The 269,095-nt window shown below is 44.9% G+C and overlaps 14 protein-coding genes, 2 long non-coding RNA genes and 1 pseudogene across 30 annotated transcripts; 9 read left to right on the forward strand and 8 right to left on the reverse strand.

The window, feature by feature from the left end:
- Nucleotides 1-476: 476 nt before the first annotated feature.
- Nucleotides 477-3,950, reverse strand: si:ch73-345f18.3 (uncharacterized). Its single transcript, XM_048993466.1, has 4 exons — nt 3,818-3,950; nt 2,961-3,009; nt 2,623-2,829; nt 477-2,272 (listed from the first exon to the last, which is right to left on the reverse strand). The coding sequence occupies exons 1-4, from the start codon at nt 3,872-3,874 to the stop codon at nt 1,899-1,901; spliced, it is 687 nt and encodes a 228-aa protein (XP_048849423.1). The 5' UTR covers nt 3,875-3,950; the 3' UTR covers nt 477-1,898.
- A 940-nt stretch (nt 3,951-4,890) lies between these two features.
- klhl7 (kelch-like family member 7) lies at nt 4,891-12,215 on the forward strand. Of its 2 annotated transcripts, none has more exons than XM_048992494.1 (11): nt 4,891-5,250; nt 5,793-5,895; nt 6,186-6,279; nt 7,135-7,259; nt 7,759-7,934; nt 8,684-8,858; nt 9,101-9,243; nt 9,666-9,906; nt 10,123-10,324; nt 10,488-10,585; nt 11,086-12,215. In XM_048992494.1, exons 1-11 carry the CDS (start codon nt 5,125-5,127, stop codon nt 11,406-11,408), a joined length of 1,806 nt encoding a protein of 601 aa, XP_048848451.1. In that variant the 5' UTR covers nt 4,891-5,124; the 3' UTR covers nt 11,409-12,215. The 2 variants fall into 2 exon arrangements, with proteins under 2 accessions (XP_048848451.1, XP_048848452.1); XM_048992495.1 differs by having other exon boundaries at nt 5,231-5,250; nt 6,151-6,279.
- A 385-nt stretch (nt 12,216-12,600) lies between these two features.
- nup42 (nucleoporin 42) lies at nt 12,601-16,457 on the forward strand. Of its 2 annotated transcripts, none has more exons than XM_048992498.1 (7): nt 12,601-12,905; nt 13,411-13,675; nt 13,923-14,011; nt 14,192-14,268; nt 14,714-14,800; nt 15,648-15,726; nt 15,865-16,457. In XM_048992498.1, exons 1-7 carry the CDS (start codon nt 12,776-12,778, stop codon nt 16,371-16,373), a joined length of 1,236 nt encoding a protein of 411 aa, XP_048848455.1. In that variant the 5' UTR covers nt 12,601-12,775; the 3' UTR covers nt 16,374-16,457. The 2 variants fall into 2 exon arrangements, with proteins under 2 accessions (XP_048848455.1, XP_048848453.1); XM_048992496.1 differs by having other exon boundaries at nt 12,609-12,905; nt 15,862-16,457.
- A 144-nt stretch (nt 16,458-16,601) lies between these two features.
- On the forward strand, nt 16,602-28,376 carry tert (telomerase reverse transcriptase). 3 transcript variants are annotated; one of them, XM_048992491.1, is made up of 17 exons: nt 16,602-17,817; nt 18,277-19,432; nt 19,526-19,715; nt 20,568-20,712; nt 21,171-21,338; nt 21,430-21,591; nt 21,896-21,991; nt 22,390-22,475; nt 22,568-22,684; nt 23,634-23,705; nt 23,797-23,982; nt 25,274-25,400; nt 25,887-25,948; nt 26,704-26,828; nt 26,916-27,053; nt 27,622-27,747; nt 27,941-28,376. In XM_048992491.1, the coding sequence occupies exons 1-16, from the start codon at nt 17,602-17,604 to the stop codon at nt 27,723-27,725; spliced, it is 3,150 nt and encodes a 1,049-aa protein (XP_048848448.1). In that variant the 5' UTR covers nt 16,602-17,601; the 3' UTR covers nt 27,726-27,747; nt 27,941-28,376. The 3 variants fall into 3 exon arrangements, with proteins under 3 accessions (XP_048848448.1, XP_048848449.1, XP_048848450.1); XM_048992492.1 differs by having other exon boundaries at nt 27,622-27,727; XM_048992493.1 differs by lacking the exon at nt 21,896-21,991.
- A 15-nt stretch (nt 28,377-28,391) lies between these two features.
- Nucleotides 28,392-35,046, reverse strand: slc6a18 (solute carrier family 6 member 18). Its single transcript, XM_048993962.1, has 12 exons — nt 34,908-35,046; nt 33,819-33,959; nt 33,360-33,497; nt 32,514-32,695; nt 32,299-32,409; nt 31,453-31,565; nt 31,236-31,364; nt 30,968-31,124; nt 30,581-30,785; nt 29,419-29,578; nt 29,100-29,262; nt 28,392-28,625 (listed from the first exon to the last, which is right to left on the reverse strand). Exons 1-12 carry the CDS (start codon nt 35,044-35,046, stop codon nt 28,392-28,394), a joined length of 1,872 nt encoding a protein of 623 aa, XP_048849919.1.
- Nucleotides 35,047-38,568: 3,522 nt separating this feature from the next.
- Nucleotides 38,569-62,628, reverse strand: LOC125718605 (sodium-dependent neutral amino acid transporter B(0)AT1-like). 4 transcript variants are annotated; one of them, XM_048992501.1, is made up of 13 exons: nt 43,846-44,085; nt 43,062-43,325; nt 42,085-42,225; nt 41,804-41,941; nt 41,516-41,697; nt 41,308-41,418; nt 41,095-41,207; nt 40,836-40,964; nt 40,447-40,603; nt 39,928-40,132; nt 39,556-39,715; nt 39,241-39,403; nt 38,569-38,908 (listed from the first exon to the last, which is right to left on the reverse strand). In XM_048992501.1, the coding sequence occupies exons 1-13, from the start codon at nt 43,853-43,855 to the stop codon at nt 38,687-38,689; spliced, it is 1,995 nt and encodes a 664-aa protein (XP_048848458.1). In that variant the 5' UTR covers nt 43,856-44,085; the 3' UTR covers nt 38,569-38,686. The 4 variants fall into 4 exon arrangements, with proteins under 4 accessions (XP_048848458.1, XP_048848457.1, XP_048848459.1 ...); XM_048992500.1 differs by having other exon boundaries at nt 43,831-44,085; XM_048992502.1 differs by lacking the exons at nt 43,062-43,325; nt 43,846-44,085 and adding an exon at nt 62,006-62,326.
- Nucleotides 44,238-51,967, reverse strand: LOC125718606 (sodium-dependent neutral amino acid transporter B(0)AT1-like). 2 transcript variants are annotated; one of them, XM_048992505.1, is made up of 12 exons: nt 51,707-51,967; nt 50,746-50,886; nt 50,252-50,389; nt 49,902-50,083; nt 49,704-49,814; nt 49,326-49,438; nt 49,073-49,201; nt 48,607-48,763; nt 47,042-47,246; nt 46,780-46,939; nt 46,235-46,397; nt 44,238-45,706 (listed from the first exon to the last, which is right to left on the reverse strand). In XM_048992505.1, the coding sequence occupies exons 1-12, from the start codon at nt 51,903-51,905 to the stop codon at nt 45,503-45,505; spliced, it is 1,902 nt and encodes a 633-aa protein (XP_048848462.1). In that variant the 5' UTR covers nt 51,906-51,967; the 3' UTR covers nt 44,238-45,502. The 2 variants fall into 2 exon arrangements, with proteins under 2 accessions (XP_048848462.1, XP_048848461.1); XM_048992504.1 differs by having other exon boundaries at nt 49,902-50,104.
- Nucleotides 62,629-64,470: 1,842 nt separating the features above from the next.
- Nucleotides 64,471-68,840, reverse strand: LOC125719306 (sodium-dependent neutral amino acid transporter B(0)AT1-like; annotated as a pseudogene).
- Nucleotides 68,841-74,132: 5,292 nt separating this feature from the next.
- fhod3a (formin homology 2 domain containing 3a) lies at nt 74,133-163,497 on the forward strand. The gene is given in 31 exon segments (XM_048992499.1): nt 74,133-74,724; nt 83,711-83,817; nt 89,510-89,574; nt 115,273-115,340; nt 117,009-117,114; nt 124,969-125,063; nt 127,061-127,172; nt 128,260-128,354; nt 128,983-129,126; nt 129,243-129,472; nt 129,664-129,702; nt 133,568-133,678; nt 134,661-135,032; nt 136,596-136,715; nt 137,786-137,920; nt 138,074-138,124; nt 141,516-141,566; nt 141,568-141,716; nt 144,606-144,919; nt 144,921-144,987; nt 145,088-145,995; nt 149,718-149,876; nt 150,968-151,150; nt 152,700-152,819; nt 153,050-153,211; nt 153,522-153,712; nt 154,607-154,799; nt 156,417-156,440; nt 157,954-158,134; nt 158,785-158,946; nt 159,965-163,497. Coding segments are annotated over 31 exon segments (4,962 nt in total). The 5' UTR covers nt 74,133-74,559; the 3' UTR covers nt 160,048-163,497.
- On the reverse strand, nt 153,393-156,743 carry LOC125718609 (uncharacterized). The gene is made up of 3 exons (XR_007384853.1): nt 155,084-156,743; nt 154,864-154,947; nt 153,393-153,766 (listed from the first exon to the last, which is right to left on the reverse strand). It is a non-coding gene; the product is annotated as an uncharacterized LOC125718609 (long non-coding RNA).
- A 4,651-nt stretch (nt 163,498-168,148) lies between the features above and the next one.
- Nucleotides 168,149-171,220, forward strand: gstr (glutathione S-transferase rho). The gene is made up of 6 exons (XM_048992506.1): nt 168,149-168,450; nt 168,652-168,717; nt 169,098-169,203; nt 169,821-169,939; nt 170,025-170,113; nt 170,743-171,220. Exons 1-6 carry the CDS (start codon nt 168,283-168,285, stop codon nt 170,873-170,875), a joined length of 681 nt encoding a protein of 226 aa, XP_048848463.1. The 5' UTR covers nt 168,149-168,282; the 3' UTR covers nt 170,876-171,220.
- An 869-nt stretch (nt 171,221-172,089) lies between these two features.
- On the forward strand, nt 172,090-184,733 carry LOC125718599 (regulation of nuclear pre-mRNA domain-containing protein 1A-like). Of its 2 annotated transcripts, none has more exons than XM_048992488.1 (7): nt 172,090-172,422; nt 177,724-177,853; nt 178,001-178,107; nt 178,279-178,376; nt 178,471-178,597; nt 178,889-179,064; nt 183,428-184,733. In XM_048992488.1, exons 1-7 carry the CDS (start codon nt 172,272-172,274, stop codon nt 183,578-183,580), a joined length of 942 nt encoding a protein of 313 aa, XP_048848445.1. In that variant the 5' UTR covers nt 172,090-172,271; the 3' UTR covers nt 183,581-184,733. The 2 variants fall into 2 exon arrangements, with proteins under 2 accessions (XP_048848445.1, XP_048848447.1); XM_048992490.1 differs by lacking the exon at nt 183,428-184,733 and adding an exon at nt 180,303-180,401.
- A 415-nt stretch (nt 184,734-185,148) lies between these two features.
- On the forward strand, nt 185,149-194,702 carry LOC125718595 (uncharacterized). 2 transcript variants are annotated; one of them, XM_048992480.1, is made up of 13 exons: nt 185,149-185,276; nt 185,587-185,647; nt 185,782-185,850; nt 188,128-188,152; nt 190,031-190,117; nt 190,564-190,697; nt 190,880-190,996; nt 191,130-191,178; nt 191,377-192,200; nt 192,323-192,379; nt 192,595-192,696; nt 193,099-193,585; nt 193,808-194,702. In XM_048992480.1, exons 2-13 carry the CDS (start codon nt 185,594-185,596, stop codon nt 194,116-194,118), a joined length of 2,316 nt encoding a protein of 771 aa, XP_048848437.1. In that variant the 5' UTR covers nt 185,149-185,276; nt 185,587-185,593; the 3' UTR covers nt 194,119-194,702. The 2 variants fall into 2 exon arrangements, with proteins under 2 accessions (XP_048848437.1, XP_048848438.1); XM_048992481.1 differs by lacking the exons at nt 185,149-185,276; nt 188,128-188,152 and having other exon boundaries at nt 185,586-185,647; nt 190,031-190,697.
- A 3,385-nt stretch (nt 194,703-198,087) lies between these two features.
- grinaa (glutamate receptor, ionotropic, N-methyl D-aspartate-associated protein 1a (glutamate binding)) lies at nt 198,088-209,706 on the reverse strand. 4 transcript variants are annotated; one of them, XM_048992485.1, is made up of 7 exons: nt 209,561-209,706; nt 205,232-205,278; nt 203,232-203,616; nt 202,713-202,828; nt 202,149-202,601; nt 200,576-200,719; nt 198,088-199,672 (listed from the first exon to the last, which is right to left on the reverse strand). In XM_048992485.1, the coding sequence occupies exons 3-7, from the start codon at nt 203,584-203,586 to the stop codon at nt 199,523-199,525; spliced, it is 1,218 nt and encodes a 405-aa protein (XP_048848442.1). In that variant the 5' UTR covers nt 203,587-203,616; nt 205,232-205,278; nt 209,561-209,706; the 3' UTR covers nt 198,088-199,522. The 4 variants fall into 4 exon arrangements, with proteins under 4 accessions (XP_048848442.1, XP_048848443.1, XP_048848444.1 ...); XM_048992486.1 differs by having other exon boundaries at nt 205,215-205,278; XM_048992487.1 differs by lacking the exon at nt 205,232-205,278 and having other exon boundaries at nt 202,149-202,277; nt 202,401-202,601; nt 209,561-209,704.
- On the forward strand, nt 208,797-214,471 carry LOC125718600 (uncharacterized). The gene is made up of 3 exons (XR_007384852.1): nt 208,797-208,915; nt 213,547-213,641; nt 214,344-214,471. It is a non-coding gene; the product is annotated as an uncharacterized LOC125718600 (long non-coding RNA).
- Nucleotides 210,487-223,432, reverse strand: mapk15 (mitogen-activated protein kinase 15). 2 transcript variants are annotated; one of them, XM_048992483.1, is made up of 15 exons: nt 223,264-223,432; nt 222,824-222,939; nt 220,463-220,561; nt 220,150-220,179; nt 219,916-220,006; nt 218,457-218,587; nt 217,430-217,593; nt 217,077-217,216; nt 216,232-216,289; nt 215,775-215,912; nt 214,666-214,771; nt 214,266-214,503; nt 213,482-213,621; nt 212,399-212,554; nt 210,487-212,310 (listed from the first exon to the last, which is right to left on the reverse strand). In XM_048992483.1, the coding sequence occupies exons 2-15, from the start codon at nt 222,890-222,892 to the stop codon at nt 212,119-212,121; spliced, it is 1,752 nt and encodes a 583-aa protein (XP_048848440.1). In that variant the 5' UTR covers nt 222,893-222,939; nt 223,264-223,432; the 3' UTR covers nt 210,487-212,118. The 2 variants fall into 2 exon arrangements, with proteins under 2 accessions (XP_048848440.1, XP_048848439.1); XM_048992482.1 differs by having other exon boundaries at nt 222,824-223,432.
- A 6,550-nt stretch (nt 223,433-229,982) lies between these two features.
- Nucleotides 229,983-231,828, forward strand: LOC125719307 (salivary glue protein Sgs-3-like). Its single transcript, XM_048993963.1, has 3 exons — nt 229,983-230,952; nt 231,041-231,175; nt 231,769-231,828. Exons 1-3 carry the CDS (start codon nt 230,482-230,484, stop codon nt 231,826-231,828), a joined length of 666 nt encoding a protein of 221 aa, XP_048849920.1. The 5' UTR covers nt 229,983-230,481.
- Nucleotides 231,829-269,095: the final 37,267 nt, after the last annotated feature.

Genomic DNA, 269,095 nt, shown 5'->3' on the forward strand with positions numbered 1-269,095 from the left:
TGCTTTGCCAACTTTACGCGATACTTCGCCTGCAAACTGCTGTAAAACCGTTTGATAAAGAAAACAAGCTTTTGGCAGGCGCTAAGAAATGCATAAAGCCGGAGGTACAACATGTAACGCAGTTACTGGTGAAACTCTTGTGGCATGACAGACAACAGTGTGCTGGTCACCCATAAATATTGTACATGCAAAAATATGTAAACCTGTAGCTACGCTGGAGATTGTAATAGCTAGAATGAATGGAATATTATTGGAGGGCATGCAGGAATCTGAAAGAGCAAATCATTAATAAATGAGATGTTATGGACTGTAGCCAATGTAGTCTTACGGGGAGATCTCGAATGTACAAGTAACTACAGAAAACTGTTTTAATTTTAAGTTAGGTTTTCTGTTGTATAGCTAGTAGAGTGTAATTTTGATTTATATACCCCCCCTCCCCCGCTACGAATAACAGGTATGGATTGGAGCCAAAAGGACCGGTTTTATTCAGCTTTATTTGTAAACTGCGCTGTCAAGGACAGACATTTTGCGCGATGAGTCATTTACTCATTAGGAAAGGTTTCGCGCGTCATCGTTATAAAACACTACACAACAATTAATTGAAAGCTTCCTTTCATTTAATATGTTGCAATAATACATATTGCTAAATGTTTATAACTCAGAATTCATTGTAGCTTTGCTACTTTTTCTGGCTAGGAATATAGCTATTCAAAACGAAAACAAACAAGCTGACGGATATTTTAAAAAAAATCATTGTTATTTCATATAAATGTGTCACTTCATCTTAATCTTAAATTCAAATTCTGCATCACAACGATTTAAAATATTGACAATTAATGTTCATGTACGCCTCCATAAAAACTTCGTTTTTTAAAACACAAACACGTTTTTGTGTTTGAAAAAGCAACAGGAAAGTTGCTCTCCAACAGGGGTTGTACTACATATTCTGTCAACTTCTTCCATGTTCAGCAGCTAGCATACCTTAACATTTGCGTCAGTCATAGTCATTTCAGGGTATGACATATTTTAAAAATGTATTGATATAGGATTCAATGCATTGTGCTGACTGTATCTCACCGAAGAACAGTCTTTTTCAGCTTCTCGGCTTCCCACCGGTGGTGTACGTCATGTTTTGAAAGCCCGCGGTAATTACTCAGCCTCTCCGTGCCGACCGTGGGAGCCGGCTTAATTGAGCCATGAATCGACTTGGGAAATGTTACTGTTAGCTATCCACTGTCAAATCCAATTAAGGTCACAGCATAACAAACAATGGTGCTGCAGCCAGAGATCCAGTAGGACGGAAAGATTTCGGTGGGGGTCTTCAATTCAAATGCTTCTGACTCTCTCTGTCTTTGGAAACCCAGAAAGATGACCGGCTGCTCATTTCCAGTAGTTCATGTTCTGTTTATATTCAGCAGACATTTTTTACCCAAATCAATATACAGTTCCTGAAGTAGTTGGGGGTTAAGGGCCTTGAACAAGGGTCAAATCACCCTGAGAAGCTTGGGATTTGAACCGGCAACCTTCCGATCACAGACGCAGCATTCCAACTCACTGAGCTGCACACCACCCCTCTACTGCTGTCTATATAGCTTATATCTGTGAAAAGGAAAAATCGGAGCAGGCAGCACAGCCAAAGACTGACCCTCTGATGACAGCAATGAGCATGTTTAGAAACGGCGGGTAAATGGGGAGACATTTGCTTTTAAAACTTGTTCCCCATTTTAACAAAATACTAATTTACTGTTGCAACACCAATCTACAGTATTTCCTCATAGAAAAAGGGAGATTATATTTATAAGTTAGTTCCTGAAATCCCTCCCCCCCAATACTGTTGCAGGCTGTTATTTATATGCAACAGGTATTAAGCAATACCACAATTATCCTGCGTGTTGGGTTTAAGGAGCAAGATTGACACCTGAAAGCTGGGCCACCTCCTTCATCAGGTCACCCGCTTCATGTCTGTATTTTTGCGACAGATCCCTGGCCCGTCGGGCCTCCTCCATGTTCTGTCTGAGGTTGGCTTCTACCCGTCGCTGGTCCAAATACGTCAGGGCGGCATTGCCGACCTGCTGGGCAAACTCTGCTTCGCACTGCAGCACCCAGTCAATCATCTCCTGCAACTTGGTGCTTGTCTCCGTGATGGCCTTGGCTGCCAGACATATTGCCCTCAACCGCTGCTGGGTCTCCTGTAGTCGTTTCGGTACTGGGCCCGGGGGAAGCACCAGTGAGAAATCATAGCCCTTCATCTGGAGACTGGGGCTGTAAGCAGCTAAGGTCACAAATAGAACACTGGTTAAGCTAATTCCACATCCAGCTTGGATTACACGCCTCATACATAAAGCACTAGGTATAAGCAAGGCTATTTCACGAAGATAGGAAGTGCCAACAGGGGGCAGTGGAGGGGTCTCACAGTGGGGTCGAGGGAGGGGGATGACTGACTGTTAAGGGGCACTTGATAAAATTTGCCAGCTGGAGGGGTACACTTTGGTAAATTTTGCAGTGGGATGTCCCTCCACCCCAACCCCCCATCCACTGGTGCCACCTCAAGCAGACTGATAGAAACAGCTGTCTGTTTGGGGTTAATAAACAGTGACAGTCTCACATCTGCAAGGTACTCACTGTGCTCGTCTCTTATGTTCCTCATGCAGACAGAAAGGCCGTCTCCATGGGAACAGCGATATCTCCCCCTCAAGTCGGTCAAGCATTCTGTCATGGTCTTGTAATGTTCCTGCTGCCTATTAAAGGTCTCCGCGATGTCCACGAAGGCCTGGTCGATCTCCGGCACCCCCATGCGTTTCGGGGTCATCCTGGTGCGCTTTTCCATGGCTGTGGTACAGAGCATAGGTTGTGTGACTGGACACCTCACATAAACTACATTTACAACATGCTACAAATTGCAGAAGTAAAGTGAATGTGCTTATAGATGTCATGAGTCCAGCAATGAATGAGAAGTTTACCAGTGGCCGTTGGGGAGGCCTGTGTCACTGGGTGAAGGAGAGACTGTCTCTGAAACAGATAATGGCTGGAGTTACTCTCCTGCAAAAACAGCTAAAGATTTATCACTAAAACCAAATCTAGTCAGAAAAATAACCACAAAATAAGGAAAATGACAGGTGTAGTTTTATGCAACAACTTAAAATGATTTGCATATAGGAATATTTAAAGATCACACCTTAAGTGACACCTGATATGTTTTTACATTAAAGAGAAGAAAATTTGCCGAATTCCTCTATCACTTTTTAATGTATTCCGTTTAAGTACTGCAGAGCTGGTAAATATGTTTCTTTGTCGTTGTTATTTTTTACAAGCGTACTAGAAATAGTACTGTGAACAGAAATCAAATTTCATGATAATTAATGAAGAACGGAAACGGGATACATTCAAATGAGTAGTTATATTTTGTATCTGATACCAACAGCGACAAACAAATATAAAATCACGAATGGCACTGTGTTCTTTCGCTGTAACACTCATTCAAACTTTTCACGGGAAAAAAAGAACATTAATTCGAATCTGTTCATTTGGTTTTATAACTAAAAAACAATTCAGGATATAGATCCGTCTCCTTAGCCACCGTACACCCTAGTGTCTTCTCTGAACACTGATTGCAATGCCATTGAAAAAGCCACTCTAGCTTACCGCACAAAACATAAATCCCATTAACCATGAATCAGGACACCGTCACCCCCCCCAAAAAAAAGCAAGGTTATAAAATCTGTCTGAAAGTGCCATACATGTCATTCGGTGCTGAGAAATCTTGGGTTACAAAAATACTTTTAAAACCCCTCCACAATCCCAGACGCTAAACACATACCTCCGAAGTATTTTCCCACTTCAAGAAGCGACAGCAACAGCAAAACACAAATGTCATGTTATTTTTTGGTCGGATCAGCAATGGCAACGCTACTTGGAGAAGGATCAGATCCAGTGCAACTCCCCCCCCCCCCCCCCCCCATGACGTCGCTGTCATGGGATTAACAATAACCAGGTCATTTCATTTTCTACCTGTTTCACCTGTTTCAACTCTACCTACGTTCACCTAAGCGTGTCGACAGCGCATTTTCTTTAAACTGGTCTTTCCACTTTTGCAATGTTTTTCAAAGCACATGTTCACCACAAACTGCGTCTGATAGCTTTGTAATGTCGTACTGTACTCGAACATTAATGTCACCAGGAACTTTTAATTTCATTTCGATGTTTTTATATATATACATCTCTGGGACCCGGGTTCAAGTCTCCGCCTGGGTCACATGTGTGTGGAGTTTGCATGTTCTCCCCATGTCGTCGTGGGGTTTCCTCCGGGTACTCCGGTTTCCCCCCACAGTCTAAAAACATGCTGAGGCTAATTGGAGTCGCTAAATTGCCCATGGGTGTGTTTCTGTGAGTGTGCCCTGTGATGGGCTGGCCCCCCATCCTGGGTTGTTCCCTGCCTCGTGCCCATTTTACATTGAATAGTCCGATTTACAGTGATACCGGACCTACATGTTTGCAGTTGATCCTATTTTATAAGCTGCATTTTAACATAAGGCTACTAAACAGCGCATCGGGTTATTTTGCTTTTTTATTATCTTATTTTAATCTTTTATTTATTATGATTCTTACTTATTACTTTGCTACAAGGAGCACTCAGGGGAACGCATTCCAATATTTGCAGTAGACGCTAAACACTGTGCTAAACACTGTGTGTGTGTTTTGCATTTGATGCATAAACTTTAATTCTATTTGATTGCATATTTGTTATACGGTGATGCACCATTGCATTTTCCGCTAAGGTAAGTATGTGCACTTGATGGTGACCAAAGCGTTATTTTTCGGGGAGTGCATCTTAACCCCGCACCTCCGCTCCGCGGCCGACGGCAGGTGGCGCTACTGTGCCTATTCACGTCGGCCGCGGAGATCCACGGGATAGAAACAAATGCAGGCGAACAAAGCTCAGGGTAGCTGGTCCACGGGGGTGCCCTGGCTGCATTGCTTTTAACCCTCAGCCGGCGCTGTTTCGGGCATCCCCCACGGACTGCGAGTGTCCGCGAAGACGCAGCCTTTATAATATTTCTTTGCTAGCTCCGGATCACCGCCCGCTGTCGCCGTAGCCCCGCCGCTTTTTCGCCGGGGACCGAAACCATGGCTTCCCCGGCCACTGACAAGGCGTCGGGCTCCAAGAAGAAGGGCGAGAAGAAATTCGCCGTTAAGGAGGAGTACAGGCTGCTCTCCAGCATCATGGGCATGATGAACAACCTGCGTAAACAGGTGAGTTCACATCAGCGGCATCAGCTTTACTGCCTAGAATCATAACGCGGGTTTCAAGTGGGTGTTTTTCTGAAGCTTTGTTCTCTAATGTCTGTGGTGGTTTCAGAGGGGGCTTTTGGCAGTTAAATTTCAGTTCTTACACGGTACATATAGATTTACGATCAAGTGTGCCTGTGTGTGTGTGTGTGTGTGTGTGTGCCTGTGTGTGTGTGTGTGTGTGTATATATATATATGTATATGTGTATATATATATATGTGTGTATATATATGTATATGTGTATATATATATATGTGTGTATATATATGTATATGTGTATATATGTGTGTGTATATATATGTATGTATGTATTTGTGCATACACACATATTTATATATGTGCACATATATGTGTCATATATTTGCGCCGCCTTATTGCACTTTACCGTTGTTTCCACTGTTTACATGCCAAACCTCATTTAATCGTACTTGTATAATGGCAATAAAGTCGAATTTTATCTTATCTAAACTAATGTGTGTTTGTTGTCTTTGACTCTGGTGCACAGAGGACCCTCTGCGATGTCATCCTTGTTGTCCAGGGTAAACACATCCCAGTACATCGAGTCGTCCTTGCAGCTGCTAGTCATTTCTTCAACCTGATGTTCACCAGTAAGTTTCCCGAGCTCATGTTCACTGTCATTTTCTTATGTTCAAAATGACCATTCCGATTAAGTAAAAATTTGGTTGGTGACTGAGTGTTTCATTTGCTTTCTAACTGTTGATGTGTTAGCAATTGTGGGACGTCCTCAGTGTGTTTTGACTACTAATTGAAACTGTCTGCCAGTGAGTGACTTTCCAAAAATTGATTTGGGGGAAGAAAACTGTATTGCCAAGCTGAAGGATGTTATTAAAACATCTGCACAGTTACTGATGCGTGCATGTTTGCCACGTGCAAACAGCCAACATGCTGGAATCCACGTCCTACGAAGTGCAGCTGAAGAACGTGGAACCGGAAATCATCGAGCTCCTTGTGGAGTTCATCTACACAGCCCGGTAAGACATTTGTAAGCATTGGGCTGGACCAGCTAGGAGCTGTTAGATTTTACGAAAGGCCTTGGGGAACAATAACAGGGGGGGGGGGGCGTCCTGTCAAGCACTGCTGCTGTAGTGGTCTAATGCTTTTTTGTTGAATTTTATTGGGGTGGGCTGTGCGTGCCTGTGAACAGAAGGTTACTAGTTCTAATCCCATGGTTGACTGAATGCAAGGCTCTTAACCAACAGGTTGCCCCAGGGACTGATTCACCCTACATTTTCTAAATATGTATGTTACTTTGAATAGAAGCGTCTGCTATATAAATTAAATGTGATAAGTAATGGATGCCTTACAACTATGCTCAATAACTCACAAATCATTCACTTGACTGTAGGATTATGAAACTTCAAATTCTACATCATAGTTATTCCGACATGTTTTAGGTCAGTGATTCTCAATCTGTGGGTCAAGCCCTGAAAGGGTCTCGAGGTAGAGTTGGAAATGTAGGCATTTTTAAAACCAGCAAGCTCCTATGCTGATCCACGATCAGATTTCCCAGTCCCAATCCTAGAATTGACCTATATAAACAGGTCTTGAGTCTGCAAATGGTTAGAACAAAATTAGTGAACACTCAACCAATCCAAGTAGCCGAGCCACAGATGCGTAATTTAAAATTCACTGGTGCATCCAATCAGATTTGTGCGATAAGCATTGATTGCTGTACATTGCAGAGTACACTGCATGACTGATCATAGCATTAATTTAAACCTATACTTGATTGAGCCGGCATGGAAAAAATTGGGACCCGGTGTAATAAAGGTTGAGAACCACTGTTATAGGTGACAGTTATGCTGTGAAATATTCCCGTTTCTCAGGATTTCTGTCAATAGTAACAACGTCCAGTCTTTGCTGGATGCCGCTAATCAGTACCAGATCGAACCCGTGAAGAAGATGTGCGTGGACTTCCTCAAGGAGCAGGTGGATGCATCTAACTGTTTGGGTAAAGCCTCTCGTACCCTGGTCTCATTTGGAATTGATGCAGCATGAAAGTTGTGTATTTCTTATAGAGTTTAAAGGGTTTAGGCAGAGGTGGATAGTTCGGGTCCAGGAAGTAAAAATCCAGGTCAAGAATTTGTTTCAGCCAACCAGTTGAGTACTCTGTGACTGTGACTCTTTATACTAAACTGGATGGTTGAAACAAAATCCTGGTTTGGATTTGTACTTCCTGGACCTGAGCTATCCATCTCTGGGTTTGAGTATATAGATTCTTGTGTCCAACCTGCCTTGCTTTGCACTGTAAAAAAATACTGTAAAAACCCTCGTCTGTTGCTGTTTATATGGTGCACTGTGATGCTGGGGGAACATTATTTCGTGCCTCTGTATACTTGTAGGTGGGTGGTATGACAATAAAGTCCAGTTGACTTGACCAAAGATGCTCGGCGTATATCTGTAGCCGGAGGTTTGCTATGTAGGTCACAGAGCGGTGGCTGTTCCTGCAGGCATCAGCGTTCTCGCCGAGTGCTTGGACTGCCCCGATCTGAAAGTCGCAGCCGACGACTTCATCCACCAGCACTTCACGGAGGTCTACAAGATGGACGAGTTCCTGCAGCTGGATGTGAAGAGGGTCACTCACCTCCTGCACCAGGACACGCTGACCGTCCGTGCCGAAGACCAGGTGAGAGTCGTTCATGCATTTGTTGGCTGACTGACCCCTTTGTATGGCTGAGTACTTCAGTGGAGCAAGTTGAGTGTGGAACTTCTCTTCTAACAGAAGGTTCTTTCCAAGAATGTCTGTGTTAGACCCCCTGAATTACAGGTAAATGTTCTTAACCACTGTGCTACCAGCTCCTCCACCTTAATTTACCAAGAGCAGTATTTCCCAATCCGGTCTTCGGGTACACAAACAGACAGTCTGCGTTTCTGCTACTGGGAGCTGGGAGGGAGCAGAAATATGAACTGGGGTTGGGGAAACATTAACTTAGAGCAGGGATTCTTCAATTATGAACATTGAGTCCAATTACAGGCCTTGTTTTCAGTTCTCCCAGGTAGTGAGTTTTATAATTACTGATTCTGATTGGTCAGAGGCTTCACACCTGGCTCACGGGTAAAGGAAGGCTGGAAATCAGCAGCGCTCGGACCTTGAGAACCATGATTTAGCAGCCCTGATCTAGAGCGTGAGGGTGGAAATACCTTCCATATAACTAATCAGTATAATGAGGGGGAATGAGGTTTTAAAATCTGTGGTGGGTGAGATTTTGGTACAATGTCAGTCACTGGCTCAACCAAAGGAGAGGTGATGAAATAATCAAAAGCGAAAGAGTTGACCCAGTTTATGATTGACAGTGATAATGAGCCCGCCCACTTTTTCGTTTGTTCACACACTAAATGTGCCTTGTTTTAATGTCGCAATGTGGGCTCGTGCAGATATACGACGCGGCGGTGCGGTGGCTGAAATACGACGAGCCCAACAGGCAGCAGTATATCGTGGACATCCTGTCCAAAGTACGCTTCCCTCTCGTGTCGAAGAACTTCCTCAGCAAGACGGTACAGGCTGAGCCCCTGATCCAGGACAATCCAGAGTGCCTGAAGATGGTCATCGGTATGTGTTGCAGGATGCTGGGAGATTCCTTGTTATATTACTCCCTGTTATTCTGATAGATACATTCAGGCTTGGTGTGAGAACATCATCTAGGCGTTGTCATGGTAGCTTAATGATTTTTGGATTGGTCTATTAAAAGGTTCATTAAAACATCATTGACAGAATGGTAGTAGGACATTTAAGCTTGAGAGTAATCCTGATGGCTGTGTTAATCTGTGTTGCCTGACTCTTTTGGAGATCAGGTGGGATGCGCTACCATCTCCTGTCTCCAGAAGATCGTGAAGAGCTTGGGGAGAGCAGCAGGCCGCGGCGCAAGAAGCACGACTATCGCATCGCTCTGTTTGGCGGCTCGCAGCCACAGTCTTGTCGCTACTTCAACCCCAAAGTAAGGGTTGCTGCTTTCCGCAAGCAGATCTGGTCAAGTCCTGAACCAGCAACGGATCCTTAAGAGCTTGGGGTCTACTGGGTTCTCCTCTCACTCACATCTAGGTTACTTAGGGAGTTTTCCTAAGATGGGATCTAGGTTCACCCAGAGTTCCAGATGTAGATGATCTTTGGCAACAGTAAGGTAACCTGAAGATCCTCAGGCTCTGTGGACCTACAAAGAAGAAAGATGTCTAACCTTGCTCTGAACCCAAACACATACTCAGTCTGGCATTCTGAATATGCCAAATGAATCCAATATTCAGCTGATGACATAATATTTATTTTGTAAAGATCAGCTCTGTTTTTTGCTCAGTGGGTCAGTTCATGGACAGATTTGGAGTGAGATGCTTGATGCTGATGGACATCTGCATGGGGTTGCAGGACTACAGTTGGACAGACATCAGGTGCCCCTTCGAGAAGCGGAGAGATGCCGCCTCCGTCTTCTGGGACAATGTGGTCTACATCCTGGGCGGCTCTCAGCTGTTCCCCATCAAGAGGATGGACTGCTACAACGTGGTGAAGGACAGCTGGTACTCCAAGCTGGGCCCTCCCAACCCTCGGGACAGCCTGGCTGCCTGCGCATCCAAAGGGAAGATCTACACCTCTGGAGGATCGGAAGTAGGTACGAATCTTGCGCACTCAGGACAAACCAGACCCTATAGCACTATTCTTATTCCAGAGTGTGTAGTACTTTTTTTGCACCCCCAGATGAGGAGCACGCTTTAACACCCTTGAGGTGTGATATACCACAGGGTGTGTATTTTCTGATTCTCCGGAGTGTAAACTTCACAGCCTTTCTGGTCACATGACTCTCTTCCCCGCACTCACTCCTCCCCAGGGAACTCCGCCCTAAGCCTCTTTGAGTGCTATGACACGCGCACCGAGAGCTGGCAGAATAAGCCAAGCATGCTGATGCCGCGTTGCAGCCATGGCATGGTGGAGGCCAGTGGGCTGATCTACGTGTGCGGGGGGAGTCTGGGGAACAACGTGTCTGGGAGGGTGCTGAACAACTGCGAGGTGTACGACCCCAGCACGGAGGAGTGAGTCAGTCCCAGCCTTTCCGCATGACATCGACCTCTCAGCCTTTCGTAGCCACATTTGACGTCGTCTATGTGGATCTTACTGCGTGACGCTGCATTGTTTACGCCTTTTAACTTGGGTGTCTCTATGTTCAGTCCAAACTTTGGCTTGCTGCCGTTTCAGGTGGAGGGATCTCTGTGCCATGAGGGAACCGAGGAAGAACCACGGCCTGGTGTTTGTCAACGACAGAATTTACGCAGTGGGAGGACAGAACGGCATGGGTACAGGACTGATGCTCCTGCTGTGTCTCACTGAATTGAAACGCATAACCTAAAACAGAGAGCCCTGGATTGTAGTAGATTTCAGACTTGAACAAGCTGTCTGTCTCCTGAAGCTGTAAATACCCAAGTACTCCCCCCCCCCCCCAAGTGGCACTGTGGCCTCACCACCAGTGTTGTGGGTTTGATCCCAGCCTGAGCTCTGTGTTTGAGTGTGAGGTTCGAATATGTGTGAGTCTCCTCCCACAGTACCAAGACATGCACAAATAATCTCTGGTTAATGCAGGCAAGATTGATTGGTTATTAATAACCAATAAACTGGTCATGAGTAAGAGGGCGTGTCCATCGAGTATTTCCTGGTTGGTTATTAATGACCAATAAACTGACCAAGGGTAAGAGGGCATGTCCATCGAGTATTTGCTGGTTGGTTATTAATGACCAATAAACTGACCCAGGATGAGAGGGTGTGTCCATTATGTGACTGTTTTCCTCTAATGTTGCAGGGGGCCTGGACTCCGTGGAGTACTATGACATCAGCAGTAATGAGTGGCGGGCCGCCTCTCCAATGCCGTGGAAGGGCGTGACGGTGAAGTGTGCCGCCGTGGGATCGGTCATCTACGTGCTGGCCGGTTTCCAAGGAGTAGGGCGCCTGGCGCACATTCTGGAATATTACACCGAGACGGACAAGTGGGTGGCCTGCAGTAAGGTGCGGGCCTTCCCGGTCACCAGCTGCCTCATCTGCGTGGTGGACATCTGCGGGGCCAACGAGGAGGACACCGGCACCCAGACCCCAGCAGGAGACGTGCCCTCACCTTCCACGGTGTAGCTGGTGGGCCCCCCCACACTACAGTGCGGTGGAGGGAGTCGGTGTCAGCTTACCTGCTGATTTTACTATTAACCCCCCCACTCAAGGACATGCCAAAAATGCAAAAAATATTTTTGTGTTTTTCCAGTCACAGGTTCCATTATGCACAAATCATTTACTGTGCTGTTATCTGTATGTAGGTGTTTATTTAATCTTTAAATTGGGATTCAGGAAAGTATTTGTACAAGGACCCTTGTTTAGAGGACCGAGGTGTGTCCGGTTTCTGTAATTAGGTTATAACAGCTTCGACCCCAGAATATCACGGAAGCATATTTTTGGATTTTGGACACAAAGTTGCAAATATTTTTTTCCTGAGTCTCCTCTGAAAGGGCGGTTTTCAAAATGCAATTTTACCTGTTTTAGTGATTTAGAATTTTTGTACAATGCATTAATATATACAGTATATGCCCTTATTGTGAGTCACAACTGTATCACGTTTCCATTTTACCAACGTTGTGCCATGCACTTGAGAGCTTTGTTAATATTTTAGTTCTTTATTCTCACAAAGAAAATAAAAAGCATTCAAATGGGTTTAGCAGGTTTTATGGTGAAGTTTCCCCAGATTTTTGTAAATAAATTTATGTTTGAGACGAAAACTTTGCCTCTCGGTTTTGTCACAGGTTTTAAAGAAATGTATGTTCTAAATTCCTATATCTTATAAGCCTTAGAATCTAAGGTAATTGTTACCAATACCACGTTGTATGTAGGCTATGCATGTATGTTTGTATTTACTATTGATTGTTCAATAATAAATTTCATTGAAAATTAGCCACTACTGGTGGGAAAGGATGAAATTGATATGCTTCAGGTACACTTTTGGTCTCTCTAAAACAATTGTGTTCGTTCAAACCGGGCAGTTTTCCCTAGCATCAGCATTAGGTAGTGGATAGTTTGCCCTTGCAGTAAGTTGCCTATTAGTGAGTATCTAACCTAAATCGTTATCAGGTTCGCCAGGAGTCCCACACATGCATATTCCCACCTCGTAAGTAGCAATGCAGTGATTTATGTTTGGTATGGTATTTTAACCAACAATTTCCGATTTATCAGTTTGTAATCGGTTGCGTCTTCCTGGTTACTCGTGAGCTCTTGCCACGGATTTATTGGCGATGGTGCTCGAAGTGTAGTTTCCGGCTTTCGTTCACTTCACGCGTTTTAGATGCTCGCTTTCTATCTGGTTTGCGGTGCATTTTGGCCAGTCACGGCCACCATAAACATCGGAAGCTGTAATGATGACGTAGTAACATGGCGGCTCGCTCCGGGCCTGCCTTAATTTTTTGAACAGCTGGAAAGTCGAGACTTACAACGTAGTTATTACATCTTATCACAAGATGACAGTTTGTAATTTCTTTTTACAAGGTCGGTGTCGGTATGGAGAGAGATGCTGGAATGAGCACCCACGAAGCGACGGCGGTTACAACAACAACCGGGGTCAGCAGTCCAGCAGCTACCGAGGCGGAGGTGCAAATATCACCATTTTTCGTTGTTGTTTCGTTGTCATTACTTGAAAATTGTCAAAATAGTCGTATCTACGCTGATAAATCACGTAGACCCTAACATGTCCCTTAACTGGATTATTACTGCAAATATCCGCTAAAACTTGTGTTGTTTGTTGTTATTACTCCTGTTATGAGTCTACATTTACTGATATAATTACTGTTATCACCAGCGTAAATAACAGTCATTATTCGTACAACTGAATAATTTTCGTACAACTGAATAATGGCGTGTTTCTATATTAGGTGGGGAAGCAGTCAAGCCTTTATATTGGTCATTTATGCTGCTGGGAAATAGAAGTTTGTTGCGGCCTTGTTACTATCTGTAACGACAGTGACTTCGTGTTTTATGTACCAACCACGTTAATCCAGGTCAGCATGTACATGTAGAAATATGACCCAGCGCAAAACGAGGCTTCACATTAGCAATATGATGAAAATGCAGTTAACTGTCGTTGTTTTTCTCTTAGGCTATGGAAACAAAGTGTGGGTGAACCCTTCACAAAGGTCTGGACGAGACTATGTTGCACCTCCCTCCTTTGCCAGGGGGGGTAATGACTGGGGGAGAGGAGGAGGAGGAGGTGGTGGTGGTGGCGGCGGCGGCGGCAGTGGTGGAGGAGGAGAGCGGGACATAAAGGCCTCCAATTTTAGCTTCACTTCTCATAACCGCTTCACTGCCCTGGACACCCAACAGACCTTTGATCACAGTGGTCAAGATGAGAACGAGAAACTCTTGTAAGTTCATTTCTGTTACCTTCTGGCACATTTTCCCTCCCTCCCATAAAATATCAGTGGATGGCAACTTCCTTGAATAAAAAGAAACGCAGGTTGTAAGGTTAAATTGAATTTCCCTCATCTCTATCCAATGAGGCCTACATGCAGTTTAAGTTCTCCTAAACCCAGTGATTTCATTCTATTATATACGTGCAGTGTTCTTGTACAGATGCCTATGACTGAAGTTCTGTATGTTTTGTGTTCAAAGGGAGACTGTCAAGAAGGATATGGAAAGCTGGGAAAGCTCAGGACAGTGGCCCCTTTCCTGTTATTCAGCTCAAAAAGCTTCTATTTCAGGTATCTACTAAAAGCATAATCAGAGTAATTACTGGTATAATAAGTCATTTATTTCTTTATTTGTTAATTATAAAATCTGTCTGTTGTGCATGTTTTTCATGAGTACAAGGACGAAAGTATTAGTCACAGCGTAGGACGATTGAGAGAGTGATTTTGAATGTTCTTTTTTTCACCCTCCAGGTTTTTCGGAGTTGTCTCCAGATGAGTTAAGGCTGGAATATTACAAATGCAGAGAAACAGGAAGCCTGCAGACCTACGTAAGGGCCACTGTTTCACCTATGAATTTAAATCGCTTGGGTTTGCTGCATGAAGCACGGCGTGTTTCCGAAGCCGTGCGTGGAGGTCTGCATTTTGGCTCACTGACAGAATAAGTAATACGAAACTTCCCCTGACTGAGGTCACACGAAACTGGACACGCGGTTTCATGGCGTTTAAGATGTATGCTGACCAGTTAGTGAATGGTCCGTGGGTAATACTGCAGGTGGATATGCAGTAAATACTAAACACAGTTGAAAAGCACTCCTGTGTGGTGTGTACATGCATGAGCATTAAGGGTCTTCTCACAGTGTCCCATTTGTGTATCATAATAATGTTTTGCATGTTTATTGAGACACTCGTGCCAGTTTTATTCTACTCCAGTGACCTATAGGAAGCTCTATGGTCTGACTGTTTATCGAAGCGTGTCACACGGATGCATTTCAGGCCGCCTCCGTGCAACAGCTGATCAGCCAGTGGAGTAACAGACTGCAAGAACTAAAGATCTTGAATTCAGACTCGCGTGCCCAGCTGGTAAGTCCTATGTATATTGACACACCACAGCACACAGTGCACAACAACGAAATGTGTTCTCTGCGTTTATCCCATATGTGACATCGTGACATAGCAGGGGGCAGCTAATTCAGTGCCCGGGGAGCAGTGCTTGGGGGCGGTACCTTGCTGGTCGGGGATCGAACCTGCAATCTTTCAATTACTTCCCTAACCATTAAGCCACCACTGCCCACAGTATTATAACAAGAGTACTGTACAAAAGTCTTATGCAGTCAAAGGAATTGTTTAAAATGTACATATTTGCCCAGAACAAAAAACACAGTTTAATATCAGAACACATGCATATTAATTAAAACACACGAAAAAAACTAGCAGGAATTTCTAATGTTCTTCAAAAAATGATTGTTGTAAATTTGATCACAAGTTCACTTAATTGATTTAAATAGCTTAAGTCAGTGAGGTACTGATTAGACATATGAGGTGTGCGAGTGGTCGAGTCAGGAAAAAGGTGCATTGGTGTTATTGGATAGTTGCTGCAAATACTGGGGTGACTCTAGGAGAGGTTTTGAAATGACCAAGCTGACATGCTTTGGGAGACACAACAGCAAAGTTTTAAACAGCATGAATATCATTTAAATATCATTTTTTTATGACTGCTTAAGATACTTGCACAGTGCTGTGCATTGTGGTCTGAATTCCAGTTTTTAACATTGGTCAGATGAAGCTTCGGGGAAAGACTCTGAACTGCCATGACCCCGAATAGCACAAATGGGTATAGAGGGTGGATGGTGTACAGGTGGGTTGGAAGAAGCTGAAAAGAAAGTCTTTATATGATCATGAGTTCTTATGTACTCCCATTTTTAAATAGATATCAGAATTAAACAACCCAGATCCTCAGCCGTCATCAGTGAGTTTTACTTCTACAGCACCAACCTTCGCAAAAGCAGGTGAGACTTGCGTCCCTCATTTATTTGGAATAATTTCATGCAGGGGTTGAACGGGATTCTGGGCATGTCATCTCCGTATGAGCGTACTGACAGGAATGAGCAGATGCTCATATGCTTCTGCATTATTTTTCCCAGCAGGCTTTGGGGCTGTCAGTTCAGACATCAGCAGCTTCAGTTTCAAAGCTTCCAGCAGCAGCTTCGGCTCTGCAGACTCACAGAGAAGCCCAACGGGCTTCGGGACCACAAGTCTGGCACCAAGGTTCGGGTTTCCGGACAGCGGCTCGTCCACCGCCCCCTCTGCTTCCTCCTTCTCCTTCGCCGCTCCTGGTCTGGCTAACAAGGAGAAGCCCGCTGGGATTGGGGGAGCTGTTAATGTCTCCCAGTTCTCCTTCTCGCTGCCCACGGTCGGGAACATGTTTGTCTCCAACAAGGGGGACAGCTCCTTCGCACAGCCCAGTGGCGCAATCGGTGTGAAGGGGTCGGCAGGGACGACGGGGATGACAGGCGGCACCGCGAGCACGACGGGGAAGCTCTACACTCCGCAGAGTGAGCTTACGGCGGAGGAGCTGAAGGAGTTTGCAGGGAAAAGGTTCACACTGGGGGAGATCCCTCTCAGACCCCCACCTGCAGACATGCTGGTTGTGTGATGCATGGACTCCATAAAGAAGGTTTTATTTTGTGTATCTGTTTTGTATTGCAACACATTTTAAGAATAAATTACATAAACATTGTGTTGATGTTTCTATAAAATCATGCACATCATACACATCAGTAAGGATTAGGAAATAAAGTAATAAAAAGTGATCAGCAAGTAAGTAGTAGTTATGTTTAACACAAATTAAGCAAAACAATTGGAACTCAAAACAGATGATTAAGAATGGCATTCTTGTTTCATCTCTAAGACTAAGCTAGTTAATGTGTGGTCTCACCAGCCATCCTTAGCCTTCTACTTGGGATCCTTAACATGGGAAACTCTACCCTGGACCACAAAGCTCTGCAGAGGCTGGAATGTTCAGCTTATTGTAAGATATTTACCTCCAAAGATGCAGGAGTAGAGCTGCCAAGATCTGCAGGGACGCATCGCACCCATGCAGCGACCGTCTCACAAAGCTGTGGCCAGGCAAACGCTTCCTGTGCCTCAGTGAGACCTGAGAGGCTTAGCTTCTACCCTCAAGCCATCAGACTGCCTAATTCCTGGCTGGCACCTTAATTTACATCCCTCCTGCAGATTGCACTTTATAAAAGCTGTGCTGCGTATCGCAGGGCCATTTGTTGTACAGTGTAATTTTTGTTTTTTATTTTTGCTTTTAGTATAGTCATTTTCCATATAACTTTCATTTTTATGTCCATGTATTAGCATGTGGTTACTATCTGCTTTCATTGTTTATATGGCAGAGTTGGCCACCTTGCCTTTCACTGCAGCTGACTATACCTTGCATGTGACATATAAAACCCTTGAATCCTTGCTGCGTTCTAGCCATTACGTGCCTTTTTTACTCTTCATAACATAAGTGAATTCGGGTTTTGGAAAAGCCGTAATTTTGGCGCACGTAGCTGTGTGTTTTTCCACATCATGAATCGGAGGAATACCGGCGTGGACGCTGCTGATCTTACGATCATCGCCCCTTCTTGTGTTATTGGCTCGTATGATGTTGATTGACAGCCGGTATTTCCCGTGATGCAATATTTCCCTCTTCGTTTTTGCAACCCGCCTACCAGCTAAATAGTGGATTTTGATTGGTCGGTGTATACGGTCTTTCATTGGTGGAAATGTAGAGCGGTTTGCCGGTCTGGCACTGAAATACACATTTCGGTGAACTGGCAAAACGTGCAGGATGTCATCCTACAAATCTGTTCAGTTAAGTTAACACAAACATGGCAAGCAGTGATGTGACCCGGGTCCTTCGCTTGATTCGCTCCGTCTATCCGATCGTGCAGACGGCCCAGGAGTTCTCGGACACTGTAGTGTTCAAGGAGGGAAGAAAGTTGGTGCTGGTGGAGCCGTCGGACAGCGCGCGCTACGGGTCATTTATTGAGGGACTGGTGATCTGCTCGGACAGGGTTTTGCAGCATGTCCCTAGCTGCACCCAGGTCAGTTTAGCCAGGATTAACGAGGATGCAGCGGGAGAGAATTTCCAAGCCTGGCATCGGATTGCAGCGAATCTGCTAAATAATGAATATGACGCATACGCAATGCAACAATTCTATTTATTAAATATTAAAACTAAAAGTTGGAAAACATATGCATGCTGTTATGATATATATGTGTGTATATATATGTAAAAAACATACCACTGAAGAGTATAAATATGAATAGCAATATTACATGTATGATTTATTTTGTTATATTACTAATGGAAGATGCGACGTGAACGATGGATATGATTTAGGGTGACTAAAATATAAATGTATATTTATTTATATGTGTATATAAAATAAAATGACGTGCTACTACCTCTTCATTTTGCAGTGCTTGTTATAGCCGTATTCTCACATCTCTCGCATGTCTACTGTTTCATTCAGCCATCCTCTCTCAATCCCGTTGCGCAGGTCATTACGCTGGCAGAGCTGCTGGCTTTAGTGCTGAATACCCTGAAGAGGAGGAGGAGGAAGAACGTCTTGTCTCAAGGCTACTCCCTCTATGAGGGCAAGCAGATGGACGCCGACGTGCTGAAGTTCCACGGCAACATCTCCTTGAGCGCCGCCTACGTCTACCATAGTGACTTCTGGAAGAAGCTGCACAGTAGGGTGGGCACGGACCTGACCAGATACCTGCTGGAGAGCTGTACTGTCTTCACCACAGTGCCCCCTAGCTGCCTGTTACAGGTCTGTGGCCCTCCTTTTTATGATTGCGTCCCTGCTGGGCCAGGCTCTGATTTTCAGCTCAGCAGGTTGAGATCAGCTCACGGAGCCGCGAAGCCGAGACTGGGGCAGGCGACAGGGGACCGGAGGATGAGGGAGAGGAGGAGGAGGGTGAGGAAGCGAAGGCGCAGCAGAGGGGAGGCAGGCGAAGAAGGGGAGGCCCAGGAGGACAAGGAGCCACTCTCCAAGCGGGCGAGGTTGGAGGTCATGGGATTTAAACCCACAGCCACTAGGAGGCCGAGATTGGCTCCCACCTTTCAGAAGGATGGTCCTTCTGGGATAAAATTTCCTCCGCTGAGGCCCACTGACTGCTTCTTCCGCGTGCTGAGGCTCCTGTACGGAGGGCGTGGCATGGGGAACTTCCTGCTGAACAGGAAGTTGAGGGTGGGGTCTGCGGCGCCGAGGCGCCTCCAGGGGCGGGACTTGGTGCGGCTGGTGTTCTTTGAAGGCCCAGTGTTTGGGAGCAGCACCGAGAGGAAATCCCGGAGGTTGCCGGTGCGGTTCCACGGCACGCTGGGCCTCTTTGCTGCGCTCCTCCGTCGACACCGCGGCTGTCCCTACGTCCAGCTCTTGCGACGGACGTGTCCGGTGGGAGACACCGACGCTGATGTCACCGTCCTCCTGACTCGCCACAGCACTCCCCGTCAGGTCTACCTCTTCGTCCGGGAGTGCCTCCATCGGGTCGTCCCTGAGGAGTTCTGGGGATCTTCCCACAACCGGGTCCACTTCCTGCTGCGTGTGAAGCGTTTCCTGTCCATGGGGAAGTTCGACCGGCTGTCTCTCTCTGAGCTCCTGTGGAAGATGAGGGTGAATGACTGTGATTGGCTAAAGGTCAGCAAGACTGGTAAGGCGCCTCCCACTCAACCCAACCTATCCACCGTGAGTGTGTCCTTCAGCTCCTCATCCCCTCCTTACCCCCCGCCTTTCCCCATTTCAGGGCGCTGCCCTGCTAGCGAGCACCGATACCGGGAGCACCTACTGAGTCGGTTCCTGGCCTGGCTGCTGGACCGCTACGTGATGGGCTTGGTGCGGGCCCTGTTCTATGTCACGGAGAGTGCTGGCCAGAAGAATGCCCTGCGCTTCTACCGGGATCGTGTTTGGGTGAAACTCCAGGATCAGGCATTTGGGTAGATCTTTCAGCCTCAGATGCACCTCACCTGTACCCCCGTTCCATCTTCATACCTCACATTTCCTTCATCCTATTCAGAAATTAGTGCTTATTCATATTGAAAACTTGGAATGTGGCCAAGAGGTGCCGTACTGTTTAAGGGCCAGAAGCCAGTCGCACAAAAGACCTTAAGTATGACACTTAAGTAAAACTGTACGGTTTCCATGGAGACTGTTTACTTGCCCTCAGGCCTGCTCTTGGTACCTGTTACAGTGTTAATTTCGTTGACAGAAACGTTGAGGAGAATATAGCCTGATGAAGGTTTTCCATAATTAAAACAAAAACGTGATTTAAGTTTTTTTCCTTACTTTGGTTGTTAAGATGTTTTGTGCGTTAAGGGAACTGTAAGGGATTCCTTAAGTATAAGACCAAGATAAGGCGAAAAACTTATAATACAAAGTTTAAGGAAACCTTAAGGAGAAGACTTAAGGGTGTTTTGTGCAACCGACTTTATTCTAAGGAAACCTTAACTCATGCAACTGGCCCCAGAAACCTAAAATCCCTTCTTTCATGTGTTTCCCAGTCCAGTCCTCGGAGACCCATAGTTGCAGCTCTTTTGCTTCCTTTAAGCCCCTAGTAGGTCCATGTTTTTGCTCCCTCTGAGCTCTTTGCCAGACGGTACACATTTTTGCTCCCTCCCAGCTCTTTACCGGCTTGGGAAACACTGCTGTAGAACAATGTAGTTAAACCCAAACTGCTGCAAAAAGACAAACCTGGTAAGTAGAACAAACTACGATGGGTTGAAAATGACGCTGGTTTCAGCTTTTCCGTCAGCCCCGGAGTACGAATGTTGACCGTCTCTCTGGATTAGGAAACACATCCTGAGGAGCCAGTGGGAGCTCCTGCCCCAGCAGCATCTCCCTAAAGCTACGGTGGTGTCCCGCCTACGCTTCATACCCAAACCTGGGGGCATGAGACCCATTGCCAGGATGGCGAGGGCAGACAGCCGGACGTGGGTACGAGTCTCCAAGTTGCCCAGTTGTACTGGTAGCTTTTGAATCTTTCCTGTAACCTTAGGATGGGTCGGTACTGTGGCTCCCAGCTTTGGGCTGCCTAACCCTAACCCTAACCACTGTCTGTTCCATTCTGCACCGTACTGTTGTCATGTCTCAGCCCTGCCGAATGGCCACTTACGTCCTGCCTGATGCCATCTGTACTTCTGAATTCGAATTTCAAGGAGATTTTAATTCCAACTCCAGTTCCATTTCCTAAATTGGATTGAAATTGATGAATGCAATGCGGAACGGCCCCAACCCTGCTTCTGTGGAACCAACCACTTTATTGACGCTAGAACGCGCAGCCAACCTCTTTGCTTTAACCTTTAACCTACATGCAGCTTGGTCACTGGTGTAAATCTTTTTTATTTACTGTACGGATTTCAGGCGAGTGATGTTTGATGGTCTCTGTCTCGAAGGTCTTTCAGTCTCGAATCAAGGACTTGCACGACTTCCTGCGCTTTTGCATCCAGAAAAGACCGACTCTCCTTGGCTCCACCGTGTTTAGCGTTCGCGACATCCACCAGACGTTGGGCCCGTTCGCGGCCCTCCATAAGGAGAAGCCCCGCCCCCTCTATTTTGTGAAGGTGATATTAGTGAAATGAATGGCATTAGCCAATGGCGATGCATATGAAAGATGTATTTGGAAATGCGCCTGTTAATGCGTGTCCTGGCTAGGTGGATGTTAGCGGCGCCTATGACAGCCTGCCCCATGACAAGCTGCTGCAGGTCGTCACAGAGGTGCTCTTCCCCATATGGAACGAGGCCTTTGTCATTCGCTGGTGGGCCCAGGTGTGGTCCGAGACCAACGAAGGCATGAAGAGGGCATTCCGAAGACGGGTGAGCTGTTGGTATGGTTTTATTAAAGGGGTGGAAATTTTAAATTTGTGTGTAGATTAATGTATTTGGTGGTTGTTAAAAGTTGGGATCTTTGTGGGTGTCGTGGTTGGGAAAAACACTGCTGCTTAGGACTCTATTCCTGTAATCGGAAGGTTGCTGGTTCAGATCCCCTGGCTGACAGACCTCAATTAAGACCTCTTAACCTCAGTTGCTGCAGGATCGCTAGGTGACAATGCTCTGTGATCCTCACTTGTACTTAGGATAAAGGCATATTCTAAATAAAATATAAATGTATCTCTGGTAGGTAGAGAAATGGGACGACACAGACACCACGGTCAGGGGATTTATGATGACGATCCAGCAGAATAGCAAGATTCACGACTCTGTTCTTATAGAGCAGGTGAGAGGAAACATGAAGCCAAATGGGCCTCCCCATTCTATTGGAACATCCATCCATCCATCCATCCATCCATCTGTCCATCATCAAGCACTAATACAAGTTTTCTGTGAGCCTGGGGAATTTCCCAGGATACACATACCCTGTGGTTAGCAGCACCTAGGTTACATTAAAGTTACTTCTGTACATTCAGTGCCCACTGAATATCTCCCAAATTAACTGAACGCGCCGACAAAATCCATTCTTGTTTGAAGCGTTTAAAAGTTTAACGTTAAGCTCGCCAACTGTAGCGAAGCAGCTTAGTTCTGATGCTGGATAATTTGAAATATTTCTGGAAAGTTCCAGCATTAATTATTAAAAGGTACAGAAGTTTTCATAATTTAAATGTATTTTTTTCCCAGCGATACTCACTCAACACGAATGGTAAAGACGTCTTTGAATTCTTCAAGCAGATGTTGGCGAACTACGTCATTCAGTTTGGAAAGAAGTAAGTCCATTTTCTCAAATGTCACCTTCCTGGAGGTGCTGGAGGTGGCAGCTCCCGTGCGTCTCCACATTCATTGTTTTTAACGTTTCTAGAATGTTCCGGCAGTGCCACGGAATTCCGCAGGGCTCGGTGGTGTCTGCCTTGCTCTGCTGCCTCTGCTATGGACACATGGAGAACTCCCTGTTTCACGACATCACAGATGGAGGAGGGTACGGCTTTGTTGCATGTGACCTTGCCTGTTTGTTCATTCCCAATCTTAGGGTACATCCAAAATGTCATACTTTACTATGTAGTAGTGAGCGGGAATGTAGGAGTCCTCAGTATGGATGAGACAGTAAGCAAACGACACCTGAAAGATGTACTACATACGGCAAAATTCCTAAGTTTAAAATAATGGATGCTGTGCTATCCCACAAGGCCACTGGAGCGGCATCCAGAGACGAAGATTGTGTCTTGCTCCGAAATTTGTGTCAAGATGGTGGAGGACTGTACAAACAGTACCGTTACACAAGTTGACCTGAATATGAATATTCATTTTGGTTTTTTGTTGTCGGTTTTTAACGGTCTTTGAATGTAGTGTGGGTCAGGCTGTGTCATTAGTAAACATCCTGGTGAGGTAATATGAAAAATGGAGTGCATGCATACTATACATATAGTATGTACTACATTAACAGCAAAATATTAGACTTCAGGAATTTCAGTATGTACTGTGTCAGTAGACAATTTTTAAAGCATCCTTGAAGTCTTAGTGTTGGTTCTTCACAGAAATGCAGTCAAAAGCAGTCAAATGATCCTGCAGAACTTTCTTTGGCCAACAGGTAGCACTGTGGCAACTCATAGAACTTAAAAGTACAGTAGAAATCTTACACTAGAAACTATCTTACACTAGAAACTCTTGAGGTTACGTCTACTAGGGATGCCTTCTTTACAGAGATGATTTCATGTCTTACTCTTTATGCTGCAGTTTCTGTTTATGTGTGTTTTGCTGAGGTTTGCAAAGACTTTTGGCCTTTAGTACATGCAGGTTCTGTCAAATGTTTTTTTTTGGGGGTTAAATTATACAGCAGGGTAGTTGGTTCTCCTCATTGTGCGGGTTCAGGGCGGGTTCAGGTGCTGACCAAAGCCTAAGCTGCATGTGTTTGGTCTTCACGCTGCTAGGTGTTTGCTGAGGCTGGTCGACGACTTCCTGCTCATCACACCTGAGTTTGGCAAGGCCCAGATGTTCCTCAAGTGGGTCCATGACCATCAAGCGTTATTTTGTCATGAAACTACACGGCCATTTTGGTGATGAACGGTGCAACATCATTCCAACACGTAACAGATCCCTGCTGGCGGGTGTCCCAGAGTACGGGTGCTTTGCAAATCCCACGAAGGTTGCTGTGAACTTCCCTGTGGATGACATGGAGGGCATTCCCAGTGTCCGTCAGCTGCCCTTCCAGTGCTTGTTTCCGTGGTGTGGACTCCTTCTGGACACTGATAACCTGGATGTCTATCATGACTACTCCAGGTGAGGATGCAGGTTGGAAATGACAGGCCTCACTGGTGGCTCCTCAGGATGGGTTCAGGGCACAAAGCAATTGGGCCACAGGCACCTAAAGTGGTGCTTTTTAAACCCCTCGGTGAATACACTGAATAAAATATAGGGCTGCATGAAATCACACCTCCATGTGCTCGTGATTATATAGTTGATACGGAATAATCAGCAGGGCTTTAGATGACAGGCGAAATGGACGCTGGCTTTTCGATACTTTACGGACATTTATTTATGCCCACAATTTGGTAAGCAGATTAGCAGTACGCCTACAACATTAATGAGATGCATGTTGTGATGCCCTTAAGTTAGTATTATGTATAAATTCGCCGTTTCCTTATGTTCATTATATTCGGTTAGCGGAGGGCACCGCATGCAACTGCACAGCATGCACTGAAGTGGCGGTGAATTGCAGTTTATTCGCATAGTACCGAAAAGCTGGCGTCCAATCGGATGTTTCGTGCGTCATCTGAAAGCCCTGGTGATTATCTTGCATGCGCCATGTAATCGCCAGTACATCGCGATGTGTTATCGTGCAGCCCTGCAACCCTAATGAAAAATTACAACTATTTCAAAATGGATGCTTGCTAAGCTAACCGTTCATTAGCATGAAGAGTTGGCGCAACTTGCTCTGAGTGAAACACTACAGATGTTCCGATCTCATCTGGGACTATAGAAAAAGGGCCTCAGTTTTAAACTGTCAACAACTTTTTATCACTGATGCCCAGAAATATCACTTTAAGAAATACAAATAACTGAATGAAAATAGATTTTTTTTTCAACCACTGAAATTTTATACTATTTTGGCCTCGGTTTGAATGCTGGCAGAGTACCCAACCTGTGTTAGTTATGCATATTATCTGTTAATAATTTATCTGTGTTGTAATATGTGACACAGTTTTTCCACATATTCTGGTTTAGTCCTCGTGGAATAGCTACGATAAAGTTTTGTTGCTACGTTTTATTGCCGTCCTGCATCACAAGAAGATGCTGTCATAACGAGTCACGCGAAGGGTTTTATGGGGAAGATGTTATGATGCGTTTAAACGTTAAAGGCCCAGAGCCACTTAATCTCATAAAACCTTTCGTTAGCCGTGTTCCTGATAGAACCAGCTGTTCTCATGCTACGTTGATGTGTGCTAATGATCTGTCCTGGTGGGTTTATTGCCACGGCTGATATTCCGTGAGTATTGAAGTCAGGACTCACACGTGTCTGTAGACTCTAACTGTGGCCCCCACCTCCCCCCCCCCCAACCCGCCCTGTCAGTTATGCCGGCCTTTCCTTACGGAGCAGCCTGACCCTTGGCTCCTCGCCCTTCCCCGGACAGCACATGAAGAGAAAGCTCCTGTCCATCTTGAAGCTTAAGTGCCTCCCTATTCTCCTGGACCTGAAGGTGAGGACCTGGCCTCTGTCACGTCAGGGACGTTTGGACCTGATCAGTCATCTCCGTCAGCCGACCCATTTCTTGTTTAACCAGTTTACAGAGTTTGATATGTTACTAGAGAAGTGCCTTAAGGGTACATTAGTGAAGCTTTTCACAATATTTCAAATATTTTACATTTAAACCAGGGTGCAGTGTTTACCTAAGTGGGTTCGCGATCTGTGTTTTTGTCCTTAAGGTTGTAGGTTCAAGTCCCATACCTGGTAGAGTAATCACATAATTGTTAGGCCTGCAAGGCTCCTAAGCCCAGCTTCTTTATCTGACCCTGATTTCTGTTCGTGTACATTGTCTTGTATAAAAGCATCTGCTAAATGTATGAATGTATGATTCATCTTCTGGTTATGAATCTCTGCTCCTAGGACTACCTGTTTGCCGGTGTTTTTTAAATCTCTTGTGGCCTCAGTGGTGTGATGTGAACATTGTTTTGACTTCACGCAGATGAACTCTCTGCAAGCCGTCTACCTGAACATCTACAAGATCGCGCTGCTTCAGGCACATAGGTACTACACCTGTACCTGAACCTGCCGTGTAGAATAATCTTTAAATCATCCATCTCATCCATCTGTCGAGTCTTATAAGGATGAGGTGGCATTATCTCTTTAAAAAGACAAATCCCAACCCTTGTTACACGTAGTCATCATATATGCTGTAATAAACGGACTTCAGTCTCTCGTACTGAGAATGCAGCTCGGATTCCTAACATCATTCAAATGGAGGTTGATGTTTAACATGTCTGTCGTTGCACAGGCCGGATCTTAGAGGTTAATCATTCTGATAGCTGTGGGATGAGTTCAGCTGGTGGAGATCCGTGAGCGTGGCCACCCCCTCCCCATTACCCATCATTCAGCATGGTGCCCCCACCCCAGCTGCCACACAAACATTCCTGTCAAAGGCCCGCATGAAATTTGGAAACGCGGCCCTGTTCTTCACACTTAAGATAACACCCCAAGGTTATTATTGAATACACATGGTGTGGCTTTTAGACAGTAGGGATGGGGAATTCCTGTCTTTGAGGGCAACTGGGTTTGCTGGTTAACTGATTAATTAGTCCATTAATTTGATAGGAAGTCACTTTGCGTGGTGTTTCATCGGTAAATAACGACTGACAGGTTCAGCACGCCACCTTCTGCACTCAGTGTCTGCATCGGAGGCTGGTGGACCAGTGATGCTGCTCGCCCCCTGCCATGACCTTGCTCCATGGGCATCGCCATCTGTGATCTTCTCTGCTTTTGGAAGCTGTTCTCCTTTATTGCAGATTCCATGCCTGCGTGCAGAACCTGCCCTTCGGCCAGAAGGTGAAGAACAACCCACGTTTCTTCGAAGTCATGATCTGGAACATGGCGAAGCTCTGCAACCTGCTGATCAGGAGAAACAACCTGGGCGAGTGCCCCCTCGACCGCTGATACTTCTTATAGGCCTGTACCAGCTGGGTGGTTTCATAACGCGGAGCATCTCCACCTCTCTCAGGAGACCACCTGGGCTTCAGGAACATGGGAGGCTGCCTGCAGTTTGAGGCTGTGGAGCTGATGTTCTGCATCTCCTTCCTCACCGTCCTCTCACGTCACAGACGCCTCTACAAGTGCCTTCTTCCACAGCTACGCACACGTATGTACTGGTATCCAATCCCTCTGTTCCGATACTCCTACTCCAGTGGGGAATGATCGACAGCAGTCAGTAAGCCCGCCCCCTCAAAAGCCTTATGGGAAATGATTGGTACAGGGATCAGTTCATTGGAATGTGTCTGGTCACTTAGCCCTTTTGCTCTGTATATACTGCGGAGTACATGCACAGAATTCCATGAATTTAGCATTTTTCGGGGGGGGGGGGGGGGGTAAGGACATTACTTAAGAAGCTAATGGTGATGTGACCGAGCACGGGATTCAAACTGGAAACCTTCCGATCACAGACATAGACGCCTAATCCACTGGGCCACACACTGCATCCCATCTCCTGTCATTGTTGTATCTAGATCTTGACAGGTGAACAATTTCTATAACTCTTCACCCCAGTTATCTTGTTAATTGCGTTTTTTTTTTACATCATTGTCATTTCGGTGGACCAGCAGCTTCCTGATTGCTCAGTTACAAATGATCTACAAATGCCCTTTGTATAGTTATACCTGCAATGCTAGGGTTGCCATCACCTTTCCTGATTTTTCTCCATATCCTACCAGGTAAGAGGCGGCTGGAACGGAAGCTGGGGGTGGTGCGGCTGGCCATCGTCCAGCGCGCGTCTACGCCTGAAATCCCCGAGGACTTCCGGTGCATCTACGTCTAAAAGTCTGTCGATTTTTCATAAGGTCTGCATGATGTCCAGATGTTTTAGCTGTTCCCTATGATGTCCTGTATGTATTCTCGTTAAAAATATTTCATAAATCCTCAAATAAACTCTTAAACAGCAAAATGTATCCCAAGTTTGGAAGCCGCGTAAGATGAGAAGGCAAACTCTGAATTGATGCTCGCATGGCAAACGACGATTATTATTATCCCCAGGAAACGCTGGTGTCCACAGCAGGAATGAAAATGCCGTCCCTGTGGTGATTACAGTGGCTGCTCTCTCACTGTAAGGCTTCACCGTGGAAGACAGCACGTTTATGAGATCAAATTCTACGCTTGTAAATTCTGTTTTTGTTTTGTCTTTACACAAATGCTCTCTGCCCAGACTGTTTTTCCGTCAGATTTTATAGTGTCAAAGTTGATATTTTATTATGGATTCCAGATGGACGGATAGATGCCTTTTATTGTAAATGGTATGTCATTTTCACTTGGCAGTCGCTCTGCTTTTGTGTTTAACATTCATTCTGTAATGTGCTCACATATTTATATCATAACTGAATCCAGGCGTATTGCCTATATTTAGCTGGAAGCTAGCTAAATTTTTAAACAAATACAGATAAGTCTTATAAATAAAATTTTTTTATGAATTCCATACTGCAGCATAATTCTACAGTTTCTGTTGAGTGTTGATTTGATGAATACATGAAACGAGAACTGTGTCTCTCTGGTCGCCGTTCTCGTACGGATTTATATACGGCGCGCTGTTAGCCCTGCAACGACGCATGAAAAACCTGTAGACAGTAACGATGGGAATGAAGACGCATGGCAGGGCGGACAGCAGCACGCAAATGGCAAAAACCCACTCGGGGTACGGCTGGTCTTCAGTCAGTGGGAAGTTCACCTGCAAACATTGGCTATTAGTCATGGATTCTTTGTACTTGGAGCTTGTTTCAATTTCCCACTTTGGTGGCTATATGCAGTTTCTGTTCATGATATTGTATGACTTGCGTCCATTTTATCAAAAATGAGTATATACCAAAATGCAAGTGATGTGCATTTGCAGTCTGGGCTTGATGTGTGATAGATATGTCAATAGTACAGGATTATTACAGCACTCTTTCCCAATCCATTCCTCCGGGACCCACAGTTGCTCTCTCTCTCTCAGAAAAAACGTGGACTGTCTGTCCTGTCCCTGAGGACCGGATTGGGAAACATTGTATTACAGTATATAACCTGGGCTTAGCTGAGCATAATGTATGTAGCTTCTGACCGCTGTTGGCTTTTTCGATAGTTTTATGCACATGAATGGTTTTACATATTTGCTTTGTGCACATGCATGGACGTGGTTCTAAATGAAGACGATATCAGAACGTACGTAGTCTGGGTTCCACGCTGGGTACTCCGGCACTCTGGAAGCCTCAACCACCACGTAAGCCACAAACACGACCAGCAGCATGAGTGGGCTGATCACCATCCAACATGTCTGCCAAAAAAGGTTGGGTTTCTTGCCGGTCATCTCTTCAATGTCCTCTCTGAACCTGCAACGGCATTCAGGTGACACTAGTCTCGCCACTGGCCCGGCCTTGATGCTGAGTTACCATTACCGTCATTTCATAATTACGTCATTGCAGATTGGCACCAAGATTGACATGATAGCGACAATGCCGTGGTGTAAGAGGGCGGTGAACAGGTACCTCTTCATACCGTAGACATAAACCACAGCGATGATCTCAAAGAAAGCTATGACCAGCAGAGGCAAGGAGCCCACGTAGCTGTTAAAGATCTCCAGCCAGTAGTTACCAGAGCCCATTGTGAAAATCAGGCCGATTGCAAAAGAGACCAGACATATGAAACCTAACAGAATGAAGAAGGAAATAATATTTAGGAAATTATACGTTTGGCCAAACTTCAAATGTCTTTGCAAAATCTGAGCTGGCTAAATCATCTGAGATTATCAATGGATTAACATTAAAATCCTGTGTTTGGCACATTAGAAGGCTACTAGATTACCAGAGGTAGACAGCTCAGGTCCTAAAAGTAAAAATCCAGACCAAGATTTTCTTTCAACCAGCCAGTCCTCTGTGACAATGTGCAAGTTGGGCTCAGATCTGTCTGCAGCGGACGTGACGTGGAGCGAGATTCTGCCGGCGGCTGCAGGGCTGGAGTATAAACTGACTGCAGCCAAGTCGGACAACTTCTGTTCCTCGTAGTGCGAGACCTGACTGCAATGGCCGCACTGCCAGAAGGATGACGATTAAACAAATAAAGCAGCACAACATTACAGTAACTAACAATAAATAAACCACTAACTTACGGGTACTATTAGAGCATTTATGTCATTTATTTAAACTTTTATTTTACCAGGTAAATTAACTGAAAACCAGTTCTCACTGCTTTACGTGATATTCGGCAGAAATAGCGGATAATGCATCGGAACGTCCGGGGATACAAACGTCATGCGTGTAACTAAATTCTTCAGCCAATAAGGGCAAAGTTGTGTCGTCATGGAGGTGGTTCCAGTTTGTACAGCCGGCTGAGAGGCGCTGCACGATCTCTCCTAAGTCGTCTTGCTCTCGCGAGGTTTTTGTACCATGTGACATGGTAACGCGTGGTGACGTCTTGCAGCGCAGGCTTAAGTGAGACACCCCTATGATCTAGGTTTAAATAAAGGCTAGTAATCAAGAGGATCTAGCTGCAGACACCCGTAGAGTGGAGCTCCACCGGAAATTTGTCACATCCACAGGAACGCACCCAGTGATTCCTTATTCTTAACTGGTTGGTTGAAATAAAATCTTGATCTGGATTGTTACTTTCTCGACCTGAGCTATCCACCTTTGATGATTGCTATCAGATGACCTGTGAGAATTCCCTTGGGCATCCACTTGGGCATCATGTGGAGGTCCTGCAGGGGTGCGAGGACCCCTTCCAGGTTCCCAAACATGGAGGAAAGTCCAAGGCTGAAGAGCATGATGAAGAAGAGCACGGCCCACACCTGTGAGGCCGGCATCTCAATCACTGCCTCCGTGAAGACAATGAAAGCCAGGCCAGTTCCAGAAGCACTCTGGTTCCAGAGAAGAAAACATACATCAGTGCTTAATGAGAAATGTTTGGGAAATTCAGAAAATTATGAAATTTGGTTCAAACATACGTTTGTTCATAAAGTAATTCTGAAACTGAGGTGACGCCATTACTAATTGTTTAAAAGAAAGTTATTGTAATATTTATAGGATATGATTGGAGTACCTGGTCAAGGAAGGTCTGAATATCACAGTGTTTCAGGTTCAGGCTTAAAACTCGATCAGGATTTGTTGAGTTCAGGTATTCCAACCACTTCTCATAGTTTTCAAGGGTTATATTTGTGTCTCCAATGTCAAATTCATTAGTCAGAGTCAGGATATTTCTATAAGATGACAAGTAATTATCATTAAAAAGTCACTTTTTGGTGATACCCCATTACCTTCAGCGCCATACATCAACATCCTGACCTGTCTGCAAAATCGTTGTGACCCACCTCTGCTGGCAGGAACTGAAGTTTGAATACGCCTTAAATCCTAGAATGGAGAAGATGGGGATTGAGGCGTAGAGGGATGTGGCGCTGTTGATGCACCCCACGAGCAGCGCGTCGCGCTCACAGTTGTTCCTGAAAGACAGATTCATTGAACCCTCCCTCTGAGCGTGAACACCGTCCCCCGTTAGGTTCAGCGCGGCATGACGAGGGCCCGACTCACTTGGGAGGATTGTAACTGGAGAAAGCGATGAGTCCCCCGAAAGCTAAGGACAGTGAAAAGAAAATCTGCGTGGCTGCATCTAGCCACACTTTAGGGTTCTTTAGTGTCTCCCACTGAAAAACATACCAGACAGATCAAATTACCAGAGCCTGTTTCCCCCCTGCGATACCACATCCCACATTAATACCAAGCAGCACTTGGCCTCACAATCAGAGGTGATTCTAGGGGCACTGGGGGCCCCAAACACACTCCGCCCAACATGGTAACATTTATGACCATTATTTTACCATGAAGTCTAAATTAATAATATCAGCAAAGGGAATTTAAGAAACACAATTCCATTGTTTTCACTGCACTGTGAAAAGCAGAATACACAAATAAAGCAGATTTATCATTGCTGTATTATGCAATTGGGCACCTTTAGGGGCCCCTTCCTAGCTTGGGGGCCCCCAGGCAATTGCCGATGGTCACAGCTTGAGGCCTATGATCTCAATTTCTACCTCTGGCTCTGTGTGTGTCTGGAGTTTGTATGTTCTTCGTAGGCTGGACACTCCTACAGAACTGCAGTTAGTTAGTTCACCCCCCGTCCTAGGTAATGTCGAATTGGCTTGCTAAGTTGGCACCCCACCAGAAGATGATGCCCTAGGTGGCTGCCTATGCTGCCCAATGGGTTAACGGGCACTGCCTCCTGATGCGATGACTGTATGTGAGTGTTTGCCCTGAGAAGGACTGACTCTCCGTCCAGCGTGCATCCCTTCCTCACGCCTTCTGCTTCCTGGGTTCACTGTCAAGCCGGATGGACGAATGAACACAAGAGGCATCTTCGGATGAAGAGCCAAGACTCACTTCGGGAGTGAAGAGGTAACGGAGCCCAACGGTAGCGCCCGGGAGGGTGAGGGCTTGGACCAGGAAGATGGTGAGGACCAGGTATGGGAACGTGGCCGTGACGTACACCGCCTGTATGGACGCGAGCACAAGCCCATCTAGGTTGGGTGTGTCTTCTTTCACGTCACCAAAAGCATGCTGGCATCAGCTCGCGTGGCTGACCTGGCACCGCCCACCTTTCCGATGGTCTCGATGCCGCGTATGAAGCAGAGGTACACCACGCACCAGGCACTCGCCAGGCACACCACCATCTGCCACTGCAACGAGCCGTTGATTTCGATGTTGGCTGTTATATTTAGTGTCTCGCGGTACCAGAAGTAGTTAACGGGCGTGCTTTCCACGCATTCCTCCACGTAGCCTGCAACATTACGCCAGTTGTTACATTCACTCCAAAAAATATTTAACAATACACTCAACCTATTGTACTCAATACTGAAAATGATTTTACTATCATTTACTGCAGTTCCAAAGAAATGACAAATATACACTGTCATCTATAGTGCATTATAGATACCTTCATAATGCATTATAATGGTCGGTACAAGAATTAAGCATTACAGCAAATTCTCTTGTCAGTCAAAAGGCATTATAGTGTTGATTGTAATACTTCATCATCTCTAATGAAGCTGTCATCTATAATGCATTATAATTACCTTCATTGGCTGCATTATAATGGCCAGTAAAAATTTAAGGATGTCTTATTCTGCATTATAAAGGTCTCTATAGTGTATTATAGATGAGAATTCCACGAGGCAGTCATAATGCATAATACACATGGGTATAATGTGTTATGCCTTTATATAACTATTTATAAATGCTTTATAAATGCATTATAATGTGTACTGAATGTGTTCATAGATTCTTATAGACACGGCATTCATAGAAAGTGTTACCGTACATTCAGTGGCTGCTTTATTAGGTGTGCTTAGCTAGTACAGGGTAGGACTCACTTTTGCCTTCAGAACCACGTTAAGGATAGATCTCTCACGGAGTATGTCTGCTCAGGTTGTTTGGTTCCGTACCTGTTAGGTCCGATTTGAGAGGGCAGTACTTCCAAGGTAGGGGCTCCTGAAAAGAATTGAAGAAATACCAAAGGACCCAGGCCAGGATGGTGTTATAGAAGAGGCCAACTAGGAAGGACACAACCATTGATGCAACACCTGCACAATCGGGAAATAAAACAAAGGAAGTCCAAAGATCCCTCAGTCTGACACATGAGTAGCCAGTAAGAGCAAGTTTCACTACACAGTAGCCAAGAAGGACAAACACAATAGTATATGCAGTACAGAGTTACAAGCCCTTTTATGATTTTGGTATTGCACCTTTTAAAGGAGAGTAATTATCCCTCTGAGACCTAGCTGCATTTTAGCGTGCTCTAAACTACGCTGATGTGACATTCGTCATCTTCGAAAAAATGAACAATCTATACTGATTTCTAATACAAACACTGCTGAGAAATTAAACAGACGGACGGAACATACCAACTCCGCCCAAGTAGGGTGATATTGAATTCCACACTCCGATGCTTCCTGACCTCAGCTTTTGCCCAATGGCCAGCTCGAGGTACAACAGGGGGAGTCCCTCGAACACCAGTGCGATCAGGTAGGGGATCAGGAAGGCCCCTGCTCAGTTACAGACACATTTATAAATATCTTTGCATGCATTTATATATTGCTGCATTCAAGGGAATACCTACAAATTCTAGGCCCCCTACTTGGTTTGGTACCTTTCAATCTGAAATATGGATCTCATGCTAGATAGAGTGTTATGGCTGGGGCGTCCTTTCCGTTGATTTTGGGGGCCCTATGAAATGCTGGGGCCCCTCAATTTCGGAGGTCATTCAAACCCCTTCCACACTATTGTGAGAACCAGGTAGCTCCCATTTCGATCATTCAGTGCTAGTCCTTATGTTTATCTAGCCATTACTCAGAGAAACGACTCTGGTGTTTCAAGGATTAGGTCAGTTCTTGGTTATTTTATTTGTATATATTTAGTCGTCAGTGAGACATTGTAAAAATCCATCCTAATGCCAAGAAACACTTATATTCTCGAAGCTCCCAATAGTGGTGATAAGTGCTGTAGCATGTCTGGATAGACGGTCCAGGTGTGGACAAACAAGATTACCAGCATGCCAAGCTACCTCAGAAGGCAAGCTGGTGATCATTTGACATTCTCCACCCCACAGTGCAAAGCCAAAAGTAATGTAATAATGTAGGGCTTCCTTGCTAACATAGCTGCAACGTAGCAGTTTCAGACACCAATCGGAAGGAACGTTTTCCTTGAAAACCTACCAAATCCATGAATAAAAGTAGGAAATGATTAGCAAGGCCTTTAAAAAAAATTAAAAAATCTCTAAGAAAGCAATTTTTAAAAAATAAATCAAGAAATCTAAAATCTAAGAAAACTAATGTTTTTACGGAGTTAAATTGACCGAGTTCAGTATTGATCTAATAATAATTTCTGCTGTTCATCAAGCACCATACCTGATTGGTACATCATGTCTGGAGAGTATAGACAGTGATTTTAGTTGCCGCATTATACCACGTCTTATGGTATGAAGGGGGTCTTACCTCCTCCATAGATCTGGCACAGGTAGGGGAAGCGCCACACATTGCCCAGACCCACAGCAAATCCGATGCAAGTGAGAAGGTACTGAACTTTGTTGTCCCACTTGGGTCGCTCGTCGGTGGTGCTGGTGCTGTTACTCATCCCTGTTCTTAAAATGCGGACAGACTGCAGCGCGAGCTTAGCTTCTTGTAGACACGTGCAGATTGTCCTGAAAAATGTGTCACGGGAGCTATATAAGTTTTTTTTTTTCTGGAAGGCTGAAAGCAGGAAGAGAATGACCCTAGTATGTGGGGTTTCCTGTTAATTTGAGTGCTGGGTATGTGTAGGAGTGCACAGCAGCAGCCCTCTGCCTGGATACTGCCATTGTAGTTATAAGCAGAAGTTGCAGGGGGGGAACCAGTGAGGGAAAAAAAACAAACGGGGGGGGTTGAGGTGGGAGCAAACCTACCTATAAATGCAGTGCACTACTTATAAGTGGGCAGTGGTGGCTTAATGGTTAGGAACATGTGCTTGTAATTGAAAGATTGCAAGTTCAAATCCCTGACCAGCAAGGTGCCGCTGAGGTACCCTGAGCAAGGCAGAGCCCCCAAGCACTGCTCCCTGGGGGCTGAATTAGCTGCCGCATGTCACATATGGGTTAAATGCAGAGGACACATTTTGTTATTGTGTGCTGTGGTATAACTAGTCACTAAATTCTAAATGGCTACCATCCATTAAAATATTACAAATAATGTGAACACATTATATGTCTGTAGACAATAAATTGAAATTATATATATATATATATATATATATATATATATATATATATACAGTATATACTTATACTTATATATATATATATATATATATATACAGTATATACTTATACTTTTATATATATATATATATATATATATATATATATATATATATATATATATATATATATATATATATATATATATGGATGTGTGTGTATATACTTATTACATTAAGTTCCGACAGCTGTTGTCCCAGCTGTATTTATATAGTTTTACTGTGAGCACATTTGCAAGCATGGTGTGCACGCGGGCATTTTCTCTATAATGCTTGCGCAATGTTATAAGATCTTGAATACAGCCAAGCACAGATATCGGCACAGCTACTTCGTTTTGCGATACTAGCTTCCGATGGTTATTGCGGCCACGACGCCAACAGCAAAGCAAACGGGTGAGTGTATATGACAAGGAATTATTTTACTGCGCCACCTAATGGACAGATCTGTGAAATGCCTCTAAATCCACATCAATTTATGTAAACATTTGAAAAAGCACACGTTATCATTTGCGGAATTAGCAACCGAAGGGAATTTGCTCTGTATTTTTCTTTACGATTTATGAAACTAAAACTATGCAATATTGTGATATTATGATGTTTTGATTATAATGTTTTTAATTGGTTTAATGTAATAAATACGTAATGTAATAAATATTTGTAAATTTTGCTAAAGCAACAAGCATGACTACATAACCAGGTGAACAGGAAAAAAAATATCGAAGAGGTGGATCGTCGGTGCCGGCAATCATCAAGGTCTCACTGAGACCTTGATGTGCAGGCAACCTCCTTTATTAGACATTTAGAAAATCATTTAATGAATAACACTCACATTCAATTATAAACATGTAATGGTTTATTCATGAGTATAAAAAAGTTTTAAATATAATAAGACAGATTTCATGACATTACACGTTGTGTTCACTCTCCTCCTTCTTTGCTCTAATACTGCATGTTCTTCATTTTTGCAGTTATCTCCTTCACTTTATTCATCGCCTACACTCTTTTCCACCTCAGAAGCCTTGCCAAGCAGCTTCATCTCCAGCACATCCACGTCTTTTAGTTCATTTTCTAGCTCTTCTATCTCTTCCAAAATTGCCTCAATCTGCATCTTCTTCGGCCTCCACCGGTGGTTATATTCGCGTCTCTCTCTACCTCAGTCATTCCTTCATCGATTGCTGCATCTCCCACAGTGTGGGGCTGCTCTCTCGGCCTCTCATCACTATCTGTTATGTCGGGCATTTTTTCTTTCTGTGTGTATGATCTCTGCCTTATTTATGGCATCAGTTTCCATTATATTGCTCAGCAGTAGGAAAGTGTTTTATTTTTTCATGGATCAAGAAATTAACAATAAAATGTTTCAGGGTCAAACATGCACAGTCAGCATTTGCATGCACAGCTTAGCTGAGCTATGGTTTTATCTCACTTAGGCCGTTTCATTGGAATACTATACTTGACTCAGTATACAACCACAAGAGGGCAATTGTTCTTATTGTTTAAAGTATGTCGACTTTACTACCATAGGTGGTCATGTACATTTATAGCTCTTTTCAGTTTGTTGGTATTGAGCTATTTTCCACTTGGCCTATTATGTTACAGGCCAAAACAACTTAGTTAGGGCAAACTAGCAAATCGTCTTTGAACTGGGCAACTTTTTATCACTTTACATTTTCTTCTTCTGTGTACCGTTTGTCACTTCCGGGTCACAAATGTGGCATGTGCAGTATCTAGTTTAGTTTGGGTTCAATTAAACATATACTGTACATGCAGAGCTAAATCCATTCCAGATCGCATTATCTGGGTAGACCGACTGAGTGACTTAGTGTGTTTTCAGTTGGACTAACATGTTACATGTGTTTTAAAAGACCGGTTGGAGTCGGACTAACACTAATTAAATTTTTCTTTGTCATGTAAACATATTGGCCGCACTTCAGTTGCCGATAATGTATGTTTTAATGTATCATAAAACTGCAAAATGCATAAAAACTACCACATTAATGCAAGTGAATATAATGGTCTTAGCAGTTAGAATGTTTATAAAAGCCTGCAGATATTGTATAACTTTATATCTTTGTGTCAGCATCTTTCAGAATCAGACAACTTAATCACCCTGAGGCGAAATGCTTAAAATTGTAAATGTAATTGTCTACTTTGAAAAAGTTATTGATTTCTGTAATATTTTTGTGTTAATTTCAGAGGCCATCCTCAAGGCATCCAAAGCATCAGAGGAAGAAGTGGAAGATTCCATGTGAAATCACCTTCGTTACGCTCCAGACAGACCAGGAGGCGGTGGCAGACACGAAATGCACTAAGTTATGGAAAACACAAGTGTCTCTGTTACAGCCCATGTTGAATTAAATCTTAATTCTTGTTCACGTTGGTTGTTTAGGACATCTACATTTTTGTACATTTTGGCCATGTTAGGGTTAGGGTTACTGCACTGTTTACATCATTTACTGTTAGTTAAAACCACTCATAAAAAATAATAGAAGTTAATATGAACAATGTAAACAGTCCAACAGTTGTTTCACTGTTTACATTGTTTATATTAACTAATCATTCTATTATTATTTTTTTGAGTCACAAATGCTTATTAAAAGAACCATTAATTGTTACTAATGAGTGTTTTTGTCCCCCTCCCTCACTTGATATGTTTATAGGGGTAGTGCTCTGATGTTAAATAGTTTAAATACACAGAAAACAGACTTTGAGCAAAACAATGTTGGAGCAACATAGAAAAATTATGTTGAAGCATCATTGAACCAATATGGCAAAATGTCATCTTTCAAAACCAACACTCAGGTAACGGTTATTCAGTGTTGAGAGTTGTAACAACATGTTCACAACACAAAATGCCTGCTGGGTCAATACAGTTAAAATATTTATTCCACTAACGCTCCAAATAAGTAACTGCCTAGATATTGATACTGATAAATGATATTGCACCTGTCCAGTACGGACTCTGGGCGACTAACGATAAAACTTCCTAAAACTTCTGTTGAATGAAATGGGCCATTTTCAGTTGTTTAGTGTCTTTTTCTGACTTTGTGAGAGACACGATATTAGCATCTTTCCTTCTCAAGCAGTTCCACAGAAGTTTAATGGTCGCAACAAATGGTACCGTAAGGCTCGGTACGCCGGCCAAGATGAGTATTATAAGCTGGACCCAGTGAGGGTAAGTCCGTTTTGGCATGGTGGGGAATTTGTCCTGTGAATAAAAGCATGCGGCAATGTATTTAGTCGATATTACTGATTAATTCCATGCCAATAGTAGCCTCGCCCAATCTGACAGCAAAACTGACTACAGACAGTTCACAGGTTACGAACAAGATCCATGCCCTGATGTTGTCTTTAAGTGGAATTTGTAGGTAAGTCAGAGAAATAATGACATAGTCCTTAATAATAATAATAAATTTATATATATGTGATACCAATCATAGTATTTAACCCAAATTTTTCATAAAATAAGCTTTATAGCAATCCGTTTGTAAGTTTCGTAACCTGAGGGACCGCTTGTGTTTTCCTAAGTATGATACATACCGAGGCTGGATCCCAGGCGATGTAGGTGAACTCCACGCTGAGCTTGGTGATGAGGTAGAACACGAAGATGACCAGCACGACCAGAGGACTTATGAACCTCCATGTCGCCTGCCAGAAGATGTTGGGCTTGTGTCCGATCATGAATTCAATGTCTTTGTTAAACCTGTCAGGAAAGTGGCAACAACTAAGTCAGATATGACCCCCCTCAGTGAATGATAATGTCTCTAATTCATATCCGTAATGAGTTAGACGGGGTCTTTGTTTGGTAATTCTTGTGGTCTTGTAGAGATGTTTGCCTTCTGTGTTGCAACCCACCTGTCTATCCCATAGATGTAAACCACAGACACCATCTCGCAGAAGGCGATGATCAGTAATGGGATAGAACCAGCAAAGCTGTCAAACAGAGCCAGCCAGTAATTACCGGACCTCTGCACGAATATCAGAGCTATGATGAAGGAGACCAGGCATACTGAACCTAGAACAGATAGAATTATATTATAGACATCCACCCATTCAACCATCCATCGTAAAATCACTTTTAAGGTATTACAAATACATTCACAAAATATTTCATTAAAATTAAATTTAAATTTTTGCGGATGTTCTTTAGTATTAGACAGGTATGAAAGTCTTCTGGAGATCAAAACAATTTATTCCAGCTGATGATGATTATATAAGTTTACATACCTGTAAGTACCTCCTTGGGCCAATTTTTAGGAAAGATTTTGAGGTCCTGCAGGGGTGCGACCACACCCTCCATGTTGCCGAACATGGTGGAGAGCCCCAGACAGAAGAGCATGATGAAGAAGAGGATGGACCACAGTGGAGAAAACGGCATCTTGGTGATGGCCTCTGTGAAGACGATAAAGGCCAAACCGGTGCCCTCGACTCCCTAAGAGAACATCAGATCTCCTCAAACTAGCGTCCAAAAAAATACTGTATAACTTGAGTTTTCTGAATATTTAGAAACCGAAATCCACTAATTTCTAGAAGATGCTGTACTTATAATTGATTAAGGCTGCAATACCAAAAACAAAATGGAGGCTGTGGTGAAGATTTTTAGGTGTTACTTCTGAATTCTTTTTTCAACAATAGGATAATCATACACAAAATAACTACAACATAGAATAGTTTCATTTGACTTGGAATGAACTTTCCATATATGTAATGAAAGACTGGATTTGTTGGTTATATGGCAATAGGTACCTCATTAAGAAATGTCTTCATATGACAAGTCTTCAGTTTCAGACCTTGGATGATCTGTGGAGATGTGCTATTAAGATTCTGTAGAGTGTCTTCATAATTATGTTTTGTGATGATGCCTTCAGGTAGATTGAAAGCATTCATCAGTGAAATGATGTTTCTGGGAAAACAAAACAGGTGAATCACAAATGAAAAAAAAAATTGTAGATAATTATTTTAAGCTGTAACATAACTGCATGAGATACTGAATGTGGTAAGTCCCTGTGGATAGTGTGCCCCATCCTTGTCTTCCGTGCTGTGTGAGATAAGCTTCAGGCTACTCTGTGATGCTGACCAGGACGAGCACTTAGAAGAAAGGCGGATGGATGGGCCTTGATCCTGAAAACATGTACCTTCCAGAACAGTCTTCATATTTCTCTGTGGCGCGGAAGCCGATGATGGAGTAGATGACGGTAGCTGAGTAAACAGATGTGAGACCGTTGATCACTGAAAGAGTCACAGCGTCACGTTCACAGTTGTTACTGGAGGGGGGGAAATTAATAAAAATGTTGCATATATTAGTACGATACCAAGTATTATATTGAAAAATGAGCATCTGCATCTGTCATGGGAATCAGGCCTAGACAAAATGGTGTAGTCATGGTTACATACTGGACTGGGTTATAGCTGGAGAAGGAGATCAGACCCCCCCAAGCTAGGCCAAATGAATAAAAGACCTGGGCACCAGCATCCAACCAGGTAGTTGGATTCATGAGTTCGTCCATCTAAATGAACAGAAACATAAATACACCTGGTTTTATGTCAAAGAAATGTTGCTAGATTTTTTGTAAGCAGTTAAAATTGGGAGAGAAGCAGTTGTCTCACATTTGGAGTGAAGAGGAACTTGATGCCACTCAGAGAACCTTTGAGGGTCAAACCTCTCAACAGGAAGATGGTGAGCACGACGTAGGGAAGGGAGGAAGTCACGTACACAGCCTGAGGAGAGGGGCGGACGATCAAGACCTACATTCTTAATCTCTACATCCTGGTCACTCATGCAGTAGCCTGTATCTTGTTTTAATGGGACCCCTACCTTGCCAGTGGTCTCGATGCCCCTGATGCAGCAGACGTAGAGAACGGTCCAGGCACATATCAGGCACAGGACCATCCACCACTGCAGGCCCCCAGAATCCTCTATGGCTGTTGATATATTGAGGGTCTCCCGGTACCAGAAGTAATCCATTGGGGAGCTCCTGGCGCACTCTGACACCAGGCCTGTAGGGGGCGACATTCATACTGTTTGGGTTTTGGATAACTGAGAACCAAATATGAATTTAACATTATCACCAGTTTTTCTTAAACCAGTATTGTAATGCTGCACCGGTTTTGTTTTCATTGATAGGACATTGACTCCATGGCAGTGGCTCCTGGAAGGAGTTGAAGAAGTACCACATGACCCAGGCAATGATGGTGTTGTAATACAGTCCAACCAGGAAGGAGACAAACATGGAGGCGATTCCTGTTGGGGCAACAGAACTGTGGTTTCTTTTCTGCATATGAGAAATAAAATGTTATGGTCTTGCAGGTATTTACTTGGACACACAATACTGGTGGATGGATGGATGCATGGATCGATGGACACGGACTGGTGGACGGACTCACCCACACCGGTGAGGCAGGGATGAATGGACGTCCAGACCCCCACACTGCCCTTCCTGAGTCTCTGGCCGATGGCAAACTCCAGGTGCAGCAGAGGGATTCCCTCCAGGACCAGCAGGACCAGGAATGGGATCATGAACGCACCTGAGAACAAAGGTAATCACAGTAACAAAAATTAAGGCAATTCAACTCACTGAATAATATCTCTGCAAAAAATGTCTCTGCAGATGCAAAAAACATATAATATGGTTTGTGAAAACAAAAATATTAATTTTTAACAAGGATCTGAACTTAATAATATCTGGCAGCCAGTTTCTGTCACATGCCTCCTTCTGCACGTAACGTAAGACACTCTCATCCATTTCTTGCTTATTAGTAATGAACCTTTGACCTTATTTTTTTTCTCTTTTCTCCACACTTGGTCTCACACTGGCTGCTCTTTTGTCCTCTGTGGTGAACATTATCAGGATTATTGTCATCCTAACTTTCAGTTAGTTATTTAACTAGCGGTGTTATTTTTAGAGCTTCGTGAAATTTCATGTCTATGTTATTTACATGGTTCATTTATCCTGAAAGAACATCCATGATTATGCACGGACAAGACAAAATGTTCTGGAAAAATGCCATCTATGGAGTTACCTGTTTCACAAAGCGGGATTTCTTGCTTAGCCAGATAACTTGTTGGATTTAAGGTAGCTGGGGCTAAATGTAAGTGAATGAAGTCGACGTGCATTTAAACTATGGTGCCTTAAGTCAACATGATGAAAATTGTTGTTGTTATTATTACTAGTATTGTCAATAACAATGCTAATAACAATGCTAATAATGAGTAGCACTTAGAAAATGTCGGCATTCGACTTATGAATTGGAAAGATAAGAATGAAAAGTTTATCTTAAAAAGTACCAGCGTATGATACCTCAGCTTTATATGAAACATGAAACCCCCCCCTCAAACACACACACACACACACACTTCCTACCTCCTCCGTGACTCTGGCACAGGTAGGGGAATCTCCAGACGTTACCCAGACCCACACAGAAGCCCACACAGGTCAGCATGTACTGAGCCTTATTGTCCCATTTGGGTCTGTCCCCGGCCTCCTCCACCTCCATCTTCTCCAGCTCCTGGTGGGACGGGATCCGCTCCTCCAGACCTGGGTTGGGCAGCTGCAGCTTCATGGTTCCTGGGGATCTTCTGGGGCTGGAGGTGATGGTTACCTGCTTCCCTCGGTGTCGGTGACACTCTGAGTGGGAGTGTGGAGCCCCTCTGCATTTATAGTGACCTTTAGCACGCAGACTACACCCCCCCACCCAGAAAACTTGCGCATTCATTTGAATCACGAAGGAATTGTGGACCATCAGCAGTATTAATGTGACAGACAAGCATAAATAATAATTAATTACTCAAGTGGAACTTTATTGCCATCAGCCAATGGCAAGACAAAAACTTCTTGATTTCTTAAAATCATCTTTCGGTTTTAAATCTAGTACTTGATCCCGTCAGATTTTGCAGGGTAAAAATGGCATAATGTATCTCAGCCATTTTCTCTATATGTGGTTCAGTACACAAATCTAATTAACATTAATGAAGTTATAAATTTACATGCAATCGTTGAGTGAAGGTAGGATTCAAGCCTCCAATCATGGAGTTAGATGTAAGAATGCTAACCAATGAACCATGTGCTATCTAGTTCTCGTTCGAAATATTGAAATAAATTTTCAAGCATTCAGTACAGACTTTCCTCTCACCTGTCACTTTCTCACCTCTGTACATTCACCTAATTAGGGTGACCAGATAATCCACGTCAGCAAGGACGTTTTGAGCTACTTCCGATTTTACAAACTACTTTAAAACTGAAAAGCTCACGTGATCGGCTAAACAGTTCAGTTCTTCTTGTGCTCTGACTGTTTGTTTCCTTGACTGAAAGATTCATCCGACTGTTTCACGTTAACATTAGTGACACGTGCCTGATTAAAGGAAACCGACCAATCAGCACACAGCAAGAACTTCGTGCTTAAGTGAAATTCAGGTACATTTAATAGAAATAGTAGTTTACAAATTCTGTCCTAGTTCAAACTGTCCCTCCTACACAGATTATCTGGTCACCCTACCTACATGGAATAACAAAAGGTGGGATAGACAAACTAAACACAGAGAACTTTAAAGAATTTATTTTTAAAAATGCATGAGGTTACATTTAGAACTTAGAATCTAATAACCAGTCAAACTTCCCCCAGTGAATCGTCTTTCTTGTCCAGCCAATCATATTCATTGTCTTGTAGTTTCAGGCCACTGAGGCAATGAAAGTCACCTTGGCCCCGCCCCCTTTGTGTCTCTGACATCTATCACCTCAAACCCTCTTACCAACCAATCAGAGATTTCCAGCAGTTCCGACCCACATTTCGTAGCTTGGATAGAAAATGGCTACAATGCAGTTTCCTATTGCAGAATCCAATCCAAAATTAAATATGGTAACAGCTGAGATATAAAAAATAATTGCAATATAAAAAACGCTTGGTTGCACTTCCCGTATATGGTGTAAACCTGTTCCATAGATGATGCAGTTTAAGTTTATGTTTAAGTCTGTATGCCTTTTTAAATACAGCACATCTTTTATGCTTTATACAGTAATTTCATTGCTTGTACTGCTCAAGTAAGTAAATAGCGCTATTTACTAGAGCTAATTATTTAAAATAATGTATTTAAGTATTATTAAATATATATGCATATTTTTGCTATTTTAGCAAATAGTTAAGGTTAAACATGTCACATTTTAGAATTCAACATTTTTACTACAAAGTAAAAACATTTTTCTACCCCATAACGTTATCGTGTGTTTGGTTATTTTCATTGCAGTGTAAGTTGAAGTTTAAATTTGCAGCCATCAAGCATGATTCCTGCCTTAATGTATTTGTAAAACATAAATGCTTGTGTGTGTAACCAAGTTACCGAGGGCTTTATTAAGCAAAGGTACCTGGTTCAACTTTCACAGGACCTATTAACTGGTGTAACACTAACTGTACATGTTCATGCCTTAGTGAATCAATAATAAAAATGTTATTCTAAGTCATCCTCGGGATGACGGCACTGGAAGTCTGTCTTGTGCAGTTGGCTTAAATTATAACTAGATTATAGACTTCCCTTCCCTTCCCTTACATTGAATTCAGCTCATAAACAATGTGACATCCAGCTTCACAGGAGTTTCTCTATTGGCGCGAACATATTTGCAATTATATTTTACGTTTAAAAACGTGTTTCCCTGAGTTTGAAACTCATGCTGTCATCTGTGAATCCATGGCTCAGTTGTCAAGGCTCAGCCTCAATGTAGAAGATTATCGATCAAAAAAAAAAAGAAAAACTAACAGACAAAGCTCAACAAATTTGTATTACGCAGTCTTCCTTTGAAAGTGTCTTCATTGTTCATTTTTCTATCATTTCTATTCTGGCTGAGATGGTGGTGACTTCCTTTGTCTTGAATTCCTGACTTGCATTCTTTCTGGAATTCCTGATGAATTTGAAGACAGCCACACAAGGGACAGCAAGACTGGGTAATCCGGCTAAGAGGAATATTATAACGTAGATCCAATTTGGGTAATGCGCCTCTGCCAGAGTTGAGAAGTTCTTCTGCAGAGATTTGAAAAAAATTTAGAATTAGGTCAGTTATTAATTTCCGTACATGTAACTGTGTTGATGCTTGATGTTCTGGACAGAGAAGCTGTCCTAGACATTCAGTCATATGCCATTTAATGACCGTTATACGTACTGAGAGAAGCATTGTTGGGTAATTTCGTCACTGCGCGTACATCCTGGTGCACTTACACATACCTACATGGTATAGTCTACTGTTTTACATAACTTACCTTTAAGTAGAAAGATTACATGCTAAAATAACGATAAAAAGGACGGTATAATGAGGGTGAGTAGTTGTGACGGACATTAAAGATCTGACAGTTGACTATAATTAAGGGATGTTCTTAAAACCCTTCATTGATCCATTATGGAGATTTGTAAGGTATGCCCTGCTAATCCACTTCCTCACACTGCAAATTGTATTGTTTAGCACAATAGATCTTGATGGCAGATGTAGACCAGACATATACGTGATTACTGGCAACCACCAATCACAGAACACCTGACAACAGTATCACGTACCGATGCTGGATCCCAAGCCTTGTAGATCAGTGTCTCCCTGACTTTGGTGACGAAGTAAAAGAGGAAGATGATTAGCATGATCAGTGGGCTAATGACCCTCCATGCTGCCTGCCAGAAGATGTTGGGTTTATGGCCAATCATGAACTCAATGTCCTCGTTGAACCTGCAAAGAAAAAACATTCAGAGTTCTTCAGAGGACTGGCACCCAGGGAGTAACCCTAACCCTATATTGCTTAGGAGAGTGTGTGACTTTGCTCAGGATAAGCAGTTGGATGATGTAGAGCTGGACAATGTTACCCGATGTAATGATTCGGAATATTTGGAGGGGTAGAAAAATGCATTGACTGTCATAGGCTATCCTAGGCTGTAGCTTAGAGCCCTGGCAAACATCAGGAAAGAGGGAATGGTTAGTAAAATTAGCAACACCTGAGTATCTGCGCCAATGTCAGCCAAGGTCCCCCAGGTAAGTTAATCTGCCCCTGTATGTTGGCTACAATTGAAAAATATTGATGAAACTATGAGTATCTACAGCAGTCTTGACCCACCTGTCTATCCCATAGATGTAAACCACAGACACCATCTCGCAGAACGCGATGATCAGTAATGGGATAGAACCAGCAAAGCTGTCAAACAGAGCCAGCCAGTAATTACCGGACCTCTGCACGAATATCAGAGCTATGATGCAGGAGACCAGACACGTCAGACCTGGAACACAGACAGAACACTTGCCATTTTTTCCAGTCACAATCCAAATATTACTTAATCATAATGAGAAGTGCCATTAAAATATTCTTTCAGGGTAGATACCTGTAAGTACCTCCTTGGGCCAATTTTTAGGAAAGATTTTGAGGTCCTGCAGGGGTGCGACCACACCCTCCATGTTGCCGAACATGGTGGAGAGCCCCAGACAGAAGAGCATGATGAAGAAGAGGATGGACCACAGTGGAGAAAACGGCATCTTTGTGATGGCCTCTGTGAAGACGATAAAGGCCAGCCCGGTGCCCTCGACTCCCTAAGAGAACGTCAGATCTCCTCAAACTAGCATCCAAAAAAATACTGTATAACTTGAGTTTATTAAATAATTAGCAACTGAAATCTACTAATTTCCATAAGATGACATGCTTACAGTTAAGGCTGCAATACCAAAAACAAAATTTAACCAGTCAAATACAATCAAATACAATCTATAAATATCCATCCATCCATCATCTGCCGTTTATTGGGGGGTGGTTTTCAGGGCCAGCAGTCTAAGCAGGGACACCCTGACCTCCCTCTCACCAGCCACCTCCTGAGATGACCAATCCAAAGATATAATCTCTCCAGCGTGTGCTAGGTCTTCCCCGGGGTCTCCTCCCGGTTGGACGTGCCCAATAGCACCTCCCTAGGGAGGCGTCCTGGAGGCAGCTTCGATATATGCCCAAGCCACCTCAACCTGCTCCTTTCAATGTGGAGGAGGAGTATCTGCTTTGAGCTCCCCCAGATTGTCCCAGTTCCTCACTTCACAGCCGAGTCCAGACATTCTGAAAACTCATTTCTTCCACTTGTATCCACTCATTCTTTCGGACCTCAGGGGATCTTTAACGGTTAAAACCGTTAAATCGATAGCTTTGTCTTCCAGCTCAGCTCTTGCTTTGCCACAGCAGAGTGGTACGGCTTCCACATTACTCATGTAAAACTATTTCAAACAAATATTTCTTCACCCTGACCTCTTAGGGGCTCCGTAGTAATATATTGTTAACCTTGAATAAATATAGATGAGAAAAGGTTTCCAGAACTATTGATATTCATTGTTTTGAGCTGGACAATTTGAAAAGATTACATACGTGCCACCTACTGGATATACCTAGTCAGTCGTCTTGCACGTGCTCAGTCAACACGCAAGGTTTCCGCTAGACATAAAAATCTCGGCTACATGTGCAACGACCACAGCCGTCCGCAGCCAACCCCTGATGATGATATTTATGTCACATCCCTTCGTCCTCAACTGAAAGTGAAGTACGAATTGGCCTTTACTCTGACAGCTCGCCTAGGACTAATTTGACAACATGGCTCCTATGAAGGTGCACTAACCTCCCCACCATAGCAAGGAGGTGATTCATCATGGGGCAATCTATTAATAATAGGTTTAAAATGAAAAGAAGTGCATGGCCATCTTTAATATTTTTAAACAGACAAAATAGGTCCTGCAGACTAAGAAATAGATTTTTATTATGAGAAATATTTCTTGACGAAATGACCCTTATCCATAAAGGTAATATCTAAACTAGAAAATATTTTGCACTGAAAATCTGGACCTCATATATACCAGTGAAGTTAGGGTTAGAGATGAAACAAGGTTTTGATTCGAGGGGAACATTCAGGACAGACTGTACCTCGCTGAGAAAAACCTGCATGTCGCATGTCTTCAGGGTCAGATTCTGAATGGTCTGTGGATGTGTGCTGTTGAGTTTATGTAGAGCTTCAGTATAATTGTTTTCCGCGATGGCTCCCTCAGGAAGGCCGAACGCATTCATCAGCTCCAGAATATTCCTAGAAAAAAAATATTGTCCTTATGAGACCTTGGATTGGGAAAATTGATAAAAGAAGTGTTACATTGCAGGGATTTTATGTTTTATGTGAAATATTCAGTACATGTAAATTATACAGGTTTTGTAGACTTGCTGTGTTTTTGGTCGCTTTCACTACATTTATGTCTAAACCAGATTTCGAGCATGAAACCTCACTGCCTCTCTTCTTGAACTTCGTCAGTGGAAACCAGTTAATTATCCAATGGGAAGTGGGTTACATTAATCCAACCCTGAAGCCTCTATTGGAAATTTCTTTATGACGGACACTTACTGGCTGAAGCAGTCACCATACTTCTCAGTGGCACGGAAGCCTATGATGGAGTAGATGACGGTGGCAGAGTAAACGGATGTCAAGCCATTGATCAGCGAAATAATCACAGCATCCTGTTCGCAGTTGTTGCTGGGAAACAAAGATATTGACCAGTCGTGTGATTCCAAACGATTATGTTGTGAATGGGACTTCAGTAACCCGTGAAGGATCTTCATTCAACCTGTAGAAAAGGTTTCTCAGTGTCATAACTTACTGCACTGAGTTGTAGCTGGAGAAGGAGATGAGACCCCCAAAGGCCAAGGAGAATGAGTAGAACACCTGGGCTCCAGCATCTAGCCAGGTCGCTGGGTTTGCCAGCTCTTTCACCTTAACGGGATAAACGCATAAAGAATTAAGAGACTTAGATGTAAGAAGGTTTATTATCCATAGTGGACTGACAACAAAAATCAGGATGCGGCTTGCTGTTAAGTGCCCCCAATTTGATATTTAACAGCCAAGCGGGCGGCGAAGGGGGCGGGGCTTGGTACATGTGGCACCATCCCTCCAAGAAATTTCCCGAACTTCCCAATGGTCAGTCCACGCCTGTTTGCAATCATTAATGGAAATGTCTGAGAAATCTCAATGGACTTACATTTGGGGTGAAGAGGAACTTTATCCCGTTTAAAGACCCCTTTAAGGTCAACCCTCTTATCAGGAAGATGGTGAGGACCACATACGGCAGGGACGAGGTCACATACACAGCCTGAGGAGAGAGTGAGAGGAATGTCAGCTCAGTAATTTTACAGGTTATATCTGGTTTGGTTGTTAGCCTTGGAGATGGGACACCTACCTTGCCAGTGGTCTCGATGCCCCTGATGCAGCAGACATAGAGAACGGCCCAGGCACATATTAGGCACAGAACCATCCACCACTGCAGGCCCCCAGAATCCTCTATGGCTGTTGATATATTGAGGGTCTCCCGGTACCAGAAGTAATCCACTGGGCAGCTCCTGGCGCACTCTGACACCAGGCCTGCAGGGGGCGATGCACAGACTGTAATCCAACCCAGTCAGTAGTTAACTAATAGCGTGAGAAGGTGAGCATTCCATATAATACTGGACACACACTCGTGACTGAAGTGGTGCATTAGCATCATTCAGGAGAAAAAAAAAACAGCTTCTCTCAGATGATCTTGAATACCTGTCCGGTTCATGTTGATAGGACATTGACTCCATGGCAGTGGCTCCTGGAAGGAGTTGAAGAAGTACCACATGACCCAGGCAATGATGGTGTTGTAGTACATTCCAACCAGGAAGGAGACAAACATGGATGCAATTCCTGTTGGGGACAAACATTTTAAAGCACATCAGTAGGAAGTAGAGGAAGCTTTGTTTTGGTCAAACTCATACGTTAATTACTTTGGTGAGAACAGAGTTTTCAATTCATTACACCTAGCTGAGATGTTCAGCGTTTACAGATTAGCTGTACATCTAAAACGTATGACAGGTTTCTCATTTATTCAATAAAAAATTCACTCATCAGTTTATATTGGTTAGAAGACTAGCTTGACGGACTTGATGGACAGGAAAGACAGAATGCTGAAAAGGCTGTGTCATTTATAAAGAAGTACAGGAAAATAACAAGATCTTATTTCATATGAAGAATTTTACTGCTACTAACATGTGGCTACCCACCGATGCCAGTTAAATATGGGCTAATGGACGTCCAGACCCCCACACTGCCCTTCCTGAGTCTCTGGCCGATGGCAAACTCCAGGTGCAGCAGAGGAATTCCCTCCAGGACCAGCAGGACCAGGAACGGGATCATGAACGCACCTGAGGACAGGTAGCCAGCCAAACTCATCAAGAGAAACTACACTTCTCTGAGTCTGCTGAGAAGATGGATTTAGGTTCTAGTCTCATGCTTGTGGGCTCCTTCCTCCCTGCTATGAGTATCTCGTTGCTCTTCACTGAGTGGTGACTGGATGTTTTAGTTTTTTATGAGATAGCCATTCTTAAGAGTCACAAGTAATCGTGCTGTTTAGGGCTATAATCTAGCAGCCAAAAGGTTGTTGGTTCAAGTCCCATTTGTGAAATAAGAAGTAAACAATCATCTTGACACAGAATGTCTATTCCTACCTGTGTAGAATCACTGCTTAGGCTAAATATGTACAGTGTTAAAAGCAGGGTCCATTAATTATAACCACTTTTTACGGTCAGACTCATACCATCCAAACTTAAAGATAATCACTAGAAATCAACCACATTGATTATGGAATGATACCAGCTTTTTAAGCAAAATTTGTTTCTGTCTCAAACAAAACAAGACGTTGTTGCTGTACATGTGGATAACCAGCCATTGAGTGATATTGGTTGAGGAGGTCATGATCTAACCAAATTATTAATAATCGACAGCTGTTGGCTAATGTGTCTGTCCTCATAAATGGCTGATGTTGGGCTTCCCTTTCAAAGCTCTCCTGAGCTGTTCTGTCGAATTGTTATTGCAGTCTATTGACACATTTAAGTCCCTTGGTCCAGTTTTAGTTCCTTAAAATGGGGCATTTAAGTAGAAATATTTTCGCTTTCCAGACCAAACACCATGTTCTATCATTTTGCACATTTCATACACCATATTGATATTTACTTCCCTTCCTACCTCCTCCGTGACTCTGGCACAGGTAGGGGAATCTCCAGACGTTACCCAGACCCACACAGAAGCCCACACAGGTCAGCATGTACTGAGCCTTATTGTCCCATTTGGGTCTGTCCCCGGCCTCCTCCACCTCCATCTTCTCCAGCTCCTGGTGGGACGGGATCCGCTCCTCCAGACCTGGGTTGGGCAGCTGCAGCTTCATGGTTCCTGGGGATCTTCTGGGGCTGGAGGTGATGGTTACCTGCTTCCCTCGGTGTCGGTGACACTCTGAGTGGGAGTGTGGAGCCCCTCTGCATTTATAGTGACCTTTAGCACCCAGACTACACCCCCCCCATCATGTGTGAATGACCATAAGAATCTGTAAAAGGCCAGTAAGAGATTGTGGTTCATCAGCAGAATCGAAGAGCTACGGTCACAGACAAACAGATAATAATTAATTGATTTTGGAGACGAACAAGGGAACAAAATCTTCCACTGTGAGGGAATTTCATCCATACTTCCTTACAGTGGTAACATCTCTGTGAGCTAACAGAATGCAAAGAGGCTTGTTTGCGTTTCCTTTCATTCGTGTTTTAGCTGGGTTTCAGAAAAGTGCATTCTGAGTGTAAACCTGTAAATCCTTGCTTTTGTAAACATATTCCCCTAGGCCTTTGCTGAGATATAATACCTTAGATGCAGACACAGGAAATCAAACCATGAGAAAACCATTTTTTGAATTTGATTTAATTTCTCATTAAATGTGATACCCTAGTTGTTAAATCTTCACAACCCAGGCCAGAGCTCCATCCTGATATACTAGCAACAGGACTAAAGAGCGACATTTCCTGGTAAATTCCAAGTAGGTGGAAGAACTGGGGGGGGGGCATGGTGGTGCAGTGGTTAGCACTGTTGCCTCACACCTCTGGGACCCGGGTTCAAGTCTCTGCCTGGGTCACATGTGTGTGGAGTTTGCATGTTCTCCCCATGTCGTCGTGGGGTTTCCTCCAGGTACTCCAGTTTCCTCCCACAGTCCAAAAACATGAGTCTAATTGGAGTTACTAAATTGCCTATAGGTGTGCATGTGTGAGTGAATGGTGTGTGAGTGTGCCCTGTGATGGGCTGGCCCCCCATCCTGGGTTGTTCCCTGCCTCGTGCCAATTGCTTCCGGGATAGGCTCCGGACCCCCCACGACCCAATAGGATAAGCGGTTTGGAGAATGGATGGATGGATGGGCGGCTTATTATCTCCCACCCCTGATTGATTTGTTGACATGCCCTGATAGTGAGCTAATTTGCTTGTTCCTTTGCCCAATCGATTGCTGCAAATATTTGACAGCTGAAGGTGAAAGCTGTGCAGGCCAGATGTGAGGTGGAGGGTTTGGAGCACCGCTTGCGATTAAACCAATTAACAGCCTCAATGATAAGACATGACGGTCTCAGTTTACGGGTTAAGGTGAGCTGTGGTGTCATGGGGGTGTGTAATGACACATTACGTAATAACATGTAATAACTCGACAAAATGTAACAGATTTATAGACTATGTTATAATTTGATATTGCAACGTTACCCTATTATTATCATCATCATCAGTTATTACCATCATTCAATTTGTTACATTCTTTCCAGTTATTATATAATGTAGCATTATTACATAATACATTGTACAAGGTAACCCGCTATGTTAAAGATTGTTCAGTCTGCCTTAAGAAAAACCATGTTAATTTGAACTGATAGAAACAGCTTAATTTCCTTTCTTATCTTTTATTAATGATTCCTTCAGTTTTATTGACATTCTTCACCATTTTACAAAATTGAAGCATGGTCAGGATATGAATAAACCCAGCTACAGTAATCAAATTTATATTTCTGTCTGATTTCATCTTCAGCCATCCTGACCCGACTTCATGTGAACGTGATTAGTTTGCTCACATTGACTAGTTTGTGAAGTACTGTAGAATTTCAGGAGGACTAGAACGGGCAACACTAGAATGGCTGTGTTGACTCTTTAGTGGTGCAGGTGTGGTGCAGTTGTAAGAGACTGATTAGATGAAAATTCACGTTGTGTTCCTATTGGGAGCGGATGGGCTTTTGAAAGTTGAATAACCTGATCACCTGCTTGAATAATCGCCAGGTCTTTGTACTTGAACACTGATATCCCTGGACACGTGGACATGGGACTCAATTAATGTGACTTTATGACATAATAAAAATAACAGGAGTTTCTCACTGCTGGATCCCACCCCAGCTGCTTCAGGTTCAGAAAGTACAAATCTAGACCAAGATTTCAACCAGCTCAGTTGAGCGAATGTGACTCTTTACACTCAACTGGTTGGATGAAACACAATCTTGGTCTGGATTTGTACTTTCTGAGCCTGAACTTTCCACCTCTGCAGAGAAGATCAGGACATGACAAAACACAGATTTTTGCTGCTCAGTAAAAAAACACTTTGTTGGTGACAAAAAATATAATCTTCGATTATAGAGTAGTATCCAAATTCCTGTTTGAATTTTGTTGACTCTTCATGGTTGCATTGATTGTCTTTCTATCCCTCCTCCCCGCCCCTAAGAAGGAAGCCCCCCCCCCCCAATAGACATGGTCCAGCCCTTGTCACATGGCCTTGTGCAAAGTAGACACATGAGGACAGCATGCAAGCATACCAAATAACTCCAAATTTTACCATACTTACTACAGTACTATTCTGACCTCAAACCATGCTGCTCGAAACTGCTGAGGTAACCATGAGATTAACCTCCAGTTTCGTAATATTCACTAAAAAGGTGAGGATATAACAGTAACTTGGTAATGATTAACCCTGAAATATTTAAAACAGCTGCAGTTTCTTGTTCATTATCATCCAGTACTGGTAAGTTGGTAAATTGGCTCGCTGTCTGCGTGCCTCAAAGTGTGGTGTCTGTGTGTCTTTAGCGACCTTTAGCACAAGGACCAGAGGACTCATTTACAGCCAGTCAACAGCACTGAGGAAGAAACAATTCATCAGAAAAAAAATCTCGATTTACAATTTAGAGAAACGAACCAAAAGGAAGCTATTCCTATACTTAAAAAGAAAGTAAATCAAAGTACCAAAGTCAGTGATTGTTTTTAGCAAAAGGTTTTAATTTACATTAACAAGGATGTTTTAATATAAGAGGAGAAATAAGGAGGTAGTGTGGCGCAGTGTTAGCACCGTTGCCTCACACTGCCGGGACCCGGGTTCGAGTCTCTGCCGTAACTCCGTGTGTGTGGAGTTTGCATGATCTCCCCGTGTCATCGAGGGGTTTCCTCCAGGTGCTCTGGTTCCCCACCGCAGTCCAAAAACATTCTGAGGTTAACTGGAGTTACCAAATTGCCCGTAGGCATGAATGGGGTGTGACTGAGCCCTGTGATGGGGTAGCACCCCATCCTGGGATGTACCCTGCCTTGCTGCCCTGGAAGAGGCTCTGGACCAGCTTCCCACTGACCCTGAATAGGATGAGCGGCTACAGGAAATGGATGGGATGGATGTGGTTTAGGATTGAAGTTGGTGCACATCTCTCATTAGGCACCAGTCCATTACAACAGTACAAAGGCAACTTGAAGAGCCAGTCACTGGTTTTTTTGAGCACAGGGTCTTTGGAAAATGAAGTTTCAGGTACAGCAATAATAGAAGGTCTATATTTAGTCTTGATCTATCTTTCCATCGTGTTATGAAAATGCTCAAAAAGAATTTTAAGCACAGTTTGCCAAAACAAAAGCCCCGTTAAAATCAGCTGCTAATTAATAAGTCCTCAGTAAATTTTCCTCTGTTATTGCGTGCATTTCTGTCACTTTTTGAACTTCCTGCGAACCCGTTCTGTTCCAAGTGTTTCCAGTCTCTGAAAGCGCTCCGGTTTCCTTCCGGCCATCGAGCCTTCGCTGAGATGTTCGGCTGGGCTCTATGGGTCCAGGCTCATCTGCACTTTATCAGAGATGGTGCTGACGGAGTCTGACTCGTGCTTATTGCTTCTTGAGCAGCAGCGCCTCCTGATGAATTTAAACAAGGCTGTGGCGGGAATAACTGCACTGGGAACCCCAGCCAGGATGACGATTATTGTGTAGATCCAGTCTGGATATGGAATCTTCTCCTGGGTGGGAAAGCTTGGCTGCAAATAAACAAAAGCAATTCAGTACTGATTCGCTCAACATCGTGATAGACTGTGCAAAATGTTTATCTCAATTTGGTCTTTCTGTCTATGTATATGCTATTTATATTGCAAAAAATGCAGTGACAGAATTGTCATTAGGAAAAATGCTAAATATATGCATTAGAATTTATTTGCCTTCATTTGTATTAGATACCAGCCGGTCAATTGGCATGAAAAAACATAGCTAGTTATGATAAAAATTATTATGATTTTCATTAGTAACACATTTATGCAAAATTGATTTTGTCTGCTGCGGTGGGCTGGCCCCCCATTCTGAGTTGTTCCCTGCCTCGTGCCCATTGCTTCCGGGATAGGCTCCGGACCCCCCGCGACCCAGTAGGATAAGCGGTTTCGAAAATGGATGGATGGATGGATTTTCTCTGATTAATTTCATAGGCTAAGAGACCAAAGACACCGTGACTTTGAAACACTGCTGTTGCACGTACCGAGTCGGGGTTCCAGACAATGTAGGTGAGTTCTGCACTGACTTTGGTGATGAAGTAGAAGAGGAAGATGACCAGCATGATTAATGGGCTGATGAACCTCCATGTCGACTGCCAGAAGATGTTGGGCTTGTGGCCAATCATGAACCTGATGTCATCATTGAACCTGAGGAAATATAAACACAAAAAAATGATTCAAACCAAGTTCTATGTTTCTTCATAGCATTTGTATACCTCAGTGCAGCTAGTTACGATTGAACAGAATCCTTATCTGGAGTGGGCTGGATTTACCTGTCTATCCCATAGATGTAAACCACAGACACCATCTCGCAGAAGGCGATGATCAGTAATGGGATAGAACCAGCAAAGTTGTCAAACAGAGCCAGCCAGTAATTACCGGACCTCTGCACGAATATCAGAGCTATGATGCAGGAGACCACACATATTGAACCTGGAACATATGCATGAAAACATTATAAGGTAAAACATTCATAATCGGATTTGTGATTCTATTTGAAAGGATGTACGAGAATAAAGCTGAAGTAGTAAGCACTGCATGGATGCTCACTGGGTTTTGGGACACTCACCTGTGATGGCTTCCTTGGGCCAGTTCTTGGGAATGACTTTGAGGTCTTGCAGAGGCACTAGCACGCCCTCAATGTTTCCAAACATAGACGAGAGCCCCAGACAGAAGAGCATGATGAAGAAGAGAATGGACCACAGTGGGGAGACTGGCATCTTGGTGATGGCTTCTGTGAAGACGATAAAGGCCAGACCGGTGCCCTCGACTCCCTAAAGGTGCAACAACAGAGTACGATTATTATGCACTGCTGACTTTGTTGTGAAGCCAATGGATGCATTGTAATTTAGCTAGATATAATATTTATATACAATGCTATTTCTGCATAAAAAAAATGAAAATTGCTATATAAAGCAATAATATTCAATGAAGAAAAAGTTACAGTCTCATTCATTTTCTACGTAAAATTACCACTTACCATATAAAACATTCTGATTTTAATTTTGGACCAAAAATTTAAATGAAACACAAGTGTATGCAATAGTACCGACCAGAATAAGCAGTTATGAGATGGATGAACACATGTTATATCAAAATGTTGTTATTGTACCTCACTTAGGAATGTGTTCAAGTCACATGTCTTCAGGTTCAAACTTTGAATAATATCTGGAGACGTTATGTTGTGATACTGCAGAACTTCACTATAGTTACTCTGCGTGATGCTTCCTTCAGGAAGATCAAATGTATTCATCAATGCCAATATATTCCTAGAAAAGACAGATAAAGAGAGCAGGATATTAAATAAATTTAAAAGTTATATGGCCTGATCTCCCGTGTCGTTCTGTTAGTCTAATTAAACCTCAAAGCTTCTCTATCCTCAACATAGACGAAGACACGTACCCCCCAAGACAGTCATCAAACCGTTCGGTGGCACGGAATCCAATGATGGAGTAGATGACGGTGGCAGCGTAGATAGAGGTGAGGCCATTTATTATGGAAATAATTACCGCATCCTGCTCACAGTTGTTACTGTACAAAAGAAAAATGACTCCGTAATATTGACATGCCATCCCTACTTTACCACAATCTCTACATGTATTCTTCAGATGACATTTACATCCTTCTGCATAGCTGCGTGACTTGAAATGTGATCCATGTTCATTGCATAAATGAAGCCTGATCATGATAACTTACTGCACTGAGTTGTAGCTGGAGAAGGAGATGAGACCCCCAAAGGCCAAGGAGAATGAGTAGAACACCTGGGCTCCAGCATCCAGCCAGGTCGAGGGGTTTGCCAGCTCAGCTACCTAGATGGATTGAGGAGCAGCAAATGGGCATCAAGGTAGCGCTCAAGACATGAAACAGAATGACAAGCAGGTTTTTACTCGCCGGTGAGAACAATCTGTTGCATAACAATGCCACCAGCTTGTTCATTCTGTGTCACGCCACTGTCAGTGTCGGTGCCCGTCTGTCCCATTTGTTTTGTCTCCGTTTGGCCAGCAGGTGTCACTCACCATCCTGTTCCCTCAGTCTTATAGTCCTAAGTCCCTAGTGTGTTTGCCTGCTCCCTGGGCTACCAAGTAGCAAGTGGCTCAGAGGCTGAATCCCTCCCGTCATCAGTTCACAGTTGACCAGAGGCCAGCCTCACCTGTTATTTAAAATGTATTGGTTTTCTGTTTTCCCCTGTTATTGTCTTTGGTTTATGTTCTTCTTTTAGGGTCACCCTGCTTGTTCCTTGTTTCATTTTTGTTCTGCTTATATTCTTAGTTTGTTAAGGTTTCCTAGTTTTTATGTTTGTTAGTTGCAATTTATTCCACCTTAAAAAGTTCGACCTAGGGACCCTGCACAGGTGGTGCCTCAAAACGGTGATTACCACAGTGACCGTGGTAAGATCTGCAAAGAAATCATCTAGTTCTCCTGGGCTAAATGGACGTTCAAATGGGCAGATGACCTCTTATCACGTTACGTAATCAGTTGTCATCATCTAACATTCTCTTATTCTTCACTAGATGCCAATAGTACCTCGCTGCCTTGTGTCATCTAATCTCCAAATGGTGAGATATCAAGGTGTACCAAAATTTGGGTTTCCAACTTCTACATCCACATATCCTCTACAGGGCCATGGCAAGCCTAGCTGGAGCCTCCTGGAGCACAGTATACAAGGGCGGGGGCCCCCCCGGATAGAGTGCCAGTTCATCCACAGACTCATCCACTATAGGTAATTTAGAGATGCCTAACAAGAGGAGAACTCGACTCAAATGGGACTGGGGGTGGAATACCTGTTCCATGAATACAGGGAAAAACTTACATCTGGAGTGAAGAGGAACTTTATTCCATCCACTGAACCTTTCAGTGTCAGTCCTCTAACCAGGAAGATGGTGAGGACCACATATGGCAGCGTGGAGGTCACATACACAGCCTGAGGAGAAGGGCATTTGTTTTTAACAATTATATCAGACCTGTGTGTGGTTCTCAGGCTTTTGAGATGGGACACCTACCTTGCCAGTGGTCTCAATGCCCCTGATGCAGCAGACATAGAGAACGGTCCAGGCACATATCAGGCACAGAATCATCCACCACTGCAGGCCGCCAGAATCCTCTATGACTTTTGAAGTATTGAGGGTCTCCCGGTACCAGAAGTAATCCACTGGGGAGCTCCTGGCGCACTCTGACACCAGGCCTGCAGGGGGCGATATTCATACTGTTTGCATGTTGAATATTTTACAACCAAATAAAAATTAACCCATTGTTCTTAAACCAGTATTGTAATACTGCACCTGTTCTGTTTTCATAAATAGGACATTGACTCCATGGCAGTGGCTCCTGGAAGGAGTTGAAGAAGTACCACATGACCCAGGCAATGATGGTGTTGTAATACAGTCCAACCAGGAAGGACACAAACATGGAGGCGATTCCTGTGTGCCATAAAGTTCAGGAATTGCTGACGTAGTTTCAAGCACCGTTTTTCAGATTGTGCATGTCTTTGGACTTTGGAACAAAACGGGGAACAATCTGCCCAAAATCTGAGAGTGAGGGCAGCCCAGACCCTTAAGATATGAGGTATCATTGCTGGCTTGGATATGCTGGACTCACCCACACCAGTGAGGTAGGGATGAATGGACGTCCAGACCCCCACACTGCCCTTCCTGAGTCGCTGGCCAATGGCAAACTCCAGGTGCAGCAGAGGGATTCCCTCCAGGACCAGCAGGATCAGGAATGGGATCATGAACGCACCTGGGAACCAATATTGAGTTAAACTCAATGGCTGGTATTTCATTACACTGCAGGTAAAGGTGTAAATTCTTTCAGGATAACGTCAGTAATGATTCTCCTGCATGCTGTGCTTATCAGCTATTTACTGTAAGCTATCTATATTCACAATATAACATTGCATAATGTTTGTCAAGGGCACCATATCTGTACAGGTACTTATGTGCTCGCTAGCATTTGCAGAGATCTGGCTGAAAATCTTCTGGCTACTAATGCATGGGAACCATGAATTAGATTAAACTGCGGTAAAACTGTTAAATTTTTTTTTCATGAAGAACGCAGTAATGTCTGAATGTAAATGCATTTCCCACATATTGGCGGGTAGAGAGTTTCCCTTTTCCCGAGTCAGATTTACTGTCTTCCAGCAAGGGACAGACCAGATGCAGCATGTCAGAGGGACACTTAGGACAGGATTTGTAAACTAGCATTTCATTTAGAAGGACTTCACTTAAGCACCGAATTCTTGCTGTGTGCTGATTGGTCAACGTTCCTATAATGGTGCATGTGTCATTCGCGTTAATGTGAAACAGCTGGATGAGTCAGTCTTACAATCAAGGGAACAAACAAGTAAAAGCACAAGAAGGACCAGATTATATATCCAAGCAGAGGAGCCTTTCAGTTTTAAAGTAGATGGTAAAACCTGAAATAGCTCAAAGTGACCTCCCTGACATGGATTATCTGGTTACCGTAATGGTTACCATACAATTATATATAATAAAGGGTTTTCCCCAGCAGACAAAAATGGCTCGGGCTACTGATTACCCTTGGAGCACTGCGGAACCCTGAGATTTAATCCTGAGATTTAATCCTGAGATTTTAATCTCAGATTTTACCCTCAACTGGAGGCGGAGTGAGACAAGTACGTGCACAAGCTACATTTTAAAACCTGCTGCTGTCACTAAGAAGAACTTCAGTGCCGCCTGGCTGTGTGCCTAAGACTGCAAGAAATGTCAACATGTGTTTAATATGCTCTTAGTATGATATTATAAGGAATAACAAAAGAAAAAAATCATATAAGGCAAAATCCATCCATTATAGGGGCATGCATACAGAAATTATTGAAACATAATATTTGTATTACAGATAAGGTTTAAAGTAAATATGCTTTATTTGATTTTAAATTTGTTTTTGTTTTTGGAACTTAGAGATACAAGAAAAGACTTTAAAACTCATAGTGATTTGGTCATGAGTGTCATGATATGACATTAATTGCCTGGTTGGTCCGCACTAGGATTAGTAAACTAACAACTGCGGACCAGGTTTAATCTATGACATACAGTACCAAGGATCCTGCCTGCCTTTCAAAGCCAGGCTCCCATCACAGCAGTAAGTGCCCCAGTTTACATCACAGTGCATTACAGACCACTTCTGATGCCATTGACTACGTCACAGTGTATTAGAGACCACTCCTAATGCCCCTGAGTACAACACAGTGTATCACCGACCATTTCTGATGCCATTGACTTTGCTCATTGAGTTCACTCCAGTGAACATTGTTTCCTTCCTCAAACATCTGCTTCCTGCCTGAAAATTTTACAATTGTGTTCTGCAGGCTGTAACAAACCTTCATATTCACATAATTAATTGAGAAAAAGAACAGCAACTAACTCATGTCCCATGTGGCACTTTTAAACATTTAGAGGTGTGTCATAATGGCCTTATCAGTTATTCTAAAAGGGTGCTGGGTGATTTGCTGTCTAATCGTTCTGTGCTAATAGCCACTATGTTTGCACATGCCATAAAAATAGGTAATGGAGAAGTCGATGTGGAGAACATGAAGTACACAAGCATTTGCAGATGTGCAACCTCTTGTAAAGGGTTAATACCAGGCAACCTTATTTTCCTGTTTGTATACATTTACTGCCATTGTACCATCTTCACTTCTCAGTTAAAAACCCCTTATTGCTAATTAACAAAAGTCCCTTCCTACCTCCTCCGTGACTCTGGCACAGGTAGGGGAATCTCCAGACGTTACCCAGACCCACACAGAAGCCCACACAGGTCAGCATGTACTGAGCCTTATTGTCCCATTTGGGTCTGTCCCCGGCCTCCTCCACCTCCATCTTCTCCAGCTCCTGGTGAGACGGGATCCGCTCCTCCAGACCTGGGTTGGGCAGCTGCAGCTTCATGGTTCCTGGGGATCTTCTGGGGCTGGAGGTGATGGTTACCTGCTTCCCTCGGTGTCGGTGACACTCTGAGTGCGAGTGCGAAGTCTCTGTGTATTTATAGTGACCTTTAGCGTCCGACTCCCCCCCCACACCTTCTTTACATTTTTATTTATCTCCATAAATCACTTTTTTGTAGCTCGTCAGCAGGATACCGAATAGGAAGGTGAGCACTGATTATGGGTGTAACCAGGCTGATTTTTGTTAGCAAATGGCTTTTCTATAAAAACCAATCGCTTGATAAGAATTTCATGGGTCTGGTTATATGGGGGCATTTGGAACAGGCAAATGTGCAGAATCATCCTGTGCTAATTAAACGCTTATTAACGACTTTTTCTCTTTCCTTTGGGTTGCTTTTGACTTCCAACAGCCCACAATATGCCGCTACAAGCCTGTAATGAGGAGAAGAGACGAGTGATATTACTCAAGCTGTGAAACGTAATAATGGTTATTGCAGAAAGGTAATAACTAATACATGTCACCAATATGTAACACATCATTACTGATTACAGTAGCTCTTGTAAAATGAAATGATATATAGACTTGGCTCCGTGTTACTATGAACACAAACAAATAAGAACATTTGAATATACAAAGGTTAGGGATTTTAAACTAAAATTCAGGAAAAAGCCAGGCAGTGCTGCCCTGATGCCTTGACGGCTCTGGGTGTCACATTCCCAGCTTGGTTCCTTGTATTCCTGTTTTTTTCCTTGATTCTCATGCCTTCTTCACTCATTCACTCACTCATTTTCCCTACAAATAAGGAATAATTCTGGGCCCGTCATTGTAGAATCACAAACGAAACTGTTTCCGTTGAAAAATAATATTGCTGCAAGCGATTGAAAGTGATTTACATATAAACAACAGGAACAAAACAAACAAATGCATACTATATAGATATAAAATACATCATTTACATTAAATTTTATATAAAAAATTATAAAAGAAAGGACTGTGTAATTATATTTATAGAAAAAATGTTTGCAAGATAAATTATCTTGTCAATGATTAAGTAAAATTGAGACATGGATGTATAAACATTGATTTTCTTGTGCTTGAAGGTAGCTGTCATGCTGGTGTATGATGGGTAAAGCTAAACTTGATGTGAAGCTATTCAAAACCTTTTCCACATCTGACCGTAAAACTGGAGTTAATAGCTAACCCTCACAGTAGGGCTAGTGAGCTTGAAACACATTTGAGGAAGCAGCAAATTATGTATAATCCAAATTTTACATAAAAAAAACACACCAAACACCATTAAAGGAAGTTATAATTAAGCTGTCAGGCCCAATTAAATACATATATGGCTATGCTGCATATTTTTATATTTCCATATGTGTTTATAAATTTAACAAACTGTGTGGGATTTCGAAGGTGGTGTGTGGTCCAGTGAGCAGTGAGACTTCTGTGATCTTCGTCATCAGCAGGTTGCCAGTTTAAATCCCAAGACCGGCAGAATGATTTCAGGACTGGGCCCTTGAAAAAAGCCCTTGGCACCTAGTGCCCCCACGACCGACTGAACCCGCTTTCGCAAAATGTTGCTTTGGATCTGGATCTGCTAAATAAGTGATATGTAGTTCTTGTCTACAAAGCAGAAATGGTATGAAAATACTTCTATAACGATGTTTAACAGTAAATTTCCGTCAAGCCCAGTACTCAGTAACTTACTTGGGATTATGTAAAATAAAACATTTTCTGCTTGGTTGAATGATTCAGAGATTTTAGGTTAAAAAGAGCTTTATTGCAGCTAAATGATTTAATCAAAAATACAAAAAGTTGCATTTGCAGAAGAAAAGATGACTGTTTTTTTTTATTTATAAAATTTTAAGTTACTTTGTTCTCATAGCTTTTTTATTACATAACTGTTGAAAATGACCTGGGGTTGAATCTCAGCTTTGACTTCGACGTCTTACTGCATAAGCACTTACACAGGATGGAAAGTCAGGATGAATGGAGAAATGACGTTTGCTAAAAAGTTTGTACATTTGGCTGTGTCCGTTCGGGATATTGAACCTTATAAATCACCATCATATCCTTGATCCCCTGACTATCTGCCGAAATTCTGTCCTCACCACCAATCGACTAAGGCCTGACTTACCATATTTTAAAAACCAGTCACCTTAAACCCGACTGCATCCTGTTTGTTCAATTATCTGATGTGAGTTAGTAGGGTTATAGTGCCAAATCCACATCTCCGTTTTGACCTTCGCTAACCTGGCTGGGCTAACGGCTAGTTGCCTAAGAGATACAACAGATTTTACAGTTTACCATAGTCAGAAGCTTGATTCTGTCAACATGTAACTGTTGTTAATAGATGCAACAAATGAAAGAGGTATTTACTTCACAAACTCTTTTTAACTACACAGCACGTTAGGATGCTTTGCCAGTGATCAGATGGTTGTCGGTTCCAATCCCAAGGTTGGTAGAGTGATTTCACTGTCAAGCCCTTTAGCAAAGCCCTTAGCCCCAACTGTTCCAGGGACTGCCTCACCCTGCTTTCTCAACTACATGTCGCTTTGGATGAAAACGTCTTTGAAATAAATGTAATGTAAATGTTAATGTAAAATATATAATACCTTACAGTGACAGAACCATACATCATCGCGTTAAACTACCTGTAAGCTAAACATACTTGTCTATAGAAATACTTGTCATTGTTACACATCCAACAACAAGACAAAAATTGTAGTCCCCCCCCCAGAAGATTATCTATTTCCCTTAGCAAATATTACCTCAACATGGTGTCAACAGCAAAGAAAATGGCCTTTGAGTGAATAATTTGTCATTGTACCTCGTGATAATCTCATTTGCATGTCAGAATCCTTACAATAACACATAGAATAAAAGCTGTTAATATGTACCAGTTACACCAACTCCATGCTCATCTGTATTTTATTGCCCCTTAAGCAGCAGTGCTTAAAAAAAATTTGGAACATAATTTGATTGGTTGGGGTTGGGAGCACAATATAATACACTGTCATGGGGCCCAAAAGCTCCAAGGACGCCCCCCCCCCCGCTGACAGGACACTAAATTTAATCTTATGAAACAAGGACACCTGAAAGAACTGACGGTTTGCAGGCATTTAAACCGAGTCAGCTGAGTAGATATGTCAATAATTTACCTTATGGTAGACCTCCATTGGTTGGAAGATGGATGGATAGATAGATGAATGGATGGATGGATGGATGGATGGATGGATGGACACTGATATTATGACAGATTAAGGAGTACTAGTGGCAATGCTGGGTCAGCATCTTTCCCACTGCTACCCCAAAATAGACCCTTGCTAGTAAAATATACCAAGTTGTGGTATATGACCAAGTTGTGGTATATGACCCAGACAAGGTACATGAGTCCAGCACTGGCTTTAGTGATGAAGCAGAAGAGGGAGATGATCAGCATGGACTATGAGAGCAACATGAAGCCAACGAAGGAAATGACATAATGTTACCGAAAAGGCCTCTGGACCCAAATATGGAATTATAATGCAAAAGAAATGAGAATTCTTCATCTACTGTATGGAAAGTTCCAGTGTTCCATGGAACATTCTTGCTGTTCACTTTGATTGAACATGTTATGTCTTTTGTATCAGTCCTTAATGAGATGTTATATACTTAAAACTTCCATCCATCCATCCATCCATCCATTTTCCAAATTGCTTATCCTACTGGGTCGCGGGGGGTCCACAGCCTTTCCCGGAAGCAATGGGCACGAGGCAGGGAACAACCCAGGACGGGGGGGCAGCCCATCACACTCACACACACACCAGTCATTCACACATGCACACCTACGGGCAATTTAGCAACTCCAAATAGCCTCAGCATGTTTTTGGACTGTGGGGGAAAGAAACCCCACGACGACATGGGGAGAACATGCAAATTCCACACACATGTGACCCAGGCGGAGACTCGAACCCGGGTCCCAGGGGTGTGAGGCAACAGTGCTAACCACTGCACCACCATACCGCCCCTATACTTAAAACTTAAAACAGAATTTGTAACTCAACTCTGCCAAATAAAAGTAAGACATTGAGCTGTTCAAGGTCACGGAGGCGTCCTTCCAAAGTCAGGCTGGTGTATGACACACATCTAAGCTTGATGATGGCAAAGGTGACAGGACCTGCGGATAGACAGGGAGCCGGAAGCAGGTGAAATTTGAAGAGGAACTTCATTCCATCCACTGAACCTGTCACAGTGAAACCTCTAATCAGGAAGATGGTGAGGACCACTTACAGCAGTGTGAAGCTCACATACACAGCCTGAGGAGAAAGGGCATGTGTTTGAAACAACCATATTTGACCTGTTAGTCGTTCTAAGGCTTTTGAGATGGGACCCCTACCTCGCCAGTGGTCTCGATGCCCCTAATGCAGCAGATGTAGAGAACGGCCCAGGCACATATTAGGCACAGAACCATCCACCACTGCAGGCCGCCAGAATCCTCTATGGCTGTTGATATATTGAGGGTCTCCTGGTACCAGAAGTAATCCATTGGGGAGCTCCTGGCGCACTCTGACGCCAGGCCTGTAGGGGGCGACATTCATGCTGCTTGGGTTTTGGATAACTGAGAACCAAATATGAATGTAAATATTATCACCAGTTTTTCTTAAACCAGTATTGTAATACTGCACCAGTTTTGTTTTCATTGATAGGACAGGAGTTGGACAGGAGGATAGGAGTTGAAGAAGTACCACATGACCCAGGCAATGATGGTGTTGTAATACAATCCAACCAGCAATACCTGTGTGCCATAAATTTCAGGAATTGCGAAAGAAATTTCAAGCACTGCTTATCACAGTCCTACTCAACCCAGTTGCCCGCTGACAGTCCATATTTTTGTTTCCTCCCAGCTGCCAGAAAACATTCAACCAATCAAGAACATCGAATACCTGCTACAGGTGTGTTGGAAGCTGGCAGGGAGCTAAATACGGGGCTCCCTTCAGGGCTGAATTTTTTACCTGCAGATGCTTGGGGGGTCTTTTTTAAAAAATTTTACCGGTGATCGATCAATGCAAAGGGGACTTCTCTGGCTTTTCATAAGTGTTTGGTGAAATCGCAGAGCCTGCTTTCTACTGGAAAAGTTCAGTGTGATCAGCTGGTAACAAATCTAAGAAATTATTTTCACGCTTTCCAAAGAAATCGTTGTGTTGATGTGTCAGAATAAGTGTCCTCTCTGCCGAGGTGGATGGATCGTCCATGCAGACTTGTGCATCCTTATCTGCGAGTGTACAAACTCGTTTTTATTGTCATCCAGCAAGCAGCAACAGCACATGTCGAAAGTCCATTCTAGACTTTTTATCTTTGATGGAAGCTTTCTTTTTCCAGCCAGCTGATAAGAACGACTCTGCCTGGATATTGCACACAGGTATATTGTCGCTGAAACAATCCTCTTGGAAAACAGTTTCCTGTGATCTCTATCCAGAAATCTCTCCAGCAACGTGCTCTTTCGACAGGGGAGATGATAACATGTACGCCATGGAGACTCCAGCTCAATTGAATCTACGTTTTGTGATCCTGGGTTTTTTGATATAAGGAGTGCAACTTGGGTCGTAACATTAGACATACTAAATCGCAGATGAATTCTGAATCAGCTACACGCCTATGTTTGGTTTTGTTAATGAAGAACAAAGAAATCCCAGTGTTTAGCACTAACCATTAATGATGCACCTTACCAGTAGATGTCACACCCATACGTTGGTAGATTTGGTGCAGCCAGCAAATTCTCAGCACTGCATCCACGTGGCCTAACTGTGACATCATCACCTTTGGCTGATGGTACCTAAAATGGCTTTACGGGGTTTATTCTATTTCAGCTGGTTTTCTGTCTGTTTTCCCCACGTTAAAGATCCGAAGTGTGTTACACGGGTGTTAATCTCCTCCTGCACATGCTTACTTCTCCATGTGGTAAATGTAAATGTCGAATTTTGGCCGTGCCCACAGAGGCTGGAATTCTTATTGGGTTGTGTGTTAGTATAACGATGAGTTTTGCGTAAATCATTATTGAATCGGGTCAAATAATGCGAAATATTACTGAGATCTACTTGCATCTTATTATTCTTGCAGCTAAATCTACATAAGTGTTATCCCTTCAGAAAATTCTTTTTTCATTCGTGCACATTTGCACTTAGTACAAAGAGATTGAAATAACTGCCCCCCTAATGTCACTGATATGTAATATATTATAACACTGTGTTGTTTAACTATTAACATAAGTTTTCAGGAACTTGTGTATTACTAGTCCATAATTACCACGATTTGACATTTTTTTCGGTTGGGTTAAATTTCCTTGTCGTGATCCCAGGAACATTCGCTAATCTAGGGCAGCATCACAGACCCTGTCACTCACAAAGCCTTTAGCGCAAACACAGAATGTGTAACCGCCTCATCTGTTGCTTGGTAACAAGGCTCCCTCTTTCTGTCTGACAGGTAGGGGAATCTCCAGACGTTACCCAGACCCACACAGAAGCCCACACAGGTCAGCATGTACTGAGCCTTATTGTCCCATTCGGGTCTGTCCCCGGCCTCCTCCACCTCCATCTTCTCCAGCTCCTGGTGGGACGGGATCCGTTCCTCCAGACCTGGGTTGGGCAGCTGCAGCTTCATGGTTTCTGGGGATCTCCTGGGGCTGGAGGTGATGGTTGCCTGGTGTCAGTGTATCTCAATGCACGGATGTATATGAGATAATATATGTATGGCACATCATCATTGACGTAGTACGGGGGGCATTTACCATTGTTTTCGTCTAAACCCTTCCCATCTTACTAAATCTGTGTAGGCTTCACTATATCAGAGGCCACTATAAAGTCTCTGGACTATGTACTACTTTCCAATTTTGCATTTATATCCAGAAAGCAAGGTTGCAGCTTTCATAGAAAACTGCACCGTACAATTCTCTTGAATAGTATGGTAAACTCATACTAAGTTCACACTTTTCGAAACAGTTACAGATTAAACATCCCTTTGCCAATCAGTGCCTTGTCCAGTCACATTACAGCGTCGATGCACAGATACCGTTCAGTGCATGCAAAGCATGCGTCTTCTCTTCATGTCGTGCAGGTCTGATGCGCTACCAATGACTGACGCCCGCAGTCCAAGAACATACGGTTATGGGGGTCAGCAGCTCCTAACTGCCCGAAGAGTCTGGGCGTGTGCATTGGCGCAAAGCGGAAGGATAAACAGGAATAAACCAACAATGACCCATTCCAGCCATTAGATGGTGAGCAACAGCTTGGGTCAACGTCTTTTTATTGCATTTTTTTATATTTCCACTTACAAAACAAGTGGCAATGCAATCCTCGTTCAGCAAGTGAAAAAACACACCACTTCAGACACACTGTGGGATGATGCACCTCTACACTCCAGTGATCCAGGCCCAAAAAGCACCTTAATGCCCTAAAATGGCCACACGTGTCCCAGCTGGGTGAGACCCCCCAGCTGATATGCAGACACATGTCCCAGCTCACGTTTAATCTCCAGACAGACAGCCCCTGAAGGAACCTTGACCTCTCTGGCGTTAGTCTTGCCTGATACGTATTAACGTGCGGAGATCTTACTGAGAAGGAATGATTAACAGATGTGGATGGCACTGGGAATGAAGGAGCACTAAGGTACGGCAGAGAGAGTCGGCTCTCATCCGCAAGCATCCAAATAGTCCCATGAAGTGATGAAGAGCTGAGGTGGGGTAGAAATTTTGGTAACGCTTTACTTAAGGCCATGTTTTTAGTGATTTATAAATACATTCATAACAAATATTAGTGCATTCATAAACATGACTATAAATATTTATCAAAAGGAAAAACACATTATAACCATGTTTATTAAGCATTATGGCTGCCTTATGAAGCTCTCTATAATGCACCATAGATTCCTTCCATGCTGAAATTTCCAGCCATGGAAGGAAATATTTTATTGCATAATTGGTCTAACAATCAACCAGAGGTGTGAAGATTCCTGCTCTCTTCATCGTTTTTCCAATATAACAGTTCTATCGTGATCCGCCTGTTTGGCCTGTAGCAGCTCCCTGTATTCAGAGCTGCATATATCACCGCAGCAGTTCCGCTTGTGTCTCACTTCAGATTACAGAACAGGATGTGAACCCGCATGCATGGGGCCACTGACATCCGACCGCAGAACGATAAGACTCGTTTTTTCGACAGCTCAGATTTTGCCTCCTGAGAGGAGTTCCTGGAAAATCCCACAAGAAGCTGAAGCAGAGAATCGCCCTCTGTGATACTTAAAGGAATCTCTCTCTCTCTTTATCTCCACACATTTTGATTTTAGATTACTGTCGTTGGGGTTGTTTCTTCTCCTGATATTAAATCATGTATCAATCTCTTGGTTGTAACTCCGTTACAAGCATCACTTTACACTGACATATATTCCTTTCAGCAGACGCTTTATCCCCTGCGACATAGAAGTGCAGCAATTAGCATATTACAAACATATGGCTAGCAGTCAGATAGGCACATCTGCAGCTACACTGAGCTTACAATGAATGCCCAGGTACAATTGTGCCCTTGAAAGGTGAAGTGGGCTATCCCACAAAAACAAAGTTTTGAGAAAATGAGCCTCAAAGTTGACATTTTTTCAAAAAACCCAGTGTGCCTATACCCTACAATTGATATATTTCATAGGTAGCACAGAGGTATGACTTAGATAATGAGGTCATCAGGCAAGAGAACGAGGCAGAGATGAGCTGGAGCCTCAAGGGTGAGACTTTATGGCTTTGGGACAAAGTCAAGCTTCTTATCAGGATCCACAGCAGCCTGACGAGAGAAGTGCAGTGAGCGTCCATTCAGGTGCTGTAAATTACCTTCACTCTCTCTCTCTCTCTCTCTCTCTCTCTCTCTCTCTCTCTCTCTCCTCACAAAAGCTCATGAAAATGAGCTCAATCTCCTGCCCCTGTAGGTGAGCAGACCTGACGTTTCATAATATCTCAGCTTTAAAGTAAATGTAGCAGAAAGAAAGCTTCACAAAATTACGTTCAGCGAGAGCTCGCCGTGTTGTTTTCTATGGTGTGGCAGTGGTGTCACTTTGGCTCCCATTTATTTTTTTTTGTCCCCCCCCTCCCCGAGCACCACCGGCATGCCATCCTAAATATGTACCCCAGTCCATGGGCTGCATGCCTTTTAATAGGCTTGCCTCCCTCTTATCTCAGTGTGATATGGGCAGGCCCCTTGCCAGGCTGATAAGGCTTTGGGACATTCCGTGCTGAGCCCAGAATCATTCCAGGCACTCGCCAAAACACAATATATCAGTGACATTTCCACCTGGGAGGCAACTGTGCAGCCTAGACACGTGTCCCCTCAGCAGACCAGGAAACACGGCATCGGCGTTCTTTGTCCAAGAATCATTCATGTCTCCACATTCCCCCCCCCCCCCCCCCCCCCCCCGTATTCAGCAGTTTAGCTAAATATATTACACTCATCCTGCCATATTTATAAAACTCATTCCGTGGTTTAGTACCTCACCATGTGTTTATTAAAAGTGCATCATAAAACCAGTCATTCTTGAAATACAGCATACAGTTAACTTATAAGTCAATTGATGAATAAGGCCCCTGGAAATAATAACCCATACAAACACAAATATGATATGATATGATATGATATGGGGGCGGCATGGTGGTGCAGTGGTTAGCACTGTCGCCTCACACCTCTGGGACCCGGGTTCAAGTCTCTGCCTGGGTTACATGTGTGTGGAGTTTGCATGTTCTCCCCATGTCGTCGTGGGGTTTCCTCCGGGTACTCCGGTTTCCCCCCACAGTCCAAAAACATGCTGAGGCTGATTGGAGTTACTAAATTGCCTGTAGGTGTGCATGCGTGAGTGAATGGTGTGTGAGTGTGCCCTGCGATGGGCTGGCCCCCCATCCTGGGTTGTTCCCTGCCTCGTGCCCATTGCTTCCGGGATAGGCTCCGGACCCCCGCAACCCAGTAGGATAAGCGGTTTGGAAAATGGATGGATGGATAATAAAGCCCCCAAGACCACTCTCATGCAGATTCAGTTCTCTTCCCCACAGATAAATGTATCACAGACGAAGGAAAGAAAATAATAGATGGCATGGTTATACGCGATATCTTCGACCACGACAGATACATCAGACACATGAATATGATTCCTCGGAGAATTAGTACAAGCTCTCAGTTACTTTTACAAGATCCGACAACTAGCTTTTACGAGACCATCAGCTCCAAAAAAATCTCCCCTCTGACTGACGTAGGTCCGTTGCTAGATAAGGGCGGGTTGGTCTCTTTCTTCCTGATTGAAAATATGCCATTAACCTGCTATATTGCCACGTAAAATCAGCATTAGAAAGTACTATAGCCTAAATGGTACCGTGGCGCATATGAGGCTCACTATGCGTCAAGGAGCCCCCAGCCATTCTGATACTTTTGGACGTTCGTTTATTATTGCATATTACACTGAATCCATAAATTATGCTTAATGTAATATTTTAGTACATTCTCAGTACAGATGCACATGGAAGCAGACCGCGGGCCGTAAATAGAGCACCGGTCAACTTGACAACTTAACGCCGATCTTTTATACGCAGAAATAAGAGGACACAATAGCAGAGTGATGTAATATCAAGCACTTCAATGTGAAACATTAATTTAAGGTAGACCCACCGCAAAACGCCAGCAAGTACAGTTACTAAGGCAACCGGGTAAAAACTAAGCAACACGTGGGTACACAACAGCGCAATAACAAAGTGCAGCTCTGCCCTCTAGTGTTGGTAACCAGACCTTACATCGGTGTATTGACACGATTAGTTTAGGCAATGAATAGGCTATTTCTTAATTTTGTTAAATCCATTACATAGTAAGATACCTTTTAATGAGTATAAATATAATTTGTTAAACATAAATGCTGTTTGAGAATGTTTAACTTTGATCTCTTGTGCTCTGGAAAATTAATGCATGTTGCATATTCAGACATGCACGCGAAAATTCGTCCTAGTTGCATTTCACGTTCACATCACGGAACTCCCGTTATTAATCATCAGATGTGGGTGTCATATAATAAACGAACTATGTCTTTAAAAATATTGAAACAGATCACGTTCTGTGTATAGAAAGAAGTTATTCAGAAATCAAAAACGTTATATTGCCTACCACCAAACCCGCGAAATAAAACTAAAATCTACTTAACTAGCGGTTCGAGAATAAAAACATTACATTGATAGAATGCGGTATGAAAATAAAACAACAAAGTGAGTCCTAAATAAATGCAGACACAGAGACCACAGCTGAAAGATTGGTATTGGCAAACGCCAAATATTATGGGCTGCCGACGAATAACATAAATTGGATATATAATACTGTCTGCTTCGTTTGTTGGGGCTGCTCAGAAATACAAGGGACGTCTATGATCTCAGCTGCTTTTAAACTAAGCAAGGGTTCGGTTATAAACCAAACAAGCTCAGTACAAAACGCTGTATAAACAGCACAATATAAACGAACGTCATATATTCTCATAAGGGTGACTGCAATGTGTGTATATATATATATATATATATATATATATATATATATATATATATATATATATATATATATATATAAATGATAGAAAGATTACTGTTACAATTAGACCTACTACAAACTACCGAACAATAGTCGAATTTAACAATTGATAGTTCTAAGGGGTTTAAATTATTTTTGCCATCTATTCAGTACTGTTATGTGTCAATAATTCGAAACGAGCAAAGGTTGCATGAGGAAATATAAGAGTAATAAGTGAGTAAAATATGGTTTAAATTGTGTGTGTGTGTGTGTGTGTGTGTGTGTGTGTGTGTGTGTGTGTGTGTGTGTGTGTGTGTGTGGTTGGGATACACTCAAACGAAATGAAAAGAATAGAAGCAATGCAGCACCTCATGCAATAATGTAATTTTCCGCTTTCGGGCCCGCTCTACAGCAGTCGGTTGGCCGCTGGAGGTCGCCGATACACTTACATGTGAATGACGCTTTACGGAGGGGATGGAGGGGGGCTTTCTCCAGAGGTCTCCCGCAGAAGCCGAGACTGGCAGTCCGTCCCTGCACCCTGCCTGCTCGCAATGCCATTGCGTCGCGCTGTCCTTCTCAAGACGGGGGGAAAAAAGGCACATTAACGCCAACTTAGCGGGACATACGGAAGGGATAGAGACACCGCTTCTTAATGCATTGAAGTGACAGCTGGTCTATGGGGATCCGACGCGACAGATGAAGCACTATTAAGCCGGGCAACCTGCACTCGGTTTGTTGTGGTAGCGGAGCGGTGACCGCCGACGCGGAAATCGTAATCATTAGACTGCACTGTCCCGGCATCCGTGCATGGATGCATCATGGCCACTTTTGTGTGCAGGGTTCAGTTTTTAGATGACACCGATCCGTTTAACAGCACCAACTTCCCCGAACCGACGAGACCACCTCACTACACCTTCAGGGAGGATATTCCTCTAATAAACCAGATCGCCGGAATCCATCGGCTTCTCCGAGCGCCACACAAGGTACGATGGCTTAACTTAATTCCCCTTAAAACTTAATAGGGGCACTGCGTGGTGTCTGCATGTAAATCAATTGCATATTTCGTGCTGTGAAAATGGGAAAAGTCATTTGATACATCATAGGAAAACTATCAAAACAGGCATATGGGGTAAGAAACAACCTGCATTGAACTTTGAATTCACATCGGGTAAAATGTAATTCACTGTTAGGATCGTTATTTTTGCGCATTTATATTGAATTGTCACGCTCAGTTGACTGGGCATTCTCAGTGTTTGTACCGAATTGGTGTCCAGCCGGTATGTCACCATCCCATTTTAGGGTTTGGGTTTTTTATGTTAAATTTTTGCTAGATCTGCCTAACAGCTTCATCGTTTTAGAGGCAGCCGCAGAAAAAGCGCAGGTCGGAGCGGGCGGCAGGTTCACCGGTGCGCCGCAGTGGGGGGCGACGCGGCGGGGGAGGGGGGCACTGGGCGGACGCTGCTTTACGAGGGACAGGGAATCGTCAGGTTTCCCACTCTGAGGGAATTGTTATTTTTGTTCACTTTTCCTCAGCTTAACGGCAAAAACACAATGAATACCTGCAAGACTGAGATCATTCGCATTATGGCATACCACTAATTACAAATCTGGAAAAAAAGGTTTTGCTTTTAGTTTTTCCGTATTTGGGATATACCCGGATGTGTTTAAGGAACAGAATTTAAGGAGAGCAGGGTGGTAGTTAGTTTGTTTGTTCACAATTTAGCGCTACAGGTGGATAGACACTTCATTTTAATCTGAAAACAGGTGACTCGTGTTGGGAGGCTTGCACCATCCTGTACCCAGGGGGGTCGGAAAGATGGGGGAGGAGGGAGTTTGGACGAGTGACAGAGACGCAAAAAAAAGGAACATAAGTGAATTGGTGGCCCAGTAAGATATGCCTTCATGGGGCCAAAAATCAATAGCGGCATCTCTGTTGCACTGATACTCAGTGTACTGGTCACCATAGCACCTGTCTGTTTAGCCTGGCCCGTTACCACGTGTTTTGTGATTAGTGTCCATGTAGTACGCTATTGTGAAGGGCACGGTTTGCTGGTTGTTTAGCACAGAATAACCCACGTCTCCCTTCATTGTGCGCTCCTGTAGCTCATCAAGTAGTGACTTGCATTTTCAATGCAGAGGTCATGGGATTGAATCTCAGGGAGTGTACGTGAATCATAGTCTTTCTATCTGCTATAATTCACTTTGGGTAAAAGTATCAGATGCATTAAATAATGCAAGTCCTTTATAAGAGCTGTCAAATTCTTGCTAGACTGTGTGATCAGCGTGAGGTTTAGCCCTGTGTGTGACCAGTGTGGGCCAGTTAGGTGAAGGGCAACGGAGGGGGTATATATACCAGAAGCGTGTATAGCAAATGGATGGAAGCGTTAGCATAAATTATGGGGGAGAAGGGGAAGTTGTAACCCCCTAATAATCAAAACCAGCCAATACAACCCCCTGGACCCCATTAAATGGGTGGACGCCTCAACCCCCCCCCCCCCCCCCCCCCCGCCCCCCCAACCCAAAGTTATGCCCCTTGGATGAATATATGTTGAAATGCCTGGGCACTGAATCATTTGCTTTAGAAGTTTTCTCTTTTGAGCTGTTTTCCTAATAGGCAAGGCATCCTGTTTCTAATCCACATCTATTTCTGAATGCTATTTATTTATTATCGCGTCTGTATTCCTGATATATTGCGCAATAACACATAGCCAGGTGACATATCATGGTTCTTACTCATAGGTAAAGAAGCTTTTGGAATCTGGTAGGATTTCAGCTCCGCACAGTTTGCAACTGCAGCGGCGCATGGAAAATAAGACGGAATAGTCTGGCTTGGCGGCCACTTGGCTGCCCTGGGCTCCAGGAGGTTGTGGGTTCTAAGCCAAAGTGAGTCACGGCGGAGCGGGTTATGTAATCCGGGCCCGCGATTGTCCCGCAGTTATATCGGCACAGGCGCATTGTGGTCATTTAACCGAACGTTCCAGAATATACCGGGAGAGCAGCACGATAAAGCAAGTGCCGTCCTCTCTGCTGCGTGAAGGAATTCGCGCGTGTGATTTGTGGCCGGCCCATCCCAGATCTCCTTTATCGTCGTGACGTGGCCCATGTAAAAATGCTGGAAGAGGAAATGTTTTCGCCACTTTTTATCTTCTCCACGTGGCAAACCCGCCGTCCACCTGCCAGCCTGCCTTAAACGGACGGGCTCCCCGCTCTCCCTGCTTCCACAGACATCCCCGGGATTTACGGCCCGGCTCCTGGAAACGCTCGGAGCGACTTGGACGTCGGCAGGATATTAGAAAAATGTTTCATCCTTTGAGCCACCTGCGCTAGTCCGTCAGGAATCCTCGCTGAGGCGCACGCACGCACACACAGGCGCACAAACGGGGCTTTCTTCGGCTTACGAGCTGTGCATATTTCCAAGCAGAAACTATATGGAACATTAATTAATTAATGAACTAATTATTTGTATTCATAACAGTAAACATTACAGTGCTGGATTTTTCAAAAAAGCACAGTGTTATGCTGAGCTCAGCACCTAGTCCTTAAATCAATCTATCAGTAGTGATAATGTCATAAATTTACATGAAGTACTGACAGTCAGTATTATGATATAATTCAGAGAGTATATCAAAAATACCATCTGATAGTGGTAATGATTTTGTTTATACAGCCTGTCAGACCTGCTGTGTGTAAAGAAATACTACCTTTCAGTAATGCTGTTATTTCAAATTCATAGTTAAAAGGTATGATTACTGAGTATATTGAGTAATAAAATGTGTGAAATGAGGCAATATGGAAAACGAATTTGCAGGATATCTGGTAAATACAGTTGCTATCCAGAGCGGGATCTGTGAAGCGAATTGGTAAACAGGCTCGGCGATGGATTTCACACTAATAGCCAGAATGTGTGATGTGTCTGTTTTTGTCACTGAACAGTAGTAAATATGGTAGTTTTTCAGACAAATGCTGTGCTTTTCTCACCGTACCTCTGGGCTCGGTCATCAAAATGATTTGTTTAAGGCGTCTGTTTTACAGCCCCAGGGTTAGAAATGGCGGAGTTGAGATGCTAGCTGACCGCGTGGTTACGGAAAGGGTGTTTGCTTAGGACGTGCTTCCGATACGGTTAACAGAAAGGGTTAGGGTTGGGTTTCTGCTGGAATTCACAGTGTGGTCACTGGGGGCGGCTGTGCTGCGGCTGTGTTTGGTAGTCATTAGTGCTGGGGAGTAACGAGCAACGGGCATATGTTGGCGGGGTATATATTTAATGTAGAGATTCTTTTATCTACAGCAGCCCCCCCCCCCCCCCCCCCCCCACTTATAGGGCCAGACGTTTTAAGGTTTATGAGTTTGTAATTCACTTCACAGTTCACCATTGTAAGGGTCGCTCTCTCGGGATGGTGCAGGTGGGGCAGTGGAAGATAACCCCCCCCCCCCCCCCCCCATGAAACATAATGCATGATTTTATGGGGTAAAGGTGTTGAGATGAGACACAGTAGAAACTAGTTTCATACATCCACACACACATTAGTTCTCCACATCTTTGTGGTGACTCTCAATGTATTTCAGTTTAGTCCCAAATGTGATGACCTTAACCCCCACCCAGCCCTAACCTTAACCCCCACCCAGCCCTAACCTTAACCCCCACCCAGCCCTAACCTTAACCCCCACCCAGCCCTAACCTTAACCATAAGTAACCAAACAAAATACAAGATGTATCGCATTTTTAGTTTTTTGATTGTAATCATAGATTTTTTTTTCTATTCATAAAAATGAGTTTCCTCTTGTAGAAACTGAAAAAATGGTCCCCACAAGGTTAAAATAACAGGTTTTTATTACATTGTGGGGGACATTTGGTCCCCACAATGTAATACACAGACACAGGTTTTCCCCCATGCTGTGTGTCTGAATGCTGCAGGACAGGTCAGTCTGCCATCTGTTATAAATAGTTTTTATGGTCAGACCGGGGGTGCAGGGTAGTTGGGGAATGCCCGCCCCCCCCCCTCCCCACACACACACATATGCCTTTTTCCCCACATAATGTACTTCTAACATTTTTTAAAATGTGTGTCCGGGTGCCCCATGCGGGCAGCGAGGGTGGGGTCACACTGATACGTCATTCTGTGGTTCTTCAGCACCGCCCGTGATTCATGAGCCCCCCCCAAACCCCCAAACACGAGACTCTCCTACCGGTCAACACCGACACAGTCCCACCAGCTCTCCCAGTCCAAATTCTGACACTGAGGAGAGAAGGCGAGAAGCTGATCACCCCGGAGGCACCCTTTTTTGATGTGAGCGGGTCTTTAAAAATGTTTTTGCATGTTTTTTCCTAACGTTTTTTTAAAAAAAATGCTTCTTCTGGCAGGGGGCAGCCCCCAAGTTTCCGTTAACCCAGAGCCGAAAGCTCCCCACGTTACTACGACTGTGAATCACTTTAACCCAAAGTTATCTGAACTCCAAAATACAGTCTCATATCTGCACGTTCCGTCAAGTGTTCAGACTGTGAGTACGATGTGGGTCCCTCACCTCGTCGTAGCCTGTAAGGGAAAGTGCTCATTTTGTGGCCTAGAATTACCTCCACCCTGCCTCCGTGGCTCCAGCCTAGAAGGGCATGGCTTTGGGTTTCAGGGCGGCAGTCAGAGCCCGTGGACTAGAGACCTCGGGGTCAGGAGCGATGGCCCTGTTCAGGGGGACACGGAGCGGTGAACATGGGTCCCAAATAGTCCAGCTAGGTGGGCAATTCAGGGCTGAACGTCACGCAGCTGGTGCAGCGTGGCAGCAGAGCACGTGCGTGTCCAGGGCCGGCCTGGCTGATGGTTTGAGCTTTCACCTCTGGATCAGGGGGAGCTGCCCTTGCAGACTGCTGGGTAATTACTGGTTGTGTTACTGTAGTCTCCTTTTTTTTCCCACTCGCAGAAAGTGTTTGTTTTTAATTCACTGAATGGACAGTGCTTTTCAAAGTGGAAAAAAAAATTACCTTTCTGTTCGTGTTAAAGCACAGAAAGGGTCTGGAGTTTAAAAATGACACTCAAGCATATTGTGGCTGTTCAGTTGTAGATGCTGAATAGTGTTGCGCTTTTCTGTTTTCAAATTGTTCCGTTCTGTAGGTTTGTGTGTTTTTTTTAGAATGATATAGAGGCATATATAGTACTGGTATGATAGCTGTGAATGAGGACATGTCTGCAAAGCATTCTGGGAATTCGGTTGGCAACATACTCCTGGCGAGAAAAGCAGCTTTGCTGTCAGTCTCCTGACTATGGGGTGAGTGAACACATAATGGAGGACAAGTGTTAACAGTTTGCTATCACTTCCATATCCCTCCCCCAACCTTCATTCCCTTCAGTCTAATCCACTGCTGGAGACCATGATGTCTTACCCATCTGCAAGTGTCAAGCTGTGTGTGTCCATCCAGTACTTGACGTGACGCAGGTGTTTGGGCATAAATTTAGACGAGGCTAATTTTGGTTATATGACCGCGTCGTCATTATGGGTTGACAGTTGTCCCTGTGGATCGAAGGCTTGCAGATTCAGGAGGTTACTGGTTTGAGTCCCGTGGAGGATAAGGCTTGAGTTCCATCCAGTCACGTACTTTCCATGAGTGAGATCATGACCATGTGAGTGAGATATCACCGTTTATAAACGGCAGCTGTAAGTGGCTGCCGGAGAAGGCGTGAGCCGAGGAGCTGCATGTGATTTCTGAATGTCTTCCCAGGTCTTTGCTCTTTGGAGGGCTAAGTGAAACCTGGGCAGGGAAAGTACATTTCTTTAGAAGTAAAAAACTAGAGTTGGACTTAGAATGAACTTTATTGATCTTGGAGGGAAAGTCTATATGTTGCCAGAGTTTCCTCTAGGCATTCTGGTGATGCACAGGACTCCTGTCCACGGTTACACCCCAGCTTCGTACCCTGTGTTGGCTAGCATAAGCTCCTGGCTCCCTCAGACCGTGACTCAGGAGAAGATGGATAGATGTGTCGACGTCAGTGTGCATACAGATCCTCGAAAATGATGCGACATTGCGATTATGAAGACTGTGCTACACGCCAGGCTTAAATATATTTTCTCTGTGGAGATGGATCTGTTTAAGCTCAATTCGGTTTAATTAATCTCCATGTAGCACCCGTCCTAAACGAGTTGCTCTAAGTGACAGCAGCATCAGCAGTGGTTCAATGAAAAGTACATGTGGTCGAAAGGTGAGAGGAAGGTGGTGACAGCAAGGAAACAGGCATCAACCTGGGTCCGCCGCCCAGTCCATGGGGCACCAGTACTATAGTGGCGCAGCTAACGCGCTAATGCGTTAACACACTTCGGCGGCAACACGCTAATGTGCTAATGTGTGAAGAGAAAGAGAGGGGGCATGAGGAAACCCCTCCAGCGCTCCTGTCTCTGGGGGCTTGTCCTCTGAGGAGGGGGCTGTTTCTTTAGGTGGCAAGCTTTATGTCCCTCTGCTTTTTCTCTGAAGCACTACATGACAGATAAGTGCACGCTATCCTAGCTATAGCGTGTTAGCCAGATGTTTCCCTGGACTGTCAGACGCTGAGCATTTTTAACGTGATCGAAAAACTTACGTGTCCCTTCATGTCTTCACCATATTAACGAGTCGCACACCCACCCGCCAGTTTCTTAATCTCGTTTGTTTGCGGGGAGGGGGTTTCCGTTAACACTTGCCGCATGTGAAAAGGGGACAGCGGAGATTTTGAAAATGCCTTTAGCAGAGCGCTTGGTCTCGCGTCTAACGTCACTGTTTGTGGTTCTCTTCCCGCGAAGGGCTGTTTAGGACACTGTTGATGAGTTATGTCTCCTGCTCATGGGCCCAAAGGTGAAATTACTCTGTCGACAAAGGGATTTGAACCAGCAACCTTCTGATCACAGGATCAGCCTGTTTGAATATGCCCAGCAGTGTGCTTCTCCTGCCCCTTTAGCCAGTTTTTCGGTGCCACACTCCCTTCTCCTCCATCCCCCTCTGCCAGAATCGCCCTACATTGTGGTTACAGCTGGCTGTGAGTCTCCTTTCCTCACATCAGGCCCATCCTCAGCTATGACTGCCGCAGCACCGACTTTGGACCGCTTTTGACCATCGTGGACACGCCTCCAGTTCAGCCATGTGATCTCACGGGGGCTGGGCCCCTGCCTGACAAAAACCGAAGTTATTATCTCCGAACATGAAGCGTTTCAGTCGTTTCCTCCTAATTATTCTGCCGGCTTGAAATCCGCAATTGCAGAGTCGCATAGCATCTCGTTAGAAGTCTGTTAAGGGGATTTCTAACATTCATCTGCCACTGACCTCTCTCTCCTCGGCTATAATAGTTTATTTAAGGAAATGTTTTTGGTAAATAAAAACAGGGTTCCGCTCTGTCCCAACCGGCACGCGAGATCGTGCAGTCTAAGGGAAGCGAGCGTTCTGCCGTCTAAGCAAAACAGCGCCCTCGCCATCTGGTTTTATAATGTCATTCTCACATGTCACATGGTGCGGGTGGTTAGGGAGAGGGAGGGACAGAGCGAGAAATCCAGCTTAGTAGCTGCTGATCTGGGCCTGAAACGCTGAACAACAAGAGTCACGTTTTCTGTAGAAGATGGCAGAAGTCTGGGGAGGCTGAGATCTCGCTGAGACATTTTCTCTGCTAGAGCTGCTCTCTCCCTCTGCTGCCCCCCATTGTCTGTCTCTGACTCTCCCTCTGCTGTCCCCCATTGTCTGTCTCTGACTCTCCCTCTGCTGTCCCCCATTGTCTGTCTCTGACTCTCCCTCTGCTGTCCCCCATTGTCTCTCTCTGACTCTCCCTCTGCTGTCCCCCATTGTCTGTCTCTGACTCTCCCTCTGCTGTCCCCATTGTCTGTCTCTGACTCTCCCTCTGCTGTCCCCATTGTCTGTCTCTGACTCTCCCTCTGCTGTCCCCCATTATCTGTCTCTGACTCTCCCTCTGCTGTCCCCATTGTCTGTCTCTGACTCTCCCTCTGCTGTCCCCCATTGTCTGTCTCTGACTCTCCCTCTGCTGTCCCCCATTGTCTGTCTCTGACTCTCCCTCTGCTGTCCCCCATTGTCTGTCTCTGACTCTCCCTCTGCTGTCCCCCATTGTGTGTCTCTGAGTCTCCCTCTGCTGTCCCCCATTGTCTGTCTCTGACTCTCCCTCTGCTGTCCCCCATTGTCTGTCTCTGACTCTCCCTCTGCTGTCCCCCATTGTGTGTCTCTGAGTCTCCCTCTGCTGTCCCCCATTGTCTGTCTCTGACTCTCCCTCTGCTGTCCCCCATTGTCTGTCTGCTACCTCTGTTTCTGCTCTCTCTCTCTCTCTCTCTCTCTGTCGATTTTGCTCCCGCTGTCTTGTCCTTCCTCTCCCTGCCCTCCCAACTCAGGCCTTGGTTGTAGCATTCCGGCTGAGGAATGTACCATGGATACAGCATTGCGAAGGTCCTGCATCCCAATCTAAGACTGGTTTTAAGTCTTCACCCCCCCCCCCTCCCCCCAGGTTACATAAACACATGTGTTATTTAACCGTTTCCAGGGAATTACCGTTATACATGTGACTAGGAGCTGAGTTCCTTTGCTGAGGGGTGCTTCTCTAAGGTCTTCGGGTTGATGTTAACTTGTGCCCCAAATGCCGGTGCTAAGCTCCAAATGGACCGTGACAAAGGGTGATCTCGGCTTCTGAGGTCGCCGGGAAACCGATAGGAGCCGACTCGGTTCAGAGGAACCGACACGGTCCATTTAAACTGCAGCGCCCAAGTTCTGACGGAATTCCTTTTGAAGGCACCTGACTCCAAAATTGGAAGGAGACCATTTGGTGAGCTGCAGATGTTTAAGGTAGAATGGGGTGAATCAGCAGCTCTCTGTGAGAATACAGCCGTAGATGATGGAGTAAAATCACTGAAATTCAGCTGTGTATGAATGGGCCTGGCTGGGGGGAGGGCGGGCATCCAAAACAGGCCTCGGCTGAGGAGATGGGATGCGGCGTGACGCCACGTGTCTGTCCTGCTGCCCCCCAGCTTGATGACTGCACCCTGCAGCTGTCCCACAATGGCACCTACCTGGATCTGGAGTCCAGTCTGGCGGAGCAGAGGGACGAGCTGGAAGGCTTCCAGGAGGATTCTGGGTATGTTCCCAGCCAGGTCGTTCTGACTTTCTCCTGCTTGCCCTCACCATCTATCTCTCCTTCTCCTTTTCTTTCATTCCCTCTCTTCTGGCTCTCGGGACACGATTCTCCAGGAGCCACTCGGATGTCACTGATACGATGAGGTTCCTGAGGATGTGCCTTCCTGTCCCCCAGCTTCATGACTGTGTTTGTGTGTGCGTGTGTTTGTGTGTGCGTGTGTTTGTGTGTGTTTGTGTGTGCGTGTGTTTGTGTGTGTGTTTGTGTTTGTGCGTGTGTTTGTGTGTGTTTGTGTGTGCGTGTGTTTGTGTGTGTTTGTGTGTGTGTGTGTGTTTGTGTGTGCGTGTGTTTGTGTGTGTGTTTGTGTGTGCGTGTATGTGTGTGTGTTTGTGTGTGCGTGTGTTTGTGTGTGTTTGTGTGTGCGTGTGTTTGTGTGTGTTTGTGTGTGTGTTTGTGTGTGTGTGTGTTTGTGTGTGCGTGTGTGTGTGTTTGTGTGTGTTTGTGTTTGTGTGTGCTTGTGTTTGCGTATGTTTGTGTGTGTGTGTGTTTGTGTGTGTGTGTGTGTTTGTGTGTGTGTGTGTTTGTGTATGTGTGTGTTTGTGTTTGTGTGTGTGTTTGTGTGTGTTTGTGTTTGTGTGTGTTTGTGTGTGTGTGTGTTTGTGTGTGTGTGTGTTTGTGTGTGTTTGTGTATGTGTGTGTTTGTGTTTGTGTGTGTGTTTGTGTGTGCGTGTGTTTGTGTGTGTTTGTGTGTGCGTGTGTTTGTGTGTGCGTGTGTTTGTGTGTGCGTGTGTTTGTGTGTGTTTGTGTGTGCGTGTGTTTGTGTGTGCGTGTGTTTGTGTGTGCGTGTGTTTGTGTGTGTGTGCGTGTGTTTGTGTGTGCGTGTGTTTGTGTGTGCGTGTGTTTGTGTGTACATGCATCTGCATCTCTGTGTTCCCACCCCCTCACATGCAAGTATCACCTGGGACGAGACTGAGACTCGTTTACGGCGGGAAGCAGCTCTTCCAGAAAGTGGCGTACAGGAACCTTCCAGATGCATGAAGCATGTATGAAGTCTGCCTCAGTGCGACACACCCTGCACCGCGCTATCTTGCGATTTTCATATCATGATAGGTGATCCCTGTTGCAGGAGCCGAGGAAATCAAGGCACATGGATGAGTAGAAGGAAAACGAGAGCTGGGTGACCGTAGCGATTTATCTCTCAGTGGGATGAGTGTATTCTGGGTCACATGGTCTCGCTCTGGGCAGGTTGGGTGACAGAACCGCATTACACTGGGATGCCAGGATGGATGGGAGACTGTATGTGGGGTTAGGGTGTAGAGATGGGTTTCACAAAATAGTTAGGGGGAGTAAAAAACAAAAGATAACCGGTTCAGCGTCACCACAGGGAAAGTTAAGTGGACAATAGCTAGGGAGCATGGGTAAGGGAAACTGTCATATTACCTCTGAAATGTGTGAGCGGACTGTATAATTATGGAATGTTTCTGTAAATATTGTGTCAGAGTGCTTATTTCAGAAGAATTTTGGCCTTGAGGTCTGGAGCCTGTCCCATCCCAGAAGTCCGAGGCTTTTCTCCAGTCTGACTTCCAAAGAATGGCTCACAAAAGTGATAAGTCCAGTCCGGCCTGGTGCCGGGGTGATATTGCTCTCAAATTTGGGTGGAAGAGCTGAAAAGGGCATTGTGGGTAATGGTTAGAGTGGCTGGGCTTCGACACAATTATTGGCACTTATTTCCTTTATTATTTGTAAACTGTAAAAGTACAAAACTCTAAGGTAAAACTCCTAAGCTTAATTATTACCCATCCATCTATCCATCCATCCATCCAGCTTACCCATTACAGGGTTGTGGTTAAATCGTTCACTGAGGCAGTTAGTTAGCTGAGAAGTGGCCTGGAAGATGGACTTTAACTACCCATTCGTTGACTTGTTTATCTGATCACTGGAGATGCGTCAGATATTGCTGGTCCCAGTCTGACGTGAGCTGCTTGGAAAGAAGCGGCCAGTCACTATTCTCCATCTCCCCTCTGCCCGGTTTTGCAACGGCTTGTACTGCGGGTTCGTTTGTTGAGGGATGTGAGGGCTGGGGTTGTGAAAAGGGAGGCATGGCGGTAATTCAGATGCTTTGTTCGGAGACAAAAGTGGGGAATTTATCCCTGGCTGACGGCTAATGGGACCTGGGGCCTTTTAAATGATGGTAGCAGTTGTTGCAGAATGGCTCAGAATTTAAAACATTAGCCTAGAGTGAGTTATTGAAAACAAGTAGATTTTAAATGAAAATACATATGAAAAGCAATGCAAAGCATTCATTGTCATAATTCCTATGGGAGATAACAGATTTTCCAAATAATTTTGCGGCATCTACGGAAGGTCACCGGCAGCCTGAAATAAACAACCTTTTATGAGGTGTTAATATTTTTCTATGGCTAGAATCCGTGATTAAATATATCCCTATAGGTTATGGAAATATAACAGTAGGCAACTGTAGTACAGTATGTGAACATTTCTACACAAGGTATCGCTTTTTTGTCTGAGGGAAATTCCAAAATAATCCGCTGTTTATTATTTGCGTGAAAATCTATCATGGTTGTCACGTCTGCTTATCAGGAGGTACTTCTGGTTTCCCGTGAAGTCTGGGACTTGATATCGGAGCATGTTCGGGGGCCACCCAGACCGGCGATGTATCGCTCTGCCGTAGGTTTGTTTACCTGCTTCCCTCCACACTTTCACTCTGACTTGAGGAATTAGAATTCCTTTTTTTCCCGAAACATCCTTTGAAGAATTCCTAGTCTCCTCATAGCAGCTCCATTTCTTTTTTTCCAATAGAAAAATCAGCAAAAGCCGAACTTAGACTTCAGGGGAACGTCGAGTTCATGGAAAGTAGAAAAAAAAGTTGGAAAATAGATTTGAAAACAATCCCTCCTGTAACAGAATGGTGTGGCTGGATTACAGTTTGCCGTCAGATGAGTCCTTAAAGTTTTAAAGAAAATCTCTATTCTGGAGGAATAGTGGCTTGGTGGGTAAAGCTGTTGTCGCAGATGTCAAGCGTTGTGGGTTCGATTCCCGTCTCTGTGCATTTTTAATGTTCTCCCTGTGTTTCTGGATCGTGAGATTGGTGTCTCTGAGTTGTAGTGTGTGGCCTGGAACCTTTTGCGGATGCCCGGTACTTCCAGCCCCAGCCTCAGAGCAGCCCTGTACGCGATGGAGGGTGTGAGCAATCATGGGTCTGAGGAGACTATGACGGACGGCTTTGCCTCTACACAGCAAGGCCTCTTTGGATTGTAATGCAACCTTCACGGTTGTATTACTGTCTGAGGTCCTGAAAAGTGTTATCAAAGGATTGGAAGCGTCCATGGCCATGTCTGGCAAAGGCATGCTGGAACGACTCTGACCTGTCAAGCTCCCCAGAGTCTCCGTCTTCCAGCTACACTGTCTAATCTCTGCTTGGAACATCACTCTAGTGTGGATGGAAGAAAATGGTCAATCCATCCTGTTCCTCAATCGTCTTCTATGGGTCTTTTTCCTGAAACCAGATTCCGGGAGCTGTTGCTGTCTTTGAAGCAGAGATGTAGATTTGCTTTATCATCGCAAGAAAAGAGCACCGTCGAAGTTTTTTTGTCAAGGACGTGATTATGTCAGATATGTGGAGGGCCATTTGAGGTACGGCTGCTGTGATTGGATTTGGGGGGGCGTCGATGAGTAAGAGGACTTGCTATTGGCTGACAAAAACAAAGGAAATACCACTGGACCAATGATGGACTAACTTTTGGGGGAAGGGGGTTTCTCTGCTGTGTCGTTAACAGTGGCAGAGATACGAATTACACATTTCAGGTGTTTTGATCCGCCCTGCAACTTCTTCGTTATGATGTCTAAATAGTGGTCAGATGAGAACGGAAACAACGGAAATACGTTTTTACTCTGTTTTACCCCCCCCCATCCAGCTCTGCCATCCGTAAGCTTGCTTGTGTGAAAACCCCACGTGCCCTTTTTGCAGGCATCCTGACGTGTTTGCCTTTGTTGCTGTCTGTGTCCATCACGGTCCGACGTCGGGTCCTGTGGACGGAGAGGAGGCCTGTCCAGTCAACACACTTCAGGCGGATAAACAAGCGTCAGAGAAACGGGGAGGAAAACAAACCACATTTCTAGTCTCTGTTTTCGTTACCGAGCTGCTAGCTCGCGTTGCCGCTGCGCCGCTGCCGATCGTCAGATAACAGGTCTGCACACATTCTCTCTTCGTATCTGGAATGTTCCGTTATCCTGCGGTGAGTCCTTGACGTCTTCCCGCAATGGCTGGATACTGGTGGCGGGAAGCTGAGACCCCCATTTTTTTTGGAATGGCCTTTACCCCAGGACAGGAGAGACCACTGCGCTCTGTTCACTTATGTCGAGGGACTAGCAGCTCAGGTGCTAAAACCTTGCAGGTTTTACCCATCTGATCTACACCCCCCCACCCCCATAAAAGGTGACTTACTGCCCGAGAAATTGCTTTAATTACCTGACCCCCTGACCCCCTCAAGGCTAGTAGTTGGCTTCCAATGACGGGATCTACGCCCCCTTTTGGTATTTTTCATGGGTTTCTAGGCTGGTTTCCCTGTGGGATTAGAGACACCTGCCAGTTAGCTAGATTTACACCTGCAATATTGAAGTCACAGCACTTGGTCCCTGAATAAGTACTACAATGAAAACCAGTATCAGACCCTTGAGTTCTTAACCGTGTGAGAGCTTTGATCATGGTGTATCACATTCTTTATTTGGATTATTTGATTTATATGGGTCAGGTATGATATATCTGAAAAGCATTGTTGTTGTTTATTAATGACTGTTCTAGTGAAGTACAGTGAAGTCCAGTGAAGTTCCAGTGAAGTCGGCTTTTCCCCGTGTACCCTAGATTGACATGGACTGCATTCTAAACACAGTTCTTCACCTCCCAGGAACTGTTTTGCCATGAGCTGTGGCCAAAGGGGGCTGCACAAAAGGATGGGATCGGCCAATTGTAGCACCCCTCGCGTTGTTTATCGATATAATCTCCGAATTGGGCCTGTGAGGTCATGTGTCAGTGTACGGGAAAGGGCTGAACCCACCCGCACATGTGTGTGTGTGTGTGTGTGTGTGTGTGTGTGTGTGTGTGTGTGTTATCATCTCCCCTCTCCCTGTTGTTGTGTCTGGACAGGTTGCTCTGCTATCCTTTCTGTCAGATGTGTATCAGGGGTGTAGAGGATGAGGGCACCCCCTTCCCCCACCCCAATGTGGGTAGCTACCTGGCACAATCGCCCCCCCCTCCCCCAGTTCCGCCACAAACACTACACCAACCCCTCTCCCTGAACAAATATTTTGCCACTTTCACTGGCTTGTCTTTTCATTTCTCTGTGTGCTGGGTGCCATTTTGACAGCATCACTCTCGCTCTCAGCTGCCTCTTGGGGTTCGAAATGTCAGGAACTGCAGCCCCCTATCCTTTGACTGTCCTTCCTGGAGGTCTGGTCGGTGCTGAGATGGGTGTGCCTAGGCCTCCCTCTAGCCCCTGGAGGAATGATTGTGTACCTTCGTGGCAGTCCATCCTAGCCTTGTGTGACTTTCTAGACCCGCCTTGCACATTCTTGTGCCGGTGTCCCGGTACCTGGGGCTCACAGTGATGGATTTAAGGATGTACTGTATGCGTAACCCTAACTACAGTCTCCCTGTCCCCCCAACTCTGTCCAACAGGAGGGGCAAGAAACACAGCGTCATCCTGCGTACCCAGCTGTCCGTTCGGGTCCATGCCTGCATCGGTGAGTGGGAGACGCCTTTGTCGGCCGCGATCTGGTACCTCTCAGGTGCCTTGGGGTCTGGATAATTACCTGCCTGTAACATAAAGATGAAAAGATCCACACCACTTTTTATTAGCGGATGCTTTTGTCCAAATGCTATGTAATTTTTTCTCGATACGACAGCGTCAGACGGCCCTTGGTGAAACTGAAGGTTAAGGGTCTTGCTCAAGGACCCAATCACTTTGCCAACCGTGGGATTTGAACCAGCAACCTTCTGATCACAAGCTCAACATCCTGTCCCTCTGAGCCTCACACTTCCCCCCTCCTAGGTTTGGGATGATTTTCGATTGGGGAGGGGGGGGGGGGGGGGGCTTATAATTGGGCCCCTGGGAGTGATGACAGAAGCAGAATATAGAGGAGTTTCCATGGTGACATGGGCACTAGGCGACAGGGAGCTCACAGGTGACAGTGGGCGGGGCCGCGGCGGAGCGCGGTGGTGCGGTACGGCTGTGGAGAGGCACGGGGCCTCTGTGGAGTGCACTTGTCTCGGTGTAGTCTGCATTTAATCCGCACAGCTCTCACTTGACAGGAAATGAGGCCTCGGGGGCTGTTTTAGCCATTAAGACAAAAGCTGCCTGATTTTCCATTAGACTTTTTTTGCCGGAGAAGTGGGGGGGGGGGCTGGGGGCTGATTGATGTAATTGCTTGGTTCACTCCTGGAAGGGGCACCAAGCACACTGGTGGATATGTGTTTTTCAAGGACCCCGAGGTGTCTGCGCTCCTGCCCATATGCTCCCATGTATACGTCTATTCATTTCCCCCGTTGCTGCTGCGGGCAGGACATCCCAGAAGGGCAGCTTAATGATGCCGAGGGCACTGCTGTTGCACCTTTGGCGCCCATTTCCTGTCACCGTGGTCACATGACACAGTACTTCCCGACCCCACCCCTCGTTTTCATTTTCGAGTCCGTCTGTCTGCCAGGTCAGCGATGCCACAGCTAGTTATGGCAGGGCTATTTGCGGACACAAGCTGGCCTGTTCGGGGGAATGGGGGGGGTTAAAAGCGAGTGTGGGGGGGGCATGGGGGAATGGCAGGCAGGCCTCAGCATACCCACTGCCAGTTTTCTGGAGGACAAATACCGCTTTCCAAACTTCTGGGAAAAAGTTTGGGATTCAGGGCTTGGGAAGGAGTGTCCTTTAACGGACAGAATGCTGCCCCCCCCCCCCCCCCCCCCCCCCCCACATGGCTGGGAGACTCGAGATGGTAAGGCGTCAAGGCGGCAGCCTGGGGGGCACTTAAGGACATTATCTAATTATTCGTCTGTTTTATCAATTTTAACAGTGGACTCTAAACGATATGCTGTCAAAGGCTTGAATTCCAGTGGGTGATTTTCTGTAATTCAGCACGACTTTCCCTCATTTTTGTAGGACATTTTATTCATTTTTGTTTATTAGGGGCCGGCATGGTGGTGCAGTGGTTAGCACTCACATAGGTGTGAATGGTGTGTGAGTGTGCCCTGCGATGGGCTGGCCCCCCATCCTGGGTTGTACCCTGCCTTGTGCCCATTGCTTCCGGGATAGGCTCCGGACCCCCCGCGACTCAGTAGGATAAGTGGTTTGGAAAATGGATGGATATTATTCATTTTTGTTTATTAATTTTTTTATTTAATTTAACATTTATAAGAGCTGATGCTAATGTAAAAGTGGCTATATGGGTAATTTCCACCTTGATACTCATTCAGGGTGCAGGTTGATCCGGCTATTCCAGATTGGTGCTAAGCCCCACCCCTTAATTAAATGGGAGGAGCCTTAATCCCCTTTATCTGCTCCACGCTGCCCCCTGGCTGTATGAAGTAGTCTCACGCCTTCTCAGCACCCTTCAGTCCCTAGGCACATGAGTCTGGGCAAGGTAGATCTCCCAGGGGGGTTAATCTGTTAATCTGTTGATCGATGGTGCTGATTTGCGATGTGGGGCCGGCGTTTCATTGGCCCACCGTGTCCCCGTTCATTCCCCGGGGGGGGGGGGTTCTCTCAGCGCCACCTGGGATGCTGTTGGATGCCCTTGGCAGCGGGTTGCACGCTCTCCCACTGTCAGCTAATCCTACGCCCGTCTTTCGTGGATGTGAGTCGGTGGCGAGCAGCAGTATGATGGATATTTAACCTGCAACCTGGGTGCATTTGCAGCTTTCCAACAAAAGGCGTCTGTGGTCTGCCAATCAGTGACAGCCTCAGGATCGCTTGCTGCAGGGTGGTGGGTGGCCACATCATCTCCTGTCGCACTGAGGTGCATTATGCGGCGCATTATGAGGCGCATTATGAGTTGCGACCAGGCCAACCATCTCTAGGGGAACAACTGGGGACGTTATCCTGGGGGTGGGTTTAGAGCATCATGGGGGCCCCATTGAAGTAATAATGTCCTGGGTCTGGGAATTATGCACGGTGGAGTAACCATGGGGACCACAGCCGCATTCCCTGATAATGAGGGACACGTCAAATGCCCGCAGATCGCGTTACGGGGCATTTAGGGTCTAAGTCGTCTTCACCTGCTTAGGCGGCTAAGATCCTTTGGGGTGAACAGGACTCTCTTAAGGTCCTTCTATGACACTGTGGTAGCATCTGCTATCTTTTATGCTGTGGTCTGCTGGTGTGGTGGAATTGCAGAGAGGAACAGGGGGAAATTGGACAAACTGGTGAAGAGGGCCAGCTCTGTCCTGGGCTGCCCACTGAAATCCATCGAGCAGGTTGGGGATGAGAGGATGCGGTCTAAGCTAACATCCATTATGGACAACACCTCCCACCCCCTGCATGAGACTGTACGAGCTCTGAGCAGCTCATTCAGCAATAGACTTCTACACCCACAGTGTAGGAAGGAGCGCTACCGCAGGTCATTCCTACCAGCGGCTGTCAGACATTATAACAGTTTAGCGTGAGTATTTTTTACTCATATATGTTTAACTGACATATCACATGCTGTAACCAGGATCATTCACACCCCACCCCACCCCCGCACTTGTGTACATATCTCTGTACATTTTGTACATATCTCTGTACATCTTTATTTATTTCCAAAACTTTTTGTACATTTGTATTTATATCTTTGTGTATCTACCTGCTCCTATTGTTCTATATTACGTTTTTGTGCAAGAGCTCTGTAACACCTAAATTTCTCATTCGTGGGATAATAAAGGTTTATTCTATTCTATTCTATTCTATTTAGGAGGACAGAGGAGCAGTAAGTGTCCAGGGGCCTTCAGCGTCCAGCACCTCGGCAAAAATCTGTGCTGATGGCTAATTGGACCCATCCAGAAAAACGCTGCTCGTTGTTATTGTTTCCCGGTCCCTGCTCATCCTCCATTGGCCACTTGCTGGGGGACACCGCGACCCCGCTGCACGGCCGGGGTCACGGGAGGCCCGGCTTCCCTCCCACCTCAGCTATGTTAGCCCTTTAGCTCCTTTATGGTGAGCCTGATGCCCTGGGATACATTCCGTCCCAAGCCGTCACTGACAGGCCATACCGCGTGATTAGCCCGGCATGCTAACGGGGCCGTTAAATGTTTTGTGGCTGGATCGCGTCACTCGCGTCAACTGTGATGTCACTTTTTTCGGGTGGGGGGGGGGGGGGGGGGGATTGCTGTCAGCTTAATGTACATTGTGCGCCAAATTAAACTTTCCAGCCGATGTCTGACTGCGAGGTCGGGAACAACGTTTAAAAGCGGCCTTTTCGCACGTTGTTAAATCAGCTTCAAAAGGCTAGTCATGGTGTTACTCTAAGGATAATATAGTACAGCGGTTAAGGCTGGATACATGTGCGGCCCTCCCCGGAGGGGCCCCCGCTCTTGTACTCTAGGGCACGATACTTAGCCTCCATTGTTCCGGTGAAATCTGCAACTGTGAAAATGTTCGAAAGGGGGTAGGTGTCACCAAAGAATCCGACACAGATGAGCCCAGGGGGGCATTGGGATGATTTTAGGCGTACCATGGATTCTGCCTCCCCAGCCTGGTCTGGTTCCTGAAGCAGGACGCTATTTTACGAGCGATAAATCCTGTCCGGGTTCCAGGCAGTGCAGGGAGCAGACGGAGCGTGGCGTCTGTGTGTACCTGGACGGGCCACAAGAGGACCGGTGAGGACCGGGCCCGTGACGGTGCCGCTCCATTGGCGGGCGGATATTTGGCGGATTTGTGACGGTGGGTTTGCGTATAACGCAGGTTATCTTACTGTGGAGAGGATACTAGAGGAGAGATTTACGGCTTCCAGAGTGAAGTCAATGTTCCGATGGGGCAGTGACTCAGCACGGGAAACCGCCGCATTACCCTGCCAGTATGGACTTACTGTATGCTCTCCTGGGGGGGGGGGGCACTTTATCCAGGCCTGAGTCTATCATGGAAAACTTTTGCTTTTCTCTGTGATTTGTGGTTAACCTGCCTGCCCTTTTGCAGGCTAAGTTTAGAACGTCAGCGTTATCTGCACAGAGAGGGGAAGATGAACTACTGTGTGAAGATGGGGGGGGGGGGGGGGGCGGACACAGGGCACAAGATGCCAGCCCATCGCAGGGCAGCCCGGAGACGCGGGATTACCTGACTGCGAGGGCGATGGTGTGTGTGAACCCTGGGCGACAGCAGATGGCTAAAAACCTGGGTGTCAACATCACACACGCCACGTTAGCGCTGCATGACAGGTAACGCTTAGCTGCTGCTAAGAAAGTGTTTTTATGAATGTGGTAAGTATGGCTGACATGTTATGCTGATTAGCTGGGCTATTTTCCTGAGGGAAATGTTTAGTGACATTCTTGTTTTAAATAAGCCTGAACTAATTTGACCTTTTTTCCAGTGTGCCGGTAAAACCCTATGATACAGTACTTTCATGTCTGTCTATTTGAAAATCTTTTTTTGAGTAAAAGAAATTATAAGTTGGATATCAGAAAGCCATGTTACCGTTGGACAAATTAGCCAGTGAAAATACAGTCAGCTTTGATTTACGTACTGTTTCCTTTGAATGGCTAAAAACCGAGCGGCTTATTCTTCATGAATTTAACTCATAACCTGATCAAGGATATGGAAGGTGGCCATGACCAGTCACTGTGGTCACATGACCGATCGCTGTGGTCACATGACCGATCACTGTGGTCACATGACCAGATAGACAGCATGCCGTTACGAACAACCTCTTTAGAGATGGTCACGGCCAGCTGGATCACAGATGGATATGGGAAGCTTGACTGCAAACAAGCATCAGTAGCAGCATCTCAGAGGACCTGGGTCTGAGAGGGTCATGGCCCATCAGATCCCAGACTATCAGGGCTGCTGTATAGAGGGCTGCGGCCAGCTGGATCCCCGGCGCCCTGCAGACGACTCCAACTTCCTGCATTATAGGCGGTCAGGATAGTTTTTGATGTTATCAGTTAAAAGAAGATGACCGTGACCGCTTGGCGTCTGGTGAGGCGATCATCTCGGTTTGCAGAAGCTTGGGCCAATGCTTCCTGGTGGGAGAGCCCCCCCCCCCCCCCCCCCCCCCCCCACATATGGTACGGCTCGGTGACTAACCTGAAGAAAGGCAGTGGGTTAATCACCCTTAATTAAAACAGGGGGGATTACCTGCCGCTTACGTCTGTCTGCAGTCCCAGTGCCCGATTGTGATCAGCGATGGCTGGGGGGGGCAGGCACGTGGCGAGGTCTCTCGTCGTTTAATTGTGCATGTCACAGCAGACGGGCACCGATGTTATCGGCATGTGTCCCATCCCATGATGACCGTTCCATGCTCCTCGTGCAGAAATTAAGCTGGACACTCAATACCACTGATTAAGTAACATCAGCTTAGACGTTTATTATATACTGTTAAGCGGAGGGGAGCCACTGACCTCAGGGTCCTGCCGTCTACGGGTGGTAGAAGAGTCACCTGATTGGATTGTCATTCTGTAACTGAAGGCCTTTGTTGTGGGTTTGCTGCGAGGACTTTTCCTTTTTCAGTGAATGGATTGACTGTAGCTTTGCATGACGAAGACAAACTGTGGAGAATATGAGTATCATGCATGCAACTAATTATTAATGGCTTAGTGCCAAAGGTACAACAGAACGGTCCTGTTTGCCCAGGCCAGCAGACTGTTTTTAATCACGTCGGAGACCCTCTCCACTCTCGCTCGTCGAGTGTGCCTGTGTGCGTGGGGGGAAGGGGTGCGGGTCGTCGGCCATTCCGTGGCGGGTCCTCGAGCGCAAATCCGGCGATTCCATAGCATCCGAACCGGATAAAGTGGAGCAGCCTGGGCGCATTCCTGCCTGTCAGCGTGAGACATAGTGGCTGACACTTCATACGCGTGGCTCCGCGCAGCGTGGCGGCCCGGCCTAATCGGAGCCCTTCCCGGCCCAGATGCAGTGCCGCCTCGTTAAGAATCCACGACCCGATTTGTTTATTACATCCCCCCCCCCCCCCCCCGGCCGCCACCCGACACCCTGCTTCCGCTGCTCAATGAGACCGTTTGTTTACCTTCATTCTGAGAGGATGTTCCAGCTAAACTGCAGGTGAAGCATATTGGGGGGGGCTTTCGGCTTTTAATCAGAATTGGGGTGGGGGGCGGCTAGCAGATTGGAGCGAGAGGAGACACTTGCGGTCACCTGATCCTGCAGAGCCTCTGGGGAATGAGGGGACGGTGTAGATACAGTATCGCCATAGCAGCTGTCTGGGGCCTCACTGCGCCTCCTGCTGGTGGGCCGCATTATTACACATTGTGGTCTTGGTCATGTGACCCCTTGTGTCCCCCGCATCTTGGTCAGGGTACCTTGTGGGGGGGGGGTCTCAGAGGGCCGGTCAGCTGATTGAGGATTGTGCACATTCATGTCACCTGTTGCTTATTTACACTGGCTATAAATAGTCTGGTTCTGTTTCCCCCTCAGAATCTTGCCCAGAGCTCAATGGCCGACCCACCTCACTTTCAACAGCACAGGGACGAAGACGAGTATAACAGCAGGTGACAGGAGACCACACACATATGCAGATTAGGTATCCCTATCTTTGTGGGGACTCTCCATTCACTTCTGTGGGCATAACCCTAATCCCAGCTACAACAACCCTAATCCCTACTCAGCCGTAACCTTAACCATAAGTAACCAAACAAAAGACGTTCAATTGCAGGCATAGAGTTTTATCAAACTGAAACTGAGTTTTCCCTTGTGGGGACCAAAAAAATGGTCCCCACGTCATCAAAATAACAGGTTTTTATCACATTGTGAGGATATTTGATCCCCACAATATAATATATACAAACCCCCCCCCCCCACACACACACTAGCCCTCTGCTTCCTCTCCTCCAGACCGGAGGCTCTCCGTTTACTTACTGTAATCACAAAAATAAACCAAACTGTGAGGATGACGCATGATTTCAAATATACAGCGGCCTATAAATTCTCATTTATTGATGCCCACCCCCCCCTCCCTCCGCAAGATTGTTATCGCACCTCCTTTTGGAGGAGCGCTGTCATGGAGGGGGAGTTTTCTCTGGAATCGCCACCCTGTCCGGAATACAGGGAAAGGGCAGGTGGGCTTTTAATTACCTCCCTGTCATTTACAACCCCCCCGAATGACAGCTTCCATTCCGGTCACGTGACTACAGGAGCATAGGGGGTTCATACCTGATCACGTGTGCAAAAGGAGAGATCGGGTACGAAAGCCGTATGAATCCAGGACTACCCCCCCCCCCCCCACTCCCCCAACCTTGTCTTTCTCCTGTAGGTTTAATTTTAGCCCCCAGGCCGGCGCTGTGCCGCCTAATGCTCACTGCGCCGGTTCCCTGGCCCTGACAGCCGGGCCTGCCTGTTATCTTTGGAGGGCGCTGACAGCAAGGAGACATCTGAGCGTGGAGTCGAGTGTCAGAGCCGCTGCCGGGGGGGGGGGAGGGGGTGGGGGGCGGCAGGGAGGGAAAGAGTAAAAAGGCGGACAGAAAGGGGGGAGAAGGATAGACAGAGAGAAAGAAAGACACAGGGACAGGATGGAGGGGAGAAAGTGAAGATGTGGCAGAGAGACTGGGGAAGAAAGGCTCAGGAGCAAGCGGGGGATGGGGGGGGCAGCCATTGATAGTAAGCCATTTTTTTGGGGCTGAGCATCATGGGAAATGGCAGAGGCCACCAGGAAGCTAGAGAGAGGCCTTCTGGGAGACGATGGTCCTGCTGCTGTCCCTGGACCCACTTAGACCAGGATCTTCTGCTCTTCCATTCCAATTGTACTGGCATATTTCAATACACTAATCAGTTTTAATGACCCCCGGTGGTGGGGGTAGGTATTACACTCCTCCTGCATGTGTCGTGTTTGGCGTTGCAAATGATATTTAGGATATTTATAGACATCTCCCTCTTTTGCTCGGTTAGCAAGACAGGCCGTAGTTCGAGGTTGAATTTCGCCGGCTTTTTGTTTGGTTTCATGTCGGTGTTTTTGTTCATGTTTGTTGCTTCTGTTGTCATTTATTCAGCATGAATATTTGGAAAGATGCCGGGAATTTTCCACTCCTTTGTTTCGCAATAACTTCCTGAAGCTGTGGCTCTGATTCTGCACTTAACTACTTTACCTGCAAAATTTTACTCGAGCACTTTGATTAAAGTCATTTACAAAAAAAAAAAAAAAAAACTAAACTTATCCCAAAACTCTCCCCCCATTAAATCTACCAGTTGCAGCTTTTAGACAGATATCAATCACCAATAAGGGAGCGACTCATTTTGTGTATGATTTAAAACCCTCACCGTAATCCGGGTTTCTGCCAAAGAGGACCCGCAATGTTACTCACAGATATAAGTCCGGAAGTACCGGTTTTGACCCGGCCTGGCTTTCACAGAAGGCCCGGCTGACGTGCTTCTTTGGTCCCCTTATAGGATTTCATATTTGCAGTAGTTGCCACCGGCTTCTCACCCCCTCCGTCTATAAATAGCCTCTCCCTCTGTCCCCCCCCCCCCCTCACACTTTCCTCCGCCAGCATACTCCGGCGTCCCACCGGGGACTAGTTTACTCTGCCGGTTCACAACCGCTAGCCCTTCTTCTTGAACCCGACACGCCAGCGGTGAATGTTCCCACATGTGCTTTCCCCTGAAAGTACTCCCGACAATAAAGGTTTGGGGCAAAAGTGCAAAGAAAGAAGGATATGGGGGGCGGCTGGGTGTTACATCTCGAAACATGCTTATCGCGGAGGCCTGATGCGGACGGCCTGCTGAATGTCGCCTGTCAGGCCTCTGCTGCCCTAATTGAAACACTTTGTTCTGACGGGCAGGGCCTGTTCGCCACAGCAGTTTCCAAGTCCGACCCATTTCACAGCGATGTTTAATCGGCAAATAACGGCCGATATTAAGGTTTGATGAAGCGCGAGTGAAGTCAGCTTATTTGTTTGGTCTGGGGGGTGTTTTTTGTTTGTTTTTATCCATCGTCACACGTGCAGAATAAACATTTTTTTGTCGCCCTGTTTCCTCAGTACTGATGTAGTGTCAGACGGAAGACAGGCACACAGTGGTCCTGCTTGGCCCCCTCCGTGTCGCTAGGCCATTCTTCACCTGTGTGTCTACATTTCACGTTCCTGCATCCCTGCCAGCACCCCCAGGAACGCAATCATGGCTGGGCGGGTCAGGGCCGAGTCCTGCCAGGGCCCGGAGGTCCCGATGAGTCAGTACGGGCCTGTTCCACCCAGTCAGCACCTGGTGTGGATCTTATAAATAACACTCACAAACACCCATATGATAATTCCCTCGTGCCGATGGCCTGCTTAGATAAGCAGGAGAGTTCCCACTTTTGTTCCAAATATTCCTCGAATGATTTTATCAATCCCAGTATAGAACAAAAACAAAAAGTGCAGGCTTTTTTTAGAGCAATTTCTAACATTTTTTGCCTTGCCTCTCATACATCGGGTCTCCTAATGTCTCTCCATCTGACCTGCTAGTTTTGAGGGCCTTAACCCAAGGCTGGGAGGGGATGTGGCCGGCAGTACCCAAAACAGCCCAGCCTTACATCATCAGGAAGAGAAACAAAGCATGTTATATTTTACCTGTGAGTAGTACTACATATTCTCTTGTGTATCGAATTCTGACATAATTTTATGGATTTTTCTCCTCCTTAAGTGTGACCTGGGCTGTGAGGAGTCTGGGTCGACCGTCCCCAGCCCCCAGCCCCCAGCCCCCACCCCGGGCGGGACATGCCTGGCTCTGTCTGGACCCAAGCGAACATGCGGCCTGCCAAGCAGCTGCGTTTCTTTTTTACCGTGACCCCTCGCAGACCAGTTTGCAAAGTCCGCGTTTTTATTTTTACGGCAAGCTCTCGTTTTCGCACACGCTCTCTCCTTCCCTCCCTCTCTCTCTCTCTGCCTCCCTTTCTCTCTCACGGTCGCGTACGGGGCCAACGTGGCCCAAGCCGGCGGGGAGGAGAAGCCACGGAGAACTTGTTTGTGTTGGCCTGCCGTGGTCCGGGCCGGCCTTGATGCCCCACGCCAGGGCGTGAGGATGCTGTCCCTGCGTTTCCATAGAAACCACCATGGCTACGCTCCCCTAACGTTCGGGCGACTACTTTAAGCCCCCGGGCCGTGTCCCGGTGGGGTCTCTTTTGTTCGTGCCAGGAGTGCAGGTTAATGGTTTTAGGAGATGTGAAGGGAGCTAAAAGAAGCATCCGGAAGGCAGTATGCCGGGGGGCATCACAGACTGGCGCCACACCATCTTGACGCATGAGGGTGAGGGTCAGGCTGTCAGTCTATGCCAGGACAAACATTGAGCGCATGCCATCCCATCATGTTTTCTGGTTTGTTGCCGATCTCTGAGGGCTTCCATGAAGACCGGGCCACCCCCCCCCCAGATCCCCTCTTGCTCCGTCACGGACGGCGAACTGAAAACACTCAGAACTTGTTGAAATGCAGAATCATTTATCTCCCTGGATACTTCAAATTAGACCATCAATTCGAGCCGCAGACAGGCGGTGTTTTCTCAGCCCGGCACTGTGGGGCTCAAAGGCAGCCTGGAGTAATCGCGGGCCGGTCAGCTGGAGACACGGGTCCAGTCTCTCGTCTTTCTTGGGCGCCCTGAGGGAGGCTTGGATTCGGAGGTGCCGGGTTGGGGTCACTGCTGGAATGGAGGATCAGCTGCTAAAAATACAGAAGTGAGACACCATCCTGTGACCCATCCCCTCATCTTCCCATAATGCACCCTGACCAGCCCTGTCAGTCTTCACCCCATTGCCTCATGGGTAGCAGAATAACCGTCTTCATGTTGTCAGGGGAAGAGATCCCTGCTCCAGAGTAGGTGAATGAGTGAACTACGAGACCTCCATCTTCACTGTCATGAAGAAAGCAGAGTGTCTAACAGCTGGGGTGGAGGGGGGTGGTTTCTAGAACTGCCTATGGTCATGTTAATCAAAGTGTTTTTACACGTTATGACAAATTACACGTCTGTGGTCCCACCCTTCAGATTTTCAGCTGCATCCCATAAAAAGCAGCTGAGGTATTTGCGTGTGAGGCCCACTCACCCCCTGAAAATTCAGACTCCCTCTTTGCCCCTATCCCAGCCTTCCGTTTCCCCCGTTCACGCCACGCTACTTCATTGTATTTCACAAATTAGTCACTTTCCGCCGTGAGCGCCTATCTTGTTGGGATCTGCCGATTCTCGTGGATTTCTCCGGCAGCGAAGCTTGGACGGTAGATCGAATGGCGGGGGGGTCCCGCGGACGCCTTCTTAGTTTGGTATTTGCCCACTCTAGCACTAGCATTAGCCATTAGCACTTAGCGCGTCTTCAGCCGTTAGTGCCAGGCTGAGGCCAAGGTTCACACCAGAGTGGCTGATATAGATACAGCTGCCGATTGAACCTCATCCTCTCCTGTAACGTGAAGCGCATGCCCACTGCCACAGGTCACAAAGCGTCAAAAAGTCTTTATTAAGCATAGCATCTGAGCTATATTCAGAGCACTGACTGCAACAGTGAGACACTCGTCAGCTAAGTACAGGCCGACACATTCAAGCTTTACTGGAATACTTGATTGTTTTTTTTTTTATTATTATTATTACGTGAGTAGATAATAACTAATGTGATTAGTGTGTATGTTGACCTGGATTGAAGCCTGATTCTAATACCCCAGCCGCCATAGTGCCACTAACATTCCTCAGAAATTTACTACATGTTCTTTTTTACCCCAGTCTTTCGGTCAAATGCAAATCATAGCATTTTCCACGTCCAGTAAGCTACCATTGCGCCGAGTCCAAGATCAGCTCAGAGGATGTTTACATCTGAGGGGCCATAATTGTGCCGCTTCCTCTGGTCTTCCCCGCTCTTTTTAATCATGTAATATTTAAAACGAGCTGCAGTTTGTGTTTTTCCCTCTGCGCCGAGGCCGTGGGGCCGGCGGACACGGCCTGACCTTTTCCAGGGCCCGTTATAGAGCTCAGCTGCACTGGCACGAGCCCACGGCACCATGTGGAAGCGTCCCACTGTCCCCTGGCGCCATGTGGCTTCTGTCGGGCCACTTTCTTCCGCAGTTGGGCGGCTTTCGGTCTCGATTCTTGGACAGACTGTCTCGGGACAGGATTTTTTTGCCGTCCTTCTTCTGATTGGCCAGGCCTCAAGGCCTCCTTCTCATAGGAGCTGATAACCAATCGGGCTCATGATTTCCCGGGCTTTCCCGCTTGACCCCGGGGGCTGCAGCGTCTGGGCTGGAGTGTGTCCTCACTGGGTCCGGTTCAGACCTTCTGAAGAGGGTCAGCTGGCTTTCACCGCCAGACCACTGTGACTGAACACGCCGGCTGCGTTGGATTCCAGTCAGCATGGAGGATGAGTCAGCCTTTTTTTTCCCCTCTCAAAGGCCTTCCACCATCGCCCCCTGCTGTTAACTCCAGCAAATTTAAATTATTCATGGAACCCAGGACTTCCTAAATTATTCAAGGGCCCAGTAATGGAATCTTTGTGCGGTCGCTCTGCGGTCTTGGTCATTCCACTTTGTTTTCCCTGATTCAAGATGCGCTGCAGGTGGTATGATTGTTAAGGATTCACCTCTTTGAAGAACGAAGGGGATACCTCTGTTGTACCTTAATAGGGTCTAGCAGAATATCCAGCTCTCTGCAGTAACATGAAACTGACATTTAAGCATTTAGTCGCTACTGAATGGGCTGAAGGTGTTTGCAGTCAAAGTCTGGCCGATGCCCTGAGTATCACACACATTACCAGCTCACGTTAGTTACACTGACATGTTCAAAAAGCCCAGTTTGCACTTTATGCTACAATCCACCCTAAGCAGCAGGTGAAACTTCAGACAGAGTGGAAACGGGGGGGGGCACTCGGGGGGGGGTTTTCAGAAACCTTCAAAGGAGATTATTTCTGTAACTCGTTTATTTTTAGTGGCCCAAAACGGCATTAGTATTGCAGCAGACAGTATTTGTAGAATTCATAGCTGCAAATAGCAGGTTCTGCAGCAGCCAAACCCGGTCTGTACCGATGGCTATCGGGCCGGCAGCCATCAAAGAACGCTGCCATTTCACACAACATTAGAGTGATAAACCTGGACCGTGTCCCGACAAGCCCGGTCCACCTGGCATAGTTCCGAGGTGTGTGTGCGTCTGCGTGTTCCTCCTCATTTGGGAATTACTCTCTTCATGTGCATGTGATTCTGTTCTGCAGTAATGGGAGTCGGATGGATGAAAGAGCTTGATTATAAAATTATGAGTAACAAGCTATTTCTCTGGCAGCTTCTCTCTCTCTCTCTCTCTCCAATGAACTTTAAATATACCACAGTAGCTTTATATATCTCCATTTGCATTTACTGCATGTATATAATCATTGTAATATTTAATATCTCCTTCTTTCCCAGCAATGGGTAGGCGCCCCATCCTGGGTTGTCCCCTGCCTTTTGTCTGTAGCCTCTAGGACAGGCTCTGGACCCCCCTCAACGCTGAATAGGACAAGTGCTTATAGAAGATGCACGGATTCATGCCAAACCATCACATGACCCAAAAGATATTCGTCTGTTTTTCCATATGCGGACCAACATTCACACCTACAGTGATTAAGCGGGTGACTCATAAAGAAGATTCCTAAAGTTGTCTTTATTGTTATGCAGAAAGGCTGCCTCGTTGTAGCACACGAAACTAAAAGGGCCCTTTCTGTCTGCCCGCTCGTGTGTGGTATCTGCTCGCGCTGGTAGGACAAGGATTATCTTCGGCAGTTAAATCGGGCGATGATTTACTAGTACCCGCGGTTGCCGGGGTAGCAGCGTTGACGCGCTGCCAACGCAGTGGAGCCCTCATGTTTCTCCTTTTCTTCCTGATGACGCTCCGGCTGAGTTCGTGCTTGTTTACACGTGAACCGCGGCGGGAATCGTGGCTTTGGGGTCAGGGGTCATGGCGAAACACCCTTCGTCAGATGGCGGCCGTGAAGGAGGGGCGCAGTGCCGCCCCAGGCCACCTTCCACCTGAGCGCCCCCATCATCAATGGATTAGCTATTAGCGGAGCGAGGCCTGCATGGCGTTAGCAAGGACGGCTAACTGTCGTGATGGGTGCGTTTACCCTCCTCTCATGGTTTGATCTGATAAAAGCCTTATGCAAGTAGCTTTGGAGCACGGCCAGGGAGTCACTGATAGCATGATGTCAAAAAAAAAACTTGATCCCATCACATGACTGCGAGACTGAGTAGTGAGACCACACAGCTGTCGTATGACAAGCCTTCTCGTCCAGTGAGCCTGCCCTATGTCATATTCTCACTTTTAGATCTTTGGTTTGCATATTAAGTGTTAATATACAGATGCTCTTCACTTCGTGCTTAAGAAATTTCAACTTTACGATGGCCCAATAGCAATTCAAATTCGGTGGACGCTTTCGGATTTTGATCTGTTCCTAGCGATATGCTGGGCGGTACTTTCTACTAGCTAAGAAGCATAGCTTCTACATTTACATATATACTTGTAACCAACAGTACGGTACCAAGGAAATCTCTCATGAGTACTGGAGTACTGTAGTCATGAGTACTGGAGTTATTATTTTGCCATTTTAAGTCAATTAATGAAGCATAATCTGTAATATTATTCAGAGTACTTTTGTCTTATTTTTAAATTAATATTTTTTGCTGTGTCGAAATTATTTTTAGGGCATAGTTCAGTTATAACTTGACCATGATGCGCAAGGGAGAGCTCAAAGTCAAATTGATCATTTCTGCTAAACTTTGGGCCGCGCACTAAGTCTCCGAGGGACTACGGGATCTGCCAGCCTTTTTGTCCGTCTGAAACCATGTCACAGCCCAGTGGTCTGTAGACGCCATACATTCGAGCATCGCTTCAAAGCTTCGGGCAGATAGATTGTGTCGGAAGAGGCCTGGGGTCCGGATTAGCGAGGAGTGATGGATCGTTTGCTTTGGCCTCACAGCTATAGATCAGGGTAATGATATCATGCGGAATCAGCTGTGATTTAAAGCCGCTTGCATGTCGAGGACATACCGGTTTGTGTAATAAATCTCGCTGCCTGTCTCCCATCGCTTGTTCCCCCCATGTTCTTGTCTGTATGATCAGAAGTCCACTTCCCTCTGCGCGGATTGTGTGCATGTGGCCTGACTTTTACAGGCGAGACGTGTTCCGCTAACAGCACAGACCCGCTTGCCCCACCAGGAGGGTCCCTCACCTGCTGACCTTGACATCCCCCCAGTTTCCCCCCAACTTAAAGCTGTGCTTGTCAGTCTCGGAAGTGTCGTTAATGTTATTTAGAGACCCCGATTTCTGGTTCCCTGTTGTGGGCAGAGACCCGGAGCTCACACAGGTGCTGGTCTGGATGCGTGACACAGGATGAGTCATCGTGGTGTTTCGGAGGCGCCCCAAGACGGCGGATCCCTGTGGGAGAGGAACGGAGGTCGAGCTGCATCCACGTCGAGCTGCAGTCCCACTTAAAACCCAGAGCTGAAACGTGTTTGTGCTGAAATGTTTGTTCTCCCCACAGTTTGCACGGAGACAGCAGGTAGATCTTGCGTTGCTTTCTGGTGACACTTTGGCTACCGGTCACCTGTCTGGGAATCCTTGTGGGCGTGAGGTGCAGTTACGGATCTGACTAGACAGGGAGCAGCAGTGAGCAACCTATTTACTGGCCTGGGTTTCTTTTTTGTATTCAGATGTGTATGGTGTGGTGGCTCTGTGGTCAGCACTGCTGCCTCATGCATGTGGCCTTTGTTCCTTCCTGTGTTTTTGTGCGGGATTCATCCAATTAGATGAATCGGCTTTTTCGAAATGGCCGTCAAGTGTACGTGTGCCTGGCGATGGACCGACGTGTCTGGCTGCTGCCCGGGATCTGCAGCAGGCCCGTCGTGACCCCGTAATGGATAAGCAATGCTGAAATAAAATTAGAAACGTCCGGTTAAGTTGTTACAGAGCATTGTTTGTGACGCTCGGGGCCTTGGAAACAGCCAAGATGCCTGCCGGAATAAAGACAGCTCCGGGCTGAGAGAACATTCCGGAATCTGGGTCTGGAATGTCCATGGCACATGACATTTCAGGGTGATGACAGAGGACGTGGAGCTGAAGGGGGGGAGGGCTTTACCAGCATGCACATATTATTCTGTTATATCACCGTTTGAGGAAAAAATTGCATCTAAAGCTCCATTTTCAGTCGCAGCGTTTCGTGGGATGTTCATCTGTGTTTTCAGATCCTGAGGGAATCTCCAGGACGAGGATCTTATCATGTGTTGGGACCAGTCTAGGATGAGGCCGGGGATTTGATTAAGGCACTGATGGGGGTGTTTTTGGAGCTCTCTGTCTTGGGAGGCCTGGTAGGTCAACGGTCGTAGGCCAGAATGACCCGTTTTGTCCCGGTTCCTGCTGGCTGGGTCGTCTTGACTGGAGTTTTGAAGGCGTCTCCTGGTCCATTACAGAATAGCGCTGTAACTTTTTTGAAAGAGGAATATTATTATTATTGGGATTGTATTTTTGTGTAGAAAGTTATGCATACAGTGTTTTCACTATTTGGGTGGGTTGTTTGTTTCCAGTGACAATTAAATATACACTGATATAAAGTGTATGATTGTATACCTGATGGAGGGGGGGTCATGGTGTGGAAAGTTTGATAGTTTCATAATCCTCTTCGTCTTTGTCATTAAGCATCTTACACAACTTCCTGACCTAAGATTCTCTCCCTTTCCCATTCTAAGGCAGATTAGCTCGGAAGCGCTCCCAAGGGGTCACAGCCTGACAGTGCGCTGTCTGGCCTCGAGGCGGTCCGTCCTGACGAGCTCCTCCATCATCGTCCGTCTGCTGTCGTTTCACCACCTCGGCATTAAATCGCCGTGGATGGCATGGCTCCCTAAACGCGGGCCTGTCGGCTACACGGCGCGAGCTGGGAGGGGGGTCGGACGTACGAGGACATTGACACCGCACCTCTGTAACTCGCACTAAAATGGCGGGGCCCAGTCTGAGCTCCTGCTAGACCTGCTTGAGGTTCATGAACAAGGTCATCTGCTACCTCCTGGGGACATAAAATCAGCTTATCATAAAGAGGTATAGCCAGAATGCACCCCTCTGTTGGGGCCCCATCAGGCAGATAAAAAGCTATATATTATCACAGATCCCCCACCAATCACGTGACACGTATAGCTGACGCTAGGTGCCAATTGGGTGAAGCTTGACCTACATTCTATGCTTCCCAGAGCTGCGGCTTTTTCTGCTCCGGTGAATGATTGTACATCGTTAAGAAGCCCTTGTCTGTGAGGCAGGGGGCCTGGAGGTGGTCCGGCCCTGGTACCAGAGGATTTCGTGTTTGAGGAGAAACCTACTTTGAAAAGGGCATCTTGATATGACACTTGGACCCAAGTGAAAACATCAAAATGTCAGCTTTGATAGTCTGGCTAAGTGGTTTCGGGTATGACCCCCAGATGGCCTGAGTGCAGCCGGGGGTGGGGTCATACACGTGGCCTCGCTGGGCTGCCCCTCAGACTCGCTGACCACCCGTAGGCTCCCGTCTGAGGTGTGATTAGTCTCTGTATGGCGCGGAGGAGCCGTTTTTGAGAGGGAAAGCTGCCAGTAACTGAGGTGACCAGATAATCCACGTCAGTGAGGACATGCGGAGCTACTTCAGGTGTTACCAACGACTTTAAAACTGAAAGGCTCCTGTGATTGGCTAAATAGTTCAGTTCTTCTTGTGCTTTGGCATGTTTGTTTCCTCGATTGACAGACTCATCCAGCTGTTTCACATTAACATTAGTGACACGTGCCTGATTATAGGGGACTGACCAATCAGCACGCAGCACAGAAGTGCTTAAGTGAAATCCAGGTCCTTTTAATTAAAATGGTGATTTACTGTCCTAGATCAGACTGTCCTCCCTGACATAGATTATCTGGTCACCTAACCAGTGATCCCACATTATCCAGGAGGCGAGGAAGCTTTGCTGGTTTTGGGACTGGTCGCAGTCACACCAACAGCTAATTTCACTAAGCAATGAAGTACTTTGGTTTTGGCTCAGATCCAGTTACATTTGATAACTGAAATGTCACCAGCTTCTACTTCAAGATGCCATTAGCTTTGATGACCTCAGCGTCACTGTGGTTAGCTTGCAGATGTTATAGGTTTTGATAACCTGAATGTCAATTGTGTTAACATCCAGATGCTACTGGTTTGCATAACCTGAAGGTCAATTATGTTAGTATCCAGATCCTATGGGTTTTGATAACCTGTAGGTCAATTGTGTTAGCATCCAGATGCTACTGGTTTTCATAACCTGAAGGTCAACCGTGTTAGCATCCAGACACTCCCGATTTTGAAAACCCGAATGTCACTAGGGTTATCAGCTAGATGTTAATATATTTGCTTACTTCAGTATCAACAGAACTGCCATCCAAGCACCCCAGAGACTCAACAACATTGATGCGTTCGTACCTCTGGTGTAATACCTCCCAATATCCACACATATATTCGTCCATCTTTCCATCAGCCTGGAGAGTATTTCCAGGAGAACGGGGTACAATCTCTCACATACACCCTTCCACTAGGCCTGAAAGTTGTCATTGAAGGTTTGTGACTGAAGGTAACAGGGATTAGTAATGCCCTCCTGTTCGGACGAAGTGGCCTTTTTTAGGGACGTTGGACTGCTGTATCTGCCAAGGCAATGATACTCAGAGGCAGTTTAGGTGAAGAACGTGGGCTTACTCGTTAGTCCGTCAGACGACGCTGACGGCTGCGTGTGCCTGTGTTGTTTACGCCGAAGGCTGACCTGCCCGCCCTGACCACCATTAGGGTATTCCCCGAGGAACGAGCTAGATCTTGCCCAAGGTTTTGGCGCGGTTTGTTCGTGCTGGTCGTTCTTTAAATGTGGAAAGGCCTTTTCCCCCTCTGGTTTAATGAGGTGCAATTAGTTTCAAAGCTTTGTCACACACTGGAAAATGCGAAGCAAGGAATAAACGGGGAGCCGTAAACCCTAGTGGTGTAGTAATCTTTCTGAAACCACTCTGGAAAGTAAAGTCATAGAGTTTTGTTAACATACCACATGAAAAGAAATCTAAATAGATGCCATTTACTGCACATAACATGGGGAAGATTATGATCGACAGTAGAGGCGGAGGGCTGTTGTGTGTGTATAAGTGTGTATAATCATGCTTTCCTAACATTTCTTTTGTCGAGTTTTATGCCGTTTAAGCTTTGTTGGTGTAGAGTCAAAGTTAAGCCCTCACAACGATGGACCGTCAAACTGGGTGGGGGGGTTTTGTGATCATGTGCAATCGGGACACCTGAGGAAAGCTTCCCGATGCGATGTGATTTACGGGGACTGGCATTGACCTCCTCTCTGCATCAGAGGCTCCTCCTGTCCGCCGCAAGGGATCTTCTGTTACAAATGGCTGCCGTCTCACGTGAAGAGCAGACGGACCTTAGAGGGACCCCACGAGAAGAAAAAGAAGCATGAGTTCTCTTCTTGTCATTTCTGGATAAAGGCTAGTGAAAAAAAATGTGTAATTCATCTAAATCGTCAGGCCTGGATTGTGAATATGGGAAAACGGGCAGTCAGGGAGAGTCGCAAACCCTCAGGTCTTAACAGGTGTCTCGAGCGAAACGTGCCTGTCGACAGTCTCTCCTCTGCGTCACACGCCGCACATCTGGTTTCCAACACAAGCTCCCGGTGACCTGCTCCCAGTCACGGTCACGGCCCCCTGTCAGCCTCCCTCTCCGCCGGCTTGTTTATGGGATTTTCTTTCGGTGATTCTACGTTGGAGACGACAGCGGCGATAAATTTCTTATCGCGCGGCGTCCAGTTGAGGTCACCGCCGGCCGACCACTTTGTCCAGATCTGCCTTCCAGCTCTACTGGCTGACTTCACTCCATTTTTTTCTCTTTCTTTTTTCGCTGCTGGTAAAACTCATCATGACCTTTGGGGTCCTTCTGGGCTTCACCAGATGGGCCCTGAGCAATATGTGTGGTTTCGGCACCCAGTGAATTGCCAGACCCTGGCCAGTTAACAGTTAACTGTGGGCTTTTTTTTTTTTTTATTATAATTTATTCCTTTTCCAGGCAGGGAGCAAACTTGTACTGGGCCTCCCTCGGCTATTACATCAGAATCTGTTGGTAACTCCACCCCCTAGTTAGTCTTCACCAATGAGAGAGTCCCTTTACCTGCCCATTAAGTTTCTGGTTAAGGATTAGATCTGGTTTCGGATTCAAAGAGAATGACCCCATGCTTTTGGGGCGATAGCGTGTGCTTTTGTCTGATAGTGCAGCAGTCACTGTTGCGGTCCTGGTAGGGTGCAGTTTTAGCTCATTGGGTAAATCTGTGGCCTTCACACTTCCAGAGTCGGCGTCTGACTCCCTGACTCTGTGTTATCATGTTTACTGGATCCCACCACCTACAAGTAACCCAAAGACGCATAGATGAGGTGACGTCTAAAGTGTTCCTACGTATGTGTGACAGCTGCGTTGGCCTGGCACCCTGTTTGGGGTGTGTTGCTTCCTGGGAGGGGCTCCTGGCTCCAGCGGCCCTGTGCTTGATAACCAGGCATGGAGGTTGGATGCTTTTGGAGCCTCAAATTAGCAGAAACGTCTATACCCTCCACCTGCTGTCTGACGAGACCATGTGCCTGGCAATTAATAATTCAGGTCACACCGTCTCTCCTCAACGTCTCTCCTGTTACAAGCACAAGCAAAAAAAGAAATTCATTACCATGCATACAGGTGCATTCATTCAGGGTGAGCATCGGGATTGACCATGTGCATGGAAGTGGCACCTTGGTTTGCCGTCATCTCCAGGAACTGATGAAGCTTGAGGTGGCTAATGGTGAGGACACCACACACAGTTCCGTAAGCGGCATACAGTCTGTGTTCGTGCTCGAATCTCCTTAAGAGAGACCGAGAAAAGCAAAAATGCATGATACATGGTGGGCAAAGAAGCTAGGCGTGTTTTTTTGGCAAGACAATCATGCCAACATCCATTCAGCAAGGCCATGGCTGGGTATCTCTACCCTAGCAGATGGGGAAACTAGATCTACCCTCTGGTCCTCTGGAGAGGTCTTGTTACCTCCGCCCTCGGCATGGAAGATGATTATGGAGATGGCTTTCCATGGGGGCGGGGGGATCGTGAACCAGCTCAGGAGAGTCTTGAGGGGCAGGGGGGCGGCAGGTGGCTTAATGGTTCACAGACCACCCTTTGAGCATGGTTACAAGTTCAAATCCACGCCTCAAATAGAACAGCCTCAGTAGGCTTTTTACAAGTAGGCAGTTTTACAAATGGCTGAAAGTGTAAACACTGTAAGCTGTAAGAGTGGCGAGTAACCAAAGAAAGAGAAAATATAGTGAAGTTGAACTTAATATAGAAGTGTGCCTAAGAGGCCGCTCCAGAGAGGGCATTTAATTATGGCTGAACTGTGAAGCTGTAGGCTTCTCCACTCCTCACTGCACCCGGGACTCCTCCGGCTCTGAAGGACGTTAAAGGGGGATTTCAAAAGCAGCTTTTTTTAAATGAAAATCACAAGTTAAATTTTTTTCACTTTTTTTTTCTTCAAGAAATTATATGCCACAGAATTATCTTTGCCACTAGGGTGTACGTGCCAAGCGCCTGGTGCAGACTTCGAGATGGATCGGCACGCAATGGAAATGGATGCTCCGATGCTGGGCACGGCGTGAACTCCAGGACACACGTGCTTCACGGGGGATAGAGAATTGCCATTCTGTGAATTTTCCATCTGCCTTGTTTAGTGTTCATGGAAGTGCATGGCTCAGGTCTTCAGCATTGAAGCGGGGTGCCTGGGAGGACATGAACAGTGGGGGGGTGGGGGGGGGGACAGATGGCAGCTCCAGCAGAGCTGAGACCTGAAACAGCAAGTGGTGCCTGACGCCCACCTGGTCTGCATACCAGAACCATCATTCTTTCATTCAGGTGTCGAGAACCGTCTCATATGAACAACAGAGAATAAGCTGTGCGTGATTTACTGTAAGTCAAACTATAGTAATTTATTCATCGAGCCCATTATTAGGTATAGCATGTGTACCAGTGGTCAGGAAATGATCTGGAACAGTCAAAGGGGTCTCGAAGTCTAAGAGCGATTGTTTTTTAGGGGAGTAAATCCTACAGAGCTACACTGGGTTTTATTGTTAGAGATCCTGCAGAGGTCAGGTGCATCGTAAACTACAAAAGGCCTTGTGTTTTGTGAGTGTGGGGCTCTGCATTTGCCGAGTGACAGTCGACTTCTTAACTATTGCTTTTTCCAACCCTGTGTTGCTGGATGATTTTAGTGGAACAAAGCAATCACTAAAAGCTCAAAGGTACAACAGCAGGGTTCCTCACGTGTTTTCTAGGTCATTAGCCTCAACCAATCAGTACCGAAGATGGGTAAAACACGGGGCACACGGGGGTGACAGCCAGCGTGAGTCATGAGGCATCGATTCTGGCTTCGAAGGCCTCACGTTGCGAAGCCCACGCCCACGATTCCACTATTTTTAAAACTGCATCATTATGTAGACTGAGATCGCCACTGAGAACAACCACGCTCACCTCAGAGAGAATCTGTGACCCTCACTCCTAACCTTCTCAGAGCTTCCAGCCAACGTTCACCATCTATATTTGTCCCAGCTGCCCTGAGGGAGTTGGCCCGGGCAGCCATAAGGCAGTGGCAGCATGGACATTCAGCAAAACAACAGAGAAAACCCCACCAGGGATGAAAAAAAAAACAAAACTATAAAACCTCTGGTGGGTGGGATTGTTTTATGGCGTCAATTACCCAGCGGAATGACCCCATTGGTTACTTTACTGTGATTGACAGCACATGGCAGTCCCACCCACTCTGGGTCTCCAGGCTTCTTTCCTGCCTCCTTTGCTGTGCGCTTTAACGTGCAGCTCCTGCCAAGCCGTTATTGTGTCTCTCGGGCTGCGGGCCTAGGTGACTCAGTCTTGTGGGTTGAAGAACTTTCAGATGTGACATTCTAGATTAGCGGGTGGGTTGTTTAGCTTAGCCTTGTGCCTGCTAATCGTCTGCGACAAACATGCTGATTTAGTTAAAGAAACTACCGTAATGCTGAGCCTTTCAGCAATCCGGGCCTTATACCGGGTCGCTTTTATGTCGGAACCGAAGAGTTAGCCTGTGAGAGGAAGAGCCAGCGCACGTACATTCGAGTTTAGTGTGAGTCTTACCGCGTTTGACACCCGAGGGAGCAGGCACACGCCACCCTGCTTCTCGCTCAAATTCCAAATTTACTCATTCCTCAGTCCTTCTCGGATCTCGATCCCCCCCGGACGGGCAGCGGGAGCAACCGGCCTACGGGTCCCTTTCCCTGCCGCTGGCTCTCTGCTCGCTCTCCGGCATTCCCTCCTAGACTGAGAGTGTCTGACTGAGATCCAGCGTCTCCCCTCAGCTGTGGAAAAGTCTCTGGCCGTAGCTGCTAATGGAGTCCCAGGTGCAGAAGCCTTCGGCTCAGAATTTCCCCCCATTGTGCCGAACATGTGCGAGACCCCAAAGCCCACAATCAGACCTACAAGGACCTAATGCAGGGCTGGGATCCCCCTCTTGGCGTCGTCCACCTGCCAGGGTGATCACTGACTGACGGTTCTGGTTATGCTTTTTTTCGACTTGGTTTTGGAAAAACCGGGTTACTCAGTAACGATTGGTGTGCCTTTATGGGGGGGGGGGGGGGCATTCCTGTCGCAGGCCTCAGTGCGGAACCCGGACATCATGTCCTAGTGAGCCCCAGGGGCTGTGCTCCCATGACCCCCTCCTGCCCTCCCCCACCTCCATCCCACCCCCTGCAGCTACTTCCTCCCTCAGGATGGCCCACCTATGGAGGGTTCATGGTGCGTGTGAGCTGTACATTCTTCATGCCGATACAGAAATCCTCAGAGACAGTTCGCACTTTCAGTGTGTGTGTGTGCGTATGTGTGTGTGTGCATGTGGGGGGCGGGGGGTCACTGGTGTGGCAGCTTGGCAGGGGGCCAGCAGAGAGCACGTTAGCCCATTTGCCCCAGTCTGGTTACCAGTCTCAGTTAGCATTTCTGAAAGACGGGACTCATTAAGAGTGTGTGTGAGGGGTGAGGCTGGTTCGGACTCGGGCGTTGATGGGAGCAAGAAAAAACCGGATCAGGTTACAGTCGGGAACAGGCGCTTAGAGGGAGTTCCTAAACAAAGTGATTCCATAAGGGCCGAGCAAGTGAATTACAAGCGGAATCCTGAGGGAGACACTGTGAGTGTCTCTGAACTGTGTCTTTTGGGGAAAGGCTTCAGCTGATTACATCACCAGCCCTTATCAGTGTTTGGGCACTAATGCCAATTTTGGGGTAAAAATGTGGGGCTTTGACCTTGGTCAAGGTGAAGACAAAGCACTTTTTTTTGCCCTTTTCCTGTTTTTTTTTGCTCAGAACCGCTGACCTCCTGATTATTTCTGGAGCCTGCTGGTAAATCATTCTTTATGGTCAAATGAATGGAGGTTTTTTTTTTCTTTAGACGTACATTTAACGTTCCTCCCTCCTGGCCTCGGCGTCACTGCCCAATGTCTGCTTTTTACGAGTTGTTTTGCAGAGGTTGTGCTCCGCCCGAATTTCGCTACTCCTCAGCTTCCCGCCTCGTCGGGACAGCAGCTCCCGTCCGTCTCGCTCCGCCCCACCCTCCCCCCCGTCCGCTGTCACGGTTCCCGCGGGGCCCAGGTAGCATCGCTTTCTCATTTTTCAACGTTCGCCGTCCATGGAAGGGACTCTCGCCCCAGACGGGGCCTTTCAGAGACGGCAGAGCGGAGCTGTTGTTGTCTAGAGTGGGATGGTAATGATGTATTCTGGATGGGAAGAGACCCGGTTTCCAAATAACGGTCATATAATTTTCGCTGTGGCGTAGTGAGAATGCTGTGTGTGAGCAGGACTGGCATCACTCGCCGCGGCTCTCAGGAATCCGGCGCCCTGCCCACACTGCTGCTACGGGCCGGCTGCCAATGTCCCCCTGGTGTGCATGGCCCGGGCTCGGGGTCACACAGAACCCCTTCTCGTTAACACTGGGGGGCCCTCCCTCCTTTATGCCCCCCCCCCGAGACACTCCATCCGACAGGTCGAGTTGTCTCTGCCCGGGAATTCCTTAAGACGCGACGTTTGCCACTTTACACAAGCGATCGTTACAGACATGCGTCAGGTTCATTCCTACCTATTGTACGGATCGCTGTGCTTCCATGCCCCCTAGAGGAGACAGGGAGTAAAAACGTGCCGAAGTACTCCAATATACTGGCCTGTAAGAAATAATTACGAGTGTGTTAATGGGCGAGCATCATGATTTTAAATGTACCCTCTCTCTCTTTCCCTTACCCTCTATACAGAGAAACTCTACAACTCCAACGGACGAGAGCTAAGAAGAGCTCTCTTCTCCCTGAAGCAGATCTTCCAGGTAAGATCAAGGTTCCTATTATTATGCCTTACTTACCATGTTCCCCCACAGAACATCTGCCCTTGACGCACACACACACACACACACACACACACACACACACACACACACACACACATACACACACACACCTAAGCTTGCATTCGCTGAATGCCGACACCCACTGGGGTCGTTGGTGGCCCCTGGCAGCTGATTGTTTCCGATTCGCTGGGACAGTTGTGTTTCAAAGTGTCCCGAGCAGCTGAGCGGTAACGTTCGCCGAGAGATTCTCCGACGCCGGAAGGTCACAGAGTTGGAGAAACACAAAAGCTCGTCGTCTCAGTGGTGACAGATTGCAGTGTCTGTGTTCCGTGTCATTCGTCGACTTGGAAAATTCTTAAACTATTCATTGATCTATTTCTGTACAGTTGTGTGACACTAGTTTCTGAGCAGTTAACGTATTTACACAGTTAGGCTATCTCTCCTCTGAAAGAAAAAATGACAAAATGAAGGGGTGACCAATAACTCATTGTATGTGGTATATTTAACTGTATGTAGGGTTCCATACGCCCGTATGTAGGATGACGCAGCTCCTGATCTATGTATAAATCATATAAAACATGTGTGCTACACGTACTACTATAAAAAAAGATAAGATAAAACAAACCTGGATGCTAACCCTATCTGTATATGTGTAATATAAAAGATAACGTTAAAAAGATTAGCCATGCTAACGGAAGCCATGTACTATGTGGTACTATAAAAAGATAAGCTAAAACTATTAGCCACCGGCATGCTAACAGAGCCCATGTACTATATGATGGTGTGTAAGGAGAACCATACAGAGATGTGTGAAGAGATGGTGGCCAAACGGTCACCTCCATACAGAGGGTAGAACAGGGTAGACTGTGTGCAGCATGAGGTGAGGTCACGCTGTGGCACGCCATGTCGGTGTACAAAAGGGGGACAGCTCGGTTAAAGTCTTTATTTCCGTGAACACCCCTTCCCTGCTTTGAGGGGACATTGGGTCGTTTTAACTTCGCCCCACCTGTCGTCCCCCCCCCAACGCACTTCGATAATGGAATATCCCCTACTGCTGTTAGTACTCTTAGTACCAGGGCAATTTAACAAGTGCATTGGGAGCCAGAAACGTGTAAGGTGACCTCCGGCTGTCCAAGAGCCAATCATGCAGTGTGAGGCAGGTACAGGGCACTAAGCGGTGGACCTCACACACAGAACAGCTTACACACCTGGTACTGCACCACTGACGTTTTTAATAAGGCTCAGAAACATGCAGCTGCACAGGGCTCCTCTCCCCCTGCATTTCCCAGGACAGCCTGACTCTCAGCAAAAACCATCACATTAGTAAAAACACCTCAGAATCTGCACAGTTTGTTTTTTTAAATGATTCTTTCCTTTTTCTTTTACTGCTGAATGTAAATACAGTCATATAACAGCAGGATGCAGGCAGGCAGGCAGAGGGAGGGTCTCACAATGTGGGGAGTGGGGAGGCTCAGTAAAATTACTGTCCCGGTGGGGGTGCTCTTACTAAATTGTTGCAAATTTTGTGTAATTGTGTATTACCTGCAGAGGTGGGGGGGGGGGGGGGGGGGGGGTGGAGGGGGGGGTAGGTTTTGGTCACATGTGCTTCTGTGTTGTGTGTCATGCTGCATTCCTGCTGTCTTTCAGGATGACAAAGACTTGGTCCATGAGTTTGTCATGGCCGAGGGGCTGACATGTTTAATAAAGGTGGGAGCAGAAGCGGACCAGAACTACCAGAACTACATCCTCAGAGGTACCGTATTTCTGCTGAATGATATCATCTGCTCCCAACTCCGTTCGCAAGGGCGTATTAAACCTCTGTCTTTCGTCTGAATCACAGATGAGGTCGTGACTCAACAGCAGACACAGGACAGTCAGAGAGCCTAGCGTCTTAGAAATGGAGTCACAGACATGACTCCAGGTTAGCTGTGACTCTCGGGTCAGAGATTGGGCCTCTTAGAGATCGGACTCCATTTAAAGAGACATGGGCACTGGGTCCCCACGATCCTGCATAGGATCATGGAGGTATGAAAAATGGTTGAATGGATAGGTGGGTGGGTGGGCTCCATGTGAGACACAGGGCGAGAGACAGGCCTCATAGATAGGGGGTCATGATCAACGACTCCCAGTGCAGGTGCAGAGAACAAGGAGAGAAGGAGCCTCTGGGAATAACCCAGAAAAAGAGTGAGCTGTGAGGGGAGGGTTTATGGGATTTTGTTCCTGGAGGGGCTGAGAGATCCTGAATCCTGCTCATTTTTCTCTACTTGTTTTTCCCCCATCTGTTGTGCTTTACTGACAGCACGCGTTCGTTTATTAGTGTATCCGTTTCTGTATTAGCTCTTCTGTGTACGCATTAGTGTAGTGTTTCTCGACCCGGTCCTCGGGGATCCACACACTGTCGGGTAGGGGGCTTGGAGGGAGCAAAGACATGGAGCAGCTTCCACTCCCTGAGGACCGGACTGAGAAACACTTGCATTCGTGTAATTTGACCTGCTCCTCCGCTTGAGGAGGCAGTGGCAGGAGATCCCGGGGCTTTGCACACGCAGTTCAGAGCGGGTCGCACGTGGCCCCTACACACACACGCTGTTGTTCGCGCAGACCGCAGGGATCGTTTGGCCGGGGCGTCCTCACACCGGGATTTCGTGATGGTCGATCCCCTGCGGGAAGCAGACAGATATCCCTGAGACTTTGGCCAAGGGAAATAATGCGCGTATAAATCATTCTTTTAAAGTTTAGCCTCATCTCCCCCAGTCCTCACCTCCACAGCCTCCCGCTCGCTCCCGGCCAGACTTGGTCTTCGTCCAGCCCAGCTGTGTGACCGTGTGAGAATCCCTCCTCGACACCCCTCGCCGGAGTCCCGGCGGTGCGGGAGCAACCCCTGTGGTGAGGGGCGTGTCCCATGTGCATCCCGCCGGCCCTCCCTTAGCCGGGCCCTGCAATGATCCGGTTCCTCACCCCCCTCCCTTTACCGAGCGTCGTCAGGAGCACCGCGGAGCGGCTGGCGCGGAAACGCGATGCCACCGTGACCCGCCAGTATAAACACGCCCGGAGGAAAAGGTGGAGGGGGGGGGCTCGCGTGTGGAGGGGTTCGAGACTGGCGTGTGTCACCGGACCCGGACCACACACGGGGAGCACCGATTAAGCAGAGCGTTCATCACTGAGGCCCCCCAATGTAAATTACAATAAACAGAGACCCTCACGAAACCCCACCTTCTCCCCCCCGAGCCTCATGGCCGCACTTGATAAGTATGTCCCCCATTCTGGGCCGCCGTGCCCCTCCTTGGCCAGACGCCTCGTCACCCTGGATGGCAGACAGGCTTTTTGACAGTATTGCCCAATAAACGGTCAGAGGGTTTTAAGAGAATTAATTTTAATTAAATACACAGACCATGGGCACAGCTAGCAGCATATAGCTGATAAATCATCTAGGTGTTAAATCAAGCTTTAAAAGAACTGGGAGAGAGGAGTAAAAACAGAATGTGAATGGGAGTGTATGGGAGTGTAAGGAAGGGGCGTGGCCATTCTGTGACTAACCTGGTCATGTGACTAGCCTGGGCCAATCCCAGTGCTGAATTACAGTAATATAAAATTGGCTTCTGCTATTGGCTTCTCACAGGCTGCAGACCACTTGTCCAGATCCCTTTGCCTAATTCTGCGCCCCATTGTAACCTTTCTTAGACCCAACGCCCATTTGTTGTGCTTTGTTTTCCGTTTTTGTCAAACCTGTTTCCCCTCTCGTACCCCAATAAAGCCCCCACTTCATCCTTCCATCCCCAGGTCACACGGTTCTGTCCACCATCTCACCCAGACAAAGACCTCCAGAGCACATATAGGAGAATACGATTCTTTGGGGTAAAAATGGCTTCACATGCTTTCTGGGGTAGAGGGTCCTGCAGATTAGCAGAACATAGACATCGCATCTTTTTCAAATCTTGAAATACTGACCTGTGGGCCAGATTCAGTAATAAATTAAAAACATTTACCGGGTGATATTAAACCAGCAGATCGGTACTTTGAGACCTCGTCCAAAGCTGAAGCGCAGTATCCATTCACAGTGAAATGCGTCCAGAACGTCGCAACTCAGGTTGCAGGAAGAGAGCTATACGTGATCTTCATGTCGTCGGTGCCTTGTCTGCTTCCGGCCAGAGTGTCCTTCGTCCTCACCAGACCTCGGGACTGTGAGAGTGTTGGGCCATGGCTGAATGGAAGGTACATTTCAAACGGCAGGGAGACACTTAGCAGGCAAGAGCCCCACCCCAGCAGAAAGAAACCTTTCCCATGAACCTGCAGCAGCCGCTGGAATGCGACTCCTGGCGTCGCCATGGCGCTGAAAACCGCGTGCGCCAAACAGAAAATGCATCCTTGAATGAAACGTACTTTGTCCGGGGGGGCCCGTGCCAAAACATACACCACTATATATTTAAAATTGTGTTGCGGGCCATAGCTATCAATGCATACATAAATCCATGCGAATAGATGTATATTAAAGCTGACTTCCTGAATCCTAACAGTAAATAGTCAGCAATGCAGATGGGGCATGAAAGGATCCAACATGCTGAAATCACACACTTTAAAATAACGTAGGGAGCCCCCCCCCCCCCCCCCCCCCCCGAACACTGGAAGAGACGGGCAGTGGGGATTTTCCTGCTTCCTGCGTGTTTTTGGTCTTTAAATACTGATCTTGGCCCATCTGTCATGCCTGACAGCGCCGGCTGCTGGTCAGTGGCTTGTGGCTCATGTCCGCCCTACACCCCGCCACCCAGCACCATCCTGGAGATGACGCACAAGCTCCCAGTTCCTCCCACACTGCTTCTCTCAGCCCCGAACACGGACTTCTGGTCACATAACATTGAATCAGGTCTCCACCATCTCTGAACACTGCAGTTGTGGCAGGACTTACATTACACTCGTATCCACACCTTACCAGGCGAAAAGGGGCTGATTTCACTCTTTTACCGGACTGATGGCTTGGGAGGATGTGCGCGTTTTACAGCCCGCTGCCTATTTATGTTCCGAAGATATGGAAACAAACGGCAGGTGGTTAATGGCCCATGGCCCTCACTTATTGTCCATGCACTGACTGTTGGGGGCCGCCTTAGAGACTAGCTGTAATGTGATACCTCTGATTCTGTGCATGCGGTGGTTGTACGTTCCGCCACCCTGTCCTCCTCGTTCCCAAAACGTGTCCGTGAGAGTGACCGGCAAAGAACTGCTGTAGTTACTTATTACCAGGTTAGTCAGGCTCTGTTAAAAGATTTGTATGATATCGCCTTGCTGTAGGATGTGGTGAGTCACAGCGTATCAGCATACCGATCAGCACCATTCCCAGCCGCTTTCAGTACAGCAGCTCCCTCGATCCGATTAGTCTGATGGGAGCTCTGGGAGCAGGCGTCTCGCACTCAGCATACGGTTCAGTGAACTGGTTTCTCACTGGAGACTGGAAAAGAATAGCTCTTCATAATCTCCCATCATGCCTCATGATTTACCCATAATTCACCCTACCATGACCTTGCCACACTGGAGGCCCTTCTCTTCTCCTTCCATGCTTTTCCTCACTTATCTCTCCTTGTTTCTCACCTAACGTTTCACCCACCATCCCGCATTCCTTTCCGTCTCATTCTTTGCGTTCTTAAATTCCTCCCCTTCTATTCCAATCTGCTTCTTCCCCATCCCGTGCCGCCCTAACCCCCCCCCCCCCCCCCCCCTAAACCCACACACACAGACACATACGGAAAGTCACGAGATGTCAGCTCCTCTTCACCCAGGCTGGCACGGAAAACATGTGATCTTCTCATATTCGATGTATTGAAATCATAAAGCTTTATAACATAGGGATCAGGCTGGTCCTAGACCAGGATGGAGATTACTGGGTTGCTGTATTCAGCACAGACAGCTGGATCAGGCAGGGTCTACATGATCAGCACAGACAGCTGGATCAGGCAGGGTCTACATGATCAGCACAGACAGCTGGATCAGGCAGGGTCTACATGATCAGCACAGACAGCTGGATCAGGCAGGGTCTACATGATCAGCACAGACAGCTGGATCAGGCAGGGTCTACATGATCAGCACAGACAACTGGATCAGCAGGGTCTATATGATCAGCACAGACTAAGAACAGCTGATCTGGGACTATTTAAAAAAAACATGAGTGCTATAAACAATCATGACAAGAATACGGTAATAGCTGAAGTTAAAAGATGAGACTAAGATAAGTGCAGTAATCAGTCGGCATGGGAATGTAACTGAGAGGCTCAAATGAAGCTTCAAAGCAAACTGACGCTGCGTGGGGCTCTGACTGGACGCACCAGGTCTCTGACGGTTCGCGTAATGTTATCCGTGTTCAAAAACCCTGATTATATTAATTAGCAGCCTCGTTAGCCCCTACATCGCTTACAGTTTCGTTCATACGAAAGAGCCGGACATTCCACAAGGAAAATGAGCCTGACTCTCTGAAGGGTGTGGAGTTCTGAATGGGGGCTTCCCTGTCGGCCGGACGGTAATAGTCATGATGGATGGAGGAGGCGGAAAAACAGACGCAGTCAATTCTGGAGTCAAAGTGAAGAGCTCCAGGATAATGGAACTTTCACTAAATATTTAAGTGAAAGAGGAGCTGGACAGCCGGGTGGATGTGGGATCGTGGCCCACTGTGCCACACCTGACTTATAGTGGCAGTCACAGGCGTGACCATGTGGGAAACAGGCCACACCCCACCAAACCAGAAGGCGCTATATAACATGATGTCAGCACTCGACTTCTCGCTTCCTCCACTCTTCTATCCCATTTCTATTCTCTAAAGTAAACAAGCCCCCCCCCCCCACCCCCTTCACCCTCACCCGCCCATCGGTGAGCATTAGCTTAACCTTTCATGTATTTCATTCTTCCATCCTCTCTAGGGATGGGAACACTCTGGATGGGATGCCAGTTCATCACAGGACGCACATTTTACACATCGTGTGCAATTTAGGGACATCAGTTCACACGGCCGCTTGTTAGGATGTGAGAGGAGACCAGGTCAGTGCTGATCAAAGTCCCTGTGGAGCCATAGACAAGCGTCGCCGTCAGCACCTGGGGGCGTTTGTTCAGCACTAGTGGTTTGCTAAGACGGCCCATAGTGGGATTCGAACACACAACCCTGCAGGTGTGAGGCCACTGTGCTGTAATGTTAAAGCAGTGTGGGGAGTACAGCTGCTCAGGATTCAGTGTGTACATCGGTGAGCCCGAATTCAGCGGTACTGTGAGGGCCAGCTGCCAGACCACTTACACAACAGGGGACAGGTCAAAGGTCACTCCGAGAATAAGAGACCTGGAGAGAAAGTGAACTGTGGTCAGGAATAAAGGCGTGTGTCTGCTAAGCTGCTGGATTTGTTTTTACTGATGCTGTGGGGATTCAAACCTATGACCTGACTGGGATACGATACGATGTAAGTGAACGGCTGCAGCCAAAATAGAACACAATCGTCGCAAAAATGGATATCACCGTGCCAGATGCGAGCTGCGTGTGCCGTCTATCTCGGCATGGCTGTCGTCCCTCTGTGGAATAGCGTGTCCCATCCGTGTACCACGCACACGCTAAGCTCCCCCAATCACAGTTGCCTTCTGTATTAATTGCACGCGTGCTCTCGGGCTCAAAGCAAGAAGGTCCCCGGGAGGTTCACATGTGGAAAACAGTGATGCGTATAAAGGCTGTGATGCTGCCATCCATCCCTCTGCCCCCCCCCCCCCCCCCCAGAGGATTGTGTCGTGCTCCCTAGCCGCCCCCCGCGTCAGTCAGTCGCGGGAAGATTAATAGCATCAGGCCCGACCGCAACTCTGGCCGGGGGCAGCAAAGTATGATGGGAGGAAGCGGGCGGACTCTCCTGGCAGGCCTTTTATCTGGGATTACACGCGACCCCCCCCCCCCAGCAGCACCACCACCTCGGTCCCAATCTTTTTCTCAAAGTGGTCGCTCTTCGTCTGCTCCGGATGGAACTGGACCTAACAGCGGTCTACTGATCACGCTCTGTTGTCTGGGTCGATTTTTCACAATGTTTTGAAGTTCATCTCCTCCATAACCAACACCCTCTCCCCCCAAGTCTGTAGCTTTACCACAGTTAAAAATCAGCAGCCGTAACTCATTAAGACTGAAGCAAATAGGGTTTAGTGCCCTTGGATCTGGTTGCCATTGTTTCCATGTGAAGGGGGGGGTGCTTATGTCTCACTGATTAAATGGGCATTAGCCTCATCTGAGGCTTTAGAGAAGGTCGGAATAGGATCATTCCCATCATCCTCCCTATCGAGTTTTTCCCGTTATGTAACGTCGGAAACAGCGTTCAGTGTGTCTTTCTGGGCCGCAGGTTGTTCTGGTTCCCATGGTTTGCCGTCTCCTGATGTCCGCGCGCGGCTGTGATGGAAAAACTCATCGGAGCTGTCCGGACCAAAAAACGGACCTCGGTGCCGCTCCTGCGTTTGTCCAAGTCGTGCAGGTCTGCCCGGTCGCCATCAGACTGGGGCTTGTAATGTGCCATGCGTTAGGATGCCGGCTAAATGTGATTGGACAGCTATAAGCTGTCTGCTCACATGACCGCTAAGGATCGAGGAATTCAGAAATAAGCAAAAGCTTTTTCGGGTTGCACAAAATGCTTAATTGCCATCCAGTCATACTGATGTGTTATTATTACTCTGTCATAACTGCTCTCACTCATGAAGTATTTTATATGGGAAGTAGGGGGCATAGTGATTAAGGGTGCAAGGGACTCCAAATCTGAAGGTGCTGGTATAAGGACCCTGCTGAGCTGCCTTGACAGAGGCCTGAGTCGGTCCTGTATGGAGAATCCATCCGCGTTGATGAGTAAGGAATGTGAGTCTCTTTTCATCAACCATGTCAGCTAATGGACTTGGAATGGAGCAGACATGGGAAGCGCATGCTGGTGGATCGCTGGCTTTGTTTGGACAGCTGGCTCACTGCGTGCTGGATGGAAGGTGTATTTTTTCTCCAGTCCTGCTGTCTTCAGGCCCTGCCGACAGTTTCTTCCCCCAGAACCCCCTGGGACCACCGTTCTCGATGGCAGGTTCGTCTGAGCCTAGGGCTCCGGAAATTGGACCAGTCTGAGGATTTCCTCTGTATACCGTTCGCTGCACCTCCACCCTCCTCCCCCCCCCCCCCCCACCTTGCTGGCTGCTCAAGCGCCTGCCAAGGGGTCATTCACCTCGGACACTTTCAGATCCTTCTGAAGTTGGGGATTTGGGGATTTTTACTATCCTCTGTACTTATGTTCTTAGTATTGGAACTACTTTTCAACAATGGAAGATGAAGCAAAATAGGTACACAAGTGCAGCCAAGTACGCGTATTGAGAAATGCCTTAAACACAGCCCTGCTCTTGTGCATCAAGCATCTCTGGGTAATTTAGGGATTCTGGATTCCCCTGGGTCTTAAACTCCCCAGATGCACCAGTCAGTAAAGCAGGGGACTCCACTTGACCCGTCCTTGACCATGGTTCTCCATGCTTTTCCCCATGCGGTTCTCCATGTGGTTCTCCCTGTGGTTCTCCATGCGGTTCTCCATGCGGTTCTCCCTGTGGATCTCCCTGTCCTCCAGTGACTGACCCCTCCCTTTTCATTCTGCAGCCCTGGGACAGATCATGCTCTATGTGGACGGAATGAACGGGGTCATAGGTCACAGCGAGACCATCCAGTGGCTCTACTCTCTCGTCGGATCGAAGGTACGAACGCAACTGCTGGCTGATATCATTTTGTACACTGGCCCAATCGTGGAGCTGTGCGTGAACTTTATGAAGGATCTAGATACGGCTCCTGCTGTATATGTTTTCGAAGAGGCTCTTATCAGATTATCGCTTCATTGGTGGATTAAAGCCGTCAGTTAATTCTGAGAGTAAACTGAGCTGTTCGGGTTATGTGGGGGGGCCTGCTTTTACTACAGCAGCTTTTGATAGAACATTCTTTCCTTGCAAATGAACAGTCTGTTGTTATAGCTGACATTTGATCGCAGTCTGGAATCAATTGTCCTCAGAAAAATAAAAATAATGCGCGGATTGGAAGGCCCATTTGTGACTTATGGGAGCCGATATTTTGAGCATTTAAATTGTCCCTTTAGCCATAATCATTGTTCGTTGGGGTTTGGCTCTGACTTAGGGAAATGTGACTCTTAATTGTGATTAAAATGAACACCCTGTTTTTTCTTGGAGGCGCGCCAGGGTTGTCTGAAAGCTTTCCGGTGTGTTCCTGCTGCACCTGAAAATGCAGGTTCAGCATAATCTGAGTGTGTTGACCCCTGTTGCTTTTTTACTTATTATAAAGTCGAAATGGGGCGCGTCTGATGAAAACCTGAAGATGTACAGTTAATTTATTTAGCAGCTACTTATCTAAAGCGATGTGTACATGCAAGGAGGGTCAGACAGTCCCTGGAAAGATGGGGGGGGTCAAAGGCCTTGCGCAAGGGCCGAATACTGAAATTATTGTCAACCCTAGGATTTGAACCAGCAGCCTTCTGATAACAGGGACAGGGTCCAGACCTTTTGGAGAATGATAACAATAGTAATATGGGTGACTCATTTAAGCAACTAGAGGAGGCGTGACCAAGACATTTGATTGGTTGGTCCGACCTCCTATAGTTGCGTGGACCCACCTCCTGTGCAATCTGATTGGTTATCTCTCTGAACCAATCATTTTTCCTTCTGCCCACCGAACATTTTTGTGTAAGTAAAACTTACATGAACCTCGTTTAAACCTTTAATCTGTGTCTCCTTTCCATGTGGGGACTCTCCAGTTTGTTTTTGTCAGCGGATATTCGATGCTGATGGCCGTCCTGGCCTCCGAACAAGCAGATAGACCTTCTGTTCAAGCTTCACTGGGCAGCTGGGGCAGTCTGCTGCTCATCAGCACACAGACGCAGTCGAGAGTGTCGGCCCCGCAGGGCAGTTAACGAGCGGATTGGCCCAGTGAGCGCGAAGGGGGGTGGGAGGCCCGGGGTGTGCGAAGTCACCCACCATCCTCAGTAGCACCAAACTCTCATTGACGGCCCATCAGCCTTTAATTCGTACTCTTCTTCCCTTTTACAAAGCGGTTCCGTGTTTATTGGACCAGGATTGGCACTGGCCACAACAACATTCTGGTTTCTGCAGCCTCTTTAAAGAGCCTGGAGTTATATTTGTGCAGTTGGGTGGGTTCTGTCATCCTGCAGTGCCCTGCGTCCAGATCGGACCAGCGCCATCGTAAAGGCTGTCTGGGATGCTGCAGGCCTTGTAAGTCTTTTTTTTCCATTCATCCAGAGCTGAAGGTTGTTCACACCAGCTTCAGACTCCATCCTAAAATACCCCTCTGAGAAGTTCGCTGGTAGCTGACATTGGGCCCTTCATCTTGAGTGGGGGGAGGGGGGGGGGCTGGAATAGCAGAATGGTAAGTGGTCTGTTTGGAATAGCAGAATGGTACACTCAGTGACACTCGGTGTGGATGTCTCCTCTCCCCCTTTCTCTTTTCTTCCCTTTTTCTCTTCCCCTCTTCCCTCCATCTTTCTCTCCCACTCTCTCCCCCTCTCTCTCCCTCTCTCCTCGTTCCTTCCTCTCCCCCCCTCCCCTCTCCCCTCCATCTTTCTCTACCTCTCTCCTGCCTTCCTCCTCCCTCCATCTTTCTCTCCTACGCTCTCCTTCTCTCCCTCCCCTCTTCCCTCGGTCCCTCTCTCCCACTCTCTCCCCCCCCGCAGTTCCGCCTGGTGGTGAAGACAGCATTGAAGCTGCTCCTGGTCTTCGTCGAGTACGCCGAGGCCAACGCCCCCCTGCTCGTCCAGGCCGTCGACACCGTGGATACTCAGAGAGGTGAGAGACAAGAGAGACAAGAGAGACAGGAGAGACAGGACAGCCCCAAAGCGAAGAGACATTTGAGGGTCATGCAGTTGTATCCTTCAGCTCCGTACTTAACCCTGAACCCAAACATTAACAAAGTGCGGTTGGCTCAGTTTGCTGGGGGCTGTATACTGTGGGTGAAGCTGCCCTCCCTCCTTCCTGACCCCTCTGACGCTTTAGGCCGTACGGCCACAGACATCTGTAACAGGTGAACTTTGTTATCTATGCCTCTACACTTCAGAGTAGCCGGCGGTGGGTCAAGTTACGTATTTAGCAAAGTGGCTGTAGTGGATGAGGGTTCCCTTTATCGGCTGTGACACTCAGATAACCTCACTTATATCCAAAGAATGTATTGCATTGATTACTTGTTTATCTGTAGTCATGCTTCTCTAAAGCTTGATTGAACTATTGGGCTGTATTAACAAGTACTGGGTTGACAGTATATGTATATATATTTTGATTTGGCGAGCTGTGTGTTTTTACAGATCCCACAGCGGATCTGCTTGGCTGGGCTGCCGACAGAGATTTTGTTCTGGCTGCGAACAGCAGTCTGAAAACACTAGAACCATCATCAGCGGCACAACACAGTCGCTTCGGCTTCCCTGTTTCGCTTTCCAACAATAAGCTTGTGGGCGCCTCCTGCTGGTGCGGTTAGGGTAGGGCGACTTGGAAAAGAGCTCTGGCTCTACTCCCGGTTTGAGGGGGTGAAAGGGTGGGAGGAGAACCGAAGGAAGGGGTGATATAAATCAGGAGCCCGCCTGGTCCAGACTGTGGCTACTGGTCGACCTTCAGAACCTGAGCACCCCAGGTCCTCATACAGCAATTATCGCATTTCATCTGGGGGAGGCGCTGATAACGTTTCAACCCCCACACTATGGAAGCTTGGCCAGGCTTAGAAACCGCCACCTCCTGGTGCCACCGTAACCACAGCTGCTAACCGAAGCAGTCTTGAGGGCAGTGAACTTAATGGATGGGGTGGACGGTGGGGCTGGTGGGTGTAGCCTGGCCAGTCTAGGGGGCTGGATCGGGCTGGGATGCTAACTGACTCTCCGCCTCGTAGGGCACAAGTTATGGTCCAACGCGATGGAGATCCTGGACGAAAAGGACGGAGTGGACACGGAGCTGCTGGTTTACGCCATGACCCTGATCAACAAGGTCAGAGATGGGCCCTCGCTGGCAGTATCTACACGGTGGACAGTGCTTTGGGAGGCACAGCCGCCTCACGCCTATAGGTTTGGGGTTCAATCCCCACTCCTGGCGCTGGTGCTATTGTCTTTCCATCTACACCCCTTCCTCCTGCCCTGTGCTTCCTGGGATGGGATCCAACCTCTCTGTTATGTCTCTGTACTGGATTAGTAGTTATGGGAGACGGATAGATAGATGGATGCTTATGTTTATTTTAGAGCAGCGTTTCTCAATCCAATCCTCAGGGACCCCCAGACAGCCCACATTTTTGCTCCCTCCCTGCTCCCATCATACCGGTACCATGTGTTCGGTGCTCTTGACTGCATGATTGTTGGTTCTGGTGGAGTGTCTGGGGGTCCTTGAGAACTGGATTGGGAAACACCAAGTTAGAGTTCATTGTCTCTTTACTGCTACCGTTTTCTGTAAGACACAGCTGTCCCCTCTGCACCAACACCTCCCACAGTGTTTCTGCTGGAAGAGCCTGCATAAGAGCAACCTGGGTGCTGTTGTCATTTAACAGGAACAGGAAGCATGTAGCTGCTACAATTGAGTTCATAGCAAAGCCTTTGAAGGTCGAGCCCCGTGACTCTCATTGCAGACGCTGTCAGGGCTCCCAGATCAGGACTCCTTCTATGACCTGGTGGATGCGCTGGAGGAGCAGGGCATGGAGGCCGTGGCCCGGAGGCACCTGAGCAGGAAGGGGACAGACCGGGATTTGGTGGAGCAGTTCAACATCTACGAGGTCTGCTTCTCCTGCACCCTGCTTCTGCTCTCCCTCATGGGTCGGACCTTGAGGACTAGATTCCTGCTACCTGAGTAAAACCCCATGATTGTAACCAACTGTTACCCATGCATCAGACGACCCTTCGGCATGAAGACGGCGATGACGATTCCCAGCCACCTCCCGCCGGGTGCAAGGATCGTAGGCGGTCCAGCGTGGGCAGCGGCAGCGAGCGGCGAGGCCTGGAGCGGCGGCGCAGCCGGAGGCACTCCCTGGGTCGCAACTCGGCGCCTGCCTCCCCCGGCGGCCCTAATGGTCCGGCCCACCACCCCCTGGCAGGCCAGAGCTCTCAGGACACCAGCGAGAGGTGAGCCGGCAAAGGCTGTGCGGCCCCTGTGTTTATTAGCACGCTAATGGAGCGATAGCACGACTACAGGAAAACAAGTAGCATTTCCTGTCAGGCTAAATCCTGCCCTGTTTCTTCCTGAATCTCGCATCAATTGCCGCATGTCCCATGACTCGTAGTCTTGATGTCGTACGGGTGTCTTTTCGCTTCAGAGTGCCCCGGTGCCACGACACGCTTCACCTTCCCATGATGTAAGTTCAGAGGCCAGGACCTCAACAAGACGTGCACCACGAGTGATGCCACGCTCACTGTATATATGTATATAGGGCCCTCCTTACATTCTAACCGTCCATGGCATTCACGTGCTGTGATGCTTATGGTGCCCCCAAAATTGTCCAATCACAATAAAAGCACCGGCACATGAGCCAATCATGGGGCTACCCCACTGTCCGCATTCTGAAACTGGGAAAGGTAGCAGCTCCAATAGGGTGGAGATGCCCATCACAAGCACACAGCTCAGGACTGCAAAGATAGATTGGAACATGGCCACAGAGGCTCTTGGGAGTTGGGGGAATCGAGAGGGACACTTCAATCACCATGCAGTCTTGTACGGACGATTTCACAGGAAGTACACCATCACGAGCAGAATTCATTGGGACATCCAAACAAGGAAAATGTCTGTCTTTGAATTTAGCTTAAAAAATATAGGAAATATTTTGTTTTCTCGCGTGCTTCAGTCGCACTGGGGTCAGGAATCGCGTACTGCATCAAAGCGGGTGTGTGTGTGTGTGTGTGTTCACATTTGTATTCATATGTGCATGTCTATATCCATGGCATGCCGAGTTAGATCCAAAGGCTTTGTACTAGATGTTGTGTTTTTGCTTGTCTTTTTTCTGTACATCTAATAATAGCCACTAATGAAAAACCATCTACTTCCTGTGTGCTAGATCAACTAATCCAGGTTTGTTTTTGATCAGGTTTGTTTACTGAAGACACATAGATTTCAATCGACACATTTCATCAAGAATGTCAGTGTCACTTGCTTTAATTCACTGAACTAACCGTCCTAAGCAGAGCACAGAAAGCGAGAAATAACACTTCACAAATTAGCCTTGTCTTTCAAAGCAGCTAGCGTGGCACACGGCTAGCTTAGCACACGGTTAGCGTAGCACACGGCTAGCTTAGCACACGGTTAGCTTAGCACATGGCTAGCATAGCACACGGCTAGCGTGGCACACGGCTAGCTTAGCACACGGTTAGCGTAGCACACGGCTAGCTTAGCACACGGTTAACTTAGCACATGGCTAAGCATAGCACACGGCTAGCTTAGCACACAGTTAGCTTAGCACACGGCTAGCATAGCACACAGCTAGCGTAGCACACCTAATAGTGTCAGATCTCTTTACCTCTACAGTAGGAACACATCGGATGATGAATAGTTATGTTGAAGGCCGGTTCTTATACGTATATTACTTTTTGCCACTGAGGGTATCTGAGCAGTAGCACCTTCCTTGCGTTAAACACACATTACATTTATTTTGATGTTCTCATTTTTGTTTTTTAATCTGTGCAAGAGATGTGGAACAAAAAGAACATATTGAACCGAGATCAATGAAAAGGACAAGAACCTGGAGTAATTCAGGGAACGAAAGGTTTTTTTATTTGTTTGTTTAATCAGCCAGTCCACTTATATAAGTGCCAGGTGGGGTATAACATTAAATCTTTAAAGAACACAAAAATGTGTTATTGATCTTAAAGTGATTACACCTTTTGTTTTATATTATGCCGTTCTTGGACAATGGATATACTTAAAGGCCACCAGTAGGAGGCAGACACCCATGGACAATGCTTTTCTTCACCTCAGAATTGTGACCAAATGTGTTTGTCTTTCTTTTCCTTCCAATTTATTAGACCACTTACTAGACTTGGAGACTCAGATGTCTCCTTTAACGAGGAAAATCTCCAAACTTGCCCTGGCGGCTGGAATATTACTTTAATGAGAAAGAATTTGGTTCTGTTGGACCAAAACGTAGGGTGGCTTGTTTCTGGTTTGGAACTGGGAGAATAACTGGTGGAGATTCTTGACATGTGTGGCATGCCCCCCCTGCCAAATTGGCAGATTGGGACCAGGCGTAGACGCTGAGTAAGACCAGGTGTGGACATGGAGGAGGTTGAGCACAATCGTTGAGCTGGCACAGGCTCAGCAGTGGAAGAGGAGAGGGTGAAGACATTGAGTAGACCCAGAACCGAACATCATTTCGGACTAGGGCCGGATATTCTCATAAAGATTATCTGAACCCAGTAATCCATTGTATCAGACCTAGATATTGATATATCCAGGCCTACCCTGCTGAAATAACCAGCTAATGCTAATAGCTGGTTTTAGTTGGCCTAAGATGGGCTAAGATGGTCTTAGATGATCTTAGTTGACTCGCTAAGCCAGCTCGAATGACCATCATAAGCTGGTATGAGCAGCTGAACCATCATGTGAAAACATACCTTCAGCTGGTCGGCTATCATACTGGTCCACCAGCTTAGCTGATCAACCTGTTTTTTCCCGCAGGGTCCTCATTGAGAACAGGTCTAGGCAGGTGTCTTGCTAGGATTTTAAGACCTCAGGGGTCTAGTCCAGAGATCTAATCCATCCAAGAGTGAAAGCATGGTTGCTAAAACATTGGAGTTAAACAAGAAATAATTTTTGGCTCATTTGGATTCATTCGGGACTGGGTCTAGGCATGGTCATAGAGTTGGACCGGGTTTAGTTTTTCAGTAGACCATGTTTGGTCATGGAGTTGGACCAGACTGCTAGTAGGACTGTGCCTAGTCATCAGTGCTAGTCATTGACTATGTGACTACTTTCCTGATCAGCCTAATGTGGCCTTGTTCTACAATGACCTTGTAGAAGAGTTCTGCATCAGAGTTACAGGCAGCGTTGGTGGGCTCATGTGAGTGAAGGCAGGCCAGGTATGTTACCCTCATCTTCTGGCCAAAGTGTTGTTGTTCTTGCCCCGATCCGGTGTTTTAATCACCCTGCCTAATTGATTCCTTGCCTGTTGGCTCCCGCTGATGCCCGGCCAGATTGCCGGTGTACTGAGGCTCCTGGGCATCACTTAGGTGGTTAGTCCCACACATGTAGTAGGGAGGAAGTTCTCACTCACTGTGAAGGAGCTTTTGGATTACTTTCCCGTTAGCTTTACCATTCACCAGGGTAGGAGGGCATTCCCTACATTTGATGGCATTCCCTAAAGGGGGGGGGGGCGGGGTAATAACTGCGGTCAAGAGCAAACGGATAACTGGGTGGGGGAAATCATTAAATGGAGATGTTAACGTTGCGCGTCTGCAGAGCGGCCCCCGGCCCAGCGCCGCCGGATCGCTGGAGCCCGTGTGGCAGGCCAGGTCTGCAGCAGCGGCGAAATTCAGTCACAACCACAGAACAAATTCTCAGAGGCGAAAAAAAAAAATGTGAACATATAAATACCAGAATCTCGGTACAAATCACTCGCACATTGCAGGCATGGAATTGCGCAGCTTAACATAAAAAAAAGGAAAAACGAGAAAAAAGAGGCAGCCCCCATCGCATAGCAGCGGGCAGGAAGCTGCAGTAAATGAAAACAAACCTGGGAGCCTCGTTCAGTGTAAACCGATCCAGCCGCTGCCCCCTCATGGTAGACGCCGGCTTCGCGGGGGGTGGTTTACAAAGCTAGATATGGCATGTGGCGAAGTTGATGTTATATTTCTGGCCATCGCTTCTGGGTAATGAGCCAAAAAGGTTGTTTATATGCATTTGTGGCTTGTTTTTTGCCCCTGTGGTGTCATCTGCCCCACGCCGTTTTGGCATCGGAGGTCCAGTCTGCCTAGTGAGGCCTGTGTGAAGCCTGTACAGCGTTTAAGCGGCTCTCTCCACTACATGGTTCCCCTTTGGCACCAGTTCTCCATCCATCCACGCTGCCCCGTCTCTGCCCTCTCCTTCTCAGCCGGACCCCACCTGCCCCGCTTTGTTTTCATCTCGCCTCTGCATCTCTTCCGTTCTCCTTCTTTTCCCTCCATCTCGCCCCCACCCCCTGGTCCCTTCCGCTCCTCCCTCCCCACCATCCGTCCTTCCCTCGGACCATGCAGAGAGGAGGAATACGAGGAGGAGGTGGAGGAGGGAGAGGATGACCCTCCGGTCACAGAGCCTAATACTGAGGATGAGGAGGATGCAGAATCCTCTACCCTGGGTGCTCCCAGGTACTCTAGGACTTCAGGACACCCCAGAGTGACGAGCCCTCGCCTCCGTTTCACTAACCCTACTTCTCCCCAGATTAGCCTCTGCCTCTGTTGTCTCTGTCCATGTCCTGCACCCCATGCATCAGGTCTGTTTGCACGGGTTTGTCTCTAATCACTGCGACTAACCTCCTCACGCCGTACAAACCCTGCAGCGAAGCAGCGCTTCTGTCAAAATTTAATGGCATTCCCTAAAAGACCTTTTGGGTTGACATGACGTCCTACTATGTCTTCATGGTCAGAGAGCCCATGGACACAGATTTTCTCAGGCTATGTGTGCCCGCATTGGGCCTGCTGCATCCGTGAGTACCTCCAACAGGTGCTGCCGCCTGATCGAGGTGTCGGGGGCGGGCGTCCCTAAGCCACGCGGGCAGCCAGGACCCAGCACGCCTGGGGCAGTGAGTCCGGCCAAGCCCCACTTGGCTCTTCTCCTCACCACCTTTTATATGTTTCTTGTTGTTCCCAATTAATGACCAGCACAGACTCCTGGCCATGTGGTTAGATATGAACCAGAATGTGGTCATTTAATAGTAGGAAGTACTGTTTCTGGTGTTTAATTACACCCCCTTACGCATTTCCTGCCCCTGCTACGATGCACGAATGCACAGGTGAGAGTCCCATTAATGAATGTTAATTAAATACAGAACAGCAGCTACACCAAAAAAAATGAAACAATTCTGGATATAATATCAAAAATAATAATATGGGTGAAAATCTCCTTCCTAATTTCTGATTCTTTTTTCCCCAACCTGTGAATAATATGATCCTTTCCTTGTCGCTGTAAGCTTACAGGATCACAGTCACTGAAGTACGCTTCTATCTAACCCGGTGATGACACCATCCCCCTTAACTGCCTGTCTGTTTCCCATCAGCACCCATAATGCCTCTGTCAGGCGTCATGCACTTTCCTTTCTTCCAGTTGTTCCTTTCATCCTTTTCTCCGCAGCGAGGCCGTCCCAGTGGCTCCATCATTAGACACGGTCAGGGATATTTCTCAGCCAGGTTTGCCCCGTGGGGACGCAGCCGGCTTTGAACCCGTGACTGCTCCCGATCAGGAGGAAGGGACGGCGGTTCGCTCCCCTCCTGACTGGCCTGATTCTGCCCAGCCGTCCATCCTAGCCTCCCTGCTGGCCCAGCGGAAATCTTCCATCAGTGTCCCACCCTTGTCAGAGGCGGTCCCCTCCCTGCGAGGGGCCGTGTCCCCCTCGCCGGAGCGCCTGCCCTACCTCCCACACTCCCCCTTCCATCTCTTCTCTTATGACTTTGAGGAGGAGGAGGTCGCGTCCACTGTGCCCAAGGCTGGACAGATCGCGTGCAGGTAGACAAACTGGATACCTCTCCCTCTCTCCTCCAGTGATAGTGATGTCCAAGCACTGGATGGGATGTCCTCTAACACTAGAACTTCCACTGTGTCCACCAGCACCTTTGACCTGTCCTCTAGCACCTTTAATGTGTCCACCAGCACCTTCGACCTGTCCTCTAGCACCTTTGATGTGTCCACCAGCACCTTTGACATGTCCTCTAGCACCTTTAATGTGTCCACCAGCACCTTTGACCTGTCCTCTAGCACCTTTGATGTGTCCACCAGCACCTTTGACCTGTCCTCTAGCACCTTTGATGTGTCCACCAGCACCTTTGACCTGTCCTCTAGCACCTTTGATGTGTCCACCAGCACGTTTGACCTGTCCTCTAGCACCTTTGATTTGTCCACCAGCACCTTTGACCTGTCCTCTAGCACCTTTGATGTGTCCACCAGCACCTTTGACCTGTCCTCTAGCACCTTTGATGTGTCCACCAGCACCTTTGACCTGTCCTCTAGCACCTTTGATGTGTCCACCAGCACCTTTGACCTGTCCTCTAGCGCCTTTGATGTGTCCACCAGCAGCATGTCCATGAGAATGCTCACTATTCAGTGACCCGGATTGTCCTGAGTTTGAAGTCTTCTGCTCATCTGCCTTTCATTGTGGTGGGGAATAATTCTTCAGTGACGAAAAAAAAAAACAAACAAACCATGAAGCCGTCATCTTTCCGAGGCTTGGTTACCCTTCAAAGTGTTTATAAGAATGTCGCAAATTGAAGAGGAGGCTAGCTGGAGTTTTTTGGTGCCGGGGCTTCTGCTGTTGTCCCTCCGCTGCTCTCGGTACCAACCCCACTGGCATCACTCTAGCAGCGAATGCTACGTCTGTTTCGTCTCACTTTTGTTTGACTTTTAAGCTCCTTTTTTTCTTCCCGACCTTTTCCAGTACAATCGTAAGGGGGGCAAAAGCGGTATCAGCTGGCTGTTCCCAGTCCCTCTCCGTTAGCATCACCGTGAGGCTCTAGCCCTCGTGTTATCAGCCTCGTTTGTCGTTCCCTCCTGTGGGAATGATTCCCCGCGTCTCCCGGGCCATTTACATGCCGCCATGATGTATGTAATGTCAGCTCACGGTTTCTCATGCTCCAGCAAGTGCAGCATAAATTCAGCTTTTCCTTCCGTCGGCTGGGAGTTTCTCAGTCCACTTAACTTCTGCCAGAAGGCTACGAACTTTGATTTGTTTTTTATTCGTGAGAAGGTATGTTTTGAAGCCCACTGTATGGCAGCGGGGAAAAAAAGCAGCTTATTGTGGGGTTGTAGTTTCCACACAACCATTTGTGAGACAGACGGCTGGCAGGATGGACACAGACATCTTTTCAGGTCGATCCTTTTTCCCGTTTAGCCTGATAGTGCCAACTTGTCTCGGTATCAAAATCCCAGGTTTGTGTATTTGACCCCTACAAGCCAAATGGTCCCAAATCCAGTACCAGGCAAAGAACATTTTGATTCTCCATTTTGCCTAATTACTTAATCTCCCCTCCCCCTCTCTTTGTCACTCTCCCTCGCTCCCTCTCTCTCTCCGTCTAGACACCCTGGCGTCAGCGGCCCCTCCCCTTGCAGGTCCTACTCCACGCTCAGCCCTCCCCCCACGCCTACCACCCGCTATGGGACATCAGTGTCTCCATCACTGGAGTCCAACAACGAGAGGTGGGTGTCCCTTTGCCTAACCAGCTTTCTGGTCTCATACTCAGATTGTTGATGACAGGCCACTGGAAATAGCACCATCTGTAGATGATCGATGAAGGAGCCTCGAACCCCTGTATCTGCATAAGCTTCAGATAACCATGTATGAGTGAGCTTTTAATGACTGTATCTGGTAAGCTTCTGATGACTAGCTGGGTGATCTTCGAACGACTGTAGTCAGGCGATCAGATGATTGAAGCTCACTGGCCTCAGGACAAGGTTAAATGTCAAAGCACGGGATGCATTTTCTTCCTGCAGGATCCGTAAAATGCACCCTCAGACCATTTTATTTACTTTCAGCTGAAACCATTGCATTCTGACACGCTGCCCTCAGACGTCTCGCTTCAGGCGAACGTTCACATTGGGGGAAACTCCTCATTAGAGCGACGCCATGAAGGCAGTGAAACATTGACGTTTTTACGATGTACCCCAATTGCCCCAATTTTTGCGGCTCGGTGCGATTATTTTCTTTCCACGCACCCCTAATCCCTCCTCCGGCAGCTCTGCCACCCCCATTAGGGGGTCCCTGACTCTAAGCCGCCATGGTTCTCTCCCGCCGTCGGCCAGGCGCAGAGATGTAACTTTAACACGTTGAACTTCTGACCGGTCTCCCTATTGAAATGTATTCGAGGTGACTTTTGAAAGAGAAACCCCCCTCCCCAGCTATATATATTTATGGCCCTCTGGCTTGGCTTCCAGTGAAGGGTTTTTTTTTCACCACATGGTTACTACAGTGGGAATAAGTGGAAGACCTCGTGTGAATGCAGCCGGCAGGGTGGAGGTTGAGGACTTGGATCCTGAAGGTCATTGGTTCATGCCCCAGAAGGGCATTTGTATTCTAACACTGTAACATTTAACAGACACTGGAACGGCTTTAAGAGAGGAAGCGAGTAATGGGGTAGGATTTTATGATGCTTTTCTTTTGAAAGACCTGATCAGAAAATATAAATAAGGCAATATATGGTGGGTGGTGTTCTTCAAGGGGGTTCGGTGCTAATGTTCTGCCTCTCACCCTCTGCCTCCGATCCACACAGGGCAGTCATGGGGAACCTGCTGTCCTCCTCGTACCGGCAGCACCAGGAGTCCCTGGCCGCCGAGCGTGAGCGCCGGCGGGTGGAGAGGGAGGAACGTTTGCTCCGCATCGAGCGCGAGGAGAGGAACCGCTTCAGGTGGGTTTGGGCCCCCAGAAGAAGCTGCTGGACCTTCTGCCGAACTGGTCCCATAAAACATCCCGTGTTTGCATCTATGTCAGATAAACGCATGAACTGAGTGACTAAATGTGCGGTTTGCTTACTTGACTCCTCCTCACTGTCTCCTTTCAGTCGGGACTTTGCGGACAAAATGGAAGAAGCTAGACATGCGCGGGAGGAGAGGTGAGGAAGACTGCGAGGCTCCACAGAGCAACACACGCATTTGCTCATTCACTTTGTTTGAAATGATGTATAACAGAGACAAGCAGGGTTAACCAGTCCCTGAAGCAATTGGCTGCTAAGGACGTTGCTCAAGGGCCCGATAGTGAAAACACTCTGCTGACTACGGGATTTGAACCTGCAACCTTCTGCAGCCCTCAGCCGTGACAACCGAGGTATTGAAGGGGGCAAACGCATACGCACACATACCTATCAGGACTAAGAGATGCTAAAAGCCTTAAGAGACCTTTGTAACCACTGAACCACAACACAAAAAACAACTTGTACAGTGTGGCAGGAGCACATGGCACAGCATCGCAGAAGCGTGAAACACAGCACAGCAGGTCCACAGTGACCCGGTCTCCAGCGGACGGTCGACAGCAGAGCGGCTATGACCGCACGCCCCCGACTCACCAGTGGATAATTATTTTCAGGTGGAAACTTGCTTTAAAGTCCAAAAGCATTTCCCCCCTCTCTCTCCCTCGAAGAAGAGCAGAACTGAAACCATTTTTCTAGTCATATTTTTAATTTATGGTTTTATTGACCATATTCTTCCGACAGTAAATTATTCATCTTCTTTTGTGTGTTGCGGATTTAGGTGTTCTCATAGTTTTGGGGAAATTATGCTATTCATTTCCCTAAATGTACTTTTTCGTCAGTTCAGTGCCATTGCCCGCTGTCCTGACAGGTGCACTAAAGACCTTCGGAATCTGTGATGTGTTGTTTCGCTTGAGATGAGAAGTTCAGCATTTTACAGGCTTAACCCTTCCCGGAAAAGCGAGACGGTATTTATAGTCCTTGCTTACTTGGCAGTTACATTTTCCCAGTTTTCGTACGTAAAGAAGCTGCCTGTTAAATTTCCTCAGGCAGCTGTGAGGAATTTGATTACGGATGAGTGCATCTGATCAATTTCTGCTGGGGGGGGGGCAGCATTAGCATTAGCTTCGTCCCCCATCGGAAGGTCACTGTAATTTATGGATGTCTGGCATGTTTTTAGCACTGGTGCCATATGGAATCATCGGACCTCAGCTGCTGTGCTAACAAAGTGCCAGATGTTGTTTAGCATGTTTCTGCTCTTAATTGTTATCGCCTCTCTGGGGCAGTATATTATGTGACAGGAAATGATGCAAGCTGGGGGCCCAGGTAGTGTGACGACTAAGCAGGCTGGACGGAGAGCCTGAGGTGCTTGGCCTTCGTTCCGGGTCCCTCTCTTAAGGACCGGCGCCTCACCAACTTTCTCTGCCTCTGACACCCATCTCCCACCTCCTCTCTTTCTAAGGCAGGCTCCCTCACTCGACCGCGCTCTTGGCCTCCCCTGGGTCATCTCTCGGCTCCTCCCAGCTCAGCACCCTCTGTCTCCTCCTCGCTCGCTCCTCACCTTGCCTGCTTCCCCCCTCTGCTGCCTCAGCTGACCTCGGTTCTTACCTCAAACCCGGTCCCATTTCCGTGCCGGTGCATGACCCGTGTTGGCCGGAGTCAGCCAGCCTGTTTGAAGTGTTTACAAATAATCCGGGCCAATTTCATTGGCCATTTGAGACAGATGCTTTCGAGGTTCTGATTAAAAGCACTATGGAAGAAGACTGCTGTGGTGGGGGGGGGGGGGGGGGGGGGGGGGACACAAAGGCCAAAATAATCTCCTCTTGCTCCTACATGAAAGCTAATGCCTCTGTTCTAAAGGAGATATGTTTGTGAGAGAGACCATAAGCCACTATCTGCCCGTCGAACGCATGCCTGATCCTTCCATCTGGTCGACACCTATAATGATGCTAACAGAAATGATACAAAAGTCACACTTTATGATGCTTTATGATGGCCATCAAGTGAGCATGTATATTGTGGTCACGCTAGTATTTTTACTACTTGCCATCTGAGTATTTTTACTACTCGCCATCTGAGTATTTTTACTACGCTGCATCTGAGTATTTTTACTACTCGCCACCCGTGTGTTTTTAGTGCTCGCTATGAGTATTTTTAGTCCTCGCCATCCGATTCTGACCTGTTTTATTTCTTTATCTAAAGGCCATCGGCTTCTATCCAGGCACCGAGCTGCTTTTTGTCCTGCTGATAAAATAGGCAGCAGATGTTTGGATGCCTGGACGCCTCACTGCCCCCGGTGAAATATAGGTGTGGGGGGCCTTGACCGTTCTGTCGGACATTGAGATGTTTAGCAAGCAGGAGACCCCGATGTGTGAATGTGTGAGAGCCTTGGAAGTGATCTGGGTGCCTGAGAGATCTCCATGTGGCACTGAGGCAGGGGGAGCAAATTAGCAGGATGTTTGCCCAGTTCACTTTAAACTGAAAAACATAGATCCAGGGCCCCCCCCCCCCCCCCCAGAGAGATGCCCTCCTCTGGCTGCCTCCCACTTCGCAACAATGTCGATGTTCTGCGTGATGGTAAAGAGAGGAAAGGAAGTCTCGTTCAGTGCATCTGGAGATGATTCATATTTCAGATCGCTTCGTGTCAGGGGCTTACCTGTTGATTACTGACAGATGCCGTTTGCCTTGCTTTGATTCGGAGTCAGTTAATTTCTTAACAAGTGTTACCCGTTCACGTACCGGCCCATTATAATTTATGTAGAAAACGCAGTAGCCTGCAGCCAGGGATTCTGTGTGCGCTGCTCCATGTTTTGTGAGAAATGTGTGTGCGTGTGTTTGTCAGCGCTTGTTTCTGCGCGTATGTGTGTGTTTGTGAGCGCTTGTTTCTGCGCGTATGCGTGTGTTCACCAGTTCCAGTGAAGAGCAGATAAGCCAGCCTCAGACCGCAAAGTCAGCGATAAACTGGTTTCCAGTTTCACTCAAAGTCAATAAAGCCAACTTAGGGTAATGAGCAATGAATACAGAAGTCCCCCCCCCCCCCCATGTCCATTTCTAAATATATAAGACCCGTGGCGAGCTCCCCCCTTCTGGAAGGAGTGCGGGTCTGCTGGTGAGTGCACGTAGAGTTATGCGATAGACACCACATCTTGAAAAGGTTTAGGCTGATTTACCTCTGAAGTCTGACCTTCCTACTGGGAAGCCCAGCAAGCGTTTTTCCTTTTTTTCCTCTCTCTTTCTTTTATTTTCTCTGTCGGTGAAAACTTAGTGTTCAAGAGAAGAGAGAGAAAGCGAAGGGTTTCTGGATGAAGGGAGACAAACAGACAGAGCTGGAGGCACCCGAACTGGGACTGGGACTGGGACTGGGAGTGACTCGGGAGCCATTCTGAGAGATGGCTAAACTCACCTTTTATTTTGCTAACTGAGAAAGTTTGGGGGGGGCGAGCTAACTCCTCCCCTGGAGGAATGCCCCTGTCCAAACCATTCCTCTTGCTCTTCCTGGGTTTGACCCCCCCTGAAAGAACACCTGCCTGCCTGACAGGTACAAGCACGTGGAGCGGATCGCCGCTGAGGAGTACGAGCGTGAGCGGGTGAAGGTGCCCCCCCAGGGGTCGCGGTGAGCTGAACCTGAGCCTGAGCCCGACCCGTGGCGGCGAGACGTCCCGGAGCACCACACCATCATCGACTGAGTCACAGGAAGAGTGTGAGACTCCGCCCACCCCTGGCCTGCCTTCAGAGACAGGTGAGACAAACGGGGTTTCCCGTGAAGTGTGTTTTAGGAGAAAAATAATACAACAGGTATTACAGTGCATCTGTAAGAGCAAGAGAAAAAATGAGCATGTTTCGATCTAGCTGTCAGTTCTCGAGACTTATTCTCCCCGGGTATGAAGCCCCGTATACGTACGATGCATACAAAAGACGTGATGTTTGATGTCCTGTTCGCTACCGCGATGGGCGGTATGGCAGAATGCAGCTGCTTCCTTGGAGTGCATCAATGAACATGTGAAGGTCTCTTTTGCACACTGAGGAAGAGCAGGTAAAGAAGCAGAGTAAAAATCCAGCTACTGGTCACCGCCTCGTGTGCATAGCCAGGAAAGCAGCTGATGAAGCTCGTATTTGGGTAATAGACTGCGTTGGCTAAGCAACCTCTTTCACCTTCTATATGCAGGCATGGCAACATCTGACTTCTGCATGCACTTTCATGGTCGAGGGGTAGAACCAAGAGGGTAGAACTGCAGACAGGGTAGAAATCCCAACTTTGCTTCATGCAAGCATCTTATGAAACGAGCCTGTTCCATGCATCATAGGGCACAAGGCTGGGGTACACCCTGGACAGGATGCCAGTCCATCACAGGGACGCAGTGTCATGCAGTGTTACAGTTTAGACATACCTATTAACCCAGCCGCATGACGTTTCAACTGCAAGAGAAAACCTGAAATTTGTTATCTCAAAGGCCCAATAATCTAACCAGCATGAAGTAACCAGCTTGCTACCTGAGCACTCTAGCGATCCACATGCTAATCTGTTGTATACATTCTCCGAGTCATCGGTTTGTGCACCAGACGGTATCAATTCCAGAGAGAGATGGGCATACTCTCGACAGGACACTAAACGCCTTGTACTCCTGGAATTAGGCTTTGAGCACAGACATGCCAGAGAGATTATTTTAGAGATGTTCTAGCAAGACACTGCCAGTATTTAATTTCCATCATTATCTACATCATCAGTCTACACTCTCCCTCTCTTCCTCTCCATGGTCTCGTAGGACCCCAGTGTTTCATACAGACTTATTAGTAACATATTGCCTGTGATTCTGAATTCTGAACATTAGGAATGAATTCTCTTAACAAAAAGAAGAGGGACTCAGAAAAGCCAAAGCTCATTTCAACCAAGCAGAAAGAGAGTCTGACAGCGTACATGTCCTGATGCTGACCAGGCCTGCTCCCTCAGCCTGCTCTTTGGTGTTTCCTCACCAAAGCTCCTGTGATGTCAGCGTCTTCTGGGAGTCCACAGCTGTAGCGGTGGGGATGGCCATTACATACCCACTCTTGGGAGTTGTATTTACTTATGACAGCAAATGGTGTCCATTGGGAGTCGGGGAACAATGAAGTCTGGTCGTAAACGCAGTGCTCATTGACTCCATAGAAACCTTCTTGAATCCCTATTCTGCAACATGGTTTACTTACCTACGCATATACTGACAAACTCAAGATGGACTGCGATCAAGTGCCTGTTGAGATCATATTGGACCGATTACTTTTTTTTGACTGGCCCGGCTCTTGCACATTGGGTTTAGAAGCAAACAATGATGAAGACGACATCAAGAGATGTGACTCTATAATACTACATTTTCAACTGCGTTGGTCCACGCGTCTTGTTTGTGAACTTCTTCACCTGAGACAGATGAAAAGGTGCTTAAAGGAAGAAATCCCCGCGTACAGGGCAGATGTTTTACGTGCCTGAAATATCAAGGGACTAAGGTTTCAGAGTGAGAGTTTCCAGAACGCAAGACGATGTCACACCCACTGGTATAGCTGAAATCTGCCCGAATGTGTCCACCTGTCTGAATGTGTTCTGCTCCAGCCCTAGCCACAAAAACCCAATGAGAAGCATGAAAGGAATGCAAGAACCTCCTGTGTGAGGTTTCAGCAAAGCCACCAGCAAGATCTATCACGCCTCCACTTCAGAGAATTAAGCCTCTTCTTTGCCTTAGGTGGTGGTGGTTCCTTCTTCTATCCCGTGCCAGAGGTTTTAAGACAGGGTCTATGAAGGCGCAATTGAAGAACATCTTTAGCCTCCGCTTCCCACATTAAACGCATCCACTTCAACCCAGGCTCCTATGATGTACAGCCTTTGTACTCGGTTGATTCAGACACTTGGAAGGGCAGTCCCCATTCTCGGTCTTAAACACATGGACCAGATGAATCTTTACATCTAAAGCCAGATTTATTATGGACTTCACGGCCCCCCCTGCCCCTCACGTGTCACCCATCTGCCAGATGTGAAGGGGGAAGCGCTTACATCACCTAAACCAGACCCTTTGCATCTGAGGTCAGGTCTGTCTGAAATGACTGCAAGATTTAATAATCCGATTTACGAGTGTCAAAGACCTATGAGATTGTGGAGCACTGTGAGCAGAAGGGCTCCAAGAATGTAAACAAACAAAGCGTAGGTGTCACTCCACATTCTCAAGCCCACGACTATTCATTGTTTTCTCAACCATATCATTTTAGTGGCTCGTTGCGTGTGAACATACATATCAAAAAATGTGTTGCCAACCCAGATTTTTGAATTTTGCATTAGATTGGCTAAGACATCGCATCAAAAGGTACTTCTGTTCAAAAAACAGCTCTGACATTGTTGTGGAATGTGGCTTGAATTATATGTAAGAGACAATAAAGTTCTTGAAATAGTCAATCTTCTTCATGAAGTGCACCCAGTGCTCTCCAATCTGATAGCGGTGGTATCCAAGAAATTTACACCGGGAGACAGCTACTGACTTTGTTTCCATGGTGATCAAGGAGTGAAGAAGCTGTCTGTTAGACTTGAAAATAATGGGCTTCTTTGGGTTACCTTGTAAATACCTGTTATAACATTTAATCTTCTACTTGTGCTTTGTTTGCTTTCCAGAAACCGCCGGTGAAGCCGATTCAGTTGCTGAAGGAGAAACTGAAGCCTCATTAGATGTGGAGCCAGAGGTTTCAGCCTCAGGACTCGAGGGTGAGCAGGAACCAGACCAGGAGGAGGAAGAGGAAGACGGTGAGTTCAGATCCAAAGATGGAGATGGGGCAGGTGTTCTGAACGAGGTGAACGAAAGGAGCGGGGAAGCAGATTTGGAGGCTGACCAGGAGGCCTCGCCTGAACATGAGACTGAGGACGGCGCCGTCTTGAGTGAGAAGGAGCGGCAAAATGAGGAGGTGAATGAGAAAGATAACTGCTCGGCCCTCCAGCATCTCCTCTGCCAGCAGCACTTTGGAACGGGAGGAGAAACTCAATAGCAGCCATGAAACAGGTGGGAGGAGGCGTGGAGCTGTCCTACACAGAAATGGTCGTGTTATAACCAAAGTCATGCATAATTAAATGAAGGCATCTTTGTTCCTTCAAACCAGCAGGACAGTGGACACAGGGAATTAAGGACGTGGATGTGAATGAACAGTGCAACACCATCCTCACCAGCAAGCGCTTCATGCTAGACATGCTGTACGCACAGAACAAGAAGCCGCTGGAGAACGATGAAGAGGAGGAAGAAGAGGAGAGCGAGAAGGAGAAGGGCCAGGAGAACGAGGACTCGACCCCGCCTGCACAGTCCAACAGGACGTCCAGCGTGGGGGACAGCTGTCAAGATGAGGACGGGAAGGACATGGGCACTGGGAATGTGGATAACCAGGGCAGCGTCCGGGCCTTCGCAGAGAAGTTTGGAGACCTGGTCAAGGGACTGGTGTCGCCGCCATTGCCGGAAAGTTCTGAGAAGCAACTGACAACAGAGAAGCCTACACTTGCACCCCTGCCGCCCAAAAAGGAGTCAGATTACATCTGGGACCAGCTGATGGCCAGCCCACGGGAGCTCCGAATTAGGGACATGGATTTCACGGATCTCGGTGAGGAGGATGACGAGGACATCTTGGACGTTGGCAGTGTGATGGGATCGGGGAAGGGGCTTCCACCGCCACCCCCACCTCCAACTTTCTCCATCTTGCCACCTCCTCCCCCGCTTTTTGGCTGCCCGCCGCCTCCCTTTCTCCCCGGTATGAGGTTTCCACCTCCGCCACCGTCCTCCACCCCTCCCCCACAGCCCCACCTGGGCTCCCCACAGCTTTCTCGTGGTGAACCTCCGATCTTCCATAAGAAAAAGAAAACCATCCGGCTGTTCTGGAATGAGGTTAGGGCGGCTGACTTCTCATTCCGGAACCATAAGCGCTACCGGGATTCACTGTGGGCCAAAATGGAACCAGTCAAGGTGGACACATCCAAGCTGGAACACCTGTTTGAGACTAAGTCCAAGGAGATGCCTGTCACCAAGGTAACCAAGCGGTGTGCTTCTCCTCAGGTTTAAGGGTGCAAGCTCAGACAATATTTATCAAAGTTCAGATAAGAGATAATCTTTCTCTGGTTGGCAGTTGATTTTTGGTTGTAGTCCTTGCCGGTATAACATGCATCTCATCCGTGAAATAACTATTTTTGCACGATTTTGATGGAGCAGTTGGAGTTTAAGGGTCTGGCTCAAGGGTCAGAGAAGCTGCCTCAAGTAGCTGAGCAAAACCAGAGAGCAGTAGATGTCTACAAACAAAAAAATTATCTGCATGTGTTAATCTTACAGTTTGAACAAAGTGAAACTGTATTCAGCTGTTTCAGGTAGGTTTGTGGTATGAAGTTGTGCCAGAAATAGATTAAAGATTTGGCTTTTCTGCACAGGGTTTCACATATATGTAATTGAACACGGTAGTACAACATATTTACATATATTTTCAGATATATAACCACGTCTACAGACTTGGCAATGGAGTGTGGTAAATTGTGACTGCATACATACATGTTTGGGACAGCTGAAGTGGGCTGGTACGAGTCACACACCAGTCTGGAAGTGAGAAGTTCTACCACGAGGTTTAGTCTCCAGGGACGGCTGCTGCACCACCTGGGATCTTCCGCACCATGTTACGGATTTTCTCTGTCAACCTGCCCAGCATCATACCGGAAACATGTTGCATCGGATGTAGGCCATTGAAGTGCGAAAATGATCGATTTTGATGGATTGCCGTTAAAGTGTCTTTAGCTGGATAATAGGTGCCTCCTGTTTCTGCCGGGGGGGGGGGGGGGGAAGGCTCAGTGGGATTCCTGACACGTTGAGCTGCATACCCTGCAAAGGCTCAGGCCCGAAGTAGGAGGGGCAAACTGGGGGGTGAACCACACAGATTTAGAGGGCCTAATGTTAATTTTGCAGCATAAATCACACAGATGGGTTCTTAATAGTTTCCATTCATTAAAAAAAAAGAATCAGCCCACACCGACACATATACCTCACTCAACATTTCTGTCCCATTTGGTTTATATTGCAGTGCCTGTTGATGTAGCTTTAAATGTATTTTAAATAATGAACATACGGAGTTGACTACATTAGGGTGCAGGCATATTAGCCTGAAGCTAACACAGCACGTTGCCTAAGGATGTGTATTTGTGACCTAGTCTTTGCCAATGAGTGATATACTTATTTTTAATTTCTCTAATTGCATCTATGTAAACCGATAAGTGCAGTTATCTTTGGATGAAACGCAAATGAACAGCCGAATGTACATGTGAACACTTGAGTTTGGTGAAATGACTTGTGGTTTGGGTGGATTCGCTCTGCAAGGCCAGTGAGGCCACATCCTGCCGGTGTGTAGTGCTGACAGTACTTCTCTAACGGGGCGGTGGCTGGTTCCGACTTGCGAGGGAGACTGAGCCCTTGTGTTCTGTGTCGGAATCAGAGCCAGACACCATTCGAGCACCTGTTTGGTGTTGACGTCCCAACCAGGGACAGGCTTGTTATGGGCCGAGGCGCGGATGCCATCCTGGTGTCAGCATGCCAGGGATATCTCCATCATTCTTACCCTCGTTTTTCTCTGCACTTCGCTGTAGCCCAAGTTCCCCTCCCCTTCCTTTTACCTTCAACTTGGAGTTCCTGACATCAGTCACCCCCCCCCCCCCTTCCCAGCTGCCTGCATACAGCTGTAGTCAATTTCCCCCAGTGTACAATCTTACTATACCGAGCTCCAGCCCTGACTAGCTGCTAAACAAGCCCCTCCTTCTCCTTGTCATCCAGAATCCCTTTATGCTAAGCCAGGGAGAAAAATAGCCTTTAGGTGCTTGCGTGCTCCACACAGGAGACATTCTCTGTATTAAGGATTTTTATTTGTATCCCTGAAAGCTGCGTCCTCGATAATTACCAGCATCAAAGGAATTCCTCTCCTCTCCTTCCTGTAGTCGGAGCCGGGAGCAGCCATGACTCTGTCCCGGTTCGGTTGTTTTCAATTCCGGGTGTGTAATAATAGGGAAAATATAATAGTAAACATAACCCCCCCCCCACCCCGGTCGGAAACCTTGTGTGATTTGACCTGTGATCTCACCGGTGAGGACTTTTATTTGTACACATTTGTACCCTAGAAGGGCTAGAAACAGGAGAACAATCTTGTGCGTGGAGGCAGGGAGGCAAACAGAGAAGGCGGACATGAGGCAGTGAGGAAACATTTAACCTAGCAGGACCCACAAAGTAAACTAACAGTTTAGAGTATTTTAATGATGGACAGGACAAAGTAACATTGTAAACTGTGGGCGTAAAAGCTGCCTTTCTGCTGATCTTAGATGCAATCTGAATGATCGAGTTGTAGACGATAAGATGCAGACGGATGCTTGCATTTCATTGGCTGTCTGTGTGACTGTTGTCAGCCACACCCAGTGGTTCCCAGACGTCTTCCTCACCCATCGTTACCCTTGGTAATTATGGTCTACAAGTAAAGTGGACTAGTTTGATCGGATGAGTGGGGGGGATTGAATAGATGTGTGGAATAGCAGCGGGCCCAGATCTGCTGTCCGATCTTCTGTTGAACTGAATGCACGGAGAAGAACATTAAGTAGGATTCAGTCGACACCTGATGACAGCATCACAGATTGCAGATTCAAATGCACTTTCAAGATTTTAGCAAGCTTCCCGAAGTATGCTGGAATCTATCTCTACCTGTCCCACTTCAGATGGCAAAGTGAGGATTCCTTTGTGCCTGCTGTGTACAGCAGATAAAAACAGGGCAAAAGTTAATCGAAAAAAAGGATCCACGCCAATGCGGGCTTGGCCATGTGTTTTCCGTTTATCTGACAGGCCGAGGTGGCGTGTCTTGGTGAATGATCACTCCCTTCTGCTTCCAGCAGAGTTCTTTCTGGTCCAAGTGGACCAGGGGAAAACGAGGGCGAGAGTTACAAAGGTAGATCTTCATGTGGTTTCAGGCCAGCGCAAGAAGCGCCATCATGGGGTGATGTTATCCTGGTTCTGGTAGATTGAGTGGGACCAATATGGAGAACGTTGTCGTGACAGAATTCAGACTGGTTCTGGAAGATTAAGAACGGCCCAGGGAGGGTGCGGGCATATCTGGCAAAGCTCAGCCTGGTTCAGGTAGACTAAGAAGAATCACAATGAAAGTTGGTGGAACAACTGAATGTTGTTCCGGTAGACCAAGAATGAGCAACCTGTGCTTAGGGTTGAAGGGTTGTCCTGCCCTGCCCTGCCCTCCCCTCCTCATCTGGTTCAGGTGAGCGAGACCTTCAGATAAGGATCGTCAAAGACTGTCTCTCTTCTCACCTTTCAAAACACGCCCTGGCAGCGACGGCCTTGGTCTCTGGATGCCTTTGTAATGGTTACCAGACAGGAATGTACGTTCGCTTATCGGCTTGTTCACCCTCTTTTTACTTTTATGCCAGCTCCTCAGACCCTTTATCGTGATATTTTAGCGTGAGCTTCCATGCCATCTGTTTGGAGATAACGGGAGTAGCAGAGGTGTCTGTGAAGTCAGGTCCTACATGACGGCTTTTTCAGTTTCCAGACGCACAAACCTGCAAAAGAGGCTTGACTGCTGGCGTTTTCTTCATGTTATGCTACACTGTGGACCTGCTTGCAGTCTTTAATAGCAGTTTTCCAAGCTCTCTGCAATGCTAGTGTTCATTGAATGCGTGGGGCCCCATGCTCAACTCAACCATTCAGCATTGTTGTTCTTTCATCAGAAAACAGCAGCGGACGGCAAGCGTCAGGAGATTATCGTCTTGGACTCCAAGCGGAGCAACGCCATCAACATCGGGCTGACGGTGCTGCCGCCCCCCCGCACGATAAAGACGGCCATCCTGAGTTTTGATGAATACGCCTTAAACAAAGAGGGAATTGAGGTGGGAGCACTGGGCAGAAAAGGACGATACCGCACATAAATGCTGCGTGCCTGTATGACTTTAAGTACAAGTATATTTATTAAGCTACATTACGCTTAGTACGAACGCATGTTAATTAGAATATCTTTTTTGGTGTGTGTATGATAAACATATACCCAAATTTAGTTTTAACCTCACAGGCTGTCCTTAGCATATCTACCTTCATTGACTAACGCAGGAGACTATTTTTTTTCAACTGACACCTGAATTTCAGACCTCGTTAACCCTTCTTACATTAATATGCTTGGCTGTCTGTGCTTTGCATTGTGGGTATTCTTTCTGCGGGTTTAGTTAGTTTAAACAGAGTTTAAAGAGAAAAGGCCCGGCATCAGTAACCCTAAACCTAACCCTAACCCTAAACCTAACCCTAACCCTAACCCTATTTTCACAACCTGAAATAAATGTTCCTCTTCATAACTGCTGCATCGCCACAGGCGCAAATGATCAACGAAGAAAAATTAATGAACCCCCCGAAGATGGTCCAGAAATACTTTTCCAGTAAAATTCTGCAAATGCATGATTTTTCACTCAAAAATATGTTTCCATGAGTTGGGGCTGGCTTCTGCGGTCTCTGAGCTGGACTGCTATACTCTGGCTGATTAAGTATAATTAATCACTATGGCGATTAAGGGGGGGGGAGTCATTGCGGGCATAGTTTTAAAACCAAAATGTAGACCTTTGATGGATTTCAAATCTGCAATAATGATTTATTCTGAATTTCGCCTGATTTTTTTTTTTTATAACTTAATAAGGGATTCCGTCTGCTTTCGCTGGGAACGCTGGGCCACTCTACCCCAAGGGCTTGGTTTTCCCAGCACAGACATTACATGAGGGTTTCAGGATGAGAAATGCTAAGTTACAAGCGCACTGTACCCATAGATTCCAGCAGGATGCTGGTAGCTTCCCGTTACCCTCTGACCTGCCCTTTACGGATACATGACTAGCAAACCTGTTAGTTATAATATCTTTTCCTCCATGGCGGTTCGGTTTATTGTCTGTCTCTGCTTAATTTCCATCCACCTCTTTGTCATCCCTCCTCCTATTCCATGTAGAAAATCCTGACCATGATCCCCACAGAGGAGGAGAAGCAGAAGATACTGGAGGCACAGCTGGCCAACCCGGACGTCCCCCTGGGCAGCGCTGAGCAGTTCCTCCTCACCCTGTCCTCCATCAGCGAGCTCTCCGCCCGCCTGCAGCTCTGGGCCTTCAAGATGGACTACGAGGTCATGGAGAAGGTCAGGACAAGCCAACCGGAGTATTACATCATGCAGGCACATCTCATTAATCTTCAGATGCTGAGCGTCTAAACCACGTGGATCTGGTCACCTCGCCAAGCGCAGTAGCCGTTGCTTGTTGCCCTTCCTCAAGCGGTCAAAACGGAGATGCCGTGTACTGTCTGAACGTAACAGGAAAACCATGATGGCCTTGCATGTAATGTAAACCTGTGGGAGATGGAGAGCAAATGGTTTCAATAATAAGGGGGTTTCAGAGTCAGGCTGAGGGTTGGACAATGCCTGTGTTATTCACACAAATGGTGTGACCATCTGCTAGCGATTCATATGGCCCTTAGCAAATACCATGTTTGGTTAAAAAGGAGAGACCAAACAGGACTATCTACCTAGGGTATGACACGAACATATGCACCCATATTGAGATTATAGGACATGTATGTCTTCCCAGACACCTATAGGTATCCTGCTTTTCCATCTTCCTGTCTTTCTGCCTCGAGATCGCAGATTTTTCACCCGGTTGAATTAATCTCCCCAAGTTCAAAGGACGTGTCAGCAGCATCTTTGCATCCACATTGACGTAGCTTTCAGATGGTGGCCTTCCCAGTATAGTAGACGTGAATAGCAGCAGCGAGTACGTAGTCGAGTCAGTATGAAGCCCAGCCTGCGAGTCAGTACGAAGGCCAGCCTGCGAGTCAGTACGAAGGCCAGCCTGCGAGTCAGTACGAAGGCCAGCCTGCGAGTCAGTACGAAGGCCAGCCTGCTACATAGGTGGCTTCACTCTGTCCATTCTGTGAGCAAAGATGCCAAGAAGGGGCATGAAAATTACACCAGATTGTTTCAGCCTTAATGAGGATCTTGAGGAGAGTTGGTGGTTAATTCCGGGCCCTGTGTTTACACTCAATGCTACGATAAAAATCGCCCACCTGTGACTTCATGGAACACTGCGCTATGTGTACAGCATTATTTATATGGGACTCTACAGGGCGTAGGATGATCTGAGCTGCTGACGGATTAATACTTGGGCTTACCCATCCCTGACTTTTGAGCGTCTTACTTTCCCGGCATCCAGCACCATGTATGAAATAAACAATGAATACTTCTTGGCAAAGATGAGTGCTCCTCAAGGAATGTTCTCATCCGGAATGGCTCAAAGTCCTCTCAGAAATGCTTGAAATGGAAAACATGCTTCCCCGTGTAAGATGGCACCTCCCAGTACATCGTCTTGAGGGAAAGTTGCCTTTTATGATTATAAATTGGTTTCTCCCCAGTCCTCGGCTTGAATAAGAGCCAGCAGCTAAATCTCCCAACTTGCCCCACCCCTCGCACACGAGAAGCTATTAGCAGAACCGGGCTTCCTAAGTGGCCAGTTTCCGGACAGAACATTATGCGCAGAAAGTAAGAGACACATAATAAGAACCGTCGGTCTTTTACCCTGCGGTCAGTGGCTGACCAGGTGGGGGCAGAAGCAGAGGTGACCTTGAGTGACTTTGGACAGGCTGCGGCCAGGAACACCTGCTCTATCTCTGATGACCACCTTTTCCACTGATTGCAGGAAGTGGCTGAGCCTCTCCAGGATCTGAAGGAAGGTATGGACCAGCTGGAGAACAACAGGACGCTGCAATACATCCTGTCCACATTGCTCTCCATTGGCAACTTCCTCAATGGATCGAACGTGAGTTACCTCCATGCAGTCCGAACACCAGAAGCTGTAAATTTCTGCATTGTACTGTTTCTGTTCATGTGGCTAACAGAGGCCTTTTGACAACAAAAGGACATTAGCAAATGTCATTATGTAATTACCCTACTCCTGTAATGTGTGTGTGTGTGTGTGTGTGTGTGTGTGCAAAGTGTACGTGCTCGTTAACTTACTGAAGCCTTTTTTATGTCTTTGTGTCTGTAAAGGTGAAGGGCTTTGAATTGAGCTACCTGGAGAAAGTTCCAGAAGTGAAGGACACAATCCACAAGCAGTCTCTGCTACATCACGCCTGCACCATCGTGGTGGAAAAGTTCCAAGACAGCACAGACCTCTACTCGGAGATCGGGGCCATCACCCGCTGTGCCAAGGCAAAGCCTCTGAGATATCTCATGCGGCTTGTATGGTTTCAGCACAAAGCTAGGAGACTTACGGCTTGCTTGCAGCAGCTTTGATGATGCTGTGCACAGTCTGCTTTTTCCTGTTTCCCCCAGATCATTTTTTTAACAGTTTTCCTTCAACAAGAAGGACATAAAAAACAGATATATGCTCTTGCTTTCACTTATTTTATTACTTTTGCGCTTAGTGATGTAGGCAAATGGTATTCAAAGTTCTGACCTCGCGTGACCAGAGCCTCAGCCTGAGCTGAGAAGATTGAGGGCCGTGTTCCATGTTTTCCAGGTGGACTTTGACCAACTGCAAGAGAACCTGTGTCAGATGGAACGCCGGTGCAAGGCATCGTGGGATCACCTGAAGGTGATCGCCAAGCATGAAATGAAGTCGGTACTGAAGCAGAAAATGTCGGATTTCCTGAAGGACTGTGCCGAACGGATCATCATCCTGAAGATCATACACCGCAGGATCATCAACAGGTAACACTGGCAGTACCAGAGTCCCGTAATGAAGACAGTAAGGTTGGTCGACGACTGGACAAAACAAAATTCAATACGTCAGCGAGAACAATCTGTAGCGTACTCAAACAATCTCACCTTGTCCATTCTACGTCACGCCATGAACCTAGAGGGTGCAGAATGTGTTTGTCGCAGCAGACAATATCCATCCATTTTCCAAACCGCTTATCCTACTCGGTCGCGGGGGTTCGGAGCCTATCCCGGAAGCAATGGGTACGAGGCTGGGAACAACCCAGGTTGAGGGGCCAGCCCATCGCAATGCACACTCACACACCATTCACTCACACATGCACACCTACGGGCAATTTAGCAACTCCAATTAGCCTCAGCATGTTTTTGGACTGTGGGGGGAAACCGGAGTACCCGGAGGAAACCCCACGATGACATGGGGAGAACATGCAAACTCCACACATTCACATGGTGCCCACTGGCACCAGGACGCCCCCAAGGACCACATGAGTCGCCTGCGGACCTGTTCTAAAAATAGCACAGCTCACCAGTGACACACCTTCATGTTTATAGGTTCAGACCTTAATGTGTAGATGGTGTCTGATTATTCCGGCTGCTTCCTCAAGCCGTTGCAAGACATGCAGCTTGGTGAACTGGTGTCTCTAAATTGCCCTTAGTGTATGGTTGTGTGTGTCAGTATGTACCTTATTACAGACTGGCACCTTGTCTAGGTTTTCCCTAACCCTGCAAGCTCCAGACTTATTGTAACCTTGTTCTGGTTGAGTGTTTATGGATGTATGCATACTACAGTATGGATGTATGCATATTATAAGCATTTAAGTAGTTCAGAATTTAATGTCTGTAGATGTGCTTCTTCTGACTATTTGCCATCTGTCTGGCCTCCAGGTTTCATGCCTTCCTGCTATTCCTGGGCCAGCCCGCCTATGCCGTGCGTGAGGTCAGCATCCAGCGATTCAGCAAGACTGTGAGCGAGTTCGCCCTGGAGTACCGCACTACGCGGGACCGAGTCCTGCAGCAGCAGCAGAAGCGGGCCGACCACCGCGAGCGGAACAAGACCCGGGGGAAAATGATCACCGACGTGAGTCTCTACCAACAAACGGGGGCCTGTGCTTTTTCAGGGATCGTGGGCGTCACCGCCTTACCCATCACACCTGACTGGTCTCACACTAGTGTAACTGCAACAGTAGCTCTCCTGTCCTGGATGTCTTCAGACCACATCCCTGCCTCTGTCGTAAAAAGGGAACAAAGACTCGCATTGTCTTGAAATTGGGAAGACGTTCAAAAATCTATGAGGAATGCAGCTGGAATGAAATAACCAGACTGCCGATCTCACAAAGAGATTTTTGATCCTACGGAGCTCACCTATGACGTATCCCACGATGTACGCTGAGTCTCATACTGTGATGGCAACCAATCAGAGGGCACTAGCTCAGCAGAAAGGCCCAGTGTTAGTCCCCAAGGTGTGATTATTAATCTGTATGGCAGATACAGACCCATGGAGGGCATTGAGCAAACTCAGGATTCATTTCCAGTCCTCTTCAGAAGTAAACACAACAATGTGCTGTCAACTTTGGCTTGTAACAGGGAACAGATGTAGCCTTAGACTGAGGCATGTGAAGCAGGAGACAGACCTGCCTCTTTCTGTGGTTTGATCCGCTTGTGTTTCTCGCTTCCACTGGCTATTGTGTCGCCCGGCCCACTTAATGGCGGAGAGATCCACAGAAAAGTACCTAATAAACAGATGAAGAGGAACCACAAGGCTGGCATGAGGTCAGATATTAGATTCCACATAAATTTTCATTCCTTTTTTGGCTTCTGGCTGGTAAGATATTTTGAATAGGTCTGAAGGCGCGTTTGTTATTATAATTTACTGAAGGAAGTGACCCCGTAGTCTTGTAGGAAAGATGTAACGCTGTGGCCCCCAGACCTGGCTGTGTTACTATACCGTGAATGATTGTCTCCCAGAATGTACCTGAGACTATGACAGTACAATCTGCGATCTCAGCAAAGCTCTGCATGTAGCCCTTTGACTCTACATGAACAGGGTCAGGCATTGCCAGCTGATCTCAGTAACTAGCCAGTGCCAAAGCAGCCTGGGGCTTAGTGCACCAGACGGTTCCAGCCCATTGCAGAAGGACCTGTTACTCAGCCTCCAGGCAGCCAGAGCCAATCCGAAAGAGGGCTACCATTCAACATTCCAGACAGCACTAGCCGATCACAGAACGGCCCATGAGTTCACTTTGCCAAACAGCTTTATCCGATCTTACGGAGGCCTGGCTCTGGTGCTGCAGAGCATGTTTGGCTTGGCAGGAGACTGTCATAGTTCAAAGACAGCCTAATCCAATCTCTGTGTGAAAATCCAAACCCCTGGACGTCCCGGCAGGAGAAACAACAAACCCTAAATGGGAGAAGGCGCGTTCTGGAGACTGTGCTGCTGTCTCTGTCCGTATGTGAATACATATGAAGGTCTAGAGCCACACAGAGTGTGGTGTGTCCTGTAACGGCCAGATCACAGCATTTTAAACATTATCCTGAGGCCTGTTTCATATCCATTATTCTTCTCTACTTCTGTCTGTTTAAAGTCCTCCTTCATTGTCCCGCTCTTCCATCTCCCTTTACATCTTCTACCCCATCTTTTCTCTTCCTCTCTCTTCCTGTTCCCCGTACCTTCTGCTCTTTCTCTCCCAATCTGTAGACGGATGATGAAGAGGACAGTGAGGTATGACAGTTGTATGTACGCGTCCCTGGGCATCTCCCCCTTAACCACTGCGGAATCCCCTGCTCTGACTTGCATGTTCTCCTGTGTGGGGTTCCCCGTCTTCCTGGAAGCGTTCGTGTATTCGTGCACTCAGATGTCTTAATTGAGCGATGGAGTCTTGTTCTGTGTTGGGATCGTTCCCACTAAACCATGCCTTGTTCACAACCACAGGGCTGTCTCAGGGAAAGTTGTCCTATTACCTTGGTAGTGTGCCGAAAAACTGATGGTCAAATAGGTTAACCCTCTGTCAGAATCCCACAGGACAGGGAGCAGGCAAAGTAATGGAGGAGGATCTCTTTTTAAATTATACTTTTTTCTTATTGGCTTATTGGTTGTATGAGAATCTGTGTATGTCATGGATGTGGACGCAGAATGGCTCTGCACGTTACCCCATAATAGAATTACTCTTCTCTGAAGGTGGCAGGTAAGTAGACACTATCCCCTTTGTTTGACCAGGTGATTCTCATTAGGGGCGCTGTTTGGTATGGGGGGGTGGGGGTAATTGGATCCTGTGAGGTAGTGTCGGAACGCACTCCAGGAGGTGCATCTAATAATAGCTTTCAGACCCGGGCGGACAGGGAGGTGGGGGCTCACCGAGCATCTGCGTGTTAGTCCGCGTCCACCGAAGCCTCGGTTCCACTTGACCCTCCGCAGGGCAGGAGGTTCCCCTCTGCGCGGTGCCGACTCCCCCTCTGTCAGGTGACCCTGTTGATGACGGCCTACTCCGTTCCGGAGATTTTTGTAGAAGAAACCCGGCCGAGACTTTTTAAAGGGTTGTGGTCTGAGTAACAGCCCAGACCTGAAGCACATCTGCAGCCCCACGGCCACAGACTTCCACCTGGCTGCTTCTGCCACAGTCTGGACGTATCCATAGATATTTGTGGGGATTTATGCGTCCAAGATGTTCGCGGTTTATTTTACATTCTGTCTACAGATGGTTCTCAGCTCAAACTGTCGATAGAGTCCTCTCTTTTATTTTCATTTTTTTAATTTTGATTAAAGATAAAGATTCACGATGTTCTGCTGTGGGATGGTGACACCTTGGGGCAGCCTGGTTGTGCTTCAAAGTAACTAAGACTGCCTTCGGTTTGCTGAGCTGTTTCTAACACGAAACTGAAGGTGGAAATTAACTCTGTGTGTATGCATGCATATGGAGCAAGTTAGCATTTTACCCAGTCGACACAGGTAATGAAGCCATTCAAATTAAGCACCTCCTTAAAAGGGCACAAGAGTGGGGCTACTTGAATCCAGCAAACCATCAGTTTGAGTGTGCATCACATGACATCTACTATAATCCCACCTTTAGTATTTGTGTACTAGCACTAGGAGTACTAATACTAGGAGTATTCTAGGCCCCACTTGGTACTTCAGCAGCTTCTGGATTATATGCCCCTGTCCTTAACCCTTGTACCAGTCTGCTGTCCCACTATGGGCCTAACATACGCCCCCCCCCCCCTCCCCAACACACACACAGGGTGGCAAGCTGAGCAGCAACACTTCGGCAGTGCAGGAGAGCGAGCCGCAGGGCCTCCAGCACGCCGAGGACGCTGCCGAGCACGAGAACATGAAGGCAGTGCTGAGGAGCGGCTTGCGGGGTGGCGACAGCGAGGCAGCCTCCATGCCTGGCCTCCGCATCCGCACGCGAGCCACACGAGGCGAGTCTCCCGGGGGGTCGATCGCGGTACTCAGCTTCTGCAGGCTATGATGACAGATAGTAATCTTTAATTAACGACACTTCAAGGTTTAGCACCAGTCCTTTTAGTGCCAGTGTTAGGGAGGAAATGCTGGTTAACTGCACCAAAGAATGATACAAACATTCATATAGTAATAAATCTGTTATATAATTAATTACACAGGTTAAACTATTTTAAAAGATCTTATGTAATTTCAGATATACTCTGCAACTCATACGTAACGTTCTAGTGTTTCCATAACGATAGTCTATTGGCCTAGTTAACCGCAAAATGATATGCCTCAGTTCACTACACCTGCTTAACTAGAAAATGGGATTAAAAAAACTCGGCACAGCACAGCGTTATGAAAACACAGGATGAGTTATGGTCTGCATGGCGTCCCAGCAGCGCAGTGACCCGTGATACCATGACGACCAGCTGGGAAACAGCTGCAGCACCTTGCGTCTCGCTTCACGCATCCGAACTGGAGGTTAAATCGCATGTGATTGCAGGCCACATAAAATCAACACTGCTCCCCACCCCCCCCGCCCCGTGTCCCAAAATGCTCATTAATCACGCAGACGACGGCAACCGGAGCGACGTCTGAGCGCTGACTGACGTTTCCCCGGCAGGTCGCTTGAGTTCGTGGGCGACAGCGAACGAGGACTTGCCCAATGGGACAGAGGACGCGGCCGATGAGATCATGGAGCGCATCGTGAAGTCGGCGACTCAGGGCCCGAGCCAGCGCACACTGCCGCGCGAGAGGAAGAGGTCGCGCGCCAACCGCAAGTCGCGTGAGTACCACACCAGCCTGTCACGGCACAACGTGCACGTCCATGGCTACCAGTCCACATCTGTGTGGCCTTCCCAGTTACCATGCCCATAATTCCTGCTTAATACAATAAAAAGCAACAGTATACTCTTTAGATATAGTGCTAACTAGTTTCCCTTTTGCAGTTTTCTACACAGGCATAATTTTCAGATGCTTGTACGGTTTTCGGAAATCTTACTGCAGACCCTCTCAGCCACTAAGGTTGACAAGAAGTCAATTATTTTTATTGTGTGTAGTTGTCATCAGTGGACAGTAGAGGGTGATGACACACTCTAAAAAGAAAGAAAAATTCAACGTACGGCAGGAGTAGGCAACCCTGATCCTGGAGGGCCCAGTATCCAGCAGGTTTTCTATCCTTCCTGATGAGTTACTATCTGCCTGAGATCAGGTGTGATTCATCAGAAACCAGGTAGGATGGGAAACCTGCTGCATACTCCAGAATCAGGATTGCCGACGCCTGCTGTATAGGAACGTTTCATGATCTTACCATTTAAAGTCTCCAGTTATCATTTGCACCCACAGACTGCAGAATTCATCTGAATGGGGGGGGGGGGGGGGGCATTAGATGGGGATATAAAGTCATGTCCACCAGTCTGCGTTTGAAGAACTCAGATATAACCTTCAGCCATTTTTTTCCCTAAATTGTCAGTCTTCTCACCTAACGATACGCTTTTTCTGCCTCGCGATGCATGCTGATATTTGCTACCAGTGACATAACATTAAATATACAGTGAGAAATTGATATTGTCTGCCTTCCTTTAAAAAAAAAGCTGGGCCGTGTGAGTTACGTGGAACAGTCTGGGATTCTGTCAGTAGCTGTTTTCTTACAGGATTGGTTGTGTAAATAAAAGAAATATCACTACTTACTGGATAATGATGTTTCAAAACAGACATGGGCTCGTTTGAGCTGGTGCAAATAGTCAGTGTATTGGTTCCCACTGGTTAAAGCTCATGCTAATCCTGCCCACCACCCCCCACAGTGAGGAGGACCCTGAAAAGCGGCCTGACGCCAGAAGAGGCCCACGCTCTGGGATTGACTGGTGGGCCAGAGATGCAGGTGTGAGTCACATGTTAGCTGGGGCTCCCAGAATGCAACAGGAACCCAGGAGCCCATCCTCGTCCCCACACCCTCCCAAACCTCTCCACTCCAGCCAGCCTCATCACCAGCCTCATCACCAGCCTCATCATCGGCTCGCCCTCCAGATGCCCACGTCTGCCTCGATCTTGCTCCGCTGCTCCGCGGAATCCTTGGTCTTGCTTTCATTTTCGCTCTGTGCTGGTGTGTCACAGTGAGGCTGCAGGGGTCTGTTACTGCGGCAACATGGTCAGAAAGGAGTCAGAAAGAGAGAGCAGCCAGGTCAGAGGAGGTCAACAAAAGGTTGACTGAATATCATCCATCCTGTGAGGACCTTTGGCCTCCTATTGGAATTTGTGCACAAACACAACCGACCACAATGGTCAGTGATGTGGAGATGCGTATGTTCACCAGAGCGTGCCTGATAAGGTAGAGATGTAGCTGATACGGAAGCTTGGAAGGTTTAAAACAAGCAAGGGATTATTTTAGGCTCATGGAGAGGGAGATGACTGCGGCCATTTTGTGATGTGACACTACACCAGCACAGAGAAATGAAATCAAGACAGCCCTGGTCTTTGATTACCAGACACCACTAACACACACAGACCTCCCCGCATCCTTGTGATTGGAATAAGATGTGCTGTGTAGGATACAGTTTTGGGATAAGTTTTGTATCCTGCTGTACAGACCACTATTTTTTTCATTACTGTGACTGTGAAGGTCAGACAGGACCAAACGCACACAGAGCAACAAAACCAAAACGTCACGTGGGATAATCAGGCCGAAGCAAACAAACCAGCAATAACACCACTTGCACAGACGATAATGTTTATGCTCAAACTGTGGTCAAGTTGATAATCTGAGTGCCCAAGATATGTGAAATGAAGCCTTTAATCTTACATGCTGAATCTGGTCCTGCTGGAGATGTTTTAGATGTTTTTCTGGACATCGGCACCACTAAGAGTTAGTCACCAATACTTTCTTAGGTTTGGAATTAACGCGGAAAGAATGCATTTCGAACTGTCACATCTCATAGTGATGTATTTATGTTGGGTATTTCGTATTTCTAATGTAGAATTCCATTACCTTTTCAGTCAATATTTTGGCATTACCTGCATTTCGACCATTATTTTTTCTATTTTTAAATCTAGAAATGGAATTTCTGGATATGAGAAGCAGATGTAGTTGGGTTATATGAAACAGAGATAACGGAACACTGTGACCTTCAAAATGGACCCGCGCTTAGCGTTTTGGACAATTACTTATGAACGGCAACACACTACACAGTGGGATTTTTATCATGTTAGAAAAGACAGTGAGCGAGGCATGGATGAACTGACAGGTGTTGGGGGTTTGAGGAAGCCCAGGCCTCAACCAGCACAACCTTGGGGGTGGGAGGGGGGTGTAATAGTTAAAATTTTGAACAAGTAGCGTATTGCACTGCCAGAAACACAGCATTGATTTCAGTGGCAGTTTCCTTTCCTGTGAAGCCACACTGGCGACCAGCAGCTATCAAATCAGTAGTTGTGGAATGACTGACCCTTATAGGAATTGTACTGAGTAGGACTGGGCGATATGGACCAAAAATCATAGTTCAATCATTTTCAGCTGAATGGCGATATACGATATATATCTCGATATTTTTTTCACATAAAGTAATGACAAAAAGACAGTTCCAAATATAAGCCAGATCTCCCAAGTGTCACATGGGCAATTTTATTAACAGACGGCATGAAAAAATACCTCCAAAATGTCTCGTCCTATATCTCATGAAAGTACACCAACGTATCTTAAGAGCTCGATATCGCCCAGCCCTAATATACTATAATATACTATAATATACTATAATACTGAGTATGAATTTGTACAAATTGCATCATTGACAGTTTGGGTTGCAAAGAGGCGGCAAATTTCCAGAAACTTTCCATTCAGTGGCAAGTTAAGATGGGAATTTTGAAAATATTCCAAGTTGGAAACTTTCCATGGGAATTACAGTACCAGGAATTTAGGGGAATTCATGTAAAATTCCCAGAATTCTGTAACCCTATTTACAATACGCCCAGTAACTTGACAAAAAACTGTCTGGAGAACAGGAGCTCTTTTTGTTTTTTTTTTTTATAAATTGCACATTAATCTAAGCGCTAAATATATGCTATATAAATGTAGTATATATTTATAAATATATATTTATATGCCGTATATTACAGAAGACAACTTGAAGTGGTAGACGAGAGCTGAGAAAACAAAGATATGTTGACTTTATCCTGAGTAAACCTTGAGTATTTAAATGGTAGTAAAATAAAATGCAAACTATTATTTAAGACTCTGAATAAGGAGTTTCGAAGGGCTTTGGTTGGAGATGTGCCTTTCAAAAACGTGGCTATTTATTCTGCAGTGTTAAGGGGGAGTTTGTATGTAACCCCCTGTAATGTACAGTAAATACCGTATCCTCCACAGGCAAGGCTCAGAAATCATCCATAGGTTTCCTAATGACTGTACGTTTTTAGCTTATTATCCCGTACAGTTTCGGTTACAAAGACAAAAGCTCAGTTAAGTGGCTTTACTTAATATCATGAATCTCTCCACTAGACATTACCATTTAATTTACTGTAAAAAAAGTCATTTTCGATTTCACAAGACCTGATTTTATGGGTCACGTGCGGTTAACATATATCCGTCATTCTGTACTTTCAGCCTGTCTTTACATTTTCTGGAGGATGAGTTTCACAGAAACTAATCACTGTGCTGTAATGTGTAGTGTCTGGCACCTTATTCGTCATTTGTAGCAGATTTCAAAGAAGAAAAAAAAAAATCAGTTAAAAAAATTACGATAGAAGGCACTGTCTCCAGACACATTTTGTGTTATTCTGGGAATTGTAAAAAGAAAAACGGAAAATGTAAAAGAATATCTGAAATGAACTGGATGTAAAATGTAAAGATGTATCTGAAATATTTAGAAACCGCAGATGGAGGATGGACGCTGTAAAATATGTCATACTCCATTTAGGGGTATTTTGTTTGTTTGTTTTCTGTGTAATTTGTGTAGAATAGTGTATTATACCTTCAAATATCAGTGTTATGTAATTTAAGAGAAACAAGCCGTACACGAGATGTATGTGGTGTACATGACATGTCTATCTCGACGTACAATTGCTTATCTCAGAGAGAGTAACATTTGATCTTGATGTCCAGTGTTTTTTCCCCTTTTTGTTACATTGTGTTATTTGGCTTTTATGGACCTTAAGCCCCCTCGTTATGATGATGTGAACCACATGGCCCACCGCTCAAGCGATCCAGAGACGTTTTTGGGAACTGTCCGTTCCCATCCCGCTTCTCCGCAAAACGCAAACAGCTTTTCAGAGTAGGAACCGGACGTGCGGAAAACCGGAGAGACTTATGTACACACACACTTTGCAATTAAAGCTCTTATGAAATGTCCTGCAAACTGTCGGTGTCGTTTCTTTTCCATGCCGAGCTCCACGTTTAATTATTGACAGAAGGTGGAAGCCCAGATTATTTAGGCTGCATCTTAGTACTTTTTACTATGTTTATCTGAGAATTTCTACAAATCAAAAGAGGTGCAGTTAAGCTGGTGATTTTAAATGTATTAAACTGAAAATTAACTATTTTAAACCAAACAAAAAAATCCTACATGTTTGTAGTATTAGTACTACTAGTTTGTAGTATTATCACATTTTGCCCTTCTAGTATTAATATAAATGCTAACAGATGTATGTGGACTGTAAGCAATATACACTATATGGACAAAAGTATTGGGATCCTTTAATAGTTGAATTTGGCTGTTTCACTTGGACCGATTGTTACAGGTATATAAAATCAAGCACCTAGCCATGCAATTAGAGTTACAAACATTTGTGAAAGAATGGGTGTCTGAAAAGCTAAGCGAAGTATGTCACTGTCATAGGGTGCCACCTTTGTAATAAGTCAGTTATTCCACTGTCAACTGCCAGTGGTCTTACTGCAAAGTGGAAGCATTAAGGAACAACACAAACTCAGCCACGAAGTATTAGGCCGTGTAAAGTAACAGAGGTTGCTGAGTGCTGAGGCGCAGTCACCGATGCTCAGGTGACTCAATAACTGCAGAGCTCTAAACGTCCTCCGGCATTAACCACAGCACGTACACTGGGAGCTTCTTGGAATGGGCTTCTATTGTTGAGCAGTGGCATGGAAGCCTCACATCATCATGCACAAAGCCAAGTGTCAGATGGAGTGGTGTGAAGCACGCCACCACTGGAGCATTGGAAATATCTTCTCTGTCTGGCAGTCTGATGGACAAGCCTGGGTTTGGCAGATGCCAGGAGAACGTTACCTGCCTGCCTGCATTGTGTCAACTGTAAAGTTTGGTGGAGGAGGGATAATGGTATGGGGCTGTTTTTCAGGGGTTGGTTCCAGTGAAAGTAACTCTTAATACTTCAGAACACAAGGACATTTTGGACAATTCTATGTTTCCATCTTTGTGGGAACCGTTTGAGGAAGGTCTGTCTCTGTTCCAGCATGACTGTGCCCCAGTGCACAGAACAAGGTCCATAAAGACATGGTTGGGTGAGTTTGTCATGGAAGAACTCGATTGGCCCACACAGAGTTCTGACCTCAAACCCATCGATCACCTATGGGGTGAACCAGAATGGAGACCCCACAGACACACTCCAAAAATCCTGTGGAAAGCCTTCCCAGAAGAATGGCAGCTGTTATAGCTACAAAGGGGGGACCAATTCCATATTGATGCCTATGGATTTAGAATGGGACGTCATGAATGTTCCAGTAGGTATAATTGGGCAGGTGTCCCAATACTTTTGTCAATATAGTGTAACGACTGTTGTATTTAAGGCCAATGTTCATATGAGGTTCAGTTACAACTATAAAGATGGCGATCCATGCCAGACGCTTCCTTTTCTCATCTGACTAGCATTCCTGCTGTTTTCCCCAGATTTAACTGAAGGATATTAGGAGTATTTTCCTTGAACCAGTGAAGCGATGCTCTTACTCTCATGTTTTACTGATAACAATCGGCACTGGAGTAACAACACATATCTGCAGCTCTAGATGTTGATGTAACTGGAGAAGACACCCAATTAGCATCAGGATCTGCGTATTTTGGGCCCCATGGCTGAAGCAGTCTTCTCTTTTCAATTTCGTACGCATTTAATTAAGTATACGAGAAACCATTGTTTCCATATCACATATTCCATAATCAGCATTTGACAATAAGGCTTGTGATGTGAGCATAGCCTATGATAGGCCTACATACACCCTGGTACGAGGAGGACCGGTGTGATCCACTGTGTGGAATTCTGTGCATTAATTCCATTGCACGAGATATGGTCCACCTGCAGGATGTTATCTCGGAGTACGTCATCCCCAACCCCCCCCCCCCCCACACACACACACACACACAATATCCCATCTATAATGGATATTACATTCTTGCCTACCTTCTGCCTCCCAGTGGCATTCCCTCTGTGAAATCTGACGTGAGCTAGCTGAAACTTGTCGAGTTTGCTGCCGCAAATCAGAAGAATGACGTTACATAGAGCTATTCCTGCATTCTGTGGAAAACAAAAGATCAGTCTATGGACTAGATTTAATAACGATTTATAAACATGCCGCGGATCGGTATTTTGAGACCTCTTATTAGCAGAGATCTTTACAAATACCCTCGAAGAGTATTTTGTTACAAATTACAAATACTAGCTCAGCAAATGTAACTAAATTAAAGACAAAATACTGGTGTACGATGTGATAAAATTAATTCAAATACAAGTAATTTGTCATTTGAAAATACAAAAATACACGTAAAATAGTAATGATACACGATGAATACGTCAGGGATCTTTTTATATCCTGAGTTTGAAGTTATTTTACTGTAGAATTTTAAAAATAATAGCATCTGAAATTGGCATTATTTTCCTATTAAGACCCATTGAAAAACACTGCGCGACATGACATATTCACAGCAATTCATCTGGAATTATTCCCAGATAGCTTTATATTTATGAAAGCTTAATATTATCTGATACAGCAACTATTACACTTCTTATATCCAGAGTTTTAAGTTATTTTTCTGTAGAATTTTTAAAAATAATTGACATTGATGTTTTGACATTGACCAAATAACCAGCTTGCCTGCTGTCCCTTTGAGTACCAGCAGGTCTTTTGATGGGGCAGCAGGCATCTTGTAAAGGGGATGAGCAGAGCCCTTACCTACATGTTCCACAGTGTACAGTTATTACATTATGAGTTTCTACACACGCAAAGGAAACTCATACATGCACAGGTCAGGTCCACACACATCAACCAGACACACATTGAAACACATTACCCAGTGATATTAATTACAGCATTAATTTTCATTGTATTACTGTAAGTTGTCATTTGTGTCAATGTGATTACAGAAATAAAGCAGGGTTGTTACCTCATTGTGGGTTTTTCATGCCTTGTGACCATATTTTAAGATGGACCCCAGACCCACAACTGTGAACATGACAGAACATTCTTTTTTGTCTGTTTAAGGTGAATACATGTAACCATACACAAAGTATATAGCTTGCCCTAACTTTAAATAGAATAATATTTAAATATGTTATGTACATGTAGTATAGCGTTAATTGTGAAATGAAAAACAACTCCTCCAACATTAATAACATAATGTGAGCTCAAAAGGCTGCATCTGCAGCAGCCGATTGGGGTTGGGGTTGGGGTTGGGGTTGGGGGATCCAGAAGACGGAACCACGATACAAATATTCGCGATCTCATACCGCGGTTTCGATCAGGAATTCGGAACCGGTACACCATTAATTTATACCCAGTGTTTCCCACAGTATTAACATCGCTGGCTGACAGGGTGACAGGAAGCACACCAAACCCTAAATTAATCAATGTGTGATTCTCCAGCTTTGTTTTACAATATGGTGCAGAACATGCGCAAACCAGAACAAGCATTTTTAGATATATGCTCCAAAAAGGTAACCAGTGGCTGTGACGCATAAAAGCCAATATATAAATATAAATATACAATGTTACGTTCACCAGTCTATTCTCCTTTACATACGTTTACTGACTTTAACATTTCCTGTTTGCCTAATAAAAATAAAAAATTGTCCATAAGAATAAAAGTTGCTATAAGTTCACACATGGTTGGAGGGTTATGCAAGCTAAGAACACGCAAGAATCGGATAGGGTGCACACAAGACACAGGTAAACATGCACGCCACGATCGCTAAGACAACTATAACCGTGACAACAAGGATGCAAGGGCTATATACACCAGCGCTGGTGAGGCATGCCGGGATGCGCAGATCGCGCCGAACACCAAAGCAGCTTCTTTCCTGGAATTACTGGTCAAGGGAAACGAAGTTCGCGAGGAGCAAGCTGGTCACGTGATTTACTCGAACGTAGTCGATAGGCTATATTTAGACGTCGGTAAGCCGGGTGACCAAGGTTCTTAAAATGACAGAAAATTAATAAATTGACATATTTTTATTAAATATTTAAAATATTTATAAACAGAAACATAATTATATGATTGAAGATGATTCTAATAAAGTTTTTTTTAATAGGGCGGCAATACCGGTATGATGACCGATATATCGTGAATCTCTACTTGTTTGTTCCATCATTATAGAATCAATAACCCTATGTAATGCAAAATATTATTATTATTATTATTATTATTGTTGTTATTATTATTATTAAGAAGAATAATGATGATGAGAGAAATATAGTGCACGCGATTCCTGAGCGAAAATCACGATCTTGATTCTGAGTGGGGGGGGGAAATCATATTTTACCCAGAATCGTGCAGCCATGCATCCTCTTTTTAGGTTGCTGTTGTGGGCATAAAAACATATAATATTATAATAACAAGTCTAAATGCCAAAGGTACGCACAGTGCACTGCAGGGTGTAGTCCAAGTAACCAGATAAGTAACTCAGATAAGTCACCAACATTTTTCTATGTAATCCGGAGGGTGACGGAGGGTCTATCTTCAGTCTGAAGATGGCGCTGTCCACCACCTTGCTTCCTTTATCTAACCCCGTACTTCTCCAATGGTATTCTGAGTTCATTTGGGGGTGGCGTCTTCGCGTACCAGAGAGTCACTTGACCTGACGTTGTGCGCTTTGCGGTGCCTTTTTTTCTACCTGACCGACGGTCGTTGATCGGTTTCCTCCGTTTTTTTTGCTTAAAATAAGTTCGTTTAGAGTAATGGCGCAAGATATGCTTTTGTTCTGGGGCTCCGGCTCCCCTCCGTGTTGGAAAATCATGATCGCCTTGGAGGAAAAAAACCTTCAGGGCTATCATAACAAACTGTTGTCTTTTGAGAAAAAGGATCACAAATCCAAGGAAGTTATGGATATAAATCCTCGGGGGCAGGTAAAATACATCTCCCCTTATGATCGCGGTTTGTCACACGGCATAGCGTTGTTTAGGGAACCCAAAATGGAACTAATATCCGTGATTTGACGTGCACGTAGACTTTTTGTTTGCGGCGGTTAATTCCAGTTTTAATGTTTTGTGAACAACTTTCGGTTAAAAAAATTGAGTCATGCGTGCATGTTTTTTCTTTTCTTATAGCTGCCTACTTTCAAGCATGGAAACAACGTAATAAATGAGTCCTATGGAGCCTGCTTGTACCTGGAGGTAATGTGATCGGGCCCGATGTAATTTCATCCAAAAATATATATTTTTTAAGTGCCTTAGGGTTCTGGAATCATTTATGAGTCTTATGACAGCCACGCGATATCTGTCCTTTCAGTAGCTGCTGCTAGAACAAATCGTCAGTGGATTTGATCGGGAAGAAAGAAATTGTCTTCTAACTCATGCGTTTAAACATGCTAACTACGCACAAGTCGTTGTATTTGTGCGCACAGCTGTCTATGGACTGCCTACGGGGTTAACCGCAGCATTTAAATAACTTAAAATGCAACTTAACGTCATTGTGTTTTACGTTTTGCTTACTTGTTTTTGTGCTGTGGTCCCGTCGCCTGTTTTCACTTGTGGCTCTACCTCATCCCCCACAGGGCCAGTTCAAGTCCCAGGGCACACAGCTTATTCCCGACATCCCGTCGGAACAGGCTCTGGTATACCAGCGCATGTTTGAAGGGCAGACGCTGCAGCAGAAACAGTGTATGACTAACGTGTGTGTGTGTGTTTGCCTGAGCTCCTCTGGGGGGGGGAGGGGGGGTTTGTGAGCAAGAACACCTGATACCCTGCAGTCTTTCATTTGGCGATAATGAGCCCTGCTTCCCCAAGCCATTATTGTTGCCTGCTCCCTAGATAACTATCACCATCTTTTGATACTCAAAATGAAGGCTACAAGTGAAATGGAGGATGTTCGCATTGTGAATGGCAGGTGTTTATCACTGTTTCACCTCCCGTCAAGGAGAAATGACCTACTACAATGGGATTCTGCTGAATCCTTATTAAGAGGAGACATTCAAGTTGTTGTTTTTGTTGTTGTGGAGGTTATTGCAGCATAACTCATTCAATATTTACCTCTTTGAGGCCCTGTAGACCATTAATGCTCACTTATTGCTGTGATAAAAAGAGGACAGGACTTTTAAAATCTGGGCACCTTAGGGCCGAGAAAATGTCAGAATGGTCTGGCTAAGATAGAAATAGTGCTTCTCCGTGGTAGATGCTGAGCTGCGAGCCTCATTCTAGCCACACAGAAGCGGTTAACTGGCTCATGGCGGTAGATTGAAGGAAAGTTGGCCTGGAAATGACATATTGCCTCACCACAGCCGACGTTATCTACTACACCTGGCGCGTCCCCGAGGCAGAGAGGCATGACTCCGCAGTGAAGCGGAACAAGGAAGCACTAACGGCCGAGCTTCAGCTGTGGGAGGGGTACTTCAGCAAGGTGGGGGATCCTTTCTGTGTTTTATTGCAGGTCTGTAGTAGTCTGGGAATAGAAACACGCAACTGACAGACGTGTCTGCTTGCAGCCGCAGGCCGGTCCATACCTTGCCGGAAAGGCCTTCACGATGGCTGACGTCGTCTGCTTCCCTGTCATCGCCTACGGATTCCGGTTTGGGTGAGTCCTGCTAGGCATGCACATATTAGGGGAGAAAGTGGGTAGGAAATGTTTGTTTTGGAAGTAGCCCAAAAGAAAAACAGGTTAAGTTGTTGGGGGTTAGTATGCGGCTCAGCAGATTAGGAGGCTGTGCCTGTAAGCAGAAGGTTGTTGGTTCAAATACCGTGGTTGGCAGAGTGATATCACTGCCAAAATGTTACTGATATCTTATTATTAGCTGGCTAGGTGAACACTGCTTCAGTTCCAAAACCTCACTTCATGCCCCCCCAGCCATTCCATTTTTTAGTTCAATTCCAAAACCAGATTGATTCATTAACCATTTAATTAATTGATTAATTGAATTGGTTAAATAACAGTATGAGGCATTGATCAGCCAACAAGGTTGGGTAGTGGTCAAGTCAAAATGTACATGGGTGTTTTGGATGGTTGCTGCAAATGTCTGTCTGACTTTAGCAGAGGTTTAGAAATAGCTAAGCTGACACACTTGGACAGATGTTGGTTCAAAACTATGATTTCACATGAAATTAATTTAAGCACAACTTCCTTTGACTGCCTAAGACTTCTGCAGAGGACTGTAAGTCTTCCCTTTGCAGAGATGGTGTGATCTTCAGAAATGTGTTCCGTTACAGGCTGTCCCAGGAGAAGTACCCCAAGCTTGGGGAGTACTACACCCTGGTGAAGGAACGTCCCAGCGTTGCAGCCAGCTGGCCACCTCACTGGCTGGAGAATCCCCAGGGCATGGATACCCTTAAAGATGTCTGACCCTAACCCTAACACTGAAGGATTGAAGATGGACAACCACAGTTGTCTGTAGTCTCATCTGGGTCTATTTTCTTTGCTTTTTATATTTAGATGTGCAGCCAAACTTAAACCACAATGAAACCTGCAGTGTATTATGAATAGAGCTTAGACATTCCCCCAGAGTTCTACAATGTTTTGTGAAAAAACGTTAACATGTTTACAGCAGTTTTGTAGCACTTCTGATCTCTTCGTTTAACTGCTAATTTCTGGATACACCTTTTTTCAAAACAAATATGTAGCAAAATGAAGCACTTCTGATATCCAAGTTAAATCCTTCTAAATAAAACCAAATGTAGAAATTGCAAATGTTTCTCTTTCTTTGCAGTTCACCAGATAAAAAATTCAATGGAGACACAAAAAACACCTGCATACAATGGGAAGAATGATTATAATTAGTTATGAAGCTGAGTACGTGTATTGCATAATGTCATAGCAAGCTTTGTGGCTTATATGAACAATGGTTAACCCTTGTATGAAGTTTTTGTCTTTGAAGTATACATTTTCTCAAGAATATATTCAACCTGTCGTTCATTTCACATGTAAAATTAAGTTTCTGTTTTGAGTTGGGGAGACGTTTTAGGATCAGAAGATTGAGGGGAAAACTCACTTTTTCTCACAAACACAAATTCATAAATTGTTCTATAGGAATAAACGCTGGTAAACATGACTCTTTTTAATTCTTCGGGATAAGTGCTCAGAGCATAATCATGCATGTAATACCTTGAGTCAATTACATTTCATAATGTGAAATTATATGAGGTTGTGCTGAAAGGAGTACTGAATTACTTTATCCGGTGCACGGATGTTTGTGTTCCAATGGCTAGATTTAATTACCAATACAAAAGTTTTGGATTATAGAAGTGCGGAAATAATTGAAAATGTATTTATAGAGTGACATTAAAAACCATCGGTAGCGGGTCAAAATCGAAAATCGTTGACAAGGCATAAATCCGCCATTCCTGTTGCGTATAATGGGCGTATGTATTAGTGACAGGCTTAAGTGGAGGAGGTATTAGGTGTAAAAACGCTGTAAATGCGAAGCGTTATTAACGCATTGTTTATAATTATAGCTATAATCGTATAGCCTTTGGTTTAACATTAAATCCCGCCTTATTCGCTACGGACCAATGAAATCGTAAAGCTGCCCACGAGGTGGCCAATAAAGGCGCGATTTATCTAACTTCCGGGATCACCGACGTTAGGGGGGCTTAGCGTTTGCTGCAGCGTTTTCGAAACGGCCGAAGCGAGGAAGTGCGGGAGGAGTGGGGCAAAACACGCTGGCCGTTCCCGTGAAGAGCAGGCTTTAGGAGAACATACCCCCTCCCTGACAGAGGGCTTACGGGACTGGAGCTAAAACATGTCTGCGTTTTCCGAGGCGGCTTTAGAAAAGAAGCTGTCGGAGCTGAGCAATTCTCAGCAAAGCGTCCAGACACTGTCGTTATGGCTAATCCACCACCGAAAACACTCGAAAACCATCGTAACGGTTTGGTACAACGAGCTGAAAAAAGGTATGGGTCCGGCTGGGGCGATCGCGAACTCGGCCGAGGTGCGCCGGCGGCCGTCGCGTCGCGTAGTACAGCGCGTCGCTGTGTTATTGTTTTTGCTTAGCGGATACATTGGTGCCAAACTAGCAAGCGAGCTTCCGTATCATCCATGTTTTATCCCTCCCTCCGCTCCCCGTGTTCGCGAATCGAAGTTTGTTTTGCACCCTTTACGACAAACATGGCGATCAATGGGGGCACACCAGGGTGCCGAACAAGTTGAGCATTTCTTTTTATCAGGAGGATGGACATTCCAAGAACTAGGCGCTATGTGTGGTCATAGTTTGGTATATGAATGGTGTGTGTATATATGGTGATCGCATTGGAAGTTTTTCGCAAATTGCGTGCATATTTCCCGAGATCGCATGACTTCCCAGGTGACCCGAGATGTGCCATCGGCTCTCTGGGTTTAATTCCCGAAAGCTGCTGTTCTGGATGCACCTCATGCAGATTTTACGCGGCAAGGGGAAACCGGTAGCGGCCCCACCGGAGTGCATCTTTTCTCTATCCAGTGACCTGAAAAGCGTTTAGAAAATCTCCCGTCTGCTTCAGACGTCCACATAACGTACGTTTGCTGACTTAAGATGGCTACGCTAATTCGTGCTGACTGACCATGCTTTGTGTCACTGTCTGATCAGTATTGCAGACTGAAGTGAAGGTCTGCAGATGCTTAGACCTTTTCAGGTTGATTTGTTTCTGAGCTTACGCTAGTTTAAGACTGCATAAAAGTGGCGCGGAATGGTCAGGGTTTACCTGAGTGTCATATCTTCAGGCCTGAAGATCAGCAACACCCAATTACATCGACCATACTACTGGCCCAAGTGGAACCATTTCAGGGTGTTACCAAGGGCTTATCTGCTGTGTTACTTGGTCATATTCTCATAAATCCTTAGGTATAAAGCAGTAGTAGTCATCGGATTGAGTTTATATTTTTTTTGTGTTGATTTGGAAGTGATCAATGAACATTACCTAATCTGTTTCCGCCAACCACCTTTGAGAAACTGGGACTGGTCCTCCTTTGCATCTATATAGACCATCTAAAGATGATGAAACGCAACCCTGAGCTATGCATGCAGCATATATCTGAGTTGCATGTACGTTTGGGCTGTCCCAAGTGTGGCGTTAAGTTGTGTGGGAACTTTCCAGGTGTGTGTGGGAGAGATACTGGCTCCCGGCCAGGTGTGTGTGACACAGATAGCGATTTCAGTAGGTTAGCCTGAGCGTCAGTGTTTGTAACGTGAAGTTTTAAAAGGAATGTTGAAGTAGGATTGGCTTATCTGTCCCATTCATCCATCCATCCATCCATCTATCTCCCAAACTGCTTATCCTTCTGGGCTGGGGGGGGGGGGGTGTCCTGAGCCTATCCCGGAAGCTATGGGCACAAGGCAGGGAACAACCCAGGACAGGGGGCCAACCCATCACGCTTATCGGTCCTTTCTCCACCCAAATCGTATAAACGTGAGGACCCGCTTATCAGTGTGGTGCAGAGCCTCAAATGAAACTCCCTGGTATGTCATGGGCTACCCGACTGCTGAAAAAGGAGGGTGCCCACACACTGGCGAGATGGCCCCACATCTCGCCATTCTCTGCGTGTATCCATGGTGTCCACCGTCTCCATGGAGAGTGAGCAGGCAGGACATGGGAATAAGGCATCTGACTGACTAAATGTTACGCCAGAGGCAGCCGGCTGATCCCCTCATTAGGTTTGCTTAATTTTAGAACGAGGCATGTCTGTTGGCTATAATATTGCCAAATGGTACTTAATGATGTAGATGTGTAGTGAGGTGGCGATACCAGGCACTGCATGTACCTTCAGTTCTGTCTTATTTTTTTAAGCATTCATCAGAAACGTTGCATAATGATGGTTGTGCCAAATGGATTTGCCACGACTCTTTAGCAGTGCTGTGAAGATGAAGACACTGGACAGAGGAATGAACCCCTCATCTAATTTTGGCCTTTTCCTCACTTGCATCCTACAGTGTGAAACGTTACCCTGTGCAGTGGTTAAATGCCTAGGTAGGTAGGTTCTCGACTGACCGCAAACTGTAAGAGTCGACTGTCTGGGAAACAGTACTTAGTAACTGCGATAGCGAGGACTGAAAGGGGGATACTGGAGGCAATATTCCAATTTCAGCTGAACTCTTTATGGGGGGGGGGGGGGGAGCTAAGTAATTAGAAGAGAATGTGTGTACAAACACACTGACCTAGAGCATCCATCCATTTTCCAAACCGCTTATCCTACTGGGTCGCGGGGGGTCCGGAGCCTATCCCGGAAGCAATGGGCACGAGGCAGGGAACAACCCAGGATGGGGGGCCAGCCCATCACAGGGCACACTCACACACCAGTCACTCACACATGCACACCTACGGGCAATTTAGCAACTCCAATTAGCCTCAGCATGTCTTTGGACTGTGGGGGGGGGGAACCGGAGTACCCCGAGGAAACCCCACGACGACATGGGGAGAACATGCAAAGTCCACACACGTGACCCAGGCGGAGACTCGAACCTGGGTCCCAGAGGTGTGAGGCAACAGTGCTAACCACTGCACCACCATGCCGCCTCCTGACCTAGAGCAGTTCTTTTTTAATTACTTTTAGAACGCTAACCAGTCACTTTTTGAATATAAATGATCCTTTTAAATCCATTTGTTGCTTTTTCTTGTGCTTTCATCCAAAAGTGTTCACAGTAGTGTATGTCCTGCTTAAAGCAACGCAGAACCCGATATTGGACCTGGACACTTTCTGTTTGTCTTACAGCAGAAACGTGTGGGATGCCGGATCCTATTTATGGGTTTACAGTTGCATTCACATCCTAAATGCCTTTAAATTGGTTACAGTGAAGCTGTAAGGTCCAAACATCCGAAGCTTGTTGAAAATGCTGAAGTACTTGAAAAGCGTCCTGTTGGCTTCCTATAGTTTCCTCCTCTTTTGTAGGGTTAAATTGTCTGTCAAACCTGCTGTTTTTAGAGGGACAGTGATGCTTTTGAATTGTCTTGGTGGTTCAGTGTTAAATATGGGTGTTCAGTATCTCTTATTGTTCTTTGTCTAGAAACGTGTGCAGCATCATGTCATCAACACTTGTTTCTTTCTGCCCTGGGCTGCTGCCGTCTCCTGTTGGCTGGCTTGTGATGTCACCATCGACTCCCTGCCCCTATAATTCTGTTGTAAAATGTAATTGGGGACACTTTTTTTTTTTTTGTGTGTTTCATCTCTTCTTGTATAGCCCATGATTACGGGAATGACATCTTCTGAAATTATTGTGTTCCTTCGCAATATGGATCTTCCTAAAAGATTATAGGCTGGCTTTTTATTTTGGGTGCTTTTCCAGCACACTAAGTACCATACATGTGGTACTTCCCCCTTTTTCTGTTGAGTACCGGTACCAAAAGTGCCAAACCAGCTGGGGTACTTTTTTGGTACTTTGGGGTGGGACTTGCAAATGTGTGTTGTCAAACTTGAAACTTAACCCCCCTGTGCTATAATGTCCATACAGTATAAGCGAATTGGGGGGGGGGGGGGGAAAGCCAGGTCTCATCCCAGCTATCATGGTCCTTGCGGTGTGAGCACTGCACTTGCAGTACGTGCAGCGTTGGTATAAATATCTCATCTCCCAGCCCTGTAATATACTAGTCATTTTCCTAATTCGGTACAAATACCCTGCCTCATATTGTGATGTCCCAAAGTGGTGGTATCAGTTTTTAACGTCAGTGGAAAACTAATGCAAAATAGCACTGTGTCTTTGGCACTTTGGTGTAGTGGAAAATCACCTTTTTTGTGCATACTTGATTTGTTTTGTAGATGTGTTTTGTAACGGAAGTAGTAACCTTCAGTGCAGGACTTGCAAAAAAACATAACAAACAATGTCAACTGAGGGCACCCCCCCCCCCCCCCCCCAAGAGAATGTACCAGGGGGAATCACACCCCTTTCCCATTTTGCCCAAGGTGGGCTGCAGCCCTGGCCAAACACGGCATGAACGGATTCATCTTCTGTTCACCCAAAACCTGAAGGCAGTGTACTCCTAAACATTCATGAAGGGGAGAGGTGTGTGTGTGTGTGTGTGTGTGCGCACGCACATGCTTGCTTTTTATGCTGGTATGTACATTGTCAAAGGGTTAGGGTTAGATTCTCAGTCTTTCTTTGGCCCACACTGAATGGGTATAGGGGTTAAATGGGAACCCCGGAGGACAGATGGGCTGTTTTCGCAGACTTAAAGTTCCTCTGTTCCACTATGATCCCTCTGCTACCTTTTTGTGTGATTTGGTTTCTTTCCCGCTGGGAGATCTTTGTGCTGTAGTAGGTGGGGTTCAGCATTTCGCTTCTCCCTCCTGAGATCCAGGTAACTTCAGAAGTGTGAGTTGGATCTGAAGCAGGACTTCAATGCTCATGTGTCTGAATCACGGCTGCATCAGTCTCCTGGGTCTCATTCTTTAATTTAGGGACTGACTGAATATCAGGTTAATGGCTCATTCCCCCCCACCCAATTTTATTTCATGCCCATCTCGGACTTGGCACCATAGACAAAATAGCAAATACAATGTTTAAGGCAAAACAAAAAAAATGGGAAGGGGGGGGGGCACCCACAGAAATGGTACAATACCAGTCACCTACTGAAAATCCATCCCCCCCCCCAACACAAACCTTGAGGGCTTTGGGTTGTGTAGCAGTAGTTGGTGATCATGGTAGGAGATGGGAGCGCTGTGACAGATGACCTGCTCTCGACAATCCCCTCCCCTAAACCTATAGAGCAAGTTTGACCGGAAACTCCTTCCAGACTATTGGAGAAACATTCCAGGTGGCTGCATCTAGAAGTTGACAAAGTATGGCCATGATTCTTCAGCGCTGTCATGAATTTTGGGTTATTTTGAAGAGTCAAATTTGAGAACATTCTAAGACGTTGACCATCTGTCCTTTTTGTATATGCACTACTTTGCCTAGAAATCTTTTACTGAAAGATGAATAACAGACAAATGTATCATAAGAAGATTCTTTGTTATTTACATATTGCATTTATAAACGTTCCTTTTGAGGAAAAACACCTGTAACAGCAAGTGTCAAATTTTTACTGGTACTATATCTCTTCAGGTAGAGGTTTATGGTGTCTTCTAAAAGTGTGCCAATCATACAAAATGATTATGAGCAAGACACACACAGCTCTGTTGGAGTGAGTGAGCTGGAGAATGGTGCCACCCTTTCAGATTGTTAGTCTAGCGAGTGATGCTTGGCGTCCTCCCAGCACCTCATTCTTACCATGGCCTTGTGTCTGCAGCTAAAGTGTCACGCAAGTTGACCTTCCTGTACCTGGCCAACGACGTCATCCAAAACAGCAAGCGGAAAGGACCGGAGTTCACGCAGGACTTCGCCCCAGTCATCATCGACGCTTTTAAGCACGTCTCCAAGTAAGCCCTTGTTGGCGGTAGACTCGTCCTTCATGAGCTTACTCCGTGTCCCAATTTCACAGGCCGGCCACCGCTTGCCGGCAAAAAATAGTGATCCAAAAAAAGGGGTGGTTGGCTTAATTCTGTTGGCTTTGTCTGTCTTCCCAGCGAGGGTGAGGAGAGCTGTAAGAAGCACTTGGACAGAGTGTTGTCCATCTGGCAGGAGAGGGCAGTGTATGAAGCTGACCTTCTGGAGCAGCTCAGCCAGGTCCTGCGTGAGTGCCGACCGCACGCCGTGCCGTCTTCAGGACCCGGGGACCATAGTACATATTAACAAGCCCATTGATGTCTCTGCACCCTTCTGACCTTAAACACTGATCTAAATGGGGGGGAAATTCTCTGCTAATGGAGTTATGACTGTTAATGCAGTTTCCCTCGTCTTGTAGATTGTGACCGGAAACCCCGGAAGCGGCCGTACGAGGAGATCAAGCTGGACGACGACGACGACTTTCCCTGCCAGAGCTCCCCCGCCGAGCCTCCGCAGGTGCGCCCCCCCCGCCGAATCTTCTCTACGCCGGCAGTGTCACTGGTCCTTTTTCCTTTCTAAACCCCTTGCTGGATCCCCCCCCCCCCCCCAGACGGCGGAGCTGATCCGAGCGCTTCAGGAGCTGGAGAATGCGGCATCGGGGGACTCCACACTGCGCCAACGCATCTCCTCGCTGCCACCGGAGGTGCAGGACACAACACTGCTGCACAGGATCACTGGTATGCTCGCACCTCCTGCATCAAACCATTTGGCCTCATGCAGTGGTGGGTGTGGCGTGTGGCTCATTAGGACTCTGTGCCCACGACTGGAAGGTTGCTGGTTCAGATCCCAGAGTAACTTTCGCCATTGGGCCCTTGATCAAAGCCCTTGGCACCCAACTACTCCATGGACTAGCTGACCCTACTTTCCCAGTTGTGTGTGGCTTTAGATAACGGTGCTTGTTAAATAGTGTTCTCAGCCAATCAGATTTGTTGCTGTCTCTCTCTCTCGCCCATCTCCACGCACCATAGACAGAGAGTCGGGGGAGCGCCTGTCCAGGCTGGTGGAGGAGGCGTGTCTGTTGTTGGCTGACTACAGCGGGCGGCTTGCCGCGGAGATCGACGACCGGCGGCAGCTCACACGCACACTCGCCCTCTTCCTGCAGAGTCAGAGGAACGGTCTGGCCCAGAACGAACAGAAGCTGGAAGTGCGTAGATGTTTTTAAAGCCTTTTGCACCCCTGTCTTCTGCTGCCCTCTTGTCTTGTGTGCCACTTCCCTTTCAGCGCTGGAGGTACATTACGCTGCAAGTCGCTCGTTTTGTTTCATTTCTGATCTAGGATGCATGAGAGGCAGCTTTTTGATTTGGCTAAAAGCAGATCTGTTCAGCATCCAGTAGGATTTTTGTAATTTTATTTGGAGCCAGATCGTGTTCCAACAAGTACATGCATGAAGAGGCTGGGGAATTGCATTGTGGGTTTATGGTAATTATGATGGGCTTTTGGGTATTATGGGCAGACTTTGTCAGGAAACCTTGTAAGGCTCTCAGTGAATGACCCCAGGTTAGAAAGTTAAGCATGAGTCAATTTAGAGGATTTTAATCATCCCCAACAGATGCCTGTAATCTTCAGGATAGTAATGCCAGGGTCCAAGGTCTCTGGCTGCCCTGCCCTTCCCTGGACGTGTTAATTTTGTACTCATTTCTCACTCTTGTTAGTGATTGAAACTCTCTCTCAACATTAAAATGAATGTTAGCAGTGGCTTCTGGTAACATCCTGCAGCCACGGTCATGACGTCTGCAGCCGGAGGGACCTTAAGGTCGACGGTTAGCAAGCTTGGGGAAAACCGTTAATCATGGGCCAGTTTGCAGGGTTATGATTAAACGCCCGAAATGTTGGGGAAGCAGGAATAAGGCTCCTGTAATAGATTGTCAATCTTTTATTTAATGGGCATGAAGAGGCCTTTTCTTGGTGGCTGCCCTTTTATACAAACTGGCGTCTTTGTGGACCTGCGTTTTATACATGACATTTAGGGGGATACAAGTACAATGTGGGCTTAAGACTGAATAGAGTTGCAATGTGGGAGTTGCAAGCCTCAGACTTGGTGCTGATTGGTTACTGAATCTTCACCTCAGATTCAGTAACCAATCAGCACCGAGTCTGTCTGGGAGTTGGAGTCTCACTTGTGCTGATTGGCTGTAGGATTGGGGAGTGAACTGGTGATCATTGATTCTAAATATTGTGAGAGGTAAGTTACCCTCGGTGAACTTTGAATGGGACCTTTAGCCTTCCTGATAATCAGCCACGCTGCCTATTTGGAATATAGTGTTTTGTCTCTGGAGTGGCATGACGATGCCGCCTGTCAGATGGGGAAAGTCTCTAAGCGGGTGGATCGTGGTTTATGATTCCCGTCGTTTGAGCTCGAGTGATTAACTCTGCGCTGTTTAGCTCTTTGTCTACAGGTACTGAACTGGATCGTGCCTTCTGGAGTCATCAGTACTGGTTCCTCCTGTAATAAAGAAGGGAAAATAAAGGAAACAACTTGTATCTGTGGGTGTGGTATTATTTGACCCCTTTCTGCATGTTCCTGCCTTTTCTGCAAGTGAATGGTGACGTGTGGCAATGCAGGGCTCTAGCAGAGCCAGAATGCAATTGTGCAAAAAGATAAAACATCCCACCTGTTTTGGGGTTTGGTGGTTTTCTTCTGCTGTAAAACGTGAAAACAGACAGGGAAGCCTTTTGGGGTTTGATCTTCGTCAGTGTGTTTGAAACACGCCTTTTCAGTAACGTTAATTTCACCATGGTTTTTCGGTTTTGTTTTGGGTGGGTGTGCAACATGTTCACATTCTGTAGGAATCTTGTAACGGGTCAGTTGCCTGTTCCACTTTAGATAGTGAAACTGAGAAATGAGAGGTGGGGTGTACTTCGACAGGCGTAAGGTTCCTTCCATCTACATGCGCACACACATACTTTCCATATACATTCAAGGAATTGTGGGAAAACCAAAGGAATTTAGTGTTTCATAGGACTGCTTATATCCTTATGACAGCTTTTTATATTAAATCTACTGCAGTATTGCAGTTGATTTCTGGTCCAAAATGGCAGCCTGCTGCTTTTTTTTATGGAACCTGGTCGTGTTAAGTGGCCTTATTTGGCCAGGAACATGATCCTTAACATTCGTACAATTTATAGATTACTACACAATGTATAGGGGTGAGTGTGGGGGGGGGGGGGGCGCTTGGAAGGCAAATCCATCTCGTGGTGCTACTGCTCTACAAAACTTCAGCTTAATCCTCCCAAAATTAGCCCCCCCCGATACTTCAGGGACCTCTGCCACACTAAGAAATATCTATTGTCCATTTGTAGACGAATCATGTTTCTCGGGATTTGTTTTGGGGGGGGGGGGTGGGCTGAATTAAAATTTGAACCAAATTTAAATTTGGTTTTGCAATTTAATCCGAAGGGGGTCTAGATACGCAAGTGACACAAGGGACTTCAGCCTTTTATTTGACAGTCATGTTTAAAGCTACAGTCAGCAAATTGTCAGGATTTAAACAGGCTCTGCCCTCAATGTAAAATGGGGAGGGGGGGGGGTGATGCAGCTTGCATTGTCCTTGTAGCGTGAGCTGAGAGCCTTTGGGGGCTGTATGTTTAGCATGGTAGAGACTTCACAGCATTTTATTAATTTCTTCCTCTGATAACCGATTCTAGATACTGTGAGAGGTTTCATTTGAGGTCTGGTGCCCTGGTTCCATTTCTGTGAAAACGGCTCGATTCACGTAGCGCAGTGCTTCTCAAACTCAGTCCTCGGACCCCACTGCCCTGCTTGTTTCCCAGCTATCCCTGCCCTACACACTGCTGATTGACTGAACACACCTGATCCAGGTAATCAGAAGCTGAAAGACAGCTGGGACTTGTGTGTGTGTGTGTGTGTGTGGGGCAGGGATAGCAGGAAAACAAGCAGGGCAGTGGGGCCCGAGGACCGGGTTTGAGAAGCACTGACTTAGCAGATTTCTACCTTAATAATAAGTGGTGTCCTTTCTTATTGGGCTGGGGGGGGGGGTGGTGATAAATCTTCAAGTCAGTCGTTCTGTTTCTCAGTGAGGGAGGATTAATCTTCATGAAACTGAAAACCCGCTCTCAATGGTTCCGGTATATATTCATTTAAAATTATGAGTCTTGTGTCATTTTAAACCATATCAATCTTCAGTTTAGCTTCTGCCTCCATGGCCATTCCAGCCCTTTTGCACCACGGTGCTCAGTACTCACAAAGTGCAATTAATCACTGACACTGAAGTAAAGGGTTTCAGCAGATGAGGGCATTTGAGTAGAGGACCTGGCAAAATGTTTTACTTTTTGCGACGGGATACTTAACTTTAGTAACATACCCCCATGCTCAGGATTAGTGTTTCTCAGCCCAGTCCTCGGGGACCCCCACCCACTCCACATTTTCACTCTGTCCCTTCTCCCTGCCAGATAGTCCACGTTTTTGCTCTGACTGTCTGAAGTTCGGAAACACTGTTCTACATAGTACAGGACCTTTTCCACTCCTACTAGAGCCCTTGGTATAACTTCTCATCCACAAGGGGGCAGTAGTAAAGCCCAATACTCTTTGGGAGTGCTAAGAAGGATATACATTATTGTTTGCAATAATTGTTAGTCTTTCTCTCATATATAAAATGTAATGGAAAAAATGTTCTTACGATACCTTTTATTTTATATCTTCTTATGGACCTGGTAGCAGTCAGTAACTGACTACAATGCTAGACTTGGACAACACAAAATTAAAAAGCTTTATGTTAAGTGAGACAAAGTAGGTCAATATGTAAACCCAGCTAAACAATCCAAACATGAATCTTGGTGTTACTTTGACAGTAGTTCACTAAAAACTGGTCAGAGCTCTGACTACCAGGTGACAATCCATTGCAAGACTGATTATTTCTAATTTCTATAATGACAACCAGAACTGATACAGGGGCCTTTGTACTTTTTTCTCCTCTGATTTTTGGACTTCAGGGTCTGTTCTTCCTTAATAGAAATGGGAAATACTTATATAAATGAACTGAGTTAAACATGCTTGGCCTAAAGCTAAACTGGACAGTCACACTTAGCTCTTGATTCTTCAAGTTGATTCTTCTGGTCTATAGCGTGGTCTCAGTATCTTCAGTTCTGGAATATGAAGCAGTGTTGGCTCTTTTTATTCCTTTATCCTCTTGATCAAGGAGGCTATTCAGGCTTCAGTTTTGTCTTGGTCACAAGACCAAACTAATCGAACTCTGCAAAAAGATGAAAAGCTTATTCTTAGTTTTTGCAGTTCATGGAATCCACAATGCTATTCACTGTGCATTTCCTTTAGCTCGGAATCCCACTGTGCAAATCTTAAATTCTCTTATAAACAGAATTTTTACAGTATAAAAACAAGTGTATGATTCCTGTACAAATACTGTTCTTTGTAAATAATGTGAATATTTAGTTTGCTGGTTTCTGGAGGGTGTAGAGCGATCTGGATTAAGACGGCTCACAACAATGAGGTGTGATGTGAGACAGCGTGCCTTCTGTCGCCTGTCTTTCAGGAGTACAAGCACAAGCTGGCCCGCGTATCCCAGGTGCGAAAGGAGCTGCGATCCCGACTTGGCGGCCTACCCGACCTCTCCCTGCTGCCCAGTGTGACAGGGGGCCACGTCCACCTGCCCTCGTCCGAAGGCCTCTACACCACCTCTGACTGACATGCCTTCCATCTCTCTTCTCTGCCCCCACCCCTCTCCAAAACAAACCCTGTACACATCCCAATGAGAGATATCAGTCCATTTCACGAGTATCACGCTTCTGAGCTTCTACCCATCTTCTGCAGCAACCCTCTGCTCCCAGCCTGTCCTGACATGCAGGTCTCCCACACTGAGCATGCTGTCTTTTTTACATGCTGTCTTCAGGCCCCTCCTCCCTACATCTCCACTTCACTATCCTAACACTGGTCAAAAAGACATTGTTGTGACATTTATTTTTGTATCTCTAGTGAATTTAGATTATGGAACAGAAATAGGAATTGTATATTAAGTCGTTCTAATTAATGAATTGTGCAGTACAGTATGTCATATATTCAACTGCAGTATTTTATTACAATTATGATCTTTATGTTGCTCTGCCAATGCTTCTGTCTCTGATTCATCACTGCACAATTTCAGGTTCTCATTCTTGTCTTGTGCGCATCACTTTTTAGTAAAGAAATGTGTCGAAATGAACAATCTCATAAACCACATGGGACATTTCTGAAGTGGAACGGCGTATTTCATATTTTAATCAGGATAAAAGCAGGAGAGTGGAATTTTATGAAATCCAGCGTTCATTTTGTGCAAGGAAGGTTTTAGTTTTTGAACTTAAAAAATGCTGTGCTTGTGTATATATTATTTATGCTACTGTCTTTTAACTACATTACCCAGGATGCTTGTAGGGTCCGTTTTCCTATACATCAGATGGAATTAAACGCGGTTCTTTATGAATTACTGTTAATGGAGCTTTATCTGTTTACAAATTGTTTGTATCAATCATATGATCACTGACTATTACACAGAAGGACAGGATTGTCCCAAATAACATCACATCCCTCCATTACACTAGCCCATGCCCAGGTGATAATTTAAACCTCCCCCCCTAGGTATGATTTGTGTGCACATGTACTGTATTTTTTTCTCTTACATTTGTGAACTGAGGGTATTTTGCTGTCGGTGACGGCCATGCCTTTTAAGTCAGTGGAAGGAACAAGGTTATATGTAAATCCATACCTGCTAATTTATTTCATTGATTTGTTAGTATAAATTTAGTGTGGTATGTTACAAAATGTTCTATTGTCAGAGCAAAATAAATTGAAGTTAAAGTGGTTTACATTGGATCTTTAAATTTTTATTTATCATTATTTGATGTGTTGCTTTTAAAGGTCAATAAAACTTTGAGAATATTGTCCTCATTCTTCTAAAACAGAAAGCAGTCTGACGATGAAAAAATAACCTCACAGTAGTGCTACTACGGACTATTAATTCTCTATGGAACTTGGACATTATTTTCATTAACATGATATATATATTAATGCAGGGCCTCTCCCAGAAATTATTAATTCAGGATTCCAAACCATCACACGTACAATTCATAATAAATATTAAATCTACACAAATTCAGTGTCAGAAAACTCAATAGCAGAATGCAGAAGATTACTTGTTTATATGAAATATTAAAAGGATACTGATAACCTTGTTTAACGTCGCAGTCATAACGTCACTAACGATACCGGAAGTACGTCACAAACACATCCTGGTACTTTGTGGCCGGAAGTGTGGAGCTATGTTACGGCGTTTATATTGTAGAATTTTTTATGATTTTCGCTATATATAACATTGTGCTTAATAAATCTTAACAGCATATAATTCCCTGGTAAGACGTACTGCCAGTGCTATAACTAAAACGATAGTAAAGTACATAAGAATCTTTTCATTCGAAGATCCGTACAAGTGCAGCTAGTTAGCAAACACCGTTAAATAGCTGGCTTTTATACAGCAGATAAGCTTTACAAAATAATATTATATAGTGTTTGTCAGGTGACGGATTAACACTGTGTTGCGTAAACGGAAATATTTCTATATTTCACATATTTTTCCAGTTTCTCGTAGTTAGCTTGCATGTTATTTTTGAATTTAACAATACCCGATGCGAACTCGCCTTAACACTAGTTTTTCCTGCACAGAAAGAGCATGGAGGGCTCTAGTTACGACGACAGTGATGACATTACCTTTATTTTATGCGAAGTAAGTGTATCTGAAATTTAGCGCCGTGATTTTTTTTTTAAATCTCGTGTGATAGTTGTCTGTCAACCATGCGTCCTTAACACTAGCCAGCTGTGAGCTATCAATTGAAATGTAACATGTACATATATTTTCAGGTATGTAATGCTAAAATTAGAGGAGAAACGCAGTACAAGATACATCTGACTGAGAATCAGCACCTAAAGGTAAGTGGGAGTATGTAGGTACTTTATTAATCTATGAATCAAATAGAGTTTTGTTCATTTTTGTTTAATTCGATATCATGGTTGAATGGCAGCTATAAACAAAATGTGATACGGGATCAGCTATCAGCAATCTTATAGGCGATATCTTCACTGATCCTCTACACATAAAACAGTAGAAGACCACATGGATAAGTATGATTGACTAATTTTGATTTAGCAAAATCATGCCATGGACAAGGTCTTTTTCTCTTTAAAGGAAACACGCTGAAATGATGATAAACCACTTGTGGCTGTAAAGTCTAAGCACCAAATGGCAGTGGTGTCCTACAATGGTTCATTTTGTATTTGCACGTGAAGTCTGGCTGTCTCAGGAGACTGGGTCAGGTGACTGGGTCAGGTGACAGGCTGCTTTGATCCAATCCACATGTTCTGTCTCTATTCATTCCATATACCTTGCTATGGACTGGCATCCCATTCAGGGTGTGGCCCCTGTATTATGTTCTGTGCTGCCTGGCCTGGAATAAGCTCCAAGCTCCATGCAAACCCAGCCTGCAGAATTGGTTAGAAGGTGGATGTACGGTTCCATACTAACATCTGCCTTTCTTTCCCTCACGTTGCTAGTAAACTGATTCTAATGCCTGCACTGGATTCCTTCACTTGCATAATGTCCTGCTACATTGTGAACCATTAGATTCCTTATTTTTGCAAACTTCATTCCCAGAGTAAAATCCTCTTTCCTTCCTCCCCATGTCCAGTTCTGCTGCTATGTCAGTCTCGTAACAATCCAGAAAAAAAATCTCTGTACTTTGGGGGGGTCCTGAATTTCATTCACTAAATAAGTTCCATCATTTGATTCCGGTTTCATCCATGTGAGTAACAATCGTAAGTGCACCTTAATGGGATGTTTTTGTAAATGTAAACAAGGCCATACCGATTAGATGTCACTTTGCTCTGCAGTTAGACAATCAGCCTTTTTCTGGTAGATCCTTCATGGTCACTTGTTCTTCCTTATTTCCAGCCCCAAGCTTCATGCTCATTATTTGCACTTGGCTCTGTGAGCAGCAGGTCATCTTCCAAGCATTGCAGATGCTGCGTACTGTCTGGAACACCCATCGTTTCAGCTACACGTTCGTTCCACCTGACTTTTCCTCACAAACCTTAAGGATTATCTTCTCCGTTCGGTCCACTGATTTAGTGACTGTTCTTGTCGTCTTCTGCAGTAGAAGCCGTCTTTCACAATGTGCCATTGAATGAAGCGATTCAATACACCAGCAATGGAACAGACTCTGTACGTCTCCCTGTTATCATCCTAATATCCTTGGTTTCCAGGGATAACCTTGAATACCTTCTGAGAATAGATGCAGCAGTATCCCCTTTGAACTCTATCTTCTAATCCCTACTGAATCTTTTGTTTTTTGCATACTCTTTCTTCATCTGACTTAGTGAGCCTCATGTAGCTGAGTGCCATGACTTAGGTATCATATCATATAAAATGATACCAGCTTCTGTTTAAGTCACAAAGGTATAGTGCTGCTTCTGTCCGGCTGAGTCTTTTTGACCCTGTGATTTTGGCACAGCGGACTTCACAGCTGCAGGCTTTGTGAAAGTCTCAAGCCGTGGACCCTTAAAGAGAAAATCTCTTTTTATTGTTTTGGATAAAGTTGCTTGGCTTCAGCATACTGTAAGATGCTTGCTTAACTGAACCATAATGATGTCACCTGAGATGATCCAACGTACGGCTTTCCATGCCATAGAAGAGCAAGATGGAAACTCAGGTGTTGCATGACGTGGAGCCGCAAATCTCCTTCCTAGTCAAATTATCGCCAGACTCCTGACAAGCTAACCGACTAAGTGACTGTTTTCAGATCTGTCTTTGCACAGCCATCTCTATAATGTAAATGTCAAGAAACGATTTCTGGGCATTGAAAGTAAGCTTTCCTGGCACACAGCACATGTATTAAACGACAGGCAGCTCATTGGTGTTTAGATCCAATGATGGATTTGTGGAGTATGCAGTGTGTTTGCCATTTGAAATGAAAGTGTGCACATCTCTGTCTGTCACAGTGAGAGACGGCACAGAACCGTAAGGTGTGTGGTGAATGTGTGAGATTCACAGACGTGCGACGGTTAATCCCTGGCAAAGGCTGCTCTCTCTCACGGAACTCCATCATGTAGTGCTGTGTCCGTAAGGCCTTTTGCAAGCTGAAATCTCTCCCCTTGCATATTGCTGACTCTGTGTGCCTGTTTTCTCGGCTGCTCCACCCAAACGCCCCACAGAAAGAGGATGCACTGATCGCCCGCGGTAAGTGTCAGCGTGCGTTCCCCGTACATGTGCACCCCGCCGTGTTTGTCTCACACCTGTAGTTAACCTGCCATGTATTTGCAGGTTATATGTGTACAGCTTCTTGCAGGCGTGGTACAGTCTCACAGACCAGTTCTGCTTTAAATTGTTACACATACTTTTCTCAGATGGGCTGATATGTCTGTGTGCCGTATCCATGGTTTTTGTTTCTCTGTTAATATTTCCTGGAGTAAGTATTCCAGCAGTTCGACTAATAAATATTTTCCCTGCAAAGAAATATGAGTTAAGTTTGCAGCTGATTAGAGGGGTGGAACCGTTATCTCATCGACCGGACCGGATGTTTTACAATTTCATCACCCTTCTGTTTGCCCCTTATTGTTCATCAGAAGCTCTGGCCCATGATCTTTGTCTATACACTCAGGATGGAGCCAGTCACCTAGCAACAACACATGGCCTTTCTACACAGAGATGCTGTTAGGGTAACAGAGAATTTTGTCTTCCCACATACATTGTGCGTATAGGCGGCTTTTAGCTTCACGTTTTTCTTATATTTCTGAGAGACCAACTTTCCTCTGCTTAATTGGACAAGCATCGGCCTCACAGTAACTGGGCACCTCTTCACAAAACCCTGGAGGGGCTCTGCTGTTGTACCCTTGAAAAACATGGCTACACATGAATTGCTGCAGAAACACCAGAGGAAGAAACATATAAAATGTGCTGAAATGGTTGTTTTTATTGGAGTTATAAATTAAAGGAAGTCCCATAATGAAAGCAGAAACCCTGAATCACACTGTGCCTGAGGTCTGGCTACAAACTCAAGCCTAAGAACTGAGACATTGGGAAGATGCCAGAACTGATGGATCTTTCCATCTTCACGGTATACAGGTGAGGTCGAGCTTAAAGCTCTGAAGCTTTCGGATTTTTAGGCTGCCCTGCTCAGGGCGCCTCCAGCATCACTAGTGAGGGTGTCATAAGGTCGGGCAGCTCTCTGTCTCCGATTCATGGCCTCCACTAGCCGTCTGGTACCACAAACAGCAGCTGACGGTATTTTTCTGATTTCACCTGGGAGAGGATCCCTCGAGCGAATCGGCATCCGCTTCAGACCCGATCAGCCTCTGGTTCAAAAGCGTCAAGCAGAGCTTCCATCTTGTCACCACGGTTCAGTTCAGCTGCAGAGTTTTGGCTGCAGAAATGGAGGCTCAGCACATTCGCTCTGTAGTTGGCTGCCAGATCGGACAGAATTTCGTACCCATTTCCATCCAAAGGAATGGCAACATCGCTGGTAACAGACGAAGAAATATGGAACGTCGAAATCTCAAGTGAAGAATTACAGTTCAGTTATGAGCTCAGTTGGCCTGTAGTGCCTGATTTGTGCCTGAACATTTCAGCATCTTTGGAAACTGACTGGAAATATAAAGCCCCTCATTTACCTGTGTTAGGGTTTGAAAGAGATTTTTGTGTGCTTGTAAATTTTTTTTATACTTTGAAATATTTTCGCCCCTCCCACTTGTGCTTTTAAATCATGGCTATAAATCCTCTGTTCCTGATCAATTCAGTAAAGTGCACTAGGCTGAGATTTTTATTGTAGCTGCTCGGTCTGCTTTCACTAACGTTACCACTATAATACCGGCCCATGCATACAAAGTTGAGAATTTTTTATTTTTTTTTGATTTGAGTAATATTTTAATGGAGAAATAAAATGCATTTTGCCCAATGGTACAAAATAAGCTCTGTCGTAATTCCTAAAGTGAACATTCAAGCACAACTAATTTTCTTCATTTTCTGACAGTAAGTAAGACCTTGTGCGTTAGACCGGGGATGTGTAGGGCAGCTCTGAATGCAGTGATCCCTGGCATTTATCAGATTTGACTGTCGCAGGGCTCTTTAGAAGAGAGAAGCCCCTACCAAAATGGAGCAGTATATGCCAGTACATTGACTACTTGCAGCTGGATGAGCCCATAATTGGTAAGAAATGCTGTCCGTTTTTCTTGGGTGTTGATTGACTTGCGTGAGCCTCAGCTCAAATAGCAGCTGGAGAGAAAGCAAGGGAGATGCTCTCGAATCCACAGCTACGGTATACTTGCATGTTATTGGCTTGTTTAGAAAGGACTGCAGTAGTAGCCTTTACCACAACCTGCTCTAGATCAGGGGTCTCCAACTCAGGCCCTGCAGAGCTACTATCCAGTAGGTTTTCTGTCCTACCTGGCTTCTGATGAGCCACACCTGCTCTCAGTTGGAGACCCCTGATATAAAGAGTTTATTCAAATAACCCGGAGTTGGAGACCCCTTGTTCTAGATTAAACCACGACTCCAAAAAAGTAACATTGGCAACAATGCAGCTGGTTTGACTGATTTGGGACTCTGTCATTCCTGCACTGATGTAAATACCATGTTTCCTGCTTTTCTTAAAGGTCTGCAGCACCTGGTGGAGGTGGACAGCAGCGGTCCCGGGCTCAGGTACCTGTGCCGGCTCTGTTTCACAGAGGCGGACCTTCCCGGTATCACCAACCACATCCTGAGCCGGAAGCACCGGCAGAAGTACCTGGTGAGGTCACCTTTGTGCCCGTGTCTGGGGTCCTTGAAGTGGGAGCCTGGGTTTTCCTTCTGGGTGCATTTCAAATGGGAAGCTGTCTCTGAGATGCGACTGCTGACTGCGTGCATCACTGTGAAGCGTGCCAGGCTCTCCAGCCGTGCTTGTAATGAGGGTAACTGTGGACTTGCCCTCAGGTGACCAATCGGCCCGACTTGGTGACATGGAATGTTAACAATGTGAATCAGCTGGGGAAGTTGGTGCGGGCCAAGGCTGAAGTGGTAGAACGTCAAGATGGCCGTGGTGTTCCCCAGGTATATGGATGTACGCCGCCCACATCACTGTGCATCTCACCGGAGGGCTAAACATGTGCGACTGTCTTATTAAATAAATTGTGTCAGATACTACAGTCAGTGACGTATTCAGATGGTTTCTTTTAACTTTCAGGAAAGGAAGAGAAAAAGAGAGGTGAAGCCACATCTTGGCACTTTCAAAGGTGAGCATCTCCAGGACCTTGTGTTTGTTGCTTAGAAAATGCTGCTCTAGATTTAAATCTGGGCATCCAGCTTGTCGAATAACCCCCTACTCCAGGTCTTTTGACGTGCGTTTCGTGGTACATCAGCTTCAATGAGATTCCAGTCACCGTCATTGTTTTTGTGCATAAATACAAAGTGTATTGCTGCTTCACCCATAGTTACCCTGAAGGAGACCCATGGTGGAATGGAAGACCAGCAGGATTACAACAAAGCCCGCCAGAACCAAGCCATGGGTGGATTCAGTCGCTGGGAGGCGAGGAGGGAGATGACAGGTTCGGGCAGGGAATTCACCGAAAAGGACCGTTACGGACAGCGGTACGGAAGAGGAAACTCGTATGGGAGGGGCTACCATGAGGAAGACCGTGGCGAGCAGCGTTACCGGGACGATGGTTCTTATGATGAAGAGTACCCATACAAGGGCCCTTATGAGCAACGGTATCCGGATGCTGAGCCTTATAGAGAAGCCTGTGCTGGGGGAAGCCAGTTTCGGCAAGAACATTTGGATGAGGAGTCTTATGAGGAAGATTCCTGGCAGGAAAGGCAGGAGGAATGGGGTCACCATGACGATGTGGACAGACGCAGGCAGAGGTTCCTGGACTCTTCGGAGGAGAGGAAGCGAGAGAGGCTGGTGCATCTTCTGCGTGACTGTGCACAGAAATCTCAACACACCGACCTCCCTGAGGGGCACGCTGGGGGTCGTGGGAACAGGGCAGAGCTTTCAGAGGGACCTGATCGAGGGTTCGGTTACAGCAGAAGGGGTGAGAGGAGACTGCCGTTTGATGGAAAGCAAGTGAGGAAGCCTGCGATGTATAACAGGGATGATGGCATGAGAAGCACCCAGTTTGATGGACCACAGTATGACAGAGGTGAGAGATCAAGCTTCCACAGAGAACTTCCTTACAGAGACGACGACCGACTGTCTAGAGAAGACAACAACCTTCCTAGAAAGAGGATGAGACCAGATGCTGGTTCGCAGAAGCAGGTACTTTGAATGTTTTGAGGGCGGAGATCTAGCCACTTAAATCATAAAGTCAGTTTTAACCTTAGAAGTAGATGATAGAATAGCATGGTGGTAAAAATGGTTAAATTGTATTTCCTTTCCAGGTGGATTGCAGAAGGGCTGAGCAGCAGAATGTTAAACAAAATATTTTGGATGTGCTGGTAAGGTCAATGGTGCCTCATCTTTTTGGGCAAACATTACGTTGTGAATTCCTGCTTGTGTATAATTTCTTTTGAGCACTTTAGTGATACGATACATCAGAATTGATAGTTTTTCAGGTACAATGAGGCTGTCGACTTTACTTACACTCTGAATTTTTAGTCTAAACCTTGATGGGTCTAATAAAAGGTTTTGCCCTTTTTCAAAATAATTCTAGAACAACATTGAAATTGAGACCATGGATGAAGCCAACTCCTTCCAGGACAAGCTGTGTAACCTTGTGGAGGAGTTTCAAGCAAACAAATCTGAGAAGGCTATGGTAAGACTACTGACCCGTATGTTATGGAATTGAGGCTCAGAGAGTATTTCAATATTTAAAGAAAGCTCATACTGAAATGAAATATAGCTGTTGAGAGGGGACCCAGGGGCAGACAGAGGAGGTGCTGGTGAGATCATGTGTTTTGGCTGGCCTGGCATCGCCTAGGTATTCCCCTGGAGGAGGTGGCTGAGGAGAGGGAGTTCTGGGCATCCCTGTTTAGACTGCTGCCTGCCCCCCCCCCCCCCCAGGGTGGAGAGAGAGAGAGAGAGAGAGAGAGAGAGAGATGGAAGGGTTATTCCTCCAATCATTGGGCTATTTGGCATATTTGCTTCAAACGTGAGAATTTAATTTAAATTCATTTAAAATTTCTGGTTTTATATATATTTTTTTTTTGTATTACAGTCCAACAAGAAGGAGCCCATGTTTTCCAAAGACTACAATCATATGAGCACTGACCAAGAAGAGCACAGAGGCAGTATGGAGTGGAGAGAGTCTTGGCAAAGCTGCCCGCCAGGCGACCACATGCGTCCACGGGACGCCTACCTTCAGAACCCCAGAGATGGCTGTCAGGATGACCCACAAGATCACTATCATCCTGACGTCAGAGATAACCATGACGGTTACCATGAACGGCCTAATAGTCGCGGCCGTCGCAGGGGAAATTCACTGGAGCATTTCGAATATAATTCACAGGAGCCGTTGGAAGGGGATTTCCAAGACTCTGCAGGTGGGTACAGAGATTCAAGAGAGACAAGAAATTTTTATGGGGGCCCCCCCAGAACATTCGAAGACCGCTATGACAGACGTGCCAAGGAAGAGCAGCTGACAGACAGACGTCAATCCAATGATTGCCTGGAATCGACAGCGGCGCAGCAAGATCACCATAAGGGTGAGTACTGGATGTCGAGTACTGACCTTGGACCATGATCTGAAGCACTAAGTGCTGCATTAGACAAGGTCCAACAATTAACCCGTGTCTAGTTATTTCTGGTTGTCCCGTGCTGATAAAAAAACTTGCATTTTACAAACCTATTGTACATATTAGCTAATTTATCAAAATGGAAAACCCATGAAAGTCAGATATTCCAACTAAAATGACCTGTTTCTTTAGGAGGTTTCAGACATGTGGCTCGCAGTTCCAGAGAGCAGAGACCCGGCAGGCCGCCTTACCCGCGATCCGAAGCCCCCCCTGGAGACACTTGGTCGCCCTCTGAGAGACCGGAGAGGTCCTTCTACCCCCGCAGCGGCACTCCTGGTGAGGGGCGCGGTCACAGACGTCGTGGCTCGCCCTGCTACCCCGAGCAGCCTGGATACAGGCCGAGGCGAGGCCACGGGTCGCCCACAGATCCCCCACCCTCCTCCAGCCTTAACAAAATCACATCCACCCTCCTGCAGCTCGTGGCACGTAAAGGGTCATTTTAGAGCGGTTAGGGGACCTAGACTGTCTGGTCAGCGGCTGAACTGTAACCTATAATTTCCTATCCTTTATAGTATGTAATTTTACTTTAATAGTAGTTGTAATTTTAACACCTATTAAACTTGATAATTAAGGTGTGTGTTGAGCAGGGAAATCTGCAACCTCTGTTGTATTTGGACCCGGCAGGACTGGAATTGGAAAGCTTTTCCTTATACTCTGGTGTAATGTCTGGACAATATAATGATATAAAAAAATTAGATAATGTCCAAAACCCTGTTTTTCTCCCTCGGGGATATAATGGTCATCAAGGAGGTCGTGAAGTCAGATAGTAAACATCGGGCCTTTGGGTATTAACAGAACAGCTTTACTGGCCTGGAATTGTGACCCATTTACAGGTGCATGAATGAGTGTGACCTTTGTGTTTCGTTCCCTGCTGAAAGGTACCTCACTTATACCATCCAAATGGGCGAAATGTAAAACTAGTCTGTCTATATTCACTGGTTATAAAATGATGACGCAGCGGCTTGGAATCTTGGAAATGTGCCATCTTGTCGGAGAGTTACTTAATATTAAAATGCGTATCTAATAATGTACGGTATGTGACTGATATGGAGTGCAAGACTCGCTGATATTGACCTATAGAACAAGGAATTAAACCCGGAGTTTCAGTAATATTTTACTACGGCCATAGAGTAACTATACCCCCCACCGCAGATGCGAGTCAGGCTACTGCATGGAAGCTTAGTGTTTTCACAAAGCCCAGAATGATTTGGAAAGAGTCCAGGACCTCACCCGAAGCACCTCCCGGGTTTCTGCACCGTCCCGTGCATGATGTGCTTGTAGGTGAAGTAGCGGTCCTCCCCGCCGTGGTCAGTCACCAGGCGGCCTGGCAAAGCCCCGGAACGGAGTAGCCTGCGTCAACTGCTCCTGTAACGAAGTGGCGACATGCTTAGTGAGGTGTTTGCTTACTCTTCCCGTGAGTACGTCGCTCACTCACCCCGTGTCTGTGCTCGGGTACACGGCTGCCGCAATTGATACACGCCGAAGAATGACACTTTGCTCACTCTTGTGTAACACGTTTAATTTCTGGGTTTCACCTATTCGGGTGTGGAAGTAGAATTTATATCAGGATCGCGCTCATCCTTGCATACGCTCACGTATTGACGACCGCTACTGGCGTCAGCTACTGATCCTTCAGTGTACTGCCCAGACCTCCCCCTTACCAAAATGTATGTAGGCGAAATAACAAAATAATTGCGTTATTTTATTGTGACCTCAGCTTTAAACTGGGGGGGGGAGGGGTTAATGTTTTCCTTTGCTCATCCAACACCCAGTGCTATACAATGACAGCTAGAGGCAGCTATTAGCAGTGACCCTTTCCAGAAGATTCCAGGCATATAGTCAATCACATACACCGGGGAAAGTACAATTCGGGGGGAAAAAACTGCGTAGCCTTATTAGCATTTTCGAACAATGTATGGGTTGCAGCCTAGGAAGCAGTAGATCATCTGTTGTTGGATCTAATTCCATGAATGTGGAATCTGGAAAAGGTGTACAGGTTCAAATGATTGCATGCTGGCTGTAGTCACAGTTTTCCTTCCCGGATATCTGGGACTGATGGATTCGTTTTCTCAGCACCTGTTCTGAACCGCGGTGAAGTTGGATTTATATTCGGTATTAGATTCTTGCGGATCATGACAGTAATTCTTTTCAGATTAGGGTCTGATGGTAAAGTAAAACGAGAGGAATATTTCACACTTTTAATTAGCTCCACATTTTCGAACAATATGAATTAGATACAAAGCAAGACGCAAATATCTATCTGCTCACACAAACCGGCCGGAAAACTTAGGGACCGTCTTGAAACTGCCCTGCCGCCCAGAACCCTACTTAATGTGTCCTATAACCGTTTATTAATATTGCAGTTGGATAAATTGTAATAACTCCATTTATAAGCCGATCAGCATCAAACCAAGTTCAATATATTCCTCGGGTCCCGCCTAATCTTTCACACCCTTTTCCACTCCTATAAAAAGGAAGGAAAGCCATTTGTGGTTATTTAATATGGCTGTTGCTAAATAAGATCTTCAGATTGTAACACACAAAGGCAGCGTCAATGACCGGACTGCGGAGCAGCTGGAATGATCCACACAAGAGCTGGAATGAAAGGTAAGACAGTGATCAACAGGTGTGGCTCGTTAGAGACATGCCATCTTTTACTATGCAGCTTATCATTTTACAATTGCCAAAAACGGTATGTGATTTATATTCGATATTCGCTAGTAAGAAATAGTTAGCGAATATCGAATTTAAAACCAGCTTCACAGCGGTCTGTTCTGGGGTGGATCGTTGCCGCTCCCAAGTACTGCAAATGACCGGCCGCATGGCGCTATATGAGAACAAATCGCTTTGGCGGAGTAACAAGAACTAAGATTAGCTGTCTATTTAAAGACTATTAATCAGCTATCATTACGGCATCTAAACGTCTGTTTATAAAACATTATACGCCATAAATCTGTAGCTGGTGCTTTGTTGTATTTTTTTTGAAAATCAAGAACGGTTGTATAATGAACTTTATCAAAATGCTCTTTTATACAGGCAGAAATTAATGCATTTAAACTGAATGATTTTTTCCACTGAGTTTAACACTTGAATAGTAATTGCGAATATTAATATATTTATATTTGTACTCAGGGCTCGAATTACACAGTGGATTTTTTGGGGGGGTTTCACAAGATACATGCACGCGCATACAGATAAGTGCGCGGGAGCACGGTCAATAACAGGTTTCGCCCCGAAATACTGAGTAAAAACACTGCTTGTTTTCTCAATTAATGACTTCCGTTCAAATTCTGCGCCCACTCAATGATGGAGAAGTTCGGGTGGCTACGTAGGTCTAGTAATTCGAGTGCAGCGCCGCCACGCATGGATGGCCACAGCAGGAATAGCAGGAAACTCAGAATTGTGTTAGTGGATTACAGTAACACAAGTATTACAGGTAACATCGAATTTCAAACTACTACAGATAGCTAACCACTGCACCACCATGCCACCCCGAGTTTGAAATCAAATCCACCACAGAGTTTACCATTTTGAGTGTGCTTCTCTGTCAGTTTGAGCAAACAGCTCTGGCAAAAATTGAGACCTCAGCAAAATTTTCAATTTATGGGTGTGCATCTGTGTAAAATGTATTTTTTATTTTTTGCAAACTGCAGCTTCTCACTGATGAAGAGCTTCTTCCTCGCTTTATGGGTCTTCAGTCCTGATTCTCAGAGCCCATTATGAACTGTCTGAATTTAAGATTTTTAATAGCGACCAATAACAATCATTCCTAGTTGTAAACAAAATGCGACATTGCACAGAATCCCAGAATTCATTGCTAAAATCGAACCATTTGATTAGCATCACATGAGGGAGGTTGATGGATTACCGAATAGTTCACAGGTTTAAAAGTTGCAGTATTTGATTTGTTTTGCTGAAGGATAATACCTTAAATGAGATCTTTCCAGTTAAGTGCACTTTCGGTGGTTGTCAGGCTTCTATCGTGAGAGCAGCGTTATAAACTGAGGAAAAAAAGCCTGATACTGGACATCGTGCTGTGAAATGGTTTTATCTTGTAGCTGCTGTAACTTGGGCAACACATACGTTATGGGCATAATTTTTTTTTCTTTATTTTGAGGCTTCCATTTGGAATAAAGAAAATCATTGTAGTTGTACATTTGCAGGCATATACAAATCACCCAGGCATAGTGTAAATATGCCCATGCATGTTTATATGTGTATATACACGCACACAATGTGTTGATGTATACATACTGCACACATCTTAAATTTAATCCATGCACAGCTCAGTTACGGCTAGGAAATCAGCTCAAGATGGTTCACAAGGACCAGGGGACTGATGTGCTGATGCTGAAGATGCGAGAGAAACACCAGTACAGGCAGAAAAATACACAAAACCCAACCAGACACAATCAACATTAACAGTTTTATTTTTAAGTTTTAATGAAAAGCGAACAGCAGTAGAGTAATACAATTCCATCTGAGTAATGCAAATTTACAGTGCAAACAGAACTACAAAGGTAAATATTCTATACACGTCATAACATTAAAGTTATTTATAGATGGTTAAATACAGTTAAAAAAAAATAAAATCGGAGGTATTGAAATAAACACAGGGACTGCTACACAATGCATTATTCTGTAAGTTGGTTTGTTCACTGAATGCTCTAGCAGTAAGACTGTGCTGCGTGCACATGCCGAACCTGGGGGGCGTTAGAGAGCATGCATGCAGGTGGAAATGGTGGGGGAGGAGAAATAAACACTTCATATCCATCTGCATTTAGAAGGGTTACAGGTCAGTGTTGAGAGCATTCAGACCGGCACTAATCCCAGCAACACACAGCATGCTTCAGAATGCCAGAAATGTGACAAGCCCCTTCTGAAGGTACTACTGGTTTTAATCCAAAGTAGCTCCGAAGTTTATGGTATGATCAATAAACAGAAGGGGCGGTACGATTAGTTAAGCAGGTACTGTTCCATTGTTTACACATAGGCAAGTGATATAAATCACCTCACAAACTGTACTAAAACAAACCAAGTAATTTTCACATTTCACACTAGACGACTTATTGTAAAACTAAACAAAAAAACGTTTCAATGTATACATACAGGATTTTTAATGTTCCTTTTTGCAAAGAAAAGAAAACGTCCCCTTTTCCTCTTTAAAGATAGATAAACGCAGTGAAGTTGCATGTTTGTGTGTCTTCCCACAATTTGGCTCGACCCAGTGCATTATTCGGTTAAACTTATCCGCAGGGCATGAGGGACAGAGCATTGCATACGCCTGTGCATTTACAGCTACAGTTTAAAGCAGAGGTGACCACTGGAGGAGGGCAAAGTGTCTATCTGGTCAGGGCTGTCCTCCTAGCCATTTCAGCTGTGTCAAATTGTCATGAACAGCATTTTTAAGTGTGTGGTGGCGCAGAGGAGACCCAGGACACCTACAGAAAAAGGACCATTCCAGGAAGCAGAGACCAAGTCGATACAGGGGCCCCACTTTCTATTCTTTCCTATGATAAATACTGGCCGGCTTAGGGCTTCATATAAACTGAGAATCAAAAGGTCTAGCTGTGCCAATCTCAAAACTAGGCTTTTAAGAGGGAAAAAAAAAACACAGACTGACCCATTCAAATCACCCTGACAAGGAACGTGCATGATAGCGAGCTGTTATTCGGACATCAGAATTTAGTGCCAATATGCCTGTAGCCCAAATGAGGGTTCAAAGTTAAGTGGGGAGTGGGGTCAAAAGGATGCCAAAGAAGCAGACTATGAAAGACGTTGACATTCAGTTGCTTGGGCCTCCTCTTTGCTCCGCCAGGAAGGATGTGTAGGGGGGATAGGGGTGCGTCACTCACGGGTGCGACCCATTATGGCCAGGATATACAGGAAGATGTTGATGATGTCAGTGTAGAGGCTAAGGGCAGCGAAGATGTACTCCTCCGGACTCAGAGCCAGCTTCTTGTTGCCCAGGAGAAGCTGGGTATCCACAGCCAAGAACTGGAAGCGCAAAAACGAGATCAGTCAACACCTCTCATGCTTACACTTTTTGCTGCTCGTTCTCTCCATGGTGTCACCTCTGTCATTTTCTGTCTCACTGCAAAACCACGACCTCACAACGTCTCACTGGCCTCAACAGCATCCAATCAAGTCTCTACTCCTGCTGTTCCATTATATTATCTTTCAGTTTTCGTTAGACTTGAGTAGCTCTTTTACATACATGGTGCTTTATATTGCATCTACATCATCTGGAGAATGAACCTAACCTCCTCAGAGTTACTGTGTCCTGATGGTATCCCTTTCACCACTAAACATAAGGTCCTCATCTCACCCTCCATCCCTGCTCCATCTCCCCGTCCAGCATCCTCACCTCTCTGCTAGTGCATCAGTTTTTCCAGCCCTGAATGTCCATGACTCGTCCAGCTGGCATGTTCTGCTGACCAAGCCAAAGCTCCAACCCTTTATTCCAAGTTATCACCCGTGCCCTGAGTCCCAGCTGACTGCCTCACTCTCTCCAGGCTTCTCAGCCAATTCGACTAAATCTCACAGCGATTTTCTGGCCTTGGGTTTAAGGACGCTGCTGTGAGGCACCTTTGGAACGTGCTACGAGGAAACTCTTAAGTGCTTTGAACATTTTTTTCCATCATGCCCCCTCCTCCCCAGATTAAATGAGCCCAGTTTCCATGGATTGCCAAAGCAGACTGGCTCCCTACCGACTCCCTGAAAACTCTCAGTGGAGCTTGAAAACTGGGCTGCTACCAGCAGACGGAAGGGAGCGTGCTCAGATGTCCAGCTCAACTGGACATCTCTCCAACTGTGCCCACAAAAGGCAGCGCAGTACTGACAAAGATAACAGACCTAAAGGCCCATGGACTGCCTACAACCAAGCCCAGCTTGACTTACGCAGGTGAAGAGCAGGGCCCCCAGCGAGGCGTAGACAATGTGCAGGATCTTGTGGCGGATGAAGATGCAGAGGATGGAGAAGATCATGAGGACGATGAGGCACACGAAGAGCACGCCCCGGCAGGAAGTGAAGTCATACTTGGTCTGTGTCAAGGGACCCGGAAGAAATGATGATAAATAAAAATCTTACATAATTAAATGACTTCAGTCATCTGACATATACATTTTACTTTCAAATTCATAACCAAATGGTTTAAACATCATGCAAATTTTCAAAACATCTACAACAGGATATATACAGAAATCCCGAAGTCACATTTAATACCTTTATTAATACTTTTAAAACCAACACGACTGAGTTACAACTGTTAACTGGCAGCCTTTCTAACTTTTACACTGATGTTGAGATTCATAGCACTACACGCTCTTGGCCAATACAACAGAATTTAAACAGGGAACATGGGTCAACAGAATAGATTTAGAGACTCGGTGATTTTGAACACATCTTGCAGATTATATAAAATGCTAAATAAAAGAAAAGTTCTAACAAACTGGCATTAACTACCTGAACTGGTGATACCACTACAACCAGTGAATGGACTTGAACCTCCGACAGTGATGTAATATCCTGGCAAGTGCCGGAATCTGATGATGTAACCCGGTTTTGTCGTTACCACACGTGAATGACTTAGCGATGTCAGAATCGGGAAATATTGCTTTAAACAGCTCTCCAATTCCTTCGTTAGAGTTCAACGAGTGTCTAGACACCAGAGACCCTCAGCATGCAGCATTGGTGTGGGGCCCACAGTCACCCGGAGATCTGCCGTCTACGTAGCTGTAATGTTGGTTTGAATGGTGGCACTGGTTTGCAGTGGTGTAACAGAGGCAGCGGCACAGAACGCAGAGCTTGATAACTGCTCTCCGCTTCCACGCATTCCAGATTTATGGCTAGTGCATTGAGTATGCAACCGGAGGACGTTAACATCCATCTAAGTGATTTTTTTTTTTTTTTAACAAACCAAACAGCACGCCTACTGCTTATTTCCCACTACAGGCCTGAGCCAGGGTCCTCTAGCCAGTTGTCAGAGATATTGCATTTGCCCATGTCCATGACATACTTGGTGGTCGGAGTGTTTCATAAGCCAGCTAGTATCCAGTTCAGCGGGCGCAAAATGGTTGACACGTTGAACGGCCATTGAATATGACGTCAGCATCATAGATAGACTAACTAGAATGAAGGAGCCTAATGCCACATTTAAATAAAGTTCCGAAACTTTAGCAGATAAACTTTTAAACACAAATGGACTCATAATACCTCATAAAATGGCCTTAATTTTTGCTTATTTGATTTACTACATTTTATTACTTAATTACAATTCTATTAGTGCATGTAAGTGGGAAAGGGTAAAATTCAACATAAAAACAACACATGCAAAGGGCTATATGATATATACAAACAATCTTCGACCATGGCCACCGGGGAAGTTCAAAGTTCATTGCTGTTCCCGTGCACATGTCCTCGCTACACACTGACATCCAAATCGGCACACAGACAGACCTGCTGACTACTGACCTGCAGCGAAAACAGCACCACAGTGAAGCACACGACCACGGTGATGCCCACGGCCATGATGACGGAGTCCGTGTTGTAGAAGCTGGCGATCATGCCCACCATGTAGGACAGGCTCAACGTGAGGATGGACTGTGGGTGGGGGACACAGACGGCAGTCAGCCGTACACACTCACAGCCTCGAATATCAGAGAAATACACGCCAGAATCCCACCCATCAGTAACAGAAGCGAATACAGACGTTTCGGACCATACCAAAGCAACCAAGTTCCAGGGGTGCTTGCGGCGGAACTCCCCACAGCAGCTGAGCACAATGAGGGACACAAAGAAGACGCCGTAGGACACATAGTAGGTCCAGCTGTTTGCGCGCACGAACATCTTGACATCGTCCACAAAAGTGAAAACTGCCACGAAGGAGAAGGTCACAATCAGCTGAACAGTCAGCACCAAGAAGACCTGTGTGGACAGACATCAAGGACCAAGGATATCAGGGAAGCTCCTCACACGTGCAAAGACTTCATGAGTATTTTGTGAACTGCTGTCACCTCTGCTGACGCCATACCTTACCTTGCGGATGAAAGCCTGCCGGATGGACTTATCCTCCCATTTAGAGTCAGTGAAGTCCTCGTTGTCATAGTAAGATGGTGGAACATCACCATGGTAACCTGGACTATTCAGGGGATCTGGGTCAACACCAAAACAAGACGAGTCAACAAAATATCTTTAGTGGTAAAAATCCAAGGAACCAAATTGAGTTTTGTAGTTTTTATTACATGTTCCGCTTTAGATCGCTGCTTTCTTTGGAATATGCATCAGAGAGATGATTAACTGACACATCTGCAAATACACCAGTATTAAAGAGCAACACTATTTACTTTATCGTTCAACATCAGAAGGGAGCTCAACAAGCTATCGATAAAACGAAGGCTAACTAGGAACTCATCAGATATGGGGATAATACACCCTATAGCTTGCAAAAAACATTATGACTTGCAAACCAAATACTTCTAGTTTTTGTACACTAGTATACTGCCCTCCATTGATACACTGGGAGTAGCAGCAGCCCAGGAAAGCAGGGAAACTCACCATTGGGGTCCACTCCGTAACCAGGTTGAGGAGGACCCTGCTGATAAGGATACCCTGTCTGAGGAAATCCTGCCTGAGGGTAAGGACCCTGAGGGTAAGGTCCTTGAGGGTATGGACCCTGAGGGGCCTGAGGGTAGGGCATTTGCGGATAGGGCGCTTGTCCAAATCCAGGCATTCCCTGGGCAAAGTTGGGCTGCCCAAAAGCACCAGGCTGGGGGAACGGGGGCCCTCCTGGGTTCTGTGAGTAGTTGGGAGGGGGCATTGCAAATCCAGCAGGGTTGGGCTGGCCAAAGACAGAGTTATGAAGGGGATTGTCCTCCCCTGCAATGGGGTAACCACTCTTGTTCTGGGACATGGTTCTGTAGGATGATCACCAGTCCGTATGCTGTGGAAAGACAAGACCAACGTATCAGCATAAAATCTGACGAAGCCACGTCCATCCTCAAGACTTACCAAAAAAATGTCTTACTAGTAAACAAAGCATACAGCAAAATTCATAATGTGTACAATTATGTTTATTCCATGAATCCATTTCCTGTAGCTCATTTTACATCAGACCAATAGCCTTTCACGGGGCACAAAGCGGAAGACAGCGGGTGAGATGCTAGTCGCAAGCAACGTAAATTCAGCCAAATTAACCAACTGAAATCATATTTTTGTGCAAACTGAGGAACGTAGTTCACCCACAGGATACCCAGGCAAACTCCACAAAAAAAGCCAGAGCAGGAAGTGAGGGTACAGTACACCATTCCACCATGTTCTACCCTAGTACTTAAGTGACTGGTTTAAAATTAAAACTGAAATTAGATCACCAACCTAATGTTTGCAGCACTTAAAATATTTATAAAGCTGGGTATTTTAGTTGAGTACTTTAGGGAAGGTTAGGGAAGGTATGAGAAAGTCCGGTATCCCACTCAGGGAGTTTCCTGCGTGTCGCACCATGCCTCAGAACACTGACTCTGACTCACAGTACTATGCACTGGATAAGTGCTCACTGGAATGTAATGAGGCATGAAAACGGGAGGACAGGGGTGGAATTTAGGATAAAATTCTGATACAAAATTGTATGTACTATAAATATTAATATGATGTATGGTCATATTCATATGATTAGTATAGTATTAGGAAATACTAATATTATGGTGAATGTGAAGAGATCTTCCTATAGGAACAATTAGCATTATGTATGTTACATAGGTACTGTCCGCCTGCAGTTTGCAGAAATGTATCATCAATTAAAGAAAAATGTATGGAACCAAGTATGGGCACATTTAGATTATATTTCCATTACAAGGCTCTGTGTATGGGAGTGGGGGGAATAAACGAAACACAATGAGTCAAACAGGAGAGCTAAGAGCAACTATAACCTACAGTGTGCAGTGTGTGACTGTATTCTACAGTGTGCAGTGTGTGCATGTGTGACTGTATTCTACAGTGTGCAGATCGGTATTGCCAAGCTAAGAGGCAGATACAATGAGCACGCCCTAACCAGTGACGTCATTAAAGTTGTCTACACCCTACCTAATGCAGTAATTCCCACCATGGGACCCACAATTCTTTGCTCTTCTGCATCTACAGTGTTGTCACTGTATTTTTTTGGAGGTCTGTGCAGGAATACTCTTATGATTATAAAAATCAAGAACCTAAATAGTTCAGTACACCATATACTACAGGTATTTTAGTGACACCAATTAGTCTAACTGCACCATTTAGTCTAACTACATAGTTGTGTTGTGAACTCTATTTGCACCTTACTGCAATATTCCACTGTGACAATTTGACACTGCCAACTTAATGCCATGATCCACAAATACCTTATGTATCCTGTGTTAGTGTTTCATAGTTTGCATATACTGTAGTTTGTGTTGTTATAATGTTGCACTCTACATTAACTATTTATTGTATTGTTACACTACATGGTTATTGCTGCCTGTTAAAGTCTGCAAGAAGGCATTTAAGCAAGAATTTCATTGTACTTTGTACCTGTACATACGACAGACCTTTGAATTCTTGAATGTCTTTAGGATCGGAGGAAACTGGAGTATACCTGGATGGTATAAGAACATGCCAACACCACAGTCATTAATTGTCAATAACAAAAATCATTAAGTATTTCAAAGAAAAGGCCCAGGCCTTTCTAAGAAAGGTTAATGACACAGGTAATTCTATAATGCCAAGCCCTCGGGTTGTAAATGCTGAATTTGTTATTCAAATGTCATAGGCATGAAGGACGTGACTAATGCATGTCAGAAATGACCTTCACGTGACTCAAAATCTTGTTCACTCAAAATATTTTCCATGTAAGCTACAAAGTGTAGACATATATCTCATAAACATTTCACACAACCAGAATGTAAAATTCTCAATTGGCCACACCTGACATCAGTTGCAAAACTCAATGTGTTCCAGGCACCATTTGAATAATCTACTGAACTAAAACTAATGATTAAAAGTCAAGGCACATCCAGAGGTTTGTTTAGACCACATTCTTAAGTACCTTTGTTGAGAACAGATTTCAAAAGTAACTTCTAAGCAATATTTAAGATTTCAGTGCTAACAAAACTAACTTTTATCACCATTTCATATTCTGGTATTTACCTTTACCAATTTATACAAAAATGCGCATGTAAAAGAGAGAAAGATTGCATTTAAATTAAGTCCAGAATCTACTATTAGAGGCTGGCCCCCCATCCTGGGTTGTTCCCTGCCTCGCGCCCATTGCTTCCGGGATAGGCTCCGGACCCCCCGCGACCCGGTGGGAAAAGCACTTTGGAAAATTAATGGATCTACTATTAGACTCAACTATTAGTGATCTCCAAATCAGTTATTACAATTATCAAAGGTGTTTTATCTAATGACATTTTTAGCACATTACAGTCACCCATTAAAGGGCACCCTTTAAACACCAAGTGAATGAAAATTCTATTATTCCAACATTTCATGAAAACTGAAATTCCCTCAGTCAAATATCTGCACCAAGGTCTGACAGTAGGTTAAAAATCCTCTTAGAAAAGCTGACTAAAGGAATTATTCCCTTAGATATGAGCCCTAAACAGATTAGAAAGGGACTTTCCCCCCAACGGCCCAATCACGTAATGCTGACGTCTGCATGAAAGCTGTCCATTGGAAATCAGGCATGCATCATTAGATAAATACTGACAGGCAAGCACAGCCTCCCCCAGTGCCGGTGAGCCCTAAGCACCTGAGATCCTGAGATGACAGTCAGAAGAGCTGATCAGCCTCAATATGGTGACCTGAATTCTGGTGGCCAGAATTTTAGTAAAGTAAGGATATAATCTGACACAAACGATCGTGTCAAACCGCTTACAGTGATCACAGTTATAAATACATATGGATTTTATAATTTAATTTTTTTCCCTCCTCTGATAGCGCTGCTTTCCCTTGCGGTAAACCATCTGCTGCTGGCTAGCTAGCTAAGGCTAACACATGCACAAAGCATGATGGGAAAAAGGAAAATCATTCTCACTCATCACAAATACAGACTCACCAAAGCTTATAATAAACTACCAAAAATGAACCACTTAGATGCAGCAGCAAAACTACAATTGGCTACAGTACTGGACTGCATTACAGCATATTTGAATTATACACAATTAAGTAATTTAATTTGTATATTACTGTAATTTGAAAAGCGTTTGGAACAGCTGTACTGTATTTTGAAAGAATCAGTAAAATTCGCTAAATAACGATGCTGTCCATTTTATTATCTTATATTAATGTAATAAAAATACAAATGTCAATTAGATGGCAATCTGCCTGAGACAAAGAAAAAGAAAAAAATGGTTATAATGATCATCCACTACAGTGACCAATTTCGCCCAGGCAGACGTGATCACCATAAGTGGTTTCCACTGCATTACGATAAATTTTAAAAAACAGCTTAAATACATCATAAGGCATGTGACCCTGAGGCAACAGGAAGTACAATTTTCCAGCTAATACAAAGAGAAAGTATGACACATCTCAGAGTGAAAGTGGAGCTAATTCAGAAAACAAAGGTTCTTTCCCTGAGAATATATTTATAAATGCGGTGCTATGGCAAAAAAAAAAAAAAAAAAAAAGCTTCTTTAAAAGGCCGGTGAAACATTCCAAAGCAAATTTTAGCCCAGCTCTGCTAGTCAAGCATGACAAGCCAATCACACTTGACTGCCCAATCAAGTTGAAAAGGCAGCCATGTCAATCAGTCTAGGACTTTCACTTGCCCTCCTCTATGACACAGAATGGACTTCATTTCATTGTTATGGTTCTGTCAAAATGCAGACAAGCAGCTAGATTCACTTTACATACATACATACATACAAGCCTATGCACCTTTGCTAATTTGCTTTTGGTTTTTGCCTTATTAAGGATCCCACTCTTGCGAAAGGAACTAAAGGGCATTAAGAACTAGGGAATATTTTATACTGAGATTCTGACACCTTCGCAAAGAGTTAATGCAAGATTGTGAAAACGTCTATCAAGCAAGGAGCACATTTCACAGATTAGCTGCCAAGTCAAACAAGGACAGAGTCTTCTAGAAAAACCAATGAAGACATTTACTGAAATACTCTATTCCAATTTAGGAGGAAACTTCAGCCAGAACATTTAAATAATCGGGAACAACTCCCACAGAACCCAGCACCAGAATCTTAAGGGGAGATTTACTGCCTGAATTAAGGAATGCTGACTGACAGTGCAAAATCGTAAATAAAATGGCAACCCCACTAGACCAAAAAAAATGCACAGAGATGCGCATTATGACTACATTCATTGTAGGTGCAGGCATACGATATAAAAAACAGCAACAGCTGCAGACTGGACGACAGATGTTCACATTTTAACCACATGATCACAATCATTTTCACATAAGCAGCTGAAAGCAGGACCGGCCATGATGCATATTAGTTATTTCAACTTCTGTGTGCTTTTTACAGTTCATGCCACACAAAGCCAGATGTCATCTCCGTATAACTCTTACATCGAGAGCACTTGATAATTTGCAGTAGAACAAACATCACACCGCATAACATTGTAAACAGATTGCTTTTGGACTCACACGGAGAAAACGTTTTCTCGAGCAATTTTTTACTGTTGCGAAGTTACCCCATGTGTGGCACTTAATTATAAACTGTCTTTGCTTAGCGAGCTCAAGGTTTAGCGACTTAAGATAAAAACACGTAGCTGTAATTCAATAAATACGGTGTTATCCGATATGTTTGCATGCAACCTTACAGGCTCTCCAATAACTGACGCCACAAGTGGAAGATATTAGCGTTACATCAATGCGACGCAGAGAATTGCGCGTATAGCTTTCAAAGACGTGAGAAATATTGTATAATTAATCCTTAATTCACAGGCACGAATATGCACCGTGCATAGCGGTTTCCCTATGCAGTAGGGAAGCCCTATCCCGCTGTGCGCTATCTAGTACCAGAATGAAACCATGATAAAGAAATAAACAAAAACAGTGTGCTCACGATGGATAATTTAAAAGAACATATCAAATGGCATGCAGTATTGAACCATGCCACAGATATAATGCGATGCGACGCGCTCGCATCGTCCGTCTACAGACGCAGGGAGAGCAACACTGCGGCGTGTCGCCGCCATCCGCTCGGAAACAGCAACACAACCTCAGGCTGACATCGATATAGATGGCGTTTTCCCCACCCTGGAGGGAGAAGGTGAGCCTGGGCGGCCTAGTGGCTGCGGCTGTTGTTTGGTACTGATAAAATACTAATGTAGAATCTTGGCGCACCAACAAGCGGCAAAGAACAACAATCGCAGCAGCGATGCGCACCGCAACATCAGACAAACAGCGTTATTATTATTAGTAGCAGTATTTATACATACAGACCCGAAATAAATATACCCCACATAAACTCCTGTATCCGTTCCAGGATCGCGGTGGCCATCCGGAATTTTCTAACTGCATCACTTGCATCCATCTATGGCTAAAAACACGGACGATCCATTTCACCCACGACACGTTAAGCGTTGAAAGGACAGTGGCCTTGTGCGACTAATTAACACACCCGCCCCCACCTGCCTGGTCGAGATACCCGAGGTTTAACCCAATTTCAGAAGAAACGGCTGCCGTGAGCAAAGAAAACAACGGCGAACAACAGACGGTGGCGGGTCGCCGATCGGGGCCTCCTGCCTCGAACCTCAGTACCGGGTGACGTTCAGCCTCAGCTGCTTTCCATGTCTGAGTCAGCCCGATAACACTGTACGTCGTTCGAGAAATCTCTAGTAGGCAGAAATGCCACTCGCCCCCACCCTGTAAAGACAGACCAACCCGTGAGTTTAAAAATAAAAGGCAAGCCGACCTTTGTTTCACAGTTTCATGGAAATTCCCGTTATTTCTTCGGTCTCCGGTTATCCGGTAGCCGCCTGCTGCCGACAATTCGCTGTATCGGACTGGCGACTCTGCAACAGCCCCTAGCTGGCGCGTCACGCGTCGTCACATGACTGGCAATGGGGCGCGTGGAAGGCGGGGGGGGGGGGGTTCCGCTGTTTGACCCTCTGATTATTAATTCCCTCAGTTTACTAGGGTATATCTAAGGGCGAGAAATCCCTGAGATGTCACTTACACATCCCTTAGAAATCTGACCAGAGCAGACCGTAATATAAATTTAGCAACTAATCCACTCACGGATACGTATATTAATGTATTGAACACTGCATATATGTTCCAGAAATTTCCAGTTCAATCTTTTGTATCCAATGCTTAATCTGGGTTGTATACTTCGCAACAAAAAAGAAAACGTTGTATTTAGGCGTTAGATAGTAGATTGCAATGTGTATGTGTGTGTGTAAATAATTTTAAAATCCACCAGCAGGCCTTCTTCTGCATTTTTAAACAAGTTTTAATTCTTCTGGGGCGTGGTCCATGTTGAAGTGCTTCATCACATTAAGAACAGTTCTCACATTGCCAAAACAGGATAAGTTACTGTAAAATAACTTTACAAGTCATAAGACCCGCTGATAGAAACAGGTGATAGGAGGTTGGGTACAATTTACAGAACCGATTCTATCGAACGTTCGATTAAAATAATCGGTTATGGGGGGGAGGGCACTACATGCTGCTGCACTTTGTAAAACTTTTATTGAGACTGTACTATTATAAGCATGCTGTAGCTTTTTAAATACAAATGAGCAATTATCCTCCAAAAGCCTGATAAAATCGCAGGTACCTAAAGAAATTTGTTAACATTTTGTCTGAAATGCTTCAAATGATAAAAACAAAATCATATACCGTATCTTTAGTTTATTAATGTGTAGAATGCGTAGGCTTTAAATTATATTGTTTGCCTCAGCAAACGCTGTTCACAAGGGCTCTAACCAAGGGGATACGTTTCCCAAAAGCACACAGTTGCTAAGAACGTTAGCAGCTTACATAGCTGGTGCCATATGCAACTGAACGATTCCAGCTAAGCTGCTAACGGGAGATTTTGTGAAACGTACCCCGATACTTTCGAGCAGCCTTTCGGTACCACCAGAATAGGTAAAACTCGGTGAGATTCGGGTCCTAGGAGCCTCGCCAAGTAACGCCCAACTGGCCAAACTACCGAGTAATGTTGTCGATTCACGAACGATTCGTTCTTAAGAACCGGCTTTCAGTAATTCGGTCGATCTTAGCGAACGAGGAGTTAGAGACGCTGCATAAACCCAATAGATTACGGTATGTGGAAGGGGTATTAATTTGTCAGATATTTTTAGAATGTAATACTTCTACATTTAGAACAATTTTTTGGTTTATATTTTGTTTAGATTTGACAACAGTTTCGGCCGACTCACTGAGAAGAACCGGTTCCAAACAACGTTTCGTTCACGAATCGACTAGAAACCCTTTGTTCTGTGGAAACAGTGCGTCGATTTTTTTTTTTTAACCAAAAGCAGTCGTTTGACTTAGACCGTCACCCTTCGGATGTCATTAATCACGTTTAACTGCATTTCATCGTAAAGTGTGCGGATCTTAAGTAGCCTGCACATGAATAAGAGATGAACTTTACTCAGTTTTTTTCCTAATGAAGAAGTAGAGGTGATCTTGCATTTAAGCAACATACGAATGTGATAAAGGGCCACAGACCGCATGTTTCAAATTACCCCGTGACCAACAGTTCGTTGCAGCGCCTTCCTCTTTCCTTTTCAGAATGGGGACAGACAGCAGCTACCTGTCCTTAACTCGTGCAATTAAAAAAATTATAAATACCCCGAGCAAATCCACCATTGTTTTTTTATACCTGTTGCTCTGATTTTTTGTAGTTATTTGAAACTTCCAAGTTATGTTGTGATCTTATCTAACCTTTTCAAGATATTAATTATTATCAAATGTCTGTTGTATTAAGGTTATATAATACTACCGGTTTTAACGAATTATGAAACGAGTTTTGTTTTAATAATTACCTAAATGGCCATATCAGGCCATTTTTTTAAAGCGCTGGGATGGTAAAATGAAACACCCCACAACTCTGACGTCATCTTACAGGCTAAATTGTCCTCTTTAAAGAACAGCTCTTAAGAGTGGCGTGTTTAGTATGAGAGATATGAGCAAAAACATTGAGGATAGACTGATTTAAAAATGTTTTTTAAATTCCTTTGGCAAACAAGATCTGCCCATCTCAACCAAGATCTGTTTGGAGGTGACAAAATGTTGTGGTGTGGTGTGTGGTCTGAGTGTGACCCGCTGAAGCGGCTCTGCTCTTTATCCCCCTTCAGGGTTGCAGAGAACATCCACAGTGCTATACTCTTGTTAGCAGGCTTCAGTCTGGAGCTCTGCATTTTGTGATGAGTTCCTGCCCTTCCATCTTTGATCGTCGTCCTATCCACTTCTCCCATTTTTCTTTGCCGCCTCTCCATGCCTTCGCTTCCACCGTTTCGATGCTCACTGGGTCTGCCGGTTCCTCAGCAGGTTCTCCAGTTCACTTTTGTTGATGGTGCCGTACGCTTGGGAGTAGCTCCCCAGTTTAGCCCGGGGGTCTCCCGATGCCCCTACGTTGGACTGGCTCTGGAAGACTTTCTTACTGAACCTGGGAGGTGGCCGTACGTCTCGTGACTGGGCTGGCGATCTCTGGTTCTGTCCCGAAACATGACGAGAAGTGCATGCATTAGGGAGCCGATCCGGGGGAAATTATTGGGGAGGGGCCGACGTGATTGGTGCATACCAGGCGGGCAGAGGAGACTGCGATGCCAGACGCAGCGGGCTCGTCCCTTCTCAGCAGTGGGTTGAGCTGGGGTCGTGTGAGCGTCAGAGAGAAAGATCGCGTGCGGGACATGGGGGAGGAGCCACCGCATTGCCATGGATCTGGGGCAACAGAGGGCTGGGGAAATGGTGGGGTGGAAGGTGTAATGCAAGCTGAGTCTTCAGTTCACCGCTCTTTCTACTAATAAATGAAAAAACAGCATGACAATTTTCATTACTCAATGAATGATTAATTGTTCTTAGCTCTTAAACATTTACTTAAGCACATACTGCATAAATACAACATTCATTTTGTATACGTTTCACAATTATATATCTAAAGGGCAGTTAAGATAGAATGTACCGTCCTACAAATGTCAACATTACAGATAATCCAGAATCAATAGGAGCAGAGGTGGAAAAACAAACGATAAAAGTGATGAAGAATTGAGGTGTTGGTGAAAAGTGAAACAGCCCACGGCAGCATGGAGGGCAGCTACTGAGCCCAGTGTGGGCGGCAGACTCTCCTGGGACCAAAGTGGCTACCTTGGGGGGGTGATCCAGTAAGAGCAGGATCCCCTGTGACATCTAAAGTCACATGGTCAGGGATCAAGAACTTCAAGATATGCGCAGGATGAAATCTGGAAAACGTGCCATTATATATTGTGCTTGGAAAGACATGGGTCCAGAATTCATCCACACAGCCAATCAAAACACTGCATATACTCCAATGACATTCTTAGTAGGAGGGATTTCTACACTGTAACCTAAGTGTAAGGAAAATGGAAATGTTGTGTTTCACCTCTATAGCAATTCCACTTTTAAACATGGGCTAAAAAGATAGCATTACTGCAATTAAAAGGTGTGCATGAGAGAATGTGTGTGTGCATTCTTCACATTATTATTTTATGACAGGTGGGTTTGTATACAGCCCTTACCACTACACTCCATTAAACACAACAGTGTGCAATCACAATAACTGAAATTAAACGGCAGCTGCGTAAGCGGGTAACTGCATGCAGAGTGCTACACTCACGTTCCAAACAAACAAAAAAGCCGGACTCACTGCGCTGCCGTTGGCGCCCTCTGTTGGTCGCGTGATTACACTCTCCTGATATTTGTGTTCCGCAGGTGGTTTGCTGGCAGCCACAGCTCGTTGGAGGCAGGGCTGCATTGCTGTGTTGGAGACTGGCTTGATCACACCGTCTGAAGAGCAATAACAAGGAGTAAGAGCAAAATGAAAGGTCACCTGATATGATGGCAGAAAGCAACATGCGGATCATTCCAGAATAACTTGACGTAAACAGTATTAATTTGAAACCAGAACTTACTTCCTCTTCACTACTAAAGTTACCACTCAGAGAGGTTATGATCTCAATGTACCTCTTCCGTTCCAGATATATCATCAGTTCAAAATAAGAATACAAGAATTATGCCAAATGAAATGTGTGTGTGCGTGTGTGTGTGATTGCCCGCTGTGTAAAACCCTAACCCTAACCCAATTATCGTGACAGTATCGTGAGGATCAGGTGTCCCTGCTCTCAAAGGGGCTGTCTGTATAAAAGGCTCTGCTTGTCTTCTGTTTCACGCAGCTTTTGTCACCCCATTCATTAGTCAGCAATATTTTATCTAAGCGATTTATATTTTAACCCTTTATACAAACCGATATCGAACTGGGGCAGTTTAGCTACAGGTAACACAGTCAAGGGTTCGATACTATGAGCCAGTTCATATACTCTTCCCTCTACATGTCTAATGTGACTGACTGGCGTTTTGATGTGGTTGCTGTCGAGTGCTGTGTGGACGTCCTCTGAGGGTGACGTATGGGACAGCGCGAAAGTGATACTCACTGGGGATGTGTGTTATAGGGTTGTAGGTGGTCTTGCTCGCTTCGGGGCTGACCGAGGGGCTCGTCCTCTCTTTGGCAGGCTGGGATTTGGGAGGCTCCTTCTGCCTGTCCTGCACCTTGCTTTGTCTGGTTGCCTCCTCATCTTGGGGCCTGGAGCCACCACCTGCTCTGGACTCCTCCTTCTCCTTCTGCTGGGCCCGGCGCTGCATGCGAAGGCTGGTTCTCCGCTCCAGGATCATCTGACATAGAAGCGGGTCGATACTCTTATCCAGCAAGGCCAAATCCTTCCACCAGCCTGTGTTTGACACCTGCCAGCTATTTTTATGTACAGAAGAAACCATCGCGCCCAGATAACACCAACTCCGAATCACAATGCACACACTGCGCTCTGGCCAGCATACATCGTATAACTTATTGCGGTACTGCGTCACAGACAGCTGGACGTCGTCATCCACTGGCAAGACCACGTCGAAGTCCAGACTCGGCTCCTTGGCTGGGTTGTGGAACCTGCAGGGGGACGGAGAAACAGGAGGAAAGGACACATGAGGGTATCTCAGGACTACTGAGAAGATACCAGCGCTCCACAACAGCACATGATACTAGCAGGTGATACATCTGACTCAGCAGACAGAGATAATCCACAGCACTGAGAAAGTCATGAGCAACACACAAGTAAATACACCCATCTACCCATCTATCCATTTTCTGTACCCCTCCTATTCAGGGTCATGGGGCCGTGGAGCTATGGTCACATGGTCCCAGAAGCTATGGTCACATGGTCCCAGAAGCTATGGTCACATGAGTAAATACATAGAAACCTAAATAATTTTAAACTGGGTTTTTTTTTGTATTGCAACTGTAAGGACAGTCTAGCGGCCTACAGATAATACAGGAGAAGTCTAGTAATTTCAAATTGTGTTGCCAGGTTAGGGAATCTTATACATGCACAGTATTTGATGCAGGGTATTATGGGAAGGTTTAGGCTGCCCTTAGGCAATTCGAGGCTTTTCTCATCGGCGCTGCAAGGGTGGGATTCATTACAGGCTAAGCTGAGATACACTTGTAAATCTATTGTGGTTACATTTACAATATACTTGTTATTACACATTGATATGACTGACGCAAGCCACAATTTCAAGTATAACTTTACAATATAATTAAATTTCATTGAACTTAAGATATTTAAATAACATTTTCATCTGACCAGTAGGGGGTGCAATCGCACCCCTGGTAAAATCATCTATCCGGCTGGCAGTGTAATCTGCTTCTTGTTAGAAAGCGTGTGTATGGGTTAGTTATTGACCGAGTTGAAAGGGAAACCCTTAGTATTAAGTAGATGGGCAGTATGGCGACTCAGTGACCAGCGCTGTGGTCTCACTCCCTATACTTATTAAGCGCATAAGCAGATTTTGGATCCCCCCCTCCACTTCTGGAGGTCGTCACTACTCCTCTACAGCCAAGCTCCCTCCACTATCTCCCCACCTATAATTCCTGGGGTGCTCCATCCCACCTGGAAACGTAGGGGTGTTGTAGGGCCTGTTCAGCCGTCATTCTCTTGTCAGGGTTGAAGACCAGCAGGCGTTTCAAAAGGTCCAAGGCATCTGGGGGCACGGAGGACGGCAGCATGTCCTCTAGAGGAACCTGTGGCCTAGCAGCACCAACAACAGCCAAGAACATGCACTCAGAATTAAAATTATTACTCAAACACAGTGGGGTAGCACAGTGGCCTCACAACTCCGAGGTTGGGAGCTGGAATACCACCTCCACCGGAGCTTGCATGTTCTCCCTATGTCATTCAGGATTTCTCCCACTGTCCAAAGACATGTAGTTAGACAACCGGCACATCACTGCACGTGTGACGGGGTGCATGCGTGTGCCTTGTACTATGTTAGCAGCAGCACCCGGGATGCTAGTCGACGGTAATGTTCTCATGAGCCATCAAAGGAAGGTCACAGTGTCCGACTCACCGTAGCAGCATCCTCTGGATGACCGAAGAGCCATACTCTGACTTAATGGAGCACACATCTGAAAAACAAAATGCCATCGCAATTAATTTTTTTTTGCCTTGTCAACGTTTTTGGATTATAAACTTCTTCGTAATATGACGCCTGCCCCATGTCATTGGCCCAGGTCCTGCTGAATTCCCTGTGAATCTAAGGCTGAGAGGCACATATTATAATCCAAAGCAGACTGCAGTCGATTTTGCGTGTCAGCGGTCCGGCGTTGAATTTTGGTGCCAAACACAGATTGACCCAAAGCTCCAGTGGCAGTTTTCTAAGTGGCTTTCAAGCAAATGAGGAGCAGCACTTCTGATGCACATAACAGTGGTTTGTATGAATGTTTATAGTCGGCATAAAACGAAGCCAAAAGCTTGAACAAACAAAAAGCAAAACAAAGCCAAAAGCTTAAACAAAAAGCAAAACAAAGCCAAAAGCTTAAACAAAAAGCAAAACAAAGCCAAAAGCTTAAACAAAAAGCAAAACAAAGCCAAAAGCTTGAACAAACAAAAAGCATGTAGGCCAGTCAGCAAAACTGATTTGTTAAAACAAGAATAAAACAAAAATATAAACTTTCATGGCTTTAACTGAAAGTTACTCATGAATTCACTTGTTGATTCAGTAACGTTAGCCAGCAAAATTCAACAGGTATGTATAAATAATGCTGTTACAGATTGCCTGAAGAACCTGCTTATCAATTTCTCCAGAAACCTCCAAAACTTTAGATTTTACTCTCATTGAAACAACTTGATAGAAACATCCAACCCCCAAAGGCCTTAATAGTCCCCGTGGTCCAGGGTCACATGGGGACTAACCTTCTGGCGTAGGGTGTGGGATGGTGCTCATGATCCTTTCGATCTGATTGATGGTGGAGGTTCCCGGGAAGAGAGGCTTGCCCAGCAGCATCTCACCCAAGATGCAGGCCACGCTCCACATGTCCACACCTTTTGTATACCTGCAGGACAGGAGCACCTATCACTGCATAGCATTTACTAATGGGAGGCCAAACAGTCTGTAATGGATTATTATATACCGGTAGTGTATACCGGTATAACAGTAATGGATTATTATATACCGGCTTTGCAGATAATCTGCATGACCTGGACAGTAAGGGAGAAACTTTCCAGGCCGATCTCCCCAGTTCATGGAGAGGGAGCTTATACCGTACCTGGAGGAGCCCAGCAGGATTTCGGGGGCTCGGTACCATCTCGTCGCCACGTACTCGGTCAACGCGGGGTTCCCAGCATCTTCCTGGATCTGATAGAGGGAGCGGGCCAGGCCGAAGTCACACAGCTTCACGGAGCAGTCTGTGTCCAGCAAGATGTTGGAAGGCTGGAAACAAAGAGACGAAGACAAGATCCTAGATCATCATGAAATATCTGGACTAAGGCCAATTCATACTTAGCTTTTCTGTGTGCGCTTTCGTTGCAGACTAGGGGATGTGACGGAGGTTTGTCATCGGGGTTTGGTTCAGGGCACGAAGCCATGATTATTTATTTTTTTTGCCTGGTAGAAATTCTGCACATCGGAAATTGAAAGTTTCCAATAGGCGGCAGCACTGACTTTCACAGATCAAGAGGTCATTTCAAGGAAGAGTAGAGGAGGAATAGTTGTTAGCACTGTAGTAGCTACGGAGAACAGATGCATTAGGAGGCACAGAGAACACGCATATCTAATATTTCACACTATCCACACATTATACTGCGGTATGCAGTATTTTCCAACGCAACAGTACTCTGACATTTTGAAATCATGTCATTAAAATTCACTGAGTGGTGGGGGGGGGCAGGTCCCAGCCTATTATATATAAGGATTTCATCTGACTAGTAGGGGGTGCAACTGTCATAAGGCTTTGAAAATACTGAGGTCCGCTGTATTACTTTAACGCTGTCCAAGCCTAGTAACAATTTTAAAACTTCATAAACGTTTAACCCATTTCACTAAGCTGACTGTATTTGTTGTTTTGCAATGCATCTGCCCTCTGATGCAATATCACCGCTGCGGTGGTGTCTGGTGCAATATCACCGCTGTATGCGTGCACAGACCAGGACTATCTACATCCAAGGACAAATAAACGATGCCCTATCTGCGGGCTGGAAACACACATACAAAAGTGAAGTAAGAACTGGTTTTTATGGTCAGCATTCTGCCAACGGCCCAAATGCAGCTACCATATTTACACATTTTAAATTTACCTTCTGATCCCTGTGGATCACGTTGCCGGAGTGCAGGAACTTGGTGGCCCTAAGCACCTGGTACATGATGTAACGCTTGTGAATGTCCTTCAGAAGGTTTCCTTTCTTAATCACCATGTGCAGGTCTGTCTCTGCGTGGGGACAAGAAGGGGACAGCCATTACAAGACAGCAAGACCCGACTGCCGTAACAGATAGGCGGCGATTACACATCACCACACCGTCCTGCTATCTGGAGCCGATAGCAAAAGCAAGTGATGTGCAATCATTAAGATAACATCCATAAAACAAAGAAGATGTACAAAAGCGAATGCAGATCATGTCGTTTCTGGTTAATTCATACATTAAGTAAGAGCGTGCTACTACACCATTATGTGCTTACTGAGCAAAGTATGTATTACATTGCAGGTGGTGCAAGCGAGTTAAAAATATGGAAGATGCATCATTTGGATGAACAATGCAGTCAAAGAGCAGGGACAGTGTCCTCCTGGCTGGGTGGGGTTAGGGGCAAACAATCACCTCTCAGCAGCTCAGTGACAGCTGGTGTAGCTAAAACTGGAAAATGCCTGAATGCACCATCTCTTTAGACCTAAAGGTCTGTATAGCGCCTCTTGTGGCCCATAGGACATGACATTATGAATTCAAGGTAATTCCTGTTATGCGACCATGTGATATGATATTTGATTCCATTGACCTTATATCCTGCTAACGACTACAAGGCTCTTCAGAACCTCAACATCTAACGCTCAGTCTGTAGAGACATTCCGCTGGTCTCTGACATGTCTGAGAAGAGAGAGAGAGAGAGACACTGCCAGCTATCACTGCATCATGCTGCAATGTTGGCCGAGTCACAGAGGGCGTAAGCGCGGACTCGGCAGCCTCCGTCAGGCCGTAAGCGCGGACTCGGCAGCCTCCGTCAGGCCGTAAGCGCGGACTCGGCAGCCTCCGTCAGGCCGTAAGCGTGGACTCGGCAGCCTCCGTCAGGCCGTAAGCGCGGACTCGGCAGCCTCCGTCAGGGCGTAAGCGCGGACTCGGCAGCCTCCGTCAGGGCGTAAGCGCGGACTCGGCAGCCTCCGTCAGCTGGCCAAGGTGGCTCACGCCCTTCGGAAACTGCTGAACCTCCGACTCTCAGTATCTATGTGCACTTTCCGGAAGCGTGTTCTCAGCTCAGTCATGCCCACTGCACTGCAACCACGACACTGCAAGTATTACAAAAGCTGGGATGCAAGAGAGTGTATCTCAAGCTACGTGGAACTTGAGGAAAATGATGGCTGCACATAAGATGTAAAACACACTCAACAAACCAAGGAGTCATATTTGCACTTAACGTACATGATCGAACAAAAATCGAACATACAATAACCCTATGCACAATTCAAACTGCCAACAACGAGGCACAATAACTCAGAGAACCTCTCACCCCCCTTAGCATCACCAACCATCCATAATAAGCATCCTCACCCATGAATTCAAACACCAGGTAGATGTCTTTGTCATTCTGGGCTCTTATTACATTAAGCAGCTTGACGATGTTGGAATGACCTCCAAACTCCTGAGAACAAGCAACAGCAAGTCAATTTCACCAACACTCCAGGGGAAAACCATCCAACATAACACTACATCTGTGTGTGTAAGGCCTACACAAGGGTATTAATTCAAAACCTTCATGTTGTGCATAGGGATTTAACTTCTTACCTGCAGGAACAAGATTTCACGAAACGTCCTCTGTAGATTGAATTAATAAAAACAATTAGACAAAGCAATAAATTCTGCTGCAAAAATCTAAGGATCTGAACATGTCACTTTTATCCTTTTCTTATAGTACCGCAGTCTGCAAAGGATCAGAATGTTTGCTTGGAAGATCACAGTGCCGACACCTTTTCCCAGACCCATAATTCTTTGTTTGATTCCCTGTTTGTGGTGTCATACCTAAAAGAATTTTCTTCCAAACCACCCCACTGATTTTTGTGTTTATATTTGCATTACATAATACCCCCATATCCCTTACTTGAGCATCAGTCCTGTTCCGAAAAGCATCAAATATCTTTTTCACGGCCACAACTTCTCCTGTTTTGCGGTCGACGGCCTTCCACACAATCCCGTAGGCCTGGAAGAGGGATGGGGTGGGAGGTTGGGGGGTCACAGGGAGAATACGCAGGCAGATCATACAGCTATCCCCAAGGCCAGCTGTGGACACTAACAAGCACCATGTGACATTGACAGTATATAAACATCGTTGCTAAGCGACCCTGAATAGGTCCAATTATCAGTGACACAGAGGAAAAAAATAGAGGGAAAACCACAGAGCAGGGGAACGTTAACACACACATCACTGGGGGTGACACCAGCGGTGAAGGTTAGAGCGGGGAGGCAAAAAATAGCTGCCTTTCTCTGGGGGCAGTGCTCATTCCAGTGCTCATTCCAGTGCCGAAAGCCTTATCAGGTTATGCTGTGCTGAGTCACAGCTCCAGGTGGACAAGAGCAATTAAACTGCCTGTGCTTCGTTTAATAAAAACTGGATAAGAATCTAATTAAACCGACAGGCTGGATGATTAAATTTCATGCATGCATTTATATTTAAACCAACTTGATTTGTCCATATACAAGACAATGTGGTGTGTGTGTGTGTGTGTGTGTGTGTGTGTATGTAACACTAGGCCTACACAAAATTCACTTTGGTATATAGCATGGTTTTCAGTTCACAGTTTAGTGCAATTTCAGTACAGCAGGAACATAGAATTCCTTTTGAAAGTGTTTATTAAAACTGCAGTTAGGAACAGCTGTAAACCGTCAACATGTCATATTAACAAGACCTAACTGATGCTCTTTTGCACACTAAAAATATGTAAAATACATAATTTTTTTACAAGACTGCAGAATAACAATCATAATAAATTAAATCCCTTGTCGTCCACCACTGAGTCGGTCACATATCTATAGAGATAAACACCCCTATAGCCATTGTTATTCTTTTAGACCTGACTGAGTTTCCTGGGAAAAGTACCTTAAACGCCACAGAAACCTAACTTGCGGAAACAGTCTCTGCCATGGTCCGCTTATACACACACTCAGATGATGTCGTCTCTAATGAATTAGCACGTCCGGTGCCTTTCCAGCAACACATCAGAGTTCGGTATAACATAGCTGACAGAGTCATGGTCGTATCAACTACCGTCTCTCCAGGGTTGGTGTAATTTATTGGGAAATCAAAATGTTCCAAAAGTAGGCCTATTGATTTAAGTGACATGGGAGGGTCTTTGGGTTCTGCAGCAGTCACCGTAACCAAGTTAAACCCAAAATGATGTAATTGAACAGCGCACAACAATGTGTACCATTATAGATATGTCGTCCCTGGAAATGTAAAGAAAATCCACAATCAGAAGGGAGTTTGTATAAAGGTAAGGGGTTGAGAAATGCCCGTTCGGTCTACACCCAAAATGCTACAGATTTTTCCCACATTCTTAAATACCCAAACAGAGTGATTAGGTTCGGCAAATCCCATTTTTTTCAGTCAGCAGACTGATTACACAATACTGAGAGTGTGACGTTCGAATCCAAAACAAGGATTCTCAGTGGTTTCTTTGCAAGCGTACCAGTGTTCTGACGAGTTGAGCTACTTTGTCGAGTTAGGCTACCGTAGTGCTAATCGATAGCCCCAACTCTAACCCTTAGATTAACCCTAATCCCAAAACGGTGAAACTGCACATGCGCAGAAAGGCTCGACAGGTAGCTCAATTTATCAGAACAGCGGCTCATATGTTCTCTGCTCCCCCGTTCTCTGACAGGCAGAGGGCATTCTGCAGCTATTACCATTATATACAGAAGCCTGTGCGACCAAGTTAACGGCTACGAAACTAGACACCACCTTAGTACCTCCATATGGCCAGAAGAATCAGCTCATGACCACCTGCCCCATTTACAGTCAGTCATGGGCTCTCCCCATTGACATGTATGTGTATAGTTGAGAGTTAGACACTGTGTGCAAATACAGGCCGGGACTGTGGGCCTGCGGTTTGTGTAGGTAGCATGCGTGCCTTTTAATGGGGCGACTCTTGCAGAAAAAGTTTTAGAAGGACTTCCTTAAAGAAATGTTTCATTTATATTATTTTCTCCCTGTATATGCGGAAACGACACAATACTCGTGATTATAAATGCATATGCATAACCTCAAAGATTTCTACATGGTAAACGTTTATAACAGCTGGTTAACTCTGCTAGGTCAGCAACCTCGCGTCACCAGTGCGTTAACTACCTGATGTACACACAGCATTTATTAAATGTACATAGAAGAATGACCTATGTCCCCATAAAGACAAACTTTCCACATATACAGTGTACGTGTTAAACATCAAGGACCCGGTAGACTTACCCCCTTTCCAAGTCGGCGCTTTATTTCATACTTTTGGGAAATGTGCTCCTCCACTTCAGCGACGTTCATGATGCCGATCGTCGTTGGGTCTTGGTGTTTATTATTATGAGGGCGATCTGGCAGATTAAGTAGCAGACAGTGCAGTGCTAACTTAGATTCAGAGACGCAAAGAGTGTCATCTCTGTCACACGGGCACAAAGCAAGGGGCCGGTGCACAAGAGCCGCATTTTACGCCGGATCTGCGCGGCCGCTACCTGCTGCAGACCCGCCACGCTGACGCTGCTGGCGACGGATTAAGTTCCCGGTATAAAAATCCAGTTAAACTAGCTGTGGTATGCATAAAATCGATTGGACCATTTCTGTTCAAATAAAGGAAGTTATGATCCACCGCTTTCGCCTGAGGCTCGGTTTGCTTGTAACTAGTTTATTGACTTGCTCACCGGGTTAGTTACTGATCAGTCATCGCCATCGGGCGCTTGGACGCCTGCCATTTCACCTCTAGTTGCATTTGAATAGTCTAATAAGTTGTTGGAATGGTAGTGTTTGAGCTTTCGAGACAGTGCACTATGGTCGGGGTTCGGGTCCCCCCGTTTGTATGCTGGGTGTAAACTGTTCGGTTTCCTTTGTATTCGTTTGTTGTCCTGGAGACACGGTCCTACAGGACAGACCGGCTTCTGCTCTTAAAGGCGCCGCACACCGTCTCTCGCCTGCGGGGGAACGGAGCGCCATTCTCTAAAAATGTCCTATAATGTGTTTGAGGTAACCCCCTTTAATTTGTGCATGGGTCTGGCCAGAAGGGGTTGAATTCGGGCAGCATTATGAGGATTCGTTTCTTTTACTTTGAGGGCATTTAACACCACCGAGCATCCGCGCTAGAAAGGGTCAAGTTGACTCTGCTTCAAGGCCCCCAAGGATCACAAATTACCTCACCAACATGCCACGATTATTTTGCAACAATAATGTTTAATCTGACATGGTGCTGAACAACACAGCGAACTTCAAGGAATAATATTGTCACTGTTCCTGTTTACACTACAGACTTCAGGTTCAACTCTTATCTCATGTCATCCTCATTATCAAAAGGATCAAATTGCCATATAAACAATGACATTTATGGAAAATGTTCAGTACTCAGAGACAGACAGTTTTTATTTTATTTTAGAGACCAGGAGGCAGAAGTGGAGATTTCAGGTCCAGAGAGTACAAATCCAGAACAAAATTTTGTTTCAACCAACCACTTGAGTATCTGTGACTGTGACTCTTCATACTCAACTGCTTGGTTGAAACAAAATCTTGGTCTGGATTTGTACTCTCTGGACCGGAAATCGGGATTTCCCACATGGGCATATATTATGCAGGGGATGGGGGGCGGGGGTTGCAACCTCCCAAATAATCAAAACCAGCCAATACACCCCCCTGGACCTCCTTAAATGGGTGGAGAGAAATTAAGGAGAGTTCAATTGTCATAAAGCGCCAATCACATTATTAGAAAACAGCAGCATTTAGATTTACTCTGTTACTCCTTAAATAGTGCGGACATTAATAAAAATAAGTTTGTTTAGTAAGACACTTTGTAATACAACCAATAAGTATGTCTCAAAATACTGGTCAACAAATCGACTGCAGGATGAATGGTACAGAGGTCAGTGTAGTCAGCATACACTATGGACCTGAACCTGGGTTCAGTGCTTGCAGACTTTTGTGTGTTTGTGTGTGGGGTTCTTACCTGGGCATACCAATATTGTGGCAGGGGGTGGAGGGTCCGGGGCTGATTAGGTCCCTACCGATAATAGAATCAGTCACTGTAAATAATTTTAGTTGTTTTTGCAGTATTATTATTGTATCCTCGACAGTTCATTACTGAATATGTTGTGTACAGTATGCTATTGCAGATCTTCAGTGCATTCTGGGAAAATGTTTTACTGTAAATCTAAATGCAGTACAGTAATATTCACGGACTGGTAGTCATTAGTTTCTGCTTTTTGTGCAGTTAAATCATCAATTGTCCTTTTTCTTATTTTACATAAAAAGCTAAATACCAGTATTTTGATGGCATAAATACAGTATATTATGTACTGTAAGTTATAGAGTAGCATTTGTATAATAGTATAACGTTGTACTTCATTATACAGTATGCCAAAAATGACAGTATAAAGCTGCTTCATTTTGCAATAAACTTAAAAACTACTGTAGTTACACTTACAGTAATTTTACCATGGTATGAAATACAGCAACTACTGGATAACTGTTGCCATTAAGATACTGTTAATTTGACCATAAACATTTTACAGTGATCCTATGCCCTTGGCCATTGCAGGTTTAATTAACGCCCAGGCTTTTTATATCGCCTGTATTTATATTTACATTGACTATGATTATATGCATAGCGTGTATAAGTGCCCCACAAAACGCACACGGTGGCTCTCATAATAAATGAAACGGTTTTTTTTAAAGTATTGGATGTTTGTTCAATAAAACGGCAGTACATATATATGACAAGGTTGCCCTATTTTTAAATAGTTTAATCTGGTTTATTTATTATCGTTTGCGTTATAACAGCAGAGTTCTGAGAGTTCTGTGTAGAATATATCTAGAGTATATAACGAGTTCATGGGCTTGATTGCGCAGTAAAACTACTCTTCCATTTTGTCGCAAGGGGGCGACGAAGATAACACCGTCGCTCCGTTTCGCGGCTGTATCCTGACCCTGGATTAAAGTGTGCTGTATTCTTTATTCGGTGTCGTAGAACCCTTATCCAAACGGACTCCACGTTGCTTTCCACGATGTTCGATGGTCTGTTCATTGCACGATATTGATAGTTTCATTTATCCGTTCATTTCCCGCTTGTCCATGTCTGGGTCATTTCGGGGCTCCGGTGATCTCGGAAACAAGGGGCGCCAGAGAGGACGTAACCAAACCGGTCGCCAAACCACCTCAGGGCATACACATCACTTTTGTAGTTTATGTATTATAATTTGTATATTGGTGAATGTTACATGAAATTATTATATATTGCAGGACATCACAACAGTATGACGCGTATGACTGTGACCTCATACGTGTGGATGGTGGGTTTTACTCCCAACCCCGGTTCTGTGTGTGCGGACTTCTGTTCTGTTTACCCCACATGTAGGCATACTGTTTAAAACCATATACCAAACAATTTAACTGATTAACAGTTATGCGTTCATTATTTTAAATATTGACACCATAACAGAAATAGTAACAATAGTCCTAAAAGTTATGCTGAACTGATTTAAAAAAATTATTGAAAAAAATGCGCTGGCCCGAAATACACATTAGCTCATGTAATAATTTAAATATCGTTAATAGCCCTAAATGGAACGCGATCATTTAGTGATGGTACGATCTTAAACCAGCGTCCCAGCGATGTATGTGTGCATACATATATGCATTAATGACAGCTGGAGTAGTCAAAGTTACTTTCTGTAGTAACTAATAACTTTTATATACAGTAATTGGTAAAGTAATTGAATTACCTTTGAATGAGTAACTGTGACTAATTATTCATTTTCAGTAACTTCCACAACATTGCATACGACATAGTCTGCAGCAAGGGGTGTCAGAGGATTTAAATGTACTCAAGGAATTTCCTTATAATAATAATAATAATAACCCGTTATATATTTAGTAACATTTAATACTTTTGTTAATACCCTTCTAAATTGATCAGAATCGCATTTAAAATTAGTAATTTTATATCTAATACAACATTATTTAAATATGTCATACGTCTTATTTTGGAGATCCCACTGAGCTGAAACTAGCACTTTTATTAAAAATTGGCAGGATTACACTTTTAATTGAATGGGCTACCTGTCTGTTGTAGCAAATTGCAAAATAAAATTTCATTAGTCTGTTTGTTGTGTATGTGGATGGTACAAATGAAATAACCTTTTACACTGTCAGCTGGCAACTGAGGAATCGGGAAAGATCAACAGCACGTAGTACAATTAATAAATCAATCTGAACAAAAATGTCGTAATATTGAGAGCAATATATAAATATACATATTTATACTTTTGTATTCTTATCCTTGCAATGCAAAATCAACACGTCTAACAAAGAAGGGTCCAAAGTTTTACCAAAGGCTATTTTTAAAACGCGATTCAAAATATTGACATTCTTCTAGATGCATGCGTTGCCTGGCCTACAAAGAAAAACTGCGTCTCCTCCCACGTGAGATCAAAATTATGCGCCGTTATAAATTATACATGACAGAACATTGCTGATAATTTTACACCGTCATAATTCATACCACGTCAAATGTCCCATAGCCTATAAATTGTCTGAAATAGCGGCGCTGTGATAGCCGGTTCCGTGTGCGTTTCAGCTGCAGAAGATCCCGCCCATGGTACTTAAGTTATTGCCTCGTTAATATAAGACGCCTACAGGGCCGCTTTATCTGACAGATGCGCACGAAGACCGGATTTACAGAGGCGTACAAAGTATTTGGCCTTTTCTCATTTTTATAGTATAGGCCTGTAACTTTGACTCAGGATGGTACAAGAACCTATTTCGCCATTTAGGATCGCAATTTGCGCATCAATTTTTGTCATTTCAGGTAAGAAGTAATTTCTTGAGCTGCGTCTTAATTTTTACGAAAAAAAAATTACGAATAACCGACCGATGAACGTACTAAAAGATTCAAATGACTATAAATATTAATTCAGTAATGTTTTCCAATCGCAGGAAATGTTTACAGGTTAATGTGAATATCAATAGTGCGTGTGACTGAACTTGGAGGAGATAATAAGAAAAGACGAAAATTCTGATCAGTATTTAGTATTTTAGTTCATCAGCCTACTAACTGTTTATTAATTCCAGACTCTTCCACAGAGCATTTTAATGAATTTGTCATAGTGAAATCAATACAAGCATAATAGTCAACATGTGCAAATAATATGTTGTGCGGATACAATTAAAACCTGCATTGTATATGTTTTACAACAATCAAACCATCACTTTGTAACTGAATATGATGATTATGTAAAAAATTCCATGATGAGGTCAGATGTGTTTATTCGTCATTTATTCATGGTTAGATTTTCTGTCTTTGACTTTTGGAGTTAAGAGTCTGCAAAACATTAAAATTACAGTAAGCAGAACAAATCCATAAGGCTTTAAAATATGTAAATGACGATTCAGTACTTCTCGAGCTTTTTGGTATAATAGTATAGTGTAATATCAGAGTCTTTCCATCTGACAGATATCCAGGTACAGGAGTTTGTTGTCATTGTCGCACCAAAAATCAAATCCAACACTCAAAGCCAGGCTAAGGTCGATCGGGCTCAGGTAGAATATTGAAGGATATTCAGAAATGGGTAGAAGATACGGACGGAAAGTCATGCATGGAGAAAACCAAAAACAGGAACTAAGGATCAGACTGTAGCCCGTAAATGAGAACAGAACTTCGTACCTCAAGTGAAGACTTGGGTCTTTAAACGTCCAGTTAACAAGACATACTGGAAAATCACCTTGCAGCTACTTTTTCAGGCAGAGGGAAGCGTTGAGTTAAAGCAACGCGTGTGAGGAGGTGACAGTCAGTATCCTTAGTTGTCTTCAGGTGTGTTGCTTTGCCTTTTCTGAAGGTGAATTTAAGTGCAGATCTCACCGTGGATCCCAGATGAACTTTGCGACTCAGTGAGGCCAAGAAGGAGCAGAGAGGTTCCTCAAGCAGCACCTTCACATGTTCTCATGGTTTCCATATCTGCATCTCCACATGTTTCAGCTGATACTTTACTCAACAGGTGGCTTCACCGTTAGCCCCCTCCAAGCACTCCAGTCCTACCTTCCAGTTCGGTCAATCAGGAGCACAACAACTGGTATCTCTGCCTACTACTTCCCCATTGAGATCATGAACCGCGTCTACAATCAATCGCTCAAAAACCCCAAATCTCCAAACTACAAAACTCTGTATACAGAAGTTACGCAGCTGGTAAGAGCCTGGGCTATATTCACCTCCATACCTTAATAAGAACTATATACTGAAATAGATATACACAAATATTTATTAACACTAAATTGTATGATTACAGGAAGTAGCTAAATAGCCGTAGAATTTGGTCAACATGCATTTGATGATTGATTTTAAGGTCTTTTACTGAATCTTACGCAAGGATAATTTGCTATTTTAGTTGCTGTTTTCTGTTTGGATAAAATATTCAATGACAATGCAAAACCGTAATGTCCGTTTGTTTGTTGTCTTTCAGTTCAAGAGTGTCTTCGGCTGTTCACGTTGCGACACTTTCGATACTTATATGGGTGTTTTAAACATGACCTTCAGGTAGTCATGCGTTTGTTTAAATTGTAATTTCCAGTTTTCTAGTTGCATTCTGTACCATAAACATTACTATAATTTTATTATTATTGTTATTGAAGTTAACAGTTTGACTTACATTTTGTAGCTATAATTGTGTTGACATTCAGTCTGTGATTTGACGTTTTTTATATTTTCAGCAACGGATCAGTGATTGCAAACTCAACAATTGCCTTCTCCACAGTATTTATTAATCAGTATGTGGTGAAGAATTTATTCTTACGGGCTGTTGCTGCAAATCCACCAAAGGTCCTGAAGCTGAACACCAGCTACACCAGCGGTAATCAACTTTTTTGCCACTTCGCGATTAAGCCTCAGATTTGGTTTATTCTTTTCTTGCTCTAATTTTTGCTGAGAATATTTGATTATTATAGATGGAAATTTTAATGAAAGCTGTTTAATCTGCTCAGATGTCGCGACCCCAGTACCGGCACCTGTGCCGGGGGCCACTACAACTCCGCTCCCCAGGACAACTCAGCATTACACTCTACATACCAGTCACCTGACTGCTCATAATACGAAGTTTCATTCAACTAGTAGGTCCACACCAAGACCAACTAATTCTCCAACGTACTCAACAAGTCATACAGTACATCATACAATTACTGTATCAAAAGTCTCAACTAGTACTCTCTCCAGAAAACCCACAAGCAGCACAACTAACCATCCAAGGCACACCACTAAAAAAATAAGTAGCTCAACCACTGTTCCATCAAAAAATACTAATCCAACCAAATACAAAACTAGCCCTTTGTCAAGCCATGTTAGTCATGGAAATAGTGGTTCATCTACTGCATCATCGAAGAGTACAACAGATAAGACAACTAGCCATCCATCAAGCCACACTACTAAAAAAATAAGTGGTCCAACTACCGTTCCATCTAAAAAAACGAATCCCACAAAATACACATCCAGCCCTTCGTCAAGCCATGTTAGTCATGGAAATAGTGGTTCATCTACTGCATCATCTAAGAGTACAACAGATAAGTCAACTAGCCATCCATCAAGCTATACTACTCAAACAAAATGTTCATCCACTAGTCCATCGAAAGATACTACTAATTCCGCAAACAACACAGCTAGTCAACCATCAGGCCATGCAACTCACAGAGGTGATGGTTCAACCACCGCATCATCAAAAAGTACTGCAAATAATACAACTCCATCACACCATACTGCTAACAGACCAAATCGATCAACCACTACTCCATCAAAAAATACTACTGATTTCATAAAAATCTCAACTAGACCATCAAGCCATATTAATGACAGAGTAAATGGTACAAGCCCTACTCCATCAAAAAATATTACTCATTCCATGAATATCAGAACTAGTCATCCACCCAATCATGCCACTATTTCAGCGACTACTCCTTTAAAGAAGAGTACTTACTCAACAAAAATAACAACTGGTCCTCTGTCCAGCCATAGTCATCATACTAGTGGTCTTCCCAAAGAAACAACTGGGTTCATATCGCCTACACATGAGCCAACTAAGTCAAGATCAGACACCACATCGTCTCCTTCAGGGACAGCTGTAGCGCCGTACAGCAGCACCACCATCACTAAGCATCCATCAAGCCACACCAGTACTCCTCCCAAAACGGCCACAAACACCACTCACAACACCCTAATGACAGAACATATGAAGATACCCAACACAGCACAGCCCCACCAGAGACCTTCCACGGCCAGTTCCAGCTATGATGGAGTTCCAGGCTGGGGTATCGCCCTGCTGGTGCTGGCCTCCGTGATCCTGCTTCTCCTCATCATATTCTTCATCCTCGCGGTGAGTCCTGCCGATTCTCTCACCAGGCACTGATTGGCTGTGCCCTGCCTCTGAACGCATCTGACTGCAATGTGATCCGTCTTCCCAGCTCTGGCGCTGGTGCTGTCGTCAGGAAGAAACTGGCCCTACGAACATGACGGGAGACCCGAGTCCCTATGAGAAGCTGAATGTAGAGCCCAGTGCCCCTGAATTCCAATCAAAGGACCCCAATGGAAAGATCTATGTAAGATATCTGCGTTGGTGAAAACCTGTCCACTCCCACATACAGTGTTTATTCGGGGCTATAAAAAACATTAGTCCTCACGTGTGGGCTTGTGAATGTGGACATAACATGATCAGTGTTGTAATTACTCATTTTAATCATCACTGATTAGATAAATGGCAATGGCGTGTGGTTTCTTGGGACGAAACAGAACTAGTAACTTATCTCACAAGGAACATGTTGCAACTCCCAACTAATATTTCGAAGGCAAACATTTGACAGATGCTCAGATGCTCGGGCATCACAGTCACTGTTTCGTGTTGCGAAGTTAATTGAGGCTCACTGATGGGACCCGTAACTCACTAGCTGCTTTAGAGCTCGTTCATTCACTTTGGATCACCTGTGACTGTCGCTAATATTAATGTAGGTCTTTGTATAAGGATTTCTGCCTGTTGAGCAAAAAATAGCAAAACGATCTATGAACCCTGCAAACATATCTCAGTAATCATCAAAAGGGTCTTTAAACCAGACTCGGATAAATTGATTTTACTGGGAAATTGGCGTCCCTTCCGATGCAGTTGCCCCGTTTTAATCTATTCCAAATTTCCCTGTAGCCGGAGGATTTTGAGAAACCCAAGAAAAACCGAACTGGGATGTATGTAGTCAACCCCTGACCACATGCTTGCTGGTAAGTAAAACTGTGTTATGTTTGGAGCAACAGTCTGTATGCAGTCGTGTGGGACTGTGTCGCTGTGTGTATGCAGAACAGCACATTCAGGACAAGTCACTGAGGGACACCAGTAACCTGTATTGGTCCTGTGGCTTCCTGAGCAAACAGGGATCGACAATAGTGAGGCTTTACCTTTAGCACCAGCCCCAGAAATGGATAGGAACCGACTCAGATCGTGAGCCGGATCTGCAAAGACCCAAACATCACACAATGCAGCCTAATCTAGATAAATCCTCACTGTATCCATTGTTCTTAAGGCGTCCCATTCATCCATCCCTCACTATTTGTCATTGAGTCTTAATCCATAGCTTGAAAACGCTCATTAACAGTGCTGTTCTTAAAGTATCGAGGCAGGTCAGCATGAGAAAACCACAGTGATGTTCTCCATACCTTCATGAGCTGTTTGGTGGAAATAATATTTTGGGACGCAGTTAATTTGTAACTTTGTAACTATTTGCACACAATTATAAACATTGTTATTCTGTGGAATCATGATGTTGATTTATTGTTGAAATTAATTTCACAATGGTCTAAGAAAAACCTATTGAGGATTTTGGTTTATTTAGTAAATTTAGTAATTAAAAAACCAGTTGAATTAAAGTTGAATTCTTTGTTCTTGGATCCTTTGATCCTACTAACAGTAATAGGTTGTCACTATTGATACTACTTAATATAGAATAAGGGTTTTTCCAAAGAAACATTGTAAAAATAATTTTAACATGGAATAATGTCTTTTTGTTTGAATACTTAAACAGTATTAAAATTATAATGACGTAATAATGAGCCATATTATCAATGACTAAGGTTGTACGCATAAATATGATTCATGTAGTGAGGAGGGTAGTGTTATCTCTACAAATAATATCATAGAATAACTAACTCTGATAGCACATTACAGACTTAAACGACATAGACATCAAGACGGCAAAAAGACAGCAAAACCGGCTCTATGTTCTTAAGCAATTTTGACAGATAAATAAAGGAGTGTCCTTAGCAATGGCTGACTGGTTACCTCCTATTTACGCACGTTTCTTAGGGCCAAACCCACATATTTACTGTTTCATTACAATGCTGTACTAAAGCGTTGACTCTTCGAATTGCCTCTTAAGGGTCGACACTCAAGAACTCAATTCATTTTCAAACACTGATTCATTTTTTTTGTGTGTGTGACGCAGGTTCAAGATAATGAAAACAAAAACGTTTTATGTCATGGAGGAAAGGGCTGAGCCCCTGACTGGCGAGTCCAGGCGTCCTCAACAAGAAGGTTTCTGTCTCTAACATCCCACAGTGAAACGGACTGGATATCAAAGATTGATATGCACAGTAAAATACGGTTCGGTCCTTTTTTAATGCTCATTTGTAAATACCGATATATCGTTAAAGTAAATGCAATTTTTTAACATCGCATGTATGATAAATACTCCCACACAGTTCAAAAATATGCTGAGGTTAATTGGAGTTACCAAATTTCCCATGTGTGAGTGGCACCCCATCCTGGGTTGTTCCCTGCCTTGTGCTTGTTGCCTCTGGGATAGGCTCCAGACCCCCCATGACCCTCAATAGGATAAGTGATTACAGAAAATGGATGGATGGATGGATGATGAATGACAAGGAGAGGGCAGTTGATATGTTTTGAAGTGTTGAGGGTAACGCAGCAGTAAATGTTGACATTGGTTCCACAGGAACCTCGCAGAATTTCCTCGCCCTTAAGACTTGTCAGCTGCTCCCGCGAAGCATGTGAACCCAGCGGGGCAGCCAGAAAATTGCCTGTTTGTTTTGCTAAACACCACGTGGAGGACATGCTTGTATTTTTGAAAGACAACATTTGAACGATAACGTTTATCTAAAACATGTGAAGTAAAAATTAATGAGGGGTGTGGCTGAACATCATTTTTATTCAACTGTAACTACATGTATCTTTCATTTATTTATAGTCATTATATTATTACAGTAATAAATGTTATGGCTGTTTATTTATCACGGAACGCAATACACAATCACTAGACTATTCTATTATTATATACAGAACTATGTGGTTATTTCTTAAATGTTTTGATCACATTTCTAAGTATGTGTTTTGTGAGAACCTGATGATCTGAACAGCACATCATTCACATAATATAGTGCTGCAATACATTCTTTCTTAAAGGTAAATTATTTATGCCAATAAAAAATATGCACAAAATACTTATTTGAACAGACTCGCTATCACCTTCTCCAGTTTCTTTCCATAATCCAAGACATGCTTTAAGGCGAAATGGTCTCTAATTTCCCTGTAGTACGTGATTGTGTGTGTGGAGGTTTGCCTGTTTGGCCACAACCCTGTGCTGGAAGGTTGAAAGTTGGATGGATGGATGGATGGATGGATGGATGGATGGGTGGATCATCAGTAAGTTTTAAAATCTTAGTTTCATTCATACTAACATCTTCCAATGCAATGGATCTTCTTATAATACACCCTAAATAAGACAACTTCAAACCAGTTATTTGTACTACAAGTGAAATATTTCATCATTAATCCACATGTTCGTTTTCCTTGTAAGTCACGGTTTTCTTAAAAGTCTTAAACAGCACTGAAAACCAGTCCCCACGCTTCACTTCGACATCCATTTAATGTAATACGGGAGACGCGTATTGTAATGATGTAATGAGGCTCATATTATTCCTGACTTCAAACGAATTTGAACAGCTTTCTCAGTGACTAAAGCCACACGCCCATTTGGGTAATTCGTCTGTGCTCTCATATTGTATGTAGATTGTTGGCCACTTATTGTCTTCACACGGCCAGGGAGAGCCTGTGATGGGTCACTTTTGGATATTTACATTCCTATTCACGTGTGACCTCAGATTTCTTTACACATTCTTTACATCTTGATGTTCAAGAGTCTCAAACAGCCTGACGAATGATGCGCTTCTGAATACAAATGCACTTCAAACCCCTTCTCAAACAGAGTTTGCACAACCATGTCGTATCAATGAGTAATAGCCCCTAAATGATGGACACTAATTATGTTGTAATAGCCCTATACATGTATATTTTGTCAAAAGGGAGAGAAAGAAAAAGTGAAAACTAAATGAACTATGTACTTTTTTATTTGTCTTCAATTAGTCACTTCCACTTCGGTACATATTAACTTCCTTGAACATAAGTGTTGAACAAATTACTATAATAAACATTGGCCTTATCAATAGTTTTCTTCTTCTCCAACCTCACAATCTTAATGGGACTATATTTTAGAAATGACTCCATCCTGGTACATGTATTATATACCCTGTGGTTTGGCCCCAGCTCAAAACCTTCCTACTATGCATTTTTTCCCCTTAGCTTAGATGGAATAACCCCAATTTATTTTTTCATGTATTTTACTGGTTTTTGTTGTGTTCTATATGAAAAGGAAAAATTGTTTCATACACAAACACACACACGTACAAAGAAAAATTACTGAATAAAATGCAAAGCTCTTTGTATGCAGTCCTTTGCATTATATAAGATATTTTGGTTGAGTTATTAAAAAATGCCCCAAAACTTCTCAAGAACTACTGAGGTATTTCAGGCTGAGATTCCAGCTTGCAAAAGCCTCATGCCTTGCGTGTGCCTGTCGCTTTAAATGAGGAAAAGACACAGAAGAAGTGAGAAGACGATGCCCTTTGGGTCACACAGGACAATCGAGGTATATATGCTGCTTTCATCATTTCTTACATTTCATTTATCTGGGAGACAGTACATATCTGAGAAAGGCTAGATGGTCCCTGGGGTAATCGGGGTTAAGAACCATGCAGGAGGCTTCGACAGTAAAAACCGTTGGCGGACTCTGGGAACTGAACCGGCGACCTTCCGATCCCAGGCACTGCATCAGCTTGCTGAGCTACACGCCGCCCACTTTCACAGCAAGGAACGTTCAACAAAACTCAATTTACAACTGATTGCTTTCATTAAGTAAGAAACTAGAGTTACACAATCGACCAGAAGCGAGCCCTCGAGTCACGTTTTCTGGATGGGAGTCAACGTGTGATACGCAGCCCATTAGCTGGAACACGTCATGAACGCCTGATTAGCTGATTAGCCTTCAATATCAACCAGCCAATTGCCCCTAATAATAACAGTATACAGAATAAATGTTAGTTGGTACTGTTAAGGTTTCCTTCTTAAGCTAGGCTTCTACAATTATATTATAGTATAGAATATGCACAGCCTTGTGCCCTGTGCTGCCTGGGACCGGTCACAGGGCTCCCTGCAACTAGGATAAGCAGTTGGAAGATACATGGAATTTAATACACAAATAATTACATTAAATTACAGTCACAGAATACAGTTAATGGTGTTCTTCTGGGAATTAGACTATCCATCCATCCATTTTCCAAACCGCTTATCCTATTGGGTCGCGGGGGGTCCGGAGCCTATCCCGGAATCAATGGGCATGAGGCAGGGAACAACCCAGGATGGGGGGCCAGCCCATCGCAGGGCACACTCACACACCATTCACTCACACATGCACACCTACGGGCAATTCAGCAACTCCAATTAGCCTCAGCATGTTTTTGGACTGTGGGGGGAAACCGGAGTACCGGGAGGAAACCCCACGACGACATGGGGAGAACATGCAAACTCCGCACACATGTGACCCAGGCGGAGACTCGAACCCGGGTCCCAGAGGTGTGAGGCGACAGTGCTAACCACTGCACCACCATGCCGCCCGGAATTAGACTACAACATTCAAATTTTGGAATTCGCTTTTTTGTTTCGCTAGCCGTCATAAAAATGTAAGCGATCAAATGTTTCTTTACTATGGTGAACATGGAGCAGTTTTATTTTCTGTTAAACAATGCTTGTCAATGCAGGGAGGTGCTCTTTGTCACCCGGAAGAACACAGGCTACAAGTTGAAATCAGTGCTTTACTTATTAATTTGCTAACGTATAGTGCCGTTCCTCGCTCTGCTGCTGTTTGGTTACACCTTGTATTGTTATTTGACCTTTGTGGCTCTTTTGTCCTCCGTTCATTTCTGTTCCCCTGATTAATGACGTCGTAGTGGTTTGTGGTCAAACATGGACGCTAACTTCGCTAAAGCAGCAATAGTATTAATGAGTAACGCATTCATAACTCAAACGGTTGGTGTCCCTGCTGATACCTTCTCTGTCCTCCCCAGGTACATGTCAGGGCAGTTGCACGCAGTGGAATTTTTGTATGCAACCTATACATAGATATACGTAAATTCGTTTTGAACGTTAACATTGTAAACAACTGTGGAGAATTAATTATTCCTTCAGCTAAAACAACCGTCCTCAATCATCGTCATGCATTGCTATTCTGGGAAATTAATACGGCTACCATCAGTTCCACACAGGAGACAAGCATTATAGATTTAGATTAAATATTTATTTTAAATTTGAGAACAGTAGTAAAAATACACAAGGAGTTTCAAAAACATTTAATCTGACAAGTTAGTCTTTCTCTGTTCGTTGATAAACAAATGAAAATCTGTAATTTCTCCAAAACGATGCTGAAATCCTGGTAACAGAAACCTGCTGGGCTTGTCATAGACACATCTTGTATGCTGTCATCTAGTGACAACTTTCTGAATTGCGCCTGTAACTCAGCATGACTCAGATGAGAAGGGCGTGTGACCAAATACCCAGCATCTCAGCAAATCCAGCACGATCAAGTCACTTGGGTCCCACCCCTATTCAGAACTAAGCATCATCCATCTTTGTCTTGTCCTTTCAATCATTTTGTTGGTCCACCAACAAAAGGCATTTAACTACTGCACTTACATAATGTACCACCTAAATTGGATTTTAAGTGGACCACAGGCATGACTAATGTGAATTTTACACACTGATTGAGATAAGGTAGCCATCACTGGCGACTTTATTGACGGCCACAAATACTTAAATAATCGGCTGCAGGACGGGAGTGGTTATTCTTTTTTAAGTTCTGCAATGCGTCACATTCTTATCATGAGTAGGCAAACCCGCCCTAGGAAGGGGGGAGTGTGCCTAGGAGGGGCTGGGGGTGGGCAAGTATGCTAACAACATACAAACGATTTGCTTCGCACAAACAAAACGATTCTTTGTGAAATCTGAGTTCACTGAATTGTTTTATTATCTTATGGATGCCATCTTTCCTTGTTTTGTGGAATGATTAATTTTCCAAAATCAGGAACACAAAGACAGCATTCTTTTTCATAGCAGTAAAACATCAATAATACAAAAAGAAATCTAAATTATATATGTACACATATCTTATAGGTGTGTATTCTTTATGAAACTGCTTTGTTAAACTCTCGCCAGTTATAAATAAAAGAAACATACATGCATTGAAATTTGACTTGCAGCTTGCAGTCGAAAAATCACACACACACATATATATCTATGTGTGTGTGTGTGTGTATGTATATATATATATATATACACACACACACACTCACACACACATTTAGTCCTCAGACAGGAGCCGAATCCAGCAGCTCCTGCTCTTCCACAGCCAAAGCCATTCCTGAAGGTGTCATCGTGAACTATGAAGAATGAATTAAGCGAAAGCCGCGTGCTTGTTGTCACCATTAGGAAAGGCTTAGCTCTTAGCTACAGTCACTGCAGCCAACGTGTGGTCAAGTTCAGCACCAAGTGCGTCATTCTCGACAAGACAAAGAGAACAATAAGACTGGAGAACGATAGGATCTGGAGTCTCGGTCCATCTGGGGGCTATGGTTAGTGCAGCCTGTGCCCCCCCCCCCCCCTTTCATTCAGGCGAGACTGAGGTGCCTTTGTCCTCTGTTGGATCTTCAACAACTTGAGTCTGCATAGGAGATAGAAAGCAAATACAAAATTAGTCGGTTCCTGAAATAGAGTGACGGCTGGTTCCAAGGCTTGAGTGACCCTAAAGCCAGTCATTGGCACAGTGTCGTAGGGTCATATGGAACCAAGAAGCCAGGAAGACGTTAATATATCACTGGACCCTGTGTGATTTAAGGTCCCAACTGAACATGAGGTTTCCAGATTTTTGAGAGACGGTTCAATTTTGTCTTCTTTTAAAATGACCAGATCTACCCATCCCTTCATACCAATACTTCCCATAATGTTATAATACATATAAGTTGCATTCCCAGCAACTCAGCCCCAGATAATTAGTGGGATGAAGACAGGAAGTGCACATTTTCATGTTTATTCAAAGTTCTTATGTAATGTAAAACAATACAATTTTTATTATAATAACCAAATAGCATTCTATATGCTTTAGTACAGATTATAAGTAACTATGAAGTTAATCTCAGCGTTCACTGACACAGCTGTTTTCTCACGCTGACCTGTAACAGCATTACTTTTCCAAGCTAAGGATTAAGACTGAATGACAAATAGTGGCAGATGCATGAATGGGACGCCTTAAGAGCAATGGATACAGTGAGGATTTATCTAGATTAGGCTGCATTGTGTGATGTTTGGGTCTTTGCAGATCCGGCTCACGATCTGAGTCGGTTCCTATCCATTTCTGGGGCAGGTGCTAAAGGTAAAGCCTCACTATTGTCGATCCCTGTTTGCTCAGGAAGCCACAGGACCAATACAGGTTACTGGTGTCCCTCAGTGACTTGTCCTGAATGTGCTGTTCTGCATACACACAGCGACACAGTCCCACACGACTGCATACAGACTGTTGCTCCAAACATAACACAGTTTTACTTACCAGCAAGCATGTGGTCAGGGGTTGACTACATACATCCCAGTTCGGTTTTTCTTGGGTTTCTCAATATCCTCCGGCTACAGGGAAATTTGGAATAGATTAAAATGGGGCAGCTGCGTCGGAAGGGACGCCAATTTCCCTGTATTTAACTGGGTCTGGATTAAAGATCCCTTTGATAATTACTGAGATGGCTGTATTAAAGCTAAAAAATAGGGACAAGTTACAGAGAGAAATCTGGACCAAAAAATACCACAAAATTAGCCTAAAATTTTAAATAATCTTTGGGGCTCATATCAAGATGCTATCATAAGTAACTTTATGGTCCTGAAGGTTTTCTGTGTTGGACTGAATCCAAATGCCACCACTCTAATCCTATAACGATTAAAATCTTGAATTGCAGATTTTTTTTTTTTAAATCTCTGACCACAGCATAAAAATTTTCATTAATGGTCGGACATATTGACTGATTTGATGGGTTGAAGGAAGGGTTTCATTCATAATCCAAAACGTCCTACATGATAATTAAAATGCTTTTGGAACCATAAGGAAAATGCCAAAAACACTTTTCCAGGGTCCTACACAGATCAGAGAAGCCTGGGTTTAAACCAGTGGGAGTGTCTTACATAGATCTTTCGATAGGGATCCATCGTCAGGAATTCAGGGGCGCTGGGCTCTCTGTCGTAGGGTTTTGAGCTTCCAGTCACATTTATGAGGCCAGTCTCCTCCCGGTGACAGCACCAGAGCCAGAGCTGGGGAGACGGATCACACTGCAGTCAGATACGTTCTGAGGCAGGGCACAGCCAATCAGTGCCTGGTGAGAGAATCGGCAGGACTCACCGCGAGGATGAAGAGTATGATGAGGAGAAGCAGGATCACGGAGACCAGCACCAGCAGGGCGATACCCCAGCCTGGAACTCCATCATAGCTGGAACTGGCCATTGCAGATCCGTTGTTGGGCTTTGTTGTGGACAATATATTGATATGGCTGTGGTTGTGGGATGAGGTGGTATTTGTGGATGTTTTGGGGGGACTATTGACATGGCTCGAAGGATGCCAAGATATGGCGCTTGTGTTATGGTGTGAAAGAGTGGATTCACTGCCTGATTTTGATGTGGTTGACCAAAGTATAGGCTTAGTAATACTAGTTGTTGCATTAGGAGGACTGCTATTTGATGAACCTCTTGTTGTGTGACTAGTAATGATCAGTGGAGGACTCTTTGAGAAGTCAGTGGTATTTTTTGATACAGTAGTGGCCAAACTACTTATTCCATTAGTTGCATGGCTGGACGGAGTGGTACTGAGTGTAAGTTCGCTATTATTTTTTAATGAGGTGGTGGATGAACTATTTAGTCCATCAGTAACATGGCTTGAGAAAGATGTAGCTGTGTCAGTTATAGGGTTAGGGGTGCTTGTGTATGTCGAATCAGATATATTGTGTGATGGGTTAGTTACTTTGCTTAGATCATTATCATGAGTGCTGGAAGAAGTATCTGAGTAATACTGGGTGGTACTACCTACACTCTGGTGACTTGTAAGTACTGAAAGGGAGGTGGTAGTGGGCTGTGTAGTAGTTGTTGTCACTGGTGCAGGAACTGGAGCTGGCAGATCTATACAGAGCAAACAAAGTTCAGGGTTAGAAACAAAAATACAGACAAATAGCATCTCAGTCATTCACTGCTATTAATCCAGCAATTTCAGTATGAGAGATATAAATTCATATTAAATGGGCAGAATACAAATGAAGTCTTACTCATTGTATATGTCGGGTTCACATCGAGACTGGTTTGAAGTTCAGGACCAGAGATGAATGCGTTACAAAACGTATACTTGATAATGTCACCATTGATCATGACCATATTGTTGAACACCAGCGTGGAATTTGTGATCACTGATCCATTGCTGGAAATAGAACAAAGAGAAGAAATTACATTTTGTTGGATATTTATACTTTGTCACGTTTTTTTTCTTGTCCGTATCCAGTTCCGATCACTCAGGCTGGTGTCCACTTTCTACTAGTAAAAATATATACATTTCTAACCTAGCAGATCAGTCCATATAGCAGGACAATGGGTAGAGTGTGGATGTTCTTGTCCCTAATGCTATACTGGGCTTTCTTCCATTTACAGCAATAATTAATAATTAGAGACCATGATCAGGGTAATCGGATATAAAATTGATGCATATAGAAAATAAGAACAAAAGCAAAATTCAGTGAAGTAATTATAGCAGGGGTTTACTAAAAGGTTCATGTAGGCTATAGTGAATAAAATGTATCTACTATGACACTATGAAAATAAAGAGTATAGTGACATCGTCACGCCTACCTGCCCCTCCTGTTTTTTCCCTAGTGTGCCGCTAACGAGCCACACCTGTTCAGTGTTTGTCTTCACTCTCATTCCTACCCTTGCGTTACCCACTCCAGCTGCCTCTCGTTTGCTCTCGCGTTAGTCTTAGTAGAAAAGTGCTTCCCGGTCCTGTGTTCCCCAGTGCTGTTTTTCAAGTTGTACTCTAATGTTGCCTCTCTTGTTTGCCTGTGTGTTCTTCCTGGTTTGTGATTCCCCTGCAATCCAACTGCATTTGTGCCTGTTCCCTTTTTCGTAATAAAACCCATTTGTTTGCTCCGTCTCTTGCTCCCGCATCCTTCGTCCCGCAATGCACAACAGACATAATGACATACTTAAGAGAGTGATACCTGAAGGCTATATCTGAAACACCTTCGTAAGTAGCATAGGTGGAGCATTCCGAACAGCCAAAGATCTGTTGAAACTGAAACATAACAAAGAGACCAGTTTTCAGTTACTGGTTTGGATCAGATACTGGCACTTTCAATACAAAATTGTGCTAATTTCTAAGCTATCAAAGAAGACTAGTTATATCTATTCACAAAGCAGTTTGACTCAATGTGTTGTTCCATAATTTCTCTATGTCTGCAACTGATCTCAAGGACTGTATTAGATTCTTACCAAGTTTATAACTTCATCTGAGAGCTTCACATAATCATCTGAGTTGTGGTCTTCAAGTGATTGGTTGTAGATGCGGTTGGTGATCTTCATAGAGAGCACATAAGCTGTAGATTCTTCCGTTTCTTGAGTCTGGATGGGAATTCTAAAGCTTGATTCTTGAAGACAAATATTTGGGAGGCCCTCTGCTGACAGCAGGTAGATTATGGGTTAATGAAAACGTGTCACAGTACATAGACCTACGTCAGTGCAGCTCTGACTTTGACGTCTGTCACGCTCTATTTCACTCATATTCTCAGTCATTTATTAAATCGGTTCTTGTGCTTTGTTTTCATAAAATATTCACAGTTACAAATTGGCAACGAGCGAATTATTGAAAGGTTATTGGAAGATTCAATGATGCAGAAGAATGAAGAATAGAATTTGAGAACATTGTCATTTAGAACTGGTCTTGGTGTTTTGTATGCCAGTTGCATTATGAATCAATATTATTCAAATAAAATAGATTTAAATCATTCTTAGTTTTCCAGGACACGAATAACTAAATGATTTCTTAAGTCCTTAATTAAAGAACAACACAGGGAGAGCAAGTAAATACGCAGACAGTGTCTTTTGAAACAGGCAGATACAAAAACACTTTGTTCACTGAACACAGAGCAATGTACTGTTTTAGTAGTATAGTGGTGGGTGCTATACTATAGTATAGTAATAGCTTATGTCATATCTACAATATGAACGTTTCGTATGTTTTCTGATTTTGTCGATCCGTCAGTCATCCAGTGGTTTAGGTAGTACAGGGTCGGATGATGATTAAATTTTTTTTTTTAAAAGAAAAACATTGGCATCATCACTCAAACACTGTATATCTGCATATTAGCCTAAACACATGTTTATAAATAAATATTAACCTTTAGCTAAATATACATATAGTTTGCTATTGTCATGTATGCTGAAAGAAGTTGTAGAGGGTTACTGGAGAACAAGCTGAATTAAACAGATTTTTTTAAATCCACTGTAACAAGTTTGAAACCTGACAGCAGAATCAGGAGTTAATATCCCAAAGAAGAAATTAGTATCAGTATTTACGTTACTTTTAAGTAATAAAGTTAATAAAACCATATCATTATCCAGACACTGCAAATGTCACTGCAAAGTCAACTGTCTGTCAAAGAAATCTCTTCAATTTACCAATAGCTCGAACACTGGAGATTTTTGCAAAGAAATCAACCCTATTGAAAAGTTATATGTAATAACCTTTTGATTTGTTGCTAAGAGCATGAATATATTTTAAATATAAGATCATCATCAATTTATCAAACTTCCATAACCAGCTCTGGATTTTCTACACACCAGTTCGGCATTTAAATGTTGGTAACAGAGCAGCAAACATCAAATGGTGGAGCCTGTACACCTTGAAAGGTCTCGTTTTAATACCAACAACTGCTTACCTGAATCGGCGAAAACGAGACGGAGAATAATCCCCAAACAAATGACTGGATATCCCCGCATTGTGAGTCACTGCCCCTGTGGCCCAAAATGATCAACAAAATCCCAGATGTAAAAGTTAACGTAGAATTTATTTGACAATTTCAGCACTTTTGTAGAATCTCAATTTATTACAGATGCAGAGTCAATCTCACCACAGCAGGGGCTTCGGGGGCGTCTTATACTTACGGTCTAATCAGGGGTCACGGGGAAGGTGCACCGCCCCTAGTTTGCATTATGACTTATCTCTTTCTAAGCGGTAATTAATGCTTTTTTAATAATTACTTTCATTTGTAATTATAACAATGGGCATGGCTACTATTTTCTGAAGGTAATGCAGGTTCATAAAGCAAAGTCGCCCAACCATCCATTCCCTATAGCTTCTTGTTGAGTGTAGGGTTGCAAGTAGCCAGAAGCCCATTCCAGGAAACATAGGACCAAGGCAGGAGACACAGTGGACTGAGGACTGCCGGTCCCTCTCAGGGCCTGCACTCACAGGCTGTTACTAAGTGCCATTTAGATACACCAGTTCACCTAAGATGGGTTTTTTTTGACCTGGAGAGGACAAGTAATGTACAAAATCAGCTTCACCAGAATATCGTCAAACCCTTGGTCACATAAGAAGGTCGACACCTACTTCTGGAACTTGAAGGTCGTGAGAGGTTGCTTGAAATAAGCGTAATACACACTGGATGGGGTAATGCACACATACATTTGCCGCTGTGACCTGTTTTATTGTGGAACCTAAAGATCATCATAAGCATTGTATCCACTGGAAGTCCATCCATCCATCCATCCATCCATCCATCCATCCATCCATCCAAATCACATCCATTACACTTCTTTTTTGTTCCCCCATAGGTGCTCCGTCTAACTCCCCACACTCAGCAAAGATGATTACACAGTCATTCACTGTGGAAAAAGTGAGAACTAAGTTGATCTGCTTACACTGAAATGTTGCCAGTGTTTGAGACCATTCATAAAGCAGTTAGTTACAATACAGTGATCATAGTACAATACAGTGATCAGTCCAACATTATAGGACATCTGGGCAGTGCCTAGGGTTTGTCAATAGATTCTAATTTTAGCTCTCATTATTGCTTTGAGTTCTGAAATGAATGTTCAGTGGCTCATTAATATACGTCTTACATTTGCTCAGTGGGTTTGTGATCTGGGTAATTTTGGAGGGCCAGTGAACACAACTTTTGCAGTGTGGCAGGGTGCACCATCCTGCTGAAAGAGGCCACTGCCATCAGGAAATCGCATTGCCTGCAACAATGTTTAGCTAGGTGGTAAATGTATCATCCGCATGAATGCCAGGACCCAAGGTTTCCCAGCAGAACATTGCTGAGGGCATCACACTGCCTCTGCCGGCTTGCCTTCTTCCCATAGTGCATCCTGGTGCCATCTCTTCCCCAGGTAAACGAGGCCACACGCCCGGCCGTCCGCATGATGTAACAGAAGATGTGACTGATCAGACCAGGCCACCTTCTTCCATCGGTCCATGGTCCAGTTCTGATGCAGACATGCCCATTATAGACATTTTCGGCCGTGGACAGGGATCAGCATAGCCATTCTGTCCGATCCGCAGCTACGCAGCCCCATACTCGGTGAACAGCGATGCACTGTCTTCCGACACCGTTTTAACATTAACTTTTGCATCAATTTGCGCTACAGTAGCTCTCCTGTGGGATCAGACCAGGCAGGCTAGCCTTCACTCTCCATGTGCATCAGTGATCCTTGGGAGTCCATGGCCCCATCGCGGGTCCCGCATTGTGTGATGTTCACCGGTTGGCCTTCCACTGCATACCAGGAACCTCCCACAAGGCCTGCAGTTTAGGAGATGTTCTGACCCAGTCTTCTAGCCATCACAATTTGGCCCCTGTCAAAGTCATTCAGATCCTTACAATTGCACATTTTTCCTGCTTCCAGCACATCTTCCAACTTCAAAGGTTTACTGTTCTCTTGCCAAGAGTTTACTGTTCTCTTGTGTTATGTATATTGGCACCAGGTACTCACGTCACCTGTCAGTGGCTTTAATGTTATGGCTGATCAGTAATACGTAATAGTCATAGAGAACAACCCCAAATACTGATGTAAAAATGTGGAATATTCCTACAATAAACTGCAGAACTGCAAGCCATTACATAATTGGCAGGACAGTGATGTAGTTCAGATGATTGCATGCGAAACGACAAACTTCCTAATGAAAAAGTTGCCAATCCAATATAACTTTCAGTGTGATAAGACTACATTTACTAACTTCATAATTTCATTACTATATCGGTGAAAAATTTGAAACGGGGCCAATTAACACACAGGGTACTATGCTCCCCTAGTCACCAAGAGTTACCACACCCGTACACCCAGAGTTAATGGTTTGGCTACTCAATTCAGAGATTTGCTTGTTTGCAGCCTTAACATTAATAAAATAGTAACACTTTTAATAATTAACTATAATTAGATTGTATTAGCACGAGTGATAACAAACTTTATGTGTTTTTGAGAGCTACAATGTCTAATTGCTTGAGTTCAAAATTCAGAGACCACCATTGAGTGGAAGCAGACACAGCCTTCAGATGAAAATTAACATTCAGAACACCCTCTGATTTTAGTATTAGTCTGAACTTCTGAGATGATTAAGTGACCAGAAGAGAGACTTCAGGACCCTTCACTGCTGGAAACAAGAATTCGTGTCTTTTGGCTACTTTTGCTGTGGATGAGTTTCATTTCGCCACAGCTAGCCTTCGCTATGCAATCTCACAAAATAGTATTTTTAGATGTAGAAAAAGGGTTTATGTATTGCAGCTTAAAGTGAGTATCCCTCTCGGATAATTTTCATGACCTATACTTGAAGTAACTGCTTAATCGCACCTTAAAATGACGTCTTCAGCTTCAGATATGTTGCTCCACATTTTGTCTTGCATCCCAGGCAATGATCAGATGCAACAAATAAGAGATTTAACCTACACTTGACCAAGCTGATGATGTCAGGAAGCTGAGCACCGAAAACTCCAGCCAAATTTGCCCCAGTCAGGTGATTCAAGCTACCAGATGGGATGACATTGTACCCAAAACACAGTGTTGAATCATTTCTTTAAAATACCCAAAAGTACACTTAGTGGCCACGTTGTAAGGAATGCCTAGCTAGTACCAGGTAGGACCCAGTTTCGCCTACAGAACCGACTCAAAAGAATATGAATTTTGTATTCAAGATCCACCATATGTGGCACCAACAGTCACATCATGATCCAAAGGTCTCTAACCCTAACCCTAACCCTAATGCTATGTCTGCATGCTGCACATATTCATTTCTAACCTCATGATTTGCTCTTTGGAGCAGCAGTGGAATCCACATGTTGAATAGTCCCTGAAATAGAATAGAATAGAATTTAATTTTTATTGTGACTGTTCACGGAGCCGCAAAAGTTCGTTTAAGAACACTCCAGTCAAGTAAAGACATGCGAAATGCAAGCAACTTATAAATAATGCACATACGATCATACACACTCAACGTAGGTATAAACATACACAAATGGACTGCACAAGATTCAGTATAAACTTGAAAATGCGGCGTAAATACCAATTATGTAATGTACAGAAGTAATGTTTCAATTAGCGCAAAACTGATGCAAAACGGATGCAAAACGGATGCCAGCATGGTAAAGTAACCCTAGTCAGTGCACATGGAACCACAGGATAAAGCTCTTAGAGCTGAGGGGGAAAAAGCTGTTTTTCCATATGTAGATGTACCTTTACGTGAGTGACAATTACACAGAATTTAGGGAGATGGTGTATTTTAAAAGCCGATGGTTTTGTCATTTTTTTCAACATTGATGGCATCCACATGCATCCCATAATAACCGGAGCCCTGAATATCAATACCAAGCATCTCACGTCTCAAGTTCTGAAATGAGAACGCGTTCTATTTTTAGCGCTTCTTCAAGTAGCTGACGTCAATGAGATGCGAGCATTGCGTCAAAGAGCATTTCCTCGCTTCCATCCCGATAGTGGTTTCCAAGGTAAAAGTGAAGGTAAAGGCTTTCTTGCAGTAATCATTTCTGAATGAAACATCGTTTTTGAATTATTAATCGGAAAGTTATTCCATTAAACAGCCATCATTTTCTGGGCCTTTGGAGAAACGCCTCTTAACACAAATATACCTGTGCTGGGTGTGTCGGCACAAACACCTGACACATCCTGTCTATATGCAAATGTAATTCACAGGAACACAAACATCCATTTGTTAAGGCACTGAAATACAGAGCAGTAAAGTATCGCTTTAAGCTTAAAGGTTTATATTGTTTCTAAACTTGTGCAGCAATCATTTTTTTCCTGCAAAATATTACATAACAGTGTTTTGCTGTTGCTGTAACTTCATTGTACTGTATCTGTCAGTAATATAGTGTCCCTGAGTGTGAGAAAGGCGCTATATAAATAAAACTTCTCCTCCCCCCCAAACAAAAAAGCATGTCTTTTTTATTAAGACGCAGAGCAATACAAATAAATGACGATAACATTTTTAGCTGATTTTACTAACTGTATTACTAACGTACAAAGCAATGGATGCACCATTTGGTAGATTCCCCGGCTTCCCAAATCTCAGACTTCCTTTGGGGCAGCCAAAGGTCAGCCCACTTAGTCAAGGATATAACTTTGGGTGGAGCATTGGGGTGGTTGTTAATTTAAAAATGGAACGGGCGAAGTTGTGATGCAAAATTTAAAAATAGAAGCGGAGCAGGTAGGTTTCCCAAACGCATAGTTGCTAATTACGTTAGCAACTTACACATTTGGAACCGTGCAACTCACTGGTTTCAACTATTTGTATCTCCCAAAAAATACAGGCAAGTACTACCATTCAAAACTTGTGATTATTCACAGCCTATTATTGTGACTAACTGGATTGTTTTTTTATTGATTGAAACCAGTAAAAACATTTTTGCAAACTGCAGCCTGGTTCTTCCCTGTTTCTCATTAATCAAAGGTCCAATCCTTGCTTTATGTGACTTCAGTTCTGCTTCACACCCACACTTAATGTTTCCCATTCCTTCTGAAGGTCACTTAATGTCATCCTTCAATTCATGAGAAACTGCCGCATCTATTGACAGTCATCTCAGCCATTATAAAGTCACTTCCGCCCTCTACCTGGCTGGATTTGGTTGTTCCCAGTGTCTCCTGTCTGACCTCGTTCTTGTGTATTGCAGTCATAGCAATCTACATCTTTGTAATGTGCTATTTGCCTCACTTGTACGCTGCTTTGTACAAAAATATCTTCTAAATAAATGAAATGTAGATGTTCATTAAGCTTAAAATCGCTGTTAAATAGGGCTAGGGTACCACCAGGATATCCCTTGTGATGAGCTGGCATCCTAACCCTAACCCATGCTTTGCGTCATCGGGGATAAGCTACCGGCTCACCCTCACCCTGCCATGGATGACGTGGCAAGATGATAGATGATTTTCGGTCACGTTAACAAAGGTTAGCTTGCAGCACCCCTTGTAACTACATCCAAACCCAATATTTGTGTATGTTTACAGTTTTATGGACCTGTGTTAGTCATATTAATGTGTAATAATAATGTATAGTAAATGTATTTACTATTTTATGTGTAACTGATTTTGGCAAAGCCTGTGATGAATGCACCTCTGGGAGAAAAGCCCAGAGTGGCCAGTCGTAACACTTGAGATATTACTGCTCCTTTCCATAGCTATAATATTTCCATTTTCATTTTTAATTACTATAATGTAAATTACACATTGCAAAATAAATCACATGTACCCATTAAAATGAGTTTAAATGAGCTCTATATTTTCAGGAGAGACTAAATGGCTAGTAGAAAGACCAGTTGTTGTGTAAAGGTATGACATTTCACGTCAAGAACCGGCCATTTCAACCAAAATGATTCGATTCCACCGCCAGTGTGATTTTTTCTTAATCACATTGCAAGACTCTTAAGAGGGAATTAATTTGTCTTCACTGCCCCCTAGTGACTGTTGCGTATGGTTGCCTTCACATAAAATGATTGCGTATGAGAGAGGTCTGTACTCACATTACTTTGCCATTCGGCCTGGTTTACTGAATTATAGCTTATGCAATGTTTTTCTGTAAACAACATCAACACCACAAGGCGGGGAAGGAGAACATGTCTGAGCCAGCATATAGACCCAGATAGACCCATATACACCCCTATAGACCCATATACACCCGATAGACCCATATACAACCCCTATAGACCCATATACACCCCTATAGACCCTTATACACCCGATAGACCCATATACAACCCCTATAGACCCATATACACCCCTATAGACCCTTATACACCCGATAGACCCATATACAACCCCTATAGACCATATACACCCCTATAGACCCATATACACCCCTATAGACCCATATACACCCCTATAGACCCATATATACCCCTATATTAGCAAAATAAGTTGTATAGTTTTTTATCTGTGTGTTATGTAATATTTTTGATGTCTGACACAGGATGCACTGTTATGCTGCACAACATTTACTGGACTTAATAATTATGTACATGCATCGATGCTCTGTGTCTGTTGCTGTGTGTTTCTGTGCTTCAGTGTCCACCGATTCAGTTGGAGTTCATTCAAGGGATCAGAAAAGTACACAGACGGAGCTGTGTGTCTTAATGCTAATCGATTTATTGGAAATCTGTAAAATATATGTATAATCAAGACAATCACACACACACAGAATCTTAAAATATCAGTTTTGCTTGCAATCTGAAATGATCAGGCACGTTATTAAGCAGATGAAGCCAGGTGAGCACAGAGGTCAAACACGTAGAAAGTGGTACCAAGAGGAGCAGCTGACTAAACAGAGGTAATACGCTGTAAGCTCTGTAAGTCAAATGACTGTAGTCCCTTCTATACAGCTCACATCTACAGTATATGTCTACGTACATGAACTCATTACAGCCACATAGAACATATATAGCTGATATAGCTGTCCTCTTTTTGCACAGATCTTTAAACACACACAAATATTGACTTTGAGAAATTGAGTGCATTTACAGGAAGTGCTACAAGATACCAAATGCTAATATTACATAAGAAATGACAGTGTACTATTAAAAAGAAAAGCTGTGATTATTATATAAATGTATAGAATTAGTCTGGCAGAAACCTGTATGTAGTGAAGGGGGAACGTTCCAGCAAAAATGCTCGATACATATTCAGGATGACAGGCTGAGGTACCCAGTCTGGTTTATGTTGGGATTCACTCTCTGACAGGAAGGCCTTCCGGACTGCATTCACTGAGGTTCATTGATAGTTACGTGAAAGAAGGAGAAAGTGAAAAAAAGATAACAGACAATAAGGTCAATCATACACAGTCATTACTTATCAGTCCTGATGTAGTTCTCTATAGCATCAGCGGGTGGTGTAGTAGTCAAGGGCAAAGACTTTTTACTGTTTTATATTTCAATACGTAAAATTTAGGAGCAGTTTATTACTGATGGGAGCTGATGAATGAGGCTTATTACGGATATATGTGCTTCTCAGCGGCTGTAAGTCACTAGACTTTGGGTTTGCAGAATGGCAGCTTCAGAGCAGCCAGCTGACTAGCAGAGATAATGGTGGAGGAGAGAAATGCATGTATTGTGTCCCGGCGATGTCATGCCAGGTTTGACACCTGAGTCCCTCTGCACCAAAGTTCGGCTTTATCGGTCATTGAATAAACATTCACAATTTTACAACTAAGGAATTACAATGGCAAGTACTAGGCCATGCCAAAGGTTCACCTGGCATAAATCAGATTTTGCTGAATATATATATATAGTTTGCTTAGTCAGGAAAGTAGTTTTGGAAAGAGTACGGACACAAGTTTTGAGGCATCAGGTTGTGATGGCGGAGGACTAAGCTTAAATCACCGTCAGTGCTGCTTTAGGAAGAGTTACACCTAAAATAACCAGGGTGACTAGAGGTTGCTGGAGGAGATGTGCGGTTTGGGAAACTTTACCATGATTCCAGGAAATGCCTCTGGAGCTGGCAGTTCTGCAGAGAAGAAACACACATGAGGTTAAGAAGCAACAAAGCAGGCAAGTTGCATCTCAGTCATTCACTGCTATTTATCCAGCAATTTCAATATGAGAGATATAAATTCGTATTAAATGGGCAGAATACGAATGAAGTCTTACTCAATGTATATGTCGGGTCCACATCGAGACTGGTATGAAGTTCAGGACCGTACATTAATGTGTTACAAAATATATACTTGACAATGTCACCGTTGATCATGTTGGTGCTGAACGCCAGCGTGACATTCACGATGATTGATCCCCTGCTGAAAACAGAACAGAGAGAAGAAATTGTGTCTTGAATCTTATACCTTGTTACATTTTTTCTTGTCCTCCACTGGTTCCCTTCACTCAGGCTGGTGTCTATTTGTACTGGGTAAACATAAATACATTTCTAACTAGAGGCGGAAAGTTCAGGTTGAATGAAAGGTATGCTGACATTTTAGCCTGTTTCTCAATAGGCGATAGAACAATGAAAAAATGTCATGCATCATAGGATGACGGAACAATGATAATCATGCTTTTTATACATTTTAATAACCCCCCTCATGGCAGTAACGCAGCAACACATGTGGCAAGTGGGAACACTAGAGGTAGACCGGGTGAGAGTTCTGAGGTGAAGCGTGGCTTTGGGGACAGAGGGAGATGAGTCATGTACTGAGTGCGACTGGGCTGCTCGAATTCACCATGTTGCAGCCTGTAGTTGCTTAGTGCTCAGTTTGAATCTTATGAACTGTTTGTTTCTGGAGATCTACTATTTTTTTTCCGGGACCGCGGTAAACCACAGATCACTTAAACCACGGTTACTGAAACTGCTTATACGGGGGTGGGGGGCCATTGTATAGAAAATCCAACAAGAATAAAGGTAGAATTCATCAAAGTAAATATAGCATGAGTTTAGTAAATCTTTCATGTAGGCTATAAGGTATAAAATATCTCCTATGGAAGTATAGAGTATAATGACTTAATGGCATAATTAAGAGAGAGATACCTGTAGCTTATCTCTTCAACTCCATCGTAAGTGTTAACGGTGGCACAGTCTGAGCAGCCAAAGATCTGCTGGAACTGCAACACAACAAAGGGAGCATTGTTCAGTTGCTGGTTTGGCTCAGACTACTGCCACTCTCAGCGTAGATATTCAAGAAAAACCAGCTGATCTGTCAATATAACAGTGAGCTCAGTTATTATCTAACAAAGACAAACGAAGGGTCTTTGCCAGACTTAGTACATTTATTCACTAAATTAAATAACTCAATAACTTGAATCAGCTCTGAATTTTTGGTTTTAGTTAGTTGGTTAGCAGCATGGTCACTGATTTCAAAGACTAATTAGATATTTACCAGATTGGTAACTTCCCCCCAAAGGCTCTCAAAGTCAACTGATGGTGAGTCTTCAAGTGATTGGTTGTTGATGCGGTTGGTGATCTCTATAGAGAGCACAAAAGCCAAAGGTGCTCCATTTTCTTGAGTCTTGGTGGAAATTCTGGAGCTTGCTGGTTGAAGACGACGTTCTGGGAAGCCCTCTGCTGACAGCAGGTAGATTATGGGTTAATGGAAAGGTGTCACAGTACATAGACCTACGTCACTGCAGCTCTGACTTTGACGTCTGTCATGCTCTATTTCACTCATATTCATTTCATAAATAGGTTCTTGACCTGGTTGCATTTCTTTTGCAGTTGAAACCTTGATTCCAAAAATGTTCACCATTACCAAAGAAGGAATCATTGACAAGAAATCGAATTATCAATTAAAGCAGATTGATGAAGGTTATAATTAGAATAATGTTTTTCAGCCTTGCTCTTGGTACTGGGCATGTACACCTGTACTCGTGGATACATAAAAATTACTGATAGATTTTTTTTTATATTCTCTACATTCTCTATATTCTTTAATGTTGTTGAGAAGTGATACCAAGTTCTGAGCACCTAATGTCCTTCTGCGGAGTAACTACCTGCGTTTTACTACATATCTGCAGTCATCATCAGTTTACTTCACCTCCTTACCTCAGTCCTCAGGTTTCCATGAGGATATATCTGTCATTCAAGCAGAGATACACGCGCATATGTTTGAGCAGCAAACAAACAGTCTGTGGAGCCCTCAGACCTTGGTAGGTCTCAGTTTGACAGAAATGACTTCTTACCTGTGAACGCAAAAGTCAGACAAAGTATAATCCCCAGAGAAACCAGCGGCTGTCGTGTCATTGTGACTCCCTGCCGGCGTGCAGAACGACCTGTAAAGATAATGGTATTCTGCCTTTTAAATGAAATAAAAGCTTTAAAAAGGTCGGGGTTATATGCAATGTCAGTTTACTGCGGACTGACTGGAGGAGTCGTGGCGATTTCTTATATTCCTGGGCTAATCAGATACATTTAGACCCCCCCCCCCCCCCCCCCCGCGCCATAATCTTACCCCTTTAGTTTACATTATGACTGTGTGAAAATTATCTAGGCATTTGTTGATTTTTTTATTTATCTGATTTTCGATTGTAACTGCTCATGTGGCTACTTCCTGTTCCAGTGCGTAAGGTAACGTCAATCCCAGTATTTTGGACCAAGGGGATTCTGGGAGCTATAAGATCAATTTAACATCCTGTTCCATTCCTAACACCTTTCCCACATTGACCGGATGTACTTGTAGAGAGGATAGTTACAAATCAAGTCAAATTTATTTATAAAGCACATTTAAACACCCTACAGTCGTGGGCAAAGGTTTTGAAAATGACACAAATATTAATTTTTACAAAGTCTGCTGCCTCAGTTTTTATTATGGCAATTTTCATAAACTCCAGATGCTAATACTGGAATGTTAATGAAGAGTGATCAGATGAATTGCAATTAAGAGCAAAGTCCTCCTTTGCCATGAAAATGAACTTAATCCCACAAAACCCATTTTCACTGCATTTCAGCCTTGCCACAAGAGGACCTGCTGACATCATTTCAGCGATTCTCTCGTTAACACAGGTGAGAGTGAAAATAAAGAAGAGAAAGTCCAGCAATTGCCAGGACATTCCCTGAAGCTGATTCAGCCGCAGGATCGGGGCACCACCAGTGCAGAGCTTGCCCAGCAAATGGCAGCAGGCAGGTGTGAGTGCATCTGCACGCGCAGTGAGGCGAAGACTTTTGGAGGATGGTCTGGTGTCAAGCAGGACAACAGAGAAGCCACTTCCATCCAAGAAAAACATCAGGGACTGACTGATATTCTGCAAAAGGTACAAGGATTGGACTGTCGAGGACTGGGATAAAGTCATTTTCTCTGATGAATCCCCTTTCCAATGGTTTGGGGCATCCAGAAAAAAGATTGTCTGGAGAAGAAAAGGTGAGCGTTACCATCAGTCCGGTGTCATATCATTTTCTTATTACTTTGTGTCAGTTCGCTTGGCAGTGAGCAGCCGGTAGATTCCAGTGGTGAAAGACAGCTGGGCAGCGCAATTTTCTGGAAAGTCTGTCTTCATGGGGCCGCTAGTTTTCGGGGCCCCCAGGCAGCCGACCTGCCCTTGCTGTGCGGTAAGTCAGCCCCTGCTTGGCAAAACTATGAGCATCTGGCTGGTGGACCACAGTGCTCTCATTGGCATGAAGGAGTGCTGAGAGGTAAGAGGAGGCCGTTGCGTTTAGACGTTTAAAAACAAGAAACAAAATTATAAAATCAGTTCTGAAGTCAGTGAAGTGATGTAAGCACTGGCAAAATATGGCCACTCCTTGGAGTGTCTGTCAGTACAGTAGTTTCCAAGTAGTGGTTGGGTAAATCTGGAGGCCCACAGAACCCAAATGGAACACGTGTGAAACGAAACAGACAGCTTGTTTAAAAGTAACATGTCAGGGACAGCTAGGGATCATGTACGTGGCTATTCGTGTGTGTAGCACACAAGGCAATGGTCCTTATCTAGCTCTGTTACGGGAGATACTTCTGTTTTTAAGGTTTGATCTTGCATTTCCCAGTTTGACAAGAAGTACCTTTCACGCTTATCAAAGCAGGAAACAGCCCATTGCTAGTGTTCCTGAAATCAGAATAGACAAGACTTCAAAACATAATGTGCTTTTTCTCTCCACCTCTCCACAGTGCAGAGGTTGGGAATAGCAAACATTAAAACTGGAAAAGGTGATACTGAACAGTCTACCTAAGCTACCTGAAGGGTAATACATATTTATCAGGTTAATCGCACCCACTTACATTGACCTTACTTGTTTTCCTTAAGATAAAGCTATTATGTGTTAATATTGAATTTACTGTGAAATGGGGGATTTAAATATCCTGCTGCCAAACCAGATAGCACACATACGGTGAAATGACATTGATTCCATATCAGACCAAAAGGTTGACACAACGTTGACCTTCAGCCTTTCACTTTATATCAACACTGCATCAAGGTTTTGCCGCCATCAATTTTTCAATATTGAAAATCTGACCAAAAATCTATTCAGTTCCAACGCTGATAATTTAACACTGACCATAATTCAACATTGAAACAATACCGTGATGCTATCTGGGAACTCTTTTGACGTAGGACCCAAAGCATCAGCATCAGGTCAAAAGAGACAGAGAATTGACCTCCACATTTTTTTTAACTGGTTGATTTCAAGTCTAACAATATCCTCGTTACGCATTTAACTACAGTGGAAAAATAGCGAATGATAGCTGGATACCTAATTATTATAAGGTATGCTTTCGAGATTAAAACAAGAAAGCAAGGAGGCTGAGCAAAACATAAGCAGTTAGAAACGCGGACACTGAGTGATCGTACAGTAATATCTGCCAGACCGAGGCATCACGGCAGCAGGGAATGAGGAGGAGGCTCTTATCAAAGGAGAACAGCGCCGTTTAATTCCCGAAAAACACTGACAAGCAGATCCAAATAGAACAGCAGAAAAACGAAGAGGTCAGGCGAGATAAGGACACGCGAGGATCGGACAGGGTTCACATAAAACACGGGCAAACACACACGGCACAATCGGAAAATACGACGATTAACAACAACAATGCAACCAGGGGCTGTTTACATTGTTTGCATTTAGTAAAACTATAGGTTTTAACTCTCGTGCCACACTTAGAAACAAAAAAAAATCGGAAAATAAAAACTATTAAATGAAACTATAAATATTTCTTCTGAGGCGAACTGAAATATAAAAACAAATGTCAAATACTGGTACTTTCCGTATTGTTTTTCAGTATCATTTAGTTAAAGTAATGATTGTTTATCGTCCCTCTTTGATGGAAATCATTGAAGGAAATGTCATCCGGCTTATTTCCTTTGGATAGTGCCGTTTGCTCGTTTGAGCAAAGCCGTTGAAAGCATAGCAACTGCCAATGGCACTACATAAGGACATTTTATAGCAGCTAGCTAAGTCCCACCTAACTTCATAATGGCTATTGGCAGAAAACTGACAAGTGTTCGAAAGTTTTTTGACATTTAGTTTATAAACAGTTACACAATAAATAGTATTTTGGATAAACAGTATTTTGGATCGTTAAATTGTTTGTATAACTGAATCAGATGCTTAACTGTTTTTTATCAGTCTCTCACAATGTTATATATAAACCACTCATAACAGCTGGAACACGTTTTACACATTTTGAGGACATTAATACACAAGATGCCCGAACAGGATTCTCTAAAGATCAGACACAGAAACCTGTGTTCCCCAGTGCTGCTTTTCAACAATATTGTTGAATAATGTTAATAATGTTGCCTCTCTTGTTTGCCTGTGTGTTCTTCCTGGTTTGTGATTCCCCTGCAATCCAACCGCATTCGTGCCTGTTCCCTTTTTTGTAATAAAACCCATTTGTTTGCTCCGCCTCTTGCTCCCGCATCCTTCGTCCCGCAATGCGCAGCAGACATAGTGACATAATTAAGTGAGACATACCTGATGGCTATATCTGAAACACCTTCGTAAGTAGTAAAGGTGGAGCATCCCGAACAGCCAAAGATCTGTTGCAACTGAAACATAACAAAGAGACCGGTTTTCATTTTCTGGTTTGGATCAGACTACTGGCACTTTCAATACAAAACTGTGCTCATATGTAAGCTATTGAAGAAGACTAGCTGTATTTATTCACAAAACAATTTGATTTGAATGTGTTATTTTGTAATTTATCTATGTCTGTAACTGATCTCAAGGACTAAATTAGATTCTTACCAAATTTATAACGTCTTCTGAGAGCTTCACGTAATCATCTGAGTTGTGGTCGTCAAGTGATGGGCTGTAGATGCGGTTGGTGATCTTCATAGAGAGCACAAAAACCGAAGATCCTCCATTTTCTTGAGTCTGGATGGGAATTCTGGAGCTTGCAGGTTGAAGACGACGTTCTGGGAGGCCCTCTGCTGACAGAAGGTAGATTATGGGTTAATGGAAAGGTGTCACAGTACATAGACCAACGTCACTGCAGCTTTGACTTTGACGTCTGTCATGCTCTATTAAAGGTTAGCTTGCAGCACCCCTTGTAACTACATCCAAACCCAATATTTGTGTATGTTTACAGTTTTATGGACCTGTGTTAGTCATATTAATGTGTAATAATAATGTATAGTAAATGTATTTACTATTTTATGTGTAACTGATTTTGGCAAAGCCTGTGATGAATGCACCTCTGGGAGAAAAGCCCAGAGTGGCCAGTCGTAACACTTGAGATATTACTGCTCCTTTCCATAGCTATAATATTTCCATTTTCGTTTTTAATTACTATAATGTAAATTACACATTGCAAAATAAATCACATGTACCCATTTAAAATAGTTTAAAGGAGCTCTGTATTTTCAGGAGAGAGGCTAGTGGAAAGACCAGTTGTTGTGTAAAGGTATGACATTTCACGACAAGAACCGGCCATTTCAACCAAAATGATTCGATTCCACCGCCAGTGTGATTTTTTCTTAATCACATTGCAAGACTCTTAAGAGGGAATTAATTTGTCTTCACTGCCCCCTAGTGACTGTTGCGTATGGTTGCCTTCACATAAAATGATTGCGTATGAGAGAGGTCTGTACTCACATTACTTCGCCATTCGGCCTGGTTTACTGAATTATAGCTTATGCAATGTTTTTCCGTAAACAACATCGACACCACAAGGCGGGGAAGGAGAACATGTCTGAGCCAGCATATAGACCCCTATAGACCCTTATACACCCCTATAGACCCTTATACTCCCGATAGACCCAAATACAACCCCTATAGACCCTTATACACCCGATAGACCCATATACAACCCCTATAGACCCATATACACCCCTACAGACCCTTATACACCCGACAGACCCATATACAGTCAGGTCCATAAATATTGGGACATCGACACAATTCTAATCTTTTTGGCTCTATACACCACCTCAATGGATTTGAAATGGAATGAACAAGATGTGCTTTAACTGCAGACTTTCAGCTTTAATTTGAGGGTACTTACATACAAATCAGGTGAACGGTGTAGGAATTACAGCAGTTTGTATATCTGCCACCCACTTTTTAAGGGACCAAAAGTAATGGGACAAATTAACAATCATAAATCAAACTTTCACTTTTTAATACTTGGTTGCAAATCCTTTGCAGTCAATTACTGCCTGAAGTCCGGAATGCACAGGCATCATCAAACCCTGGGTTAGATCCCTAGTGATGCTCTGCCAGGCCTCTACTGCAACTGTCTTCTGTTCCTGCTTGTTCTTGGGGCATATCCCCTTCAGTTTTGTCTTTAGCAAGTGAAATACACGCTCAATCGGATTCAGGTCAGGTGATTGACTTGGCCATTGCATAACATTCCACTTCTTTGCGTTAAAAAACTCTTTGGTTGCTTTCCCAGTATGCTTCAGGTCATTGTCCATCTGCACTATGAAGCACCGTCCAATGAGTTCTGAAGCATTTGGCTGAATATGAGCAGATAATATTGCCTGAAACACTTCAGAATTCATCCTGCTGCTTTTGTCAGCAGGCACATCATCAATAAATACAAGGGAACCAGTTCCAGTGGCAGCCATACATGCCCACGCCATGAAACTACCACCACCATACTTCAATGATGATGTGGTATGTTTTGGATCATGAGCAGTTCCTTTCCTTCTCCATACTCTTCTCTTCCCATCACTCTGGTACAAGTTGATCTTTGTCTCATCTGTCCATAGGATGTTGTTCCAGAACTGTAAAGGCTTTTTTAGATGTTGTTTGGCAAACTCTAATCTGGCCTTCCTGTTTTTGAGGCTCACCAATGGTTTACATCTTTAGTTGAACCCTCTGTATTCACTCTGGTGAAGTCTTCTCTTGATTGTTGACTTTGACACACATACACCTACTTCCTGGAGAGTGTTCTTGATCTGGCCAACTGTTCTGAAGGGGTTTTTCTTCATCAGGGAAAGATTTCTTCGGTCATCCACCACAGTTGTTTTCCGTGGTCTTGCAACTCTTTTGGTATTGCTGAGCTCACCGGTGCGATCTTTCTTTTTAAGAATGTTCCAAACAGTTGATTTCGCCACACCTAATGTATTTGGTATCTCTCTGATGGGTTTGTTTTTATTTTTCAGCCTAATGACGGCTTGCTTCACTGATAGTGATAGGTCTTTGCATCTCATATTGAGAGTTGACAGCAACGGATTCCAAATGCAAATAGCACACTTGAAATGAACTCTAGACCTTTTATCTGCTCCTCGTAAATCAGATAATGAGGGAATGACACACACTTGGCCATGGAACAGCTGAGCAGCCAATTGTCCCATTACTTTTGGTCCCGTAAAAAGTGGGTGGCAGATATACAAACTGCTGTAATTCCTACACCGTTCACCTGATTTGTATGTAAGTACCCTCAAATTAAATCTGAAAGTCTGCAGTTAAAGCACATCTTGTTTGTTTCATTTCAAATCCATTGTGGTGGTGTATAGAGCCAAAAAGATTAGAATTGTGTCGATGTCCCAATATTTATGGACCTGACTGTACAACCCCCATAGACCCATATACACCCCTATAGACCCTTATACACCCGATAGACCCATATACAACCCCTATAGACCCATATACACCCCTATAGACCCTTATACACCCGATAGACCCATATACAACCCCTATAGACCCATATACACCCCTATAGACCCTTATACACCCGACAGACCCATATATACCCCTATATTAGCAAAATAAGTTGTATAGTTTTTTATCTGTGTGTTATGTAATATTTTTGATGTCTGACACAGGATGCACTGTTATGCTGCACAACATTTACTGGACTTAATAATTATGTACATGCATCGATGCTCTGTGTCTGTTGCTGTGTGTTTCTGTGCTTCAGTGTCAACTGATTCAGTTGGAGTTCATCCAAGGAAGCAGAAAAGTACACAGACGGAGCTGTGTGTCTTAATGCTAATCGATTTATTGGAAATCTGTAAAATATATGTATAATCAAGACAATCACACACACAGAATCTTAAAATATCAGTTTTGCTTGCAATCTGAAATGATCAGGCATGTTATTAAGCAGATGAAGCCAGGTGAACACAGAGGTCAAACACGTAGAAAGTGGTACCAAGAGGAGCAGCTGACTAAACAGAGGTAATACGCTGTAAGCTCTGCAAGTCAAATGACTGTAGTCCCTTCTATACAGCTCACATCTACAGTATATGTCTACGTACATGAACTCATTACATCCACATAGAACATATATAGCTGATATAGCTGTCCTCTTTTTGCACAGATCTTTAAACACACACAAATATTGACTTTGAGTGCGTTTACAGGAAGTGGCGTTTACATGTCATGCCAGGTTTGACACCTGAGTCCCTCTGCACCAAAGTTCGTCTTTATCGGTCATTGAATAAACATTCACAATTTTACAACTAAGGAATTACAATGGCAAGTACTAGGCCATGCCAAAGGTTCACCTGGCATAAATCAGATTTTGCTGAATATATATATATAGTTTGCTTAGTCAGGAAAGTAGTTTTGGAAAGAGTACGGACACAAGATATGAGGCATCAGGTTGTGATGGCGGAGGACTAAGCTTGAATCACTGTCAGTGCTGGTTTAGGAAGAGTTACACCTAAAATAACCAGGATGACTAGAGGTTGCTGGAGGAGATGTGCGGTTTGGGAAACTTCACCATCATTCAAGGAATTATCTCTGGAGGTGGCAGTTCTGCAGAGAAGAAACACACATGAGGTTAAGAAGCAACAAAGCAGGCAAGTTGCATCTCAGTCATTCACTGCTATTTATCCAGCAATTTCAATATGAGAGATATAAATTCATATTAAATGGGCAGAATACGAATGAAGTCTTACTCAATGTATATGTCGGGTCCACATCGAGACTGGTATGAAGTTCAGGACCAGACATTAATGCGTTACAAAATATATACTTGATAATGTCACTGTTGATCATGCTGGTGCTGAACGCCAGCGTGACATTCGCGATGACTGATCCCTCGCTGAAAACAGAACAGAGAGAAGAAATTGTGTCTTGAATCTTATACCTTGTTACATTTTTTCTTGTCCTCCACTGGTTCCCTTCACTCAGGCTGGTGTCTATTTGTACTGGGTAAACATGAATACATTTCCAACTAGAGGCGGAAAGTTCAGGTTCACAAAGTAAAAATGTAGAACAAGATTTTGTTTCAACCAACCGGTTGAGTGAATGTGACTCTTTATTCTCAGCTGGCTTGGATCTGTACTTTCTGAACCTGAACTTTACACCTATAGCAGGAGAACTGGGTTGAGTTTGGATTCTCTTGTCCCTAATGCATCATACCAGTCTTTCTTCTAGTTATAACAATAATTAATAATTAGAGACCATGATCAGAGTAAGTGGTTGGAAGATGAATGCAGTAGTCCCTTCTGTCTGCGGGTGATTAGCCCTACTGCGGCTAACCGAAACTGCAGAAAATAGCAAACCCTCTGCAGACCGCATATATAATATGTTTTCATGTATGCACATATGGTAAAGTTCAATTGATATATTAAACAGAGTAAAATATTGCCTACATTGCATACAGTAATAATAGAGTACATTTTACATTGTTATTCACCACCATAGAGTCTTTTGAATGAAAGGTATGCTGACATTTTAGCCTGTTTCTCAATAGGCGATAGAACAATGAAAAAATGTCATGCATCATAGGATGACGGAACAATGAGAATCATGCTTTTTATACATTTTAATAACCCCCCTCATGGCAGTAATGCAGCAACACGCGTGGCGAGTGGGAACACTAGAGGTAGACCGGGTGAGAGTTCTGAGGTGAAGCGTGGCTTTGGGGACAGAGGGAGATGAGTCATGTACTGAGTGCGACTGGGCTGCTCAAATTCACCATGTTGCAGCCTATAGTTAGTTAGTGCTCAGTTTGAATCTTATGAACTGTTTGTTTCTGGAGATCTACTATTTTTTTCCGGGACTGCGGTAAACCACAGATCACTTAAACCACGGTTACTGAAACTGCTTATACGGGGGTGGGGGGCCATTGTATAGAAAATCCAACAAGAATAAAGGTAGAATTCACCAAAGTAAATATAGCATGAGTTTAGTAAATCTTTCATGTAGGCTATAAGGTATAAAATATCTCCTATGGAAGTATAGAGTATAGTGACTTAATGGCATAATTAAGAGAGAGATACCTGTAGTCTATCTCTGCAACTCCACTGTAAGTGTTAACGGTGGCACAGTCTGAGCAGCCATAGATCTGCTGGAGCTGCAACACAACAAAGGGACCATTGTTCAGTTGCTGGTTTGGCTCAGACCACTGCCACTCTCAGCGTAGATATTCAAGAAAAACCAGCTGATCTGTCCATATAACAGTGAGCTCAGTTATTATCTAACAAAGACAAACGAAGGGTCTTTGCCAGACTTAGTACATTTATTCACTAAATTAAATAACTCAATAACTTGAATTAGCTCTGAATTTTTGGTTTTTGTTAGTTGGTTAGCAGCATGGTCACTGATTTCAAAGACTAATTAGATGTTTACCAGATTGAGAACTTCCTCCCAAAGTCTCAAAGAGTAAACTGATGTTGAGTCTTCAAGTGATGGGCTGTAGATGCGGTTGGTGATCTTCATAGAGAGCACATAAGCCAAAGGTCCTTTATATTCTATAGTCTGGATGGGAATTCTGGAGCTTGCTGGTTGAAGACGACGTTTTGGGAGGCCCTCTGCTGACAGCAGGTAGATTATGGGTTAATGGAAAGGTGTCACAGTACATATACCTACGTCACTGCAGCTCTGACTTTCTGACTGATTTCACTCATATTCATTTCATAAATAGGTTCTGCGACCTGGTCGCACTTCTTTTGCAGTTGAAACCTTGATTCCAAAAATGTTCACCATTACCAAAGAAGGAATCATTGACAAGAAATCAAATTATCAATTAAAGCAGATTGATGAAGGTTATAATTAGAATAATGTTTTTCAGCCTTGCTCTTGGTACTGGGCATGTACACCTGTATTCGTGGATACATAAAAATGACCGATAGATTTTTTTATATATTCTCTACATTCTCTATATTCTTTAATGTTGTTGAGAAGTGATACCAAGTTCTGAGCACCTAATGTCCTTCTGCGGAGTAACTACCTGCGTTTTACTGCATATCTGCAGTCATCATCAGTTTACTTCACCTCCTTACCTCAGTCCTCAGGTTCCCATATAAGGATATATCTGTCACTCAAGCAGAGATACACGCGCATATGTTTGAGCAGCAAACAAACAGTCCGTAGAGCCCTCAGACCTTGGTAGGTCTCAGTTTGACAGAAATGACTTCTTACCTGTGAACGCAAAAGTCAGACAAAGTATAATCCCCAGAGAAACCAGCGGCTGTCGTGTCATTGTGACTCCCTGCCGGCGTGCAGAACGACCTGTAAAGATAATGGTATTCTGCCTTGAAATAAAATGAAATAACAGCTTTAAAAAGGTCGGGGTTATATGCAATGTCAGTTTACTGTGGACTGACTGGAGGACTCGTGGCGATTTCTTATATTCCTGGGCTAATCAGATACATTTAGACCCCCCCCCCCCGCGCCATAATCTTACCCCTTTAGTTTACATTATGACTGTGTGAAAATTATCTAGGCATTTGTTGATTTTTTTATTTATCTGATTTTCGATTGTAACTGCTCATGTGGCTACTTCCTGTTCCAGTGCGTAAGGTAACGTCAATCCCAGTATTTTGGACCAAGGGGATTCTGGGAGCTATAAGATCAATTTAACATCCTGTTCCATTCCTAACACCTTTCCCACATTGACCGGATGTACTTGTAGAGAGGATAGTTACAAAAAGTACAAGTCAAAATCAAGTCAAATTTATTTATAAAGCACATTTAAACACCCTACAGTCGTGGCCAAAGGTTTTGAAAATGACAGAAATATAAATTTTTACAAAGTCTGCTGCCTCAGTGTTTATTATGGCAATTTTCATAAACTCCAGATGCTAATACTAGAATGTTATGAAGAGTGATCAGGTGAATTGCAATTAAGTGCAAAGTCCTCCTTTGCCATGAAAATGAACTTAATCCCACGAAACCCATTTTCACTGCATTTCAGCCTTGCCACAAGAGGACCTGCTGACATCATTTCAGCGATTCTCTCGTTAACACAGGTGAGAGTGAAAATATAGAAGAGAAAGTCCAGCAATTGCCAGGACATTCCCTGAAACTGATTCAGCCGCAGGATCGGGGCACCACCAGTGCAGAGCTTGCCCAGGAAATGGCAGCAGGCAGGTGTGAGTGCATCTGCATGCGCAGTGAGGCGAAGACTTTTGGAGGATGGTCTGGTGTCAAGCAGGACAACAAAGAAGCCACTTCCATCCAAGAAAAACATCAGGGACTGACTGATATTCTGCAAAAGGTACAAGGATTGGACTGTCGAGGACTGGGGTAAAGTCATTTTCTCTGATGAATCCCCTTTCCAATGGTTTGGGGCATCCAGAAAAAAGATTGTCTGGAGAAGAAAAGGTGAGCGTTACCATCAGTCCGGTGTCATATCATTTTCTTATTACTTGGTGTCAGTTCGCTTGGCAGTGAGCAGCCGGTAGATTCCAGTGGTGAAAGACAGCTGGGCAGCGCAATTTTCTGGAAAGTCTGTCTTCATGGGGCCGCTAGTTTTCGGGGCCCCCAGGCAGCCGACCTGCCTTGCTGTGCGGTAAGTCAGCCCCTGCTTGGCACAACTATGAGCATCTGGCTGGTGGACCGCAGTGCTCTCGTTGGCATGAAGGAGTGCTGAGAGGTAAGAGGGGGCCGTTGCGTTTAGACGTTTAAAAACAAGAAACAAAATTATAAAATCAGTTCTGAAGTCAGTGAAGTGATGTAAGCACTGGCAAAATATGGCCACTCCTTGGAGTGTCTGTCAGTACTGTTTCCAAGTAGTGGTTGGGTAAATCTGGAGGCCCACAGAACCCAAATGGAACACGTGTGAAACTAAACAGACAGTTTAAAAGTAACATGTCAGGGACAGCTAGGGATCATGTACGTGGCTATTCGTGTGCGTAGCACACAAGGCAATGGTCCTTATCTAGCTCTGTTACAGGAGATACTTCTGTTTTTAAGGTTTGATCTTGCATTTCCCAGTTTGACAAGAAGTACCTTTCACGCTTATCAAAGCAGGAAACAGCCCATTGCTAGTGTTCCTGAAATCAGAATAGACAAGACTTCAAAGCATAATGTGCTTTTTCTCTCCACCTCTCCACAGTGCAGAGGTTGGGAATAACAAACACTAAAACTGGAAAAGGTGATACTGAACAGTCTACCTAAGCTACCTGAAGGGTAATACATATTTATCAGGTTAATCGCACCCACTTACATTGACCTTACTTGTTTTCCTTAAGATAAAGCTATTATGCGTTAGTATTGAATTTACTGTGAAAAGGGGGATTTAAATATCCTGCTGCCAAACCAGATAGCACACATACGGTGAAATGACATTGATTCCATATCAGACCAAAAGGTTGACACAACGTTGACCTTCAGTCTTTCACTTTATATCAACACTGCATCAAGGTTTTGCCACCATCAATTTTTCAATATTGAAAATCTGACCAAAAATCTATTCAGTTCCAACGCTGATAATTTAACACTGACCATAATTCAACGTTGAAACAATACCGTGATGCTATCTGGGAACTCTTTTGACGTAGGACCCAAAGCATCAGCAGAGGTCAAAAGAGACAGAGAATTGACCTCCACATTTTTTTATAACTGGTTGATTACAAGTCTAACAATATCCTCGTTACGTATTTAGCTACAGTGGAAAAATAGCGAATGATAGCTGGATACCTAATTATATAAGGTATGCTTTCGAGATTAAAACAAGAAAGCAAGGAGGCTGAGCAAAACATAAGCCGTTAGAAAGGCGGACACTGAGTGATCGTACAGTAATATCTGCCAGACCGAGGCATCACGGCAGCAGGGAATGAGGAGGAGGCTCTTATCAAAGGAGAACAGCGCCGTTTAATTTCCGAAAAACACTGACAAGCAGATCCAAATAGAACAGCAGAAAAACGAAGAGGTCAGGCGAGATAAGGACACGCGAGGATCGGACAGGGTTCACATAAAACACGGGCAAACACACACGGCACAATCGGAAAATACGACGATTAACAACAACAGTGCAACCAGGGGCTGTTTACATTGCATTTAGTAAAACTATAAGCTTTAACTCTCGTGCCACACTGAGAAACAAAAAAAAACGGAAAATAAAAACTACTAAATGAAACTATAAATATTTCTTCTGAAGCGAACTGAAATATAAAAACAAATGTCAAACTTTATACGGTACTTTCCGTATGGTTTTTCAGTATCATTTAGTTAAAGTAATGATTGTTTATCGTCCCTCCTTGATGGAAATCATTGAAGGAAATGTCATCCGGCGTAGTGCCTTTGGATAGTGCCGTTTGCTCGTTTGAGCAAAGCCTTTGAAAGCATGGCAACTGCCAATGGCACTACATAAGGACATTTTATAGCAGCTAGCTAAGTCCCACCTAACTTCATAATGGCTACTGGCAGAAAACAGACAAGTGTTCAAAAGTTTTTTGACATTTAGTTTATAAACAGTTACACAATAAATAGTATTTTGGATAAACAGTATTTTGGATCGTTAAATTGTTTGTATAACTGAATCAGATGCTTAACTGTTTTTTATCAGTCTCTCACAATGTTATATATAAACCACTCATAACAGCTGGAACACGTTTTACACATTTTGAGGACATTAATACACAAGGTGCCCGAACAGGATTCTCTAAAGATCAGACACAGGAAACAGCTCTGTAACATTCCGTTTTTCCCTACAAACCCTATAAATGGCAGTTCACTCATTGGCAAACTTGTCTTTTTTATTATTACAGTTGCAATTGAATATGAAATATGTTCAGACATTTATTAAGGTAGATGCTATTTGCACGCAGGATGGATAACCAGAGTGAACAACGTTTATTTATAAACATAACATTTACTTCATACGACGTTTCATGTAGACAGTTGCAGATTTTTTATGTTCAGAAATTACAATCAGACTGTCTCCTCTCAATCACAGTTAAATGCAAGAACATTCATTATAGTCACACTTCCTGCTGCACTACTTAAACAAACTTGTATCTTGGATTAGCAAACAACAGGTTTCAGAAAGGTGTTACATCGGTTTCATCATTAAATTAATAAATTCATACTCATTTGTTCACTTCTCCACATGAACATGCATATGACCATCAAAGTACTTTAGTTAAACAACTGCATATTTTAAGTACAAATCCACGGATATGTTGGTGAAATTTCCTGTTCGTATCATACATTAAATAGTCACTATGGAATGATCAGCCCTAATTTTACATTTCTATTGAATTTATTTGATTTGGGTTATGTCAGTAAATTTGCTATGAAATTTGTCATAATGTTCCCCCCTTCCAGAAATTTGTAATATTTTTTTAGTAAGGAGTAAGTTCTACTCATACCAGTCCATTAGTAACATGACTGGATGGAGTGGCATTGTTTGTAGAACTGCTATCATTTTTTGAAGTGGTGGATGAACTTATTCCACCAGTTTACAATTCTTGCCGGCATCATGTTATTTACAGTGGTGCTTGTGTCTGTAATAGTAGTTATACTGTCTGATGAG

The sequence above is a fragment of the Brienomyrus brachyistius genome, chromosome 23 (assembly GCF_023856365.1).
Source record: "Brienomyrus brachyistius isolate T26 chromosome 23, BBRACH_0.4, whole genome shotgun sequence".
Taxonomy (NCBI): Eukaryota; Metazoa; Chordata; class Actinopteri; order Osteoglossiformes; family Mormyridae; genus Brienomyrus; species Brienomyrus brachyistius.

Excerpts from the sequence above, each read along its gene's own strand:
- LOC125718605 (XM_048992500.1), bottom strand. The coding sequence starts at position 43,855 with ATGTACAGAGGTGAGAAAGTGACAG. Across the intron at positions 41,942-42,084 it reads TCCCTGCCTCACCGGTGTGG|GAATCGCCTCCATGTTTGTC; the intron begins GTGAGTCCGTCC and ends TTGCCCCAACAG. Across the intron at positions 41,698-41,803 it reads TATCAATGAAAACAAAACCG|GCCTGGTGTCAGAGTGCGCC; the intron begins GTGCAGCATTAC and ends CGCCCCCTACAG.
- nup42 (XM_048992496.1), top strand. The coding sequence starts at position 12,776 with ATGACAGTTTGTAATTTCTTTTTACAAGGTCGGTGTCGGTATGGAGAG. Across the intron at positions 14,012-14,191 it reads TCAAAAAGCTTCTATTTCAG|GTTTTTCGGAGTTGTCTCCA; the intron begins GTATCTACTAAA and ends TTCACCCTCCAG. Across the intron at positions 14,269-14,713 it reads CAGGAAGCCTGCAGACCTAC|GCCGCCTCCGTGCAACAGCT; the intron begins GTAAGGGCCACT and ends GATGCATTTCAG.
- LOC125718606 (XM_048992504.1), bottom strand. The coding sequence starts at position 51,905 with ATGAAGCTGCAGCTGCCCAACCCAGGTCTGGAGGAGCGGATCCCGTCC. Across the intron at positions 49,439-49,703 it reads AGTTCCTCTTCACCCCAAAT|GTGAAAGAGCTGGCAAACCC; the intron begins GTAAGTCCATTG and ends TATCCCGTTAAG. Across the intron at positions 49,202-49,325 it reads TCCAGCTACAACTCAGTGCA|CAACAACTGCGAACAGGATG; the intron begins GTAAGTTATGAC and ends TTTGTTTCCCAG.
- slc6a18 (XM_048993962.1), bottom strand. The coding sequence starts at position 35,046 with ATGAGTAACAGCACCAGCACCACCGACGAGCGACCCAAGTGGGACAAC. Across the intron at positions 32,696-33,359 it reads TCTCAAATCGGACCTAACAG|GCTACGTGGAGGAATGCGTG; the intron begins GTACGGAACCAA and ends GTAATGTTGCAG. Across the intron at positions 29,579-30,580 it reads GCCCAAGGGAATTCTCACAG|GTTTCATATGTCTGGTCTCT; the intron begins GTCATCTGATAG and ends TCATTCTGTTAG.
- LOC125719307 (XM_048993963.1), top strand. The coding sequence starts at position 230,482 with ATGAATATCAGAACTAGTCATCCACCCAATCATGCCACTATTTCAGCG. Across the intron at positions 230,953-231,040 it reads TCATATTCTTCATCCTCGCG|CTCTGGCGCTGGTGCTGTCG; the intron begins GTGAGTCCTGCC and ends CCGTCTTCCCAG. Across the intron at positions 231,176-231,768 it reads ACCCCAATGGAAAGATCTAT|CCGGAGGATTTTGAGAAACC; the intron begins GTAAGATATCTG and ends ATTTCCCTGTAG.
- gstr (XM_048992506.1), top strand. The coding sequence starts at position 168,283 with ATGGCGCAAGATATGCTTTTGTTCTGGGGCTCCGGCTCCCCTCCGTGT. Across the intron at positions 168,451-168,651 it reads ATATAAATCCTCGGGGGCAG|CTGCCTACTTTCAAGCATGG; the intron begins GTAAAATACATC and ends CTTTTCTTATAG. Across the intron at positions 168,718-169,097 it reads GAGCCTGCTTGTACCTGGAG|GGCCAGTTCAAGTCCCAGGG; the intron begins GTAATGTGATCG and ends CATCCCCCACAG.
- LOC125718599 (XM_048992488.1), top strand. The coding sequence starts at position 172,272 with ATGTCTGCGTTTTCCGAGGCGGCTTTAGAAAAGAAGCTGTCGGAGCTG. Across the intron at positions 178,108-178,278 it reads GCAGCTCAGCCAGGTCCTGC|ATTGTGACCGGAAACCCCGG; the intron begins GTGAGTGCCGAC and ends CTCGTCTTGTAG. Across the intron at positions 179,065-183,427 it reads AGAACGAACAGAAGCTGGAA|GAGTACAAGCACAAGCTGGC; the intron begins GTGCGTAGATGT and ends CCTGTCTTTCAG.
- si:ch73-345f18.3 (XM_048993466.1), bottom strand. The coding sequence starts at position 3,874 with ATGACATTTGTGTTTTGCTGTTGCTGTCGCTTCTTGAAGTGGGAAAAT. Across the intron at positions 3,010-3,817 it reads AGTGGGAAAATACTTCGGAG|AGACAGTCTCTCCTTCACCC; the intron begins GTATGTGTTTAG and ends TATCTGTTTCAG. Across the intron at positions 2,273-2,622 it reads GAACATAAGAGACGAGCACA|CTGCTTACAGCCCCAGTCTC; the intron begins GTGAGTACCTTG and ends TTGTGACCTTAG.
- mapk15 (XM_048992483.1), bottom strand. The coding sequence starts at position 222,892 with ATGAACGTCGCTGAAGTGGAGGAGCACATTTCCCAAAAGTATGAAATA. Across the intron at positions 218,588-219,915 it reads CCTGGTGTTTGAATTCATGG|AGACAGACCTGCACATGGTG; the intron begins GTGAGGATGCTT and ends GTCCCCACGCAG. Across the intron at positions 213,622-214,265 it reads CCCTATAACACACATCCCCA|ACGGTGTGATCAAGCCAGTC; the intron begins GTGAGTATCACT and ends ATTGCTCTTCAG.
- grinaa (XM_048992485.1), bottom strand. The coding sequence starts at position 203,586 with ATGTCCCAGAACAAGAGTGGTTACCCCATTGCAGGGGAGGACAATCCC. Across the intron at positions 202,829-203,231 it reads TTACGGAGTGGACCCCAATG|ATCCCCTGAATAGTCCAGGT; the intron begins GTGAGTTTCCCT and ends GTGTTGACCCAG. Across the intron at positions 202,602-202,712 it reads GGCAGGCTTTCATCCGCAAG|GTCTTCTTGGTGCTGACTGT; the intron begins GTAAGGTATGGC and ends CTGTCCACACAG.
- LOC125718595 (XM_048992480.1), top strand. The coding sequence starts at position 185,594 with ATGGAGGGCTCTAGTTACGACGACAGTGATGACATTACCTTTATTTTA. Across the intron at positions 191,179-191,376 it reads ACATCTTGGCACTTTCAAAG|TTACCCTGAAGGAGACCCAT; the intron begins GTGAGCATCTCC and ends CTTCACCCATAG. Across the intron at positions 192,201-192,322 it reads ATGCTGGTTCGCAGAAGCAG|GTGGATTGCAGAAGGGCTGA; the intron begins GTACTTTGAATG and ends TTTCCTTTCCAG.
- tert (XM_048992491.1), top strand. The coding sequence starts at position 17,602 with ATGGCAAGCAGTGATGTGACCCGGGTCCTTCGCTTGATTCGCTCCGTC. Across the intron at positions 22,685-23,633 it reads GACATCACAGATGGAGGAGG|GTGTTTGCTGAGGCTGGTCG; the intron begins GTACGGCTTTGT and ends TCACGCTGCTAG. Across the intron at positions 25,401-25,886 it reads CTATTCTCCTGGACCTGAAG|ATGAACTCTCTGCAAGCCGT; the intron begins GTGAGGACCTGG and ends GACTTCACGCAG.
- klhl7 (XM_048992494.1), top strand. The coding sequence starts at position 5,125 with ATGGCTTCCCCGGCCACTGACAAGGCGTCGGGCTCCAAGAAGAAGGGC. Across the intron at positions 7,260-7,758 it reads GGATGCATCTAACTGTTTGG|GCATCAGCGTTCTCGCCGAG; the intron begins GTAAAGCCTCTC and ends CTGTTCCTGCAG. Across the intron at positions 8,859-9,100 it reads GTGCCTGAAGATGGTCATCG|GTGGGATGCGCTACCATCTC; the intron begins GTATGTGTTGCA and ends TTTGGAGATCAG.